Here is a 276,359-nt window from a genome sequence, read left to right on the forward strand (position 1 = left end):
TATTTTAAAGAACAGGATGTGTTCATGCAATAAGAAACAGAGAGCTGAGTTCTTCCCTAGAGAAAAAGCTCCCCAGTCTACTCTTCCCCACCTTGTGTCTTAACGATGTTGGAGTCTGGGGGTGAGAAGACCATGAAGCATGTTCAACCATCTCCACTCAAAAAACACTCCAGGACACGATTACTGGTAAAGAAAAGTGCTATCTTTTAATTTGTTCTTGAATGTGTAGGTCCTATTAAGATCAGTGACACTTCCCCTTATCATGTTCCTCCCTCATGCCCCCAACCACTTTGGATCCAATGGCCACTTCTAGAAAAGGCCTAGGAGGAACTCACCCTACATAGCCAACGAAGGGGTGCAGTTTGAGGAATGGGTATATGGCTCCAGAAGCAGCACCAGCTACTAAAGACTTTCTTCAAAGCAGCTCATTTTGGCCTGTGAGTCCCTTTGCCCTGCCTTGGTCAAGACTCCCTAGCTGTGAACTGCTCCAGTGTTCCCTTGTTCCCTGTGTGGCCTGAGCTTTAGAATTAGAATCACCGTTACCATCTTTAGAGCTGTAGAGCCTCTGAGAGAGCACTGTTTTCACCATCCTTCCTCCCCACAACTTTATAGATGGGGAAACTGTACCCAAGGTCACACAGTTCACAACTGGCAGAGCCAAAATTTTGATGTTCAGCATCTCAAATCAGATATCTTTCTACCATACCCTCCTGCCTCCAAGAAAACAACCGGCATCTGCCTCTAGCTCCGGGAACAACTGGAGCAAGCAGGTGGTGGTGACCAGAACAGACGGGAGAGACCCGGCTAAAGGGGCCAGGCTGACCCCAGCTGAACCCCAAGCAAGTGATGAATCACAGCACTGCCCAGTTTCCCTCTGTCAGAATGTTATCAGTGGCAGACACCCACCCCTGCCAGGATTCTCCTCCTGGCTAGCAGAACTGAACCATGCACGGAAACATGCTTACCATGATTCCAAGACCTTACCGACTATGGAAGGCTCTAACTGGTATGAGGATCCTGGTGATGAGCTGCCCACCAGCTGGGTAATCCAGCTTACCAAATTTCTTCTTGGTAAGATCCAATCCACATTCTTGGGCTGATTTATATAGGGCCTCTTAGCAAACATGGCTAAAATCTGTCTCTGTGCTGCACTGGGGGAGATGGACAGAAAGAAACACAGATGGTGTCCTCCCAGCAGAGCTCATACACATGCTTGGCATGAGGAGAACTGAGTCCAGGAGAAGAAATGAACTCAAAGAGAACAGGCAGACACAAAGGGCAGGGAGCAGGGGCAGCTGTGCTTCCTCCTGCCTATCCTACTCCTGAAGAGGAGAGACCACAGAAAGCTACAGATGTGTCCCCGTCAGTATTTCTAGGAAGGCTCAGCCTGTGTGGCTGAAAGGTAAGAGGAATCTAGAGAATTGTGGAGTCATGAAAGCCAAGTGAAGAGGGTTTTTCAAACAGGAAGTGGCAGATGATGTGAAATGCTGTAGAGAGTTCAAGACAGTTAAGGACCGAAAGGTATTTGCTTGATTTGGCAACTGGGTGGTCACTGGTGACTTTTATGAAAATCTATAGAGGATTGGAAAGTGATGAAGAAGAAATCAATGAAAAGATTTTTTTTAAAGAAACTTGGCTATTGAGGAAAAAACTGTAAGTGCAACAGACTCTAAGAAATTTTGTTTTAATCTTGGGAAGAACTTTGTTTGTTTGTAAGCTATGTGGAGGTAACCAATGGAGAGGGAGGTTGAAGACCCTGGGAAATGGGAGCAGTGGGATATGCAATGGAGCAAAGTCTTGGAAGACATATAGCAGGGTTCAAGAATAGAGCACCAAATAGGAGCAACTGGAAAGGAGCTGGGGAGGGATACAGACACAGAGGGATGGGAGGGGGAGAGGAGCACACGGACAGGAAAGTTTTTGCTTTAGGGCCTCTCTTCTGTGAAGTAGGCAATGAGGCCAGTCATTTGCTGACAGCAAAGATGAAAGGCATGGACAGAAAGCAGAGTAGTAACAAGTCAAAGACACACCAATCAATACTGAGAGCCCAACTGAGACTGTCAACTCTGAATTTTTCAGGCTTAGGAGCCCAGAAAAAGGGAGCAAAAAATAGGTTGATGCAGAAAATGGAGAATGGTTGATAGTTTCAGCAAAAGTTGGAGGAGATGAGGAAGTTCAGGATGCTGACAAAACCGTCAGTGTGTCCTGGGCCATGGGTTTAGGCTCAGGAGAGGAAGAAGTCCAGGAGAAAGCTGAAAGACTGGGAGAACAGAAAGCTAAGGTCTTGGAACTGGGCTAAAGGAGCAGGCAATTTATTTAATAGCAGTGGAGGAGTGGGAGAAGAGGAAGCATAGGGGATGGTAATCCAAAAAGAGCAAAGTCTCAGTTCAGGAGTTCAGAAGAGAAGACTATAGGTGACACCATGGAGTGAGAGAGAAAGCAGAGCAGAGCCCAGGAACAAACAAGGAGAGGTCTAGGTCTTAGAGGCAAGGCAAAGACCTGTTGCCAGAAATGGGTACAGAAAGCCAGAGTCTGCCAGGGTTGATGGTAGGGTCTTCTGTGGAGCAGAGCCTACAGAGGATCTGGTGGCTGCTGCTAGGGAGGGGGTACCTGCAAAGACAGGCAGGGTGTGTAGTTGGCAATTGCTGGAAGTTAGGCAAGGCCAACCTACCCATTTTCTAGAAGAGGGCACTAAAATCTCCTTTGCATCAACCGAAGCCACTCCATTCTTTTGTTTCTCAGTATACCCAAGAAACCCAATTTCTCTTCTAGGACTGCATTCTGTACCATAAGAATCCAGAATTCATCGTATTCCTATTTCATGACTTTGTCAATGACCAAAGGGACTTAACTGACTCCAAAATGGGGCCATTATGGGAATAAGTCAAAACGGGATTAGCTCAAAGGTTAGCAAAGAGCCAGTGAAGTCAGTCACTCAGCTAGTAGCCTTTTGTTCAACTTCTGAAACATCATGTTGTTTTCTGCATGCAAAAACAAAACAAAACCATCAGTTAAAACACTGGTGCTAAGTACACCGGAAAAGCCAGGGAGAGGGCACTGTTGTGGGGTAAGCAACGTAGGGATGGTGGGCCAGGGCTTCGCACTCTTGGAGGAAAGGACACCCTACCTCCCACCCCTCCCCCACTGCTCAGGTGCCTAAAGGGAGCTTCTCAGCATGCAGGGTCTCTGCAGTGGGAAGGGAATATGTGACTCTCTACCACATTACTAAGGTCCCCTGGCCCAGCAGGCTACACCCAAGCTGGGAACTTCACTGATAGAGGTGAAGCCAAGCACTTAACTAGGTATTTTGCTTCATATTTGTGGTTTCTAGCTGGTCTCGGGGAAAGATGTCAGTTGGGTTTGAGCCTGTCATAGCCCTCACCCAGCTGCCCAACACAAAACACTGGTGAAGCTCATTCAGAGAAGGTGTGAAGGTGGGCCACACAAAGGCAAGATGACCAAGAGGAGGAATTAATGAGGTAATTACAGAGAGAACCTTGCCAAGCCAACTAAACAGAGAAAAAGATTTGAAAATTGAAAGGGAAGTGGTCAGAGCCTAAACCATAAAGTCATGTGAGCTCCAAAGAGTAGAGGGTTACATGCAGAGACTGCCTGGCTACTGGATTATTCGAGACTTAGTTACCCCAAACTAGAAAATAGGATTATGGAAGTTCATCTGCTTAGGAGAGCTTGGCATGTGCTGGTGAAAGAATGGCAAGTCAGTGGGCACAGTCTGCTTTGAAGTGAAGATGCTCTCTCAGCCTGGGTGGAAAAGAAACGAGCAGTTCCATCCACTCACAAGGAGAGAAGAAATGTTTTCTCTGATCAAAATTATCCCATTAACAAGGGCCCTACAAATAAGAACTTCCTTAAACTGCATCTCTTAGCAAAAGTAAAGCCATGACATATAGCTCCCTTGAAATTAGCTAAGCCGTGACAGGACCAGGGAGAGCTGTCTCCAGGCCAAGCCAACATCAGCAATAGGTTCCTTCTCAACCAAGCTCTTGCTCATGAAGTGGCCTGACCCCCAGCATCTGCCTATGCCTTTTCCTCCCAAACACCTTGCACAGACCACAACAATCCATCCGAGATGCAGCCTGGAGCTCCGCTCCCATGCCTGTGACCTCCAGAACACTTCTCTCTGCATTCTAGGAGAAATAAAGTCCTGAAGTTGCTTCAGGGTCACCAAAGGACACCAAAGAGGCTTCTCGCCTCTCAGTTTTCCCCTTTTCCACGCCAGATAGAACTTCCACGAACGCTCAGGTCTGGCTCCTGCTGGTCCCTCTGGCCTTCTCCAGTCTCCAGCAAAAAAAGGGCTGCCAGCAGAGTCTTGGCTTTTTCTGGGCTGTGGACAGCCTGAGGGCAGGCGAGTCAGAGGACTCACTTCTGATCTTTGGCTCTGTGAAGTGGAGAAGCTGAGAACTAGGATCTCTAAGCAGGAGGAGAGACCCAGCAGAGTGAGCTGGTTGTGGGTCATTCTCCTTGGCCTGGAACCTCTGTATGTGAAGCAGACAGCAGCTTCCTCATAGTTTTCCCAAGCAGAACTCAGGGTCTGGACCTCTGAATGGACATAATGAAGGGGTGGCCACCAACAATCACTTCTAAGAAGCAGGTTCTGACACCAAAGTAGTGGCACAGATGGCAGGCTCTGAAGTTAACATCTTCTTAAGCCTGCCAGTGAAATCTGAGCCTAAAGATGTAAGTGGTCTCTGCACAGCCACCCAGCCCCATCAAGAATGCCATACTATCCAGAGCTTCACAGCGGCCACCTAAGTCAGCATCAGGAAAGGGGGCATGAAAAACAAATACCCTGAAAACCGTTAGAACCCAAATAGGCACCAGTTGAGACCTATGGCCTCTAGAAGCCTCATTGCCCTGTTCAGGGCAGGTGCCTCTGTCCGAGCAGGCCAAACAAAGGCAAACAGTGACAGTCTTTGGCTGTGCTGGGCCAGGGATCACAGGCCTGCCATATGTCAGAACCTCTCTCCCTTCTTTTACCCTCTTCTGGGCCCAGGAGTAGTTCAGATATATACATTGCTCCTGAGCTCTGCACACTGAAAGGTGAGAAATGTCGGCCTTCCTCAGCAGAAAGAATTCACCAAGGAAGTTTAGTCCTTCCGACCCTAATTGGGCTTGGTCTTGTCAAGTGGACCCTACACAACTGATCGTTCTGGTAATAGGGAACACCCCCTCTTTGCTGTTTATTCTCTGTAGTGGATACACTATGGCTCCCAAATAAATGCTGTAAGATGCAAACAGCAAAGAAGGGCACTACAAGCTCAACAAGACTTGTCTCACATCCACAATCCAAAGAGAATGAGCTGAAAGGTGGGGAGGAGTGGTCAACAGGACGGGGCACCAGCTGCCGGAGTACTTGGTCTCCTTCCAGCCCTCACACCTGGGAGATGCTGTTGGCCAGGCGGAACGACACTCTTTTTGCTCTTTCATTCTCCTGAAAGAAGAAAAAAATATTTGGCATCAGAATGTCCCAGTGTAGGGTTTATCAATGTGAGAAGGCCAACTGTCCAGACTGGGATTCCCCAGAGCCAAAGTGTTTTACTCCACCCCAGGAATGCAACAGCAAAACTCACTGAAGCCATTAAACACTGTGTGCCAAGTGTTGCAAACAACCGGGGATGGCTAGTCAGATCCTGGCACACAGTGGGCAGGCAATACATTTCAGTGGAATTAAATAGCACTGAATTGATGTTTCAGGTCTGCACAGGTGAGACCAGACAAAAGGTCAGATTAGATGTCTTTCCTGCAAGAAAACCTCTCCTTCCTTCTCTACACCAAGGGGCTGAAAAGACTCTCCCTTTCTCCCAAACCCAAGTTGAGATCAGGCATTGAGACCAGGTCCTTCTCTTCTTATGGACATCACAGTGTGGAATAACCAGCACTGAGCTGGGAGTCAGGAGGCCTGGTCCTGCTGCTAATTTTCTGGGTGACCCTGGGCAGGTACACCCATGTCTCAGGGTTCTGAACCTCAGTGGTCCTTGGAGCTGATGAGCCCTGCACTGCCTTGCCTTTGTCTTAGGCTAAGGAGTTGGAAGTGAGGGCTCATTGTCACCACTCTCTTGTGCCACCTGAGCAGCTTCACTTCAGGTTACTCTGTACATGCTGCATGGGTGCCCCCTGCCAGCCCAATCACCCACCCACCTGCCTGCCAGCTGGCAGCACCTCCTTACCATATGTCGCCGCCGCCTCTTGGGTTGGATGCCCTCCTGCATGCAGTGGGGCCATGGAAAGCCCTGGGGAGTGGAATATCCACTCTCACTAGACACCTCCTCAGAGTCTGAGTCCTCCTGCCTTGGCTGAGCAAACCGTTTCTCCGGGTAGATCTCCTTCAACCAGCCCTCAAAGAACACTTCCAGGCAGCGGCCTGCCTCTGCAACCTCTGAGTCGGGCTGAAGGGGGAGGAGAGCAGTGACGGTCTGGCCCCCTTCCACCAGCCCATCTCTTCCAGGCCCCTCAAGAGCTATACAGAGAGCACAAAGCCTGGCTGGGTCTCCTGGATGTCTGGAACTTTACATTTTCTCCTCAGGGCCCAGGATAACCAGTTTAGTATCAGCTCTTAAAGCAGACGTGACCCTGACAGTTACCCACAGATGGCCAGTCACTAGCAGCCCCCATATTCCTCCTGAGTCCATGCTGAGGCCCAAATGTGGGAAAGAGCTTATAAACATTCACTACAGTAGGCCCCAGGAGGTCTGCTCCCAGTTCCTCATGGCAGCCCAGGCCCGAACCAGACACTTCTGTCCAGCCATGACAGTCTTGGGGTCACTGGAAATAGGGGAGAGGGAAAACAGGGAAGACATACATAATTGAACTTAGCACAGTTCCAGAACATGAGGCGGACGTCTGATACCACCTCCTCCGGGGTGGTGTAGTGAGCTGGGTCCTTCTTTTGCAGCTTCCTCCGGATGATCGACAGGTCCATGGGTCTCTTGATAATCTGGTAGTAATGCCGGGCCTTGCGGGAGGAGAGAAGGGGAAGCAAATAGGAAGAGAGAAGTAGAGGAAAAAGCGAAGGATAAGAAGGAAGGAGAGATAGAGAATGAGTTGGAATGGAAATAATAGAACATAAGACAAAGGCAGCAAGAAGAAACGTGTGGAGGGAAAAGACAAAGAGAGAGGGAAAAGGAGGAGTGGTTTACATGTCAAGTCAGGTCTGATGCAGCAGCAGCTGTTGGTTGGGGGGCTGTAGTGGCCATGGCTCCCGGGTCCCCTACGCCATGCACAAATTACTCCTGCTTCCAGTGGCCACGCTCTGAGCCCACCCTGGGCACCGCCATGATCTGCTCCAGGCCCAGGGCACTCTGAGCCGAAAGTCCAGTAGCCGGCAGAAACAGTGAGGCTTTCCTTACCAGCGGGCTGACAGGCTCGTGGAAGGGCAGGCTGAGGCTGTTGCAGCACAAGGACAGTACCAGCTTCTCACACTTCTGCAGAAAGCAGAGTTGGCAACCGTGTTACTTTGCTCTGGCCCCACCTCAGTAAGGACTAACGATAGCGACCCTGATGGCTCTGTCCCACAGGGTATGAGTCGCTATACTAAGGCACAGTTCAGCCTCCCAGGCCAGAGGAAAACAGCTGGCAGAAGAAAAATCGTAGTGAACCCCCATAGGCATAGCCCAAAAGAGAGGTATCCAGAGAGGCCTCTCACCCCCTCAGAAAAGACTCAGCTCCCATGGGCACAGGCAGGCTGCCCCAGAGACCCCTCCCTACCTTCTGGTCATATGCGCTCAGGCCAGGAGGGGCCCGCACTCCAGGCTGGTTATAGCGGGCGTTCTCGCAGTCGTACTCCATCTCAGGCTGGGTCAGGCTGCGGCACAAGGTACACACCCAATCTCCCCTGCAGAGGCAAGTGAGGCCAAGTTAGCCCTCAGCACATTGCCCAGAGCCCCCTCCCTTGTCCCACTACCCCAAGACAAGCTTGGGGGGTGGTGACATGAGAAACTGAGTCCCTAGCCCTGCCCTGTAGAGAATGGCTTCCTAGCCACAAGCTTGAAAGAAATTTTGTAACTCAGGATTTAGTGAATCCAGAAAACTAGGAGTTAGCAAGGGGCTGGGAGAGGGGTAGAGGGACAAATCTGGACAGGAGGAAGCTGGGAACAGAGGAGGAAGGGAAGCATCCACCTGCCTGTGTGCAGAAGACACACAGCTATAGCGCCACGAAGTCACAGACCTGTAATTCATGCAGGCCCAGAGAGGGGAGGAAGTCCACCTGAGAGAGCTCTGTGGGCCTGGCCTGGAATAATCTCCCTTGGAAGATCACCATGCTATCCAGGCCAGGGTCTGCGGTTGGCATGACTCACCCTGGGAAGCTGAGCAAGGCTGGCAAGTGGCAGGAAAGGTGGTACACTTTGGGGCAGCGGTCACAGCACAGTAACTCTCCCCCGTTGAGGCACACAGCACAGAAATCCTCATTCTCTATTGGTACTGGGGGTCCCTTCTTGGCTCCAGGGGTTCGAGGAATGAGCCTGTGTTCTTCAGAAGATGCACTCTCCAATTCTGGTGGCCGCTGCCCAGCCAGAGATGTGACAGTGACCTTTCTTCCCCCCAGGTTTGGGGCCTGGATGGCATCAGACAGGTGGTCCTGGCTGACCTTGGGGAAGAAGTGAATCTGAGCAGTCAGGGCACGGCACCAAGTTGTGGAGGGAGGGAGAGGAAAGATGACAAGCCCTGGGCACCGACTTATTCCAGGACCCCAAGACAGCCAAGCCCCAGGAACACCAGGACAGCTCACTCCTAGGGCGCACCTCACAGACCACTTGTAGCAGGGTACAAGGCCTGGCCAAGCTACAGCCCTACTCAGAGACTCAGAACAACGCCAGAGCCAGAATTCTCCCAGTAGCAGAGAGGAAAGAGAGGCTCCTAGGCTGGGCCAAGATTCAAGGAGAAGGCAGAGAAAAGTGGTACCTTAATGGACATGCTGGAGGACTCAGTACCACATTCAATGATCAGCAGGAAGCTCCCGTCCTGCTCATTCTTCTGTGGCTTCAGCTTGAACACAGGCATCTCTCCTGAGGAGGCGGCACAGATCTTGAGCCGCTCCAGTCGCACATAGGGAATCTTGGGCTCACTATTGAAGGGTCTAGGGCAAGAACAACATCCCTGGGTCTCGGCGGGAGCCTCCTCTGGCCCCAACCTCTAAGTCAGGCTCATCCATGATCCCACAACTGAATTGCTGCTCAAGATCTCCTCAGTTCAACCCTCTACAGGCCCCTATTCCACCGGGCTACCAGCTCTGCCTGGCCAGGTCCTGCCAGCCCCTGGGAGCCCTCTGATCAAAGAAGGGGGGTCCCCGAAGAGGGAGAACCGCACACAGACTGTATGCCTCACAGCGCAGGAGCCAGGACATCCTCCCACAACCATCCCGGACGCCCAACCACACACCCGACTCCAGGGTCTGGGGGTTGAAGAAGACAGCTGCAGGCAAACGTCTGCTTCTAGTTAAGTCATCAAGGATGCTCACTTCCTGTGCCAACCTCCCAGGACATGAGGTTGGAGGGTGAGAGAGGGAGGGTGGGCCCAGCGTCTGTTACCTGATGCTCTGGTTCCCTTCTGTACCCAGGCCTAGGGCTCCTTGTTCAAAATTCTCACACTCTAAGGCAAAAGACAAACAAATACACGTATGATAACACACCCTGTCACCCACACCTTCTACTCATATCTGCTACTCACACTTTGGCCACACACCTGTCACACCATTGTTACCAACATTGTAATCACTCACAGTGGTGACAACCCTACCACATCTCCCCTTCCTGAGGGGGGAGGAAGGCCACTTTCTTTTAAAAAGATAAACACAGGTAACACTCAGAGGCTGCCTGGGGGTGAGGGTTCGGTCAGGTGCCAAGGGGCCAGCTTCTCACCTCCAAAATGAGCTCAGGAATCACTTGTTCCCCATACATACACTGGTGTCACCTGCTCTTAGGAGTCATTCTGTCCAACCCCTGCCTTTTCAGCCAAGTGCTGGGATTTCAGCACAGCCTGAGAATCCAGCTCACCCTCCAGGGGCAAGAGGCTCCCAGGAACCCTCCCCTGAGAAGTGCAGTCTGTGTAGATGGGCAGGGAGCAGTGTGGGGAAAGAGGAAGACACTAGCATTTACTGAGCGCCCACTCAGCACCAGGCACTGTCCTGAGCACTTTCCATGGGCAAGCAGGGTTCAAAAATTTAAGTGCTTAAAATTCGGGGTCACATTATTGTGTAGTTAAGAAGAACCAGTGTGAGGAAAAAAATAGAAAGATTGTTTCATTTTCATCTATTAAGTATGTAGGAAATAGACTGATCATTACACACTAAACATTTATGAATCGTACCCTGAAATGAGAAGGCCCCCAATGCTCACTAGGCAGTTGCTAACTTCCCAACTCCCTCATTTTCTCCCAAAGGAAGGAGCCTTAGCCTAGCCGCATTTGAGAAGGAGTGTGGGTAGCTGAGAAGAGAATCAGAGCCAACCTCCACCAGTTCAAATTCCCTTAACTATGAGGCACAAATCTACATTAATGCCAGGTGCAAGGCAAATTCTTGTTACTACAGAGTAAGTCATCAAATGATTTCACTGTAGTTATTTGTCCCAATAGCCTATGAAGTAGCTATGATTAGCCCCATTTACAGAGAAAGAAACTAACTCAGAAAGGTTAGGTATCTTGCCCAGGTTCAAACATAAAGAGATAGAGCAGGTCTGCTAACTTAGATCTATCACACTCCAAAGTCAGACATGCTCTTTCCCCTAAAATATTTTGCCAAGGCTAGCCCTTCTGGGATGTGCTCTTCCTGTTTCCCCCACCTATAACCCAGACCCCCAAAATTTTGCATGGGGAATTTTACAAGGAGGCTGATTTCTGGCCATGCCTGGATCAGTCATGGCCACAGTGAGGGAAACAGAACAGGCATCAATAAATCAGTTCTGGGCAGAGAAGTGAATTTAGCCAAGAGAAACACTGCTCCCTCAGGCTCAGAGCAGCTCTGCTGACCTCTGTCTCATGGCAGTGCCGAGCCCATCTGCTCAAGTGTGTGGTCAGCATGAAAGGCAGGCTGCTGAGTCTCACCTTTTGGGCTCTGGTACTGCTGCAGGGCCACGGATTTGTTGACCACTGGGACCAGTGCAGGTTTTTTCACAGAGAGGTTAATTGGCTCCTCCAGTTCTGAGGGGATAGCCAAATCCTTGGAAGTGTCCGGACCAGGGGCTGTGGGGCCTTGTCCCAGAGGGTCAGTGAAGTGGGTAGAATCCTCACTTTCCATCTTTCAAAAGTGAAAGGCCAACAAGAATCAAAGAAATCAGACGTTTTTCCTGTCGGTGGTCACAGAGCTGTTAAGCTAAGGCCAGAATAAGGCCTTCAGGGGCTACCCTTTTGCCCAGCGATGAGCAGAGGAAGTTGAATGGCATTTCCCCAAGACCTACCTTACACAAGGCATTCCCCAGGGAGGGGTCAGCCCCATCCCCAGGGCACAGGCTCCCTGCAGTTCGGCCAGAGCCAGGACTGCAGCTGGATCCGGTTTCCGACTGCATGTTAGAAGCCGGAGGCACGCTCTGCAGAGGACAAGTTGCCAGGCTTGGTACAGTGTGGGTGGGACCAGACGTCAGGTTGGGCCCAGTCTGAGAGTGATCACTTGCCAGGCTGTTGATGGCCTGGGAGGGATCACTCATCAGGTTGGGCATGGAGTGGGGTGTGCCACACACAAGGCTGGGCATGGTCGGCAGGTGACTGGCTGTCAGGCTGGGCACAGCCTGGTTCTGACCGCCCACCAGGCTGGACACGGTTGGTGGGGGGCCACTCAGCAGGCTTGGTACCACCTGGGGTGGGGCAGCTGTCAGGCTGCTCGCACTCTGGATCTGTGGCTCTAAGGTCCTCGCCAGCCTGGTAGATGACAGTTCCATCTCCAGTGTGTTGGAGAAGCCCATGATGCTCACAGAAGTGGAGTGCTGCAGGAGCAAAGACAGGGGACAGTCAGGCTGTTAGCTAGGAATGGTGGGAGGGAGAGGACAGATGCAGCCCACGAGAGTTCCATGCTCAGATCTCACTCTGCCTCAGAGTCTGGTAGCTGCAGGGAACTCAGACAGCACATGAAGTCCTATTTCCATTCCCCTACACCAAGGAGGCTGGTGGGCTATGACACAGAGAGGCAGGCACGGCTGAGGACAGTGGTGTGCATGCATGTGTGCGTGTGTGTGTGTATGTGTGTGTGTGAGAGAGAGAGAGACAGACTGACAGACGAAGAGAGGGAGAGAGAGAGGGACAGCCTACCACCTGACCTGAGGGTGGTACACACTCACACGTACACACACACACTATCAGCCACATCCCTCACCCCCTTTCCAGTACCCAAGCAAAGGGTCAGACTGTAGGACTACCCTCCCCCTTCACATTCCCCTCTGACTACAGCACTAGTGGCCTCTCTTCCCTTCTGGGGGTCCTACAGGATAGGTTCTGCTACATAAAAATGGGAGGAAGTTCAGAGGCTCAAACCCTGACCTGCTGCAGACATTCTCTGAGATAATGCCAAGGCTTGGGGAGCCCCAGTCAGTCCTGGGTAACCTGGGTCAAACTCCAGAGCCTTCTCACAGCCTTGCTCAGATCAACTCCAGCAGCACCAGCATCAGATTGAAGACTCTGACCAAGAGATGTGAAGGTCTCTTCTAGCCCTGCTATACCTGCCAAAGACATTCTAAACCAGAGGCAGAGAACATCAGAGCAGCTAAATCTTAATAGGGACAATCTGGACAATCATTGGATGAGGCAATAACATTCCAACCCCTGTAATTCCTTTCTCGTTTCTAACTGCTTGGTGACCTAGGCAGAAGAGACTTAAAAGCTTGATAAAAAGAAGTTAAAGACATAGATACTGCACTGAATCCATTTCAGTGTTTCAGGTTGGAGAAAGAGGTTTGATGGAGGGGAGATGGTGGGAAGACTGGTTCTAAATGCAACCTTGAGCAATTTAAAAGTTTGATATCCTTGCCTTTTTGTTAAGACAAAAGATATAATAATTTGACATCTTTTGAAAATCGAAGGGGAAACAAGGAGCAAATGTCTCTAAGTTTCCAAAATCAGTGTCATAAATCTGTCATTCTTTTTCCCATGAATAAGACATTCAGATTTCCACAGGAAAAGAAATACTTCAAATACCCTCTCAAGTTTCCATATTAAGTTAGTAAAGCTAATTAACAGTGAAGAAAAGACTGTCCTCACCTCAGTGAATGTCACCCTAGTCACCCAGTTCTTCAAGCTGAATCCTAGGAGGAAGACATCAGTGGAGCATCCTTCCTCCCTCACCCAAGCTAATACCAGACCTCATCAATCCCACCCCTTAAACATCTCTCAAATATTCCCACTATTCCTCTCTGCTGCTGGTGTCCTAGCCTGGGTTACACATTCATATTTTTCCAGACTATAGTAGTGGTCTCCTCAGTGGAGAAATAGTTTCAAAACACAAATCTGACCACATCAGTCCTCTGCATAAAACTGTACTGCGCTCCACTGAGAAGATGCTCAATAAGGCTCCTAAGGCCTTGATGACTTCTTCCCTGTCCTGCTTTGCAGCCACAGTCCATACAACAGCTCTCTCCTCATTCTCTGAACTCCAGCCACTCAGACAATTTTTCAGTTCCTGAAACATGCCAACCTCTCTCTTGAGACAGACTGCTTCTTCTGCATTGAATGCTAGGAACATTCTCCTAGCCCTGCCCCTGTTCCACCCACCTTCTGAATTCAGCTCACCCGTGAATTTTCGCTCTAACCCAGACCAGCTCCCACCTTTTATGCTCTCATAACTCCTGGACCTTATTCTCATAGCCCAATCTGTGATACCATTTGGTTAATATCTATTTCTCCTACTAAACTGTAAACTCCACTAGAGTGTGGATTTTCTCTGTTTTGCTTATCTACTGTATTTCTAGACACAAGAGCAGTGCTTGGCTGAATAAATGAATTAATGAGCTATTCACTAAGCTCAAAATGGATTAAAGACCTAAATGTAAGGCTGGAAACTATCAAACTCTTAGAGGAAAACACAGGCAGAACACTCTATGACATAAATCACAGCAAGATCCTTTTGGACCCACCTCCTAGAGAAATGGAAATAAAAACAAAAATAAACAAATGGGGGCTTCCCTGGTGGCGCAGTGGTTGAGAATCTGCCTGCCAATGCAGGGGACAGGGGTTCGAGCCCTGATCTGGGAAGATCCCACATGCCGCGGAGCAACTAGCCCCGTGAACCACAAATACTGAGCCTGCGCGTCTGGAGCCTGTGCTCCGCAACGAGAGGCCGCGATAGTGAGAGGCCCGTGCACCGCGATGAGGAGTGGCCCCCACTTGCCACAACTAGAGAAAGCCCTCGCACAGAAACGAAGAGCCAACACAGCCATAAATAAATAAATAAATAAATAAAAATTAAAAAAAAAAATAAAAAATAAACAAATGGGACCTAATGAAACTTAAAAGCTTTTGCACAGCAAAGGAAACCATAAACAAGACCAAAAGACAACCCTCAGAATGGGAGAAAATATTTGCAAATGAAACAACTGACAAAGGATTAATCTCCAAACTTTACAAGCAGCTCATGCAGCTCAATAACAAAAAAACAAACAACCCAATCCAAAAATGGGCAGAAGACATAAATAGACATTTCTCCAAAGAAGATATACAGATTGCCAACAAACACATGAAAGAATGCTCAACATCATTAATCATTAGAGAAATGCAAATCAAAACTACAATGAGATATTATCTCACACTGGTCAGAATGGCCATCATCAAAAAATCTAGAAACAATAAATGCTGGAGAGGGTGTGGAGAAAAGGGAACACTCTTGCACTGCTGGTGGGAATGTGAATTGGTACAGCCACTATGGAGAACAGTATGGAGGTTCCTTAAAAAACTACAAATAGAACTACCATATGACCCAGCAGTCCCACTACTGGGCATATACCCTGAGAAAACCATAATTCAAAGAGTCATGTACCACAATGTTCATTGCAGCTCTATTTACAATAGCCAGGACATAGAAGCAACCTAAGTGTCCATCATCAGATGAATGGATAAAAAAGATGTGGCACATATATATATATACAATGGAATATTACTCAGCCATAAAAAGAGACAAAACTGAGATATCTGTAGTGAGGTGGATGGACCTAGAGTCTGTCATACAGAGTGAAGTAAGTCAGAAGGAGAAAGATAAATACCGTATGCTAACACATATATATGGAATCTAAGAAAAAAAATGTCATGAAGAACCTAGGGGTAAGACAGGAATAAAGACAGAGACCTACTAGAGAATGGACTTGAGGATATGGGGAGGGGGAAGGGTAAGCTGTGACAAAGTGAGAGAGTGGAATGGACATATACACACTTCCAAATGTAAAATAGATAGCTAGTGGGCAGCAGCCACATAGCACAGGGAGATCAGCTTGGTGCTCTGTGACCACCTAGAGGGGTGGGATAGGGAGGGTGGGAGGGAGGGAGACGCAAGAGGGAAGAGATATGGGAACATATGTATATGTATAACTGATTCACTTTGTTATAAAGCAGAAACTAACACACCGTTGTAAAGCAATTATACTCCAATAAAGATGTTAAAAAAAAATGAGCTATTCACAATTTTTTTAAAACAACAACAATGCATGACTGTTTATTCCACAAATTGTAAGCCAAATGAATAGCAGCTTAGTTCTACTAACAACTAAGTCTATGAGTTTCTCTAAAATAATGCCTATTTTTTAAAATATTTATTTATTTATGTATTTATTTATTTTTGGCTGCGTTGGGTCTTCGTTGCTGCGCGCGGGCTTTCTCTAGTTGCAGCGAGCGGGGGCTACTCTTCGTTGCGGTGCGTGGGCTCCTCATTGCAGTGGCTTCTCTTTGTTGCGGTACGCGGGCTCCTCATTGCGGTGGCTTCTCTTGTTTCGGAGCACGGGCTCTAGGCACGTGGGCTTCAGTAGTTGTGGCGCGCGGGCTCTAGAACACAGGCTCAGTAGTTGTAGTGCACAGGGTCAGCTGCTCAGCGGCATGTGTGGTCCTCCGGGACCAGGGCTGGAACCCGTGTCCCCTGCATTGGCAGGCGGACTCCCAACCACTGCGCCACCAGGGAAGTACCTGCCTATTTTTATATAGCTAAACTTTATTGAGAGTTTCTTATACACAAGGCACTTTGCTAAGTGTTTTACACAGATTTCCTCACTGAATCCTCACGACGAACATTAAAGGCTGTGAAGGTTAAAAGGCATAATGCATGTGAACAGGTAGAGCGATGTCTGGCAGTAGGTACTCAATAAGCCCCAGCTGCTGTTGCTGCTATCATCGTTATTGTTGTCATTGTCGTAGTCCTAAGTTTACACCTGAGAAAAAGTGAAGCTCAGAAAGGCATCTGAAGTTTTTTATGTTATTGAAAACATAATTTTATAAATCTCCATTTCTCTTTGTGTGTGTTCATGAACTTGCATCCAGGGACCTTACGAAAGTCACTTCGGGATTTTCTGTGCATACAGATCATGTCGCCTATGACTACTGAGTTTTATTTCTCCCTTTGCTTACATTTGGTTTTCTTGCCTTACTCCACTAGCTAAGACCTCCAGTATGAGGTTGAATAGAAGTAGTGACAGTAGCCATCCTACTCTCATTCCTAATCTCAGGGGGATCCTTTCACTATTCACCACTAAGTATGATATGTGACAGGATTTTTTATAGATTTAGAGTCCAGATCTCTGGCACCAAAGCCACACTCTCCATTCTGGTCTGCTTGCCTCTGCCCCTCTCTGTGCTCACCCCCTTCCCTGATCTCTCCCACATTCTGTTCTTCCATCTCTTTGTCCTCCCTTCACCTGCTCTTTGTCTCTCTTGACCTTTTCTCTCTTCTTCTCCTCTTTTTCTTTCTTCTCATCTCTTTTTCTTCTCGCCCAACACTTTTCCCTTATTATTTGTTTAACTGCTTTAGTCAAGCTTATATTTTCTATTCTTAATTTTCAGTTTTAAAAGTAGATGAGCTAAATACCCTTTATTTCTCCAAAGAAAAGTTTGCTTTTTATGTTTCTTGGTATTTCAATGGTCTTCAATAAAAAGCCTTCAATTTGCTGTATAGTCTAAGTCCCAAGATAAGAAAGGTGAGGAGAAACAGCAATGGGGGGGGAATGCTCAAACCAAATGGGATAAAGTAGGCATAGAGCCCAGCTTAAGGGACTGAGGCCAGAGGCCAAGGGCTATCTCAGACATGCCCTGGCCTGCATCCCTTGGCATCCTCTTGTTGTCCGGGTAATGCACTAACATAGCTCTCTAATATTCTGTATTTCCTTATCTTTGGATAAGAATAACAAATGATCATTGCATTCCCTTTTGTAATATATGACTGTCTAATCCTTTGAGCTGGACTCTTTCACCTTTTCCCTATTTGACATGTATATTTAATGCAGTCATCTCATCTACATAGATGACTCTCAGTGAGGTCCTTGGTGCTAAGCATTAAGAGCACCAAAATCCCTCTGGGACCATTCTGAGTAATAATGGTCAGGTGCTGTATGTCACAAGATATGCACAAGATTAAATCCCCAAACACAAAACTTTCCAGATTAGGGGTAGAGATCACATTTGTATGATACCGACTCCCCTTTCCTGATCACTTATTGCACATCATGAAATGTGAGTTAATATAATGATAGAGAAGAGAGGGCATGCAGATTGAGCCATGGAAGAATCGTAGAAACTCTGTTGCAGCTTATTTTGAGCTGCGCCTGCTGGACCTGCTCCCACAACACCTAGCAGACGGCATGAGGTCGGTAACATGTCCTAAGATACTGAAGACTAGACTGGTCTCTTTCCTGTCCATATCTACAGCCAATCTCAAGGAGGCCAAGGCTATCAGTAAGTGGTGTAAAGCTCTGGTAACAGTAACAAGAACCTGGGAAACATCTATAGGGAAATTCTGAGAAAGGACTCAGAGAGAGTGCTATGAGGAAGCCGGCCCCAGTCCCATATCTATAGGCTATGCAAATACAGTGGCATTTCTGGAACCTATTATGCTGTGTGTTAGTTATTTTTAATACTTCACCTGGCTCTCTGGAGTGAAGAGCTACAAAATACTAAAACAAAAGGTCCTTATTTCATGTACAGGAAGAAAGAGAGGAGTTGAGACCCTCCATCCTACCCTGCTACAAGGTGAGTAGAGGCAAGGGGAGGGCCAACTTTCAGGGCCAGGAAAGCAGGCTGAGTCTCTAGGGCCTGGAAGGAAGAGTCTTCTTGACAACATACTAGGGTTGGAGAAGGACTTGGGAATGTGACCAAGTTTCTGACATTTGGCACCTCACACACAGGAGGAGCTCATATGTCAATGGAGATGATGCCACCTGCCCTCTCCAACACCCAGGATTGTTCAGAGGTCAAATGAGAGAAGGTGAAAGGGTATGGCCAGCTGGAAAGTCTGTATAGGGCAATCACTGACACCGCCAAGCTTAACTGGCACCTTGACTTCATCTTCACATATAAAACCTTCAGATTTCATGGGGGAAAATAAGTATTTTGAGGTTTGCAAGTAAAAATAAACTATTTTCTAGTTCAGGGAGGAAGAAAAGTCAAAAATGCAAAAAACATACTCTGGTAATCAGCTCAGGTCATCTTTGACGTATGAAGGGAGCTCCCTCTTACCTCCAAGACCTAGTATCTCCTTACTTGCCCCTAATTTTCTCTCCTCCCAAATTGTATGTCCCTGTCCTTTTGTTCTCCTTGTCTCTTATCTCTTTATCTCTGTCTCTTTATCTCTGTTTGCCACCTGCCTGACCTGTGACCTGTCTGAATTGTATGACTTTCAACCTCTTCTCCTAGTCACCTATGTAGTCCTTTACCCATCTAATCCTGTTGATCTGTGCTCTGTTACCTGCTGCCTTTCCTCTCCCCATTCTCACCACCCAGATCTTTTTCTGGAGTTCAATGTGCCTATATTGCCATTCTAATGATTGCCACAAGATGTTGTCAAAATTCAGAGAAAACATTGTTCTTTCATTTTAACAGGAAGGGAAATTGAGACACAGAGTGATTACCCAAATTTTCCAAGCTTATAAAGGAATCCAAGACTGGGCCCAGACTTAGAAATCCGCTTGCTGGTCTTGATTTTGTGCCATTAGGTAGAAAGCTAATGCCCTATTATGATGTGATTAAGAAGTCAATAAACAGACACTTGGTGCACATACCCTGAGTTTAGTACAAATTTCAGGTTGTTACAGAAAGATAATATTGCTGGGATAAAGTAGCGCAGATAGGGTGGTGTTCCACAGAAGTCAATTTTCCAGATATCTGAAACATCTCTTTCGATAACAAAATGCAGTTAGCTTTAAAATATTATTTTGGGGCTTCCCTGGTGGCACAGTGGTTGGGGGTCTGCCTGCCGATGCAGGGGGCGCGGGTTCGTGCCCCGGTCTGGGAGGGTCCCACAGGCCGCAAAGCGGCTGGGCCCGTGAGCCATGGCCGCTGAGCCTGCACGTCCGGAGCCTGTGCTCCGCAACGGGAGAGGCCACAACAGTGAGAGGCCCATGTACCGCAAAAAAAAAAAAAAAAAAAATTATTTTGAAGGGGAGTATTTTTCAAATGCTTTACACACTACCCTGTCTTACTAAACAGAGCACATGATGCCTAATGAGACCATTTCTTAGTGACGTAAAAGAACTTTGATGAACCTCTATTGCTGGGGTGTTCTGTAGTTCATTGGTGCTTTAGGGAACTTCTAGGAATGTAGGGCTTAGCTTGTCCTTTCAGCGAATGACTTCACATCGTGGCACATTTCCAGGTGAAGTTTCTTACCTTCTCCCCTGTTGTTAGCTGCCATTATAGAAGTCCTGACTTCCTGCTTTTACTCTGCTTACTGCTATAATATAGGAAAACTAAAAATTTCCAAAGAAAACCATATAACTAAGCTTGCTAGATCAAGAATGCTGACTAGATGAGGCTTATAGTCTCATATAGAATATAATGAGTGAGGTTTGTGACATCTGTTCTTGTTGCTGCTCTGAAGCTTTGCCTGCTCACTTCTGCTTTCAGGTTTTTGTTCTAGAAGTTAAACTTGTCAAAAACTCATCACCATGTAAATGTACAGTAGAAGAAGAGACCAATGTGTCATGTTTTGGAAACATATTGAAGGCCTTCACCCTGGCTGAAGGAAACAGATAAGGAGACAAGGATGGAGGTAAATAGATTTGTGAATTAAATCCTTGGGATATTTGAGAATTTCAACAGCTTCAGATTAAGTAGACTGGTTTAACAGCAGCAGATCTTGACACAGCTGAATCAGATAGCTGAGGGGGAAACTAACTTTTCTTGCAAGTGGTTTCACAAGTTGATTTTTAATAGGAAAGTTGCTCTTGCTGATGGTGAGTGCCCCTCCAGCTCAACAAAATACTCTTGTATGAAGTAAGGCTATTGCTATAGATGTAACTATGTTGATATCTGCTAACTGACCAAAGTCAAATGGGAAAACAATCATGGCTGGTGAAGAGAGAAGCAATGAAGACTGCCCAGTGCCCTGATGATACAAGAAGATGGAAAAGCAAAGAGGATCCCAGAGTCTGAGGTGGAAGGAAGAGGAAAAGAATAAGTGGATTCCAGTAAATCTGAAGTAAAAGCCAGAATGAGTAGAATCATCAAAACCCAAATTTTGGAGACTAGGAAAAATTAGGCCAGAGGTATTTTTCCCAGGCTGGGTTAAGGAAATTTAAGGCCTAGGAACAAGAACCTGTTTTCACACGAACCAGGAGACCTAGACAAAGATCTTGGGTTTGGTCTGTGAATCAAATCAGGTTAGAATGAAGGAGACGGGCTTCCTAGAGAGTACAGAATTCAGGGAGCCAGACCTGGGGAGTGTTAGCTCTGTTGGACAGAGCACATCTCTGTACAGTTCTGCACATGTTAACTGGACACAGGCTATGCCCTAAGAAAGCCTCACCAGGCCCTGGGAACATTCTGAGAAACGGTGCTGTCAGTGGCAGACTATGAGGAAAAGATGGTTGCTAAGGCTGAGAACCCATGACCTGGTCCATAGCAGTGTATTTGGAGACTGTGAAGGCGGGATGCCTAATATTCACTTATGTCAAGGTTTAGAGTATGTATTTAAGCAAATCATTTTCCATGTCTGGGCTTTAATTTCCTCCTCTAGAGGTTAATGTAAATCTCACTGAGTTTTAAGAATCAAATCAAGAGCTCAGGTATCAAAATGCTTTGATAATAGCATAAACGCTATTCATCTGAGTCATTATCCTTGACTCTTCTGCATCACTCTTAATAATCTGGACCACAGGAATGCTTACTACTTCTGTATCATTTGCTGAAAATACATCAAAGGCTCCTCTCAAGCCTTGAGCAGCATCTTGGTGGCCTCAGAGTCCTTTGTTGAAGATCTGGGGCCACATTATGAGCAGAAAAGAGGTCCCTCTTGCAAGTGAACTGGGGTTCAGATAGGGCTCTCTGTGATGTGTACAGCCTTGACTCCATGAGTGTTTTGATGAAAGGAATGTGTGTATTTTTCAGCAGTTGACTAGTTAAGAAGTTTGAAATGAAGCCATCGAAACGGCTTCCAGTTTCACTTGGGATTTAAAGGGGTCCTGTTGCAGAGTTGTCTTTTTTCATCGTTTTTCTTCAGAGTGGCTGAACCAAGATTAGGAGGCTTAGGCAACAGCTAGTGCCAAACGAATGTCCAAGTTCATACAGAAACGTCCTGCTGGAGGCAGGGAAGGTGGTGGGATAAAATGTTCCCGAGACTGCAGAGCTCAAGCCGCTAGAAAACCCATTCTAGAACTTTCACTTCTTATTTTCAGCAGCAATCTGTTTTCACCATCAGCTTATTTAGTACCAGCTCCTAGGTACTTGTGCACAGCTGCTCAGCTGTAACAAAAGTCCTCCATGTGGTGACACAAAGCAGCTCCGAGCATGACTAGGTCCCTGTGGAACACACAGAGCGGTGCCTCTCGTCTGTGGCCTCAGATAAGACTTCTGACGTCCCCCGTCCCCCAGCACTCACAGGCCAGTATAGGCTGAGGAGTGGGCTGGGGGCTAAATGCCTTTACCAGATAAAGATAGCCAAGACCAAACTAGGCTGGGTCCTAAGACCTCTCCCCAGCAAGGCCTATTCAAGGCTACTTCAGAGAGTATAAAGATAGGAAAATCCAGCAGGTGAGAGGCCACATGGAGTCCTAGTTCTCCCACTGCAGTGCACAGGGAGAGGCAATTTAACCTAATCATTGAACACAGGGCTGAGGCAGGAACCTGTGCTCTCGTCCTAACACTGCCAATAGTTGGCTGTGTAACTCTTAGGTGATCACTGAACCTCTCTGTGTCTCAGTTTCCACATCTTTCAAAGGGGAGTAAGAAAGTGGCTTCCTCATAGTATTGCTAGGATAAACAAAGAGATAAAATGGAATAATCCATGTAAAAACCTATGAAAAAAGTAGAAAATGCTATACAAAATATTATCAATCAACAATAAGATGCTCAAAATGTTGTTTGGTAACCTTGACCTTCATACCCCCACCCTGCCCGATCCCAGGTTCAAGGCAATGAATTCCCTCAAAAAGAAAGCCCTTTTTCTTATTTCAGGAGCTTTGTGTATAAGCAGTACCTCTCTCAGTCAAGTAGACCCAAAGGCTCCTCTGGGCCAGGATGGCAACCTTGAGGTTCCTTTTTCTGGGAGTCCAAGCCACAAAGAAGCCTACAAAACATCTGAAAAATGTCAGGCCACTTGCCCCTCCACACCTCTGCATGAACCCAGGTTAATGGCCAGGGGCAGCTCAAAATGAGAAGTTAGAGTTCTTAGGATCTTCTTTAACCCCACTGCCACCCTGCAGCCACACAGGAGGGCAGCATCCCCTCCCCTCACTGCTCAGAGCGCCCTGTGGGCCACCTACACAGGCAGCACAGACTCCATGCTTGCATGTGGCTCACCTCCTTTCCTTTGTACTGGGTGGAGGAGCAGAACTGAGACTCATTAAATAAGCAGAAGCATTTTCAGCGTGGCTCCCACTACCAGTTGAGCCCTGGCAATGCCCATGCTTCCTACTGACCTCTAAACCTAGCTGCCTTCCATTCATCTCATATTCATCTTGTAATGTAACTTCCACAGGAGAACACCAACAATTCAAAACTTAACGTTTTCCTCCCCCACCAAATATGCTTTTCTTCCCATGCTCCCATCTCAGGTGAATGGCAACTCAGTGAGCTAAGACACACCTTGGACTGTCTTTCCCTCACTTCCCATTGCCAGTCAGACTCCAAGCCCAAAAGCTCCTGTGATCTGATCTCTTGAAGTCCATACTGCCTCATCATTCCCATCATTACCTGATTTCATTCAACTTCTCCTATGTCTCCTCTGTACTCTTTTGGTCTCTCTCACTACAACTAAAGTGACCTTTCTAAAATTTAATTCAAACCATGTCCCTCCCCACTAGAAATCCTTCATTCACGCCTCACAACCCCCAAGACTGAATCCCAACTCCAGAGCATAATTTACAAGGCCTTCCAACCACTCTGGTTTCAATCACTCCCATTCTCCAGTACATCTCATGTTCCTACCGAGCCAAGTCATCTGAAACCCCCTAAGTACCCCAGGCTTTCTCTCACTTCTGGACCTCCTCCTTGCCATTCCCTTTGACTATTTATTCTAGCCTTTCCCCCATCCCTCCTTCACCAGCCTAACTTCTCCTCCTTCAAATCTCAGCTTAAAACCATGTCCTCTAGGAAGTCTGTGAACAGTCCCTCCTCCCAGAGTTAGGTGCTCCTTCTATACACCCCAATGACTATCACAGCGCTTTATCATACTTTATTGTTTTTGCTTGTTTAACTATCTCTCCCACTAGAATATAAGCTCCAGTGTGAGACTCTTATTCACCAATGTGTGTCTGACACCTAGAAAAATATTTGGCATATAATAGGAGATTAACATATATTTTTTGAACATTGAGTGAATACATAAATGGGTGGATAGATGGATGGTTGGATGGATAGGTATCGACCCCAGGTGTAAGAATGTAAACCACTAAGAGCCACAAAGGACCAATTGACAGCATCTCTATGGCTTCTAGGCCAGACAATTTTCAAAAGGATAGGGCAGGATGGGCATAGACAAAAAGCCATCAGTACCAGAGGCCTGCCCAGACTTCAAGGGATTTCCAAGTTAACACTTCATTTTTGCCATCTCTTACTTTTTAAAATTCTCTTCTCAAGTATCACTGAGCTAGACTGATCTAAGACATATATGGCAATGGTGCTGCTGGGAGAAACATGATGATGGGTAGGTACACAGAACAACTAGCGGAACTGGAGTTGTATAGCCTAAGGGATGCTGCAGGACCGAGGGTGCAGGCTGGAAGGATAGAGAATAGCTGACAGAGTTTCAGGTACAGGGCTGAGTGGAAGTACCAGGAAGGTTGAGGGGACTAGACCAGAAAAGGCAATTGGGTAAGTGGAACAGGGCCAAGGAACACATGGAGGGCTGATGGGAAGGCATGGCACAGCACTGAGCTTCCAGCTAGGAGGATGACCAGGGTAGGGATGAAGGGCAGGGGTTAGAGTAGGACAGCTGAGGAGTTGTGGGATTCTGGGTTATTGCCATGAACGCTTCCACCAGCAGGGAGGTAGGTGGACAGGAAGGGCTCCAACAGCTTATCTCCAAGAGATCCCAGTGCCCCTAGATGCTCAGCTACCTCTGCAGGATATCCCTGTAGAGCACTCACCCAATAAATTCCATTAATCCAAAGTCTAAGGCCAACGAACTTTGGATTGTGGGACCACATAAAACATTTTCCCCATTTTCATTCATTGCAGACAGGAGAAAGTTCAGGCTTTGGATTCTCATTTTAAATAAACCTTAGCCCTCTTATGTACTAGCTGTAGGACCCTGGATCTCAGTTTCCTTAGCCATAAAATCGGGGTGCCCACCTCACAGTACTGTTGGGAAGGTTAAGTGAAATCACCCTGTGAAGCACCATGCACAGTTCTAGGTACAGAGTGAGTGTTCAATAAGTTGGCTTTCTTTCCCTTTCCCCTTCCTCTCTAAATGAAGCTCAGTTGCTCCCATTTTTAGTGTATGTGGGTGGAAATGGGGTAGAGGAGAACCTTGCAGACTCATTAGGACAGAAGGCATGAGTCAGGGCTGTGTAACATCCAGGGATGGAACAGGGACACTCCTCCCCCCACCCAATCATCCTCATCCAGGCCCCTGGGGTCTTGACTGGCAGTGGGTCCCGTATGGTCAGCGAAAGCAGGCTCCGTTAGTACCTTTCTCACCACATTCGGAGAGGAGTGCTGGATGGCGCTGTCCAGTGGGGGAACACTGTGAGGAGTTTCTTCCCCAGATGCCTGGGGTAAGTTAGCAGCAGTATTCTTGTCAAGAGGGAGAATTGGCTTTGGGCCTTCAGATGCTGGGGACTCATCTGTAGCCTGGAGAAGAAAATAAGAACTTGGGTGGGTTTTACCGCAAAGAGTAGCAGCAGCAGCAAAGGCTAATGCCCACCCTGCACTGCCCGTTGTTACCACCTACACATTGTGAACTGCTTGAAATTTTTTCAGAAAGAAAGATAGTCTTATCTAAATTCTTCCTAATATGACAATCTTAGGATAGAACCCAAACCAAGAATTATGAGCTAACTCTGTCATATTCACCTTAGCAATCATAACAGTTTTGACTTACATTTAAAGAGTTCATGGTCCTCTATAAACCCTAGACCCTTCTCTGCCATCATAAGGATTATTCCATATCCCCTCAAAGGAACTGAGCCTCAGAGGAAGACATTTGAAGCATGATCTGAAGCTGTCAGTGCTGAAGCATAAATGTGAGGCCTTATATTTTGTAATAAAGTAAAAGTCTGTAGAGCTGCTTTGAAGATATAAATGTGGTTACATGTTTAAAGGAAAACCACTATGAAAAAAGTGAGAGAGGAGGAGGAAGGGGCTGGAACGGGAAGCTCTGGGAACAAAGAAAAGCAAGAGTTAAGGATGAAGATGTGGAGTGCTGCAAAAATCCCAGAGGCACAAACTGCACCTCTTCAATTGTCTCTTAGCTGAGAAAAGAGAGGAGCAGCCTTCATAATCCCCCTAGGGAGAGAACAAGGCCTCCTCTGTGGCATTTCAGAGCCTGGATCCAAGTCTTGGATCTACCACTCAACGTTTTATGATCTCTAGGCAAACTGCTTGCCCTCTCTGACCTCCACTTCTGCACCTAGAAAAACAGATGGTAATGCCTACATAACAACATTGTTGATAGGACAAATGACATAGTGTATATAAAACATTCCTAGCTTAGTAGGCTTGGAATGAACTCTAAGTCTCTATCTGTTCAGTGTTATAAAGTTGCTGCCCACCAGCATGTAGGGCACACCCTCAATGCCCTTCCCCCTGTCTGGGATACACAAGTTACAGCAAGGCAAGTGAGGTTACAAAGGTTAAGAGACAGCCTCCCTTCTGCCCTGGCACTAGCTAGAGTCCAGCACAGCTCAGGAAGTTCCATTCATGGACAAGGTACCTAGTGTCACCCAGGAGGACAGCGCTAAGCCAGGCCACTCTGGACAGTATCAAGCCCAGATCTATGTTGGGGCTAAGTACTGTGTTCTCTGGAGCTTTCCTGAGATGGGAGGTGGAGCCCGGCGCAGTCTTGAATTGTGAGGGCTGAGTTCAAGGCCACCCTAAAATGAAGAAACTGTGCTCTTGTGCCCCCCTGTGACTGGGAGGCTGTGTTTCCTGCACTGTCCTAGGGAGAGTATGTGTTCCAGGCCACCCTGAGGCTTACCTGCACTGTGTCCTCCTGGCTCTGGGACTGGACGGGCGCCGGCTGCCTCACAATGTAGTTGATCTGCCCCACGATGGTTTGCTGAAGATGCTGAGGCGATTTGGCCTGACTCAGCTGCAGGCTGGGCTGTTGAGCCTGAAGGAGAAGCTCCAGGTCCTTCTGCATTTCCTCCAGCTCAAACTTGTGGTGCATTATGTCCACATTCTGGGAACAGGCAGGCCCAGGAGGGCTCTCGTGCTGACTAGAAGCCAGATGCTGAGATGGAGGGAGAGGTGGGGGTGGCTGCTGTTGGGGCGGAGGCGGCGGCTGCTGCTGAAAGTGGCTGAGCTTCAGCTTCTGGTGGTGGCCCAACTGCACCTGGACAGAGGGTGTCTGAAAGGTGGGCGGGGCATGGGCTCCTTGCTGAACATCCTGCGGGGGGACGATGCACACGGGCTGGGAAGTCAGCTGCTGCCCCAGCCGCTGGGATGTGCTCTCTTGCTCTGCAGGGGGCTGGGTTTCCAGCCAGGGTTGAAGTAGCTTTGGTGGATGAGGACGGCAGGGCAGTTCTTTTTCCCTGGGCAGCAGTGGGGAGCACTGCAGTGACCTCAGCTGTTGGGGCACCGTGTCAGAGGGCTGCCTAAAGCTGTGGGCTGGGTGTAGGCTGGGAGGCGGGACCTGGCCTTTGACGGAGGGTGAGACTGGGGAGCAGTGGGAGCAGCACACAGAGGAGGAGCACAGTGCTGGAGGCTGGAACTTGCGTGAGGGATGGTTGAGAGTCTCCTGCTGAGCCCCTGGGGACTGGTGGCTTTGATAAAAAGATGATGGTCCCTGTAGGCTTCCATAAGCAGGAGTATCTGCCGGGGACAGTTGTCCACCCTCAGTAGTTATACAGCCTAAAAATTCAGAATAGGGAGTGTTTCCAAAGGTAATCTGCAGTTGTTCCCCCTCTGCTACCTCCCACTCCTGGGACCGAAGGATAGCATTCAAAAAAACTTGTACCAGATGCAGAGATTAAGAAATTCAACCCCTGATCCCCAAGACTCAGTCTAGAATGCTTCCAGCAATTGGACCTATATAGACCTGCTTTTGGGGCCTGGGACACTTAGATATTAGCTCAGCTTTTACCAGATGCTCAGTCCTGACTCTGTTTGTATCTCACTAGAGAAACCACGGGCTCCCTCAAAGAGTACCTACTTCTTTTTTAACAGAATAGCCCAAGACAGACTCAGACCAAAAAAAAATCAACACTGGGGAAGAAGAAGGAGTGTGCTGGAAAGTGGCAAAGGAGATTCATCCCCAGGACAAATGAGCAAGTCTTCAAATATGGTTCTGGGGAACTGTGTGTTGGGCAAGTAGGATGGAAGAGAGTGGGGAAGCTCTGACACCAGGGTCAATGCCAGGTGCCAGTGCTGCGGACTGAGGCCCCTGGGCCCTCATGTGTGAGTAGATGATATCTACTGCTGTTTCAGGCTAACGGCTCCTTCAGCTCATCTGAGGCTTATTTAGGGGAAGACCAAGTGTCTTGAGGGCAGGAGGTGTGTTTTATTCACCTTTGGTCACTTGGTGGCCAGGGTGGGGCCTGACTCAGAGCAGGTGCTCACCAAAGGTCTGTTGAATTAAATCAAAAGGGTAAGGGAAGCAAAAAATAAACCTAAATATATCATTTATCACTCTGTTAAGTTCAAAACACTTTCACTGAGAATAACAGCCCGGATGAAGGTAGCAGTTGGCCATTAGTTTAACAAACCTACCATTAGGTTGTCAACACAGGCACAACTTCAAGTTGTCTACATTCTGCCTAAAGACTGAATGCCAGCAAGTTATTGCAGCAGGGAAGAAAAATGCACAAGGTCATGAATTATCTGCTTATATCTCAACTCCAAAGGACATGTGTGACACTGTCTGTCTCCTCTCTGTGTCGCTGAAATACCTCTGTTTGTGCCCACACACATGTGCACTGCCATACAGCTTTCTGGAGAGTAGGGCCACTGTCTTGTCTCTTCTAGCAATGAAAACAAGGGAACAGGGACATTCATGCAGAATAGGAAGCTCAGATCTCAACTGGTCCTGTTACAAAAGTCCTGTATTGCCATTGCTATTTAAGCTATCAACTCTCCCCACCCCCACGCCAACCCTACCCTCATCACCCCCAGTCATTCAGATTTGCTGAATGACTCCATGACCACTGGCAGTCTCAGGGAGTGCTTTCTCTTGGGCATAGGCTGATCTACCCAGTAAGCTAAGCAGATGGTCTATATGTGTTCTTAGCAATCATGCACAGGCCCACAGAGTAGGCCCTGGGCTCACCAAGGGAAGCCAGCTGCTTGGTCCAGAAGTTAGGCTCCCAAGTGAATCTGATACTCCAAGGGGAACCAGGATCTGTGTTACAATTGGTCTCCAGCAATCGCTGCATCTGAAACACAATCTGACAACAGCACCAAAGGTCATTTCTTTGGGCATCTCGTGCCTGAATGACAACGTCCTCTCCCTCACTCTTTGGACAAGTTGAAGGCCAAAGTCATGGCTGTTTAGCCTGTGGTCCTCCCCCATATGCTTGCTTATTTCCTTACACCTTAGTATCTTCACATTCCTCTGCTTTCCCCCACCCCTACTGACCCCTTCTTCTTACTGAGGCTTATGGAAAGCCTACATTCTTATCTCTTCCAGGCCTCAAATGATTTTAATTCTCCCTCAGAATATCACTTGCCTGGCAGCCTCTCAAGAGTGTTCCTTTCATTCTACCATAATCTCACATGAAAAGCCAATGGGGGCAGACATTGTCTGAGTTCCCCATAGCTGTCCTTCCATCCACTTGTAAAACTCCATTACATCCTAGTCAACTGCCCTCTTCCTCTCTCATCCCTTTCATCTATCTCCTACCACTAACTCTCCCATTTATCTAGGACTTTGGCAAGTATCCAACTACCCTGACAACATCTAGTTAACCAATGTCCTAATCAACATCTTGGTCTCTTACTTCCTTGATCTCTTTAATGTAAATCACCTTCACCTCTCTCTTCAGTTCACTCACCATATCTAGACCATTTTCATCATCCAGAACCATTCTACCTATGAGACCTTAAACTCCAACAACCTACCCCCTGATCATAAGCAGCTCTCACTCTTTCTGAGCAAGCTCTTCAGCCTCATTGGACTCCCCAAGCCCTGCTCCCTCAGTCCATAGGGCCGTCCCAGCTTCCCCATCATTTTCAGTAACAATGTCACTAGTGCCCTAGTTCCCTTCCCATCCCCAATGCCTGACCTTGGGTCAATCCAGCCATCCCAAAGCCATGTTATCTGGGGTCGCTACACTGATCATTACCCTCAGGGGTACCCTTCAGTCCTTCTTCTTGTCACTTCCTATCTTGTCAGCTTCCTCTTCCATGGTCCTTAATGACTATCTAAAATTTTTACTTCTCTCCTCAATGTCATTTACCCAATGCCTAACCCTCTCATTATCACCTCCTACTTCACAGAGGGTGAAAAAACCCATAAAAGACAAATTCCCTCAAACTTGTATCCCTCCTATCTCCAAACTTAACTACATTATATTGTCACCTTCCTGTCCTCCCATCTCAGAGGAAAGGAGTGCCTCTTGTTTAAGGTCAACCAGTTCACTGTAGATCCCACTTCTTTCTGCCCTTCCAGTATGCTTCCTCTACCACACGTCTCTTCTACCTTCAACCACTTCTCCCAAATAAACATGTGCAAATGTCTTTCTTACTTTAAAAAAGTATTCCAACCCTGTCTCCTTCTCAAGCTGCCTTCTTACTTCCCTTCTTTTCACTTCTGTCTCTACTTCCTCACCTCCCATCCTCAGCTTCCTCATTCTAGCTTTTGACCCTTCTACTTTGTGGGACTGTCTTTCAAAAAAGATTACCAGGGACCTCCTGATTCCCAGATCTCAAGGCTTCGCTTCACTCCTCATGCCCTTTCACCTATGTAGCAATGATAACATTGATTACTTAAAATTTGAAACTCTGTTAATTTCTGTGCACCACACTCTCCTATTTCTCCTCTCACCTCTGATGCTTGCTTCTCATCTCTTTCACTCATCTTCTTCCTCTATGTGAAAATGACGGCATTTCCCTGGGCCCCAGATTTGTTCTTCTCTTCTTCCTTCATACACTCTTCCAATATCATTGATATCCCAGTGACTCCCACATCTCTCTCTCTCTCTAACCCTGACTTTTCTTCTGATTTCCGGACCCATCTATCAAAACAGATTTGGGATAGCTCCCTTTAGATGCCCTATAGGCACCTTCACTTCAATATATCCAAATATAAACCCCATCAACATCCTTCAAAATTCTTGCTTCTTTTCCTGGGGATCACCACCCTCCCAAGCCCAACACTTCAATGTCATCCTCAACTCCTCCTTTCCTCTTAGGCCCCATTTAAACCCAAATAACTTCCTATGGAATGTTCAGCACACTGCTAGTATTAATGTCTGGATCCATGACCTAAGACAGAACTACAGAACTTCCCAGCTGAGTTGCTTGGAGGAAGGCAGGTCTATTCCAGCACCTGGGTCCTTTGCACTGTGGGGTTTGGTCAAAGATGGTTTTCACTTACTAACCCAAAGTCAGTGATTGAGGAGTGCGAGTTCTTCTTACCAGCTCTTTGCTGAAAAGGAAAGGGATGCTGGTTTTGCTGCAGACAGCCCAATTAATGAAATTCTGCACATGCTCAAATTGACGGTTGAGAACCATGATGCTCTGTAACTGCTGCTCCAGCTTCCGCTTCCTTTCATTAGTAATGCCCTGGTTATGAAGAGAGAAGACAGAGTCCCTGATCCTGTTCTTGGACTGCAGGCCACATGCTTGGGAAGTCTGGTGGTCTGTGTGTATCAGTGTAAACACAGATGGAATCAGATGAAACTGCACCCCTGAGAGGACATGGGCTGCTGAGGGATGTAGGGAGGGATGGAGGGAGGGAGGGAGACAGGGTAGGTAGATTTTATAGTACAAACATGGAATGGCTAATAAATGAATGAGAAAATGAATGAATGTCTGCATCTCTTGGGCATAGCTTGTTTCATGTCTCTTTCAAGGTTATAACCCTGCATAGTCCGGAAAGGCAGTTGCCTTACTGCCACAGCATTAATGGGAGTTTGATCTGATTCTCTAGCCCTTAATGAGCCAACTTCCCAAAATTAGACTGGACATTTTAAGATACAGGGAGCAGCAGAGAGCTATGGAAACTACACATCTGAATTCTAGCCCAGGCATCTCTGAGCCCTGAGACAAGGTTGATATGTGCCTGGTTTCTGCCCCAGGGAGAGAACAGAACCCATCCATCTGCTCACATATACCTCCAGCTCCTCTATGAGCCCATTGGCCTGTTTGTTCAGCTCGTTCATCAGAACCATCTTGGCCATTTTGATCTGGTTTTCCACCTTCCTGTGCTGATGCTTCACCTCAAAAATCCTGTAAACAACAGGATGAGACAGAGCATGGTGAGCCCTTCCCCCCAGGCCTATGAGGGCCTACAGACAGCAAATGTAAGCGCCTACAGTGTGGAGGCTGCCTACTGAGATCAGGGCCCACCAGGTACCAAATGTAAAGAAACAAGAACCTTCCTCCACCACCCATCCCACTCTTTGTACAACCCAGCCCACTTGATCTAAGTGGGACAATGGCCCAAAGTTCAACGCAGTTTTCTCCAGGTAAACTGCAGGGCCACGCCCAGGTCAACCCAGTAGCTCACCAGTTCACACAGCACTAGAGGCAGGACAGAGAGAGTACAGATATGACTTCATGTAATCTGTTGTTTTATTAAAAAGGGGGAACACTCCACTAAACAGCATCATGCAGTAAAAAGAGCATAGGTAGAGACAGAAAGTAGACTAATGGTTGCCAAGGGCTGAGGATGTTGCACGGTGAATGGGGAGTGACTACTAATGTGTATGGGGTTTCTTTTTAGGGTGATAAAAAGAGTCTTTCAAAAGTAGACAGTAGGGGACTTCCCTGGTGGCACAGTGGTTAAGAATCCACCTGCCAATGCAGGGGACAAGGGTTCGAGCCCTGACCCAGGAAGATCCCACATGTCGCGGAGCAACTAAGCCCGTGCACCACAACTACTGAGCCCGTGCGCCTAGAGCCTGTGCTCTGCAACAAGAGAAGCCACCGCAATGAGAAGCCCACACACCACAACAAAGAGTAGCCCCCGCTTGCCGCAACTAGAGAAAGCCCACGCGCAGCAATGAAGACCCAGCACAGCTAAAAATAAATAAATAAATAAATTTATATATTAAAAAAAAAACATAGACAGTAATAATGGTTGTATAGCTCTATGAATATGCAAAAAAAACCCTCACTGAATTGTACATTTTAAAAGGGCAATTTTATGGTATATAAATTATATATAAAGTCATTAAAGCCATTTAAAAAAGCCATTAAGGGCTTCCCTAGTGGCGCAGCGGTTAAGAATTTGCCTGCCAGTGCAGGGGACACAGGTTCGAGCCCTGGTCCGGGAAGGTCCCACATGCCGCGGAGCAACTAAGCCCGTGCGCCACAACTACTGAGCCTGTGCTCTGGAGCCCGTGCTCCGCAACAAGAGAAGCCACCGCAATGAAGAGTAGCCCCCGCTTGCCACAACTAGAGAAAGCCCGCCTGTAGCAACAAAGACCCAACACAGCCAAAAATAAATAAAAATAAAATAAATAAACTTTTTAAAAAGCCATTAAAAAAAAAAAACATGGGCTTTGAAGCCACATAGACCTAGCTTCCAAACCCAGCTCAGTCTCTGACTAGCTGTGTGATCTCAGACAAGTCACCTAACCTCTCTGAACCTTAGCCTCCTCATCAGCAGAATGGAGATAACCCCAACTCAAAGAATTATAAGAATTGATCAAAATGATGCATGCATGATGCCCAATCCAGTGCCTGTCGTGATGATCTCTCAGTACATACTTATTTCTCTTTCCACAGAAAATACGGATGATTTCATGTCATGTGTAGGTTTATATGGAAAACACTGGGAAAGGGGTGATAAAGGGTAGATTGCCACTGACTTGTACCCACATGATAAGCAGCACTCTCGTCCCCCATATCTACCCTGTGCCCTTGTTCTTAAGCACCTATCTTTGGCTAGTGCATGGCCATTTCCAGAAGGCATGTACTTTAGCCCAGGCTCACCGTGATCATCCTGACCTAGCTTGGCCCCATTCACCAAGTGATGACCCAAAACCCCCTCCCTGGCCCTGAGACCTCTAAGGCCAGGACATATGCCAATGTCTGCATGTCTTCCTCATAAGTACTCCATCCTAGTACTGTGACCCAGGATGAGAGGGAACAGAGCATTTCCAGTGCTGGCAAGGGGCTAGCCGATGTTACCTGTCCTCAATTTGCTTTGCAGATGCCTGTAGACTACATTTCTTATGCGCCACCTGTGTAGTCACACTTTCCAGAAGCATCCTCTGGTTTTGCAAAACTTCTTCAAGATGTCTACACCTAGAGTAGGAGGCAGAGAAAAAGCTGAGGAGGACTGAGTCTTATTCTGAGCACACCAGCCAAGTGAGAATCCCCACAGTGCATTGTCTCAGCCAGGTCCGTGGAGGCTGGGGTTACATGTAGTGAGTCAGAGACTCTTGGCCCTTCAGGCCTTCTCCAGAGAAAGCCCACAACAGGAACAGGGAAAAACTTCAGCCCAGGGGCTGAAGGTTGGCTTGAGCAGGGAGAGGATTGGGAGAGGATTTTGATGTACTGGGAGCGCAGCGCTCTCATAGGTAGAGAGTCCAGAGCCCTCCCAGTTCCCCTTTGGGCAGCCAGCCGGCCCCACCTGTGCTCTTTGTGTTCCACCATGAGGCAGCTATGGCATGTGAGCACATCACAGGTCTCGCAGAATAGCTTGAGCACTTCCTGTGTGTGTAGAGGACAGTACAAGGCGAAGTCTCCAGAACCAGCATTCACTCCTGCCAGAGAAGATGGAGAAAGTAGGCTTCTCTAGCTCAGGAAAACCCCTTAGTTTAAGTTCCACTGAGCATCCCTCAGCCCTCTATGGACACGGAAGACACAGAGCTTGGAGGGAAGGTGGTGCAAAGTAAGAGAGGCCTCTCTCTGGGCCAGTGAGGCTCCAGGAGCACAAGGAGGAAGGCAGGCTTAGACTGGCTGGATTTGCCCAGCTGTCCAGAAATACCTGGCCATCAAGCCCCAGGCATCCCACCACCTGGTGGGCCTGAGGAAGGTGCTTGCTACCTGCTGCACACGGATCTCCTGCAGAATAGTGAGTCCTCCAAAACTCAACCTAAATCTCCTCATTAACCAGCATTCTGTTATGGTGAGGCTGAAACAAGCCTTGCCAGGCTCCAGACCAGATCACATGGGTCATGAACTTTGGTTCCTGTCTGACGAAGGTAAAACCCTTCTCACAGTTCAAGGGCCTTGAGAAAAGACTTTCAAGAAGACTGTCACTTAAAACAGATGGTGCTGGATGGATAAATGGACAAACCGTGATCCAGGCTGCTGAATTAATCAAGTAACTAAAGAGAAGTGAGGGCTGCTTGCTTGAAACAGAGGTGAAAGATAGGGAACTCAATTAGCTTCCGTGGTAATTCGAGACTATTCCTCCCTGCACCCCCTCACCCACCCTCACCCACGCCCCGGCTGCCCCCCCACCAGCAGGGAGAGCCTAGAGTGAGCTTACACTGTGGTGTGACTCTGCAGGGGACAGCTTTCCTTCAGGAAAGGCTCTGAGACCACCCCTACCCTCACCCCCAGCAGGAAAACGTGGTCAGAGAGCTATTCTCCAAAGATTCTATGGTTCGCTACTACTTAAGGGCATGTGAGCTAGTGGAGAGGGTGAGGAGTGATACCTGGAGATCCCTTCTGGGTCCGGGGAAAGGGTGGGCCCCCAGGGGCAGGGCCATGCCGGTGCTCCTCCGTGCAGGAGCTGCACAGCCAGCGGTTGCAGTAGGTACAGAGGATGTGTGCCGCCCTCTTCTCCTTGCACTCGGAGCAGTTCTAGAGGTAGAGAGTTCTGGAATTACTGACAGTATCTTCATCATTTGGGCCTGCTTTTATGAGTGGTAAATACTCTAGGGACTGGGGTCCTGCAGGGCTGTTCCTCCACTATTTTGGAGTGCAGTCAATTCTGGAGAGCTGCCTGGGAGTGACATGCAGGGGCATGTGAGGGAAAGCACCCTTTGTGACTAAGAGTACTGCCCTCAGGAGCTATTCACACAAGTCCTGTGCTGAAGCTGAGGATACGCAGATGAATAAGGCAAGGATCTGCTCTCAAGGTACACACAGCCTGGACGGGGTGGCAGACATTCAGTAGGTAATGCTGTGATGAAAGGATGCACCAAGTGCTAAGGAAGCAAAGCGAGGTTTCCAGGAGTTCCATCTAGGAGTGGCCAGGAAAGGTTCCATAAAGAGGTGACATTTCAGTTGGATATTGAATGACAAGTAGAAGTTCACCAGGCAGACAAGGGAGGAAAATGGAAAGCACAGGCGAAAGCAAAAACTTCAATGTGCCTATGGAGAGGAAGAAGCTGCAGCTATGTGAGTACACAAAAAGATGATCATATACAGCTAGGAAAAAGTAAGATGGACCAACTCTCAGAGCTGTGTTTCCACTGCTGGGGCTTGCCAGGACCAAGAGTCCCTAGCCTTCTTCTAGTACAAATGTTCATTCATTTGGTCAGCAAATATCATGCAGGGCCGATATAAAAGGTAGAGAAGAAGAAAAATTAGTCTGTCTGTGCCTGAATAATACAGGCCACCAAACTGATGTGGATTCTGACAGCTTTGTCCTCACACTGGGATCCGACAAACCCACAGCAAGAAAAAGGAAAAAGAGGAGAAATACAAGTTTTACTAACCAAACTATGAAGTCCTTGAGGGTAGAGACATGGGTCTCTGTCTTCCTAGCACCCAGAACAGGCCCTGGCATATCAGACATTCAGTAAGAATTTAATACAGGTGCAAGTAAGTAAAATGGCAAATGAATAAAATGTAGTGGGCAAGGATAACCCAGTGGAGAAAGGAACAGAAGGGATACCAGTCAGTAAGTGATGTGAAATTTCAGAAACTCAAGCATTAGTCGTTAAATATAAGCATAATTGATGAACCCATTTAATCCAGGCTGGTGCATGAGTTTCAACTCAGTGTGCTGGGGTGGGTGGAGGGTGGGGAATAAAAGCTTAGTACCCACAGTTTTCAGTAAGAGCTATAAGAGAGAGAAAACACCCCAATTTTGCTTCCCCAACTGAAACATTTTGGTTCTCTTCTGAATAGAAGTATGGATGGATGGATAGATGGATGGATGGATGGATGGATGGATGGATGGATGGATGGATGATTAGGCAAACTGGTGGAAGGGTAACAAGTCAGATGGAGTGATGGGTGGCCAGACAGACTTATGGACAGGGGTCCCACAGATTTCTGAACAGGATCAGCTGTTTCTTTGCTTGTCCTGACTTACCCTGGCCATCTTGGATTGCTCAGAAGAAAAGCACTGCAGCAAAAAAATGTTCAGTTACATCCCTGGTAAGGTATACTCGCTTACACCCAGGACAGGAGATGAGCTCTGGGAGAAGGTGGGAAAGATAGCAAAGTCAGGGCAACATTGCAGATAATACATAACATAGGACCTAGACACAAGGCTTTCTAATACACAACACCAAGGTATGTACCAATACCACTTGTGCCAAAATGAAGTATGTTTGATGCCATAGCCTGCACTTACCATCTAGGTACTCTGGACATGACCATCCAATTAGCGGCCTGCCCTACAGAACTCCCACATCCTCATCTTCGCCTGATCCTACATCCCTTTCCTCCCTACAAGCCATGTTACTACAGGCCCAACCCTGCTCCAGTTCTGATAATCAGGTGCCTTCCTGCTGCTCCCACTCTGCATTCCACAGTCCTGAGAGCCTAGTTCCCACTACTGGCTAAGTTCAAAGGGGTCAGTTTAGCCCAGGGCACAGCTCCGGCCATTTACATTACTGTGTAGTAGAATTACTTTAAAGATCTCAAAGCTAGAGCTTCCAAGAAGGTTCTAGCCAGAGAAAGGCAAGGACTCCCTGCCTGCTCACCTAGGGGTATTCTTCTCTTGTTACAACCAATACCAATTGGTCTGCCTCTGGGGCTCAAAGAGGTTTTGCTGGGCCTTCTCCACCCAGTCCATGTTGGGTGCACCACATATATGTATGTTTCACCCGTGAACATGAACATCTTGTCCTACTCCCCTCTCCCCAGAGAAATGCAGCAGTCTCCAACACATTCATCAGCATGGTGGACTCCTGAACTATATAAGCAGCATGACACTGCCACCCTGGAGATTGTAGTACTTCAGGTCCACCCCACTGGCACTCAGCCCACTGGGTACAATAAGATGAGCTTCCTGAGGAGGGCCAGGTGCCTGCGCCCAGGGATGAGGACAACCTGAAAAGGGGCTGGCTATGCCAGTGCATGCAGCAATAACCACCACAGTCTTCTCTGCCCCATATCACCAAAATGATACAATGGCAGTTGCTCTAGACTTGCAGGCAAACAAACTTAAGCCCAAACACCAGGTCTACCACTCAGCGACCTTGGTTGGGCAAGTCACTTAATCTCACTTAACTCCTCTGTGCCCCAGTTTCTTCATATGTAAAATAGAAAGGAAAAACAAGAGTTGCTATGAGGACTGAATTAAACCATACTTGAGAATTCACGTCATCCTCCATGAATGTTGACTTTGAATTCAAAAGATTTCTCCTATCCCATTCATCGTAGGGCAATAACCTCAATTATCAACTCTCCCAGGTGATGAAAGTCAGATAGTCTGAGAGGGAGATTGAAAAAGGGGTCACAAATTCTCCTCCTCCCTGTGTCCATGCCTTGCAATCCTATCCATTAAAAGTGCAGTCTTCTCTATCCTTTGAAGCTAGGCTGCCCTTGTGACCTGCTTTGGCCAACAGAATGCAGCAAAAATGACACTGAGTAAGTTCTAAGCCTAGACCTCAAGTGGCTTTATGACTCTGCTCTCGCTCTCAGAACTCTAAGACTACCACGTGAACAACCCCAGGTTAGACTGCTGGAAGATGAGAAACCATGTGGAGAGAGGCCTCAGTTGTCTCAGGTGTCCCACCTGCAGCCGTCACAAACCAGGTAGCCCCAACTGACCCACCAGCTGAACAGAGACATGGGTAAGCACAGCAGAGATTAGCCCAGCCCAGCCCAGCCCAGAAGAACCACCCAGAGCATCCCAGCCCAAACCCTCAACCTGTAGAATCATAAATAAAGCTTGGTTGTTGTTTTAACCACTAAGTTTTGGAGTGGTTTTTTATGCAGCAAAAGATAACTGATATATTCTGGAAAAATCAAAGTCTACAAAATCATGCAAAATAATATTTTAATACTCTTCTTTCCCCCACCTACCACTCCGTTCCCCCGCCCCCAAAAAAACCCTCCCCTAGCCTCCACAGAGCCATGGACTTTAATGACAGAACTGGATCTGCAATCTCCTAGATACTCTCCTGCCTGTCAAGAACAGCGGCCAGTGGTGGAGAAGGATGCTCTCTACAGGTGGCATCATCCAGGGGCATCACGTGACTGTCCCTCCCTACCACCTGGCTGCCCAGGGAAGATCCTCCTCATCTATTCCCAGGTCAGAAATGCTGTTCTAATTGTTGAAAATAATTTCCACAAGGTTTCCAACTCCCTGGTACCAGATGCTCAAACATTTGTCATAGTCATACAGCCTCATTATCATCATGAGAAAGAGAGAAATAACTGAATAGATCAGACAAGGCCTCATCACACATCCTGTACCTCCCCTGGCCTTAAAGACCAAAATCCTCAGCTTGTCACTCAAGGCCCTTTCCGAGTTGGCCTTAACTCTCTCTAGTCTCATCTCCAGCTTCACCTGCCACACACCCTATGTCCTTGCCATGCTAAATACCTCTGCTATCCCTAAGTGCACCAAACCTCTGCATAACTCTATGTTTGTGAAAGTGCTGTTCCCTCTCCCTAAAATACTCTTTCTTGCTGCCCCACTCCTTTTCAGATAAACTCCTATTCATCCTTCCAAACTTGTTCAAATGTTCCACCTTTGAGAAGCAGGGTTGATTTCCCTTAGGAAGAGTTAATTATTCCCTCTTCAGGGTTCCCACAGCATCCTGAACATCCTTCTAGTAAAACAAATATCACATTGCATTTTAACTATCTGTTCATATGTCTACATACAAAAATAATCCACAATTGATACTAAAAGATATTGCATGATTTTTATGTTTCTTGTGGGTTTGAGTATTCCAAGTGTGTTCCTTGTGCTCACAGACAATGAAAGTAGTCAAAAGCCATTTGGAGGTTTTCGGGGTGGTGGAAAAAACCAGCCCAGGAAAATAAAGGAATCAGGTCTGATCCAGAGCAGAGGTGTGGGGCTTGGGAAGGCTGTGGACTGGGAGAGGTGGGTTCCAGGCCCAGGACTGTCACTAACTGTGCAACCTTAGGTAAGCGACCCCTTTTCTCTGAACTGTACTTTCTACATCCTTAAATGAGGGGAATGGGAATAGAAGGGAAGTAAGGATTATCCAACCCTCCTCCTCTGCCTACTGCAACCAGGCTTCAGAAATATTCCCCTGGGCAAGATGGGAAGGGACAGACAGCCACCCTTGTCAGCAAGTCAGGGACAGGCTTGTGGCTGAGGGAGGCCTGGATCTAAGACCTCCTCCAGTCTGAACAGGGGCTGCTGTAGCAGACAGCAGGGCTGGAGAACCGTGGCGGTGATACACACAGGTACCAGGGCGACTGTGGGGACCAAAGTGGACACAGAGGACATGGGCTCTCTTTGTGTCACAACTTTTGCCCAGAAATTCTTATCTTCCCTCAGAAGGTCCCTAACCCCCATCGAGCTGTGTCAACCTTGAGCTCTTTGTTTTTATAAAGAGGATTCCCCATTTTTCAATGAGGATACCAAAACAAAGTTTTTTTAGACAGTTAGAATACATGAACTCTTAGGGCTGTGGATATATATAAAATGGCCAAACATCAACTTACAATATTTAACATTAATTTAGTTTTTAATACATATTTAAATCACATATTACATAAAATATTATTTAGATATATTGCTTTTTTCTTTCTACTTGAATTATTCAAGCAACAGCATTGAGCTTATATTTCATACAGAGGAACAACAATTCTGAGAAATGCAGGATCAGGGCCCAGGGGCCACACAACCATCCCCAAAGGGAGTGGGCTTCTGCTTCCAGAATGAAGAACACACAGGCACCAGAGGTTCTCTGAAAACTGAAGATGTTCAATCCATCTGTCACAAGAGCGAGCACTTCTGGTCCCTGGGAGGTATGGGACAAATTATTCTTTTACCACCACTCCCTAAATTAGGCACTTTACATGTCTTATATAATCGTCAAACCATCTCTTAGAGGTAGGCATTGTCCTCATTTCATAGTTGGATAGACTGAGGCTCCAAGAAGTTGTCACCTACCAAAGATCATAGAAAGCAGGGGCAGAACTATAATTGGAGCCCAACCAAGTCTGTCCACCTCTAAAACTCAGCCCTGTCCACTATGCTATACTCCTCTCTAATTCAAGTGTAAATAAACAAGATAATTTTATTTTAATTAACTAAATGATTTGATTTTAAGTAAAATATTCCATAATAATGATCAGACTCTAATGATGACCTGGACCCAGCTCTGAACTTGGAATCGAGAAGGAGCTGGAAGCCAGCCCCAGCTATGCTTAAAGTTTTAAGAAATATGATCTTCGAGAAAAGGCAAATGAAGCAGAGATTTTCTGCCTAGAAAAAATAAATCTGGGGGCAGTTTCATTCTACAGATCAGTGGTTCTCAAACTTTGTTACATATTTGAATCATATGAGGTACTTTTAAACATCCTGATGTCCAGTCCATATCCCATATCAATTAAATCAGAGTTTCAGGAGGTAGGAGCCAGGCATCAGTATTTTTAAAAATTCCCCAGGTGAGGGGACTCCCTGGTGGTGCAGTGGTTGAGAGTCCGCCTGCCAGTGCAGGGGACACGGGTTCGGGACCTGGCCCGGGAGTACCCCACATGCTGCAGAGCGGCTGAGCCCACGCACCGCAGCTGCTGAGCCCGCACGCCTAGAGCCCGGGCTTTACAAGAGAAGCCACCGCAATGAGGGGCCCCCGTACCTGTTCACTGCCACTAGAGAAAGCCCACGCCCAGCAATGAGGACCCAACGCAACCATAAATAAATACATAAATAAATTTATTTAAAAAAAAAAAAAGAATTCCCCAGGTGACTACAATGTACAACCAAGTTTGAGGACCAGTGCCAAAGAGAGAGAACCCCTTTCCCCTGTGGCTGAGCCGGATAGATCTGCCCCCTGTATCATGCAGCTGAGAAAGGCAAGCTCACCCAGTTTTAAAGAGGCTCCGACAAGTTAAGGAAGACTCCGAATGCAGCCGTCATGTATTTCCCCTCTGGCAGAGAAGAGAAAAGGGCAGATGCCCAACAGACAGAAGGGTGTCCTGATACCTAGGTACCCTGGGGGTTGGTGGGGAATTGGAGGACACCTTTTGCGTCCCCTAACTCCCAGCTTCACTGAAGGACCCATGAGTGGGCTTAGGGTGCAGCCTGAGGTTTGGCGCTACAACGACTGCTGCTGGGGCCTAGAGAGTGTGCTGAGCCCAGGACGTAGTGAGGCAGCAAGGGAGGTGGGCCAAGACTAGGTAGTCCACCCTCAGACATGAACGGCAGTGCCAAGGCAACCTGGGCATGGGGCTGGGGTGGGAGAGGAGTCCCAAGGAGGTCTCAGAAAACGAGCATGGGTCAGCTCAGCCCACCAGGTCGGGACACATGCACGTAAGCCCGAGCTCAGTGCTAAGCAACCCTCTGAGAGTTAAAAGGCCCTTCATTCTAGAGCTCTTGTCCAGGGCTCCGTGAAACTTTGCCGCTGGGGCCCAAGCTCTGACTCCAATAGAGCAGTGGTATAATCTGGAGGAGACTGATGCTCCACTGCCCGCTCTCACCTGTAGAACCAAAGCTGGACAAACCCAGCTTCCAGACCTAGCTTTTTCCACTGTTCATCTACCCAGTTCCCTCATCATAAACATGGTGACACAGAGGCCCAGAAAGAGGGAGGGACATAGCTAAAAACCACAGATCCTTGTAAATCACAGGTGGCACCTTGAACCACTGAGTAGTCCCTGATTACCTCTGTCAGGGGTATGCCTCTATCAGACATTATGCAAGGAGAAAAACCACTCCAGTTATATTCTCTGGCAGGCTGGCCATCCTCACTAACCATTCCTGCCCTCCCACCCAAGGCAGCCCCAGGGTACTGGGCATCAGCTAAGGCCCCCACCACACAAGCCCCCGAAGCCTTCCTCTAGCCCATAGCTCAGAGCAGCACCACCTTTGAGAAACACGTTGCACCCACTCCCCAGACGCCCAGACCCTGCTAGAAAGACAGATTTCAATCCTAAGGTGATTCTGCTCCTGCCCCTGGCTGCCAACAGGCTTACCTGTGGGGCCTGCTGCCCTGTGATTAGAGCAACACCTGGGGGAGAAGTCAGAAGAGCGACAGGTGAGACCACCACAGGTCCCAGAGCATGGTGCTTACCAAGTGCCCAGGAACACCCACCCTGCACTCTGCAGCCAGCTGGGCCGCAGGGCCTAAGCCTCAGGGAGCTGGGTGCGGGGTGGGGAACGGGGAGCAGCCTGGGTCCTCTCCTCCTGTCCCTGATGCATCCTCAGCCGGGGCTGCATTTCTCCAGCTCACCTGAGACGCTTCTGCAAGAAAGGGCTTGGTTGACTCCTCCTGTTCCTGTTTATCTCGAAGGCTCTGCAGTATTTTTCCCAAACTGAACAGCAAGAGGGAGACCTCAAAGAGGCGACTCTCTTCCTAGCTGCATCTCCTTCCTAATCCTCTGGGTGCCTTGGAACAGAAGCTCAGAAGGAAGAAAACGAGATTTTCAACTTTCAGGAACTAGCTCTGTCGCCCTCTGCATAGCTCAGGAGGCCATCACTCTCAGCCTTTTAGGACTCGATCCAAAAATCCTTCAGCCCTCCATGTTCCCCAAAATGACAGTGCTCATGTGTGGCTGGAACCTGCCCCGATCCGGCAGCTCATTTAAATAGAGCTCATCACAACAGTGTTGGTAGAGAAGTGAGTAGCTGCAGGGCCCTGGGGACCCCCTGTTTATACGTAGGAAGAATGATGCAATCTGGGTATCAAAATAGCAATCCAGAATGGAATAACAGGCTCACGCAGCAGCGGTGCCTGCACAGCCAGAGCTCAACTTGACACACTCTGTCAGCCCCACACTACTGCAGCACGCAGATGCCAGGCACACACTCTCACCACAGCATTTTAAAAATCAGCAGGAGCCTGAGATAGCCCTCCATGCCCCCGGCACTGAAGGAGGGTGGGGGCGAGGGGGCTTCGACAGACATTAAAGTCTGTCTCCTACACACTCACCTGCTCCTGCCACTTCACCTGAAGTCCTTATCCTGTGATGTCACACTCAGTTGCCATAGTGACCAATTGTCCGTCACAGCGGAGGATTAGGACTTCAGATGGAGAAGACACACATTTATAATGCACAAAGGTCCTGAGAGGTGTCCCTCGGCAGCTAACGCTACCCCTCCCCCCAGGGAGATACAGTTACACACAAGCTGGGAGAGAAAGAGGGAGGAAAAACAGGGTCAGGTTAGAGCAAAGATATTAGGATGGGGCAAAACTACGAGTCCAGGATAATTGCTAAAGCCCAGAGTACAGGCAAATTTCAAGAGCACAGAGGGGAAGTGACAGGGAATGAACCTGGAAAGACTGGCAGTAGAGTAAGTGCCTGAAGAGCCCTGGATGCTAAGCCAAGAGGCTTAGGACATTTATCCTAAAAGCAAAGGCCACCCAAAAAGGGTTCTGGCTTTATGACTATCTTGATGGACTGGAGATTGGGGGTGGGGGTGGGGGGCAGGGAGGAGGCTTGTCCAGTTAAGGATTAATGGGATCCTGAATGAGGGTAGAAATGGGAAAAAAAAAGGGACAGAAGAGTTGTTTCAAAGAGAACCAAGAGGACATGACCAAAGTAGGATGCTGAGGGGAGTGGTGGTATGTGAAGGAAAAAGGGTCACATGGATGGGCTGCCATGAACAGAGATAGGTAACGGGAGGAGGAAGAGGGCAGTTGCCAAATCTTATTGTACCTGTATCCTACTTTCTCTGGCATCCATACCTTCTTAAAAGGATCAGGCCTCATTCTGCCTTGCTGGACCAATGATTCACAAATCTGTAGCGTTTGTTAGAAACCCCAAATCTACCAAATCCAAATCTCTTGGGTGTGGGTACGGGACCAGGAATCTATATTTTTAGCAAGTTTCCCAAATAATTCTTAGGCATCCAGACCAGCACTGGTACAAGGACCAGTAATCAGGAACCAGTGGCCTGGACAACTACAGTAGCTTCCTAGCAGGTCTTACTGCATCCAGTCTTGTCTCCTCCATTCATTCTTCTCAGGAAGCCAGAATGACTTTTCAAAAATACAGATTTGATTATATTCCACTGACCCAAAACTTTCAGTGGCTCCCCACTGTCTACTGAATAGCCTAAATTGGTCAAGACCCTTCTGTTTGGAAAGGAAATTTGGCTCCAAGACCCTGTCCATCAATCACATCTACCTTGAACTCCCTCCCTAGCTACAGCCTTCCAAGTAGTGCCAGCAGCAGCAAGCACATCCCCCAAAACACTGCCTGCCTCCTTCCCATCACCATGGGAATTGCTCTCCCAGTAACGGTTCTGAGGTACCAGTGCTACTCCCAGGGCCCTAGAGAGCCAATTAAGGTGGGGAAACTGTTCATGAACTAAAAAACCATCCTGCTGATAGGGCTCTGGAGCTCCAGCTTCTGCACCTGCTGCACACCCAGCTCAGCCCAGCTCAGCACCCTGCCCTCCACCTGGGAAACTTGGGTCACTGCCCACAACAGATCCCACAATAGTTGCGCACACTGTTCATCACCTGGAGTGAGCAAACAGCAGTCACCTCGCCTGCCAAGCTCCTGGTGCTGAGATCTCATCCCCTCTGCCTCCCACTCTCACCCCAGGCCATTAGAGCCCCTCCAGCTGAGCTGCTCATTAAGATACGTATCACTTCCCTCTCTGACTCTGAGGTTGTAGCATCTTGCATCAGGTCCCTCTCTTTGGATCTTCCCAAAGCCCCAAGGCCTGCCCGCTGAGGAACAGAGATTGCTCCCTCTTTCAGCATTTGTAGTTTTCAAGGGATATGCTGTTACCCATCACTAGCTTCAGGAAGCAGGAGGCTAGGGTGGTTATTTTGTGTTCTTAGAGCTCTTCAAGTCCAGTCCCAGAGAATACCCAGGATCACCCAGTCGGTTAGTGCTAGAGTCCAGACCGAGCTCCAGGGCCCATGACTTCCAGACCAGGGCTCTGCCCATATGTAGACTGCATCATCCACGCTGAAATTGGGAAAATTAAGATACTAAACAAAGAGATTCTGGAATCTGAACTTCAGAATCAAGGTCTCCCATCTAGGATATGTCTTTTAGTAGATTTGAAGAGAAAGAATAATGTTCCTTTTATTCACATGGGGAAGGAAATATTCAAGTAATGGCCTTCCTCCCCTAAAACAACACACAAAACCATAGGAGCCCTGAGAATTTTGAAGACAGATCCAGCACATAGTAAACAGTTTCAGGCATGCCAGCTTCCTTCAGAGCTTGCTACACTTGTTTAAAGTATCACTTGGGGACTCAATGGCCAACTTTCCACGTAGAATTTGACTTGGGACCATTTTCAAATAGGCTTAAAAGCAAACAGTCCCAAGAAGATATTCTCATTGGCTGAGTAGATCCGTTTCCAATATCCAGCCTTTCTGGAGCCTTCCACTCCAGTCATCCCACAGCACAGCTAAGACATTGTGTGCTCAGCATACTACTGCCTTTGCTTTGGTCCCCATCATCAGCTTTCAAAGACCTGGTCCAGCTGGTCCCCTCAGAGCCTAAGACCTGATGCAGACCTACTTCCTAGTGTGATGGAGTTGCTGGGAAGAATCTCAGTTAGCCTGTGGCTGCATTAATGGAATGCAGGTTCTATGTTGGGCTGTGGCATTGTAGAGATGAAAGGCACAGCCCAGTTGAATGAGATGCCCACCTCACTCCCTCCCCCGTGCTGAGCCCCACTGCAAACATGCAGGCCTGGAGAGGCTCCACTGAGGGATCAGAGTTGAAAACCAGCTGGACAGACACTGAGCCCAGGCACAGCCCCTCTTCCATTCAACTCAGCAACTTCTCAGTTCTGCCCAGCAACCAGCAGGAATAGATTTATGGAAATGGACTCATCCCCATGCAATGTGGCCACAACTGGCTGGAGGCGTTGATGCTAAGGACCTATTTAATTCTTCAGCCTCTATCCATCTCCCCTGCCAACCCTCTACCTATTACCATATTTAACTTCTGAAAGCCCCAGATTGGCAGAAATAGGATAAGCCTTTTAGCAAGCCTGTACTCCTACTCTGCTGGATAAAGTGGCAGTGTTAAAAGCTCTTTCCAAAGAACCAAACTCCCAAAGCATGGCTTCTCAAATTACCACAGGAATCTAAGTTCAGGTATTGGGTATCTCACTGGACTTGCCAGAGATAGGTGACATCTCTGCTTTTCATCAGTCAGCTCATTTGAGTGCCATTCTTTTAGTCCTTCAGAAAACATTCAGTGAGCAACTGATATCCACCAGTCCTTGTGCATGGAGAATCTCCCAGAGGTATTGCTCCTTTGCCTAAACTTTAAACAGTCTTCTCTTCACATTCTTACCACACTGTATTATTATCACCTGTTTAGTTATCTGCCCTTCAATAGAATATGAGTTCCATGAAGGCAAGGGCCCTGTCTTTTCATCTCTGCACCTTAAATGCCATAGGGCCTGGTACATAAAAGTCAATAACTACCTGTGAAGGAGATAGACATACAAACCAACAAATACCACACAGCATAGAATCCTAAAACCTCCAAGTAGCAGAGGAAGCTTATTCCACTCTGATCCACAAATGCAAATATGGAAGGTAACAATAGCCTGGCCAGACCGCAGGACATACTAAATAAGGTAAGATGCCACATATTCAAGAAATTGCCTCTCTGGTTCCAAGTCAAGCATGTTTGCATCTAACAGATTTTTTTCCACTTCAGTTTCACAAGTTCTAAACAATGGTATTTTTTCACATTTCTTGGTCTCTTACTATATCCTAGGCACAGTACAGAACGTTTTATGTGTATGTTCTCATTTAATCTTCATAACAATCCTATAAGTTAATTACTACTATCATCGTCCCCATTTTACAGGGAGGAAAACTTACCAAGCTATACAACTACTGTATTAAGTGGCAGGTAGATTAGGACTCACACTCAGATGCCCAGATATACTGACACCAAAGCTTATGTTTTCATTCTCCCTCGCACTTAGAATAAGCTGGCAACAAAACACTATGATTCTAATAATTGTCACTAGTATGAATTTAGTTTTCTGACTTTAGAGTCAAACGTATCCTTGAAACATGCATAATTAGTTCATGTTAAAACTCTTTTATTTTTTTAAGGCATTCTGTTGTGTTTTTTTAAATGTATTTTATTTGTTTATTTATTTGTTTAGGCTGCACCAGATCTTAGTTGCGGCATACATGTGGGATCTAGTTCCCGGACCAGGGATCGAACCTGGGCCCCCTGCATTGGGAGCACCGAGTCTTACCCACTGGACCACCAGGGAAGTCCCTAGTTCACGTTAAAAATCTTAAGTGAGGGGCTCCCCTGGTGGTGCAGTGGTTGAGAATCTGCCTGCCAATGCAGGGGACATGGGTTCGAGCCCTGGTCTGGGAAGATCCCACATGCCGCGGAGCAACTAGGCCTGTGCGCCACAACTACTGAGCCTGCGCGCCTGGAGCTTGTGCTCCGCGACAAGAGAGGCCTACGCACCACGATGAAGAGTGGCCCCCACTCGCCGCAACTAGAGAAAGCCCACGCACAGAAACGAAGACCCAACACAGCCAAAAATAAATAAATAAATAAACAAAATTTTAAAAAAGCATTAAAAAAAAAATCTTAAATGAGATCAAAGACCTAAACATAAGAGTCCAAACTATAAAACTCTTACAAGAAAACATAGGGGAAAAGCTTTATGACAATGGATTTGGCAATAATTTCCTGGGTATGACACCAAAAACACAGGCTTTTGGAAAAAATAGGTACGTTGGACTTCTTTAAGATTTAAAACTTTCACTATGTTAACAGGACACTATCAACAAAACAAAAGGCAACCCATGGAATGAGAGAAAATATTTGCAAATCATTTATCTGATAAGGGTCTAGTATTGAGAATACATAAAGAACTCAACAACAACAAAAACCTGATTAAAAAATGGGAAAAACTTGAAACTAACAACACTGTAAATCAACTATACTCCAATAGAAAAATTAAAATTAAAAAAAAGGCAAAACTGAAACTATATCATTAAACAACTCCCCATTCCCTCCTTCTCCCACCCCTTGGCAACGACCGTTCTACTTTCTATCTCTATAAATCTGGCTACTTTAGGTACCTCATGTAAGTAGAATCACAGAGTATTTGTCTTTTTATGACTGGCTTATTTCATTTAACATACTGTTCTCAAAGGTCATTCATGTTGTAGCATGTGTCAGAATTTCCTTCCTTATTAAGGATGAATAATATTCCATTATATGTGTATACCACAATTATTTATCCATTCATCTGTCCATGGACTCTTAGGTTCCTTCCACCTTTTGGCTATTGCAAATAAGGCTGCTATGAACACAGGCATAAAAATATCTCTTCTAGTCCCTGCTTTTAATTACTTTGGGTATATATCCAGAAGTGGAACTGCTGGTAATTCTATATTTAAATTTTTTGAGGAATCATTTTACTGTTCTCCATGGAGTCTGCACCATTTTATATTCCCACCAACAGTGCACAGGATTCCAATTTCTCCACATCCTCACAAACACTTATTTTCTGTTCTTTTTTTTAATACTAGCCATCCTAACAGATGTGAGGTGGTATCTCATTATGGTTTTGATTTGTATTTCCCTAAATATCAGTGATAGTAAACATTTTTTCATGTGCTTGCTGGGCGTTTGGATATCTTGTTTGGAGAAATGTCTATTCCAAGTTCTTTGCCCAGTTTTTAATTGGGTTGTTTGTTTGTTTTTATTCTTGAGTTGTAAGAGTTCTTTACATATTCTGGATAATAACCCAACAGTGCTGGAACTTTTTAAGACATATTTAAGATTCACCTTATTTATACATTTAACTTACTGTATTTCCAAGAGTTCTTTAAGTAATTTAGAATGCTTATTTGCTGGACAATTGAATTATTTTTAAAAATTTAGTTTATAAAAGCAAATATTAACTGTAAATATGTTTAAATATTAATGGAAGGCCCCTTAAAAGTGATTGTTAAATTTGCTATATTTATAAATAGAACAAGATTTGTAAGTTAAAATTAAAAGTTTAAGGAAGAACTAAGTCTAAGTAGTAAGTTTAAAAATCATGTATTAATTTAAAAAATCAAAGTATACAATACCTTTTCTGTACTCTGAACTCTCAACAGAGACTCAGAGAGCTTAGGTAGCTTGCCCAAGGGTTTAGAGGCCTCGAAATTCAGATCTAAAGACAACTGCAATGCTATAATGCCTCAAAGATAGCCTAAACTTGTGCTACAAATCACTTTGAAAAAACTGCAGACAACAAAACAAACAATGATGATGTTTCTAAATGCTGTCAACTTATTTGGCTTTTTCATCCCACGAGTTCATTCAGCAGACACTCACTGCATCTCTGTTACATGCCCTGTGCTAGAATACTGAAACGAAGGGACTTGGCTCTTGTCTCCAAGGACTTCACAGTTCTCAATGAGATTGTTTCCTAGGAAGCCTGACGTTCAGAAGAAAGACAGATGCTCCTCCCTGCTGGAGGAGGGAGCAGCTTAGATGGTGAATGGTTCATTAGACAGTGAGAGTCTGTTCAAAATCTGTTCCTGACTGACGCTAGGAGCCCAGCCATTCTCCCCCTGCCTTGGAAGTTCAGTGGGTCAGGACATGCCCTCTCCTTCTGGGGAGTCAGCCAAACCTTGAATCAAAACCTTCCCAGGTTTCTTAGCCTGCCACCAATTTAAGGAAATCCCAAACATGAAAAATCCCAGCTTACAAAACATATATTAAACATCAAGAGGATTTGCTTTGTCTCACAGATTCCCCAAAGAGTTGCTTTCAGCAACGAGTATCCCTTGGGCTCTTACATTCTGATTCTTTCTACACCTGAACTTCAGTACCTATGAAATGGGAAGAGACCTGTTATATAGAAGGAGGTGAACCTGTGGTGTTTTTGTACTTACCATCTGGGACAGTCCCATGAACCCCAGCAACCTGCCCTAGCTCCTGGATCAAGCCTTGGAAGCAGTCCTTACAGAGCAAATGCTGACAGGGTAGGAGCCAGGCACCTATATCTTGCACGTCCTGCTGGCATAATGAGCAGATCAGTACCGCCTCTATCTGTCCACTTCTGTGTTTCTGGTCAACTAGTGGTCGCCCCATAAAGCTCACACCTGTATCCATACCCATGCATGTGCCCAGAACCGGGGCTTTTCCATTAATACCCTCAAGCGTGAAGCAGTGTGTAGAGCGAGCAAGCTACACTCCCTGTAAGTGAAGCACAAAGCAGAGTGATCTGCTTCTTTGGGGAGACAGATATTCCTGGACAGGCCAGAAAGGACTCAGAGACCAAGGCCTCAGAAGGCCAGGCTATGTCCCTCTCCAGAACTGGAGGCTCATGCCCTACAACAGGGCACAGACTCAACCTCTCACTTGGGCCCAAAAGACAGTCCAGCATCTCTGCTGTGGAAAACAAAGCCTGGAGGGGTCTGCTAGGTTGTGTGTTTATTACAGGGTTTGTTTGCCTTCAAGTGTCCCAGGTCTACCTGTGCCTCTCTTTATTAGTGGACAAGCTTGATCCAAGGGTTCATTTTGGGAAAGAGAAGGAAATTTATTAAATGCCAGGTTTATGCCAGGTGCTTTATATACTTTATCTCCATCCTCACAATTACCCTTGGAGATAGGGATTATGATATTTAAAAAAATTAAATAAAACCATCAGAGACAGGATGAGGAAACTGAGGTTCAGAGAGGTTGGGTAATTGCACAAAGACAGACAGTCAACAGCAGAATTCAAATGCAAATTCAAATCCAGGTCAGTCTGATTTCAGACTCCATACTCTTAACTGAAATGTTTCTCAAGCTGAGGTCCACACACATGTCCTCAGGAGCTCTCTCCACCAACATTTTTAAATTAGTGTTTCATTCTGATGAGTTTTTAAAGTATAAATATTCTGGATCATCTATATATTCATCATGATGAGATTTTAGAGGCAGTGTTAAGAGTTAGCATCTAGTTCTTACCAAGCAGTATTACTTTGTCTCAGGCTAATGAGAAGAGAAAGGAGCAGACAATATGTAAATGATGCCCTCCAGCCACATGAAGCTAAAATGAGATAATGGCACACAATGATGAATGTTTCACAGTACTTGGAATAGACAAAGGTGGTGGGGAAAGTGGGGCACCATCACTGTGGCACAAGTTTGCTAAACTTAGCCACAACAGAGTGCACCACACTTAAGCTGTAGTGACAGTTTCGTTTAGCAACACATCATCTGCAAATGAAACTAACATTGTTAATTTGATTGTTTTGGTTTTTTATAATTTATAAACTGTATTAGGTTTTGTAATTGTATAAGAGCAGAAATAGTGCACCTAGTTTTATATTTGTACTTATTTAAGAAAAAAAACAAAGATCATTTAATTCAAATCCGGAGCTCTGTAATTATGCAAATTTGAGAGAACTTTCACTTCAATCCACAGTCTTTCAGAGCCAAGCCCATTAAGGACAAAGGACGACGGGGTTGGGGGAGACCAGGCTTCTTGCGGGCCCAGAAAGATGCCACTAAATAAAGTAATGGGGGGGCTTTCCCCTCTAATTCATTCTGAGGCTCTAAGGGCAGTTTTTTCCCAGACAGCAGCCATAGTAGGCAACGTGAGGGCAATCTCTCTTAGAAGGTTTAAATGTGGCTGAGTTTATTTCATTAGACTTTGAGAATATCAGACCTTTTAGTCTTAGAACTGCTTTACATATTTTAATTATTGAGCACCCCAAAGAGATTTTGTTTATGTGGTTATATCTAGTGCCATTTACCATGTTATAAATTAAAACTGAGATAATTTAAAAATATTAATTCATTAAAAAACAATAAACCTATTACAAGTCAACATGAATAACATACTTTTCAGGAAAAATTAACTACTTTCAAATAATAAATTTAGTGAGAAGAGTGACATTGTTTTTCCCTTTTTGGAAATTTCATTAATGTCTGGCTTAACAGAAGACTTAATAGAAGAAGCTGGCTTTCCATACCTGCTTCTGCAGTCAATCTGTTACACGCTGTTTTGTTTACAGTATATGAAGAAAATCCAGCCTCACACAGCTATACAGTTGGAAAAGATAGGCGTATTTTAGTAGCCTTATCAGATAATTGTGGATATTCTTTGATACTACTGCAAAATTTAACAAGCGGTAGTTTCTTAAAGGTTAGTTGTAATGTGGAATCTGAAACTACATCAGTGAACTTTTCTTACTCTGTTCTATTAACATCCACTGGTCTGTCTTACACTTTGAACTGCTCTTTTACCCAGGCATAATTTTTATAACATCAAGCACTGTTGATCTGGAAAATATTGGTTCAATGATTTACACAGATGCTCCAAATATTGCCATGTTTCATTATAGAAAAAAATCACACTCTTTAATATCACCTCTAATTGCATCAGAAAATTCTGTAACTATTATGAAGTTGTCAAACTCATGGAGGCAGCTATAACTTTACCTGAATTCTAGTTTTTGCTTGCAAACTCAAATTTTATCATTGGCAACAAATACTGTCAGTTTTCTTCCTTGAAGTGACAGGCTCGCTTCATTCTTTGAGAAAATATCTGCCGAATTCCCAAGCCTGAATAATCACAGTTTGTCCGTCAGTTGTCCTTTCAAATAAAACTACTGTTCTACAATATACCAATAATAAGGCTAGCGCAGCGTGCAACTCAAACAGTGGCACAAGTGCAGTCCCTCACTTTGATAAGCAGCAGAGGCGCTTTTTGCATACGTCTAATTTCTTCACATAGGATATTAAAAAGACTTGTATTCAAGACTTGAAATTTAATAAAAGTGGACATTCTTCAGTGAAACTGGCTCTTTTTCTTTTCTTTTCTTTACAAGCAAATGCCTGGCAGTGAAGAACACTGACTTGTCCTTGGCTTTGGCTTTGGCACCCTCAGTGCAAATGTCAACCCAGTGAAAAGGGCAAATAACATCTTAGTATTACTATGAAAATTGTTTTGACCTTGTGGAACCCCTGAAAGGGTCTCAGGGACCCCTGATGGGCCTTTAGACCACACTTTGAGAACTGCTGCACTAGACTCTGAAAAACAATTCTGGGCATTTGGGGGGGGGTGGCATAGCTTTCCAAACCAGTGGGCACTACCCAGGGTAAGAATATAAAGAAATAAGTATTTCATTTCTGTCTTAGAAGAGCAATTGAATTAACTCTATCAGGGTAAAGGTTAAATTAAAGGCACAGCAATGGGTCTCTGACTTGAGGAGAACGGGGGAAGGTCAAATGATCTCTTTTTTATCCCCTCCCTCCTCACCATAACTTAGCTCTTCCCTCTCCCTCCTATCTCCCCTGACCTGGGAAAGTGAAGGGGATAGTTTGGCAGAATGTCCTTAAGCCAGGAGTAGCCAATTCAAATGCCTCCAGGGGCCAGCCATATAAAGAGTATGGGTTTGGTGTTGCCAAGTCTTAGTTTTTTCAAAACACCAGAAATCTGGATTTTTATTTAAATTTTTAAACGTTGGCAACGAATTAAAATTTTAAAAACATAACAAAACAGCGTGAGTCAAACAAAATATACCAGCAATCAGCTCTGCTTTCAGTCATGAAGAGACCTGAACTAAATGAAACATCAGGTGAAAGACTGGAAGGACGCACAGGAAACCTCACCTATATTACCTTGCTTACAAACCACCTCCTTTAATATCCCACACCCAGATGTGAGAGAAGGGAGATATTAACTGGGTTTCTGTAACCTTGCAAGGAATAACAGAGCAGGTCATTGCATGCCACACTGGGAGTTAGAATTTCAAAGATTGTTTGCATGGGTAGTACAGAACAAATTATCATCAAAATAGTACACATTTTATGGGAAAAAATGGGAGGGAGAAACACCAAGTAATGAGAGAGCACCTACTCTAATGCTAGACTGTGTTGAATGTGATATATTATTTATTTGTTTGTTTACTTGTTCACTGTCTGTTTTAGACACAGTCCTAGGGCAGGACTTTGTCTTTCTTGTTCACCATGGTACCTTCCCCTCTTTGACTGGCATCTATATATAGTGCCTGAACATAGCACACACTCAATAAATATTTCTAAAATGAACCAATGAATCTCAGTATTTTTTCACTATACAGACAAGAAAACTAAGACTCAAAGAGAATATGCTACTTGTTCAAAATCATTCAGCTAGTGAAAACAGAGGTAGGAAATGAACCAAAATTTTTGTGTTCTTTCCATGAATTTTATCATCTAAAATTAAATTAAAACTGAGGAGCAGTTGAATTTGTTGTGCTATTGGATGAACTGCCCTCAAAGATCCTGGCATTCCTCCCTTCACATTCTGCTATTCTGAGTTTAATGGCAGTGGGGTTTTCCATCCTAGCTTCCAACAAAGCTGTTAGGAAAGCATTTGCCACGTAGTATAATGAGACTTTTGAAAATCTATCCAGCACAGAAAGGAAGGACTCCTAGTCCTCGAGTTATATTTATTTTTACTTTGTAATGAAGAAAACCTGTGTGGTCCTATGAATTTTCCCCTAAATGCCATATTGCCATATATCAAAAACTACTGATAAAACAAAACAAAACAAAACAAACAAAAACCCTGAACCTGGTGTAGTTTAAATTGGAAACTATACATGCTTCTGGTGCATAAATTGGTATAGGTACAATCCATTTGGAAAAAAAAAAAAAATATATATATATATATATACATATAGCAACATAAAATGAATCATAAAAATGTTTATACCCTATAATACAGCAATTCCACTTCTGGGAATTTATCCTAGACAAGTTATTCAACAGAAGAAGAAAAAAGCCACATATACACAATTGTTCACTGCATCATTTTCTATTGGAGCAAAGAACACAATGAGAACAAGGAAACAAAATACATGAGAAAATGCCTTGGTAAATTATAGTATGTGCTGAAGATAAATTACTCTTCAGCTGTTAAAAATAATAATCATGGATACCGGGTAGTGATACAGAAAAAATGTAATAGTATTAAATAAAAAGCAGAATACAAAAGGATTTGCATACTATGATCATCAGCTTTGCAGATAGCTATGTCTAGATGTAAATAAAAACTAAAAGGTAATATTCAGACATGAAAACAGCGCTGTAAGGTATTATAATTTGAGATGTTTACACTTACGTTTTTTCAAAATTTTCTTTCATGTTTTACTGTCTTTTCTATTACATATAAGTTTTAAAATTCTTTCTGAAGTAAATTTGGATTTCTGAGTTTTTCTCAAATTCTCACTTAGAAAAGACATCCTGACTCTTCCCATCTTAAATTAACAATCTTCTACTTGAAAAAGGAAAGCAACATAATATTTCCAAATGTCCAAGTCTAAAGGTAGAGAGAGCAAGAAAACAAGGCTGGATGCACCCATGCTGTTGTTGCTGTCCGAAGGACTGCTGATGAAATCAGGCACCCAGCGAGGCGAGGAAGAGAGAAGGACCACCAGGGCCCTCTTCAGGGTGGCAGTATGTTTACAAGGCCACCTGGAGAGAGGGCTGAGGGAGCAAAAAGGTCAGCACTGCATATACCTGCCTCACCAGGCTGGTATCCTCTCCCTGCCTGGCATCCTCTCCCTTCTGCTCATTTCACAGGCATTTTCTGAGGCCCTGACCCTCTGGGGGAGCCCAGATGTCTGAGATGTCACAAGGCCATGCTTTACTTCAGAAGAGATGCCACAGAGAAAGAGGCCTCTTGCGGGTCATGTCCACCATCACGCCCCGTGTGCCTGGTGAGGAGGGACAGATCACCGAGCGCCTCACGTCTGACTGCTGTTTAACTTTGTATACAGAATTCAGCTTTGTTTGCTCTCTCAGAGCTGGCTGACCCACACTGACAAACCCCACAGGAGCCTTATGTTAAAGCTACATGATTTCCTTGGGAAGAAGAGGGAGCTGGCTAGAAAACCAAAACCAGACAACTGTCCAGGGCATTCCCCCTACCCTGGAGATCAAACCACCAATGAGGAGAATGTTAGGTGAGCACAGAACCCAACACAGAGTGCTAGTCCGCTCAGGGAGGCCTTCCATTCAGAAGGATGGCCCGAAGGATAGGATGTAGCCCCTCTGTAACCAAGGAACCTGACAAAACTATCCAGAAGCAGTGTCCCATCAACCAGACTCTACCTCCATGCCCTGGGAAGTCTTGGTCCTTACTTCAGTCCCTATTTACTAGACACCTGAAGGTAACCTTTCATTCCCAAAACTCTGCCCAGCTTACCTCCATTCACAGACCATCTTCCCAAGGGTAGCTTCTAGGTAGCTCAGCTCATCACTTGTGCACTTACTGGCCAGTTTTGATGTCAAATAGAGGACGATCTCTTCCTAGGCCTTGCCTCCAACTCTCAAGGCCTCTCTTTCTGCTGGTAACAGACAGTATGTGATTAAGGACTGAAGGAGTGATGAAGCCCATAATGCTGTGAGGTCAGAGAGGGAGGAGTTGCTAAGGTAAAAGCAGGAGATTTGGAGAAAAAAGACTAAAGGCTAGGCCCAGGCTCTATATCTTAGCAGCTCTATAGCCTCTGGCAAGTCAGTCGACCTTCTGTGCCTCAACTCTCTCATTCATAAAATGGGGCTAGTAGAGTTGACCTCTCAGGCAGACACATTTTGTAAGCTGCAAGGTGTATTTGGTTATTCTCACTGTGGGTTCTGGGAAGAAGCAGAATGTAAGGTAGGGTTTAAAGGTTGAGGAAGCTTCAGGACATCTGGTCAGAAAGAAGATGAGTACTCCAGGCATGAGAAATGGCACTAGCACAGGAAAAAAGGTAGAAGGGATGTACCAAGTTTGGCTGCAGTAGAAAGCTTGTGCAGGGAAGAAGCCGAGGTTAGTTTGGAAAGGCAAGTGGGCTGTATTCTGTTGGTAATAGGGAGCTATCAGACTTCTTGATCAAGTAAGTGAAAGGATGACAGTCATGTTTTAGGAAGATCAAACTGACAGAGGTGTGAAGGATGGACGGATTGGAGGAGGGTTAGAATACAGGCAGGGTGATCACAGGAGGGTGCCGAACTCCAGATAAGACAGAAGATGAGGGCCTTAATGAAGGCCATTGCACGAGGGCTAAAAAGGAGAAAGCAGATTTGAGAGATAGGTATAGAAAAAAGGACACGGTGACAGCGTATTAGAGGAAAAGAATGCTTGGGACAATTTTCAAGTCTCCCTGACACCACTATCTGGGTGGACAAGGCTGCTCATCAAGCTATAGAATAAAGAAGACACCAGAGAACTGGGAAGATCAAAGTATTTGGATATGTCTATCTAGGATGTCTTAGAATGGCCAAGGAATACTAACCAGAAATTAAGTGAATATATGAGTCTGGAGCTCAGCAACAGAGATGTGAATTGAAGCCACCCAAGATGAGTTCACCCAAGAACACTGTGTACTATGAAAAGTTAAGAGAGGCAAGGACAGAAGACTGAAGAACACCAACACTTAAATGGTGGACAAATTTAGAAGAACCTGAAAGGAAGACAGAGAAGTAGCCAGAAAGACAGGAGGAAGGCAAGAGATTAGTTAGAAAAAGAAGTCAAATGGGTAAAGTACAACAAAGAATAAGTGGTATGAGGAAGAATACATTCAGTTCGGTGTTTGGTTAATTGATGACCTCGGTAAGAGCAATTTCATTGAAAGAATGGGGCTGAGAGCTAGACTGCAGTGGATTAAACAATGAATGGGAAGCTAGCAAATGGACAGGATTTGTTGACTATTCTTTTGGGGAGCTTGGCTGAAAAGGAAAGAGCAAGGGTAATAAATAGAAACAGGGAGAATTTAGGATATTTTAGCTAAAATGTATTTTAGCTGAAGGGAACAAGGCACAGAAAATACACCCAAACACACACTGAGTAACTGAGGGAATGTGATCTTGAACACTGGCTGAGACTTAAGACGGAAAGGACGTCTCTTGCACTTTAGTTTAGAAAGGGAGGTGAGGGTAGGAGCATTCATTCACTTAACGATCATTTGTTGAACACGTACTACATGCCAGGAGCTAGGAGTCCATGTTAAAAGAAAGTAATCCTCCAGCCTTTAAGAAATTTGGTCTAGTAGGAAAGACAAATGTGGATCAACAATTACATAAGAGCTCTGTACTAGATTTTGAGGTGGCACAGTGCGGGGAGGTGAGCAACTATGGCTGAATGGATCAGAGAAGTATTACAAGAGAAGACCCTTGCATAGGGTCCAGATTGAGCAGAGGTTCTCTGGTCCAGGAGAGGAGGGGGTCACGGGCACGCCAAGTAGGTTGCAGTGAAAATTAAAATGTGGCGGGTAGAAGATTTACAGGGTCTGGAAAATAAAGAACCCTAAAGCGACCAGGCGTAGAGGTCCCTGAACTCAGGTTCCAACTGAGGACGACTGGGACGATGGCACAAGGAGGAGAAAGGAAGACCTTGAGCCCACTCAGTAGTGTGAGCGAGAAGGTCCCGGAGGGTGGTAGAGACATCTAGAAAGACTTTAAAGGGAGCAGGAAGAGACATCGGGTGGGCACACAGGGTCAAACAGGACCTTGCGGTTTCTCACTGCGGCCAGGGGACAAGCAAGCAACCGCTACCGCCAGGGCCGAGTCGACCACCAAAAACACAGCGAGACGCATGGGGCTGCTCAGGATGGGGCGGTTGGTGAGCACCAGAGAAATACAGTGGCCCCGGCAGGTACCTGGGCCGCGGCCCCGGGAAAAGCACCCGGCCCACCTGGACCGCAGCTGCGTGCACTACAGCGTCCCAAGCCCCGCCTTCCGCGCCAGCACTCCGCCTCTGAGCCCGAGCGCACGCGTGACAGCACGGAGAAGGCTCTCGGGCCCCGCAGCCTCCGGAACAACTCTATGACGGAGAGTTCACCCCACAGGAAGAGGAAACAGCAAGACCCGCAGCAGCTGAAGACCCGCGACGCCAAAAAAGCTCCGCCCGCGGCCCGGCCTCCGGACCGGAAGTGAGGCGTTGGCTCCGCCCCCGAGCTCGATAGCTCGCGAGACTTTGCAGAGCCCTTCCTTTTTCGTCTCGGTCGCTGACATGGTAGGTGATTTTTCTGATGCGTTCGCATAGTTGCTGGCCTAGGCCGCGAGCTTTACTCACCTTGCACCCCAGCCACCTACTCCCGAGCTTGGCCCGGTCCTCCAGGCCGCGCATGGCCAGCCGCAGGGCGGGGTAGCCGGCGTGGGTCCGGGGCGGGGCGGGGAGCCTGGGGCCGCGTGTTCATCCTGCGGTTCGGTTTCTCGAGACACGCGGTCCGGGGTGCCCGGGCGCCTCCCTGATGAGGCCGCACGGCCCCGGGCCAGGCCGTAACCTCGACTTGGCTGAAGGCGCAACAAAGCAGAACCTTGACTCCCAGGCCTATAGGCCTCTCACAGACTGGCAAGCTTCGCCCCCTGCCCCTCTTCTCTTAGTCCTTATCACCAAGCACCTTTTCCCACACAGCCATCCAGACTAAGGAAGACCCGGAAACTTAGGGGCCACGTGAGCCACGGCCATGGCCGCATCGGTAAGTGCTGTCTCCCCATCCTGGTCGGCCTTGGGCTATCTCTGCACGGTGCTAGCTTGTCAGGAAGTAGGTAGCTTAGAGAAGTGGGTTAGTTAGAGCTCTTGGCGGTCGAGTCGGATTGAATTTGATCAATAGCCGTTGGCTTTTTCTTTGAGAATTCTCTAGTACTCCAGTTTTAGAGAATTTCACATCAGTTGGGGGGGTTGGAAATTGAGCGGGTCCAGTATTGAATTGGTTGAAGGCATGGAGTACTGTGTTAGTGTTGTGAGGTGGAACACTGCAAAGTGATGATTATCCGAGAGTCTTGAAGGAACAGCATTGCTGGAAGAGATATTAAAGGCAGAGGAGTATGGGGAAATGCTTTTGCGAGAAGTAATATCGAGGGGTTGGAGAAGGGTATTTTAGCCATGTAGCTTTATGTTCTTGCAGGCAAACACCGGAAGCACCCGGGAGGCCGCGGTAATGCTGGTGGCATGCATCACCACAGGATCAACTTCGACAAATAGTGAGTGTTTTTCGGACTCTGCCTTTACTGACACAGCTTTGGATTTAGGGGTAGAGGGTAGTTAAGAACATCTTCAACGGGAAGCAAGGCTCTTACCACTCAGAAACCTTGCCTGTGGCTGGGTTTCGTCAAGTTAATATTTGATGTGAACTGAGAACTTGTCACCGAGGCTAGAGTCACGCTTGGGTATCGGCTATTGCCTTAGTGTGCTAGAGTCCTCGAAGAGAAACTGCTGACCTTATTCACTGGCTGTGGCCCTCATGGCATAGTCAGTCACCGGGTTAGTGACATGCATCAGATTGACTTACACAACTGTTAGATCCATTTAACGCCCGCAAATTAGGGGGGTTGTGTTTTAACTATTCGTTTAGGAGACCTGTATTACAGGAGTGTGGGGTAGTTGTCAAGTGACCTGAATCCTAGTCTTGGCACTGCCTCTGACTTTCTCAGTGACTTACTCTGGTTCCGTGGAATAAGGCTAGTCTTTTCCACCTGATTTTCTTTGGTGGCTTTTTAAAGATTTGTTTTATTCAAGAAGTGGAGTACCTGCTTTGTCACTCTTCTGCACGAGTGAACAACTTACACTGTAATGGGGGGAGATGGACTGTGGAGATGGTAAACATAGCTTGTTAGTTGGAGTGAGGTAATGAAAATGGTTGGTTGTCTTTTCCCAGTCACCCAGGATACTTTGGGAAAGTTGGTATGAGGCATTACCATTTAAAGAGGAACCAGAGCTTCTGCCCGACTGTCAACCTTGATAAATTGTGGACCTTGGTCAGTGAGCAGACACGAGTAAATGCTGCCAAGAACAAGACTGGAGCTGCTCCTATCATTGATGTGGTGCGATCGGTGAGTGAATTGAATATTTTTTGCCTTTATGTGGGTCCTTGACTTTCAAAATTCTGGATAATATACTTGCACCTGAAGTCTATACCCAGATACCTACTACACAATTCCACTTTCCATAGCATTTCCACGGGTACTTATTGACCAAAATTGAAGCCTTGTTCAATTGTGATTCATGCAAAACATTTGAAGAGTAATTCTTCCACTCCCTCGTTCATTTACTTCATTTTTCACTTGAACGTTTTCCGATCGGTTATCTTATTCCTAGTGTCAGTGCCCTGATTTGTATGGGTTTCTCACCTGAACTATTAGTAATTTAGGTCAGCTGGCTCTGGTCTGTTATACACAAGACTACATGAGGCACAGCCCTTGACCCTTTGTTTCTTACGGAATAAAATCCTAGTATGTTCAATTGTTATTTAAGACCCGACATTATCTGAAGAGAACCCCCCCCCCAAAAAAGGCATTCTTGTATATCATTAGGAGTTCTGGTCCTTGTGTCAGTCTTACCCACTGTGGGTATGGAGGTGGTGGGAATCCTGAGGGGGCTTTCAGTAAAGTTTTAAAATTCCCTTTCTCAGCCTCTTTGAGCAATTCTGATGACCATGACTTCTTGGAGCATTGCTGGAAATGTGATTTTCCTTTTTTGCTTATCAAGTCGTAACTGAATAGGAGAAAGGGTTTGAGCTCTGCCCGAGACTAGAGTCACATCCTGACAGCTCTTGTCCTGGTGTGCTAGAGTCCTCGGAGAGAATCTGCTGGTCTTGATTCACTGGCGAGGGCAGTCAGTGCCCCCGGGAGTGCCCAGATCAGAAACATGCCCTCTGGCTCCTAGATGGAGTGGATTGGTAGGCATCTTTCTTCGTACCCATCACAGAGTCGGTGACTGCCACGGTGCATTATAAACCCTTTTCTCTGTTCTTCTAGGGTTACTACAAAGTTCTGGGGAAGGGAAAGCTCCCAAAGCAGCCTGTCATCGTGAAGGCCAAATTCTTCAGCAGAAGAGCTGAGGAGAAGATTAAGGGTGTCGGTGGGGCTTGTGTCCTGGTAGCTTGAAGCCACGTGGTGGGAGATTCATTAAATGATAACAAGTGCTTTTCTCTTCTGGTCTGAGTGAGGGTTCTTTGGCACTTCTACCTCCCTACCTGTACAGAAACCCACCTAACAGATTCTAGGAGTAAGGGTGTGAGGACCTGGGCTCTTCTACCAGCTCCCCTCAAAGTATGGAAGAGATGGCACCAACACTTAGAATAAGGCCTTGGCTGGTTACCTAATTTGAGGCTTCTCACTTACAAAGTGCGAATGATACCTGTTGGTTCCATCGTATCATTGAAAGGCCTATTGGCATTGTATGCTCTGAACTTATAAATGAGTGGGAAAATGTGCCCTTAATTGTTCCATGGGGCTCAAGGGGGGAAATCTCGTGATCTTTACAAGATTTTGATGAGTCATGTTGGGAAGATGGGTCAGTGGTAGGATAGAAGTGGTTCTTTGGAACTTACTTCCTCAGTCTAAGGTTCTTCCACCTGGCTTCCTCATCTCAGACCAAACCGTTCTGGTCATAATCAAAATGTTGGAATGGGGCCCAACAGTCTGAATTTTAAACACATCAGAGTGGTTTGGATTCTAGAAAGCAGTTGTCAGGATTTATGGGTCCTTGTGCATAGGAGTCTTAATGTTCAAAGAAATAACGTCATGAAAAGCTAATGATTTTCCTTCCAGTGTGAAATGTATCTAATAGAAAAATTTGGGGAATGCTAAAGGCCAGAAACAAGAATCAGGTTTCCTAGGGTTTGTTACCTCCTGCAAAACCAAGAAGATGAGCAATGCTTGTGTGCAGATAGGACCCTCTTAGATCTTGGTAAATTATAATTTGCTATAGTTTTCCAAGATTTTGAAAGTTTTTTGACCCATAATAGAACTTGCAGGCCAGAACCCTGACCAAAGAATAGTTAAGATGGCACTTACTTAAGCCTACTAAAACTCTACTTACTTGTTTAGTTTGGTAGAGGGTGGTTTCTGTATTGCTTTGTGGGATCATAAATGGACCTGGGAACTGTGACTTTCTGTGAGACTAATTTGTCATGACAGCCTTCAGAAGATATTGGGGATGGTCAAATGTAAGGAAAGACAGGGGAGGAAATGTAATTGATTTGTATAATGTAGAGTTAAAGGTGTTAGGAAGGCACTCAGTTGGATAAGCTAATAACTGGATCATTTACATCTTCTGTTGGTACTGGTGGAGAAAGGTAAAAATCGGTTTTCCCTTAATGTCTTTTGGAGGACTTATAATAGGGAAGCTTTGATGCCTTCTAGACACTGAAGGTACAGAAATGTGTAAATACAGTGTCTTTTAAGATTCAGGCCGGATTTGAACTTTATATATAAACCTAATAGCTGTGTGACTTAGGCTTAGTCCAGTTTTCTCATCTTTAAATTTAGGTAAATGTACCTACTTGTTGAGGATTGTGTGGATTAAGTAAAATGGAAAGCATTTACTAAATTTTTGTGTTTAGCTCTTAGTAACCAGCATGTAAGTGAACCATTATTACCCAAGCAGACAAGTCGGTTAACCTTGGTGTGATTCAGTCAATAGGAAAGTGGTCTAAACACAGGAAAGAGCAAACATGCATTTAGGAAACACAGTTTGGAAAGGTTAGGCAAGTTGGGAGGTGTTATATGGGAGATGAGCCTGGAGCAAACAGGTATTCTGGCCCGGCTGTAGTTCAGGGACACAAGGCTACAGTGGAAGGCTGGAGGTGGGACCATGAGGATGGAAGACAGGATTCAGAAGACATAAGGGACAGACAGGACTTGGTGACTGAATTGGGGTGGGGCTGGCAGCAAAATATGCTTTAGGGAGAGGATAGGTGGTCAGTAGTCCCTTTATGGCTAGCTTCTTCCAAGGTTTCATTGCTAGAACCTTGCAGCATAACTATCCTGAAACTGGATGGGATAATGCTCATCCCAGTCCTGTATGGAGGTGCTTCTGTTGGACATGCATGCTAAATATGAAAGTCAGTCACTAGTACAGCCATTCTGAATAGGGAGGATGCCTCAAATACCATCTCCAAGCCTGGAGAGTATAGCTACTGATCTGTGTGAGCTGCCACGTTCTGGCTTGCTCACTCACCATTATCTACAGGTAATAACTGGGCAGGTGATCTGATTACTCCTAGGTAATACTGTTGCCAAAGTAAGCTGGGTTACTGGTGAAAAGCCAAACATGTTCCAAGATGATGGAGGACACGGACCTAGAGCAAGCGCTTATCTTTCACAGGACCAAAAGCAAACCTTAGCTTTGATTTTATATCTGAGAGTGAAACGTGCCAATGCTGAGATACAAAACATAGCCGATGCATAGGAAAAGTTCATGCATTAGACTGTCGAGCTTTGATTAGCCTGTCCGGTAGGCACAGAGACCCATGCTGCCACTGCCTCTTTAGTGGCCGATAAGTGTGCGGTGTTGATGAGATTCTCCCATGTAGGGGGAGCAGGTGCCCCCTAACTAAGGTTAACAGCTAAATTTTCTATAAGCTTGAATTGCTAAGGATATTTCTAGCCTAATAATGTAGCCTAATAATTAACGTATGTGCTTTAAATACATTGTTATTGAAACCTCGGAGCTGCCACTGTGACTTCCATTAATGGGAAATGTCCGCCACATAATTTGCAAAAGCCCTCATTGTCAAAACCAGCTAAATAGGATTTTAACTTTTCAATTCAAATAAACATTACTATTCGATGGCTAACTAGCCCAGTAGCAGCCAGCCCGGGATGAAAAGAAGCCAAAGGCGTGCACCACCGGCGGGAGGCAGGCAACGCTCGCCTACCTGCGCTGCGGGGCGGGAGGTTACCGGGATGCCGGCGGCTGGAGCCCTGCGGAGGCTGGCGCCCTAGCAGCCGCTCTCGTTGGTCCCTACCGTCCTTGGCGCCCTCAAGCCGCTCTCCTCTCCCGCCCCTGAGTCACTTCCCGAGGGTGTGAGGTTCTGGTTCCGGCGTCACTTTGATCTCTGTCCCACCCCAGGGCCGGAAGCATGATAGGCGCCCGTATGCCATTTCCGGCAGGGGGCGGGGCTGGCCCGTGGCGCGCGGACGAGGCGGGAGGTTTAACCCGGCTAGTGTCCAAGTGCGGCGTGGTGGGTGCAAAGCCTAGGTCGCCAGCCTCAGCCGCACTCAATTTCCGCTTTGGCCGCGCAGAAGAAAAGCTGTGGCCTTTCGATGCACTTTCAAGATGGGAATTTCCATATCTCTCAGTTTATGTTGCTGTTAAAAGATAACGAGTGTTCAAGGTACTTTGGGATTGAAAAAAAAAATTTGTACGTGCATGGGAAGGTTCTGGAAGAGCAACGCAGAAGGGATTTTTTCCTCATGAGTTTTGGGAGGTGAGGAAGATGATGTATGCTTTGATACAGTTTGTTTCTTCCTTAACCAAATGCATATTACTTTCACGTTAAAAAGCAATATAAATAGACAACTTTAACAGTTATGGTAGCTTGTCAGTGCTGAAAAGTAATATTTTCTCTTATTCTAGAACTTCATGAGCTTTTAAATTACACCCACCCCCACAGCCCATGGGCAAGTAAATTCAAGATGTTTTGGAATGCCACAGTGTGGCTCTAGAAACTAATTTTGTGTGTCGCCCCTAGGAAGAATATAGGTTAAGTGTATGTTTCATTTCTGACTCTGTTTTGCAGCCCAGTTTTTGTTTTACTTTCATTTCCACTTAAGGTTGGTTTATAAAAAAAAACCTATTTATGTATCCTTATAAATCAGTCCTTTGGGGTACAAGGTGAGTTATAAGTCTTATTTGCAAAACGAAGGGTATTATTTTTAACAAAATTTAAAATGATCTGTGATAATAATTAGAATAATTTTCATGGGGTCCTAATTCCACATACCATCCAATGTGAACCACAGTTGCTTTCCAAGAGCATTCCAAAATATTGCCTTTAAAAAGCCCATACTTATCATTTCAACATTGTGTTTACCAGAGCATGGTAATTTACTGAAAAGAGCATTTAGAAAGATGTAATGGCGCAACCTGCCCTGCTCTAAAAGTTACCAGACTAATAACTGGAGAAAACCCCAGGGCCTTTCTTAACTCCAGAATGGAGGAGGGCCGACAGTTCATAGGCACTGAGACTTCTGGTAGAGGAGACAGCATTGTGCTGCCCCTGAGCAATTTCCCAGAAAGGCACTGTCTAAGCACCGTTATTTTCAGTAGTGGCGACACCATCCTCGGGGGTGGGGGGCAGTGGGGCGCATTTTGTAAAGGTACGGGAGCATTTTTGGTCACAATTATGGAAGGGAAGCAACCAGAGATGCTTGATGTCCTGCAATGTATGGGTTGATTCTAAACCAGAGGTCCGCGGTCTGTTAGGAACTGGGCCGCACAGCAGGAGGGGAGCAGTGGGCAAGAGAGCGAAGCTGCCTCTGCTGCTCCCCATCGCTCACGTTACTGCCCGAGCCACCCCCTCAGCCCCACCCCTTGCCTGGAAGAACTGTCTTCTGTGATACCAGTCCCTGGTGCCAAAAAGGCTGGGGACCGCTGCTCTAAACAGCGAAGGAGAACCTAGCTTAGAACCTATCTTCGTTTTACACACAGTCAGAATCAAAAAGATGTGTTATTGGTGTTTTGTTTGTTTTGTTTTTGTTTTTTTGCAGGTTTCATATACTTTTCAGGTTTCCAGGATTCCAACTATTGTTTAGATCAGGGGAAGTTCAAAATGTGTTTTGTTTAGAATATTGCCAAAAATTGTTCATTTCAGAAAACTCTTACCAAGTTGTTAACACGCACTTAGTAGAATCTGAGTTGCTAATTCAACACACTTTTTCTGCATGTGTAGCTGTTGCATTCACAGTAATTCTGTGTACGGGTGTAAGCATCTGACTTAATTATATCTTCTAATACAGTTGTGCCCAAGCATTCACATACTTAAGTACATGTTATTTTATGACAAAATACTTTTCCTTTTATTTCTCCCCTTTTATATTATGGTTAAGATCGTATTACAGTTAAGTTGTGTTTAGGGGGCTTCCCTGGTGGCGCAGTGGTTGAGAGTCCGCCTGCCGATGCAGGGGACACGGGTTCGTGCCCCGGTCCGGGAGGATCCCGCATGCCACGGAGCGGCTGGGCCCGCGAGCCATGGCTGCTGAGCCTGCACGTCTGGAGCCTGTGCTCCCCACACACACACGATGTGTTTAGGTAGGTTACATTATGAATTTCATTTCAGGATGGTAAAAGGGAGAGTTAACAGTATTTGCTATAGAGAAAGAGTGTTGCATCTGCTAGGATTGAGAACCATCAGTTTAGGTGTCCAGAGATCATGTGAAAGCAGAACTTGGAAAGAAGCCCTAAATACTTTTTGTCAACCCCAAACCAGGCCCCCTGGACACACCTACCTCTACCTTCCAGATGAGACTTCTGTGCCTTGCTCATAGCAGTCACTGTATGGGCCCTTGCAGCCCATTCCAGGCCGCTGTGTGCCAGTATCAGTTTTCTAGATTGGGATGAGAGCTGTGGCCATGGGAGGAGGCGGGAACCCCTAGGGTTAAAATGCACTGTATTTTAAAGCTACATAAAAGTTACAGATTTTTAAAAATAATAATTTACACCTATGTACCTTGTGATCTGATCACATGTCTGAGGATTCTGTGGAGCCACATTAAGAAAGAGAGGGAGAGGAAAGGAGAAAGAAATAGCACCTTTTGTAAACTATTTTATTAAGGAATCCACTTCTATGACTCACGAAGTCCAGGCTGAGGTAACAGTGACAGGTTCTGGAGGTAACAACACCCTACTCTGGCCTTTCCAGTTATAACCACTGTCTTCTCTCTCTACCTCAGCTGAAAACCCAGACTCATGAGGCCTCAATCCCTGCCCTCCTATTCCTGGAAGATGCCAAAGCCAACTATGTAAGAGGCTTTCTCAGAGGAGAAGAAGAATTTGTCTTCCCAGAAGACAAACCCTCTACTTTGCTTTATGAGGCAGACAGCAACCCCAAACCACGGACAGGTTGGGACCTGTGCAGGGCTCAGTGGAGATGGGGAAAAGAAGGAAAGGGGATTCAGGAAGGGATCATCTCCTGTTTAACAAGCAGGCTAGGGTGGAAGGACAGGAAAACTTCACTCTATGATTCAAATCCACCAGACTAAAAGCCAATACCAATGAAGAGACTTCCAGCTTAATGCCTCATCCTGGGAATTTTCAAGGTCTCAGCTCTGTGAAGGCCTTGGGTGAGTGGACAGCCTAAGCCAGCCATATTCCCCACCTTGCTTCTCTCCTTGCTTTTCCAAGGAATATAGCAGAATTTTCTATATGCACACCTAGACTTCCAATGGAAAAAAAACTTCACAGAGTGACATGGAAGAGCCGTAGACAATGGGCCAGGGCTATAAGCAAGCCCTGGATTGGCTTTAGCTGGGCTTGGCTCCACCAATGTTAAGATACCCAATGATGTCTTGAGGGCTTCATACTGAAGAGGAAAATGTCAAGATTCACCTAATAGCAGAGCCAAGGGGCAATGAACATTCTTTCCATCACTGGCAACACATAGAATCTGAGCTAGAGCAATGATTAGGTATCTTCTAAGAGCAGTCATACAGCTCGGGCCAGAGAACTCAATTTCAGGGGAGGTCAGTGACCCACACTAAAGCTAAACTCTTAAATCAAGTACTCAGTTCCCTGCAGGAAGGTGTTTCATCCCTGATGGGCCTGCCTCAGCCCATCCCCCTGGAGAGAGAACTCTAGATAATAAAGCCAAGAAACACATGGGGCTCTGGGCCCAAACAACTATACACTGTTTATTGAGAACACCCGTAGATGATGGGAAGGAGGGATGCCCTGTACCGCATCATGGCCACCACTGAGTGGGAGCCGGGCCCAGAGAACACTAGCAGAGCTGGGGGTGGGCTTCCCATGACTCACTGACCATCACAAAGGTGGGAGGAATAGGAGAAGGCCAGGCCCAAGAGCCTGGCACCATGCTGCAAATGGGGGTTGATTGGTCTTTGCCTTTCAAAAACAGGATTAGGGGAGGGGGACTACTAGAAAAAAATAGAAACTCTAAGATTAAAAAAAAATAGTCCTGTACATAACAAGACAGCATCTGCTCTCCAGGGCCCGAGACTGGCAGCAGGGGCCTTAGGCAGGCAGGCCAGGAGCCTCCAGGGGAAGATCAGTGGTTCCGGCTGAGACAGTCAGCTGCACATAATTGGCCAGTCACCAGCACCCAGCAAAACTTCATCCATGCTCGGGCAGGGCAGGAAAGCACCCGGCCTCTTGGGAATATACAAATATTTACCGGATTCTCTTTGCTTGTTACAAAAACAGATAAGAAAGCTTACAGCAGATTATTTACAAACAGTATCCTGGGATATTGTGAAGGCAGAGGTGGGCTGGCTTGGAGGGTGGGGTCTGTGGGGGCAGAGCAGCCATAGCAGCCCAGAGGGTCCAAGGCTGGGCCCCCTCCCCAGGCTCCAGGCTCTGCAAGGCACTGGACTCTGTTACTGGGAAAGGGGGCTTAATTCTTCTTGTGGAGGAACTTCATTTTGTTGCCTGTGGGCCAGAGGAGGGCAAAAGTGAGAATGTTTCAGTATCATCTCTTCCAACAGCCCTAACCCTCTCAGTGGGAGAGAAGGATTAGAAAGACTGGATTACAGCTAGATGTGATCCAGGATGGTGAAAACACTCTAGAGCTCTAATTAGAGGACTGATATTAATCATGTAGGGCTTTGGGCAAGCCATTTAACTTCTTCGGTCTCAATTTTCCTTTTAAAGTGAGACATGCTATGATGCTGTGACTTAGTGGGCTCAGCTCTTTGAAGGGCACTCTGGTGCTGCCACTTTTGTAGTGAGACCCCCTACAGCCTCGAGGAAAGCTCACTGGTCCTAATGGCCCTTGTGCTCACTCAGGAAGGAGTGCACCCAGGAAGACCTGACCTAGGTCCTATGATCTCTATGAGATCTCTTCCTGTTCTGTCTACAGCCCCGATATAAATACCCACTGGCATTGGTTTAGAGTAGTTTGGGGTACAGATTCCCCCAGTCCCTCCCTTCTTGCTGAATATGTCTCATTAGTGACAAAGCTACTTACCCAAACCGCGGAGAAACTTGTTCATTCCACTCTGCTCAGTGTCTGGCAGTTCCTCTAAATACTGCTCCACTCGCTGCTCAAAGAGGCCTGGGGAAGAGGAGAAACAGGAACAGGGAAGAGAACAGTCATTGGAGGAAGGGAAGGGGAGGCCTCCTGGAGCGGGACCAAAGGGCACAGATCCCAAAAAGGGGGAAAACAAAGATCTGCAATTATAACTTATAAGAGCATCCTACCAGAATTCAGACTGGCTCATCAATTCAGACTGGGCTCATCAGACTGGCCCATGTTCCCTGCTGATGGCAAGAGCCCCTTGCTTCCCAGTGCACGTTCCTGAGCTGCATTAGGGCGAGGATGCCACTCCTCGTATCAGAGCTGCCCCCGAGTGGACACCTACTCCAACTCCTTTTAGACCACTCTACCATGTTGTTTCAAAAGGTTTGTTACACTAAATGCACAGTATTAGTGGGCAGAAGAAATAATAACCCTGAGGTTAGAAAGGTCTTGATGAGATGAAAAAGCCCTAGAGTGAGCAGAGCTGATGAAATAACAGAGATAAGATAACCTTTGTGCTCTGAGGGCAGACTGTCACCAACCTAAGACAGAGAGCTACTCAGTTCTCTTCAAGGGCTTTCTCAACCCTGGATTCTCAGCACTCCCTACCCTGCACAGTCTGGTCTTTTTCTCTGAGTAAGGAAGGACCCGTGAATGTGGGGATAGGTGGAGATAAGCCCCACTCTTGCCACGTGGCTCCAGCCTGTGCCCAGCCTTGTGAATGCACGTACTGGGGCAGGAGGAGAAGGTGCCCTTGGCAGTCCCTCTCAGAAGAAAAGGGATGTTAGGAGGCCTGCCCTGGCTAAAAACTCAAGAGCTTCCTCATGGAAGCTCACCAGTGCCTGGCTACTCAGCCCTGCGGGTAGCAGAAAAGTTGGAGGACGCCTGACATCCCCCCAGAACCCCCCACCTCAGGCTCTTCTGGCCTTACCCTTGGCCCGACACTTTCTTAGCTCCCTGTCTTGGATGAAGCCAGCAAACATCTGAGACTCCATAAAAACTTCAAGAAAACGGCGGATGCTTTTGGAGGCCACAGACTTGCGGAAGGCCTCTCGCTGAAAGGCCCTCTCCCCCTTCTCACTCTGGGTCAGGAAGAGGGAGTAGTGCCCAATGGTCTCCACAAAGAACCGGATAAACACCTCTGACACCAGCCCATTGAGGGTATTACATTCTGGAAGAGAAGAGAAAATCTTTGAGGTTCAGGTCAAGAGCCTGCATCCCCAGCCTCCAGCTGGTGGTGTCTCTCCCTCTCCTTGCCAGAACTCCAGCCAGAACTACTTCTCTGTTCTTGAAACCTTAGCTCTTGTGCTCCCAGGCTTGTAACTCGTTCCTGAGCCAGGAGGTCAGAAACTGTGCTCTGAACACGGAAGCTGGGGAACACTTGCTGGATGAATGAGGATGGAGATTAGGGACCAGAGCGCCACTCCCCACACACCCTCACCCTCGGTGGTTTCCCTGGCTTCACAGGAAGAGGAAGCTCCCTCCATCTCCTGCAGTGGCTTGAGGCAGGGCCTGAGAGGGAGGAATAACTAGTGTCCGGTCAGCGAGAAGAGTCTCTGCGGTTGCCAACTGTCTTCAGGGTTTTTCTCCCCAGACTTCCTGAGGTAGAGAATTAGAGGCAAGAGGTAGCTCTGTAGCCTGGGCCACCCTAGACGCAGCCCCGATGTTGTTTAAGTTTCTGAACTCCCTCTGATAAAATACCACACTACTTCTCTCCCCTCAGACCCAGTCAAGCCACAACTCCTAGAGCCACACTAGTGGGGCTAGGGAATTCTAGGCTAAAGTGAGACCAAGGTCCTATACCTGAGCTTCACTAGCCAGAAGAGTCTGGTGCATAGAATCAGGGTCCAAGCCCCATGAGGCCCAGGCCCAGGCCCAGGCCCAGAGCAGAGGGAGTCTGGGACCAGAACTGATTCTGCCTGGGGCAAGCCTCACTCACCATCATCGGAGTCGCTGTCAGAGTCCTGGGAGATCAGTTCATTCTTCCTCTCTAGAGCCTGCTCCAGAGCCGCCTGTAACTTCCTAGGTAACAACGTGTCCTCGTCATCCATCTGCAGGAGAAGGAAACCGCACAGTGACACTGACTGAGCACTTAACTTTGTGCCAGCCCTGTTTGAAGAGCCTGAATATATAATCTCATTTCATTCTCCCAAGAACCCTGATACTATTATCAACCTCATTTTAAGATGAGAAGCTGAGGCTCAGAGAGAGGTTCAGAAACTTGTCCAGGGTCACAAAGATAAAAAGTGGTGGAGCAGGTGGCATTCACTGCCCAGGACCAACAGGGGTTCCTACCCCAGCACCATGATGAAGTCTCCCCAGTTCCTCCATCTTCGGCTCCAGGGGGGAAGCACGGTTGGCTGGGGGAGGGGAGATTGTGGCCCAGCCTGTGTCTCAGGCGTGAGGCGAGGCTGTTGTGCCTGTCTCTGTATTCTGGTTCAGTGTCTGCATCGTGACGCTTCGTACCCAGGAGTCATAGCTCTGTCAGTGGTGTGTAACAGACTACATTCCCAAAGGCTACGGCATTGGGTTGTGTTCCTTTATAGAGAGCCAGGAGGATTTCCACCACTAACAGAGGCTTTTTGAAGTTGACAATGATTGCAAACCTTTACATTCCGCTGCATTCTGTGTGTCATGTATAATCCTCCAGCAACATTTCAAGGCAGGTGTTATCACCATGCGTGTTTTAGAGATGAGAATTCTGGTTCAGAGAAGTTCGGAGGCCTGTTCAAGATCATGTGTCTCAAAGGGGGCAGAGGGCAGAGGTCAAGCCTTTGGATCCAGGCCATGTTCTTCACACACTCACACTGCCTTCCAGAAGCTGATGATGCCGACCAGAACAGTAGGTCCTGCTGAGGTCAAGACTTCTCAGACCAGCTTCTTTCTACCCTTGTCTGTTCTGTGAATGTGGAACCCAGAGGGCTCAACAATCGGGCTGTGAAGGTGGAGTCGTGTGTGTGACAGTGTTGGGTGCTCTGCATCAAACAAGCACCCACCCCGGGTCAAGCCATGCTCTGCAGCGCCCCACTCTTACCTGTCGGATGAATCGGTCAGACCCCAGATTCACCATCAGTGCCTGAGAAAGAGTCACGAGGGACAGTGATTCAGGATATGAATCCCTGTAGTGCCCTTCCCAGGCCTCCAGCCCTCCTGGATTCCCAGGGTCAGATAACAGGAATAACTCCAGTCAGGGAAAGACCTCCCAAGGAGAAAGGATAAGAGCTGGGTACACAAAGGAGAAGATCCCAGCAGCCTCCGCCTCCCCCCACCCCATCCCTCCTGGGGGTTTCTGTTCCTCCTGTCCCTTCCTTCCTCCACACCAACCCCCCACCCCACCCCCACCCCACCCCGTGCCCACCGCTGGCTCCTCAGGTGGCCCACCTCCTCCACAGGCAGCTCCTTCAGTTTGGGGAGGGAGCTGGAGAGCAGGCCAACCAGGAAGGGGGTGGGACAGCAGACGATGTCAATCATGGAGGCCGGGAGGACAGGAATGAAGGTGTGCTGCCAGGAGAAGGGGTAGAGCAAGGCCACCACCGCATGGGAGCAGCTGGATAGGGTACTGGCAGACAGACAGACAGACAAAGCACTGAGCCCAGGCCCGCACCTTCGGGGAAGGGGCGGTACAGCCTGCTGGGCCAGGCTCAGGACATACTTTCATGTTAAATCTCCCAGTGCCACAAAAATGCTAAGGAGCCTTGGGCCTGGGTCTGACCTTGCAGACTGGTAAAGCTTCCACACTGCCACTGCTCGGGACCTCAGGGACAATGGTGCTACCCTCTTTGGTCGCTCTACCTAGGAACAGTCATAAAGGTACATAGCAACACTTGAACACACATACACACCCCCAAGAGACACCCAAATGCACAGGTGGGCCTGACCTAGTGTGGGAGTATCAGCTCAGGCCAGGGAGTACAAAGGTAACCTGAGCAAGGGTTGACCACAAATTCATAGTAAGAGCTGGAAGGTCCTACAGCTGGAAGGTCATCTTATCAGGTCCACATTTTACAGCTGGGGCCATTGATACCCAGGGTCAGTCTGCTCATAAGTGGCACACCTGGGACACAACCAGATTTCCTGTCTCCCAGCCCAGTGTTACTTCTACCATTCTTCCTCTCTATCCATTCCTCCCTCTCCTAATTGGAAAAAGTGGTCTGACTGAGGACCACTGACTGAGGTGAGGCTGGCACCATTCTTAACCACTCCCATCTGTCCTCTCGTGCTCCAAAAAATAGCCAGAGGTCTCAGTGGGGTCATCCTTCTCTTGGCCTAGAGGGGGGCTCCAGGCCTCCAGCACCACGGGGCTGGGTGGCCAAGCAGAATGACCAATGGGAGACTGGAAGGAGAATCTCCCCGATGCTAACTAGAAGGCACAGAAGTGAGTGCTGAGGGATAGTATGGGTCACCAGTCAACACAGGATACACACCTGGCTTTAACCATCCACCCATCAGGAGAGGAGTCGAAAGCACTCCCCTAAGGGCCATATTACATATGAGGAGACAGAGGCCCAGAGTCAAGTTCACTCTCAAGCCTGCCTTTCCCACCCTGTCTCTCCACATCTATTGGCCCCACCTATTAGCAATGAAAGCCCTGGGCTCCACTTGATCAGCTCCAACAGGGATTCTCACCCTTTCATGACTAATGCCCACCAGTCAGAGAACATGGTTCCAATCCATGACAGAAACAACCCCTCTTTTCCAGAAGGACCTCGGGGGACGTTCACAAGCGTTTTGGCAGCCAGTGCCTTGCTTGGCTGTCCTACCACCCCATGGACGACTAAAATACTGCTGGGCCTTGAGGCAGAGACACAGGTATCCTGGCCCTGAGAGCCCTTCCCCTAGGGACAGCAGCTCCCCACATCCCAAGGAGAGCCATCTGAAAAAGATCTGGAAAGGGGCTGTCCAGGGTCAAAGAAAACACAGCTCCACAATGCCTTCCAGTGGGCCTGGGACTTGGGAGGCAGAAGGCTTGTACAACCCTTAGGGCTGATCACTGCAGAGCCTGTGTATGTGTGTGTGGACGCGCACGCACCTACACCCACACCCACACACACACACACACACACACCTCCCACTTACACAGACATCAGAACTAGGCCAGAGGGACCAAGGACTTGTGGAAAACCTAAAATGTGAGCAACGGAACAAGAGCTGGCTGGACTTACTGAGGCTTGACCCCAGTCCAGGCCTGTGTGCCCTCACTGGGCTGCCTATTCTGCCCCTCTTCAGTCACAGGCAGACCCCAAGCAGGGAAGACATCTTTTCTAAGACCCAAGATTGGCAGGACTTGAATGCTGAGCTGGGCCAGATCAGGGCCCTGGGGGTTTTCCTCCCCAAATGGTCCAGGAGTGTGTTCAGAGGCAGCTGAAGTCACAGGAAACAATCACTGTATTCACAGCCCCGTTGGAGCCAGGCTGGGGGCCACGGGGGTGGCCAAGAGGAGGCTCTGTCCTGGGTAAGGGAGCGGAACCTTCAAGAAAAGAAACCTCGGGGTCTAGGCACTGCTAGGGGCATCAAGGTCTGACCAGACCAGAGCCTCACAGCTGGGTAGCAGGGGCTTTGCTGGCAGACAGTGAACACGGATGGCAGAAAGGCACAGACGGGGCCCCAGGGAGCTGCCATACCTGGCTAGTTCCGGTTGCTGGCTTGGTCCCTTCACAAGGCCTGACGGGCCCATGACACACACACAACTGTGGTGTACAGAAACACTGAGGCTGTGACGGGAAGTGGGGGACAATCTTCTTTTCTAAATCTGGCTCTCTCTGGAAAAGCCAGAAGCTCTGGGTTTTCCTCCTCTTTACTTCTCCTGGGCTGAGGGTGGCCCTGAGTTCCTGCGCCAATGCCCTGTGAGGGCATTTGGGAGTCCATTTCCTCATGACCCTCCCATGCACACAAAAGAAAGACCCCAGGGATCCTGGGCTTATTGGGGGACAAACCAGGAAGAGGATTCTTCTTTTCTGCCTCTCATATCAGCGCCTAGCGTATGTTATTGCACATAGCTTAATAAACGTCTAAATGACTAAATTCCACCACTCTAAAGAAACTATTGCCCCCCCGTGATGGGTTCTTTGATGAAAAATTATACAATGTGTTGCCGAGATCTCATCCTCTCCCTGCCTGTCCCGTCCCCTACATATACCCTTTGCTATGGTCTGAATGTTTGTGTCCCCTCAAATTCTTTGTTGAAATCCTAACCCCCAAATATGATGATATTAGGACACAGGGCCTTTGGGAGGCGCTTAGGTCATGAGAGTGGAGACCTCATGAATGGGATCAGTGTTCTTATAAAAAAAGAACCCCCCTTCCAGCATGTGAGGACACAGAGAGACGCCGACAGCTATGAACTAGGAAGAGGGCCCTGACCAGAACGTGACCAGGCTGGCACCCTGATCTTGGACTTCCAGCCTCCAGAACTGTGAGAAATATATTTCTGTTGTTTATAAGCTACCCAGTCTGTGGTATTTTGTTATAGCAGCCTGAATGGACTAAGACGCTCTTTTAAAGAGGAAAAAAAACCTTGGCTGCCTAGAAGAGCTCGGCCTCTTCCAGAACACCTCATGTCCAGTGACATGTCTGCCGCCCCCTCCCATGGCCACAACCATCTGGACTTCCTCTGCCTCTAAAATCATAAATGCCAACATTTCAGACTAAGACTTGTGATCTGTTCAGCTCTTTTCTTATTCTTCTTAATCCAGCTCCCCTGCCTCAATGACATCTCCAGTCCCTGGGCTTCTTTCTCCCTTTCCTAGTTTGACCAACCTTCCTACAACCACTCTCCCCACCCCCAGCACTCTCAAGACCCTCACCTGGTCCTTCTCTGCAAATCCCCACATACCTGGCCCTGGGTCACTCCATTCAGTTGCCTTCTTCAGGTGACACCCTCACTGGCCCCCTCACTGGATGGCTCAGCACTCCTCATACTGTCCCTAGTCAGTACCCTTGCCCCTTCCTCACTGTGGCTCTTCCTAAAGTTCATCGCTCTCTTAAAATTCAGCATCCCACAGAAGTGGCCTTGCCTCCCCCTCCAGAGGAAATGTGGCCATCAGCTAGAACTCTTACTTTCTCACCTTCCTCCATATAAGTAGATTTGTACCTCTACAATCTTGGCCGTTGCAAAAGCAGCAGCGTCTGTCTTTTTCCCTCCAGCCAAGTCCTCCATTGGGTTCTCAACCCTGCCATCTTCTGTGCTCACAAGCCCTGCTCCCTCAGTCATCCTCTCTGCCCGGGTTTGCTAACCTTTCCTCTCCATTTGATCTTTCTCTCACCACACACAGACGCACACATACGCATACACACACACTCCATGCACAAATACGACAGTGGCTGGCATATACTAGGGCTCGTAAATCACATTGGATCAATTAGTGGATGTGCCTTCCCCCCTTCTTCACCTCACCTGCCGGGCCCTACCTGAGCTTATCTGCTACAAAAATGACGCGGCGCTCCAGCAGCAGTGAGGCGAAGATTCGGATAAGCTGGCGCACGCTGAGGCAGGTAAAAAGGCACTCGAAGTCCACATGCTCCAGCCGGGAATCCATGGGCCGCCGCAGCTCTAACACCTGCAGGAGAACAGTGGGGCAAGTAGGGCACGGCAGATCAGGTGGGTGCCACTCCTGGGTCCTACACAAAGCGACCGGAAGCTGGCTCCCCTTCCCAAGGCCTCTAACCCACCCCACTGTGCAGTAAGACCCAGTCTCCTCCTCCATTCAGACCACAGCTCTGCCCCCACAGTACTCAGATGCCCAGCCTGTGGGCAACAGGGCTAACTGAACATGGGGGAGGCTCCGGAAGGAAGGAGCTGGGGAGCCATGTGCCAGGCTCTCAGGAAAGGGGGGGAGGAGAGCTGGCTGCTCTTACAGATGAGGGAGGGAGGGAGCCACACAGCTTCATCTGCACTGCCCTCCCTGCCCTCCTGCCTGTCTCCCCAAGGAAAGGCCTTGGCTCCGCACTGCCCAGCCCCACAGCTGATCGCTGCCCCTCCGCGCGGCTCTGCTCACCCATCTCTGGACAGACAGTGCTAGTGTCCTTGTTGCCATGCCCCCTCCCTTTCCTGCTAGGAAGAGTTTCCTTCCAGAGGCTCTGTCCTGGCCTCTATCTCTATTGGCTTGTCTAATCCCTGTGCCAGAGACAAGGGGAACACGGGGAAATGGCTGGCTATTCCACAACCTTGCCAGGAAGCAGGCCTCTCTTTATCAGGGCCAGACCTAGCAATCTTCCCTCCGGAGAGGTTGCAAGGCCACTCCTAAGGTCGGTGCTGTGGCACAGGGACCACTTCCCTGGGGGCAGTCATGAGGGTGGAGGGTGGCAACTGACCCTAGCAATGAGAGCAGGAGGAACTGCTGACGCTCAGCCCAGGCCAAAGCAGCTCTCACCCGGGCCTGCCTAGTCTTCCCCTTGCTTCCTCAGCGTATGTGGGCAGCACAGATGTGTAGGTCTCCTGAGAACCAGGAGGGAAAACGCACCCCTCTTTTAGCCCTATGGTATCAGAGCCCTCCTCAAGGGGCTTTATCCTGCCTTATCTCATTTGTTCCTCAGAGTCTAAACAAGTGAAGTTCTAACTCCTAGCTCAGTAGTCATCCCTCTGGGCCCAAGGGAAGCAGCAACATGGGCACAAGTTGCCCTAAGGATGTGTCTCTTTTATAGGGTTCTGTTTACACTCTGTCTCTCCCACCAGATGGTGAAGCCCCAGAAGGCCCAGTGATTAGCAGGAATGTGGGGTACACCCAAAGTGCTCAGTGAATGTGCACTGAAGGGATCCCTTACCACAATCATGCCAGAGGCCTCTGTACCCCTCCTGCCCTTGCCCCACCCGGAAGAAGTCACAGTAAAGCTCCCCCAAGCCTCCCTCCTGAGAGCCTGCGTGCAGTCAGCGCCCCACTCCTACTACCCCAAGGGTCCGGGCTCCTCCAGGGAGTGAGAGTTCACACAGGAAGCTCACAGGACCTGGGCCTCTCTTCATTCACCTGCCCTCAAGGAGATCATAGTCCAGTGAGGCTGAATGAGCCTAAACCATCACAGCCCACCAGCTTGGTGTCAGGACAGGGGCAAGGTGTAATTAACAACTGCACAGGGCGCTGAGCGTGCTGAGAGGTCAGGGCAGCAGCTCAGAGCACAAGATGCTTAACTTGGTTGTCCAAGGAGAGAAGAAGGGAAGTGTCTACTAGGCCAAAGGAAGCAGGGTTCAGGGACAGTAAGCAAGTCAAGTCAGAGCGTTGAGACGAGGCTGGTGAACGGGCTGGGCCCCATCCTGAAGGACTGACTCCCAGGCATGCTACTGGGCTCTCAGGGTAGGGTCGGTGGTCCTGCGCCCAGGTCATGCATGAAGCAGGAAGTCCATCCAAAAGAGCGTGGGAGAAAAGATGCTACAAGAAAGGCCTTAAATGGCATTCGCCACTCCCAGCAAACCCAATGTTTCTTTAGTCAGACCCTCTCCACTCCCTGCAGCAACTAAGTTATTTCTTCTTCCCTCTCCTCAAACCCAACATCCACTTCTCACTCTCAGAGGATGACCTTCTTTTCCATTTTGAGAAAACTGAAGCCATCAGATGAGAATCCAGAATCTACAAGCCATGGCCCTTCCTCGCCGTTACACAAGGAAGTAGCCTTCTCTCCTAAAAAGCCAGTCTCTCCCTGGATCCCACCGCCCTGCCTTCTCACTGACAGTCTGACTGTCCCTTCCCTCTGCTGCTGCTTTAACCTCTTCCTCTGATGGGCCACTCCCACCAGCACCCAGACAACCACCTTCAACAGACTCTCCCCTGGCTCCACGTTACCCTTCAACCACTGCCCCTTCCCCATTTCTCCCCACAGCCAAGCCTCTTAAAAGCTGTCTCTACAGGCTATTCCCCCTTCTCAACCTCATTCACTTCTCAACTCTCGCTACTCAAGCTTCTCGGCCCCCTGACCCCCCACGTTTCTGAAACTCAAGGCTTCCCGCCACACCTCATCCTGACCTCGCCTGATCCCTCCTTCCTTTCTGAGAGGCCCCTTCCTTGGCTTCCTGGGACTCCTCCTGTCTCCGTTTTCAGGGCTGCTGCTCCTCTGCTGCAGGCCCTCTAAATGCTGGAGGCCCTCAGGACTATCTTCTCTTCCCTGTCTACACTGTTTGCTGCTAAACATCTTCTCTGGGGTGTCTTATAGGCATCGTGAATGTAATGTGCATGAAGTCAAACTCTTCCTCCTCACAAGCCTCCTCCTCCCTCAGGTGCTCCATCCGCTGACCTGTTGCTCAAGCCAGAAAACTGGGAATTCGCCTTCAAATCTCCCTAACACTATTCCCTATTTCTAATCAGACACAATGTGCTATTGACCCTAATTCTAAAGCACATCTCAAATCCATCTATTCTCTTCATCTTTTCCTCCACACCTTAATCCAAACTCCGATCATCTCTTGCCTGTACTACTGCATCATATCCAAGCTGGTCTCCCTGTTTTCACTCCAGTCCATAATCTACATAGCAGCCAGAGTGAGCTTTTAAAATCTTATCTCGGGTCTTATAACCCTGCTTTAGAGACATTCCAAAACCCTGAACTCGGCCTACAGGTACACTGTGATTTGGCCCTGCTGTCTATCCACCCTGCTCACTCCCCTTTTCGACCATGCTGGCCTTTTTTTTTTTTTTTTTTTTTTTTTGCGCTATGCAGGCCTCTCACTGTTGTGGCCTCTCCTGTTGCGGAGCACAGGCTCCCGACGCGCAGGCTCAGCGGCCATGGCTCAGGGGCCCAGCCGCTCCGCGGCATGTGGGATCTTCCCGGACCGGGGCACGAACCCGTGTCCCCTGCATCGGCAGGCGGACTCTCAACCACTGCGCCACCAGGGAAGTCCCATGCTGGCCTTTTTTTCCGTTCCTTGGCAAGCATCCACACTTTCCCAACTTTTGCCTTTGCATGCTGTCCCTCTACCTGGAATAATCCTCTCCCACCCACTGGGTCCCCAGTAAAATGTCACTTCCTCAGAGGAGGCCTTTCCTGGCCCCTAATCTAAAGCACATCCCCTGTTACACACTCTCACTCTGTGCTTTCACTTGGCACCTAACACTTTTAGGGGTTATCTGTTTCTATGTACAAGTATTTATTTAGTGTCTGTCTCTCCCACTAGACTATGAACTCCACAAGGACTGAGCTGTGCCCCTCTTTAACTATATGACTCTGCAGGAACCCTGACTGTGAGAGAGCACATATTCTGTCAACATTTGATGAAGGAATAAGAGGTGGCCTGCAGTTTAGTCCAAACAGGTCAGGGAAGGCCCCTGGAAGCTGCAGAGAGTTGAGCAACAATTACAGTTCTGTCATTCACTCTTTTTAGTCCCTGTTGGTGAGGTGTACAAATGTGCTGAGCAAGGAAGGGGCCGTGCTCGGCACCCCCAGAGACTGAGCCTTGGCTCAGCAGGCCCCACGCCAGCCCCAGTCCATGGTCTGAGAGAAGAGGCAGCAGAAATCCCTACCTCGTTGCCAGCCCCCGGCAGGAATGTCTTCACTTTGATGGTCTTCCCTGGGGCAGGGAAGGGTGATTCCATGAGACTTCTCATGAAGGGATAGACCAAAGCGGCGGAGATCCCACGCCGGCGCTCCACCTCATCTAGGACCTGTGCCCACCGCCAGCAGCCCAAAGAGGAAGGGTGTCAGGGCGCCACCCTCCCCTACCTCCTGGGCAGAGAAGAGGGCAGCCCGGCATCTGACCAGCCCGGGCCGAAAGCTGGGAGATGGCGGACTATCTCGCCGGGAGCGTCACACCCTACCCTTCCCGTCTCCCGGGCCACTCGGTGTCGGCCCTGCTCCCTAACTAGTCCTTGCCTCAGACTCCAAGATCTGAGTCGCTGGGCAGAGGACACACCACTGGAGGTCGGTTCCTGGGCACTTGGCTTCCCACAGGGCCTCTGTCCCCAAGGACTCAGCTCCGCCCACGGCCCAGGGTGAGCTGTGACAGTAGCAGGCACTGCGGGTGCGGGAGCTGGCAGATGGGGGGGAGTTGGAGAGCTCGCTCGCGCTTGCCCTCGCATCCTCGCCTTCTCTCACCCTCTCACACGCACACAGGTGGTTTTCTCATCTAAGCCGCATGCAGATACTCCTGTGGGAGCTGTCAGCTGGGGGAAGGGGGAGGGAAGTAAGCCAGAGCCCTCTTACCTTGGAAAACAAGCCGAAGCAGCCAAGGCGGCTGATGACACAGTATACCTCTGGCAACCGAGGCCCTTTCCCACTTGGCTGGGCCAGGACAAGGAGGAGAGAGACACAGACACAGAGAACGCATGATTACTATATCTGACTCCTTTTCCTTGGGAACTGAGGACTAAGAACCAGTCTTCTAGGGAAGACTCTGGGCCTCTTCTAAACCTCTACTCAACCAGGCCCCCAAGGAAAGGGCTGCCACTCTTTGGGGGCAGGCTTCAGCCTCTGCTGGGCCTTCCAGCCCAAGGTGCCAGACTCCTGCCAAGCTCTACACAGGCTCCGCCCTTCCCCCCCAGGAGGACACTGATGGGGGCTGGCAAAGGACGAAGCGGTTTGGCAGAGGCTATAGGGTGATGTGTGGATTTATATCCCTAAATCCCCAGGCCCCCAGTGGTAAGGGAGGGACTTGTGTACATCCTTAGGAGCAAGCCAGGCGGTCTTCTGCCTCCCAGAGGGGACATTCTGCAAAACATTCCTTTTCTCAGTTGCTCTTTTCTCCCTTCCTTGATCCATCCCCATTCTAGGAAAGCAAACTGACACCAGATAAGAGAAGCAAACTACTATTTATTGAATATTTAGTATCTGAGTCCTGGGCTTGGAACTTTCCAAAAACTTGTTAGATAAGCATGATTATCCCCCTTTTATTGATGAGGAAACTGAGTTCAAAATTATTAAGCCATTGTCCAAGGTCATGTATTTAGAAGTCACGGAACGAGGAGTCTGTTTCTGCCTCTGATTTGCTGTATTACCTCTAAAGTATGCTGCCTTCCGACAGAAAGGAAGGGAAAGAAACACAAAGAGACTGGGCAGAGGTGTGTCCAGAGTAGAGGAGGACAAAGTAAAAGGGGGATTTAGACGGTAGGCAGCTGAAGGAGATGGGCACTGAGAGCTCCCCAGGCCTGGAGCCCCCAGATGCAGGCTGGAGCGAGTCCACAGGAGTTGACTTCTCCAGCCAGGGGCTGGCAGGGCTCTGTGGCTACCTCTGGCTCAGAGGCCTGGAGTGCCCAGCAAGGCTGAGCGGGGAGGGAACAGAGCAGCAGGTGCTGGCCCCTCGTGCAGGCTGCTAAGCAAATGCAGATGGGCTATTTCAGTCTCCAAACCTGCTGGCCACACGGCACAGATCTAAAGAGAAGGCAGAATCTGTTTTTGTCCATATTAGGCCTGAAACTCACTCCTCTCTTCTTCCCTCTCCCCCGCCTCCCCTAAAGCCCCAAGTGATTAAAACAAGTATGTGGGATTTGGGTTAGAATCATTGTGTCCAATCTGCAGGAATGCCGAGCTAGTGCCAGCCCCCTTGGCGGGGACCCAGCCCAGGCCCTCTCTGAGCACGCCAGGACAAACATGCTCTTCCCTGGGGGCAGCAGGCCCGCTGCAAAGGAGCAGCGCTGCTCCATCTCTGCTCCTGCAAAGGCAGCCTTTGGAACGCTACCCCACCCCCCAGGCCCGGGTGAAGCTGCCTGGCTCCCCACCTGGCATCTGTACTGCTCTACCTTCCCTTAGCCCCACTCACCGGGCATTCTATCTCCAAGTACTCCTTCTCCCCAGACTACCCTTTGGGGAGATCCAGGACTACCAGACTTGGTGTTAAAGGACTTGGAGTCAACCTGGCTCTGGCCCTGATTGGCTGTATGATCCTGGGCAAGTCATTCTACCTCTGAGTCTCCATTTCTTAATCTGAAGAACGTATATAATAATACTGGCTTGGCCAAAAAGTTGGTTCAGGTTTTTCCATACGATGCTATGGAAAAACCCAAACAAACTTTTTGGCCAACCCAATGCCTCATGGGCTATTATGAGTAATAAAGAAAATGACATACTTAAAGCATCTAGCCTGGAACATAAACAGATCCCAAATCACAGTTCATTCCCTTTGCCCTGCCTTCTACATTGAAAGTCCTACCTCCTCTACTGGACTATCTGAAGTTCCTTGAAGATAGGTGCCATGTCTAACTCATCTTTATGAGCCTTTAGCATATGCTGCCTAAGCCTCAGCAGGTGTATGCTACATGTTTCTGAATGAATGAATGAACAGCCCAGAATCCTTCACCTGGAGTCCCTACTATACATCACCTTTGCCGAAGATCCCCCTCATCTTGCCCCTTCTCCCACTAAGGCCTGGGAACCCTAAACTCTGTCAACAAGCCAAGCCAACAATACCCCTGGTGAGCCCCAGGGGAGTGTGTGACAGGACCCTCTTTATCTTTACCTCAATCTATTTCCCAGGACTAATGAGAAGAGGGGTGGTGTAGTGCTTCTCTCTCCACATCATGGCTTATATTTTCAAAACCCTCCCTTTCCCTTGAGTTCAAGGCATCTCTCCCAGAATCCCATAGAAGTTACTGCTCTGTCCCTGCTCAGCCTCCAGCCCTACCAGACCATGGACAGGATGCACATCAGGTTGGCCAGGTATGGGGGTGAGGAAGGTTGGCCTCCACCCCAATCTGATGCACACACACATACTGCTGGGTTGATGTGATCCTGCAATCAGGATCAGCAATCTGAGCCTGTAAGCCCAAAGTAAATGAACAAAAAGTAAAAGTATAGAAGAGCTAAAAACATAGGACAGCCCAGTAGAAAGTGATCCAATCTCTTCCCTTATTGTAGATTATCTTAGATCCTGGGGCCCAATCAGAGGGGCCACTTTAAGTCCTGCCATCCCAGCGAGTGCTTCGTGTGGCGTGTGTGTGTCTGTGTGTGTGTGTCTGTGTGTGTGTGTGTGTGTGGCCTCAGGCAGCATACAAGGAAGCAGAACATAGAACAACTTGAGTTTCTACCAGCTCAAGTTAATGAAGAGCGTACACACGTACAAACACTGTGGCCCAGTCCCTGAGGACTGAATGGCCCTACTTACTAGTAAGCGCCTGCAGTAGCCAAAGCGTCTGCTGCCATCTTCCCCCGTCAGCATGAAAGAGAACGTCTCACTGGAACAGGGAGAAGTCTGGCATCAGGGAAATATCAGAGGACCCAGGAAACAGCCCCCAAGAAGAGGGACCGCCCAGGGAGGGGGTGAAAGACCAGGCTGCGGTAGGAGAGGAGGCTGGGACTAGGGTGGGCCAGAGTCAGCTGCCCACTGTTATGGGGGTAAAGGAGGCTATGCCAGGCCAGGCCTCACCTGCTGTACTCTGACACAGGAAGCCAGTCCTTGGCATCAGGGAAGCAAAACTGGGGAATGGCCTTGAGCCTCTCCTCTGCCTCCCGCATCTGCTTGGTGGGTCGGTCCAGCTGCAAGGAAGAGGAATATGGGGAGAGAGAGATAAGAGAAGACGTGGAACTTGGGGCTGGTGGTGGGTAGCTGACAAATATCTCCTCCCCCGAGAGTCCTAGGTGGCGTTTGCCCAACTGGCATGCTTCTCAGCAACCCGACCCTGACCCCACTCCCATTTCTCACAGAGAGGTCTGGGTGTGGGCTGAGTCATCATTTATTCCTTCAATATATGCCAAACTAGCACTTTCTATGCGGCACCTGGCATGTGCTGGGCTACCAATAGACAACGTCCCTGTCCCTGTGCATTCTGGTCAGCAGAGTGAGATAATCAACAAACAAAATTTCAGAGGGTGCCACAAAGGAAATAAACAGGGCGATATGACAGAGATAAGTGGGTGGCTGGGGCTACTTTAGAGTATCTAGAAAGATCTCCTATTTGATCGGGGAATGAAGAATGAGAAAGAGCCAGCAGCCAAGTGAAGAGCTGGGGAAAGAAGATTCCCGGCAGAGGCAATGGCAGAGAGAAAGGGCCCGAGTGTTACAGGAAGAGAAAGGAGGCCAGGCAGGCGGCTGGGGGCGAGCAGGGAAGGGGTGGTAAGAGCTCAGGTACGTGGGGGAAATGGGGAGTGAGTGCTAATGGGTACAGGGTTTCTTTTGGGGGTGATGAAAATGTTCTAAAATTGATCACATAACTGTGACTATACTAAAAGTTATTGAATGGTACGCTTTAAACAGCTGAATTATATAGAATGTGAATTGTATCTCAATAAAGTGGTTAAAAAAGAGAAAAGAAAAGTAATAAGGGGGCCTCCCTGGTGGCGCAGTGGTTGAGAGTCCGCCTGCCGATGCAGGGGATACGGGTTCGTGCCCCGGTCTGGGAGGATCCCATATGCCGCGGAGCGGCTGGGCCCGTGAGCCATGGCCGCTGAGCCTGCGCGTCCGGAGCCTGTGCTCCGCAACGGGAGAGGCCACAACAGTGAGAGGCCCGCGTACCGAAAAAAAAAAAAAAAAAAAAAAAAAAGAAAAGTAATAAGGTAGGAGAAGTAGCTGGGGGCCCGTCCTCAGGACCCTTGAAGTCCTGTAAACAACGTGGATCTCATTCTAGGCACGCTGGGGGGTGTTCTCTCCGCCCTCATCCTCCGAATACTCACTGGCCCAAACCCACCCCCTCTCCTCCCTCCAGACTACAGGCAGCCACGCTCAGGGCTAGCGCAGTGAGGTGAGTTGCTAAGGCGGGAACAGGATCTCCCTTCTTCCCCAGATGGGCCAGGCAGGAAGGAGGAGGCAGAGGAGGGGGCAGGGAAGGAGGGAGGCGGCCTCACCTTGGGAAACTGGTAGGAGACCTCAGGGAGGTACGTGTTTCGGGATGGCTTCCTCTTGAGCGACACCACCACGAAGCACTCGAACAGCTCCCGTTCCTGCCACTCGAGCAGCTCCAGCTCCAGGGTCCGGTAGCTGGGTGCGCGCTTCAGCATGGACTGGATGTGGACCAGGCGCTGCGTGTGGGCTGGGGGCAGGTCACACATCAGGGACGAGACCCCCACGTTAGCCCCCTCCACCTCACGCTCAGGGCTCCATCCCCAGGGGTCACCTCTAAGTGCAGGAGCCTAGTCTGACGGCCTGACCAACGAGGTCTGGGGGAGAAGTGGCAGGAGCAAGGTGTGTAGCCTGTCTGCCCTGACACAGTCAGGGCCTCCTGGAGCCTCTGGAGGCTGAGCTGGGGCCAACAGCCTGCCTGAGCCAGGCAAATCCAGGGATGCATCAATGGCACCCAGCCACCCCTGCCCCTGTGCCAACAGGACTAGAAGATATGAACATCCACAAAGCCTTCATCCTAGGGCCCCTATCAGTCCTTGGACTTGGACCCTTTTTCCCTCTCCCCAGGCCCAAAGTCTACTTGCCCACTTGCCTGGGGGACCCCCAGAGGAGGGAAGGAGGGAGCTACCTCCCACATACTTTAATCATCCAGGAAGGTCTAGGCAGGGCTTCCCAGTAGAGAAAGAACAGAGATTTGCCCAAGGCCCCCTGGAACATGAAGGTCCCAGAACCTTTCCAGGGAGGTGGCAGTTTTCCTCTCTAGGGAGAGGGAAGATGAGTGGCCTCAGGGCCTCCAGAGTACCAGTTTCCTCAGACTTTGGCACACTTCTTACAACCAGAAGAGGTACTTGTAACCTACTGAACCCATCTCTGACTCTCCAGATTCACAACACTTACCAGGCAAACCTAGCACCCAATTTTCATGGACAACGGCTTGGGAAAATAAGGCAGGGTCACCAGCCTTAAATTTGGGAAAAGGGAGATGGTTGCATTTAACCTCTCAGGGCTGAGCTCCATGACTGTAGGAATGGACTCCCCTAGAGCTCCTTGCTCTGTTGGCCTCGTATCCTGCCTGCCATCGCCTCTCCAAATGGGGCCACTCTGGGATGTTGGAACTGTATGTGCAGAGAAGGGAAGGCTGATTCCCCACAGCCAGGGCAGGAAAGGGTCCCATGGTCTTGGGGAGCCATGCCTCACCTTTGAACCTGTCGTCAGAGTCGCTCTCGCTCTCACTGTTCTCATCTGGAAAAGTTAAGAGCAGAGTGCATGCTTGCTGAGCCACTGCCCCACAGCAAATGTTTTCTGTGCCCCCCACCCAGCTCTTCTCATGAGGGATGTACCTCCTCTGGGCTCCAGTGGGCCCCTGGCCAGGTGCTGCGTGGCCCGGGGCCAGGGTCCCTCAGAGCTCAAACTGCAGGTGCTAATCTATATCCAAACCCCTATCCACCCAGTCCTGATTTGGGGCAAGCTGAGGGCCGAAGTTGGAGGCTGAGCCAGCAGAGAGGCCTATCGGCCTGGAACACAAGGGTCTTGCCTCCAGAAGGCCAAGATTTGAAATGGGAAACAGACCACAGTGCTCAGTAAGTCTGGCCTTTCCTTTTGCCAGATGCAGATTCCCACACCCACTTTCCTATTCAGGGCCTCACAGCCCAAAGTCTGCACTAACCCTTCCCAAGGCTTTCTTCCCTCTTTGGCTCTCCCCTCCTATGTGGCCCCTTTTTTGCAGGGCTCTACCCTCCTAGAAGACAGGAGGATCCCACGATTGCCCCATGGAAGGGTAAACTGAGGCTAGTCCATGCCTCTCCCCACTTCAAATGCCCAAGGGCCCCAGAAACCTGAGCCAGCTCAGGCATCCAGGCCTACCTCTCAGTGATGATGTCTCAATGCTGGACATGGACAGCTTTTTTAACCTCTTCTTTCCCCGCTTGGCATTGTAGATGGAGTTAATTCTTTGGACAAGCTGGGTGAGAAAAGCAGGGAGGGTGAGGCAACCCTAACACCAACTGCCCCTGCTCCGCAGAAGGCTAATTTACAGAGGGCGTCCATTCCCTTACTGGAACAAGCCTTCTGCCCTCTCCGCAGTGGGCCCAGTACTGGTCTCCCTCCTGCACTGGCCCCAAGGGCAGACTGGTGGCTCCCCATCTACTTGTCCCCTTAGTGGTCTCCTGCCCCCAAGACAAGGACTTTACACTTAGCTCCCCAGAGGAAGGAACTGTGATCAAACTAGACAGGATGGGAGCTCCTGGGTCTCAAGAGTCCCTGAACCAAGCGAGACAAAGAGCTGCTCAGAGGCAATAACAGGAACAAGGATTGAGCCTTTCCCCTCTGGGCTACAACCTGGGGCCCTGGCAGGAAGGAGCTAAATTCCCAATATACCCAAGCATTGTTTGCAGGCTAAAAATACCACTTGGCTAAATCCTGCTGCTTTGGGCTGGGGATTTGGGCCTGGCTACCTATGTGCGCAAATCATTGCTGAAAACTCTCAATTCTGAGAGTTATAGAAAGGAAGACCCATGTTTGAGTCCCAGGTCCTTCAAAGCCTGGAGATGTCTCTGCGTACACAGAGACTTTGCATACCCCACACCCACTAATGGGGAGCTTCTTAAGGACTGTTTCCATCCACCCAGTGGCGTGGAGCACTCCCTGGGGGCCAGGATAGCCTGTTTTCTCCTAACATCTGCAGAGCATTAATCACTTAGTGCATCTTTATTGATAAGAAAAGGAAATTAGCCAGATGAAAAACAAAGGCCAGTGCCTGGACCTGAAATTGATTTCAGGAGAACTGAGGAAGCAGGCCCAGATTAGGGAGGGAGGGAGGGAGGGAGGGAGGGAGGGAGGGAGGGAGGGAAGGAAGGAAGGAAGGAAGGAAGGAAGGAAGGAAGGAAGGAAGGAAGGAAGGAGGGAAGGAGGGAGGGAGGGGGAGGGGGGGAGGAGAGAAGAGCCACCACCTGCCTGCCCACCTGCCCAGCCCCAGCCAGCTCCAGCTGGGGAGGCTACCTTGGGAATGCGGCGGGCCCGGCGGCTGGACAGCAGTTCACTCGTGGTGCTGAGGCTGTCCTCATTGAGGCTGGAGGGTGAAGATGGCAGGCTCAGCTGAGCCAGCAGCAGCATGTCATCATGGCTGTGCCTCTTGGGTAATCGTGGCAACCGGTGGCTCTTCCTTTCTGACCAGTTCCCACTGCGTAGGGACTGGCTGCCGGGTTTCAGGGAGAGCTGGCATGGGAGAGGGGACATGGGAGAGGGACTCAGCACAGATGCCTTGGCCGGCACCTGTCTGCTGGGACCTGGACAGAGGAGCCACAGGCTGGCATCCCAGACTCCTCCAAATCCCACCTGGAATTTCCATCTACCAGGGTTTCCTCTTAAGAGCTCAGCTGCCGGTCAGCAGCTCAGGGCTAGATTCAATACTTGCTTCCACAAAGGAAGCTTAACTACTTCTTCCAGAAAAAAGAAAGCAGAGACTAAGAAAACTGGGCTGTCTATCTGAGTGGAAAGAGAAGGCCAAGTGAGAAATCTGCGGGCCCCTCCTGAGCTCTGGGACAAGGCTTAGACTCTGCTCATTACTGGGTGTGGTCGACGGAGCCAGTCTTCCCCACTCAGCCCCTGAGTTAGTCCTAAAAGGCTTCTCTAGCAGAGGCCAGAATCTACATGTCAACCCAGCCCTGCTCACTTCTTCCAGGGTGAATACAGGGCTCTGACCACCAAAGCCTGGCAAGGCAGGCCTCGGAGCCAGTGGCTCCCTCACCTACATGGTCCTGGGCTGCTCCCATCCCTGCCCGGATCTACTTTCTGCCTCCCTCTGTCTAGACTGACACCCTTCAGCACAGGGCACCTTACTCTCGGCGGATCCTGCTCACCACCAAAAAGGTAGCACCCCTGCAAACTTGGCAAGCCTTCCACCTGCCGTCTGGATCTGGCATTGCCTCTCTTCACTCTTCAGCAAGTCCTCCTTCCCCCCATCCCCCAACTTCCCCTTCCCACCCAATCAGTCCGGAAGTACAAATTCAATGGAAGCTTATTTGAACAGAGCACATTAGAAAGGTAAATCTTTTATAAAAAGTCACATCATTCCAAAGCCAGAAGAAAGAATTTTTATATTCTCTAGCCAGTGTTATAAAATATCTAGGAGAGGGGCTTCCCTGGTGGCGCAGTGGTTAAGAATCCACCTGCCAATGCAGGGGACATGGGTTCGAGCCCTGGTCCGGGAAGATCCCACATGCCGCGGAGCAACTAAGCCTGTGCACCACAACTACTGAGCCCACGTGCCACAACTACTGAAGCCCATGCGCCTAGAGCCCATGCTCCACAACAAGAGAAGCCACCGCGATGAGAAGCCTGCGCACTGCAACCGAGAGTAGCCCCCAGTCACCGCAACTAGAGAAAGCCCGCGTGCAGCAACGAAGACCCAACACAGCCATCCATAAATAAATAAATAGATAGATAGATAGATAGATAGATAAATAAATAAATAAATAAATAAATTTATTTTTAAAAAAGAATCTAGGAGAGTTAGAGTTGCTTGGGTAGGTCCAAGATAGGATCTCCATTCCCCTGCCTCCTGTCCACCATGGACAAGGCCAGAATGAGCTACAGTCTAAGAGCTTCCTGCGACTCTTCACCTTTCTTCTCACTCTGCCTCTATCAGTCCATTCCTCGGAGAGTCATCCATTCAACCATTTATTCAGTGGGAGCGGTTCCAGGTCCTGGAGACACCTGTCTAGTTCTCCAAATCAGGTTCTTGGGCCTACGCCTGGCCCCTAAATGCCAGTGCTGAGATCAGTTCTGCCAGAGCTGCACAATACCAAGACTCCAACCCGGGCCCTGTCTTCCTGTTTCCAGGAAGGGGAGGAGAAATAATGATTAGACAGGAGACTACAGGGGCTCCTGCCTTAGTTCTGCAGCTCAGAGCTCAAGCAGTGAAGGGAAGAAGGTGGGACAGGGTGCCCCTAAGAGCACACCTCAATTGGCCACAAGCATATCGACACGGCAGAAGTCCCTGAGTGCAGAGCTCTTCCCTGACGTCACCTTCGCCTAGCACTAGTGAGGCAAAAAGCCTGAGTGGAAGCTGGCAAACGCCTCGTGCTGACCCTACAGGCCCAAGTCAGGGCTGCTGTTACCTGAGTGGGTGGGTTGTTGTACTTCCTGTCCTGAGGACTCCACATCCTGTGCAAAGAGTCCAAGGAGTTTTCAGACAGTTGCTGGGATTTTCGTCCTGCTCTTCGGCTCTTTAAGTCCACATCCTCATATGGATTCTCCTTGGGCAGATCTCCTGCAGAGGAGGAAAAGTTAGAGAAGGGGGAGAAGGCAAGAAGGAAACACACACACACACACACACACACACAAATAAACAAGCAGAATTCCTGTGAGCCAAAGAGAGTGGCTTCTGCCTGGTCCTTCAGCTCATGAGTCATGCAGCTGCCCGTCTGCAGTGGGGAGGCTACAAACAGATCCTGGCTCTGAGTCCAGAAGCTGAATCCCCCACCTCCAGTTCAGCTCAGCCTTGCCTGGCCTCTGCTTTGTAAATTCAGGGACTGCACAAGACTGGCTCAGCCACCCAGGCCTGTGTCCAGCCAGAGGACAAAGCCAACACCAGGCGTCTCTCCTTGGCTCCAGTCCCTTTGCTGAGAAAGCCCCAAAGATATACAGTTCAAGGTGGGAAAGGCTTTCAGAGGTCACACGGCTGTCCCTTTACCCACTGCTCCCTGAGGACCACTTCTGGAGATGGGCATGGAGGGGATCTGCGAGCTCTAGGGTGCCGGGCTTCACCAGGCCTCCCTCCTGCCCGTACGCTGTGCCACAGCTCTCTCAGGACAGGGCTTTTGCCTGGCCCACCGAAGTAGTGAGCGCTCAGTATTATTTGTTCAATGAACCGCTCTGACTACAGCGTCACTCCACTTCCTCCACCACAGACCTCAGCAAAAAGACAATGGTCATCAATCCCCTTTTGGAATAAACTCTCCTGCTAAGACACATGGGAGACGTGAAAGGCTTGAAAGGAGTTTGGGCTGCAGGGGTGGAGTTGGTGGGGAGTTCTTGTTTCTCTTCTCAGGACTCAATTCTAAAATCCCTGGCAGTAGGCACTGTAAGGGCACTACGAGAAAATCACAGAAAGTCCAAAGCATAGTCCCTGCCCTTGAAGAGCAGCCCCTTCCCACAAGCCATGCCCTCCTGCCCCTTTCCTGCCAACACATACCTGGACTTTTCTAAAATACAATAATATCATGAGCAGGGTCAGTCCTGGAACCACAGTCGTGCAGCAGAATCACAGTGGTGACAAGGTCCACGGGACTGTGAGGAAATACTGCCCTCTACTGCCCTTTGTCTTGTCTTTCCTTAGCCTCCCCTCGGTATCAAGGCCACTGTTTGGGACGCAGGTACTAGTGGCCAGAATGAGGCTTTGCTGGAGGTGGCACACAGGAAGCTGCTAACAGGGCTCACTCCAGCTTCTCCGATCGGCAGCGGGATTGAGCTTGGGTGATCACTGAGCCCCAGGGATGCCTGCCCGTGCCTCCCACCATAGAGGAGTTCAGACTTCACTTCTCAGGGAGCAGACAGAAGAAAGAGCCATAGACTGGCCACAGAGGCCACTGGGTGTGTAAGCTTTCCTAGGATAGGACACAGGAGAAAAACCAAATCCCTACATGCTTCTTTCAGATTTTTCCATTTCCAAAACCAAGATCTCCCCCTGTTGTGGTATCTACTTATTACTATCATGGAAAACCACCATGAACTTAGGAAATGCCTTTACAGAGGTGTAGGGGGAGGGATGGGGGGGCTGTGCAGGGGGGATTTCGGTCACAGCTAATTAGACTGCCATGGGAGCAATACATATCTCTGTAAACTTATGAGTCAAAGATGGGTCAAGGAAGGATTTGGGACGGAATTAAGTGATTCCCAACACCAGCAGAGTCCCCAGCAACTGAACAGACGTTTTCCTGTAACACAGTCATGCTATGAAAATGACTTGTCTCCATTCCAGAGCCCTGACTAAGCAGAGCTGGCCCAGCAACCCTGCCTCCAGAAGCCAAATATGAAACCTGGCATCCCCTGCATGTTTTCTCCAGCCTACCCCACTGTGGGCACTTAGGGAGGAATCAGGATAGACTCTGTATGTCTTGGTCCCTCTCCAACATATATCCTACATCAGTGAGGTTGGGGGACCAAGAACTGGAGAAAGCCAGGACACAGTCTTCCTGATCCTGTGAAGCAGGACAGAGCAGAAGGGGTCAGGAAGAACATTTATTCCAGGCTCATCAAATCTAAACTGCTTTGGGCTGGATGACCAGCCATCGTCATCCCCCAACCTATAAGATGACTCTGTCTCAACTCCTTTAGAAGAGTTGCTCCAAACCACTGACACTTGGGGCTGGATAATTCTTGTGGTGGTGGACTATCCTGTGCATCTGTAGGATGTTTAGTAACAACCCTGGCCTCAATCCACTAGACAGATGACAGTAGCGTCCCCTCAGTTGTAACAACCAAAAAAATGTCTCCAGACACTGTCAAATGTCCCCTGAGCAGATGGGTGGATAAATGGATGATGGGTGGATGGGTGGACATATGGACGATGGAAGGAAGGGAGGGGGAAAGGAAAGGTGAATGAGTGGATGGGTGGACAAAACTGTACCCCCATCCCCACCCACCCCATTAAGAACCACGGCTTTTAGATGTTTCTAAACTTCCTAATAGCTTCTAAGTGCCATGACGTGAGTCCCAAGGCAAACCCTCTTTTCCTCCCTCCTTCACTCCTTCTCTTCTCTCCCTTCTTTCTTTCCCCACAATCAAAGCTGTGAACATTAATATAAAATCCAAAGCTCCGGACTTCCTTGGTGGCGCAGTGGTTAGGAGTCCACCTGCCAATGCAGGGGACCCGGGTTCGATCCCTGGTCCGGGAAGATCCCACACGCCACGGAGCAACTAAGCCCGTGCGTCACAACTACTGAGCCTGCGCTCTAGAGCCCGCGAGCCACAACTACGGAGCCCACGCGCCACAACTACTGAAGCCTGCACTCCTAGAACCTGTGCTCCGCAACGAGAAGCCACCACGATGAGAAGCCCGCGCATCACAACGAAGAGTAGCCCCCGCTCTTCACAACTAGAGGAAGCCCGTGCGCAGCAGCGAACACCCAACACAGCCAAAATATAAATAAGAATCTTTTTTTTTAAGTTAAAAAAAAAAAATCCAAAGCTCCAAGAAATAGATGTAGGAGACTGAGGCCCAGGGAAGTAATAGATGCACATCAGTGATAACCTGGAAACTGAAAACAGTTGGGAACACCAGGTTCTCAAGCCCAGTATTGCCTCTGGAAACTAAATTTCAGGAAAGCCTTAAACGCCTGCTCCTCCCGACTGCCCAGCCCTAACGTCAGCCTCTTTCTTCTCCAGCAAGGTTAACATCCTCTCTGATATAACCAGGCCACTAATCATTTCTCCAGGAAATGACGGCTGGCCCTGGCCCAAGCCCTGCCTCCCAGCCTTAGCTTGGGCCCTTCACAGCCCCCGTTCACCTATTACTCTCAGCTTCCTGGACTGTTCTGACTACCCTTCTGGAGCTGCCTCACTGAGACACTCTCAGCCATCTGTCCAGGGAGTAAGGGTGCCCAGGGGATGGGGATGTGCAGAGACCAAGCAGTCCCCGAGGCCTAGAGCCACTAAACAGAATCTGCTGAGAGCAAATCAACCCCAAAGCAATGGCTCAGAGCTGGGAGAGGAGGAGGGCTAGAGAGCCAGGCTCGGAACCTTCTCTGGAGGAGCAGAGCCACGGCGCGGCGGAAGAAGCTGGAGCCGAGGGGAGACACCTGGGGGAGCTTTGGCAGGGACATGATGGGAGACCGGAAGCCTGGCAGACCTCAAGACTTTCACCTGCATTCTTGCCCACGCAGCTTCCTCGAGGGTGCTCCTCGCTGCCCTTGGAGAGAGAGAAGAGGTAGGCCCTCCTCCCCCGAGGCCTGGCCTGAACAGCTCCATCTCATCAAGCCCAGCTGTGGAAGCCAGAGGTCTCAACCTTTCCCAGCTTTGCTGATGAGACAAGGGACAGGGGCATAGCCAAGAATTTCTGCTTTGCACTCTTTTAAAGGCGCTGGTCAGAGCCCAGACTTATCATATGGATCCTCTGGAAGGAAGAACCCAGTCCCACCTAGCCCTGCCCCCACTCCTCTCCACGTCTCCTTTGGTCACTAACCACAGGTGCCAAGCACCCCACCCCCCAACAAACGCACAACTGGAAGAACCAGTTAGAGAAGGGGTGTGTCTGTGCACAAGCACTGAGAATTTCCCCAAACGGAATCTTAAGCTTCCCAGACCACACCCATGGCTAGGGCCATGGGTCTGCAGCTTCCCTCCCCAGCCCTCTCCTGCTTCCAACCAGCTGTTTCTCCTGGGTCTCAGCCTCTTCCCCTCCCTCGTACAGTGGAGACAGGGCCAGATTAGGGGCCCAACTCCCCCGACAATACATAGCCCATCAGATGGGGAGCTCTAAGGGGCCAGTTGTTACCACCCTCCGAGGTTGGACAACATTTACCAACTGCCCGGGCACCGTTCCCTGGACTGCACCTCTGGGCGGCAGCCTCTATGCTGTTAGATGTCTCTGTTTCCCAGCCTTGGGACAAATGAGAGAAGAAGGCAGAAAGAGCAGAGGCTCAAAAAGCTTTGCAGTAAGGCTGACTGGCTCTGTCCCCAGCTCCCACCCCGCTCAAGTTCCTGGAAACTCTCCCTCAGCCCCAGCTAGCTGATGGGAGTGGGAATCTCTGCAGGAATGCAGCCCAGGCTCCTTGGTCAGGCGCCGAGGCCACTCCACATAACTCTCTAATAAGCTGCTTCCTTGGGTGCATTTTTAACTGTCAGGCTCAGAACGCAAACGATTATAAGGCTTTGTAGGATAGCAGCGTCTTCCAGAGGCAGATGTCAAATTGGACAGGCGAGAATTAACCAGCCCCACGAAGCAACATGGCAGTAACTTTATTTCTGAACCACTCTGTTGCAAATCAACAAGATAACCTCAGCCTGTTTTGGAGTATCTCACCCCAGTTCCCAACGTGTCATGCCTGGTATGGGCAGGAGGCTAGCACAATCCCCAGGGCCCCTCGTTCAGGTCCAGGGCTCACGGAGAAGACGCGTTAGTCTCTGGGCCAGCTGGCCCTCAGCCTCTTACAGACACGGAACTCCAGACCAATGGGCTGGTCCCCGAGACAAAGACTCAGCACGGGAGCTCTGGCCCGTGCCCACCTCCTGCCACAGCCCGATTATCACACCCCCTAACAAAGCTCCGTCTGGCCCTGGGCAAGGGAGGCAGCACAAGAAAGAGGTGGATAGTCCAAACCCGAACACCTCAGCCTCGCAGAGCACAGGCTGGGCCAAGAGGACAGAGAAGGCTCCCAGGAAGTCAGGCACTGGTCAATCGGAGGCAAAAGTGAAAGTGACATTCATAGTTCAGCAACAAGGGCCCCCCACCAAAGCCTTTACGGGCGTGGGTCCAAATTCTTGGGCCTGTCGCCAGGGAAGGAGAAAGGGTAAGTCAACCAGAATCTGAGAGAAACAGAGATATTCTCCCTTGTATTTCCCTCTAGCCTCCCTGGTCAGGTCGAGAAGTTCAGGCGGGGCTGCTATGGGGATACTGAAGGAGGAAAACGTGCCCAGGGCACTGAACAACCAGAGACGCTGAAACCCACCCTACCTTCACACCACAAGGGCACGCAAAACACCCAGGTGCCTCCCTCCTCCCTCCTCCCCATTCCTCTTCCCCCACTCTCTACACAACGCTCCAAAGACCCAGAAGCTAGCGGAGCCGCTAAGGAACATGCCCCAGTCCCAACCTCACCTCACACCAGCCCTCACCCCTAGCTTCCGGCTCGTCCGGCTAAGAAGCATCCAAGCTGCTCCTCTATTTTCTTGCCTCCTTGAGCAACATCTCACAGTGGCCGCAAGTCCCCTCCACTGAGTGAGGAGGCTGAGGCTCAGACACACTTGCCTCCCCCTTCCTCTTCTAACCTGACCTTAGGACGCCCACAGAACGGTTCTGTTGCCCAGAACGGTGCCTCCAAAATTCTCACCGCCCGCCGCACCCCACACACACCACGCACCGTCCCCAAACAGCCCTGAACAGAGCCCTGCGGTCATGGAACTCTGGACAGGGAGAAATGGTTGAAGCAGCCCTTTCTCTACTCCAGCTCAGCTGATGCAAGAACATTCCCCCACATGAGATCCCTGGGCAGCATAGAAAGGCTGCAAAGCCTCCTCAGAGAAGAGAGGGCAGCGAGGCCCCAGCGTTGGCAGTGCCTGGATCCTGAGCAGGGGGGCAGCTGAAAACTGGAGTCGGCCCTGTCCCCTGCGGCAGCCACACCGGGTGCTCCCAAGGGCCCTGGGCAGCAATGACACATGACAATTCCTCTCAAACTAGAGGAAACAGACCTGTACCCTGCTCAGGGCTGGGAGGCACATGGGGCTGTGCCCCCGATCCCCACAGGTCTGGGCGACCGTGCATACAAAGCTTTTTCCCAGTAGTAAAGAAAGAGGCCTCCCTCCCCAAACCCGTTTGCTGTTCTGGGGAATCTCGTTCCCACAGTCCTTCTGACATGACCGAATTTTGGACAGCTACATACTATACACTCCCACCCTGGGAAAGCAGTGCCTGTGTGGACCTGAGCACTGCTGCTGGCTTCCCAGAAATCCTGGCCCAGCAAGTTGTACAGAGAAAACTGGGAAACTGACGGCTCCAATCAAATGAGGGAAAAGAGGACCCTCTCTTCCGAAGATCCCACAGTCTTATCTGGAGGGTTCTCCACTAGGGCCACTCCTTTCTGTATCATGTTCACTCACAAGACTATGTTCTTCAACCCCCACCCCGGCCTAAGGCAGAGCTAACACAGAGACAGAGATGAGGGCGGGAGCGGTCAAGGACAAGGGCACTTGACCTTCCTTTCTCTTCAGAAACCTACGCTGAGACACATGCTTTACTTGAACAAAACTAAAGCCCCCACCGAAGAGAATGAGGCCAGAATTAAAATAAAAGCCAAAAATAAACCCAACCCAGCCTAGACAACTGGCTTTTTGCTGTTGCTCAAACACAAGTTTGCCAACACAACATCCTCCCAGTTGTTGGAGGGCCATTCTCCACGGTGTCCTACATTTCTGACCTTCTGAGCAAGAGGAATTAACAGTTCCAGACTATCTTTTCAAAGATGTTTATAGAGCAAACAGCCTTGGAAGACAGTGTCTCCCTGCAGGGCAGAGGCAGATTTGTTTGCTGACCAGAATAAAAAGGATAAGGTCTCCTTATGGGGCAAAGGTTTGCTAGCAGCCCCTTGAAAAGCTTGGGGTTTCCTAAGCTTGAGGTTCCTCAGCTGGGGTGCAGACCCACCACGCGTGCAGCCTCTACCTGGACCTCCTCCCCACTGCTGCATGGGACTGGGGAGCAAGGGGAACCCATGTGAACATCAAGCTCATGTGGCCTGCTGTGCCATGAGTAACAAAGTCCTTTGTCTGGGATCCAAGCATCTGTGTCTTCTGCCAGCATCTGTGAACTGGGGCAGGCTAGACTTGTTAGCTTGCAAGCAGAGTGAAATCTCAGATACTCTCACAGTTCTTGCCACCAGTTACTTTAAGGGAAGAGTAGGAGAGATACACATTAAGGACCAGGCGTTGTGCTAGGTGCTTTGATATATATTTTATCTCGTTCAGTCCTAACATCATCCTGTGAAGTGTTAGTACTGTTATTATTGTGGTGGTTACCATCAAAATATCATCATCACCATTTCATAAGAGAAAAGGTTTCAAAACAGTTAAGTGATTTGCCTAAGGATACACAGCTAAGAAAGGGCACCTGTTGGACTCCAAAGCCTTTCGAAAATAAAAGGAAGGGATGATGTGGTTTCCCCCTTCTTGTGGTCCCAGAAGCCCTTTGGGTTCCAATTCATTCAAGGCCAGGCTTTAATCTCTTAGCTGCTCAGTCTTTTAAGCTGCTTTCTCTGATGCCCGTTTCCTGGAGACGTTCCAGAAGCTGGGCCAGGTGTGCCCACAGCGAATGAAGTGGAACCTGGAAGTGCCCCTCCTGCAGCCATTCTTCTGCGGCATCACAGACGAGCCAGCCCCCACTCCACCCCTGCTTACCCACAATATCTTCATAGGCATTCTCTTCGAAAGTGCTTTCGGATCCAAACGTGGGTTGGCGCTCAGTACCATTCTCAGTGGGAGAAGAGGGGTACAGGGACTGGAGACTGGATGCATCCTCAAACTCAAAGGATTTTCTGTGGATAACAAAGAGTTTGAGTCATTCCGGCGGAACCCGACTCCTGCTGCCCTGGTGGGGAATGGCCAAGGGCAAGAGCAAAGACCAGTGGTCCTCCTCACAAAACCAGCTACTGAGCAAAGCATCAAGATGGATCCAAACTTGCCAACCGAATGAAGAGATAGATGGTCTGAAAGGCCCCAGTCCCGGTGCCTGCAGATAATACCAATAACAACTACCGCAGCTGAAAGGGATGTTATGTGTCAGATGCTGTGTCATACGCTCTACACATGTTAGCCCATTAATCTTCACAATGCTGCTACTAGGTATCGTGCCACTTTAAGACGGATTAGCTGGAGGCTCAGGGAGATGAACTGATAGAGGGAAGACTCACCCAGGATGTCTGACTCCAGGGTCCGAGCTTTTGACTTGGGCCTCCAAGCCCCGGAGAACATCATTTTTGAGAAGTATCTGCCATCCCCAGAGAAACTGAGTGCCTCACCTGCTCTTAAGAGTCTCGCATCATGCCTGTATCCGAGCAAGGTCTCCAGCACTGAGTAGGCAGTAAGGGTTCAACGTTGGATGGGTGATGCTCGCGGCTGTTTGGAGGTTGGGGAAGCAGCTGGTGGTGGGTGGTTTGTTGAAAACAAGAAGGCGCTGAGCCCTCAAAACAAATCACACCACTTCTGAGGTAGAACTAGGAGGGAGCAGTTGCAGCCAGCAGCTACTTCCATGACCCAGCTTCCCTTCAGCTCGTCACCTGCTCCTTTCCATCCCCCAGATAACCTTCCCTTCTACTGCAGAATTTCAAAACCACAGCTGGTTAGCTTCTCAGACACCCTGAGCCCACAGTACCCTCTACTCCTCCCCTTCATCAGGGAGGTTCTTCCCTTCAACATCTAAGGCTTGGTCCCAGCTGCATCCTCTCCCTCTCCAAGGCAGGTCCCTCCCAGGGAGGGAGAGAAGGAAGTGCACTGACTGAACCCCTTCTCTCACCCATTAACACCTCCCTCATCTTTGGGAACCATTAGACCTTTCAGCTGATGCAGTCCTTTCTCTCTCGTTTAATGAACAACACCGCAAGGGCCCTGGGGTGCAAGTCAAGGACTAAAAGTGTCCTAAAGGCCACATCTTATTCTCAGCTTGCCCAGCTACCGTGCAGCCCTCGACACAGCCAAACACCTCATGTTGGTCCTCTCCTCCCTCCTCTCTGTGACACGGTCCCTCCTGGTTTTCAACTGCGTCTCAAGCTCCTGTGACTCGATCCCCTTTTCTGCTTCCCTTTTCAATGCCACGGTCTCAGAGTCCTGTCTTCAGGACTCTCTTTCTCACTCTGCACTTTCTGGGGCCCCAATATTGATGACCATCACCATATCTACCATTTCTACTACGATGACTCCCAGATCTCTCTGTCACTGGCCCAGACTTCTCAACCAGCTAAATACCCAATGGCTGAGCACAGTGATTCCTGAACACTGGCCCGCAGACCACTACTGGTCTGAGAGCAAGCTTTCACTGATGTATACAGTGGAGTCAACATCTCATGCAGGCAGTTCTCAAATCAGCAAATGACACAAATCACGTTCAGCCAAATTATCCTCGAAAATCCCTCAGGAAGGTTCCATGTCGAGGACCAATACACTGTCTTTCATTATAACTGATATAGTCAGTTAAAAACAGATTTCTTTCTCTTTGGTTGAATAGCAGAAATATATGGCTTGTATTTTTTTCTTAAATAAAAAAGTATATAAAATACAAGAATCGTACCTGGCACAACAAACTTACTATTCCATGCTCCTCAGGGGAATATGCTCACTGTGTGGAAAGGCAAATAAAACAGCCTGTGCTTACTGAACTGTTTTTCTTTTTTTTTTTCCAAGAGCACAGATTTAAATTTGCTGTTAATTCTTACTGGAAGTGACTCCACCATATATGGTATATGTGTGTGTATTTATTATAAATGTAATGTGTGTGTATGTGTAGAACCTTCAGGTTGATGTAACCTCCTCCCATCCCCTTTTTTCACCTAGCTAACTGCTTCTTGCTCTTCTAAATTTAGCTCAGCGGGCTTCCCTGGTGGCGCAGTGGTTGAGAATCCGCCTGCCAGTGCAGGGAACACGCCTTCGAGCCTTGGTCTGGGAAGATCCCACATGCCGCGGAGCAACTAAGCCCGTGCGCCACAACTACTGAGCCCACGTGCCACAACTACTGAAGCCTGTGTGCCTAGAGCCTGTGCTCCGCAACAAGAGAAGCCACCGCGATGAGAAGCCCGCACACCGCAACGAAGAGTAGCCCCGCTCTCCGCAACTAGAGAAAGCCTGTGCGCAGCAACAAAGACCCAATGCAGCCAAAAATAAATAGATAAATAAATAAATAAATTGAGCTCAGCAACTCCCTCTCTGAAGAGGCTTCCCCTACTCCCCACTCAGATGCCTCTTCCTCTGGGTTTCTGCAGCATCCCACCCAGACGTGGATCAGGGCACGCAGCACAGCTTCTATGATTTATTTATACATCTATCTCCTGCACCAGATCACCAACTCCTTGAATGGAACAGCCACATCTTATGTGCCCCTGTGTCCCCTTGACCAGCACAGAGGCTTGGTGCACAGCAGGCTCTAGACAGGTATTTCTAGAAACGGATGACTAAAGACAAAGCAAACACGCTTGGCAGGGTTGACATAAAGAGTCCGTGAGCATGCTGAGGTGGGCCAGAACATGGGATTACCTTTAGCCAAGGGCTCTTCTGGCTCATGAGTCTGAACCTTTGTGATGTCTTCCTCTCTGCACATGGCAGGAAAGTTTCTACATGAGATGGGATATGCTGGATGGAAGCCTGAACTATGGGGTCAGATTGAAGAATCCCCAGAAGCCAAACAAACCCGAATGCCCACCTGACTCTGGGTTAGAAGAGGAAGGCAGTGAGGGGTAGGGGGACAGGCCTTCCAAAGGAAGCTGGCTCCCAGCCTACTCCAATTCAGAGAACAAGATGCCTGTCATCTCGCACCAACTCCAGCTGCTCCAGCTCCCAAGTCACTATAATTGTGGAGATGGCCCAGGTACTCCAGTGTCAGGAATGCTGAGACTGACCAGGAAACCAATGTGACCAGGTCCTTCTTGGACATGGCCAAGAAGCAGATGAAATGTTCCTTCTCTCCTTTTTCCATCAGTCTCCCCTTTCAGGATCCAAAGATCCCCTCTTCATATAAGCCCAGGGTTCCTGTATGGCCAGGCAGCCCTCAGGAAAGAGGAAATCATGGTAAATGTGTCAACACTTCTGTGTTAATGGTAACATGTAATATTTAGATAATGCTTCAGTCAAAGAAATAAATCTCTAGCTGGCATTTCAGGTAGTTACGAGGCTAAGATCTTACTAGTCCTCAAGGGACTGCCAATTCTATCTAAAAGTAAGGTGGTCCTACCCCTCCCACAGAGGAAGTTCCAACAGGGCTCTACTCCAAAGGCCAAAGCCAGCCAGCATGTTCAGTACACAGCACTTGGAAGAAGCGCTTTCACCCTCCCACTCACGTTTAAGTATCCTTACCCTGCAGGAGCAGAAGAACAGTCAATCTTTCTCACCTAGCTCATGCTTCACCTAACACTATTTGGTGCTCCAGAACTTATAAAGCACTACTGACTGTGACCCACAACTACTGACTGTGACCCACAACTACAGTCTGCTTCTGCATCCTCTACTGACAAGAAGGCCACTGTGCCCAGCTCTACGTCACTGGAGGGGCATTCGTTACCTGCTCTGGGACTTGCGGTGACCACGCATGTCCTTCTTGGGTCTCCGGGTGACTGGTGGGGCTGGGGTGGAGGGCAGGGGGGGTGGAGCAGCAGGTGTGGGTGAAGGAGGTAGACCATTGCTTGGCTTACTCTTGGGGTTCTTGTCAGCCTCATATTCAAAGGTGCGCTTGGGTTTGGGGACAGGGTTCACAGCGGGATCAGGGGAGCTCTTCGATGGCAGCAGTTGGGAGGTCGGGCTGTTTCCAGGGGTCCCCGGCTTAGTGGAGCCACTACCTTCCCTCTCCGGGGGTGAGCCCGCCTCCCCCCCAACTCCAGCCACTCCTCCTGCCCGGCTGCCAGCGCTCACACTCGCGCTCCCTGTCGGGTCCTCCAAGGTGCCCAAGGTCTCAGTCTTCCTTCTCCCTCGGTCTACACTGTAGCAGCTGCTGGGGAGCTGGGGAAGCCCCCCACCCGGCTGAGCCTTCAGGGCCTGTTCAATTTTCTGGATCCGACTCAGCACTGCTGAGCTCTCCTTCCTGCTGCCGTGCCCCCTGAGGAAGGCACTGGGCTCACTCCGGCCTGGCCGTTTCTCCAGACGGTAGAAAGAGTCCCGGACAGGGAGTGCCTCTCCCTCCTCCTCGGTCTCAGGGTAGGAACACTCGGAGAAGGTCCTGCTCATCCTCCGGAGGCCCTTGAAGTCGAAGGTCTTTTCTGAGCTGCAGGGGGACGGCACCACACTGGGACAGCCCACACTGGGGCAGCCCTCACTGGCCACCCACTCGCCCCCAGAGCCCTCCCGCTTCTCTCCACAAACGCTCATCCTGGGCGAAGCCTCTCGGCGACCCTCCCATGCTGAAATCTTCTCCCGGATGCCCAGGCTGTGGGCACGGGGGCCGGTGCGGTTCAGAAAGATGCTCCGTGGGCCCGCCGCTGACCCCAGGGACGGAGTGCTCTGGGCGAGGGGGAGGCAAGCAGCTACTCCCTCTACATCCTGGGCTGCCCCCTGGACATTCTCCTTCTGGTCCTCTCTCTTGCACACTGAAGGGCTTCTGTCCAAATAACCGAAGCTGGTGGCCTTGAGGGGACAGATGGGTGGTGAAGTGTCTGGAGAGGGGGCTTGAGGATTTTGGGGTGAAGGATCACGGGGATGCCAGTCCTTGAGGAGCAGCCGGGAACTGCAGCGGCTTGGGTACCTGGAGGCTGACGTTTCACTGTCACTGAGCGGGTAGATGGGACTCCTCGGTGGGGAGAGAACTGGAGGTGGAGAGACTGACTGAGACCTAAGAGGAAAAAAAAAAAAAAAGAAGAAGAAGAGAAAATGTCAGTGAGTGGCCTGACAACACTGTTTCATTGTTAAAGAGCTCAGCATCCCTTTCCTATAGGACTCGCAAGCTCAAAGTACTGTATGCAAGTAACGGACCTTCCAAGGGTCCTCAAGGAAAGAAACAGCTCCTTATTATACACAGCAGGCTAAACTCAATGGTCCTCTCTGCCCAATTCATCCCTAGAGACCCTGAGTACTGTCTGCAACAGAAGCCAGTTCTGTGACAGGCCAGGGCATCCCCAAAGTCCACATCTGCCAATCAGAGAACAGTAAGATCAGTGGTGTGCTGCTAAATGTTTAACAATCGGCTCCTTGGGCGAGAAAGCATAGATACGTAGCATCTGCCAACTTCCACTGTATAAATATTCCTACTATGGCTGATTTCAAACCAGCAATGTGACCTCATTGGATGTGGACTTGGGAAGAAACACTAATGATCAACTCTCATGAACTGTTACAAAGCATCTCCAGCATGCCACTTCCCAAAGTGGCCCTAAATATGCACTCAAGCCCTTTGATGTATCTCCTTGACAAGCCCCATCTCCCCCGAGGCTTCTGCTACTAGACGCAAGATACCACACCTCAGCTTGGGTCTTGATCAGAACTCAGATTCCTGAAGGTCTCAAAAGGATCAGCACGGCCCTTCAAGAAAGAATCCTTTCCACGCTCTCAATGAGGAGGCTAACGGGGCGGGGAGACCAGCTCCTTCGCAGCTCTAGCCTCTAGCAGTGGCATCACATCAAATAAGCATCAGCCATTCCCCAGCTCCAGATCAACACCCTGGTCTTAGCAACTATCGGAAACAGTTCTAAATCAATGTTTTTACCTATATTTACTCACTGAATCTTCACAAAAACTCTGTCATATTATTATACTTTATTATTATCTTCATTTTGCAAGTGAAAAACACTGAGGCATACAAAGATTAAATATCTCATTCAAGGTCTCTAGCTGGTACGTGGTGAAGCCAGGACTACACTATATTGCTGCTCTAAAGAGGAAGCAGTGGTCTCTGCCATCTTTGTGAACTGCCCAGCCCCCCAGACATAGGTCAGCAGAAATCCCTGCAGCACTGAGCACAGCCCTGTCTCCAATGTAGCGTTTGTAATTTCTTCTTCCAGGTAGAGGGACACATACTCAGTGTCTAGAAGGTGCTCAGTAAATGATGAACAAATAAGACAAGAAAAGGTAAAGGTGAGCTTACTGAAGAGAACCATGGGCATACTTCCTCTTCAGCCCACTTTTCTAGTTGTCTACTAGGGTCATCACCGTCAACTTTCAGAATTTTTCCCAAACCGTTTTAGTTCAAAGACAGCAGGGCTTTGCCAACACTGCATGCTACCAAGGCCTACCTGACCCTAATGCTGTGGCCCTCAAAGCCAAGCGGTCCAGCCTCGCAGGCTCCAGAGCACCACGCCATCCGCGGAATGCAGCCAGCTGCCCCTGAGCCAGGCTGCACTCACTGCTCCATCACACACAGAAAACTGCGGCTCGGGTGAGTCAGGGATTGGCCAGCAATTCCCTGTTGGGTCATAGCCTCTGGCTGCCCCCGATCAACAGGAAACCTCAACATGCTTAAGTTGTTTTTAAAAGGGCAAGTCAAACAAGAGCCCTCCCACGTGTACATGGGCACAGATGAGAGATTCGGTGCCCAGCCAAGCCGATGACCAAAGACACTCTGCTCGCCGGGGAGGTGTGAAAAGAGTAAGCCTCGGTACTCCCTAGGGTAGGCAGTGGTAGGGCAACAGGCCAAGCCTGAGCCTGGGGAGAGCCCAACCTACTCACCATCGAGAAAGGCCCAGGCCCCTCACTTTTTTCACAGAACCATGGGTGCAAAAGGTCATCAGTCCAGCCCTGTAAGCCAACAAGTGTCTGGGCTACACAAAGGACTCTACGTTTCAGTTATTCTCAGTTGGAGGCGGGAGAAGATGCCTTTTATAGAGGATGACCTTATCATGTGTTTATTCATTTAATAAATACTTAGTGAGCACCTACTATGTGCCAGGCCGTTCTACATGCTAGATACAAGAATAAACAAGAGACAAAAATTCATGTCCTCATGAAGCTTGAATTCTAGTCGGTGATGGCCAATACCTAATGAGAGGCAGAATCTTTTAGGAAGTCTTTTCAAACTACATATGCCTCATTTCTCCAGACATTTTGATAAATGCCCCCCTAGCGATGTATCTCTTTAACCCTCAAGGTGAGAATTCACCAGTCCATGAAGCCACCTATGGGAGGGTGGAGGGGCGGGGGGTGGCTCCCATACGGGGACAGAAAAAGAGTGAGAACCTCTGGTCTGTTTGATTCCAGCATGCTTCCGATGATTTCAGAAAGGATGATTGTGTAACTTCCCTCAGTAGTTCAAACATGGAGAAATTCCCACAAGTTAAGACATTCTCTCAGTGCCTAGTCTGCTTTAACTGAGGTTTAGTTTTTCTCCTCTGGTGAAGGATAAAACAGAGAAGAGACTGGTCCTTTCCTTTAAAGGTCCTGGTCTTTGGATCTTTGCTGATCTGAGGCCCAGAGCTGCAAGCGCTCTTCACCCAGCCACCCCACACAGGCCAGGCCCAATGTGCTCCAGCAACTCGGGGTGAAAAGGGGGCCTGCCTATGCTGACCTGGAGCCCAGGCATCTGCCGGTTCATCACAGAGAAGGCAATGTTCACTCACTACACGATCATAGATAAGGCCCTGCCCTCATGGGGCTCCGGATGCTCACCTGAGGATAGAACTCACTGCATCTCTCTACATGTTTCTGATTCTACCTGTTATCAGGAATGTGACCATGGGGACAACCACACACTCCCTTTGAGCTGCCAGTTTCAATTCCTCAGAATTGTTCCAACTGTATCACAGGGTTGTCGTAACGGGCACATGTGACTATGGATATGAAACGATGTCATACATTGTAACTCATTATTACTGTTAATTATTAGTAGTAAGTTTTGCACCAGGTTATCTAGGCCAGTTGTTCTCAGTAGAGGGTAAGAACATCACAGTTGCTGGGTTTAAGTTCCAGCACAGCCACTAACAAGTTACATGACTTTGAGCAAATAACTTTCTCTAAGCCTCAGTTTCCTTATCTGTAAAATGGACACATATCTATAAAAGGACACGTCTCAGAGGTCTGTTGTAAGGAATAGAGACAATACGCATCAAGTGTTGCGCTCAGCGGCTCACACTAGTACTCAATCTTAGCTTAATAATTACTAATATTAACAAGGAGCTGCCTAATCAGAATAATCACTTGGCAAACTTTTTAAAACAGTTTACCTCTGTCCTTGGATTCTAAACATTTGGGGTGCGAGAGGAAAGGAGTAAATTAAATATGGCCATAAATTCTCTGCAGCTCATGCTATCAAAAGGTTGAGTCTATTCTTCTGCCCCTTGAATCTAGGCTGACCTTGTGATTTGCTTTGATGAATAGAATATGGTGGAAAATAAGTTGTCTCAGTTCCAAACTTGAGGTCTCAAGAAGCCTTGCAGTTTCCGCTTCACGCGCTTGGAACGCTGCCCTGAGACTGTCACGTAAGAAAGCCAGTCTAGTGTTTCAGAGGAGGAGAGGCCATGCGCAGCATCACTGAGGTCCCTCAGCCGACAGCCAGCCACCACATGGGCCTGACACATGGTGAGGTCATCTTGGACCCAACTGAACCAGTTACATGAGTGAGCCCAGGGGAAGCCAGTAGAGGAACTTCCCAGTGAACGCACAGGAACACGAGAAATCATAGATTGTTCTAGCCCACTAAGTCTTAGGGTGGTTTGCTACAATGCAATGGTAAAATGATGTTGTGGGAAAGGCACTGTGTATAACTGGCCCTCCCCACCCCAGTGCAGGACCAGGGCCCTGGGCCTTCCATCCCCGTGCCTCTCTCTTCCTCCACTTCCCTACAGACCAGCTGCCAAGGTCTGAATGTTTGGACTGCATCCCTCTCCCCGCCTCTCTCTCTCTCGCGCCCTACTAGAGGCTCTGGCACTCTTTTGGGAGTCTCCCCTGAACACTCCCTAGAAATGAAGCTAGTCCTGCAATCCCAAGAGTCAGCTTCCACCAGTGCTTGCTCCCAGGTTGAGGGAGGGCTCAGGAGAATCTGTTACCTAGAGAACAGGGAGGCTTAAGGAGGAACACACTGGGGGCTAGCAGTCAGGATGCGTGTGTCCTTGTGACAGTGAGTTTACACAACAGGTGGCACCTCCTTGGCAGGGATGGGAGAGGGTGCTCACTCTTGGGCTTCAGTTTCACTTTCTAGTTGTTTCCCAGTTCCTCAAACTGAGGTCGGAAGTGAAAGCAATTCTCCCCCTGTTGGACAAGGAAAGACTACGGCCAAGAGAATGACAGTGCTGGGACCCCAGCTGCCTTAGGAAGCCAAGCACCTGAGCAAAGCCTTCTTTTGGGTCTGGTCTCCCATTCTGCCACTGACCGTCTCCAGCTTCACTTCTTCAGGGCTCTTGGACAGCTCCTTGCCACCCTTCCCTGAACCCTGAACAAGGGAACAAAGGAAGCCACCTACTCCCCAGGCCACAGTGTGCTAACTGTACCAGGCTTAAGACACACCTTGGTTCTCCATCCATTCAACCAGTATTTACTGAGCACCAACTATATACCAGGTACTATTTTAGGCATTAAGGACTGGCAGAGACTAAAAATAGACAGTCTCTCTCTACAGGTTACATTCTTTTTTTTTTAATTTATTATTATTTATTTATTTATTGGCTGCGTTGGGTCTTCGTTGCTGCACGCAGGCTTTCTCTAGTTGTGGAAAGCAGGGGCTACTCTTTGTTGCACTGCGTGGGCTTCTCATTGCGGTGGCTTCTCTCGTTGTGGAGTACGGGCTCTAGGCGCATGCGCGGGCTTCAGTAGTTGCGACGTGTGGGCTCTAGAGCATAGGCTCAGTAGTTGTGGCACACGGGCTTAGTTGCTCTGCAGCATGTGGGATCTTCCCGGGCCAAGGATTGAATCCATGTCCCCTGCATTGGCAGGTGGATTCTTAACTGCTGCGCCACCATGGAAGTCCCTCTACAGGTTACATTCTGGTGGAGGGAGACGGTATGGCTTTAGTTGTCTCGAGTGAACAGACAATAAAGAAACCAACCCTGTGAGATGGTTGTGGGGCCAGTGAAGAAGAATAAAGCAGGGTAAAGGGGTAGAGCTTAACAGTGAAGCAGATCAGGGGAGACCCCTCTGCCAGGGAACATGGGAACAGAACCTTGAGGAAGTAAGCAATGTGTATATCCAGGGCGCGGCGGGGGGGCGGGGGGGCGGGGCGGGAATGTTCCAGACAAGAGGAGCAGTAGGGCAGAGGCTTGAGGCAACTGCAAACTTACTGTACTCTGGGGGCAACAAAGGGGCCAGTGTGGCCAGCGTGGAGTAAGAAGAGGAAGAGTGGGCTTCCCTGGTGGCGCAGTGATTGAGAGTCCACCTGCCGATGCAGGGGACACAGGTTCATGCCCCGGTCCAGGAAGACCCCACATGCCGCGGAGCGGCTGGGCTCGTGAGCCTGGCCGCTGAGCCTGCGCGTCCAGAGCCTGTGCTCCGCAACGGGAGAGGCCACAACAGTGAGAGGCCCGCGTACCGAAAAAAAAAAAAAAAAAATGAAGAGGAGGAGTGGGCTGGAGATCAGTCAGAGGCACCAGAGAATCCCATGGACCAACAACGAGGCTTGGGCTTTTACTCTGAGAGAGAAAGGAAGCTCTTGAGGGGATACGAGCAGAAGAATGACATGCTCTGACTCCATATCAGAGAATGAAGTGTAGGGATGCAGGAGTGGCCACAGGGAGATTACTTAAAGGCTACTGTAACAATCCAGGCAAGAGGTTACAACCGCTTGGATTAGAACGGCAGATCTATCAACATCTATCTCGAGGGCTGTGCCAATCAGAGTTGCTGACGGAGTGGATGAGAGATATGAGAGACAAAGGGAAGTCAAGGATGAATCACAGTTTCTGGCCTGAGCACCTGGTAGAAAGGAATAAGGGTTACAGCTTTCCATTTCGGATTCATCAGTAGTATATAGATATCATGTAAAAGTATATGGCTAGATGAACCATCAAGGGAGTCAGCATATCTAGAGAAGTCCAAGGGTTGAACCCTGGGGCACTCCAGCATTTCCGGCTCACGTAGAGGAGGAACAACTAGCAAAGGAAACTGACTGGAAGAGCACGTAGTGAGGAAGGAAGGAAACCACGAGGAGGGATATCCTGAGACCTTTGAGAAATAGGGAGTGACCAGCTGAGCCAAATCTGCTAACAACTGAGCAAGGGAAAGACTGAGGAGTGATCCCTAGATTTAGGTAGTCACTGTGACCTTGAGAAGAGAGGTTCTGGTGGCAAGGGAGGGAGGGAAGCCTGACTGGAAGGAATTCAAGAAATGGAAGAGAGAAAGTGGAGATAAAGAGCTCGGACAGGGGCTTCCCTGGTGGTGCAGTGGTTGAGAGTCCGCCTGCTGATGCGGGGGACACGGGTTCGTGCCCCCGTCAGGGAGGATCCCACATGCCACAGAGCGGCTGGGCCCGTGAGCCATGGCCAATGGGCCTGCGCGTCCAGAGCCCATGCTCTGCAACGGGAGAGGCCACGGCTGTGAGAGGCCCGCGTACTGCAAAAAAATAAATAAATAAATAAAGAGCTCGGACAGATCTTTCAAAGGGTTTTCCTAAAGAGGGAACAAGGCAACGAGGTGGCAGTTAGAGGGGAATGTGGGGTACAGAGCGTTTTGTTGGTGGGTTTGAGCTCAGAGTTATTATAGCATGCTTAAATGATGACTGGAATAATCCAGTAGAGAGGGAAAAAGCCATTAATGCAGGACAAGAGTATAAGTGCAGGCAGTGAGCAAAGTGAGCAGGCAGTGAAGGGCTGGGGACCCAATGCCCATCTACAAGGGGCGCCTTAGACTGAAGAACCCCATTTGCTCTCATTCGCATGTACCCAGGCTGAGTGTTTTCTCACACGATCTCATTCCTATGCTGCTTTATGCTTCCTTCACCGTGGCTTTGACTCCTGCATATATTTCCAATTCATTCCACAGAGGGAAGAAGAGATCCAGAGATGTTCTTTCTTCCTGTCCTTCAAGCATCTGGATCCAGCTTCCTCCCCAACCTCAATGATCTACTCAATGCCTAAGTCCTATCAATTCTACGTCCTTCATATCTCTCAGATCTGTCCCTCCTGTGCCATTCCCACTGCTACTGCTGCTGCCTTGATTCAGATCTTATCTACTGTGACCATTCAAACAAGCTCTCAACTTCTCTCTCTGCCTTCAGTCTTAACCCAGTTCCAAGTCCATCCTCTCGTCTCCTGACATCTTTCAAAAATACAAAACTCATCATGCTTCAAACTCCCCACTATACACAGAATGAAATGCAAATTCACTGGCATGGATTATGGCAAGGCCCCCATGATGTGGTCCCTATTTTTCCTTTATCATTTCATACTGTCTTTTCCTCCAAACAAATCTGCATCCCACTCTTAGTCACATCAAACTCCTTGCTTTTCACAACTTTAGGCCTTCACGCATTCAATATTTCCTTTGCCTGCAGTGCTGCCTTGTGTCCACTTACATGTCTCTGTGACTCCTCTATGGAATCTCTCTTCACCCTACCCCCTCACCCAGGTGGAGATATCTGATTTTTGATGCCTCCACTGTGCCTGGAAAAATGTCTACTATGGTACTTGTAACACTTTACTGGACTATATTTTTCCTCACCTGCCTCCCTTACTAGACTACGAGTGAAGTACTTGAAGGTGGTGACAGGGTCTTATTAATCTTGATATAACCTGCTCTTTGTACTGCATCTAGAATTTAGTAGGAATTAATGTATTTGTGCTGAGTGACTAAATGAATGAATACAAAAATAAATGATTAAAACCTAGGTCTCCTTATTACTCCTCAGGGCATTGTTTACAGACTTCATTGCCTCTCTCTTTGTGCCATATGACCTGAAGAACAACACAGAAAGGTACACAAAGCACTTAGTGCAGCCCAGCATGGCTGTCAGTCCCTAAAGCCCTCTCCCATAAGGCAAAAATCATACCCTAGACCAAGAGTCTAGAGACCTGGGCTCTGCTCTGGTCCTGGTTCCATCACTTCCTGGATGGGTTCATAAGCAAAGTCACCTGAATTCTCTGAGCCTCAGGTTCTTTTTTTTTTTTTTTAAAGAATGGTTAAATACATGTATGTACGTATATATGTACGTATGTATGTATATATGTACGCATTTATTTTTGAGCACACCACGTGGCTTGTGGGATCTTAGTTCCCCGACCAGGGATCAAACCCATGCCCCCTGCCTTGGAAACATGGAGTCTTAATGACTGGACCTCCAGGGAAGTTCCCTCAGGTTCTTTATCTACAAAACAGGAGGAAAACACTTACTCTGAGTATCCTCACATACTAGCTGTGTGACTAAAATGATGTAAATTTTAAAAGTGTTTGAACACCATTAAAAGTTCCATGAAGACAGAAGAAATATAAAAGAAAAGTAAATACACAGCAGCTAAGACACTTAATATGCTGCTCTTATCCCCTCCTTATTGCTCTTTATTCTAAAATCTCAGAGCTTGCCCCTGGGGAGGCAGACACTGTGAAACTGGGCCCTCGTGCCACCACCTTGTCAGCAGGCAGCCAGTTCTGCTCCTCAGCAAAGGCGTGGATGCCAACGCTGCAGCACATGACTGGCCAAATCCAACATTTATAGGAGAGGGAGTAAGATAAACAGAAGGAGAAAGAGAGAAAGGGGGCAGGGGAGAATGCAAAGGAAATTTAACAGGGGAGCATAAGCGCACGCACACACACACACACACATGCACCCCCACACACAGACAAACGTATAAGACAAGTGAGTAGGACAGAAAGGGCATGAACTAAGGTAGAATGAGAAACTTAAAGAGGGGGCAACGTGTGTGTGCACATGCACGTGCACATGTACAGACAGAAAGTGAGAGTTAAAGTGCAAAATACGTGCCCTTCCCTTCAGTACTGTTTCACAACCCAACCCTTGGGTTAGTGACCTGGGCCATCTTCCAGTAACATAGCAGGAAGCATTCATGCCAAGGGACACCCCATATATTGTCAAGGTCACCTAGGGACTTTCTGGGAGGGAAGGTTGTCTTTAGTCCTTGATGACAAGACAGTTTTGAGCTCAGCATGCTCTGGCCACAGAGCTCCTGAAGTGTCAGTATCAGGAAGCAAACCAAATTGGGGTCAGTTGGAGAAGGCTCCTGGGAGTCCAGGAAACAGCCCCAGAGGCACAAAGATGGGCCGTGGGCTCCATGAAGTGAGCCTGTCCACAGATTAAGGTTACACAGGGCCCAGCTTCCAACATGCCTAGTCCCTACTGAGTAGGTGTCTAACCTGCTTCCAAATGAAACTGCCTGGGAGTTAGCCAACCACCATCCCAGGGCTGCTCAACTAAAGCGGGTCCTGGTGGCTCAGTGGGCAGCAGCATCCTCCCATCACTATGTGACCGCCCCAACTCTGGAGATGGCATTCTCACTGCACTCCCCCAAGGCCATATTCTGAGGCACCCAGAAGGAGAAAAGGGAGGAAGTCTGCCTGAGTCCTATCAGCAAGTCCATAAGTTTGTTCCCCAGGCCAGAGCAGGGGCTCAGTTCAGTAACGGACATCCCACTCTGGGACAAAAGTCAAAAAGTCAAAAAGAGGGTGACTCTCACAACTTGACCATCTTGCTCCCAAATGGCTGGAAGCCCTCAGTAGGGTCCAGGACAGCCTCATCCTCCAAGTGGGGCTACATCTGGACCACTACCTACAGAGACTCAAAGTCAATCACAGCTTGTCAGGGTAAGTAGAACAGTAGCTAGGGTCAGAGCAGAAACTGAGTCACCTTGTCACCTCCAGAAAGCACATCTACCTGCCTGTCATCTAGCTGATTTCTAGGGAAGCACAAGGAGAATTGGTGAGCTCTTCTCTGGGAAGGAACCCCAAGTCCTCTAGGAAGTAATGGCAATGAACATAAAGAGAGCATTAATAAGACACGCCTTCTCTGAGACAGGTAAAAAAAAATGATGCCTTATGGGAACGTCCCCAATGCCTTAGGCCCAGCAAAAATGGAACTGCTGTATAAAGCAGAACCAGGCACTACGCAAAGCCAAGAGGGAGAGAAAGGTAGTTGCAGGAAACCGTGCTAAAGACATGTGTGATCGTTTCAAAACATGGTCCCCAAATTCTTTGACATGCCTGCTGTCAACGTGACCGATTCTCTTGAATCTGGGCTCTGTGATTGCTTGACCAATAGAATATGGTAGAACTGAATCTGTGCTACTTTTCAGGCCCAGGCCTCAGGAAACCAACAGCTTCTACTTCCTGTCTCTCAGGCTATGAGAGAGCCCAGGCCATGTGGAGAGGGCAGGTGTTCTGATGGACAGTCTCAGCTGGGGCCCCAGCATCAACCCCCAGACATGTGAGGTAAGACGCGTCCAGGAAACACCAGCCCCTAGCCACTGAGTCACCCTAAGCCTTGAAGTCTTTCCAGCTGAGGTCCCAGACGTCATGAGCAGGGAGCAGCCATCCCTGTAGTCTCTGTCTGAAATCCTAAACTACAGAGTCTGTGAGCAGAATCAAATGGTTGTTTTACACTATAAAATTTGGGGTAGTTTTATAACAAATAGATACCTGACACTAATTTGGGTACCTAGAAGTGGAGTGCTATTGACACAAAATCCTAAAACATTGACCGTGGGACAGGGTGATGGTTGCTGGGGGGTGCTTAAAGCAAAAATAAGGAAAACGTTAGAAGCAAGAGGAAAGGGGACCCTCATAATGTTGAAAAGTTTGGCAACTCTGTCACCTGTGGTAACATGGAAAATAGGAAGTATATCTAATATATTAGATGAACTAGCCAAAGACATTTCCAGGCAGAGTGCCAAAGGTGCCCTCTGACTCCTTCTTGCTGTCTCTAGTGAAAAGAAAAAGAGATGAACCAAACAGGGAACTGTTTTCAAACAAAATTTAAAGGAAACATAAATGAGAAAGGGCTTTCTGAGTTAGAAAATAAAACTTGCTTCAGTCTCTGTCTCTCTAGACAAGAAAAAATTCTCAAATTAAAAAATGGCTTCCAGGGCTTCCCTGGTGGTGCAGTGGTTGAGAGTCTGCCTGCCGATGCAGGGGACACGGGTTTGTGCCCTGGTCCGGGAGGATCCCACATGCCACGGAGCGGCTAGGCCCGTGAGCCATGGCCGCTGAGCCTGCGCGTCCGGAGCCTGTGCTCCGCAACACGAGAGGCCACCACAGTGAGAGGCCCGTGTGCCGCAAAAAAAAAAAAAAAAAAAAAAAAGGCTTCCAGATTGTGGTGACAGTTACACTCCGTGGGTGTGTGTATGTGTGTATATGAACTCATCAAACTGAAAACTTTATTTTTTTGGTTTTTTGTTTTGTTTTGTTTTTGTTTTGTTTTAACACCTTTATTGGAGTATAACTGCTTTACCTTGGTGTGTTAGTTTCAAACTGAAAACTTTAAATTGCGTTTATGGTACTTTAATTATCCCTCAATAAATCTTTTTTTAAAAATCTAGAGTGGGGGGCTTCCCTGGTGGCGCAGTGGTTGAGAGTCCGCCTGCCGATGCAGGGGACACAGGTTCGTGCCCCGGTCTGGGAAGATCCCACATGCCGCGGAGCGGCTGGGCCCGTGAGCCATGGCCGCTGAGCCTGCGCGTCCGGAGCCTGTGCTTCGCAACGGGAGAGGCCACAACGGTGAGAGGCCCGCATACCGCAAAAAAAAAAAAAAAAAAAAAAAATCTAGAGTGGGACTGAAAGATCCTTTGCCAAGACCTAAGAAAGATTTAAAGTGTTGCCTCACAGAATCTTACACACAGACGGACAAAAGGCCTTCTAAGGATCTTAAGGGTGAGCCCTGAAGATCCTCTGTAAATAATAAGGTCTCTAAGACTCTTAACAGCCATTGTCCCATAGCAATCTCACAGGGAAAAATCCACTTATCCACCTTCTGAGGTACTACAAGTGCCATGTGGAGGCTCTAAACCAAGGGCTCTAAGAGTGAATACAGAGAGGGGAGGGGAACCCTTCCTAGCTGAGTGGTCAAGAAAAGGACTGGGAGGGAAGTAACATCTGCATCCAGACTGGCAGAAATGTAAGGTTCGCATTAGAGAGTAGTGCAAGATTAAGGTAGAAAGAAAAACCAGGGCTTTTTATGAAAGCCTTACAAAGCAGGCCAAGTGTGACTGTGTCGTAGATGACAGCAGTTTCTGAGCTGGGAAATCCCAGTCATGTTTACAGGGAGGTGAAAGTAGAGGTTCAATAAAATAACAGAAGGAACAGGAGAGCTAGGCTTGCGTTCTTCCCCCCGTTAGCTTTGTATCCTTGGGGGGTACCTCCTCTTCTCTGTGTCTGTTAGCCAAACTGTCAAGCAAGTGGGTGAGACCAAATGAGCTCTAAGTTTCCTCTTCAGCTCTGCCTTTCTCAGAGTCTATGGGCTGAATGGAAAGGGAATCCAAAGTTAACAAGACCTATCATGGAAGATACTATAAAGAGTCAAATAGTACAAGTAGCCTATGCTCTAAGAGACTGATCTCCCAGCCATCTAGATAACTGGTCAACAAACAGTTAGTCTTCTAGGTACCAGGCACTGTTCCAGGCTCAGAGGAGACAAAGCAATCAAAGTCCTTGACCCCAAGAAGTCTACACTTTTACAGGCACCCAAGTTTCCCACACATACATACATACAGAGGTAAGGTTTCCAAAACACAATACAGACAGCCTATATTTGCAAGTCACAATGATCCAGATGCTGGAGTTTCACAGTGAAGAAGCTGTTGAGGAAATAAGCAGGCATGACAAGTCTTCTGAGAACAGCCCCTGCTGCCTGCCAAGTCTCACAGTACAAGTGAAATCTCCTGAGAGCAACAAGTGGCAAAGTTTACCCCATCTAGATGGCCGAACTAGCTCTCAACATAACACTTTCTTAGCAACCATTAGCATGACCATTTCTTTTTTTTTTTTTGGCTGCGTTGGGTTTTTCGTTGCTGCATACAGGCTTTCTCTAGTTGCGGTGAGCGGGGGTCACTCTTGGTTGAGGTGTGCGGGCTTCTCATTGCGGTGGCTTCTCTTGTAGCGGAGCACAGGCTCTAGGTGCGCAGGCTTCAGTAGTTGTGGCATGCGGGCTTCAGTAGTTGTGGCTCGTGGGCTCTAGAGCACAGGCTCAGTAGTTGTGGTGCACGGGCTTAGTTGCTTTGCAACATATGGGATCTTCCCAGATCAGGGCTCAAACCCCTGTCCCCTGTGTTGGCAGGCGGATTCTTAACCACTGCACCACCAGGGAAGCCCAGCATGACCATTTCTTAGCAAGCAAGTCGCTAAGCTGCTTCTAGTCCCACCCAGGTCATCAACACCAACATGATAAAGCCTGACCTCTGGAATTCAGAGGAGCTTTGAGAATCTCACCTCCCACCCCCAGAAATGGATGCAGCCAAATCTACCGAGCTGGAGTGGGAACAGCCTGTGGGGAGGTGAAGCAGCTAAGGGTGAAGCAACGTGCCCCTTTGTCCTCACTAACAAAGAGAAAGGGAAGCCTGCTCCAGGAGACCAAAACATAGCAAAGAACAAAACTTTGGTGGTAAAACGAGAGGTTCAGATTTCCTCCTCCTGCATATCCTGCCAAATCAGGAATGGGCTATAAAGGAAAAGGAAGAGAATAAACTAGCAAAACAATCCTAAGAACCTAATAATGGAATGGAATCTAGGATCTTTACCCCAAACTAGCTTAGTGGTGGCACCAGGTGAAGTCTTATTCAAATTAAGGATATGGCCTTGCAAATATGTATCTTGGCAGTTCCACAGGGTCCCATTTGCCCGTCCCCACCAGTTTTCCATGCCCCAAAGTACCCCTGCCCCCAAAGCTAGATACAAATGCCTCTCAGTATCATTGGCTTCCTCTGTCTCCATGTGGATGATGTGGACAGAGGTCCCCAAAGCAGCCAGGGTTCAAATGCTCAGCTTTCCAAGGCCTTAGCACCCCTGCACTCCCCAACCAAAGTTCTGGTCACACCTGGGAGCCTTTTCTCACTGGAACTCCTGGGTTGGCAATGATTAAAGGGCCTCAGGTCACAGGCAAATGTCTATCGGAAGGTCAGACTAAGAAATCTGGGTGCCAAGGTCATCAATCCAAACTGTAAAAGCCTTGAAAAAAGAGAATGGATCATCCCCCTCTTTTTCCCCTTTTTCTTTTTCAAAATTGTGATCTGGTGGTTTCTCCGTCCACCAAAGAGCCCAGCACCTAGGAGGAGAGCCCTCAGAGTTCACTGACAACTTCCTAAGAACAGTCCCAGATTTGGCTGGGGGTGAAAGCAGCCAGAGAAACCACCAGGTGACAATTTTGAAATAATAACAACTACAGTTCAGCAGTAGCCTCTGAGAGAAGGCTGTAGCTAGCCACAGAGGCCTGTGACTCCATGCCAAAAGCCCAGGAAAGGAGGGAGGGAAGTGGAAAGGTGGCAGGAAGGAAGGGAAGTGAAGACTTAGAAGGGACAAATGCCTTTTTTTAGACACATCAGAGGCTCAGATATTTACAAATACCATCCGTCATGTTATGATGGCAAGCAGGCTGGGAAGCTAAAGGAAGAGCAATTTCTAAAAATGTTTAAAACATGAAGGTATATACTCCAAACAGAAACTAGGGTGCCTGTCAGCAGTTCTGATTCTGCTTTGTGACTTTATGTAAACACTGCATCTCCCATCCCGGTCCCCACAAAGTGGAAATTAGAAGAAAAAAAGAATACTTGAAGGAGCTGAGGGCTGCTGGGTACAGTAATTTCTAATTCAGGTTCTAAATATACTCTTTCTTTTAATTTAAGAATAAAATGGTAAAATCACACACAATGCTTATTTCACCCATACAGTCTCATATAAAAAAGTTGGGAACCTTAATTCCCAGTCTCTATCTGCCAACTCAGAGTCAGACTGCAGAGTAAGAAATGCCACCAGACTCGGGGGCGGGGGGCGGGGGCGCAGAGCCCAGCAAAGTGGTTCCTGAGAAGTAGATAATGGGAGACAAAGACTCTGAGATCTAGACCTGTTTCTGCCTTGGCCACCGACATGCCCCGGGAGAGGTCAGTTTTTCCATCTGTTTGACCCAAGAGGTTGTTGGTCCCTGCCATCCTCAGCCTCACCCAGTTCAGGGAAGCAAGTATGCAAGCAACTCTAGTCCAGGTTAGACAGGGTGCGTGCGCAGGGGGTGTTCTTACTGGTCTTGCTGCCACAGAGTAGATATTCAATTTGTTTGTCTAAGCCCCAAGCTCTTATGTACCTAACAAGTCAGAATCTACCAATTTCTGTTCGGTTGGCACAGTCAATCCAGACCATTTCTACTGGGATCAAACTCTGCACGTATGGTGTACAGAATTCCTCTTGCCTCATTCACGCCAGTCACTCCCCAGGGGCCACATCCTATGCCCCATTCAACCAACCATACCTGGATATTAGCTCTGAATGAACCAAATATCTACCACTACCTCTGGCCAGACCTGAGTGTGTGCCACACTCCACTGGACTCAGCCTGGTAATGCACAGCCCAGACCTCCAGGAAGAAACTAGCCCGATCCCAGTCTAAGATGAGCATCCTTCTCATCACTATCCATTCTAGTGGCTGAGGTTCCAAAGGCCAAATTTGCCCAACTGAGATTCAGCAGAAGGGGCTATGAAAGGTACGTGGCTTTAATAAAAGAGGCTCTTCTAGGACATCAGCATCCAGCCTTGGCCAAGACCTGAGAAGCCCTGGTGAGAGTTGTACAGCTATCTGCCAGCTCTGGAAGCTTCTACCCCACCACCGGGAGGAAGCTAACATTTACTGAGTGGCTTTTTGCTAGGCACTATGCTAAGCACTGACATATATTATCTCATTTAATCCTCACAGAAACTCTGTGAGATAAGTACTATTATTATTTTACAGATGAGTAACCAAAATGTTAGAGGACATAAGAAAATGCCCTGAGATCTCACTATTTGGTAAGTAGTTAAAGTTTGGCCCAGATTATGCACCTCTATGACTGTCAGAATCATGATGATAATCATTGACATTTGGCAGGAATCCTATCCAGGACACAGGTCACTAGGTGTCCTTTGATGCTACCCTCCAGTGAGCCCCATTCCCTCAGCAGTGCTCCCCGACTCACCTGCTCAGGGTCCCTCGAGGGGCCTTAGTGCCTCCAGCTCCGTGGGTGATACTGGAATTCTTGTTGGCAGTCATGGTCATTTCTGCTCTCTGCAAACACAGAGCCCTGCAAAGAAGACAAGACCTATAAGCCAAGTTTCCATGGGTAGCGAAAAGCACCTCAAACATTTCCAGATGACCTCCAAAACTGCCAACAGGGTTTCTGTGGTGGTTAGCAGGAACCACTTTCCCACATATATTTAATTTCATGTGTTACAGATTAAGAGCCTCAAGGGATCCCTGATCTGGGTTGGGGAAGAGTCTGTGAGCTAACAGATAACTTATCACTTCACAGAAAATGATTTTAAAAACTCCATTTCCATCCTGCTTCTTCTCATTTCTTAAGTTAGAGTTTCCCAAACTTCTGGCATGCCATACAGCCTTTATGAATTTTACCATATTTGCATACCTCCTGAACAATCATTTATTCAATGTTTTTCTTTAATCAACTTGAAACTGACTAACTTTTCTTAAAATATTTAATCTTGTTCTAAACAATTAATCATTGACAAATATTTACTGAGTGAGTACCCATGTCCTAGGCACTGCCATCCAGCAAAGAATGAAACAAAGTCTCTGCTCTCATGGAGCTTACATCCTAGCAGAGGGAAACAGACAATAAGCAGGCACAAGCATGTGTGTGATACATAAGTGTACATCTGTGTATAATATGTATACTGATAAGTGGTAGGAAGAAAACATGAAGCAAGGTAGAGGGAGAGTGAAGATTTGTTTTTTAAAATAGGATGTTCAGGGAAGAACATCCTGATAAAGTGACATCTGAGCCAGAAACCACAGTTATGAGTTATCATATTTTTAACACCCATTAAAATAAAATTAATATACTTTAAGGTATTTAAGTATTTATAAAGTGAAAAATGTCTGTACATGTACCATATACAGTTAGCTAATATAGTAACATTATTTTATGCTAAAATAATAAAAGGAAGAAAAATGTTAAAACTTAAGGGTACATCCAGATGGGAAATTGTCTCCTATTTGCAGATGGTATGATCTTCCATGTAGAAAATCATAACAATTCTACTAAAACACTCTTAAACTAACATATAAAGTCAAGCAAGTTTTTAGGATACAAAGTAATATTTAAAAAATCAATTTTCTTTCTATATACTAGCAATGAACAACCTGAAAATGAAATTTTAAAAATTCCATTAATAATAGCAGCAAAAAGAATAAAATACTTAGGAATAAACTTAACAAAAGAAGTGCAAGACTTATGCACTGCAAACTACAAAACATCACTGAAAGAAATTAAAGAATACATAAATAAATAGAAAGGCATCCCATGTTCATGATTGGAAAACTCCAAGTTGTTAAGATGGCAATATTCCCCGAATTGATCTACAGACTGAACAGAATACTCATCAACTGCAGAAATTGACAAGCTGATCCTAAAATTTTGTGGCAGTGCAAGGGACCCAGAGCAGTCAAAACCATCTTGAAAAAGAAGAATAAAGTTGGAGGACTCGCACTCACCAATTTCAAAGCATACTACAAAGCCATGGTAATCAAGACAGTGTGCACAGACATAAGAACAGAAATAGAAATCAACAGAATAGAATTGAGAGTTGAGAAATAAACCCATACATTTAGGGTCAATTGATTTTCAACAAGGATGCTAAGACAATTCAAGAGGGAAAGAAGAGTGTTTTTAACAATATTCAGACAACTGGACATTCATACACAAAAGAATAAAGTAGGACCCTTACACTTAGACTATACAAAAAAAAGTAAAAATGGATTATAGACCTAAATTTAAGAGTTAAAATGACAAAAGCGAAGCCTGGAATACAACATAGAGGTAAATCTTTGTAACACTGGATTAGGCAATAGTTTCTTAGATATGACACAAGCAACAAAAGAAAAAAGATATAAACTGTATTATACTAAATAAAAAACTTTTGTGCTGTTAAAAATACCACAAGAAAGTAAAAAGACTCCCACAGAATGGGAGAATTATTTGCAAATCATATATATCTGCTAAGCAACTTGTATCTAGAATATATAAAGAACTCTTCCAACTCAATAATAAAAAGACACATAATCCAATTTAAAAGTAGACAAACAGAAACTAACACACCATTGTAAAGCAATTATACTCCAATAAAGATGTTTAAAAAAAAGAAAAGTAGACAAGGAATTTAAACAGACATTTCTCCAAAGATATAAAATTGGCTAAGAAGCACATGTAACAATGTTCAACATCACTAGTCATTAGGGAAATACAAATCAAAACCACAGTGAGGTATTACTTCATACCACCAGGATGACTCTAATCAAAAAGATAAAAACAAGTGCTAGTGAGACTGTGGAGAAATGAAAACCTTCATTCACTGCTGGTGGAAATGTAAAATTGTGCAGCCACTTTGGAAAACAGTTTGGCAGTTCCTCAAAAAGGGATACATAGAGTTACCATAAGACCCAGCATGATTCACCCCTGGGTATACAGCCAAGAGAAATGAAAACATGTCCACACAAATACTCATACCAATGTTCATAACAGCCAAAAAGTGGTAACAACCCAAATGTCCATCAGTGGACGAATGCATTAACAAAGTGTGGTATATCCATAAAATGGAATATTATTCAGACATAAAAAGAAGACATTCCACAATATGGATGAACTCTCATGCCATTTTTATGAAATGTACAGAATAGGCAAATCTGCAGAGACAGAAAATAAATTAATGGTTGCTTAGGGTTGAGTTGAGGGTAGGAGAATGGGGAGTGACTGCAAAGAGTATGGGGTTTCTTTTGGGGGAGTGAAAAAAAAGCTCTGAAATTAGATAAACAGTGGTGATGGTTGCATAACTGAATATATTTAAAAAATGAATTGTATACATAACATAAGTGAATTTTATGGTATGTAAATTATATCTCAATTTAGATGTTAAAAAAAACTTTAAAATATTTTAAGTCCCTTGGAGAATGGATGTGAGAGACAACAATAATTCACAGTATCTCTAATGTGAATGTGCACTCTGTTCTGGGCCAACACCACCTTCACAGACGCTGAACAGTTCAGGAACAATAGTTCTCTCACTCTGATCGGCATTCTCATCCCATTGACCAAAATGAAGTATGTTTGGATGTGAAAGTTAAACATATTTATTTATGGTCACTAATGACCTTAATCCTGGAGGCCATCTTACTTATTATCTTGGTGCAAATCAGTGATTGGTTTCGATGATAAAAAATAAGCCAGACCCTAATTCTTGATATCATTTATAATTCTATCCTAATTTCAACATGAAATGCACTCTCTCTAATTTCCTTACCTTTATGCAATCTCTCAAGGTTGTCGTTTTGGTGATGGTAGTGGTGAGTGAAGTGGGAGCTGGAAGGGAGGAAGCAGCCCGCAGGTGCTAGCAATAGTGATAGCAATGAAACATCCCCCACAACGCTTTTAGAAAAAGAAAACAAACCCTGAGCCTCATTTTTATCCTTCATGAAAAGCCTTCCTGGGCTTCCCTGGTGGTGCAGTGGTTGAGAATTCGCCTGCCAATGCAGGGGACATGGGTTCGAGCCCTGGTCCAGGAAGATCCCACATGCCGCGAAGCAACTAAGCCCGTGCGCCACAACTAACTCTGCGCTCTAGGGCCCGCGAGCCACTACTGAGCCAGTGTGCTGCAACTACTGAAGCCCGCGCGCCTACAGCCTGTGCTCCAGAACAAGAGAAGCCACCGCAGTGAGAAGCCTGCGCACCACAACGAGGAGTAGCTCCCGCTCACTGCACGCAGAGAAAAGACCCAATGCAGCCAAAAATACAATAAATAAATTTTTAAAAAAAACAAAAAGCCTTCCCTACCTATTGAGGAAAAAATCTTTATAAACTTAAGTATATAGCATAATGTTAGTATGAGGTGAAGGAAGAAGGGGAGTCACTCCTGCCACCAGAGCACCTGTGCACACCGGCTCTGGTGAGATATTCTTTACCTGCACCAGCCAAGGGCCAAGTTAAGTGCTTGGCGTATGGCTGTGTGTGTTAAACAGAAAGAAGGGAAAGAAGAGAGGCAGCCTCTGGAAGCTTCCCAAACCAGTTCTCAGGGTCCTCAGGGAGCACAGTGTTACAAGGAATCAACTTGTTAAGCATCAGCTTTCAACTGTGCCCATGGTAACAACGGTCACAATAATCATCAGAACCCATCATAACAACACTGGACATGCTCTACCAGCTCCAGGGCAGGCCCTCAGGGAAAGGACAGAAGATTTGTGGAAAGACCAGAAACTGAAATATATTAAAAGAACATGATGAAAAATATATTCTTTCCTTCCCTGAATTTCTGATCTAAAATGCTCTGAAATGCAATCATATACTTGAATATGAGAACACAGAGCCAACTTAGTCAGGAGGAAGAATGCAGATAGCTGTGATATTTGCTTGGGCCAAGAAGAAAAATCCTGTGAAGATGCAACCAAGAGAGGAGTGAGTCAAAACTACCAGGCCCACGGCATTGACCCCTGGTCACACTTCTGCAAGAACACAGCTGCTATTCTCAGCAGTGGCCCAGGAGTTGAGGCATCTTGGGCAGGCACTGCTGAGAACCCCAGGAGAGCCTACTAAGTCAGAGAAGCTTACTCACTGTGCTCCCTCCCACCTGCTCTCTCTAGCCAGGTCTACCAGGTTCAGGGAATAATCCAGCGGTCTGAGGAACTAAGGACCAGGCTAACCCTTTACACCTGAAGTGCAGACTTGAGCACTCTGCATGGCAGGCTTCCTGGGGGACACTGCTTCTCCCAAGGCCCTAAGAGCCACCCCAGGCTCCCATCTGTGCTTTCAGCCTGATTCCTTGGCTAGTCTGGCTGCAAAGAGAGAGACACTCCCAAGGAAAAGAAACACCCACTGGGAATAGCGCAGAGAAGCCAAGGGGATGAGAGGTGTTTTGTTAGCTCCCAGGCCCATCAACGGCAAAAACTCCATGTTTGGAAAATGAAATTGTTCAATTAGCATCTACCACTGATCACGAATTGCTCAAAACCCCGGCTCTGACAAATTACAGGCAACTATCTGAAGAGTTACAGCCCAGAGAAAGGAACATAATAAGGTACCACTAGAACTTCTCTACAAACTCTGCATCGAGACAGAGACCACAGTCCCAGGTTCTCAAGGTGCAGTGGGAAGAATACCCAACCTGGAGTCAGCCCAACCCTGCCTCTAGCAACTGCTGGCCAAGGGTCATTGTACACGTGAGTTTTGAGGACTCAACGTTCTCACTATAAGAGCAATAGTAATAACATGACCTACCTCACATGATTGTTATTCTGGCACACTGAAGCTTAATAAATCATTTTTCTTCCAGATCATGCTTCTCTAGGTATTTGGAAGGCACCCTCTCCATTCCCAAGCTAGATTCATTTTACAGACTCCCCAGCACTGCCATCCAATCCATTTACTCTATGCTAGGCACTGTGCAAGGTACTAGGATATGAAAATGGACAGATACAGTCCCTGCCCTGGAAAAGCTAACTGTAAAGGGAGAAAAGTGAAGGAAAAAGTGGACTCCATGAAGGCCTTATAGAGGGGTGACATTTGAAAGTAAGCCTTCACCTGTTCGTTACCCATGGTAAGAGGACTTAAGAAAAAACAAAAAAGAAGTAAAGGCACATTTATTACCAAAGGTGCTGCTAGGTTCTTTATAAAATTACAATAGCTAAAGTTATAAGCATTTTAAAGGATTAAATCATTTAATCTTTGTGACAACCCTACGAAGTGGGTTCTATTATTATTTACATGTTACCAAGGAAACCAAGGTACAGAGCAGTTAAATCGCTTGTCCCTAGTCACACAGCTAGAAAGTGGCAAGGCAGGAATTCGAGCCCAGGTGGCCTGCACCAGCGCTGCCGCAGCTCTGAGTCAGCACTCTGCATGGCCTCCAATCATCTTCCATTTCAGCTCTCACCATCCCATGACGTAGTGATAATACAGGCCCAATTTTCCAACCAGGAAATTGAGATTCAGAGAGATTAAATGGTTGGCCCAAGATCACTCACCTAGTGAAGGAATAGGGCAGGACTGTGGACTCAGCTCTGACTCCACTGTCCACTTACTTTTCTTAACATTGATGGGGGTGCTTGTTAAAAATGCAGAGTCCCAGGTCCCACCTCCCCCTCTTGAACGGAGCCTAGGAATTTGTATGTTCAGTAAGCACTTCAGGCTAGTGCTACACGCCTGTAAGTGTGCAAACTTGAGTCCCACAATGTGCTGAGGACTTGTAAAGGTATGAAGGGTCACTACTGACCATCCTCTCAAGAGTCTGCCCAGCTGTGAGCAAATACAAGATGGACACTCGGTCCCCTTCCTCCTCCCACCCCCCCAGCTTCTTCCACCTGCACAGAACCACCGACCCTCAACAAAGGAGCAGGCACGTCGCAGGATCCAGTGAAAGCATTATCAATGTCTGCTCTAAACAGTTCCCTCAGTCTTTGCTGTACTCTGAGTTCTTGTATCTCAAAACAGCTCTTCCTGCCACCCACCCCTGGTAGCTAACAACCGCTTTCCTCACTTTCCCCTCACTTCCAAACTCCTGGGAAAAAAAAGTTTATACCCGAAGACATTAACTGGTGGTTTGCAAGAGCAAAAATATGTTCCATTTGGTTTTCACTTCATTTTTTTAAAGAAGTTGAATTAGTTATCAAACGTTTTAAAAATTGGGTGAGTATAAATGAAATGCAAATAAAAATTCAGATTCTGGCTTCTCTTGAAAAATTAGAAAACCTGCCATCACCGTCTGCATTTCTATATGGCAGCAGTTGGCAGTCCAGTTAGATGTCGCAAGCTCTCTCCAATTTACCACTGTCCCTCCCCGCCCAACGCCTACAGGTGGCCAGCTTTGCTCAGCTCTGTGACCTGACTCGCCCAGTCAGCAGGTGAGTGCTGCGTCCCACGTCCCAGCAAGGAAGGGGTAGGGGGCACTGCCCTGGGAGCAGCCACACAAAGCCTCCTGGAGGGCTGGGCTTGAGCAGTGCAGGGAGGAGCCTATGCTGGCCACTTGAAACCCTCCATCTACTCCCCTCGCTGCCACTGGAGGAAAGACCCTCTGGAAGGCTCCCTGCTGTCACTCAGGCCAGCCTGCATCTTGCAGTTGTCTCTCCAGCTCCCTCAGTGCTCCCTTTCCCTACCATCCAGTCTCATCACCCAATCCACAGATGCTCTGCCCAAGGTCTGAGAAGGGATCCCTTAGAGGTCAGTCTCTGAAGGGAACTCCTTCTGAGGGGTGCCCAGCCTCTAAGAATGAACCTTCCTATCCTAGAGCAAAAAACTGTTTCCCCTCGTTAAGTGACATTTCTAAATGTCTGTGTGGTACTTTTCCGCAGGCCTAATTTCGGACAAGACAGTGTGCCTCGCCCCTGAGGAGGAGACATTTGAGCCCTGAGAGCGCTGAAGAACAGATGCAAGTGTTTGGAGGGAAGCCTCCCGTTGTGCTGGGGTTAAGGTTGCCACTGAGAGGAAACACAAACACTGCCCAGCACCCTGCTTGTCTGGTCTAGGTAAGAAGTCAGGACCCCCCCACAAAGGAAACCCCTAAAGCACATGAGAGAATTTCTGCCGACGTCGACATTCCACTGATCTCTTAAGCAATCTCTGGCACGGAAGTAATAGCTTAGGAAGCAGCCCAGAGGGAAGGAGAAGGTGAGAAAGGGAACGGAGCTCTGTGTGCCCCGAGAACCTGGCTTCAGCCCAGTCCGGCTCTGTACAGCTGTGGTCTGACTGCCCTGGAGTCAACCTGCTACTCACCCTGCACAGGGAACACCTACCAGACCGTCCTCACCCCCTCACTGACTCCCTCCTGCAGCCCTTGGTCATCTAGGCCCTGCGGCAGGCCGAGCAGAAAAGGATCAGACTGGCAGCTCCCCCAGAGGAGGGCCTACGTCTCTCATTTCTTCCTCCAAGAGTCTCGGCAACCAGCACTGGCACCGCAAGTTTCAGGGAGGGTCATCATTAGAGAGAGTTCCTTTTAAGTACCCAAACCAGAGTTCTCGAAAGCAGAGCGTTTGATTCTCCCTTTCTCTCCTGCAGGTGTCCTTGGACTGGGCCAAGGCAGGAGGCGCCTCATTTACCTTTCATAGCTCTGCCTGGACTGACAGCTCAGGCTCTGCTGTAGCGGCTCACCTGCACAGCCTTCCTAGGAAATTCAGCCATCCCACAGGTCCCCTGACATCCTGGCCCACTCTGTCCCCACGCGGCTGAGAAAGCTGTAGGGCAGAGCTAGCTAGTTCTTCTCCATGTTTTGAACAATCCTCAGTACTTGGCAGAGAGTTCTGCACATAAAAGACAGGCAAATAAATGTTAACTGATTTGCTAACTGATGGCAAAAGAGGGCCCCCAGGGCTTCCCTGGTGGCGCAGCCGTTGAGAGTCCGCCTGCCGATGCAGGGGACACAGGTTCGTGCCCCAGTCCGGGAAGATCCCACATGCCGCGGAGTGGCTGGGCCCCCAAGGAGTCAAAGGCCAGGAACACAAAGGGCCCTAGAAATTCTAGCACTGGCCATATCCTTTAAGGTGCACTCCTCCGCTCCCCAAAGGCATGGCTGCAATAAAACCAATGAAAGGGAGGTTTCCAGCTGTAGCTGCCACCCATTTGGACTGTCACCAGCAGGCCTTTTCCTCCCAGCCCTCAGCCAATCCCGTCTACCTCAGGAGTTTCAATCTCCTCACAGGTGCCCCTATTATCTTCCAGGGTCCTCCTGCAGTAACAGTTCTCATCCAACACACCCATGAAGAAAGGCTGCTCCTGGGAAACCTGCCTTCACCTCCGTCACGCTGGCTTTCTCCTCCCCCACCCCTCTTTTCCCCGCTTCCTTTCCTGACTCATTTCTCACTGGTTATCTGCCCACAACCTTGTCTTTGGTTCTGTTGTGCCTAAAATCAAGGGGTTACAAGGGAAAGGGGAGAAAGTGGGCTCAGAGGTTGGGTGGGTATCAAAAACTGTAGAAAGGGAGCCAGGAAGGTTCTTCTCAAGTCTGTCCCCTAACTCCCTTCGAAGTGCCAGACCCCTTTTCTCCGTCGGCACTTCTACATACCTGGTACCTTGGATCTTTTCCATTCCAGCCCCAAGCTCTGGGGCTCTAGGTCCAGAAAGTCCTTTGAGCAAAAAGTTGAGGGGATTATGAGCCTGGTTAAGTGGAGAGGAACCAAGATTTGTTTTGCTGGGAGATCAGAGGAATTGCTGGGTGTTTTTACAGGTCCCTATGAGGCTGAAATCTGCCTCAACCAGTCACAAAAAAGATGATTTTTGTTGTTGAATAACAACCAGAAGAAAATTAAGCTCTCTTTCCATCTCCTGACTGTCCACTTATCACTCCCACATCCTCTTTCCCAACTCTCCTCCCCAAAGAGGCCTTTAAGTTTGGGTTTTCAACCTCAACCATTTTCAATCCCTTTTCCTGCCAGATGGTCCTTCTCCAGTTCAGTACAGATTCTGTGGAGGTTTGAAGTTGGGTTTAAATATTTCCTGAAAGCCTAAAATGGGGTGAGGGCTTGTTAGGCAATTCCAGGCCAAAGGAAATCTGGTTGCTTCCAAGACAGTTTTAAAAACCTAGACATGGCTGTTTCTGCCAGTCTGGAAACTCAGCCTCTCAGCGAGCGGCTTAACCCAGCTCTGCCAGGACGATGGAGCCCGCTCGGTCCATAGAACGGAGGCCTGCCCCACAAAGAGCCCTGCCCTCTTTCACCCTTGGCAAGAAGAACCTGGTGGGTCCTGTAAACATGATGATGATTCCAAGGCCACAGACCTATCTCACACCAGTGCCTTCCCTCTGCCAGTCACAGCAGACTAATTGCCATTTCCTGCACATACCAGGAATGTTCATGCCTCCAAGCTTTTATTCAACCAATTCCTTCCATCAGGAAGTCCTCCACCACCATTCTTTCTTAAATATCCAGTTCAAATGTTGACTTCTTTCTGAAGCCTTTCCCAATACTAAATCTTGACCTCATTCTCACCCTTCCCATGCTCTCCAGCCTAGCTGAACTCAACCTGACTGATGGCAAGATGCCTGCCCTGCTCCAGAAAACACCACCCACAAGCCAACTTTCTCAGAAGAGGACTAGGAAATAGTAAGGGCTAAAGGGACTGGGCAAGTCTCAATACCTCCGTTTTCCTATCTGTAGTATAGGAAGAATACTCTACCTCTATAATGAGAACTTGAAGCCCAGGGAGAAGCCATGTATAAAAAACAGGATACTCAGAACCCAAAAGGGAACATACTTGAAGTCTCTGGCTTTCCCCCAACTCTCAGCCTCAGGACCTCTTCTCTTGTCCTCACTCTCTTAGCTCTTACTCTGTTTCCTATTTCACTGAGAAAATAGAAACAATCAGAACACACCCTCAATAAGCTACCACCATCACATTTACCCACCACCAGCAACAGGGCAGATCTTGTCACTACTCTGCTCAAAACCCTAACATGGATTCCAATCACTAAAAGTAAGAGCCAAAATCTTCACAATGACCTACAAGGTCTTCATCATCTGGGTCTCTATGAGATCTCTGACCTCATTTCAACTATTCTTTCCCTTTAGGTTTTCCCCACCAGCCACACTATCTCCTTATCTCCTCAAATACACCAGGCACATTCCAACTCCAGGCCTCCACACCTGCTGTCCCCTGTAACTAGAACATACTCCCCCAAGAGAGCCTGCTCCCTCATCTCCCAGGTCTTTGGTCAGACATCATCTTCTTAGTGAGGCCTTCCCTGGATCACACTAAAATTTAGTGTTAAGAAATTACTACTAGGGACTTCCCTGGTGGCGCAGTGGTTAAGAATCCACCTTCCAATGCGGGGGACGCAGGTTCGATCCCTGGTCAGGGAACTAAGATCCCACGTGCTGCGGGGCGGCTAAACCCACGCACCACAACCACTGAGCTTGCGCTCCTCAACTAGAGAGACCGCGTGCTGCAAAACTTCAGAGCCCACGCACTTTGGAACCCGCGTGCCACAACTAGAGAGAGAAAACCCACACACCACAACTAGAGAGAAGCCTGCACACCACAACAAAAGAGCCCGCATGCCTCAAAGAGGACCCCGCGTGCCGCAACTGAGACCCGACGCAGCCAAAAATAAATTAAATAAATAAATAAATAAATCTTAAAAAAAAAAAAAAAGAAAGAAAAAATTTTTAATGAAAAAACATTTGCCACCATCTCAGAGTGGCTCTACTTGGACAGAGTGAGCAGGCTGGGGGCTCCACTGTCCAGGCCCATCTTCCAAGCCCACCAGCCTTCCCAGTTCAGAGTCTGACCTACCCTCAGCAAGCACACCCACTCAGAAAATTGAAAAGTGGGCCACATTCTATGAACACCCAAAAGATTCAGGGCAGGGGTGGCTGCAGCCCCAGAACAACTGAAGTTGCTCTCTGCAAAGATTACAATGATTTTCCTATTATAAAATGCAAAGATCCTTTTTCTGGGGCTTAATGAATTAGAGGACCTTCCTTTCCTCATGTCTACTGTGTGGGACACTACTGATCAGCCCTCTCTGAAGCACTATAATGTAGTTATCTCTCAATCTGGAGTACACTCTCCGGGGTAGCATTTTACCATCTGCCTGGAGGATCCTCATGCTCATCAAAAGAGGGCACAGGTTAAGAAAGGTTGGGGGAATACTGTCAGAGAAGTAGAGAGAGACAGGTGTGGCACCTAAGACTTTTATTTGTTTACTTACTTGAAGCCTCAGAGGGCATCTTCCCAGCCAGGCCCCCATGCTACTGTGCTATACTCTGGTCCTTGCCCTTGAGCAGCTCCCCATCCTGCCTGAGACAGACAAGTAAAGAAAAGAGTCTGGCACACTGTAACAAGAGCTGTGATAGATGTATGAACACAGAGCTCTGAGAGCAAGGAGAAAAAACACCTAATCAGGTGGACAGGATGGATGTAGGGGAGGGCTTCTGGAGGAGACAAGAAGTGACACTGGGCTGAGTCTTGCAGGACTTGTGGAAGATAAAGAAGGCAGAAGAAGAACACCGCTGCAAGCAGAAGAAAAACCATGAACAAAAGCCAAGGAGATCTTAGAGCAAGAACAGGACACAAAAAGCAATAACCATAATGGAAAACATTGATAAATCAGACTACACTAAATAAGAACTCTGTTCATTAAAAAATGCCACTTAGAGAGTGAAAAAAGAACCTTTGGAGTGGGTACACAGGTTACAGAACTCAGCAGATTAGGAACATTAGATACACAGAGGAAACTTATCAAGAAGTAGAGTAACTCTCAAACTGCAGATCTTGGCCAGATCATTAGGGCTGAATTTCCCTTTGGATAAAAGTCTCAGTTTTGGAAGGGAGTAGAAGAAAGTGCACATACACAGCCAGCCTCTGCTAGTTCTAAGTATGCATTTATCTCATTTAATCTAGCTGTCATTATCTCCATTTTATGGATGAAGAAACTAGGGTCGGACTTCCCTGGTGGCGCAATGGTTAAGAATCCACCTGCCAATGCAGGGGACACAGGTTCGATCCCTGGTCTGGGAAGATCCCACATGCCGCGGAGCAACTAAGCCCATGCACCACAACTACTGAGCCTGCGCTCTGGAGCCCATGAGCCACAACTACTGAGCCCACGTGCCACAACTACTGAAGCCCATGCACCTAAAGCCCGTGCTCCGCAACAAGAGAAGCCACCACAATGAAAAGCCCGCTCAAGGCAATGAAGAGTAGCCCCTGCTCATCGCAACTAGAGAAAAGCCCGCACGCAACAACGAAGACCCAGTGCGGCCAAAAATTAATTAATTAATTTTAAAAAAAGAAGGAAACTGAGGCTTAGGCTAAGTAATTTGCTCAGAGTTTCATAGTAAGTGGCAGACCCCAGAGTCTAGAGAGGTTGCCACTGAGCCCTCTAATTGACACCAGAGCACATAAGTCCTCTGGTCTCTGTCATATCTTGTGACAGGAAGCCATCCTCCAACCCAAGTGCACCCCTGCAGCCCAGCTCTGTCTGTAAAGAGTTAGAAACGGATATTGGCAGTAGTCTCATGCCTGGCCCCCAAATGTTTGGTGTTAAAATCCCATTTTTCTTTAAGCCATCTAGTTCAGAGGGCCCTGAATCAATTAAAAATAAACATAAGAGATGCTCCTCTCTTGCTGTTCTGCAAGCCTTTTCTCCTTATCATTCTTCCCCACCTAGGGGACCCTGGTCAAAGAAAGGCCTTCCCCTAACAATGCAGTCCAGCTGGAGCTGAGACTGAAGATAAGGGGCATCTGTCTGTCCATCTATCCAACTTCTTTAAGGGTTATGATGGGGAGAGAATTTGCCTTTTTCCTCCTTTAAATAAAGCAAGTGTTACTTGGCTTCTGTGGTTCTCAAACTGTGTGCTGAGGTGCCCTTGAGCACTGCAGTAAACTCACAGGGGTGCCGCAAGATATATATTTTTTAAATTAATTTCTTTTTTTATTGGGGTATAGTTGTTTTACAAGTTGTGTTAGAAGATATTTTTAATTTTTGAGGGAAACAAGAGCAATATCCAACATTTGTTTGGACACCCCGTGAGTTCACAGTTTTAACATTAGATTGCACTACATTCTTTTCGATGATGTCATTTCTTTGTGAAGCTGGGTTTTCAGCAGCTGCTGTGATTAAAAAGCAATAACCGTGTGAAAAGCAATGTGGAACAGGAAATGGGGATGGCAGTATTCAATCTGATTCCAAGATGTGAGATGTTGTGCAGTGCCCAGTACATCCCATACGTTAGTAACTGTGGCTATTTAAGAATGAAATAAAAAATGTTTGTAATTGAAATTGACGTACAACATTATGTTAGTTTCAGGTGTACTACATAGTGATTTGATATTTGCATACATTATGAAATGATCACCATGATAAGTCTAGTAACCACCCGTCCCCATACAAAGTTATTACAATATTATTGACCATATTCCTTATGCTGAATATTACATCCTCGTGACTTATTTTGTATATAACTAGAAGTTTATACCTCTTAATCCCCTTCACCTATTTCACCCATTCCCCCAACCCTCCTCTAAAAATATTTTTCCTTTCAATTTATATACATATATTTTTCAAATGGCTACTCAGTTATCAGTATATAAGCACCTACTAAATTGTTTACACCTAAACACTTAATAAATAAAAATAAGGTATTTCTTTTGGCCTCTGGGCACTATGAAAAATTACTAAAACACTAAAGGCCCACGAACTGAGAAAGTTTGGGAACCTCTGGCAGCAGGTGTTTTTTTAAGTCTCTGTGTCAAGGAGTCAAGGAGGAGCTCCCAGGGCCGGCCCAACCCTGCCCCAGAAGCAGGCAGGCAGCTAGCACTCAGGCCTATGGACGGCACACTCAGGCTTTCACTGCAGCTGACAGAAGAGCTGCCCCTCTGCCTGAAGAGATGAGGCTGCACACTAGCTCCCTCTCAGCCCAGAGGCTGTGCACATCTGCCTCAGCTGTACCCCAGGCTCCCGGGCTCCCCTCTGAACTCCCTCCCTGAAAAGCTCTATTCAGCATGGACCTCATGAATAAAACCCAAGCCAGCCCAGAGGCCAGCAGGGGACTTCCACACACACTCAGACTTGGGCAAAGTCCACAAACCAAACCATTAATCCACTGAGGGAGGGAGGGATGGGAATCTGGGAGAGGGCTTCCACTGACAGCCCATCCACTAAAAGGCCAACTGGGTTTTGGGGGCGAAGATTTACATGAAAATAACGCCTTTGTTCCCCAGGGGTATCTGGTCTGATATATTCCCTCCCTCCATTCTTCCCTGAAGTCATAATCCTCTGTTGGTGACATCACAGCTCTTGATACAACAGCCAACTGTTGTGATGTCACAAGACTCAACTTTTGTCATTTTCAGCGGGGAGTGGGGTTAGAGAATGTGACAAAGGGCTGGAATTGAATAAGGTTATAGAACTGGAATTTGCTGTTTCATGCTGATTTCCCTGCTAAGGAAGGGCAGTGACTCAGAAAATGAAAGGCAAGCGAGCCACTGGCAGCAAGGCTGTGTGTAGATTCATCTACACCAAGAGGAGAGGGATGGGGTTAGGGGGGCTAGGGCAGAAAGGAGACAGAAGTTTTCAATTCCAGGATCAGCCAAATATGAAGATGTTCTCAGTCTGGCCAAGTTCAGGACTTTCTCTTTCCATTATCCATCATGTGAGCCCAGGGTAAGCAGAGAAAAGCTGAACTGCAGGAAAGGCTCCAGGCTGGAAGGTTCCCTGGAAATTAATGTTTGGGATACTGCACTGGGTTCTGGACTCTACACTGTCCAAGGGATAGGCTCTGTTTGGACTGCATCCTGAGGACAGTGACCAGAATGGAGAGGGCACTCAGAGGCATGTCACAGGAGAAATGACTAAAGGAACTGAGAGTGTTTACCCTGGAGAAGAGAAGGCTGTGGATGGGGGAGGCTGATAATTGCCTTGAGAATTCTGAAAGGCTCTCATGTGAAGAAGGGACGACATATGCTATTTATGGTCCCCCAAAGAGACCTCAGACAATGAGAAGATCCAGAATGGCCAATATGAGAGAGAACTTTTTATTCTTAAATTCCAGTTAGAGACTATAAGTTTCTTTTAATTCCTAACTTCTTACTTACAGGCAAGGCTCTTGAGGACAAGGACTGTCTTGGTCACTTTAGTGTATACCCCAGAACTTAGAATAAGTGGCACATAGTAAGAGCTTATTAATATTTGTGACATAAATGAACAAATGAAGCAAGGACAATGGTCTGCTGAAGTTGGTGCTTACTCATTCAATAAGTAGTTTTGAATCCCTACCACATGTCACTCACTCAGTTAAGATGCTGGGGATACAAGGGTGAAAGAACGGATAAGGTTAGTCTTCCCTCTCCCCCTGCTTTGTAGATTAGCACAGATGGCATGTAAGGTCCCTTCCAATATTGAGACTCCTTGATTTTTAGAGACAACTGAAATATTTTAAACTGAGAGGAAAGAGGACCCCAACGGCCATAGATAAACCCTACCTACCACCGCAGCTATTATTCACAAGCCTGGAAATCTAGACCAAGCTAAGGTTGCCTTCTCGACTGGGGAAGGGCCTGATGCTGAGACAGCCCTGTGCTGGGCCAGACCAGACCAACCAGACTGGGCATTTTATCAAAGCCTCCCAAGTACCCTAGATAAGACACAGTAGGCTCTCATGCGAACCTCGGCTCCCTCAGCCCAGCAATAAGTAAGTATAGTCCAGTTAGGTAATATGAGGTATTTCAGATACCCTCACTTCTCTAGGGAACTTAAAATGTCCCCATCAGCCTCAGGGCAATTATCCTTCTAGGGGCCATCTGAATGAAAAACATAGTCACTACAGAACAATTTTCAAGGAGATAATTCCAAGATCTTCTAGGCTGTGCTAGGGATACAGGCTTGGTTCCAACTTCTGAGGGCATGAGAGTACAACTAAAGGTAATGAAACAGATGATTTAACAATAACGATATACAATATACCAGAGACACAATACATACAGACATTATCCTCTTCAGGGTAGTCCCTAGAGGCCTGAATGTTTATTCCAATACATTCTCAAAACATTCCTGAAATTCCTGTTTGGAAATTGCCCTCAGAGACTTTGGAACATTATCTGAATTTTCTCTGAAGGAAAATCTGCATCCTTCAAGGGTGCTAACTCATTCAGAGCCATGTGGCAAAAAGGGTGCAAATGAGAGAAAAGCATCTTGGGTCAGAATAAGCAGTATCTGTCAAGTATACTGTGGAGCATACTGTATACTGATATCAAAGGGGATGCATACTGACACTGTCCCAAATCTCCACTTTTTAGAGTACAGCTGTATGAGTTCACAGAGCTCTCTGAGTATCTAATAAACCCCAAGAACATCCACAGAAAATTTCTAAGAACATAAACTTCTGTCTACCCTTTTAGGATGTTCACAAGCTCCCAAAGTTCCTCCACAGAGTCACTGTAAGAATCCTTGTCCTGGGCTTCCCTGGTGGCGCAGTGGTTGAGAGTCCGCCTGCCAATGCAGGGGACGCGGGTTCGTGCCCCAGTCCGGGAAGATCCCACGTGCCGCGGAGCAGCCGGGCCCGTGAGCCATGGCCGCTGAGCCTGCGCGTCCGGAGCCTGTGCTCTGCAACGGGAAAGGCCACAACAGTGAGAGGCCCACGTACCGCAAAAAAAAAAAAAAAGAATCCTTGTCCTAACCCATTTTACCTGCCCCATAAGTGCACAGGTAATTCTGAATGGAGGCCTACAGAGCTCAGCACGTATGCCAACATTGGGCACTGAGAGAGTGGCAATGAGGCACCCTGCTTCCGTGAGTCCTTGCACCATTGTTTCAAACCTGGATGTCAGCAATTTACAAACTACTACACATCACAGGCCTTCAGGAGTGTTAGAAATAGTTAAATCCAAAAATATCAGACTTACAAGTGCCAAAGATCCTGAGACTCAAATGTGACATTTTCTAACATGGTTTGTAAACCGGTGCTGAAGACAATTCCCAAAGAGGAATCAAATCTACCTATGGTAATCACAGGTGTTTAGCCATGTAAGTGCACATATGAAGAGCAAGCTATGGTCACAGCACGTATTTTCTCCCCCTTCTCTAAGTCCCCAGTCTCCCTGTGTGAAGCACAGGGAATATGCGTCCTGCCTTCTTCTGGGCCAGCCAGCATGCCCACCAAGCAGCTCCCGACATACTAAAAGCCACCCAAGTCACATCTGGCTCATGCCATTGCTCTCTGTAATGAGGTATGACATGTATCTAAAGCTCTTGTATATTTTCACATTTGTAGCCTACAATTAGGCATTTTTGAGGGATGTAGCTAACTACAGTACTGTTCAGTGACCTATAATTATTCACACAGGCATCTTGGCCAATCCAGGCAACTATCAGGCTGAAGGAAGGCACTCTGAGCTCAGACCTCATGGAAGAGGCTACTCAGCTCTAAGGAGGCCCAGAGAACACTGGTTAGTGACTGGCCTCAGGGGGCCACATTGCTCTTCCTTGGCTATACACAGAGACACTGTCCTCTCTGTCCCCTACACCAGTCTTCCTCATCCACTGCCTGGCTCAGCACAGCTCAACCCCAAGCCCAAGGGATGGCACCTTGGTGGGCCCAGTGCCCACAAAAATGGACCGCTTTGCCGGACACAATCTCCATTACCAAGGCAATAGCAATTGAAAGCAATTTCTCAAACTCCCTACAAATCTCACACCTGAGGAAAAACGGGTCACACCCACCAGGCCACAGAATCCTGCAGTCCACTGCTGTGCAGCTGGGCTGTGGCAGTGGACATGGGCCACCTCTCTGAGCCAAACTCTCTGCCACCAGTTGCAGTGGCCTCACTGCTCCCAAGAGCCCAACAGAATAATTCTCCCCCTTGCAAACGCCTACCACCGTGCTTCCCCACTGCTTCCCTGGTTAGAAGGGAAGGCCTGGTTAGCCCTCAAGATCTGTCTCTAGTGATATTTCATATATATATTTAGCTCCATTAAGAACTGGTTTCTTGATTCTTTAATGGAAGCTCAAATCCCGATTCTAAATATAACCAAAGATACTACCACTAGCCAGCCCAGTGCGCTGTGAAGGACGACTACGGCCCACACTCAGAGCGGCCTGCACATTAAGTATGAGCCCAACAGCTCAACCACAATTCCTATGCAAGTTACCCTTCTTCCCCAGCGCTGGCTCCAAGTCCTTCAGCGTGCTTTATACTTTTCAAAAATACTTTCACGTGCCACCTCATTTGAGTCTGCCAAACAAACCCCAGAAGTTAAATGCAATAGGTATTTTCTCTCCTTTTGACAAAGAAGACAGGCTCAGGGAGGCTGTCTTGCCCCAAGGTCACTCAGCTAGTAAGTGCAGAACCAGGTCTAGAACTACTTTGTAGCTGTGCGACCTCAGTTCTTCTTATGTCAACAATTAATAGCAGCAAACTCATAGGGCTTACTGTAAGAATGAAAGGGCTGAAATATGAAAGGTGCTTGGAGTGGTGTCTGCTCCACCGTGAGGACTACGTTATTACTGTTGCTGTTGCTGTTATTTTTAAGAGTACTATTACCACCACCACCCAGAACCCCCAGTTCAAAACCTAAAGCCCTTTCCTCTCCCTCCTTCTGCAACTTCGCAAGGATTACTCAGGAGGCAGTTTCATCTAACCTTGAGTGGGTCCAGACCCAGTCCCTGCAATGTGCCTATGGAATCTGGAACTCACTGGGCCCTCTATCTTACCACTCCACAAACTTCTCCACGCTTTTGGGTGCATATGCATACACACATATACCACCTTTCTTCAAATCTGACTCTCTAGTCTCCTGGCCTCCGATGTCACTTATGCTATGTTAGCCACCATTCTGTGGCTCACCCTGCCTGCAGTACCCAACTTTTCATTCACTTGGTTCCTCCCTTCAATAATCAACAACGAGCACCCGACTCTCTACCAAGCACTGAGGGGAATATACCTTGCCCTCCAAATACACCAAATGAAAAGTGCAGGAAGAGTGGGGTGCACAAGGGGAGTGACAGCACAGAGGTGCCAGAAAATAACTCTGAGGGCAGCACAATAGATTTCAGAACAGCAATGCTTGAGGTGAGTTTTAGAGAGTGACTAGAGTTTTCTGGGCAAAGGGAGAGAAGGACATTCAGAGCTAAGAGAACAGCATTTACACAGGGTTACAAGGCAGAATCATACAGAATATGATAATCTCACACTGCCACCATGGAGGGGCTGTATGTGTGTGCACTCATGTGTGTGTGTGTGTGAGAGAGAGAGAGAGAGAGAGAGAGAGAGGAAGACAGAGAGAGAGAGAGGGAAACAGAAAAAGAGACAGAAACAGAGACAGAGAGAGACAGAAAAAGCGAAGAGAGAAAAATTAGATGTAGGTGGGTGAACCCATAATGCCTGGGGGTGGCAGGCAGCCGGGACAACAAACATCACGTCTGCCTTTCCATAGTCTGAGTGGCAATCTCAACTCCCTGGTATGCTTACAGTGCACCAATTTTAAATGCAAAATCCTTTAACAACTGTTTTCTCTTTCCTTCTGTCTTCCCCTCCTTCTAAAGATCTGTTTATCCCAATTCTCATTTCTGCCCCGCTCTGAGCCCTGAGTTTTAGTGCCAGTGCTTTTACACAAATCCAGCTTCACATCCTGAGTGAAATATAATTTCATAGGAATGTAATTCTGGAATGATCTCATTGAAAAAGCACACCCAACAAAGGCCATGAGCAAACTTCAGGCCAGCCCATTCACACCCAGAGCCAAGGAGATTGCAGACCCCTTTCCCTTAAATGGACAATGTGCCTGGGGCCCAAGCAAAGCACACCAGCTGCCCACGGATATTATTCTGCCCACAGCCAGCCTGCCTGCTGGCAGACCAAGGCCTGGGCCCACAGCAGTGACCACCACAAACCATTCTGCACCGTACAAGGACAGACTCCAAGCAAATGGGCCTTACTGCACAGACGTTCCCCGTGCCCCTTGGGAGGGCTCTGGCTCCAGGCCAGGAGACACCAGCTAAAGCTACTAAGACCCCCACTCCCCATCACATCCATGCCAGGCAGAAGAAGGTCCAGAAGCCAAGCTGGTAGGGATCCTCCCCACAGCTATCTGTCTTCCCTACCTCTCTGAAACTCAGCCGCTATCCAACTCTATGGAGAGAGTCAAGAAAGTAGGGTATTTGACTCTGGAACCAGATGGCAAAGCCAGGTCTAGCCCAGTCCAGCAGGCTGAGACAGGGCAGAACTGGGGAAGAAATAATATACTCTGACAGACTTTCAAAAACTCTAGCTGAAAAATCACTAAGTTGGAATCTTTGGGAAAAATGTCCTTACTCCAAATCTGTACCTCACCCCCAATGAATCCTCATAAAATGGACCAGAAGAAGAGGAAAAAAATGAATGGCTTGCAGGGTCTACAGGAACTCTATGTACTATTTTTGCAACTTTTCTGTAAATCTATAACTCTTCTAATATAGAAAGCTGATTAAAATTAATGGTTTGTCATGGTTTCCTCTGTAAGGAACAATGGGAAAAGAGTAGTGCTGGGTATAAATCCCAACTGTACCTCTACTAGCTACGAAGCTGCGGATGAGCTTTCGAGGCTTCAGTTTCCTTAACAATGAGGTGGAGACGACAGTGCTCTTGTGCAGATTAAATAAGATATTGCCTGCAAAGGCCTTACCACTGCCAAAAATGCTTTCTTCCTGGGCAGTAGCAGTTCCTCAGTTCAGTCAGCCTTCACCTTGGGTTCTCGGCGACTGCAGTAGGAGGCTCTACCTCCACTCCACGGCCCTGTGGTCTTTATGATTTACAGCCTCTTCCACAAATGGCATCACACTTTGAGCCCACAGTAATCACCCAAGGGGCTAAAAGCCACGTTACAGCGAGTTTCAACTAGTGAAAGCTCCCCTTTGTTGACAGAAACATGTTCTCCTTCCTGCTTTCCCTTCCTCCAGTAGGATCCAATGTCACCGCCAGGAGCTGAACTACTTTCCTGCGGTTCACAGGGGTCAACCAGAAGGAAAGGCAGACGGTGACCGAGCTGGGCTCCCAGTTCAATCAGCCATCCATGGCAGAGGGCGGGCAGGGGAAGAAGTATGCTCTCCAAGTTGCCACAAAGGACTCTGCACCCCTCAGCAGCACCACTACCCCCAAGATGTCCCACACCCTCCCTGCCCCGCGCTCCCCACCAGGCCCCACATGAAGCTGGGTTGATAAACTACACATCCGCCAAGTTAATGGGCACACCAAGTTCCCCAAAGCCAAGAGATAAGCCCCCAGGTCAGGCGTGAAGTTGCGCCCAAGCCCTGGAGCCAGGCTCTCAAGCCTCAGCCACCCTGACTCTTGGCTCCATGATGTGCTGTCCATTTCCTCCCAGCAAGACTGAGGTGAGTGGACAGAGGCCCCATCCTGGTCTCATAAGTGGATGGGCTGGAGGCCAAGGAAAGAATCAGGTGAAGAAAGGTATGGCTCTGATGTCACATTATCTCTTTGAACATCACTCACAAGGATATCAGGTCCTTAAAAACTCTCCTAAAACAAAGGAGAAGGCTAATCTCACCCTGAAATTTTAGTGTCCAAATAAGGGAGCAGTCAGTGCTAGAACCGTTAGCTTGTTCCAACTCTGAAAAGCCCTGTGAGAGAAGCAGTTCCCAGGCTTGAGATTCCACTGACAGGTTGTAACCCCTCGAAGCACTAATGGGTACATTCTAGTGGCTAATTTCTCTGACCTTCCAGATGGCTGTACTGGGGACACACCCCAGCTGAGGCCCAAGGACATTAGTTCCTGGCAAGGAGTATGCAAAAGCTCAGCAGCCCAGCCGAGCCAGATAACAGCCCCAGCTCCAGCGGCTTCAAGGACACGTTTTGGGAAGCGGAGCTCAGGAAGAAGATGTCCTTGGAGCTATTTCTTATTTAACCAAATAAGAGCCAAATATAGCCAAATATGAAGAAGCTAACTATGTCATCTTCCGTGCAATTTTTCTCCAGCTAATCACCTCATATCAAGCTTACTACGATGGTCTCTGATTACATAAAGAGCACTTTATCGAGTGCCAGCCCACCGAGGCAGTAAATAAATGTGAAGTGTTACTATTATCGTTACTAGTTCTCCTTTCTTCCTCCATCTCTAGTCCTCCTGCTCATAAATGACAGACTAAATATCCTAGAATCTCAATATCATCATGTCATTCCTCTGGGCTCCTTAACTGCCAAGTCCAGATTCTTCCAGTTCCTCCAGAACCTTGTCAAATGCTACCAACCAATCTGGCTTCCCTCTTCTTCCTTCCTCTTCCTTCCACCATCCCTCACCTTACCACCACCATTCCCCTACCATCCTCCATTCCCCTTCACACAAAGCCACACAGACTTGCATACACACACACACACACACACACACACACACAAATGCACTGAACTTCTCTCTCCAGGCAGGATGCCTCCCTGCTCCATACATATCCATTTCTGCGCCCATCTTTTTATGTGCAAACCATTTCCAGCCTGGAGTACTCCCTTTCCTCCCTGCTATCCAAATCCTATCCATGCTCCATGGCCCAGTCTAAGGTCCCTCTTAAACTTAAATTGGGAAACCATCAGATCCATAAACAATGAACAAGCACTTCCTCTGTGCCAGGCACTAGGCCACTCACTAAGAACACAGTAAGGAAAACAACACAGTTCTCCATGCTCCTAACTGGTGGGAGAGGCTTCAACAAGAACCTCCCTGGGGGCTTCCTTGGTGACACAGAGATTAAGAATCCGCCTGCCAATGCAGGGGACACGAGTTCGAGCCCTGGTCTGGGAAGATCCCACATGCCGCGGAGCAACTAAGCCCGTGTGCCACAACTACTGAGCCTGCGTGCTAGAGCCCACGAGCCACAACTACTGGGCCCACGTGCCACAACTACTGAAGCCTGTGTGCCTAGAGCCCGTGCTCCGCAACAAGAGAAGCCACCGCAATGAGAAGCCTGCACACCACAACGAAGAGTAGCCCCCGCTCGCCGCAACTAGAGGAAGCCCGCACACAGCAACAAAGACCCAATGCAGCCAAAAATAAATAAAGAAATAAATTTATTTAAAAATAAATAAATAAATAAAGAACCTCCCTGCTCACCTGCTCACCTGAACCGTGCAAGTAGGAGAGTCAACAACCAGACCTCAGAGGCAGCTTGTTGTGACACTTGTGGGGCAAAGGTGGAGGCAGGAGATGAAGCCCCAGTTGGGTGAGGTCTTCTTGCCCCTCCTTCAGCCTTTCTACAAAGCCCCCCAGGCTTGAGGGTTTAGAATGTATTCTATTACAAGAATCATCGTTCTCTCTGACCACCTTGTCTCCTGCCCTACTTTGGAGTTTATCAGTTTCAGAGGTCGGCTGGGTCCAATTCCATTCAATAATAACCCTAGTCAACTACCCCTCCTAAGGACCAGATACACAGCTTCACATCCCCACCCTAAGCCCGGGAAAAGAAAGAAAACAACCAACCCCTTCCTCAGGAGTTCCCAGACTTTGTGTCACCGTGACTGCATAGCTATTGGAGGCCACATGGGAGGCAACTCCCTTAGGCCTCTCCAGGGTGGTAGACAATTCTCAGACCCTAATAATAACTTCACTTCTCTCTCTCCTATTCAAGAAGGGTTACTGGGATAGGAGTCAGATTGCTATTATTACAGCAATAATCCTGCATACCTTCTAAATTGTAAAAATAGATAACCTATTCACATGTACCTCGGTCCTTTAACTCCTGTAGTAACAGATGTAATAACTCTACATGTCATATCATATCAACGCAGTTGCTCTTTCCCCCTGAATCAGAAACAGAAGAGGCCCTCCAGAAGTAACCTTACATACCTTTTAGACTCAGGGAGGAAGGAGGAGAGAACACCTAACCCATCTCAATTTATATTTCCAACAGTGGCGACTCACAGTCTTCCTCATCACAACCTATATGAACCTCAAGTCTCTGAATAAGCTCATGTCACCTGAGACTCAACTGTTACTTCTTATTACAGTTAACGATTCAGCCTCCTGCTAGTAAAGATCACCCTTCCTAGCAAGGCTGAATTGGTCTCAGGAACCATTCTAAGGAATGAAAGCTCACAGCATTCCGGAGCTCACCCAAAACGCCAGTCGTGTGTTTAGGTATGCAGACCTCAGGGGCTCTGATAGGTCAGGGCTGCCAGAAAGGCCACAGCCGCTGCTGATCAACATACACCACATGTGAGCAACACAAGGGATCAGTGAGGAAAGCCTTACAGAAAAGGCAGGACAGGGCTTCCCTGGTGGCGCAGTGGTTGAGAGTCCGCCTGCCGATGCAGGGGACACGGGTTCATGCCCCGGTCCGGGAAGATCCCACATGCCGCAGAGCGGCTGGGCCCGTGAGCCATGGCCGCTGAGCCTGCGCGTCCGGAGCCTGTGCTCCACAACGGGAGAGGCCACAGCAGTGAGAGGCCCGCGTACCGCAAAAAAAAAAAAAAAAAGGAAAAGGCAGGACAGAAGGAAGAAGCTGCCGTCAGCCCTCAGATCGCTAGCACCTAGCTCAGAGGAGTGTGTGCCTGAGCGAAGCTATGCATCCAACCGTAACAAGCACCTAGGCTTTGAAACCCGTGGCATCCAGACAGTATCATCTCGTACTTGAACGTGCAGGCTGCCCCCGCTCAGCTACCCTGAGGGCGGCCCGTTGCCAAAGGCTGAAGGGAGGGCCCAGGGCACACTAAGCATCTTCAGAGACTGAGCTACACGTTTTCAGTCCCCTTCCATCTCAGCCCCTCCCCCTGCCCCTGCCAACTCAAATTTTCAGTCTCCACATATGTGTGTCTATGTGTCTGCGTTTTATTTACACTACCCATGTCTGTTGTTAGCAACAGAAACAAAGTACTTTAAGGCAGAAAAGGCAACCGGCCAGCTGGCCTGCTGCTCCCTGTCCTGCTTCCAGCTCAGGGAAGAGGCTGTAAGGGATCCTTCGAGCTCCAAGTGACCATGTGGGCTGACAGCTCCCATGTACTAGGGGAGCTGGCATGGAGCCAGGTCACCCCAAGTCAAACACAGCTGTTTGGGGCCCCAACCACTGGTCCTCCCCCTTCTTCCCTGGAGGCCACACTCTGAACACCTCGTTCTCTCACCTGCTTAGATGCTGACTACTGCTGGAAGGCAGAGCTTCAAAAGCCAGAATTCAGGAAACCCACTCTCCTCCCTTATACACTAGGAGACTGTAAATATGAACAGGCATTGCCTCCCCGGACCCAGACTCTATAGAGAAGCAGCCCAAGGCTAAGTTTTACCTTCATGTCCTTTCCCATCTTCAGTTTTCCTGCTACTGATAATCTTCCAAGTTCTAGTAACAGGCTCCTCAATAAAATCAACAGTAACTACTGATCACTGCTTTGTTTCTAGCACTGCACTCAAGGAGCTCACAGGCTAACTCAGGGAAACAAGACACAATAGGAAATAATTCAAATGTGAGGTACAGACTAAAAGTGCTCCAAAGTACAGTGGGTGGAAGTGGAGGGGCTCATGACAGGATTTCTGTGGGAGAGGAAACATGAGACAAGTTTTAAAGGACAAACAGTAGTTGGACAGAATGACACAAAAGGCTGTTGTAAGATTTAGAGTTAGACTCGAGGTCCCAAGGCAGGAAGAATGGCAGCCCTGGGAGGTAAGAAGGAAAGAGAGTGGCCTGATGACAAAAATAAAACCCTCCCCTCAGCGTCACCATGCTCTGTAGTCCCTCTGCTCCTGTCTCTGCCAAGAGCATGCTCAGTGCCTCCTTTTGCTGCACGACTGTGAAATCCTCTCCCCTAGAGTACACAGAGCGCAGCCAGCCCAGCTCCCCAGCCCTGGGAACACCCGGAGGGAACTCCTGGTACTCAAGGCTCCTGCTCCCACAGCTGCAAAGCGGGTCAGGAGTTGGGTCTATTCTTCTGCTGGGTCAGGTCAAGCTAAGTCCGATTTTTCACTCACCACAGCAGGAGAAGGGGTATGAAATTTAAATACAGTCTCTAGTTAGCCAGGGCAACAGTCTCTCCTCCTTCCATTCACACTTATCATCATATGTATATTCAATTAATATATACTGAACACCAACCACGTGTAAACTAATGTGCTTAGTGCTGGTTGGGACACTGAAATACAAAAGGCATGGGTCCATCCTCAAAGAGCTTACATTCCAGTAAGGGGGATACAAAAGACACATAAATATAACAAATGCCAGGAAGACTATTTTAGGTGCCATTAGGGAGATAAAGGGCTGTGGATTTGGTTAGAGGGGGATTATTTCCAACTGAAGAAGCAGGAAGGGTTCATAGAGAGGACTGCCCTTGCACTGGTCCTGGAAGACCAAATGGCAAAAGAATAGAGGGGAAATCCTGGGCAGATGGAACTATATAAGCAAAGTCTTAAAGGCAGGAAAGTAGAAAACATATGAAGGACAGTAAAACGTTCAGTCTGATGGGAGTTTAACTGGAAGTAGACCAGGGAGAAGGAGCGCTGGAAAGACAGAGAAATGTCAGATCTTAGAGGCCTTTGAGAAACAAATTAAGGATCTATCTTTTCTCTGGGAAATCAAGGAAATTTTCTGAGAAAGGAATAATGGTTCAGGAACTGTGCTTCTGAAAGATGAAGCTGTACTCAGAAATCTAAGGGCTACAGCAGAAAAGTCTGTTTTTGTAGTCTACCAGGACTGAAGATTACAGTTAGGATAAGAGAGGGAGGGGGCTTCCCTGGTGGCGCAATGGTTGAGAGTCCGCCTGCCGATGCAGGGGACATGGGTTTGTGCCCCAGTCTGGGAAGATCCCACATTTCGTGGAGCGGCTGGGCCCGTGAGCCATGGCCACTGAGCCTGCGCGTCCGGAGCCTGTGCTCCGCAAAGGGAGAGGCCACAAACAATGAGAGGCCCGTGTACCGCAAAAACAAAAAAAAAAAAAGAGAGAGGGAGGGAACTCAAGTAATCAAGTATATGCCTGGAATTCCTGTCTTTGAGGTTCAGGCGGATGGGACAATAAGTGGGCAGTCCTGAGGGCAGGGCAAGGCTGGAGAACCAGCGGTCCAGAGGGAGCCATGAAAGAGTCAGGCGGTGTAATCATTCAGGGGCTTGGGGAGGGAACAGAATTTCAGAGTTTAGCATCCTGAAAGTGGAATAGCTCCAAGTGATGAGGCCAAAGTTATGAGTACCTTAAGTGGAATTAGGATAAAGTCTTTACAGTTGAAAAGATTGAGGCCAGAGCACTGAAGGATTCTTGGCATGAAGTCCCAAGTCCTACTGGGCCAGACAGGAGACCTATGAAGGAGGCTGTAAGCAAGTAACATGGAAAGCAAGGGGACGTCAGCATCAAGAATGAGGAAAGGAGATATATGTGAAGGGAGAGACTGACTTCAAATAGGAAAGGTTGCCAGGCAGGGCGGGAAGCAAGGTCAGGGAGTAGAGAGTGAAAGTCAGGGGAGGAGAGGAAGTTGCTTCATTAGAGAGGGTCCCAAAGGAAGTGAGATCTTCAGGGAAAAGCCAGGTTTCAGGTAGGAATGCTCAAGGAGAAGGTAGAAAACAAGAGGCAATACCACTTTTTGTCTATCAGATTAGGCAATCAAATGATAAAACTAATCCCAGAGTGAGGCAGGGTGTGGTGAATGGAGTGCTCTCAGACACTGGTGGAGGTACTGGAAACCAGCACAACTTTTCTAGAGGACAATTTAGGAATACATAAGCTCTGAAAAATACATGCTCACAATGATACCCTACACAAAGTTAAAAGACAAGCCACAGCCAGGAAGAAAATACTGCAAAGCACACAACTGACAAATGATTAAATATAAGAACATGTTAAGAACTTACAAAATCAATAGGAAAAAGACAAATAACCCAACTGAAAAATAGGTAAAAGATATGAACAGACAATTCAAAGAAAACGAAACCCAAATAATCAATAAAATATGAAACAATGCTCAATCTCTCTGAAATCAGGAAAACACAAATTAAAGCAATGAGATGCTACTTCATATTCATCAGATGGGGAAATACTGAGAAGTGTAGAATCTTCAAGTGTTAGCAAAAATTTAGGGAAATGAAAACTTGTATACATTGCTCAAAATACTTACAACCACTATCAACAGCAATCTGGTATGACCTAACAAAGCTGAAGAATCACATACCCACTCCAGGTGGCTGGTGTACATAAACTCTTGTGCATTCCTTGTATAAGGATGCTCACCACAGCATTGTTTGTAACACACAAAAAGTGTAAAGACTTTAATCATCTCTCACTATCATACAATGGTACATCATATACCAATTAAACCGAATGATTTTATACATGCATACTTTTCAAAAATGACACTGAGTGAAACAAACCAAGCTGCAAAAGGCTGCATGCAGGAATGATGTCATGTGTATAAAATTTTAAAACACACAACATTACTTATGGACACATATATATAAAGGATAAGATATGCATGGGGATGACATGCATATCAATTTCTGAAAGGAAAGGACAGGGGGAAAGCTTAGTCATATCTGTCATATTAAAATTTTTTTAAAATAAGAGATCTGAAGCAAATATGGTAAATGTTAATATTTATTAAATCTGGGTGATGGGTACACAGGTTTTTATTATATCGATTTTTTTCTTTTGCTTAAAATTTAAAAGATATTATTAAATAATTTATGTATGTTATATACCATTTGATACAGCAATTCCATTTCTAGAAATTTATCCTGAAGTTATACTCATAAAATTAGGGATAGATATTTAGATATTTACTACCACATAGCTTTTAATAGCAAAATAATAGAAATAACCCAAAGTCCACTGTCAGGAGATTAATTAAATAAGAATTGATTCATCTATACAATGGAATTCTCTATGCAGCATTAAACATTACAAAGTAGGTCTATATATGTCCGTGGAAGATACCCATGTAAGAATATAGTCAAAGAAGGAAGTTACAAAAAATGCTATGTTTGTATTTAAAAAAGGCATATCTAGGGGACTTCCCTGGTGGTCCAGTGGTAAAGAATCCGCCTTCCAATGCAGGAGACGCGGGTTTGATCCCTGGTCGGGGACTAAGCTCCCACATGCCACGCAGGGCAACTAAGTCCACACACCACAATTCCTGAGCCTGCACACCACAACTACTGAGCCACAAACTACAGAGCCCATGCGCCACAACTAGAGAGAAAATCCACACACCACAACTAGAGAGAAAACCTGCATGCCACAACTAGAGAGAAGCCCGTGTGCCACAAGGAAGAGCCCGAGCCATAGTAAAAGATCCTGCATGCCGCAACTAAGACCCAACACAGCCAAGAAAAAAATAAAGAAAAAAAAAAAGAGCATATCTAGAACAGTAAGAAAAAAAGATCCAAAAGGATATATACCAAAAAATTAACAGTAATTATGCTATCTCTGGTAAAGGGATGACACGTAATTTTTACTTTCTTCTTAATATTTTTTGTTATGTACAAATATTCTGCAATGAGCATGCATTTCTTTTATTATTTTAAAAAACCAATGAAGTTAGTTAATTTTGCACAAAGGAATAGAAAAACGAAAAGGAAATAGGAGCAGCTGGTCTGCCAATAGGAGGGGGGGGTTTACCTGGAATAATGCAAGAGGTTAGCAGAAAAAGAGGGAGACGCTGCAGACAGAAGTGTAACGAAAGCTCTACAAAAATGAAAGGGTTGGGAGAGCAGGGCTTAGACGTTTTCACCCAGGGTAAGAATCTTCAGTAACAAGAGGAAGAAAGCAAGAGGTACGAGGTCAGCTGGGGATAACTCTTTGTAATGAAGGGCAGAGAGTGTGGGTCAGAGAGAACTACACAGTTCCCAGATTCCACACAAAATGTTAATAATAATTCATTCTCCATTTCACAGACTCTGAATCTGCCATGGAGACCAGCTTCTTTTGGTGTAGCCTGAGTGATGGAAAGAAGACTCTTGGCTAAGCTTCCTGGGTATAATGTCTGTCATAAGAACAGATTCCAGAAGAGGGGACTTTTCAGCCCAAACTATCTTTCCTTTAGTCAACTCATCCCACACCCACACCCTTCATGCACCCTCGGAAGCTTTAAGGAAATGCCAGTCATGACTGAATTATCTGTGATGAGGAGGGTGACTGAGGCAACAGAAGCAATGGCCTCACAGTGACCTTGGTCTAGTCTGCACAACCAGCAATTCTGTTTCTCTAGAATTAGTGAGAAAGGCAAAGGAGACTCAAGGAACAGAATGAGAAAAGTGGGCTAGTGAGCAAGGTGGTAATCACAAGCCAGTCTTGCATTTAGGCAAATGTGAAACATCTAAAACCTAAAACCAATCAAGAAAGTATTGGCTGTACAGCATCTACGAACCGACATAGATGTTCTCTTGGCAAGTATATCTTCTTTCTGGGTACAGTATCCCCCATCACATAAGCCCCCAGAGGATCAAGTAGTTGTTAAGAAAGCACAGGAAGGTACAACATCTGAGACTCCAAGAGTATCCACTGAAATGAAGCAACTCTGTGCTTTCACTAACTGTGGGTTTCATCCAAGGAGCCAGCTGCCTGCATTTCCACAGCAGCCAAGCTTTACTCCCAGGCCCCAAATCCTTAATTTGCACTATGCCAGTGAAAAACCATCATCAGCTTTCCTTTACATTAAAAACTGACTGTGTAAAACTACAATGAGCTACCACCTCACACCAGTCAGAATGGCCATCATTTAAAAGTCTACAAATTACAAATGCTGGAAAGGGTGCGGAGAAAAGGAAATCCTCCTACACTGTTGGTGGGAATGTAAGTTAGTGCAGCCACTATGGAGAACAGTATGGAGGTTCCTTAAAAAACTAAAAATAGAGTTGCCATATGATCCAGCAATCCTACTCCTGGGCATATGGCCAGAGAAAATTATAATTCAAAAAGATACATGCACCCCAGTGTTCACAACAGCAGTATTTACAATAGACAAGACACAGAAGCAACCTAAATGTCCATCGACAGATGAATGGATAAAGAAGATGTGGTATATATACAATGGAATATTATTCAGCCATAAAAAAAAGAATGACATAATGCCATTTGCAGCAACATGGATGGATCTAGAGATTATCATGCTAAGTGAAGTCAGTCAGAGGAAGACAAATACCGTGTGATATCACTTATATGTAGAATCTAAAATATGACACAAATCAATATATCTACAAAACAGAAACAGACTCACAGATATAGAGAACAGGCTTGTGGTTGCCAAGGGGGATGTGAGGTTGGGGAGGGAAGGATTAGGAGTTTGGGATTAACAGAGACAAACTATTACACATAGGATGGATAAACAACAAGGTTCTACTGTATAGTACAGAGAACTGTATTCAATATCCTATAATAAATCATAATGGAAAAGAATATGAAAAAGACTATATAATATACATATAACTGAATCACTCTGCTGTACACCAGAAACTAACACAACATTGTAAATCAACTATACTTCAATTAAAAAAATGAATAAAATAAAAAATTGACTGTAATCATAGCAGTTTTTCCTGTTTTCCAGGATCAATGCTGCAAAGAGGAAAAGGTACAAGAGTATAAAAGAACACACAGACATGGGACTTCCCTGGTGGCGCAGTGGTTAAGAACCCGCCTGCCAATGCAGGGGACTCGGGTTCGAACCCTGGTCCAGGAAGATCCCACATGCCATGGAGCCAGTAAGCCCATGCGCCACAACTACTGAGCCTACATGCCACAACTATTGAAGCCTGGGCGACCTAGAGCCTTCGAGCCTGTGCTCTGTAGCATGAGAAGCCACCGCAATGAGAAGCCCGTGTACCACAACTAGAGAAAGCCCACGCACAGCAACGAACATCAATGCAGCCAAAAATAAATAAATTAATTAATTAAAAAAAAAAAAAAGAGCACACAGGCAAATTCTTCTGTGGCTCAATTTCTCCTCTTTCTACCTCTGACCCACAAGGACGACACAGAGCTAAGGATACTTCCTGCATGTTGAAGGCAGTCACCTGTCTGCCCTGTTGTTGTTTTTCATCTTCTGGAAAAGTCACCCACTCCCACCTAGAATCTCTCCCTTGTCACTCTAATCCCATGACTTGTTGTGATGTGAGCTTCATTCAGCAATTGCCCAGGACTGGTGTTATCTAGAAGTGATGACAGTCGTTTCCAGATCAGAAACAGTCACAGAGATAAAGCAAAGGACAATCCCTGCCTAGCATTTATGACCCAAGAGATAGAGAAGAGAAGGGAGGAAGGCAATGGGCTTGTTCACCTGATCTCTCAACACTGAGTCAGCCTCCCATTTGTAATTGGAGGAAAAGCCCGATACCTGGTATTTCAGAGGGAATTAAACGTTTGGTCAGTCCCCTTCTACCCCAGGGCTATTGTAAAGATTAAACAAAATAATGTTTTAATACAGGCAAGAGTACAAGTTGCGTGGCTCTGTTATGTAGGAAGTCAACCCTTCCATCTGTTTTCCAAAGTCCATGGATCTGCTTTCATTTGGAAATAAAGAATATAGAACTCAGGGCCTTGAATTGATTGCTGTCCAACTCTTAGAAAATCCCAACTTTAAAAAGTGATAAAGACCATCTAATGGGGCATGATGAATATCCTGAGTATTTTAAGCTCCGTTTTTCTATCAGATCACTGGAAAGCTACATAGATACACCATTAGCTCAGCTCCTTATAGGGTGGTTTTCACTGAGTTGCAATTTCATGTAACACATTTGTATTTTACCAGCAGTCACTATATGAGAACTATTGGAAGTTGAAATCACATAAGCATTTGTTGTAAAAATGGTAAAGAAATATCCTGTGGTTGTAAAAACAAGAAAAAAAACGAAAACATAACTCTCGATTTAAAAAATGGTAAGGATTACTATCTATTGTATCATTCAATATCTCCAACAAAGATATCCATATAAAAAATTCCACTAACATATAAGACTTTGTCCACCTTGAGAAAATGGTATGTTTCCTCTTTCTTAATGGTAAGGTGTCAGAAGGTCAGTTTCTCAGGCTGCCAAAGGACTCAAAGTCGAAGGCCATTCATAGCAACAATCTTAATTAACAAGATTAGGACACTTGTATGCTCTTCTTTTTTCTTTTTTTTTTTTTTTTTTTTTTGCGGTACGCGGGCCTCTCACTGCCGTGGCCTCTCCTGTTGCGGAGCACAGGCTCCAGACGTGCAGGCTCAGCGGCCATGGCTCACAGGCCCAGCCACTCCACGGCATGTGGGATCTTCCCGAACCAGGGCATGAACCCGTGTCCCCCTGCATCGGCAGGCGGACTCTCAACCACTGCGCCACCAGGGAAGCCCTATGCTCTTCTTTTCTTTGATGTTGATGATCTGTTTCCATGTTATAGAAATCTCCCTTTATCAGTCACCCACTGTGTGCCAAGCACTGTCCCCGTGTGTTAACTGTGTTAATTAATTTAACACTCCAAAACAATCCTAGGAGGTAAATGTTATCAATTCTATTTTACCAAATAAGAAAACTAAAGCCCAAGGTCATATAGCTGGTAAAAGGAAAAGCCAGAATTCAAACTAGGTCTGACTAAAGTTCCTATTCCTTCCACTATCCCATGGAAAGTACAGTCAGGTGCTGTTTTTATTATGCCTTCTGTAGCCAGCCACCTCAATTCTTCTTGTGAAAGAATATAAAACCAATGAAAGAGAGTATGTGAAAATATTTTATATACTGTAAGTTATTATTCAAATGTAAATAACTATCATTATCCTCCAGGAGAAGATGCAGAAAGCTGGGCTGACGTCTCTGCTTACACACACACACGCGTGCACACCAGCAGTCGGCAGGAAATGAGCTCCAAGTACAGCCCAACAGGAAAACATTTCTCTCAACATTAAAACTCATTAAACCATAAATGTGTGTGGTCCAGACACTCCCTTAAACATAGGTGTTTGGCAAGATAGTGAGAAATCATCCCACTTCTAGCCTCCCCTGGGCACAGACTCCACTTGCTTCAGAATCAAGAAGATGCTGGTAAAAAAAAAAAAAAAAAAAAAAAAAAAAAAAAGAAGATGCTGGTATTAAGTCAGCTAGGGCTTCTTTTCTCCCAATTCCCCTTAACCTCTTCTCCTTCCATGATGACCTTCCTAAAAGCACTATTTCAAGAGGCACCATCTTTGGGAGGAGGAATCATTGTTTCGAGTTTTCATTTCTGACTCACCCACAAGTCCACGACTTTAGCTCAAAGTTCTTCAAAACTCTGAAACCCACGATACGCTTCTTTCCTATAAGTTTGATGGCCACACCCTGAGGGAGATATATCTATATGCCTTCCCTGGTATTTCAGAGACAAGGATCAGAATAGCCAAAGTCAGAAAAGGGGACACTCCACCTCTAGTCCTCAGGCATGAATGGTTTTTTAGAAGTTTAAGAGGCTAGTGGTCACCAGCAGCAAGAAAATGCCAGGAGTTCTCTGGACCAGTGCTTCATCCAGGGACAGGCACCCTCTCTACCTGCCCCCACCCAAAGTCTATAAACAAAATGTAAAGAATGCAACACAAATCTTCACAGAGACTGGCTAACAAAATAACACTCAATCAAATGGCACCAGGGGCTACTACACAAAGGGATCCCTTAGGGATAAAACAGTGAGCAGGGACTCACTAGGCCATCTCCCTAATACCAGCGCTACTTAGATGATCAAGTATGTCTCCTCTGGAGGCGTCCTGCTTCACCCCCCGCCCACATATCACAACTCTGTCCCTGTTCATTTTTAATCCCCTACCCCATTAGTTTTCTCCCACCCCACCCAGTGGACAGCAATCTCTACTAGAGTACACAGGCTTAAAAGCTGCTTAAAATGATGTTTTGCAATATCATATAATATCGCTTACACGTGGAATCTAGGAAAATGGTACAGATGAACTTATTTGCAAAGCAGAAATAGAGTCACAGATGTAGAGAACAAACTTATGGTTACCGAGGGGTGAAAGTGGGGGGTGGGATGAATTGGGAGATTGGGATTGACATATATACAGTACTATGTATAAAATAGGTAACTAATGAGAACCTGCTGTATAGCACAGGGAACTCTACTCAGTGATCTGTGGTGACCTAAATGGGAAGGCAATCTAAGAAAAAGGGGATATATGTATACATATAACTGATTCACTTTGCTGTACAGTAGAAACTAACACAACATTGTGAAGCAACTATACTCCAATAAAAATTAATAAAATAAAATTTACCACAATTGGAAAATAAAATGTTTTGCTTTTTTTTTCCACCTTGCCTTCTGCCACCACTGACTGTGCTTCCAATCTATTCCATAGTGCTGCTGCTCTGCCATAAAGCAACTACCCCCCATCTTCCAACTCTTCACAGATGCATGCACCATCTCCTACCCTAACATACACCAGCTCTCCCTGACGGCCCTTTCTTCACCCTGGTAACTTCAATACCTATGTTAATAGACCCACTCAAAACCCCTGTCTCACAACTGACTCCCTGACTTCAATTTTACTTTTGTCACCCATGCCTATGGACAAATCTTGGGCCTTGTCATTGCCTGAGACAACACATCTCAATCTTGTCCTCCAAAATCCTACTCCCTGACCACAATTTCCCTTCCTGCCTATCTCTTGATCTTTTTACTATCCAACAGCTGCTCTTTGACCTTGGTCAGGTCCCTCATCCCTTGGGCCCTCCTTCGTTCTCCTAGCTTATATCAGTCCACCTTTCTGTCCTTCCAGGAAAGAATCCATGATCCATTACACCCTCAAATCCCTGGCCCTGGTCTCCTTTCACTGAACAGTCGTCCCTTGGGACGAGAGGGACCCACCACAGATACCAAAATCCACGGATGCTCAAGTCTCTTACATGGTGTAGTACTTGCATATAACCTATGCATACCCTCTCATGTACTTTAAATCATCTCTAGATTACACATACCTAGTACTATGTAAGTGATATGTAAATAGCTGTAAATACAATGTGACTGTTATGTAAACAGTTGTCTGTTTACATAGCAAATGTGTGTGGCAAATTCAAGTTTTGCTTTTTGAAACTTTCTGGAAGTCTTTTCCCTAATATTTTCCATCTGTGGTTGGTTGAATCCGTGGAGGCAGAACCCGATACAAGGGACCAAATGAAAGCCTAACTCTGGATCAATTCAATCATCAGTAATCTCTGTTCTTTCTTGAGGACCACTAAAAATTGCTGGTCAGAAATCAGTATGTCGGGGGCTTCCCTGGTGGCGCAGTGGTTGAGAGTCCGCCTGCCGATGCAGGGGACACGGGTTCGTGCCCCGGTCCGGGAAGATCCCACATGCCGCGGAGCGACTAGGCCCGTGAGCCGTGGCCGCTGAGCCTGCGCGTCCGGAGCCTGTGCTCCGCAACGGGAGAGGCCACAACAGTGAGAGGCCCGCATACCGCAAAAAAAAGAAAAAAGAAATCAGTATGTCCGGACTTCCCTGGTGGCGCAGTGGTTAAGAATCCGCCTGCCAATGCAGGGGACACGGCTTCGAGCCCCGGTCTGGGAAGGCCCCACATGCTGCGGGGCAACTAAGCCCATGCGCCACAACTGCTGAGCCTGCACTCTAGAGTCCACAAGCCACAACTACTGAGCCCATGTGCCACAACTACTGAAGCCTGCGCACTTAGAGCCCGTGCTCCACAACAAGAGAAGGCACCACAATGAGAAGCCCGTGCACCGCAACAAAGAGTAGCCCTCGCTCGCCGCAGCTAGAGAGAGCCCGTGTGCAGCAACAAAGACCCAACGCAGCCAAAAATAAATAATAAAAAAATAAATTAAAAAAAAAATCAATATGTCTAAACATGTCTGAAAGGTCTTTTACAGGTACATTCTGAAGTGTTTATGGGTGAAATGGTATGATGCCTGGAGTTCACTTGCAAAAATCCACAGGAGAAAAAGGAGGGGTAGTGGACAAGAACGGAGAAAAAAGAAGCTAGTCCAAGTGTTGATGACAGTTGAAGCTGGATGATGGATATATGGGGATTCATCTTCTATTTTCTCTACTTTTGTGTATGTTTGACATTTTCCATAATAAAAAGTTCAAAAAATAAATAACCGCTTAAGTTGAAGATTGATGGGGAGTAGTGTGCCAAAGGTCACCCACAGATTATCTGCTAGTTATAAAAGCTATAATTTCACAATGAAGAAATTTGGCTTCCCCTACCTTAAGTAGTGACCAAATTTAGCATCAATAACAGTGAGGAAACCAGACGTTACGTACCTCTGATCTGCTGCACCATTTATAGTTTTTTCCCCCAAAATGCTTAACCTAAATCTAATCAAGCCTCTATCTCTAATTTGCGGTTTACAGAAAATACAGGGGAAAGAGGAAGAACCTAAATAATATCCCAAAGAAACAATCAGACAAATCCATAAAGTGGCAAGAAAATTTATGTTAAAAAACTTAAGAAAAGGGAATGACTAAAACTGAACTCATCATTTCCCACTCCACCTCTAATAAAACACATTCCCTCCTGTACTTTTTCCACAATGTTACCCACGTTTCTCCAAGTCATCCCTGACTTTTCATTCTCCTTCTTACTCTAGTCCAATCTGTCACCAAGCTGCAAATGCTACCTTCTTAATGTCTTATATGCACCTCCTCCATTCCCCTGCCACTCTCTGACCCAGACTTTATTACTGATTGCTGGACTTACTGCAATAATCTCCTAAAAAACCATCTCCTTGTTCCCAGTTTTACTTTCTTCAAATCTACTCTCTGCAATTCAGCCAAAGTGATCTTGCTAGAAGATTTAACCATGTTACTCCAGTGCTCAAATTCTTTTAGCGGCTCCACTGCCCACAGCAGTGCTTCCCAAAATGTGGTAAGGAATTGAATGGCAGGAACTCAACATCATATTACACAGAATTAAATGGCATGAAATCACAAGGTGATGGAGCCATTCACTTTGTAAATCTTTCAAACCTTCTCACTAGATTAAGAAGAAAGTCTCCACTTAGAGGGAGGGGAAAGGGGAGGGGGAAGGGAGAGGGAGAAGGGGAGAGAGGGGGAGGGAGAGGAGACATTCATAGGCAGCAGTATCTGGCAAAATTTTTTCAACATTTTTTGCTTTCCTTGTGTTTACTTTAAAACTTATCTTCTGTGTATAGCAAGTTATATTGATTTTCCACTTTAAGAAAGTGAGACAATGTTTCCTTTTAAAAGAAATTTAAGTTTGAAAGTTAGCTGACTTAAATATGTAAATAATAGTTCAGAGAGGCCATGATAATATTGTGAAGATGGTAGGCAATGAAAATTAAGTCTGGGGAAAACTGCCCTACAGTTTTAAAATTTAAATTAATCTGTGTGATTGTGGTGATTTCAAAACAAGCTTACAAATTGTTTGATATTTCTCTCCTTGAACTGGAAGGGCCTCTGTAAGTACCTCAAGGAACAGAATGTGGCCTATGTAAAGGTGCTTACCTTCCCAGGCTAGGTTAGATGGGGCCAGCAACCTCTGCCAGTCTCTAGAGGCGCTGGCTTCCCAGTCCTAAGCCACCATGCTGGAGGGGCCACAGGGAGCAATAATGGGAAGGGGGGTAGTAGGAGCCAGAGAGCTGAGGGGCCCCAGCTGCTTGAGTTTCCCCTGCTCAGGCACCACACATGGGAGTGGGTGAGTCTTCTGATGAGTCCAGCTCAGCCACCTTCTGAAAAAAAGTACGTGAGAAGAGCCCAAGCAAGACCCCCAAAACCATAAGAGATGATAATAAAATTATTGCTTAAACATGCACAATGTTTTGGGGTGACTTGGTACGCAGAACAATGAATGGTAGATCCTGCCTTACAAGAGCTATTCCCTGACACCTACCTCTACAGTCTCATCTTAATGCTGCTCTCTCTGTCCTACTATGCACAGAAAAAATGACCAATTAGTAGTTATGTGCACATAACTTTGAACACACTGCTTCACTCTTCTCTGTCTCTGCATATGCTAATCCCTCTACCTGGAATGCCCCTCCTTGCCTTCTCCATTTAAAAAACAACAATTCATAGTGGCCAAAAGGTACAGACTAAAAAAAAAAAAATCCATTCATACTTCAAAATCTGAACCAGCACTATTCCCTCTGTGCAACTTTGCCCTTATCTTTCTCACTGTCTTCCCACCGGTGACTGAATTAATCCTTTCCTCCCCGTGCCACTTGGATAGTGGCATAATTCTCACAGTAGTGTACTGACCTTGTATATGTCTTGTCCAGTAAATGACTATTTAGTTCCTTAGGGGTAGGGATTGTACGTCTGTATACAGCTGGTCCTCCAGGGCCTAATGAGTATTTTGCTGATCTGAAGTAGTTTCTCCTTCTGCTTCCGTATTTGTCTACTTCCACTAAAAACACTTCCATCTAAGCTTCTGGCTCACAAGAGCAGAGATGACGCCAGGTCAATGCTGTTCTCTCCTTGGTCTCTCACACCCTAACTTCCAGTTCCAGGATTTTACTTACTGTGACCTTGAATAAGGCTTTCTTTTCTGGGTTCACAACCCTTAGAAGCAGCAAGTCTAGGCTGCTAAAAGCTGACTTTTAAAACACAATTGGGGGGACCTATTAGTTGAGTACCTGGGACATAAGTGGGTCCTCAATATTATTCCTCTTCCTTCTCTCACTTCAAAAATCTTCCTTAATCTGTCTTCTAGCAGCCAAGTTTCTTCATACTTTTTCCAGCAGCTCCCCTCCCATAGTCACACCCTCCCTGGCTCTTAAAATCCCTTCAGACTTTGGCCCCTGAATCTCCTCAGTACCACACTGCACTTATTTAACAGGCAATTGCCACCCTGCTCCCAGCTCAGCTAGGCTGAGCTCATCACACCAGGTATAATTTAAGAGAGAGGCTTTTATGCCACACCATCTAGGTCTAGTGTGTCAAATTCAATCGCATATAGGATTCACTGTCAAATTTTCAGAAGGGGAGTGATGCAATTATTCCAAAACATTATGAAAAGGAATCTGGCTGTGTTGCATAAGAATAATAGAAAACAAACAAACAAAAAAAAACAGGATTGGGAATCAGAAGACCTGGGTACAATTTCTTGATCTGAATCTCTCATTAAAGGCTTTTTCTTTCTTTTTTTTTGTAAACTGAATCAGAAATGTTCCTCTTTTTTTTTTTTTTTTTTTTTAAAGTACATTTATTTATTTATTTTTTTGCGGTACACGGGCCTCTCACCGCTGCAGCCTCTCCCGTTGCGGAGCATAGGCTCCAGACGCGCAGGCTCAGCGGCCGTGGCTCACGGGCCTAGCCACTCCACGGTATGTGGGATCTTCCCAGACCGGGGCACGAACCCGTGTCCCCTGCATCAGCAGGCAGACTCCCAACCACTGCGCCACCAGGGAAGCCCAGAAATGTTCCTCTATAAATGTTGCAGAAAATGTTTTCAATGGTTATGGTACATAATAAATAAGAAATATAAGAATTTGAATATAGGTAGCCTCACTCACTAAAAACACTGAAGTGAACAGAAATTTACAAATATAATAGGAAAAAAGGTTATTTTCGTTTTTTTATCAATAAAAGTTAATTCCTACTTCACCCTACTACAAACTTAATTACAGTCTAAATGTAAAAACTGGAACCATAAAAACACTAGAAAAAAATTAATGAATGATTTTTATAATTCTAATGAGTGAAGAAAATTTTTCAAAGCATGACACAAAATTCAACTCAAAAGCCATGAAGGGGGGAAAAAAAGCCATGAAGGAAAATATCATACATTGACCTACATAAAAATTTGAAACATGTGAAAGGCAAATAATTAGCACAAATTCAAAAATTAAAATAAAACAAACTGAGGGGGAAAATACCAGCAATACATATGGCAAAGAATTCTAATGTAATATGTATGTAAAAGCTCTCACAAATCTACAAGAAAAAATAATGACCAAATACAAAACTGAACAAAGTATTTGAACAGAAAATTCACATAAGAATAAGCACAATTGCCAGTGAGCATAAAAGGTATTCAATTTCACTAATAATTAAAGAAATCCTAAATAAAGCAACAATAAGAAAGCCTTTTTCACCTATCAGATTGGCAAAGATTGAAACACTCTGTAACACTCATGTTGGCAAAGGTGTGGTAGAAACAGGCATCATAATATACTGGGTTTTTTTTAAATTTATTTTTGGCTGCATTGGGTCTTTGTTGCTGCGTGCGGGCTTGCAGTGGCTTCTCTTGTTGTGGAGCTCTGGGCCTGCAGGCTTCAGTAGTTGTAGCACACGGGCTCAGCAGTTGTGGCTCGCGGGCTCTAGAGCACAGGCTCAGTAGTTGTGGTGCACAGGCTTAGTTGCCCCGCAGCATGTGGGATCTTCCCAGACCAGGGCTCAAACCCGTGTCCCCTGTATTGGCAGGTGGATTCTTAACCACTGCACCACCAGGGAAGCCCCATAATATACTTTTGATGAGAACTAAATTGATGCTACTTCTTTGGAAAGAAGTTTGACAATATTTACTAACATTTTAAACGAGCATAAGCTTTAATCAGCAAATCCTCCCTTCTAGGAATTTTGCCTAAGGTAATACAAGTACTCGAACGCTTGGGCAAAGACAGCTATATACCGCTGTTTATTGCAGCACTGTTTATAATAGGAAAAACTGGAAATAACTCAAATGTCTATCAATAGAGGTTTGGTTAAATAAATTATGATACATCCACCTGAAGAAACAGAGTGCTGCTGTTAAAACTAATGTACTGACATGGAAAAATAGCCTAGGTAAATTATCAAGAGAAGAAATTTCAACCATTTTTTTTTACTGTGTTAAAATATATATAAAATTTGACATTTTAAGCATTTTTAAGTTTAAAATTCAGTGGCATTAATTACATTCACAATGTTGTCTGACCATCACCACTACTTCCAAAACTCTTTCACTCTCCCAAACAGAAACACTGTAACCACTAAGCAAGAGCTCCCAATTATCCCCTCTCCCCAGGCTCCTGATAACCTCTACTCTACTTTCTGTCTCTATCAGTTTGCCTATTATAGACATTTCATGTAAGCAGAATCATACAATATTTGTCCTATTATGTCTGATTTATTTCACTTAGCACAATGTTTTAAAGGTTCATCCCTGTTGTAGCATGTATCAGAATTTCACCCCTTTTATGGCTAATATTCCACTGTACGTATACACCACATTTTCGTTCATTCATTCGTGGATGAACACTTGGGTTGTTTCCACCTGTGGGACAGTGAATAATGCTGCTATGAACACTGGCATAAAGTACCTGAGTTCCTGTTTTCACTTCTATTGGGTTTACACCTGGGAGTGGAATTGCTGGGTCATATGGCAAGTTTTAGCTTTTTGAGGAACCAAAAGAATTCAGCCCCTCAACAACTGCACCATTCACATTCCCACCAGCAATGTATAAGGGTTCTAAATTCCTCCACACTGTCGCCAATGCTTTTTTTTCCTTTCCTTTTCTTTTATTAGAGTATAATCATTTTTTGTAAAAATAAAGTCAGTGTATATACAAATGTATTGTAAGAAAAAATCCATTGTTACACAACTGTTAACAATGATTATATTTCTGGGGCATGGGTTTACAGGATAGGTTCCTATTCAGACTTATATATTTTTCTATTTTGTAAAAGTTTTTAGGACAAATGTATTGCTTTTGTTCCAAAAAAAAAAAAAAGGAAAACAATCTTAAACAAAAATTAGCCTGAGACAGTTTCATGCCTGCTTGCTAATCTGAAACTGTAACACCTCACAGTTCTTGTGTTGTATATACAGCAATGCCCTGAATCAGCAGCAGTGAAAAGATCTGAGTCCAGTCCTAGCTCTGCCACCCTGGGCACTCAGTTTTCTCACCGCTATGCTCTAATGCACCTAGGACCAGATCAGAGTTCCCCATCAGTATGCCAAGGATGGGTTACAGCTGTGCAGACTCCATCAACCCCTGGGGTAGCACCAGAGCTCAGGGTTACCAGCAGCCTCCTCCTTTTATCCCAGTGCACCTTACAAAAATCATCATTTTCTGTGGGTGCAGGGATATGAAAAAGGTTGGGCAGAGGTAAATCAGGTAACCTTTAATATCCCTTCCCACACTGAAACAGAATTCTGGACTAACGACGGTAGCTAAGAAAAGAAGAGCCCTGGGACAAATCTGAGAGTCACTGACCACGAAGGAGAGACGAAGATCCTCCCTCAAGGGGAGAAGCAAGCACAGGGAATCAAGAAATGAGAACTCCATGGAAGAGAAGGCAGCTTGTATCTACTAAGTCTAATGTCTCACCTGAAGTCACAGGTCCTTGAGGAGATAGCCAGGGGCAGTGCCTGGAGCCATGCTGCTCTGGGAGAAGCATCCCGAAGTTACCTGCTTGGGCAGCAGACAAGCAAAAAACCTGACCTCTGTGGGAAGAGGCACTGAGGCCTGGCTAAGTGAAAGCCAAGTGAAATCCTCCTGTCCAGGTGTTCCCAGCCTATCAGCCGCCAACTGTGGACTTTGCCCTTGAAATTCAACTCCTGGGCTAAAGAGATAGTCTCCCAGGCTTGTCCTGTGTAAACTTGGCTAATCAACAGAACACACTCAACGCTGAGCCTGCCTGCAGTCCCCGAAACAGTCCTGCCAACCAGGTAGCTGTGCTGAAGGGCAGGGGAGAGCTTATCCTGCCATTAAGGTCACCTATCCGAAAAGAATCATGTGCCCAGGACAGGCATTTTCCAAAAATCAGTCAACAGCTGTTTAGAGACAAGCACACAGCTGAAAACCTCATGCAGAGGTGACAGGAATATTGTGTCCTAGGGACAGAGGGCACGAACCTTGACCAGGCTCTATTGATGTTATGGGGTTAGTGACCCAAGAGATTCTAAAGTGTAGACATGAAATTCTAAGTGAATGAAGAAGGCACACCAGTTAACAACTGGCCCTCTCACCCTCACTTGAATCCCAGCTGCTGAGCCTGTTAAGCAGTGGTTCCTAACCTCTAGCAGCAGCAGCAGCAGCAACTTAGAAACCTGTTGAAAATGCAAATTCTCAGGCCCCACTTCAGACCTACTGAACTAGAAACAAGATTTCCAGGTGAGTTGGGGGCAGCTCACGTCTGAACACCACTGCTCTAAGGCACTAGAGAGCTCTGTCATCTGGAGCACAGACCCTCCCTCCCCACCATCCAGACTTCCCTTACAGTCTGCTTTAAATGAGTTTTGGGGAACTGGAATATTACTTCTCTAGTTACACCCAATAAGACAGACAAGTTTCTTCCCACTCCAATTCTATCTTCCACATGGTCTCATAGGTTTCTTTTCTACCAACTAAATTCAGTTGTGTTCCTTTCCTGCTTTCAGAAGAACAATGATTCCCCAATTCCTGGAGGGTTCAAACACTTCAAGTTCTGACCTCCACCCATCTTTTCGGCCTCCTGCTAGCTCATCCGTGTGTCGCTGCTCATGGTAGGTGCGGGCTCAGTGAAGAGGTGCTAGAGATAAAAGCATTCTCTCAAGGAGTCTTTCCTAACCACAGAGCTTTTCCTTCAGAAGCAAAGTCGTTACTAAAACAGACAGGGATAGGGGGAACAGGAAAGCAGAATCCCATTACTTAAAAAAGAAATTCCTCTGTGTGTCAGGAATCCATGTTAAATCTGAAATTCAATCTCACCCTGCTCTGCCCTTCACAAGCTATTCCATCTAGCCAGTGAACCAGGCTGAACACAGATCTCATGAACACCAAGGACTGAAAGTTTATAAACACCCTATACATTTTCATTTCAGAATCCTCACCCTTGATTTATAGAATCCAAACAGGATCAGTCCCTTGAAAAAGAAGTATCTACCAACAGAAACTAGTCTATGTTCAATTCCCAGCAAGTGAAAGTTACGGCCTAACAAATTTCTTTCCTCAAACATTGCCAACAAACTTGAAGACTCTAAAAGAGACCTGTGAACTAGAAAATCAGAGTTTACTTACAAATGCTAGTTTACTGACAAATTACTTAAATTTTCCAAAACCAAATTCCATCTTCTTACTACAAAATAGGGGGATCATAATAGGACAACTAATGAGCTACTTGTGGAGTATCGATCAGAAAGATCACTCTTCCTATCCAGGTAAAGAGAGGTGATTCAGGATGTTTCCAAGTCTTGTCACACACCCCACCCTCCCCAGGTTTTGATATGCACTGGTAGTCTCAGTATTTAACCTGGTACTCCTTTCAGAAAAAGATGGAAAAAAAAACAAAAAAAAAAACCACTCAGTCAACCCCACAAACATCCAAAATCTATCCTAGCATCCAATGGGCAGAAAGGAGAACACGACAGTAAAACAACACTTAACAATTCAGGAAAAAAATGCTCATTAACTATTTTGGATAACTAAGAGGAAGTGGCATCAATCAGATGGGGATATAGAAAGAGCACATCCTTTGGAAACATACAGACTTAGATTTGGATTTTAAGCAAGTTAGCCAGTCTGAGTTCCTCAGCTATAGACAGCAGAATATCAACAAATTCGTTCATGGATTGTTGTGAGAATCTGCTAAAATGATGCAAGTGAAAACGCCTGGTAAAACACAATGTCTAGAATAGAGTAAGCATTCATTCTACAAATGATATACCACAAATCTAAAATCTACAGAAATTTTTAAAACACATATTGCTTGATCCCAAGAATTATGCAGAATTGAATTATATTTATTCAACTTCCTTTAGCTAATCATTTATGTGTCTATCCCCACTCCAGCTCCCTTCTATTTCCCCATATTTTGACACCTTAACCCTATTTGTGCCACACCTAGAATATAGACCCCTCATACTGGTTTTCCAAACTCCTTACCATAGCCAAGAGGCTCTACCTGAACTAGCCTCTACCATCTTATACCCCCCTACATCCACCTGCCCCCTATATTCTAACAACGACGACTTGCTGTTTTCTCAACATGCCAAGCTCTTTCCTACCTCAGGGGCTTTGCCTTGCTGTTTCCTCTTCCAGGAATGTACTTTCCCCAAATCTTCACATTCACAGCTTCTTCTCATCCTTGAACTTGCAGCTCAAATGTCATCTTCTCAGAGAGGTCTCCTCTAACTTCTCTTTTGAAAATAGCTATCAAGTTCCTGTTTCTTGGGCTTCTCTGGTGCCACAGTGGTTAAGAATCCACCTACCAACACAGGGGACACGGGTTCGAACCCTGGTCCGGGAAGATCCCACATGCCGCAGAGCAACTAAGCCCGTGCACCACAACTATCGAGCCTGCACTCTAGAGCCTGCGAGTCACAACTACTGAACCCCCATGCCACAACTACTGGAGCACGTGCTCCGCAACAAGAGAAGCTACTGCAAGGAGAAGCCAGCACACCGCAACAAACAGCAGCCCCCACTCGCCGCAACTAGAGAAAGCCTGAGTGCAGCAACAAAGACCCAACGCAGCCAAAAATAAATACACAAAATAAATAAATAAATAAATAATTTTTTTTTTAGTTCCTGTTTCTCTCTCTTTTATATCACCATTATTTCCTTCATGGCTCATATCACTATCTTTATCTCATTTATTAATTTGTTTGCTTTTTTACTTACTGCCCCCCCATGACACAAGGACTTTGCTGTGTTAGTTACCTCTACATCCCCAGCATAGAGAACTATGCCTAGAACAGGATGGATACTCATAAAGGTGTACTGAATGAATGAATAAATAAAAAGTTTCTAAACAAGAGAGGCAGAGTTGGACACCCTCCCTGCCCCCCAATGGGATCTCAAAGAAAGACTGTAAATTAAGAGAAAGAGCTGGGGAGAAATAAACCCTTAGGGAACACAAATGGATAAATCATCCCAACTCCCCCACTGACAATAACTGCTATCAGGGGCCAGGACGATGTCATAAGTGTTGCAATCTCCACAGCTTTCTTTTTCTCCCCACTAACTTTTCTTATTGTGGTAAAATACACGTAACTCCATGGTTTTCTCCCTTAGTTTCTACAGCTTCCCAGGGCTCAACTTCTTCCAGCAAAGCTATGGAGACATGTGACCTTGGGTATTTTTCAGATGAAAAGGACTCTGGATAGCATTGCTTTTGAAACCCACCTGGGTTTACCAAACAGATGTGGGTTTTGAGATTAAAAAAGAAGAAGAAGAAGAAGAAGAAGCTTTTCTACTTCCATGTAATGAAATTTAAATACAACAAAATTTTCCAGTTGTTCCTCATTGTTTTCTTTTTAATTTGACCCCTGCCACTTCCCTTTGGGCACTTACTCAGCGTTAAGAAAACCCAGAGCCCTTCTTACCACCAGTATCCTCACAGCTGGCTCTCCCAGCACAGTTGAGCAGTAACCCAATCCTGAACAGCAGTGATGACTCACAACCCAGAGAGACCGGGTCCCACAGAGGACAGTGCTGCCCACTCTATTTCAAAACCAGCAATTTATCTGGCATCTCCATTTATGTTGGAACCCAAAGGGGTGAGTAAATCTGGGAGTTAGAGGGGGGCAAAGAAAATAAACTTCAGTGCTCTCTTTCCTTTCTAGATTCCAAAGCCTCAGTTCTCTGAGTCAGTGAAGTCACAGACTGCAAACCAAGGTCACTGACATTGCCAAGTTCAACTCAGCTATCCCAGGTATTTTCCTTTCGCATTCAAATACCACACTTCTTTATAGGTGCCAGGGTCAGTCGGGTTCTTTAATTTCCTTTCCCTATTTGCATCCATTTGCCAAGTGACAAAGTATAGGTACACGTGGCTGTGACCTTCTTATTCTTAGATCCCTACAAATGAGTACAAGGCCCCACGGTGTGGTTTCTACACACTGCAGTCTTCACTTCTTTTAATCACTCCTTCAGAACACATGACAGGTCAAAAATTGTTAATAAACTAAATGAGGTGGGGGAGTCTGACATAACTCTGTGCCAAGAAAACTTACCTCCATAAGGAGTGTGAGGCATAGTGTTGGTAGCTGAAAGTACCGTCAAGGCTGAGCGTCTCCTGATTGTACAGGGAGCTACTATAGAGACTGAGCTCCTGCCTCTGGGAGCCTACAGAAGCAAAACTGCTGAGGAAATAAAATGTTTGATCCTAATCCACAGAGTTTGGTCTTCTAAAGCAAAAGGAACCTTAAATTATAAACAGGCTCATTCAAAGGGAAAATCTGTGAAGCACCTACTCCCAGGAACTCCCCATTCTGCCCTAGGCCAGCCTGGGTTCAGCAGGCCCATAAATTGGCACTGTTGATATGACCTTCCCAGACTCTAGCTCAACAAGAGATAACAACAAAGCTGAGAGCTTTGGTAGCACTCAAAGGAGATTTGAGGGACTTAAAACATGCTGCTAAATATGGCAGCAAAAGTTCCTGTTTCTTGCAGTTGAACAAGGAAATCTCTTTATAATTACACTTGTAGATAAGATGCACCAAGCTACTCGGTACTACTTCTTGTGAGGAACAGGTTAGAACCTCCCCATCCCAATCCACCGCTCCTCCAAGACTGGTCTCAGTGTGCACTGTCGGGGGCAAGTCTCACCTGGGGCTGTGGAGGCAACATGCCTCCTGGAAGATAAAGTGCCAGGAGCTTCTTATACAGCTCACTGTCTTAGCCATAACCATTTGCCTGGGGATGGTCACCACTCTTCATTCTCTAGCTCTCTCTGCTCCTGAATTTACACTCTCCCTCAGCCCACTTCCCTTCTTGCTCTCTTGCCCAGGGCTCTGCCACAGGACACGCATTACTCATCAGAGAGGGTCCTTTCAACCTAGATGCTCCTTGGTTCAGCCAGATTCCCCCTCTGGTTTACATAATTCTTTACAAAAGCAAGGTACAAGAGCTATGACCTCTGTACTAACAGGGGACACTTACTACCGCCCTGCCGATACTAGATATCTGTCCAAGACATGGAGGAAGGGGGTAGTGCCTCACATTTCTCAGCAGAACAAACCGGACAGACAGACTAGCGACTCAGAAACAAACTCTGCTTGGCTTACAAGGGAATAATAAATATAACTATAATGGCTCACATTGCATGACGTGCTAGATATGAGCTGCTATTCTCAGCACTTGACATTTAGGCCTCACCACGACCCTATGAAATAGTACTATTACCACCTCCATTCTACAGAAGAGGGACTGGGGCATGGGAGGCTAAGTACCTTACCCAAGGCGACAGAGCTGGGAGGTGGCAGAGCCAGAATGTGAACCCCGACAGCCCGACCAGGCTCTAGACATCACTCTTTCATTGGATGGCTCTTCCCTTAACACACAGGTTTGTCTCTGAGCACAACTGGCTCACTCCAGACTCTAAAGGAGAGAGGGTCTGTCAAAAACCACTGCCAGTTTTCTCCACTGAAAGAAGGAAACAGTGTTGGCCGCATTTATTCACAGAGCTGGTCTAAGCCTTTACAGCAGAACAAATGAGTACTCCAAACATGTGTTGACCAAAATGTTTCCAGAGGCACTAAGTGAAACCACCACCTCCTTTCTTACTGACCTGGGAGACCTTCTAACTTACTAAGGGCTAGAGCCTCTTTGCAAGTTGTTGCAACCAAGCCCTATGCAGCTGAGAACAAGTTCCCAGTCTCCAAGTTATACGAACCAAGGCAAAATGCTTCCTAGAATCCAGCTGATGGGGTTAAAAAAAAAAAGTTACCCAAATATGTTTTTAAGCATAAACTAAGTATGTTGGTCAGTTTGAGGAAATAAAATGTATCAAATATTTTACTTAGCTTCATAGGACTTTAGGGAAATCTAGTTGGAAAGATAAGATAATGCATATCAAGAATCAAGTCAGAATGTCAACGAAAACACTCAATCCAAACCTCCCACTTCCTGGAAGAGGAAACTGAAGCCTAGAGAAGCCAACTTACTTCCCCAAGGTCACCCAGCAAGTCATAGCTAGTGCCAGGACTAAAGCTCAGATCTGCTTACTACCTGGCCAGGGCTCTTTCTACTCCTGTATGCGGGCAGAGAAGTTCATAGGAGGGAGAGATCTCTAACAGCAGCAGCAGCTAGCATTTTTTGAGAGCATATGTGTGCCAGAAACTAAGCTAAGTGCTTTATGTAAATTATCTCATTTAACCCCTGCAACAGATCTTTAAGATGGGTCATATTACTCCCAACTTACAGATAAAAACACTAAGGTTTACAAAGGTTAACTCCAGAGGTCCACAGATAGTAAGAGGGGGTGCCAGACCATGAACCTCCAGAGCTGGCTGCAAAGCCTATGTTCTAAGCTGGGTCTTGAAGGATACAGGATAGAATTCACGGAAGCAGAGGTGAGGAGTGCTAGGGTAGCCAGTGTCCACAGCACTGACAGCAGCTTGGGAAGGGCCTCCAATGCTGCGTTAAGGAGGACCTCAAGGTCCTACCTGGGCCAGCCTGTGGGAAAGGGGCAAGCAAGAAGAACTTCTAGACTCCCATGACTGTGAAGGGTAAGCATCCTACAGGAGGGTAAAGCTGAGCCTATGAAGCTGGGTTGAGAAGGACCACGTCAGAAACTCTCCTGGGGTCTTGACAGAGAGATGAATAAAGTACAAAGTATACACTCCTTCTAAAAGAAGAATATGATTTGACTTTCCTAGCATAGTAACCCCAACCTGATTAAGAGATGCCAGCCTTACTCTCTTCAAAGAGCTGCTCTAAGTTGATAATAATAATGGAAAGCATTGAACATGTACTGCGTGCCAGGCACTGGGCTGAGAGCTTTACGTGTATCGTTTCATTCAATCCTCACCACAACTATAACAAGCTAAGAGTTATTATTATATCCATTTTACAAATGCCTCACAGAAAACTGGGGGGCTCAGAGAGATTAGATAAATTACCCAAGGTCACACAGCTAGTAAATAGTAATGTCAGATTCTAAACCTATGTTTATATGACCCCTGAGTTCCAGCCCTTAATCACTTCATTACACTGCATGTAAGATACTCTCATTATGTGCAAATAGTTCCATCAGAGCTGCTCTAAGGCAGCACCATACACTCACTGAATATCTAATAGTCACTGAGAGTTGAACAAACACGTTACAGGTTGACTCACTTAAAAGCAATCTATAAAGCTCAGTTGTCAGAACTCCATAAGGGAGCCTGTGTTCCAAGACATGAATGAACATACCAAAATCAGTTCCTCAAACAAAGCTAGAGTTCTAGAAACTAGCTGACTTTATAGTTTTCTTTCCAATTTTCCCATTTCCCTTTTCCCGTTCCCCACCCCCTGCACACACACCCCATGGTCTGACACTCTCAGAGAAGCCTAGAACACCCTCCTCCTATTTCCAGCCCTTTAGTGGGCTCTCTCCCATTACTCAAATAGTGCTTCAAATTAGAGTCTAAGAGTTGGACCCTCTTCCTTTTTCCCAGTCTAAAGCATGAGATGGCCATTAACCCTACCATCAAAACCTAAAACTTCAGTAGGTCTGTGTTTCTTCTCAGTCACACGGACAGAGGCTCACACTGGGGAGGAAATAACTATACTACAACAAGTAATACAATATATACATGGGATAAATCCCACACTTGATACTTTTTTAGATCCTCCCCAGCTCTTGGCCCAGACCCTCTGTATTCACTGACTAAATGGGTAAACAGACCAAGAGAACATATGGGCACCAGAGATGTCTCTGAGCCCAAAGAACAATGAACAGGGGTGTTGACCCCAGTGCCAGCTGCCCCCACCCACTCCTGCCCTCCCAGTGCTTGTTAGGACCTACACAACACTGTCTCCTTGAGACCCTGGGGGCAGTCCGGCATTCTGCTGTATCTCGAAGGCCTCCTAGGTCAGCCCAGGTACACCCTCTATCACCCTTCCTGTCTGTGAGAACTATCCTCTCCTCAATCCCCTTCCCAGGGCCTCTCTCCTGTCCCTTCTAGTAATCTTCCTACTGTTTCAGATCTTGTCTCCCATAGCCCTATGTTTATCTCCTTTTTCCCAGGTTCAAATAGTCCTTCATCCACTGTGACGCTTCCTATTAGCCAATCTCCAGCTCACACACAAATCCCTTCAGTGACAAGTCACACAGAAAAAGAGTCTGGATCTTTGAGAAACAGGTGGTTTCATGACAAACTCTTAGGAACAGGTCACCTTTGGTTAAGAAGTCTTCATAGCCTGATTGCATATAATTCACCCTTTATAGAGACAGTGCAATCTAAGATTCAGGCAGTTTTCAGAGAAGAGTATTGTGATCATTTCAACAGCCCCTCAACAGCAGTATACCTGAGGCAAAAAAAATGAGAAGGGATCTTTGGAGAAATCCTTCAATAAGGTAGTCTAGACTCATTCAGCATCTTCCTCTCCCCTCAACACACACATACACACATACACACATGCAGGCCAGTTTTCTAGGGCCCATGGCTAGAAACAGAGACCCTGGATTTTTTCTATCAGACAATATCACGTGGCATGTTCCCCTCAGATGGATGCACCCAGCATTTCACCCCACCCACCTATCGGGACAGGTGCACAGAACAGCCCCTCCCCAGCATAAAAGAGATGCACAGTCTCCCTCCCCACGCCCAGAAGAAGGCACTCAACTCACTCGTGCAAGTTTTCCCACAGAAAGAGAACTCTCTGCAGACCATGCCAGGTGGTCATTTTTTTTTTCTTTCATGCCCTCCTGGCCTCTTTTCCACTTTTGCGTGGTTCCTGCAAGGCCCCCTCCCCACAGCCTGCTCTCCCACGCTAAGGTGGAGGGACAGAAGGAAGACAAGCCAAAGCCCTGCAGGGCTGCTGCCTGGCCTCCCCCAGGCTCCACACACGTTCCCTTGGCTTGGCTGCCTCAGCAAACTCTCTTGGGCCCAACATGAGAAATCAGGAGTCTCCAGGGCAGTGACAGGTAACAGCTAAGAGAAGCAACAGGATGACATGCTCTCAGCCTCTCAGTCCTGCCAGCCTTCAGGGAGGTGCTTTGGACAGCCCAGGACTCGGACCCTCTACCTTTCTCAGGTTCCTATCTCCCGGAAGTAGTCCTTAGAATCAGGTTAGGTGGGGACGGGGCGCAGCCTCTCTTAGTCCCGGGCCAGCAGCGTGGCTGTGATATCTGGAGTTGGGGTGCCCGTCCAAATGGTACACCCAAGCCCTGCATTCCAGGGTCGGGGCAGAGCCAGCAGAACTGAGGACGGCCTTGGCCTGTCCTCCAAAGTATTTCAGAATTTCAACTTCCCTGGGTAACGGATTATTCTAATTTTACAGAGAGAAGGAGCCCAGGGGGAGAAAGTGCAGGAAGAGGAGTAAAGGAAGGGGGAGAGAGGGAGTAAGAACAGGAACGTTACTTTTTCATCCTTAAGGAACATGGAGGGGTCCGATTTGTGACTCAGCTCTGGGAAACTGGACTGACAAGGAGTGGGGAACAGCTGCAGCCCCAAGCTAAGCTGTGGACAGCTTCCCCTCAGGCTGGAGAGGCTGCTGTGACAAGATGCACCTGGAAAAAAGGCTCCGTTATTTAAAAAAAAAAAAAAAAAAAAAAAAAAAAATCTGTCTGTTCAGGGGCTTCTTCCAAGGCACTACTCCAGGGCCTGGCTGGCAGGTGTGCCCTTGCCCTACAACAAAAGCTGCGGCTGCAGGTGGGGTGCCAGCCCCTCCCTGTGTTCCCACCTAGTATGCCAGGAGCCTCCCGGAGTCTCTGAGGGCAGAGCTGGGACGCCCTTGCCCAGAGGCTCCACTCCCCTGCTATTCTGTTCCTTGCACAGTCGCAGGGCATATCGAGTATCTCTGCCCTTGGAATTCCCACTTCCTTGTTTCTTTCTTATTTCCCTCCATGCTGTAGCCACAGGTTCCTAAAAGAGCTGCCCAGCCCCCAAGGACCTTCCAGAGCAATAACGCTTCCTCCCAGTTAGAACCCTGCCTTTCAAACCCAAAACGGAGGAGAAAGACCTCCCTGCTTACTCGAAACAGTTTGCCCAGCAGAACCTAACAGGATGAGGGGACCAGCCTGGCAACCAGTAGCCTCTCTTCTAGCTTCTAAAATCTATGACTCCGTAAGCGCCAAGCAGCTGTGGGAAAAGCAAAGGGTCTCTTGGAATCCCTCTCCTCTATACTAAAACGTGTGAGTCAGGTGACCCAAGGAAAGCTTCATCTCTGAAGGATCATTTATGGCTCAAAGTCTACAGTGAACATCACTAAACTTCCCAACCCAAAGAAAGCACTATTTGTTTCTTTTCACATCTTGAAGAAGTTTTAAAAGGATTTTCTCATTTTTATTTATAAAGGCAAAAGAGAAGAAGGGACTTTATAAATGGGAAAACCAGAACAGAGAGCAAAGTGACTTTCCAGAAGAGAGAGGGACCATCCTTCAAGGGTCAATTCATAACATCTTACATTATATAGGACTTGACTTGTTTAAAACTACTTTCATGGAAATTATTTCATTTGCTCCCCGCAACAGTCCTATGAAGGGGCTATTATCATTATCCCCATCTCACAGCCAATAAATCTGATGGTCGTAGAGTTTGAGGGTCTTGCCCATGGCTACCTTTATGGTAAGTAGCAGAACCTGGCCACGGTTCACGTCTCCTAAACCCAAATCCATTATTCATTCTGCTACACCAAAAGAAAGATCATCTGCTAGCCCTCTTCACATGTGCGGGGGCCCTAAAATTGGAGGAGCTGCCCAAACACATCCACACGAGTAGAGGAGAACTGAGATCCTGGATTTGTGTTGTCCACCGAAGGGCCCACTGACTCAGAGAGGCCTCCTCCTCACATCCCCCAACCTGAGTCCTAGCCAACAGCGCCATGCCACATCCCCCCCGTTAACCGAGGTGTCAACCAAGCAGAGGAGCCCTGGAGTGCAGTGAAAGGAGGCATCACTTTAGAAGCGGCCCGTCTGAGGTCCAGGGCCATGGAGTTCACCCTTATGGAGCCTCGGGCCACAACAGTGATGCACACATGTCCACATTCAGGGAGCCCGCTTGGGGACATGGCCAGTGCTTTCATTGGCAAGCCGACCCGAAGTTAATCAGAAGGCCCCCCTCATTGTTTGCCAGAGTACAAAAGACATTCTGTTCAGAAAGTTCAAGAAGAAAAACCAAAGAGCCAGGATGGCAGCTGTTCCCTCATCCCACAGAGAAGCCAAAGGCATCCACCAAGTTTCCTGAGGCCCAGCAGTAAGTTTAAGATACAACATGGCTGAAGCGGAAGCACATCCCGATGGGTCTCCACTGCAGGGAGTGTCCACTGCGTTAACCCTCCTGATAAGATCACTGGCAACCTTAGCTTCCTCATCACCTATGAAAGTGCCTTTCTGGAACAGTCTCTTCTCCTAGGCCACAATGAGTTCACCACACACTAGTCCTCTAGGTCAGAACAAGTTTTACCAAAACATAGGACAAACAGTGTAGAAGGGTCGTGCGGCATGGACACTGCATGCCCTGAGATTTGGTTAAAATATTAACCAAGGAATCCATTCAGCACACTTCATGTCTCCTCAGGTAGCCTAGCTCTTAGCAGCAGCTCACTCTGAGATATCTGGATAAGAAACATCTTTGCAGGTCCCCCAGCCCCCAGACACCACCTGCCTCCACCCCATGTATTTTCTAAGGAAAGCCTGTGATGGACTTTATTAATGAAGGAGGACAGCTTGCTTCTTACCAAGCTACCTGGGGGCCAGAGAGAGAGACCGACCCCGGTTCAGATATCCCTAGGACAGGCCCTCTATCCTAATAACTACTCCGGAGAGACCTGGAGCTCACCACAGGCTCCCAGCTGAGTTAATTAGCTTTTTTTTTTTTTTCATTAGGTCAGACATAGCAGCACCAAGAGACAAAACAGACAGTGTTCACTAGAACAAACCAAGCCACTCAAAAGACACCGGAGTTTCCGTATAAGAACTACAAACACAATGCTGGAGTGATGATAACTCATTTTTTTCTACATAAAGGACTCTTCCTGTAAAATATCCTGAGCCTTTGTGCTAAATAAAAGTAAGATGATGATTCCTATAGTGAAGTCTAAACACCTCAGGTTCAGTAAGAGTGAGATCAGCTAGATCTGCAAAGTCAAGAAAATTGGCTGTTTCCCTCTTCCTTAAGCTAATAGAATCCAACTGTTGGAGCATGACATCATTCCTGAGCCCCAAACCCCGAGCACAGAGTACAGACACTTGCCTGCCTCCCAGAAAACAGCCCAAGACTGGCCAGGAAAGGAGGAAAAACAATCCAAGCCCGGAGCTGACCTTACCTGAAAGTCCCGGTGCTTTCCTGCCCACTCCATTCTCAGCAGTTTGGCTCACACCACAGTCTGTTAGGGAGCCCAGGGCCCCCAAATCCACTCGCTCCGGCTCGGATACCTGCTGCGAGCTTCCCACGGCTCCTTCCTCTGACCTTTCGTGGCGCTCCTTCCAGCCAAATGAGCGGAGCACTGCTGGCCGGCCAGGCCAGTCGTCATGGAGACCCTGTTCTCGCCAGCGCTCGCTCCCGATCTCTCCCTCCCTCCCTCCCTTTCTCTCTCTCCCTCCCTTTCTCTCCCCCGACCCCTCCCTCGCTGTCTCCCTCTCTCTCCCTCAGTTCTGGGAGGCTTTCTCGAAACAGCACTGTCTTTTGATCAGCTCGGTCTCTGCACGCATTCCACTCCTCCTACCTCCCTTCCAGTCCGACAAGGGCTCTGGGCTGCTCCTGGGAACTCGCTTCAACAGCTCAGAGGGGAGAAGGGAGAAGACAGTGAGTGGACTTGTTCTGCTCCCCACCAGCGTCTCATTTTTTTATAACTTGGAAGAGTCCTGGTCAGGGGGGGAGGGAGCTAACTGGAACACTTGGAGGGGAAGCAAGCCCTTCCTCTGGGTCCTGGAGTGAGGGTAGGAGGACCCAGATGCACTGCCTTGACTTGTTTGTGCACTTGGGATTTTCCCCGGCAGCAGCTGAGGCGGAAATGCATTCACCTCCCTGGAGCTCGCCTGGACTGGCCTCTCTTCTTACCTTGCTGCCTGCCCAGGCCGTGGTGATGGCTTTAACCAGTGCAGGGACTCATGGTACTAGCGCTGGTGCCAAAGCAGTCTCTCATCTTCCTGCAATGGAGAGGAAAGACACCAGGTCAGGTCCAGTAAGTGTCCTGGGCAAGTCAGAGTCACAGCCCAAGCAACAAATGTGATACAAATACAGCCTAAAGCCCAGGCTTTCTGTGAGCTGTCGTCATGGCCAGAAATAATATCAGTGCTGCTAAAGAGCTAGCACAGTGCCTGGGACACAGGAGGCCCTCTAAGTGTGATCCCCCGATGCATATTTCTGCTTTGTAATATATTTTTTAAAATATTTATTTATTTGGCTGTGCCGGGTCTTAGCTGTGGCATGTGGGATCTAGTTCCCTGGCCAAGGATCAAACCCGGGCCCCCTAAATTGGGAGCACAGAGTCTTATCCACTGGACCACCAGGGAAGTCCTCTGCTTTGTAATATTCTTTTACATGCACTATTTTGTTCGATCCCCAAAACCTTTTGAAGTATACTGGATAGATATCATTATCACCATTTTATAGATGGGAAAACTAAGGCTCAGAGGGATAAAATATCTAGTCCACAGTTACAAAGCCAGTTTGACAGTCGAAGAACTAATAGTAGAGGCCAGTCCGCTGCCCCCTAGTCTGGTACTTTCCTCTAAAGTACACTGCCATCTGATCTTACAAACTAACAGCTTTTTTGACAGCCAGTTATGAGATACAAGGCTGGGTTCCCTGGGGAAGATAGAGACTCCTTCTGAGTCGTGATCAGATAGGCCCTACTATCATCTTTTAGCCTGAAGGCTCTACAATGTGAAACATACAGGTGCACAGATTAGAGAAAAAAAGTCCTGCCCTATAGCTATAAATTACCTTCCACTTCTCCAAAGTACTCTTACAAATCTTGGCTCATCTGTTCAACCCAAGAAACCCAGAGTTAGGATTGGTATTATCATACTAATTTAACAGAGTTTTTAAAAAATCTAAAAGAGAGGTCAAATAACTTGGCCCAGGTCACAGAACCAGAAGATAACAGATCTAGAAATAGTACCCAAGCCTTTCAACTCTCTTGCGTATATTAAGCAGAGTAGTTCCAAGAGCACCAGACAGAGCAGGGGTCAGGAGATCAGGCAGTGCCAGGCTCCACAACAGCCGTGTGCCTTTCGGCAACTCACCTAGCCTCCCAGTTTCCACCTATAAAACCTATCCCCTGGGCAAGTGACAGGGCTGGGATGAGCATGAAAAGATGTGTGTGAAAGCATCCTCCTTCAGTCAGGCACTGAGCTAAGAACTTCATCTCAGCTGCTCTTCACCAGAAACAAACAAAAACCTGGGGCAGTTGGTATGCCCCCAAGAAGAGGCCACTGAGGCTCAAGGAAGACACTTTTCAATGTTGCTTCCCAAAACAGTGCTAGAGAGATCCTGATGGAATCTTTAAGGCTGAGATCCCTTGCAGAATTTCTGTGTTTTTGACTAATCTCCAATATACCACAAATTTCTTAGGACAAGATTTTAATTCAGTCGAGTTTAAAAGGTAAATATATGTCAGGAGGTAAGGTAGGAGGTGTGTCACAAAATACAACAGGAAATAACAGAACGGCACAAACCCTAAGTGGGGGGCACTGTTGCTTCAGTGAAGCAATCAGAGCTTCAAAGAGGGCATACTCAACCACCTACTAGAAATACCCAACCCAATACCCTGACCCAAGTACCAACTCAGGAATTCCTCATAGGCCCTAGTGTCCCCCACCCCCATCTGCAAAGGAAGACAAGATGAAACGGCAAGGGCAACACCATCAAATCACTCAGCTTCTCCCCCATCCCATTCCCAACAGGCAGCCCTCTGCTCTGCTCCTGAGGCCCAAAATGCACATTCCACTTGCCCAGTCTCCATGATGAGAAAGCAGAGGTGCTGCCCATTCATTTCTACAAGACAATAGTCACAGTTATAAGGTTAATACCAACTAATGTTTATTGAGCACCTACCATATGTCAGGCATTCTTCTAAGCAGCATGAAGGGACAAGGTTGAGCACTAAAGCTGATAACAAGTCAGTCTCTAAAGTAATGCAAACTTCAAAAAGCCCTCCAGACCAGACACAGAATGCGGGCCATGCTCCCCCTAGTGGCACACCGGGGTTACAGCGGTTCCTAAGGGCCCTCCCCTGGGGGGACCAGGTAGGGACATAGTAAGGGCCGTGTTACTGGGAGAACTGAAATCGGCTGCTTGGGTGCTGCTATTGTGTATAAGCTCCTTGAACTGGGCAGAGCAAAAGGACAGCTGAATCCTTCTGCTGCCTCTGCAAGGCTGGATTCAGATCAATCCTACCTGACCTTTCCGGAAGGATAGGGCTTTTACAGCCGTATGTGGTCTAGTATCTGCTGGGAGGCCCACATGCAGACTTGAGCCAGAAACCCAGGAGATATCCTTGCACATCCCTACCTCACACTCCCCGCAGCCAATCCACTTACCGACTCCAAATAATTCTACTTCCAAGATTTATCTTTTATCTGTCCGTTTTTCTGCACCTCCATTGCCACCCGTCTTTCCCCTTAACCACTGCGCAAACCTCCTAATCGCGCCAGCTTTCACTCTTGCCCTCACACCTCCATTCTCCACAGAGCTGTCTGAATCACCCTTTTACACCAAATCATGTCATTTCCTGCTTAGCACACTTCAATGGCTTCCCACTGCATTTAGGATAAAATCTGAATTCTTACCAGGACCTATAAGGCCCAGCATGATCCTTCTCCAGCCTCCTCTCCTCTCAGCACATTTCCTGCCCTCCCGCTCTGGGTGCCAGCTACACAGGCCTCCTTTTAGTTCCCCAAAGTGTCAGATCTTCTCCAGGCTGCTCCCCTTTGCCTGGGACACTCCCCCACACCCTAGTCTTCACCCAGCTGAATCTTACTCACCTGGCCTCAACTTGCCTCTCACCTCCTCAGAGAAGTCTTCCACGATCCTCCAGTCTAAATGAGGACTCATCCTCCATGGCACTTACCATAACCTGCAATTGCTCATTTGTGTGATTACTTGCTTCCCCCCTGAGTTCCTTAGGAGCAGGAACCTCCAAGTTTTGCTAACCATCATATTCTCTGCATTTAGTATAGGGCCCAGCTCACGGCTGGCACACAATAAAAATCTGCTGAATGAATGCATAAAACCCCCTTTCTTCCTGTCCAACAGGAAGAAGAAACTTAGAACAGCCATTTCACGTCACTCATTGTATCTTTTCATAGACTTACAAACTATAATTACATGTCTTTTCCTCATGTGCCTTGCCTGTGGGCTCAACCAGAAATTCCTGTAAAGTCTCCCTGTGGTTTGTTTCCCAGAACTTTCCTCGTAAGGTCACTCTTCCGGGGACGTGCTCCAGGGTTTTACAGCCTTTCCCAGTCCCAGAGTGCCCACTCACAGGCACTCCAGCACCAGTGTCACTGCCAAACCAAGCAGGATGCAGGAATGGCTCAACGCCCACAGATGAGAAGGTTCTCTCCCGGGTCAGCTCCATTCAAGGACAAAAATGCTTTCTCTCACCTCCACTGTGCAGGTCACTGTGCTTACAGAAAATACACTTTTACTTTAAAAAGTCATCTTATGTTTTATCATTTGGAGATGGGTGTAAATATGGTTTGAAAAAATGTTTTTCCATTACTAAAAAGAAACTGAAAACTACTGTCTGGGGGGAAAATAATGAAGGCCTAAATAATAGCAACAGCAGTGTGCCTAAGCCCAAACCCCTCCCGTGACAGACATGGCCACCAAAATCTGAAATCCCTTCTGGCTTCCTCTCCTGCCACACTCCCCCACGACCACCACTCCATTACAGGCACAGCCATCACACACCAGCTGGTGCTCTGAAAACTGCATTTCTCCTCTCCCTCCCCAGCTGCTCACACTGTTACCTGTTTCTGAGTGCCTCTCCTTCCCTAACTAGCAAAACCAAATGGCCTTCAAGGCCCAACTCAGCCATCACCTCCTCTGTGAAATATTTCTTGATCTCCCGGCAGGATCTGTTTGTCTACTCTGCAAGCCCACAGCAGTTTAGGATGCCTTTATCGTGGTATATATATCATTTTATCACTGCTACTTGCACTCCCTCTCCCCCACAGTTGTGAGCCCCTTGAAGTCTATCTACTTTCGTATTTCATTCAGAGTGGGCAACCAATTAATGTGTTCAATAAATGAAACACTTAAAAAGACTCTAAAAAAAAACCCCACAGGGCTTCCCTGGTGGCGCAGTGGTTGAGAGTCTGCCTGCTGATGCAGGGGACACGGGTTTGTGCCCTGGTCCGGGAAGATCCCACATGCCGCGGAGCGGCTGGGCCCATGAGCTGTGGCCACTGAGCCTGCGCGTCCGGAGCCTGTGCTCCGCAACGGGAGAGGCCACAACAGAGAGAGGCCCGCGTACCCCACCCCCCCAAAAAAACCCCACAGAAACAGCTGCCCCCTCCATTAGATGAGGGAATTTGAGTGGATAGACTTATATAGTCTATCCACTCAAATTCAAGAGAAGAAAAAAAAATTATATATGTGTGTGTGTGTGTGTGTGTGTGTGTGTGTGTGTGTGTATGATCATTAGGTTCTAGATTTGATCACTAGAAGAGATTATAGTCTTTTCTCGACCCTTTAAAAACTGAAATGCCAAATCTGAAAACACAGGAGCAGAATAAATCTTTTAAAGTCACTCCTTACTTTGGGATCATTGGAATTCAAGAAAAGAAAGCTGTTATCTCAATATTACTGGATCCTAGAATGCCTAAGAGATGCAGTATAACTTCAGATGCCTCTAGGGAGCCTAGCTCCCAGTGCCCACCAGACTGGGGTCCAGCAGCATGTCCACTGAAGACACCCAGTTCTACCCATGTGTCCTGCCCATTTTCCTAAATTGGGCTCTGGTTGCCATGTGAGTAGGCAGGTTTACACAAGAGCTCTTTAGGACTTTACAATTTTCCCTTTCTACCTCTGAGTGGCAATGTGGTTAAGAAGGGAAAAACTAAAAATTCAGGAGTAGAGAAAAGAGTCATCAGACCAGAGTCCAGGTCCTGGTTACAGGGCGGTGAGATCTTGAGCAAGTCCCTGTCCCCCACAGGGCCTCCGCTTTTTCCTGAATATAATGAGAGGGCTATTGGGCTGTTGGAACTAGCTGTTCTCCAATGGTCCCTTCTAGCTTCAATGTTCTACTGCATTGTTCTTTGGCAATCACCCAGACCCGTGGTTCTATCCTAGTCACCTAGTCCCCTTGCTTTCTGAATGAGTCCAAAGCAGCAGAAAGACTTCTTGTTTCAGGAGCTACAGAGCCTCCATCTAATTCTTTCAGCAGAACCCCATGGGGCTCTGGACTCATCTGCTTGGGATCAGATAGAAGAAGACAATCACCAACATAAGGCAACCTTTCCTGGAGGAAAAGATGGGAGATTCAGACTCCCTGCCTAAGAACAGCTGGCCTAAGAGAAGAAAGTCACCAAACACAGGGTGGGGAAATTAGGAAATGGCCTGGGAAGTGCCTGGAAGAAGACTGCAGCTCTGCCAGGGACTCTCATTCCTAGCCATCAGTCTGAGACAAAGCAGCCTTTACAAAGCAGAAGCACTGGCAATATCTAACGAAGTTCTCTTGGAAGACAATCTGCTTACTGCCAATCAAGCAGCCTCTTCATGGGCTCTACCAGGGCTTTTGCATCAACAAAACAAACACATTCCTCCAGATGGCAATTCCAGCCCTCCTCTGCCTGGGAACCACAGCTGGCAGGACCTCCAGTGTGCTAGCCACTGCTACACATACTTTGCTTCAGAGCCTTCCTGGGAAAACAGAGAAATACAGATTCTTTGCTCAAGTCCTGGCATTTTATGGTAGGAAATTCTTCCAGGTCCTTATTCCTGACCTAATCCCACCTGGCTCCGACCCTTTTCCCACCTACTCCCCTCTGACCCTGAGGCTCTGAACTCAGAAAGTGTGGGCTCAGCCTATAATTAGCCTAGATCCCACTGCCCTGTGGTGAAGCGGCTACTGGACATCTTCATGCTGGGTTGAGCACACTCTCCTTCTGTGCGCCAGCCTTCTAGCCCCAGTCCACCTCCACTCAGCTCCCAACCCTCAATATGAGGCTCAAAGTTCAGATCCCCAGGACACAAGGTACTCAGTGCCTTGATCCAGTCCCTCGGAGTATCTGTCACAGAGTGTATATATGGGCTAATTTCTGGACTCTCTCAAATCCACAGGCCCCTGACCACTGCTCCTTGTTAAGTACAAGCATTTTAACACTGGGCCACGTAAACACAGTCTTGGAGCCAGGAACAACTGGACCAAGGAGGCAGTATCCCAGACCCCCTCTAGAAGGCCCATTTATCCTTCCAGAATGGGCTTCTCATGTTTACTTGGCTCAGAACTCCAAGCTCAACGAGGATCTTACCGGTCATCCTGACTAAAGCTTCAGGATGAGGGAGGTAGGGTGCAAAGTGAAGGAAAAGGAGTTGGAGGAATACGAGGAATGTGCACTCAAACAGCTTTTCCATGATATAACCAAGAAAATACCTTGAGCCTCAGAAAGGAGTATCCCTTAGAATAAGATCTGGGCAAAGCTGTGGGAAATGTGGGTCCAGCCATATCACCTCCTCCATACTGTCTCCCCTTATTTTCCCAGGTTGGACTGGATTCTCTACCTCCACCCCCTGTACTCCCTGGAACAGTCTACTACTCCTGCATCTGCCGTGTTCATATTTTAGTGATATTTAGTTCATATTTTCGTATTTTAGTGCACCAAGGCTTATCCAGCTCATTTCTCCTACTAGCCTATGTCTTAACTCTGAAGCCTAGTTTAGGGTTCTGTACCGAGTACAATTAATAAATTTTTAACATATGAACTAAAGAAACCAACCAACTAATCTATCTAACAAATAAGGGATCAACAATGTCACCACAGAACCTAAACCATTTGGTGTTTAGCACCTCAGGGTGGCCCAAGGTTTTCAAGGTGTGGTACATATATACAGATGATTACAAGTGGTATAAGAACACTAAAAAAAATTTTTAATGCTCTTGTATTTATCTTAATGTGTATTTTTTTAAAAAAAGATAACCAGCTATTAACTCCATTTTCACTGAAGTCATTGAGTAGACCAATGCTAAAGAAGGTATATATGTTTTTTGCTTGCTTTTAGTTTTGTTTTGCTAAAATTAGTGGGTAAACGTTTAAAGAGAAATGGGATACTTACACAACCTCAAAGTATCTCTCTCAGAATATGTATTAATTACAAAGGCAGAAACAGGGAACTTGTCAGTGGAGAAACCTGGCAGACATTACCTTCACCAAGTGATCAAAGTTAACATTACTAGTAATAAGATACCCTGACATCATGTACCCCTGACATGAAGCAATGAGAAGGGCACTGCACTTCTGTGGTGTTCTTCCCCAAAATCCATAACCTTAATCTTAATTATGAGAAAACATCAAACAAACCAACTTGAGGGACATTGTATAAAATACCTTCCCAGTACTCCTCAAAAGTCTCAAGGTCATAAAAGGCAAGGACAGACGGAAGAACTGCCACAGACTGGAGGAGACTAAGACACAACACCTAAATGTAATGTGGGATCCTGGATTCCACCCTGGAACAGAAAAAGGACCTTAATGGGAAAGACTAATGAAATACAATTAAGGCTATAGTTCACATTATACCAACGTTAATTTCTTAGTTGATAAGTATACCATAGTTATGTTAGATTAGGGGACATTGTACTGTCTTTGCAGACTTTCTGCAAGTCTAAAATTATTTAAAAATAAAAAGTCGTGTAAAAGCTAATTTAAAGATAAATAAATAAAAGTATATATGGTACATATCATAAACATGGGTAAGAATGACTCAAGTTTGAGAAGCAAGAGTGGCCACCCTTCAAACCCTACCTCCAAGGAAAGCTGCCCCAGAATAAGAAGAACAGCTGTAGAAGAATATTTAGTAAAATGGGCAGTGTTCAGTTTATATTACTTGGAGAAAAAGTAATTATCCTATTTTGTTAAATATATATATATATATATATATATATGCCACATATATAATGCATAGAAAAAATGTCTGTATTGAAATAAAGATAACCTATCCTGAACCAAGTACAGATGGTATTTATTAAGTAGTAAATGGGATATAGCTCTTGGAAAGCATCTTGGCTAGATCAATTAAAATGCTCATATCCTGTGACTCAGTGGCCTCATTTCTGGGAAGCTGTCCTAAGAATAAAATGCCCAAGTATGAGGGAAAAAAATGCATGTTCCCAGCATTATTTATAATAATGAAAATTAGAAACAAACTCCATGTGAGTCATTACTAAATTGGTAAATGTCAAGTGTTTTTTGACCACTACCCATACTAAAAAATAAATTTTATATAGTAATACAGAATGTGCATGTATGAGAGAGCGTGTGTGCACGTGTGCATGTATACAAAACTGAACCAAAAAGTTTCTGCAAACAATACTTACCTTTACTATGTGTAATGCTCTCTGCCATTTTCTATCCTAATCTATTTCATTAAGAAAACAAAAAAAGCTTGTAGAGCCCCACTAGATTGATTCCCCATCCCACTAATGATGACCTGCAGTCTGAGAAACACTGCACTAGATGGACAATTGTGCAGCCATTAAAAGAAATGACTATAATCCACAAACTGGTAACAGTGATCGGCTCTAGGGAAAGAAAAGAGAAAGAACGTAGGAGGAAGATTTGCTTTTCACTGTACATCTTTTTGTACCTTTTGAATTTGCAATACATACACGTATCATTTATTTAAAAAGTGACTGTGAAGACTTTAACAGTATCAGACAATGCTAATTTTGTGTGACAAAGCTATAACTACATTAAAATGTAGAAAACACATACAAGCGAAAAAGGAAATTATACCAAAACAATAACCACATTAGCAATTTTTTCCTTCTTACTAAGTTCTAAATATGCCACATGGTTACTGTTTTACTTCTACAATTTAACATATATTTATTTTCTAAAATTAATGCAATTATTGGCAAGGGTACATAGGAGATTTCAAAGCTAATGGTAATGTTTTCTGTATTAAGCTGGATGGTAGATACATGAATACTCACATTTAAACTGTACATATAAAACACATATACTCTATATTTTAATAATATTTTTTAAACGAAAGATTGCAAAAGTGGACCATTTTTTCAGGTCTGCCTCTCCTCACCCTCAAACTCAAGCAGACACTCCAACAAAGTGTGGGACAGGATTTAAAACCATCAGTCAAATGGATACCTTCCATTTTGTAAACAGGTTGTAACATGTTAGAACCTGGCTTCTAAAGATTTCCATTTAGAACTTTGTAGGTGGGCTAGTTTCAGCGTTCCACTTTGTAGGTGGGCTAGTTTCAGGTTCCATTCACACTCAGGACTCTCTTATAGTGTGTTTTCTTGATTTCCCTTTCCCCCCTGCCACTAAGCCACTGTTTATGCCTTCATATTTTAAATCACATATAAGCTCTTCTGAAGGGACCATTTCTTATTCATCTTTGAACTTCCAACAGGCTATAATGCAGTGTTTTCTTTACACACAGCAAATGCTCAATAAGTATTTATTAAATAGGCAATATCATAGGCAAAACCCCAGAACAGAGCATATGAAACACGAAAAGTAGCAAGGACATAGAGAAGGAAACACTGATCACTGGAGATTAAATAAAGTCATGCTACAAAAGTCATTACTTTTATTTAATAAAGTTAACATGGAATTATAGTAGAGAATAAAGGAGACAATATATGTAAAACACTCAGCAATAGATAGTAAGTGGTCTACAAATAATAGTCTGGGGGTTTAAAAACTAATATGCACACATATTTACATAATATATATTTACATATGATATATATTATGTATAACATAAATAAACACATACATATGCACACACATATATCAAAGAATGCCAGGACACAATTTATCTGGACTTCAGAAAAATCTCTCTTGATCTTATGGATAAAACAGGAAGGCAGTGGCAGTAGCACAATCTGGTAACTCAGGACAGCTGGGTCCAAGCGGAAGAGCAAAATGGATCAGTATCACTAGGAAGGAGTACTCTGGAACTCCTAGGAGTCTGGACATTCCCATCTGTTCTAATCCTAGACTGGTCACCCTTTTTTATCAATGACTCGGGTAAGGCACACTTATCAGAAATGCATGTAACAAATTAATTGGGAGGGAAAATTAACATATTAGAGATAATTGCAAAAAAAGGGCCTCCACAAACTTAGAACCATAGGTTAAGTATAACAAGATTAAATTTTAAAAGGACAAAAGATATCATTTTACACTTAAGTTTATTAAAAAAAAACTGCACGACAACAGGATGAAAATGGTATAAGTAAATTTTTGTGACTTTCTGTTTGAATTTTAAAAAATGGTATAAGTGAAAGACACTTGAGGAATGGCTCAATATGAGTCAACTGATGAGTCCATGTGATTCTGAGTTTACTGCCTGACATACAGAGTCCAGATCAAATGAGGTCCATGTCTTACTTTGCTCCATTCTGGTTAGAACAATAGTGTATCCAGGGGACACACACTATATTTGCAGACCCAGGGGTAACAGGAGTCCTAATAATATCCCAGGCAAGTATGCTGAAGAGAAAAAGAAAATCAAGTCTGTGGAGTCCCTTAAATTGAGAAATAAGATAACATCTCTGGTTCATGAAGCTCTTAAGTCCCCCTACAGAACAGGAAGATAAAAAACTACCCCATGACTTACTCCCCATGGAGTCATCTCTGGGAACTAGTGGCTAAGATGAGATAAAGCAAGTTCACAGAAAGAAGAGACAGCTGAGTCCTGCCTGACCTGCCTTTTGTGCCTTCCACTACTCACATCAGAGCCTCTCATTTGGGGCTCTGACCATCCAAGTTCTAGTGAGGATGCTGAGAAGCTCAGGAATCCAAACAATTCTTACCCATCGTCTCCCCAAACCATGGTTCATCATGATCAGAATTACAAAGTGACGTTTTTAACCATCAGAGTGAATTCTTGTGGATCTTTAACCTTCTATACTAAGCTGTCATCTGATAGCTGTTGTGAGCAAGGACTCGGCTTTGACTGTTGTAACTGAAACATTAGACAGTAGGAATGCAGCAGTTCAGCTCCGTCAGGCATTGCTGGGACGTATACATACCAGCGTACCTCCCCGTAATGAGAAACTACAGTGGTTCTAAGGACTTAAGAAGAATCAGGAGGAGAGAAGAGCAGTGGCCCCTCAAAATTCAGTTCTTATCCTAGGGACATGGATGGTGGCCCTGGTCTACAGATGAGTGTCCTACTAAATAAACTTCAATGTCCTATGGTAGAAGATGTCATTTTTTAAACCCTTTTCTCTCTTTTCCCCCAAGGATAGGAACCTAGAAGTTTCTAATTTATGCAATGATTAGCTCCTTCCTTAACAATACATACACTAGGTGTATCCCATTTTTATGTAAAATAGAGCTAGTCTACCTTTTGTATAAAAAGAGGTGCTTATAAAACGTTCATTCACTTAAAGATCAACTCAGAGAATGGGTGAGATGATGAGAGGAAAAACAGAGGAATGTGGAGGGAGACAAGAGTGCAATTTAAGATCCTGAAGGACAGAAACAGGAGGAAGCTTGTTTGGAAGTCTGAGAATAGCATATCTGGGGGAATTCCTGAGCATTACTCCCTGGGATGTCAAAGAACATATCTGAGTACCACTTACCTTTGAAGGAAAGAAAAAAATTCAGAAAGCCTATATTCCTTACCTGGGTGAGCATGATTGTCTATACCCCATGTAACGGGTTAGCTAACGCTGCTAACGACAGCATTATTAGGAAGAGGGCAGAGTAAAACAAAAAAAACACACAAAAGGTCAAGGACTACTGTCCCCGGCACAGCAGTTGCCAGCAGAAGACTTCTTTCTCACAAGCTGTGGGACTCCATTAGCTATAACTGGGAGACACTGGCTCTCCTCAAACCCAAGCAAGCAAAGGAAGTCAACCACGTTAAGAGTCCTCAAGGTGATGAAAGACTGCAGCCACTCATCATCGATGCAGATAACATCTGCAATCAGTAATGCAGGGACACACCTCTTCCAAAGAAAAGGCCCACAGGAGTTGAGGAGGGGAAGTTTACTCAGGAAAAATCCACCAAGAAAATGAGGCATGACTGTGTCTATGTGCTTCCAAGAGAGTAACCACTGCTTATTAAATTAGTGTTCCTCTTCAGACCCGGGATTTCTCCAAACACAGCCCGCAGAAACATAGCCACCAGCCAATCACGAAGGGCCAGAGACCCAGAGACAGCTGTGAGAGCTGTGAGACGCAAAGAGGAGACTAAATTGGGCTGCAGAGGTTTGCAAAATGTTTTTGAGGACAGTGAGGGTGACCCCAACTCTATTTTTCTTTCTTTAACCATGCTCTCTCTCTCTCTGCTCTATGTCCTGCTGTATGGGGCCGTGAGAATGAACACAAGGGCGGAGATCAAGAGCTCTTTGAATAGAAAACAAGAACTTGAAGGGTAATTGACTGTGGAGGTGAGGGAGGGTCCAGAATGACTCCCAGGTTCCGGCTTGATCACTGAGCACCAGCCACCACAGCAGGGAATAGAGACAAAACAGAATATTCCAAGGTGCTATGCTGTAGTCATGTCTGAGTTTAACCAAGAGAGGAAGTTGCTCCAACACAGGAAGTTATCTAGACAAGACAGGCAGGAGTGGAGAGAACAGAGATGGAGGAAGGGGAATTAGACTAGAAAAATAGTTAAGGAGAAAAAATAAAAAAGGAAAGGAAGGAAAGAGGAAAAGGGGAATGGAGAGAAGTGCATGCATGCATGCGTGTGTGTGTGTGTGTGTGTGTGTGTGTGTGTATTTTAAGAGGAGCTGGGGAGAGGATGTGGATAACGCAAACAGCCATAACTCTGCAAATACTGAGTTCAAATATTGGCCACAGCCTACGAACAGCAGAGTGTGTCCTCTTCGGTAGTTAGGTTCTGGGGTCAGCATATAACATGAAAATCATGTGGAAACAAATTACTCTTGAAATTCCCTTAGAAAGGCACTACCCTGGAAACCAGCCACAGTCTCTGAGGAAACCGAATTCAATACTTTTCATACACATTATTTTCACACACTCTTAAGAATCTCAGAACCAGAGGGACCCAAGGAGTCCGTCCTCCTTATCTAGTGGTTCTCAAAAAGAGTTCCTAGCAGTAGAACCACTGATCTAGTCTGAAGCTTCTTGAATAAGCTTCATTTTGCTCAGAGAGACTGGTAATCACCTAATGTCACCTAACTAGACAGGACTTTTCTCTGACCCCAGACTCCTTCCTCCATGCTTCTCTTGTCTTAAATTTCCCCTAGGAGGTAGAAAGCCAAGATTGGAGGTCCCATTATAGCACTAAATAGTTGTGTGAGTTGGGAATAGTACCCTCTCCTTTCTTGGCTCTAATCTCCCCATCTGGAAAATGAAGCCAGATTAGATGAACTCTAAGAGTCCAGACAACTCTGAGATACTTACTGAATGAAAAAGTGCTTTGAAAAGCACTTCATGAACATAAGATATCATAATGGTCAACTCTCACAGGGCAGAAATGTTGGCATCCTACATCTTTCCCCTCAATTTTACCCTTAATATCCCATGTCCAGGTCCTACTTATTCTACTTTTGAATATTCTCTAGGATTCACCCCTTTCCTCTCTATTCCGGTTGCAGACGACCCATACTCTTTGGTGGGTCTCCTTACTGCCAATCTCTGTCCTCTCCAAAATTAGCCTACTCTCTGCCACAGGAGTGCGTCCCACGAAATTCCACTTTCGCTGCATCCCTTCCCATCCCCTGAGCACCAAGGCAGATGGTTGTCGCAGGGACCCTGGAAAGCCACACCCTCTCTATGTCCCTGCTGTTCTCCACAACCAGAACACCTCTCCTTTGCTTATATAAAGTCGATCCAACTTTCAAAGATCAGAAAAGATCCTGCCTCCGCCAAGAAAGTTTTCCTATAGTTTTAAGAACCTTCTTATTTCTGAACTATAAACACATTCACAGTTAGTAACCAAACACAGTTAAGATCTCTGTATTCTCTATTTGTTTAACAAATTTTGTCTCTCCCAATAGATGATAAATTCCCTCGGTGAGAAAAAAAGCTTTATATAATATTTGAATCACAATGTTGGTTAAGCTGAAAAATTCAACTAGTACTATTGACTGTTTGATGGCTGAAAAGCAAGATCTTTTGCCCTTGACCTTTCGCAGGAAATGTTGGGGGTGCGGGGAGTGGGGAAGGGAAGGGGCGAAATCAATACTCCCCCAACTCCTGAAGTACCTTCCCACCATTCCTCCCAACTTTCACCTATTCTGTTTGAACCCTCTATCACAGGTTCAAATCAACTTCTTCCCTAAGGATGAGTCTCAGCACATCAGAGCAGTATGCTCTGTAATATTTAGTTATATTTAGACAGTTATATTTAGCTCCATTCTTAATCCTGATCAGTCTTGATGAGTCCGCATGATAGCAGCAGCTGCTTACAATCCCTGACAGTGATGGGAAGGTAAAGGCAAGAGAGAAATGCAGAAGGAGGAAGAGCCAAAACTAGCAGGGATTTTGTAATATACATTTCAGATTTGGGCCCTTGAGAGAGGTCTGCTTCAAATTAAGCCCCATCTGTTCTCAAGCGCCAAAGAGGCAGGACATCCATGGGAAGGCTCTGTAACCTGTCAGCACATAGACACCTCTACAGGCCATGCCACTGAGGACTGCAAAAATGCTTCTCATCCTTAGGGAGCCAACAATCCGGAGGTGGGGACTCTGACTGGCCATCCCTGCCAAGGGATGCTAACATGTGCTGTCACCACCCAGAGTGTCAACGTAACCAGACTGGAAAGACACCCAGAAGACAGATGCTCTTACCTGCCTCTAAGCTCCTTCCTCACAAAAGGCATCTGCTGCACCCATCTCCAGAGCCAAAGATCACAGGAAACCGAGCACTAATCTTCCTCCTCACCCGCTTCCTTCCAGAGTGGCAAGGAGACAGGGAAGCAAGTCAGAGAAAGTTTTAAGGAGAATCAATACCACACTGCACCCCATGAAAAGCTAGCTCCTGGTCCCAGGACTGCAAGAAGGGGCAACTCCACATTCAAACTCCTAGTTATCTCCAGGGGCTGGTCTCCATGGAACTGCGCCCTAGCATTCTGCATCACAGAGGCACGAAGCAACCGCACCCCACAGAGCCCCAGAGGCAGAGAGTTAGGCAGAAAGGAATGCAGACAGCTTCCCAGAAGTGCCCAGCAGAGAAGGAAACCAAGAGCTTACCACAGCTTCCTGGGCCCAGAAGGGGAGGAACTAGGCTCTCAGAAGAAAGACTTCAGCAGCTCAGAGACCTTGAAGGTCTTCATATCTGAAAACCCAAAAGCCGAGAAAAGTACCGTGGTGAGAAGACGCCTGGACAGAACAAGCCTGGGCTGGCCCCAGATGGCTTCCAGTAAGCAGTGGCTACGCTGAACGTGAGCAAGAGTCTTAGAGAAACCCGAAGCTATTGATGGTCCCAAAGGAACCCAAGGCAGGCCTGGGATGGGGATGTCTGAACCACCTAGTATAAGCTTTTGCTGGTGGCTTTACCACCTGCCTTCCATGCAGGGGCTTCATTTTTTTCCACATCTTGGGGGAGGAGGGTGGAACGAGAGCAGGTACCCAACATCTGACAGGAACACAAAGCTAGTCAGCAGATGGGCTTCATAGGCTCCAGTGCCTCCCAGCTCTGTTCTCTTTGTCATGCTCCAGAGGACACAAAGCTTCTTCCATTCCTACTGTGAGTTGTAGGCTTCCCAAGGAGCCCCACCACAGTTCCCAGAAACCCATAGAGAGGCAAGGCTGAGCGAACAGGAAGATCTTCCCTGCAGACGTGCTTTCTCCAATTTGTCACATACTATGGTTTTCTGAGGCTCTGTTCTAGGATAAGCATAGGGGAAGGGTCAGAACATAGAAAGGAGGTGATTCTTAACGCCCTCCTGTTGTATACTAAGCAGCCACATTAAACATATCCAATGAAAATAATCAAATAATTTTCATTGAAAAATGAGTTAAATCATAAACTGCTTTCCCTTCCAAGAAAAGGGCAATTCCTAATACAGATTCCCAAAAACCCAGACAATGTTTCTCCTTCTCCTCTCGTATCTAACCCCAGTTTGGAAACCCTCATCAGTTGTCAGCATTAAAACAAAATACACACAGACACACAGAGACACACACGTCTGTTCACTCCTCAAAGCTTTGTTCCCACAGCCAAGGTTACAAGACCCTTTCCAACTTCAGGTCCCTGTGGGGACAGCAGGAGGCAAGAATTAGACGAAGGCTTTTCCCAAGCAAAGGCCTTGTCTCCCAATAGGATTGGGGGTGGCTTTAGGCACCCCCAAGTGCAGGAAGGAGGCTGAGCACCTGGAATCCCCCCTTCCTCCACAGCACCAGTAAACCAGCTGATGTCATCTCTCTGGTAGCCATATGTCTGCCTCCCAGCCTCTGGGATTTTGCCCATCCTCACCTCAAAATTGCAAAATAAGTGTCTGGAGCTAGTTAGTTCAGTTACTTATAGCCTGGTACCAGTGAGACAAAGGTGAAAGGTTTGTTCCTTATACAAATCATTAGTTTCACCCTGCCCTGTGGCCATAGGTTTTACTCCCGTACCTTGATCAAAATGCATGCTGCTTTTTGCAGAGACGAGACCAAAGATGAGCTCAAACCATCTCTGGGCACCACAGAAAGAAAGACAAAGGAAGAGGTAATCAGCTACCGACCTACTTCTTTAGAACTACATGACATATACTATCCCCAGGCAAAAACATATGGATAAACTTTCCCACTCTAACAGGAAATTCTCAGTCACTTGGAACCTAGTAGAGCTTGGAATTTTATTCAAAAAATTGTTCCATTTTCCTGAATTATTCATTCCACAAAGAGATGCTACAGTTTACACACAGAGCACAGGGACATCATCAGTTTTCATAAATTGGCAGCAGATTTATCCCACTGGAAATAGACACAGCTTCAAACTAGAAGCTTTCCATTTAAGACCTGACACAGCAACACAACAAGAATGTATTATTTCCTACTCAAGAATAGGAGCAGATAATTCAATTAACTCCACTAAACAACATGTTTCAAGAATGTGGTCCTGTCACAATTGGATCATGATATTCAAAGTAGGGGGACGTCTTCAGGTTTTAAGCTAAAGTATTTCCTGAAGTTACACATAGCAAAAAAAAAAAAAAAATAGAGAGGGAGAGGGAGAGAGAAGAGCTTAGTCAGGCATGGCACACTCCAGTACCTCCAGCTGCCACGCAAAGACTCAGACCAAAGGAAGGACCCAGCTTTCCTGATGGAGCACCAGGCCTCCTTTGGAAGCACTTTTCTTCCTCTCCTTATGACAGGAATGGAGTCGGCCCCTTCCACAGCAATATCACCCTTAGGGGCCAGAGGATGAAGACTGTTTTTGCACTGAACACTCCTTTGTCAGTCAGTCACCTTTACGAGTTGAAGAAATTTTCCCAAAGAAACAATATTAGATATGGTAGCTGCATGCCCAAACAGGCTCATTACTGAACATGGCTAAAATACTGTTTATATAAAGATACAAGAAAAATTACCTGTGTAAATAAATACTTGCAATAAAACAAAACATAAGAGAAATAAAATTAAATAATTTTTACATATCCCAAAACTGTGGTCCCGGAAGAAGGACAGATTAATTGAAAGATAGGTATTTTTAAGGATTCCAAAAGGTATTCACAAGGACAAGACTGATAGCACTGATTCTTCACATCATCTCATTTCACTCCCAAATGTGTGACTTTCCTTTCCAAAGTATTCTTGGTATTATGCTTATCAGCTATGACTGGGGCTAGCTTTCACTCCACAATCAAAGAGGGAAGGGGACAAGGAGAGTATTTCTTGAGGTGACTACGCAAAATAGGTAGAAGAGAAAGAGAGAGGAGGAAGAAGGTTAAAGAGGATGTGAGTAGGATTTGAAAAACACCTACCTGAAAGGGAACTATGAGCTATGACTCGTGAGAAACACGGAAGGCAGAGGGTTTGTGAGTATCCAGGGCTGAAGTGGCAGGAAGGATACATCGGGCATTACGTGACAGCTATCAGTTGGGCCATCTTCCTAGGACAAGTTGGTTTAAGAACAAGTGAGATGGGGGAAAGTACCAAATAGCCAGACATGGGCTCACAACTCTTATCAAGCCCCAAATCAAACCATTATTTTGCCCAGATGATGCTGGCATTCACAACAAACACATCTATAGAGCCTATAGGAAATGGTTATGCCTGTTCTCTTGGAGCTGGATGAGTTGGAGTACCTAGTTACCTAAAGGAAAGGAACTATCCCAGAGCTCCACATCATCTAGCTCTAACAGTCCCAGTAAAGTAGAAGGCATCCTCACTGGTGATGTAGGGTCAGGATGGAGTCAGAGCATATAGAGTACATTAAAAAACAACAACAACAAAAGAGAGAGAAAGAGAGAGAGGAAGGAAGGAAAGAAGGAAGAAAGGAAGGGAGGAAAGGAGGAAGGAAGGAAGAAAGAGAGAGAGAAAGGAGCACTGTGGTGTATGTCACAGGGACTTAAGATAAATTAAAGGATTGCAGAAGAGCAAAGAAGGCCCAGTTGAACGCATACAGAGTCAATTATGTAACTCTTTTCCCCAGAACTACTCTACTCAGTTCCATGACTTTCTCTAGCAAGGTGCAGCAGCCTGAGAGCCTGAGAGGTTGGGTGTAGCAAGAGTGAGTGCAGGTCCTTATCACTAACCCTGCAGGGACAAATATCCCTTTGAACTCATTTACCAAAGTTTCTGCTGATTATGCCTGACAAAGGATCACAGGGCAGCAAAAGACTTTGGAGATTGTCTTCCAAATCTGCACTGGAGGAAACCAACACAAATCTTTAACTGGAAAGAAAAAGTATAAATTGGGCAAGACCTGATTAAATCCCAGAATCATTTCAGAAGGGGACAGGGAGAGATCAGGAAGAAATGAAGCTCTGCGTATCTGAGTATGTGTGTGAGAGCTATGGTTTACATAGGCAGATGCTAAACTACTTTGTTCTTCAAAGACTTGCCTCTCACGAACACCAAGGGGGCATCTCTCAGTTCTTTTGTCTACTTTTATTTCCTAGTTCCTGGTGATAGGATCCCCCAAATATCACCCCCTTCCTTGCTGGAACCAAACCATACCACCTTCAGGACACAAGAACTGGAACGCAGCCATGCACAGAAGGAGTGATCAACAAATGCAGAAGTTGGACATGTTAGCAAACATTTAAGGTTTCTGGAAACTACTACTTCCAAGGACCATTCTCCACATGATGAGGAAATCAAAGCCAGGTGAAGATCTGGGCTGAGTTTCAAATATTTCTGGGTTTATGAAGGAGGTGGAAGGTGGGAGGCAGAATTCTGGAACTGAACCCACAAAAGGCCAAGCCTCCCACACCTCAAGGGTGACAGAAAACAGGTGTGGACCTAGAGCAGCCCCAGTGGTGGACAAGGCAGTTATCACTTGAAGTCATCCTTGTCAGAGAATTTCCACCACTTTGTTATCACAGTTTATACTTTTTCAAAGTGTCTAGACATATTCATTTTATCTATATTTGGATGTGAGTTTCCTTCTGGCTCCACTAATGATGGTCATGGTCACGGTTCTCTGCCTCTAGCCCATCTACTCTCCTTGATCCCCCCAGGCTTATCCTCTGGGTTCCTATCTCCATAGATTCCTGTCTTCTTTATCATAAGGTCCCTTTTGACAAAAGGAAATGGAGACATAGAAATGTGACTTGCACAAGATCACACTGCAAATTAGTAGCACAGCAGGGATTAGAATCCAATTCTCTGAACTCTAGTCCAGCACTCTTTCCAACTGACCACAGTACCTCTGTTATAGGAGAAACATCTGCTCTGGAGCACCAAGACCAAGAATCAAAACAGTTTATCTGCATGTCTTCTTAAGCAAAACAACACAGCCAGAATGTTTGGCAGAGACTAACTAAATATTTCCTCTGTGATCTACGCTGGAGGGGAAGACTGTGGGAGTGAGGTAGGCACAGAACACAGGGAAACTGAAGAGAAAACCACTGCAAAGGCCAGCAGATGGGTGACAAAAGAGGGAAAATGTAATCTTAAACTGAGGACAAGCTAGGGGCAAAGGAATCAGATTTTTTCTTTAACGTTGAGATTTAAAAATAGGATTCTAGATCTAAATGTGAATGTAAATAGACTGTCATCTAAGAACTGACCAATCAGAAGCCAGAAGAAAATATATCACAATATCAAGTCATAAAGACAGGAATCTATGGGAGTGAGATGGGGTCGCCTAGGAACTCAAGGCTAGAGGCAGAGAAGCACTACCGCGGAGTATCACTAGCAGAACTGGAAGGGAACTCAAGGGACCTAGACAAGGTTCTTCCAAAAGGAGAAAAAGCACCAAGATCATTCAGCTGAAAGAAGGCTGGGGGAACAGAAGAAGTCACTATACAAAACTAGGTCCATTGGTTTAAAAAAAAAAAAAAAAAGAGAAAAGAAAAAAAAGAAATCTACCTGATGATGCAAGAGAGAAACTCTCCAAAGAGTGCGAAAGCTGTGGAATGGGAAAGTTCTTACCACCAAGGAAATGCCACTTGAGCTTTCCAGGAACCTTTAAGAAAGAAAAGGCTTCAAAGGGCATAGGACTCCTCAATTGTGTTAAATGAACAAAAAGAAAAGGGAGGCTTCCACAACAGAACAAAGAGGTCTGAGGCAGGCCTTCTACCACTGCCCCTGGGGGCAAAAGGGTTTTCTCCAGCACTCCTGTGACCAGTTATCTTAGAGAGCACACAGTGAGGTCAGCCTCAGAGAGGCTGTTGGCTGTGCCTGCATTCTCCGTAGGCAGGCTGACCTTGGGAGCAAGGACGAGGTAACCTCACCAGCAAACGTGGCCACTGGAGGTCACCCTCCAGCTGGAGGAAAGGGAAAGAAAGAACCTGGAGCTCTTACCCTCAACAGGTTTACGTTCTATTTGAGCAGCCAAGACACACATCCCAAAGAACTAAGAAATCCTGCATCAACACTTTAGCTCAACAAGCTCCGATAAGCCATCCAGCCTCTGGGCTTGGAAGACTATTCCCTTTCTTAAAGGAGAGTACTGGGCTTCCCTGGTGGTACAGTGGTTAAGAATCTGCCTGCCAATGCAGGGGACATGGGTTCGAGCCCTGGTCCAGGAAGATCCCACATGCCGCAGAGCAACTAAGCCCGTGTGCCACAACTACTGAGCCTGTGCTCTAGAGCCTGCGAGCCACAACTACTGAGCCTGCGAGCCACAACTACTGAAGCCCATGTGCCTAGAGCCCGTGCTCTGCCACAAGAGAAGCCACCGCGATGAGAAACCCGTGCACCGCAACAAAGAGTAGCCCCCACTCGCCGCAGCAACTAGAGAAAAGCCCGCGCGCAGCAACAAAGACCTAAGGCAGCCAAAATTATAAATAAATTAATTTTTTTAAAAAAGGAGAGTACTGACAACTAAGGCAGTGATGGGCAAATGAGAAAAGGTCTAATAGTCACAGAACATATCAAAAGGTAATTTTAGGAGACAGAGGAATTGCTTCCTGACTGTGAACTTATTCACTCACTAGGCAAAGTCTATGAGACAAGGAGCTAAGCCAAGGAAAGTATTTTAAAAGGATGGAGGGAGTGGAGAGGGCAGCTCTTCCCCAGGTGGAAAAATTGAGAAGGCAGACAAAAGGAAGGAGTGAACTCCATGGAAACAGGGAAATCCCCCACCCCAAGGCTTCATGTGTAATCAAAGGCAGAAAGGACCAAACTAATGTAAACAGGCCAAGGGAAGCTAATGTGCCCTTCTCCAGAGAGGCCAAAACACACACTTCCCTAGCATGGCCCTGGAAATGCAGAAGTTAGGTGTTCCCTTAGATGAGAGAGGCAGCCTGGGGGAGTTGGGGAATTCCCAGGCTGCTCCCGGGCATTTTTTTCCTCGGAGTTCCCAGACACTCAGAGAGTTCACAAAAACTCCCGGGCACAGAGACCAAGTAGAAGGTAGAGCTAAGACTTTACTGCTTGGAGGAAAATGCTGTTTGCCCAAAGTTCCCACAAGAGAGAATCAGAAGAAAATAGCCAGGGGGAACAACAGGACCACCTCCAAATCTGAGCACCTAGGCCACAAGCCTGCGGGCTTCCCACACTCCTCCTTAGCTCCAATGCAATAAACAGCTGCCCTGGAGAAAACAATGGGCCTTTGTCTGTGCCTCTGCCTTTAGATTATCTTGGAGAACCAAACAGGATAATTCCTTTAGAGGAGTGGTTCTCTTAAATACTGGCCCAGGCCATGATTAAAGTTTTTATCATGTATAGCATCCCTCTCAAATTCCTACCTGATCCACAGTGGGCAGTAAGGGTCCCGTGCAGCCCTGGCCTGGTACATGAATCAGTCGCAGACAGGTTCTGGCCGCACTCTTCCTGGAGCCCTCACCAGTCAGACACCAGAGCTATGACTTCTGCTTTCTCCTTGGCCTGGCCACAGAATTAAAAGCCGAACAACTTATCTACTTCTCTCCATTCACCAGAATATTCCATGCTGTGTGAATTACTCTGACAGTTGATGCTGTTTTCATCAACATACCTGTTGAAATGCACTATCAACAGTAACTGTGATAAAGTGTGAAACAAGCTGGACAGTCAAGCTTCTCCAGATGTTGTACTAACAAATAAAAATTCCCCAAATGACAAACACATCAATAAATTTTATGTTGTAATTTTTCTTGATTCAAGATAGTTTAAATCTAACCTAATTTTGTAAAAGAGGAGAATTAGGTGCTTTCTTGCAAAGAGCTGCCCTATTATCCTGTTTTATCTATTGTTTTTAATTTATTATTCTGGTTTTCAAATGTCCTTTCTTATATGATGTGATGATGGTAGGTTGGGGGTTTCTGTTTATTTTTGGCCTCTTTTCCTGGGAAAAATATCTTAAAATCTAGGAATTCTATATTGGCCTCAAAAAATAAACAAACAAACAACTGTGTTTTATGAAATTCAATATCCTATAGTATGCTAGTCTTTTCCCATTTTCCTCCACAGAGACAACTGGTGGCAAATGAATTGAAGAGCAATTTCTTTCAAACGACCAAGGACTGGATGCCACAGCACAAAATCCCTTCACATGAAACAGAGACAGTCTGAAGAATTCCTAGTATCTTCCCCCTCAAGACCTCTCTCCTCACCAGCATTACTCCTCTCCCCAAAAGCCTCCAAATAAAGTGTACTCAGAGTTTTTCAGAACAGTTAGCTGGATACCATGAGTTCCCTAATTCAATCCAGAAGATCGCTCAGTTTCCATGATTTCAGCACAAAGCATCATCACAATGTAGTGGAAAGGGCTTTGGAATCAAATGAACCTGGGTTCAAATGTGGGATCTTGGGAAAGTTACTTGATTTCTCTGAGTCATGATTTCCTCCTCTTCAAGACAATCAGTGGAATTTATGAGAGTATCAAGCAGTGACTGGCACAGAGTAGGTCTCCTGCACTGACTCAGTTCTTGCTTGACAGCATTCCCTCCTACTGTCCCCCAAGAGCTAGGCTTTTCAGAGAGTTCTTTGAAAACAGAGATCTGGAAATAATGAAGCCAAGTACAACTTTTTCCCACAAGAACTCAAAGTCATGCGGCTTTCCTTACCTTGCCTTGCTAGTTACATTCCATAGCTGTCCACAATTCCTTTCCAGCCTCTTTTGGAAAGGCCGGGGCACCTATTTTATGGTATAAATCCCCCTCTTCTCCTTCTTAAGAGCCTAGAAGAATAAATAATTAGGTGGCTCAGGGTTCTCTAAGGGCAGGGCTTTCAGTGTCATCCTAGAAAATATTAAAATGTGGAAAAACCACTCATCTCACCACCTCGTGTTTCTGTGTAGTATCGATTCAACCCTTCTGGAGTTCGTTCAATCTGCTCTGAGCAAATACTGAATCAGGTCTCTAGTACTTTGCTGAACAAATGTTCCAAACAGGCAACAAAAAAAAACATAATCAATTTTTTCAAGACTACATACAGCCTCATTTTATAGTACTCCTATTTTGATCCCTGTTAATGGAAGCCTCTCCATCAGGAAAGCAAAAGAATTCCCAGTACCAGATGAGCCAGAAGAGTGACCTCACATACTACCTTTTCCAGGACCATAGAATTTTACACAGTTGAATTCTTTATAACAAGGGTTATTTAGTCAATGTAAATGTTAAGCTTGATTTAATTTGCAGAAATTTGTCAAAGTTTTTCATGTAAACAAATTCATAAATCGGAAAAAAAATTATTTATTGGTCCAAAGATCTCAAATTTCAATTCCAAAAGTAGAGTCACCCTTTTAAATGACAAGCAGATGACCTCAAGCAAGCAGGTGGCCAAAGGGGGTAAGAGCCCTTGGACTCCAGCACTAGTCTCAGTCTGCCCATTGCTACTAAGGTAACAAAACCTGTAAGAGGAATAAACCCTGGGTGGGCCTCATTTTACTCCCCTACAAAATGTAAACAAGGATCTCTACATTTGTAAGAAGGAACAGAAGATTACCAATAAGGAAAACAGTCACTGGGAAGGAAGCACCATTAATGGATCGCTCTTGCCCTCACTACCTCATGCCTGGCCAAGAGCTCCCTCCCCATACCTCCAACCCCACTGCATCTCCCTTTTGGGCCATCAAAGTGTACTTTCGGGCTGGCTTTAAGTCGCCATCTGGTTCATGCCACTCCTGCCATCTCCCCCAAAGTTTTCATGTTCGTTTATACCTCTGGGCCTTTTGCATAAACTGTTCCCTCTTCCTGGAATGCCTTCCCACCTCTATTATGCTAGCCAGCTCAAAGAGTCCCTCAAGAGTCGGTCCCCACAGCACTGCTTCTAGCTGCTTTCTCTGACCCTGGGGCTTCCTTTGCATCTTTTCCTTATTATTCTTCCCTATCCTTGCTATCATACTCTATTGTAAATGTTCATTTTTCAAAGATGCCCTAAGTGAATTTTGCAAAACAAGTACTCCTTCCATATATTTAAATCAATATTTACATTTTTGCATCACAGATAGTAGTAGTAGAGATATACCTTCTGGCACATCATAAACATTGACATTTTAAAATAAAATTACTACGTTACTCTCTTAAGTGAATCCAAATGAATCCAATGAAATCTAAATACCACAGTGATTTGAAATCTACCATCATTCATTTAAAAAAAAACATGAAATTTTATACCATTCTTTTTTTTTCCATATACACTTATCATTTTTACTTCCTCCTCAGAATTTTACCCTAATATTTATGCTTGAAAATATTTTACTGGTAAGCCTATGATACTTCTCTGCATTATAAGTATTATATATAAATTGATATATATAAATTTTTTAATTCTCCTATAACAGTAAGCTCTAAATGTTAAAAAATTTTTTTTCTTCTGGATTGGGCTTCCATTACCTTTGTTATTAATATACAATTGATCAAAACATATTACAAATTTGTATTATTAAATATAAAAAGTAAAACTGTATTGCAAATACATTAATTTTCCATTTTTATAGTTGCAAGTGCCAAGAAGCTCTGTTTACATAAATAACTAGACAGGAATGAAGGAAGTTTTGTTACAGTAATATCAGTCAACCTTTGCACTCCTGAGCTAAATGCCAAAATTAGACAGTGGTCTATCATCAAAAATTATTTTTAATGATCTACCAACTGACAATTCTTTCAATTTTGTTGAAAGCAAAAACTAAAACCCACCTGATTTGTTAAAGGATTTGTTACTCAGAGTCACTCACTTTCTCTAAAAGTATTTTTAATTGCTCCTTTGCTAGCCAACTGGGAAGTTTTCACACAGCCCGCACACAAACGGCAAGATTCAGGATGAGAAATGCTATGTCTTCTTTTTGTAAAGTGAGAGAAGAGTGACTGAGAAAGGGGACATCTTGAATACAACTGTATTCACAGACCTGGAGGCTGTAGAACCAAGCAGCCAGTGCTCCAGAAACAGGACCAAACGGTGTGTCTCTCAGGTACAAACCACGTCTATCAAAAGCTTTCTCTTATCACTGGAGGGCTCTTCCTTCAAGTTAATCCTAACAAAGATGAAATGGGAATTCAGAATTCCATTTCTCTTATATAAAGTCGTTTTCCAAAATGAGGGGTTTGTAATTAAGTGACCATTAATTAAATTCACCATCACAAAATTTAAAATGGCCCAATTCCTTAACCTTTATAATGAGCCTGAAATGAAATCTCAATATATTGAAAAGGACTTCTCACAAATCTCAGTAAATACAGTACAAACAAAATAGTCTGAAACTATGAACGGAGGGTCAACAAGTAAACTTACAAAAATGAATAAATAGGAAAAAGATATGAGTCAAAGAAAAAAAAAAAGCCTTATGGTAGAAAAGAAGAACAAAGCCAATCCCTTTAACTGAATGCCTTCCTCACAGTAAACACCCAATCAATCAAATTTACAGAACGGCTGATATTGATTCTCGAGGTATAAAACAGACTATCATACTGACTATATAAATAGTACAGGCTGCAAAAGAAATGGTAAAAACATAAGGTCCATACTAAACCAATGAATAGATGAATGTAATAAAAATAGAAATGATGCTACAGAAAAAGCTAATCAGAAAAAGATATAATATACAGAAAAAAAATTTAATGAAAGAAATAGGTTCAAAGAATGCAAAAAATGACAATCATGAGAAGGGATGCAGCTCAGAGAACCACCTGCAAATAACAGAAATCTTTGAACAAATGACCTCAAATCTGTAATCAGAATTTTAACAGAAGCAAACTGGCCAGAAGTAATTAAAGAGTTTGGTCTGAAAACAAGATTACAGAATCCTAAACAAAATCAACAATGAGGAACTAACACTATGTATGACATTCTCATACCTTTTAAGTATGAAGAGAAGAAAAAACTCCGCGTATGGAGAAGACCCAAATTTGAATTTCTTCCAGTTTTGCAGAGGATATAATTAAGGCCCAGATATGTATAAAAAGCTCTGAGAAAGTATTTCACCTCAAATTTTTTAACAAGATGAGAAGATGCCTTGAGAAAATGAAAACTAATTAAGAAATATACCCATCACATACCTCGTCCAAAATATAGATTAAAGAACTTTAAGTGAGACTTAAATGTTTTAAGTTTAAAAAATAAGATCAAAATAAATAAATAAATAAATAAATAATAAGATCAAATAGCCACAATCAACAATTTCTTATTAAAAAGATAAATAAAATGCTAAATAGGGAAATAACAATTGTCAAGAATAAGTCATTCGTAAAAATATACAAAAAGTAAGAAGCAACAGACAAGAGGAGGAGCAGTATCAGAACATGAAGATAAATTAACAAGTAATTTATACAATGTCAGTGACATTTATAGAAGAGGCATATTTATAGAAGAGGCATTTTTTTCTTAACTTGCACAAATTTTTTTTTTCTTTTTCAAATTCTTTTCCCAATTAGGTCGTTACAGAATATTGAGCAGAGTTCCCTGTGCTGTACAGCAGGTCCTTGCTGGTTATCCATTTGAAATATAGCAGTGTGTCCATGTCAATCCCAACCTCCCTAACTATCCCTCCCCCCAAACCCTTCCCCCCGGTAACCATAAATTCATTAGCTCTAAGTCTGTGAGTCTGTTTCCATTTTGTAAATAAGTTCATTTGTATCATTTTTTTTAGATTCAACATATAAGCGATATCAAACAATATTTCTGGTGGTTATATATTTTTAAAGTCCTTATCAGTTAGATATGTTTTCTGAAATATTATTGGGTAAAATAACTCAAAATTCCAAAAATGATGAGAGAGTTAAATAGATAAAACAAAGTTGGCAAAATGAAGATAATATTTGATGCTGGATAAGAATATATGGGAAAATTTAAAGCTTTTTTAATTAACGTATTTATTGGGCATCTACTAAGTATCAAGCTCTGCCTTGGTATTAGACACAGTGATAAAACAGCCTCAAGAAAGAAACACAGTAAAGTAAGTGTTCTTAACCTAGGGTTCACCTAGGCAAATATCTATGATTTCTATCAGTGACAAAGTCACAGTTAGTACTATTACTACTGTGCTCTATTGCCTATACTCATAATTAAAAGAAATACTAAATTTCAGTAAGGGGTCAGCGAAAATGATGATGTAATTTTTTCTACCCAAGTTGCAGACCCTCTGAATTCTATCCATGAACCTCCAAGGATTACAACATTCTGCAAATATTCATTAAACATCTACAAGGTGACAGTCACTACTAGGCACTGGGGATGCAAAGGTGAGGAGAATATAGTCTTTAAGCTACACAAATTAAAACAGTTTGGCATTATCACCATAACAGACAGACAGCCCAATGCAACAAAAGTCTAGAAACACACCTGAGTGTGTGTGTGTGTGTGTGTGTGTGTGTGTGTGTGTATATATATATATATATATATATATATATATGAATTTACCATATGATTAAAATTGGCATTTTCAAAACAGTGGGGAAAGAATGGATTCTTTAACAAATAGGACAACTCCTTGGCAAAAATAAAGTTAGCAGAGTAGTTAAAGCATGGGCTCTGGGGTTCAAATACTTGAACCTGAATTCTGTCTTTGCCATTTACTAGCCAGGCAACAGTCAACAGGTCAATTTCACAGTGATACCAACAGAGAAAATAACAGTGCTGACATCACAGGTTTGTTGAATGTATTAAATGAGTAATTACATGTAAAGCATGTGCCTGGCATTAGTGCCTGGTGTATAATATGCACTCAAAAATATTAGCTATTACTATTATTTTATAACAGAATAAATTCCAGATTGAGTAAATATTTAAATTTAAAAAATGATATCATAAAAGAGGTAGAAGAATATATAATGGATATTTACTTAATCTTGCTGAGGGAAGATCTTTCTAAGAATGACACTACAGGTAAAAAATTTTTGTTAAAAGATTAATATATTTCACTACATTAAGTTATTTTAAATGTTTATATGTGGAAAGCAATAAAGTCAAAAGTTACACTGGGGGAAATATATATATATATATGTGTGTGTTGAGTCAATATCCCTAATATTAAGAGTTGGTAAAATCAGTAAAAATAAAATATAAAAATCATGAACATGTAAATCACAAAAGAAATATAATTAAATGGCATTAAACATATGAGAAAATATTCAACCTCAGTAGCAATCAAAGAAATGCAAATTAAACAACAATGCAATACCATTTTTATCTTATCAGATTTGCAAATATTACTTTCATTCTTTTCATACTTTCATTCTTGGCAAGGATGGCTATAAAGAGACACTCACTCCCCCTAGCAGAAGTATACACACCTTAAAGACTTTCTGGAGGGTGATTTGGCTAAACACATCAAAAGCCCTTGAAAATGTTCATCTCTTTCATCTATCCATTTTACCTCTGAATGAATCCTCCAAAAAAAATCAGGGAACCACACTAAAATATAGGCGTCAGGATGTTCATCACAGTGTTTTTATAATAGAAAAAACAGGGAAAAAACTAAATTTAAATAATAGGTTAAAGTGGATAAGTAGTATTTTATGAGTGCATGTTTATTTATTTATTTGTTTTAAAGTGTTGGTACAGATTTTGGTATATATGTAAGCAATGGTCATCTCTGTATAGTAGAACTGTAGATGATTTTTTTGTCTCTGTTTTCTAATTTTTCAAGAAAGAATATGAATTACTTGTATAAAACTAATTAGGGGGGGAAATGCCCCATCCATGGGCTCTTAAAATTGATGAATAGAGAGAAAGACGTGTAAATAATTAACTACCTATAATAATCATGCCTCCAGAGTGCTCTCTGCACTGGATTCTGTCTGGAGCTGAGTTTTAAAGGATGAATTTGCCAGGGAATGAAGTCAGAAGGCCAAGAGAATATCAAGCACAAAAAATGGAAGGGAATAAAAGCCTGTGTTGGCAAACCACAGGCCATTTCAGCATGGCAGCAAGGGGAGGTCAGGTGTGAAGGACTTGAAGTAAAAGCCAGATGACAAAGATTTTTTAATGTCATGTTAAATGAGTTTGGAATTATCCTGTCAAAGAAGATTCAATAAAGAGCTTTTGTGATTCACTTACATGAAGATCAAGAAAAGGCAAAACAAATGGTAACAGAAGAGTGGTTAGGGCTAAGGATGCATATACTCACTGGGAAGAGACAGAAAGCAACCTCCTGGGGCACTGAAAATGTCCTTGATCTGAGTGGTAGTTATATGGGCAAACACAAATGTTAAAGTCCATTAAGCTATATGCTTAATATTTGTGCACTTTACTGTATATTATTTCTCATAAAAAGGAAAGAGTTTTTAGCAAGGAAGTATGGTAATTGACTTGTATTTTAGAAAGCTCACTCTGGGAGCAGCCTGGGAGATTGACTTAAGAAAATCCAGGGGCAGGCATTCTGAGACATTAAAGCTGCATTCCAGGAAGAAGATGGTTAAGACTTTAAATGGGTTAGAGGCAGCAAGAGAGCAAGGAGGACTTTTGAGAAATGGCGTGACAAGACTTTATGAGTGTGATTACTGAGAGAGAAGGAAAAATCAGAGATGAGTCTGTAAAGGAGCTGGTGAATACAGGAGAAGAAAGAGCAGCTTTCCACAGATAAGTATTGACTCCGACAGTCCGAGGTGCTTGTGGATCATGCAGCTGTCCAACAGCAATAATTATAGACACTAACTATATGCCAGGTAGTTCTGAGTACTTTACCTATATTATAGTAACTCATTTAACCTCACAAAAACCTTATGAGGTACCCACTATTATTACCCCATTTTACGGATAAGGAAACTGAGGCACAGAGAGGTTAAATGACTTGTCCAGGACCAGATATAAGTGGTGGAAAAAGGATTTGAACCTAGGCCATCTGGCTCAAGAGTTCAGGCTCTTAGGTGACCACTGAGATATAGGTGATATAGTCTCTCACATAAAGGAAATAGTTGAATCCCTGGGGATAGCTGAGATCTCACAGGAAGAGAGTATGCAAAAATACAGAATAACATGCTTTTTAGTGTTGTCACAAGGGTTAAATGAGATGACATTTGTAAACCTCTTATAGATACACAGGTCACAGAGTCAGCACTCAGTCAAAGGAGTCTATTAAGGATAATTCTTTTTTTTTTTTTTTGCGGTACACTGTTGTGGTCTCTCCCGTTGCAGAGCGCAGGCTCCGGACGCGCAGGCTCAGCGGCCATGGCTCACGGGCCCAGCCGTTCCGCGGCATGTGGGATCTTCCCGGACCGGGGCACAAACCCGTGTCCCCTGCATCAGCAGGTGGACTCTCAACCACTGCACCACCAGGGAAGCCCAAGGATAATTCTTCAACAAGATAATATACAAAAGGGACTGACTGGGTTAGAATAAAAGAAGTTTAAGGGACATAACAAACGGATATAGCATGTGGTTATAGGTTCGATGTTGGTACGGAAAAAATGACAGGATACTTGAGGATCAATGGGGAAATCTGAAACGTGGCCTGGGAATTAGTTAAAATATAAATTCTCTGAACAGGAAAAGTGGAGATAATTTAAAAATAAGATAGAATGAAATACAGTATGTATAGTGTGATCTTGCTTTGGTAAAAAAAACAAAGAATACAAATATGTACATAGATATGCTTAGAGAAAGGTCTAGAAGAGGGTGCACAAAGATGTTAACAGTGGTGATCTCTGGGTGTTGGGAAAGTGAAGGTTTTAATTTTTTTTATAATTTACTACAATGCACATATTTATATATATATGTATATATATATACTTTTTAAATATTTATTTATTCATTTATTTATTAGGCTGCTCCAGGTTTTAGTTGTGGCATGCGGGATCTTCATTGAGGCATGCAGGATCTTTAGTTGCAGCATGCGTAATTTTTCACTTGCAGCATGCGGGCTCTTCGTTGTGGCACGCGGGATCTAGTTCCCTTACCAGAGATCAAACCTGGGCCCCCTGCGTTGGGAGCACTGAGTCTTATCCACTGGACCACCAGGGAAGTCCCACATATTATATTTTTTAAAGAACCAATTTAAAGTTGAAGATAAAGATAATTTTATATTTTGTAGTTCTCTATTAAAGAAGCCCACAGACACGAAGAAAGCAGAGCAAACCTCAGACAGTACACAAGCTAGTTCCAGATGCCAAGCAAAGGAAGAGAAAACAACCTCACTCCAGATGGCAATCCAAAGATTCAATAAAACACTCCTCTTTTGCAACTGTCTTCTTTTGTTCTGAGCAGCTGCTTTTTCCAAATGATGGGGAAATTTAGCATGATTGCCTCCCTCTCATTTGTGTCATTCATTCTACGAAAACAAGACACCACGCCCCTCTCAGCAACCCCAAAGAGCCAATGAAGCAGGCAGAAGTGAAGGGCCTGAGAAACACCAAACTCTGCGTGCCCAGTGTCTACAACGCAGGCAAAGCAACTTTCAGAGGAAGGAAAAAAGTTCCCATGGAAAAGGCTCTTCTTAGGGATCACACGGGCAAAAGAAATTCTTCTGGAAAGACTGCAAACTTACAGGTTTCATCAGGAAGTGCTGCCCTTAATGGAATTTCCCAAACTTAATGCAAAGAAGCTAATTTTCATTTCTCTTAAATTTAAAGACAGGGCCAGGGACAGAGGTAAGGGAGAGAAGGGAGTGCCCAGTGTGGGTAGAACAAATGAAGGAGGTACAGTACTGCTGACAACACTCCCCTCTTGGCCAGGAATCCCAGCAAACTGGAAGCTACCAGATCTACCTGGCAAATTCCAGTCAACCAGTTGAGAACCCTCCCCAATTCTTACCTTTCTTCAAAACTGCCTCAGCATTCAGCATATTGGCTGTTACACAGTACACATTCAACAAGTGAATGCAAGCATAAGTGAACAGTCTGAACTAACTGAGAGCTTATGGACTGAGCCATATAACCTTGGGGGCTTAAAGACCTTAATGCAAAACAGAACCAAATGTTAATATTCTATATTAATAACATTTGATACAATATGATCAAAAGATTAAAGCTCCAATGCTCAGCACAGTATCTGGTGTTTAATAGGCCCTGCTCAATAAGTATCTGTTGAATGCTGAATACCCTAGGATTTTTTCTGTAACCCGAACTCTCAGATCCAGGATGAGATATTATTTGAAGGTCTGTGTTCTCACTTCTTGCTGACTTTTAAAGTTTTTCCTTAGAGATGGAAAAAGATTCCTGAGGATGGAAAAACTTTTAAAGTATCACACCCTGAAGGATTTTTGCTAGGCAAAAAAGGAAAGGAAAGGCATTCTCAAAGAAAGAATACCTGAGCCAAAACTTGTAGCTATGATTGGAAAACAGTGTGCAGTGAGTGTGGTGTGGCTCAGGTGTAGACATTATCAGAAGCGGCAGGAGATAGAGCTAGAAAGATTGGCTCTGAAATATAAAGGGATTGTAATCTCCTTCATCTCTGAATTCCCCAAAGCACTTAACACGGTGCCTAATATGAAATCAGTGCTCAGATGCTCGGTAGGATGGATAGATGCGTGCAAAACCTGAGCAAGCTTTTCAGCCTGGCTCAACACTGTTACAATCAGTAATAACCTCGTATCTTCATCTAATGTTAATGAATTGCTTTTTATAATGCTCAGAAAATAATTTATCCACTGACACTTTGAAATACAAACATCTGTGATTCATATGTGAATAAACCTGACTTGCTGGAAGAGTCTGTCACTCCTCAACTAATAATAAATGCTCACTGAAACTACAGTTAATTTTATAATACCTCCCTTGTAAGAATTTGTATTAAATCTTTTCTTTGAAAATGTCTAAAAAGGAATGTTCCTTTCTGGTCCAAAATCCTGTTACAACATTAAAAAAAAAAAAAAAAACAACTCTCAGATTTTTTTATGCCAAAAATAAATAAATAAATAAAATATCATACCCTGTGCCAATTCACTGGCCTGGTAAGGACTGTATCAATCTGTTCTCATCAGCTCTGGTTGAAAATTTATGTGGACTACATGTATGGGCCTGGGCTTTATTGCAACCCATCCACCCAAAGCATCTGTGGGCCCAGGAGGCAGGTCTTACTTCCATCGGCCTCCTGAGTCCTAAAAAAACAGTGCAAAGTTGGGGTCCCTGGAGGCCTAACTCCCCAGCCACAACACAGCTCCTCTGACAGAGAGGTCCAGGCCCTCTCTTAGAAGCTGCTCCCACTCACTGTCCATCTGTTCCTCCTGCCCTTCCCCATCCCCTCCATCAATGTTTGCACACTGGTATAGTGCTATCTTCTATCCCTACTTTCCTAACCTGGCTTGGCTTCTTTAAGAGGAATTATCATTTAGATTCTAAAATGTCATTTACAACCATGTACAGAATTAAGGTAAAATACCAGTTCTCCAGGCTTTTTACTCCCAAACTCTCTTAAAAACCTAGGTACACACATCTTACCAAAGGATTACATGTCATCTTCAAAAACCACCACGAATGTCCAAAAAAAAAAAAAGAAACTGAAATGCTACTAGGCCCCTAACTACACTAATGCCTGGATCGTTACAAGGGCCTCCTAACTCCTCAAGGCTCCACTTTTCTTCCTCAATTCCAATCCATTTTCTATACTACCAATTATGTCACCTTCATTGGAGAAAAAAGACAGGGCAAGACTTAAAGCATTTTCACATGCCTCCCTGTCATTCTGAATTTAAAGTCTTCATGATAACATTCAAGATCCTCCAGGATCTGGTCTTTACTTTATTCAGCTTCCCATATCTCCCATGTATCTTTTGTATAAACCTGCTGATTCAATTAGGATGGCCTAATTTCCATGCCAATTTCTATCCCACACAAGCCAGCATCACTGTACAGAGGAAAGAGAGTTGACCTAGGAAACTTAATACCTGGATTCCAGACACATTTCTGACATACACTAGTTGTGTACCTTTGGATAAGTCCTTCGCCTCTCTGGGCTCAGTTTCCCTGTCTATAAATAGAAAGATTGAACCAGATCATCTTAATAATCCTCCCAGATTAAAAAAATTACACTATGGTACCTCCCTGGTGGCAGAGTGGTTAAGAATCTGCCTGCCAACGCAGGGGACATGGGTTCAAGCCCTGATCCAGGAAGATCCCACAAGCCCCGGAGAAACTAAGCCCGTGCGCCACAACTACTGAGCCTGTGCTCTAGAGGCCATGAGCTACAACTACTGAAGCCCACATGTCACAACTACTGAAGCCCATGAACCTAGAGCCCGTGCTCCACAACAAAGAGAAGCCACCGCAATGAGAGGCCCACGCACCGCAACGAAGAGTAGCCCCCATTCACCGCAACTAGAGAAAGACTGCACGCAACAATGAAGACCCAACACAGCCAGAAATTAATTAATTAATTAATTAATTTTTAAAAACTACTCTATGATTCCTATATGACCAACCAAATCCATCTCTCCTTCAAAGTCTGCAAGTCCGCTGTGAATTTTCTCTAAGCACTCCAGTCCACAATACCCTCTCTTCTCTGAACTCCTATGTCTGGAATTCAAAATAAATCAAACAATGCATTCATTCAACTAAGATTTTCTGAGCATTTTCTTGGCCAGATATTATGGCAAAGCCTTGGTAATAAACATAAAGCCAAGTAAGACCCAGACCTGTATGTATCACCTGTATATCTCTTTCCTCTCCACTATTTTTTATCCAAGTAAAGTAATGTTAAACATGAACATCAAATGCATATGACACCGTTTATTCATTTAACAAATATTTAAGGAAAACTTTCCATGTCCTGTTCTAAAAAGTAAAGATACCAGGAAACAGATGGACCAACTCCCTAACCTCATGGCGTTTGTTTATTTTTGTAAAAGCAGACAGGAAAAACACACAAATATGTAATGTAATTTTAGGAAGAAAAACAAAGCAAGCATTAAAGATTGACTAAGAGTAGTTTACATTGGACGGTCAGGGAAAGCCTCCCCGAGGAGGTGCATCTGAGCCGACACTTGAATGAAGTGAGGGTGCAAATGAGCAATATTCAAGAAGAGCATCCCAGGTGCAGGGCCAAGGCTCTGAGACAGAAGAGATGGAGTGGAAAGCGAAGAGCTGGTGGGAGGGCCAGGAGTTAGAGCACATAAGGACTTGGTAGTAAATGTGAATTCTATTTCTGAGTGTGATGGGCAGGATTCCTTATAAGGGCTAAAGCAGGGGACGAACATAATACTTAGGTTGCTGTGTGAGGAAGGGACAGGGGTAGAGGAGCTCAGGACCAGTTAGAAGGCTAAACAGAACCAGTTAAGGGCTTGGCATCCAGTCTCCAACTAAGTTCACATCTTGACTCTCCAGTTTATGAACTGTGTGATCTCAAAAAAGTTCACTTCTCTGACCTCAGTTTCCACATCTTTAAGTGAGGATAATAGTACCTACATCACCAAGTTGTCTGAAGATTAAACTAATGCATGTAAAGCCCCTAGAACAGAGTCTGGCACAAAGTAAACATTCCATGAACGTTAGTACTTTAAAGCCATGGGATCACCTAAGAAAAGTGCAGATAGAGAAGAAAAGGGGGCTTCAGCCTGAGCCCTGGGGCACTCCAACATCTCCAAAGGCCTCCATTCAACCCAAGGTTTTTCCATAAACCTGCAATGTCCTAAGCCTTGTCTGGGGACCCAAACCCCCGGTACGCAACTCACAATTTAAAGCTTGATAACTTAATACTTTATACAGTTCTTTAGGCAACAATTATATGTTCTAAGTTCAGGGTTGTTTTTTTTGTTTTTTTCACATACTTGTATACCCACTACCATGCTTGGCACAGAGTCAGACATATACTAGGGTGTTTGAAACTCACTTGTGGACACATCAAGTAAGTTAAAAATTTTTAAGTCAATATATTATTATATTTTTCTATTAAGGAAAAAAAGCTCTTCGTCTTCTTCAAGGAATGATGTGGATTATAAGATACCCTTAGTACCACACCATCATCCAACCATCAGGCCCATCTTGCTAGAGATAGTCACAATGGCCAAAGCACCTGCCACGCCATTTTCCCTTCTGATTTCCAATCCTTATGCTTTGTGTATAAACTTTTCTGTCTCTTCTTTCCTGGAGATTTGTCTAGGTGTAAAAGTCTCTCCTATCTGGCAACATGTCACACTCAGGCCCCTGGCCCCCAGTCCCTATAGCCCTAAAGAATTCTGGACACTGAAGCCAAATTATTCCTTAAAAAAACACAACAGCATCAAAACTTAGGTGAAAAGAGGGAAAGAAAAATGGGCATAAGCCAAATACACATCCAGAGAATCATCTAGGAGGGCTCCTTCCTTCCACCAATGCACAGGTGTCACAATGCCTTTGGCTAGTGACTCTGAGTATTTATCCACAGCAACTTTTTTTTTTTTTTTTTTTTTTGCGGTACGTGGGCCTCTCACTGTTGTGGCCTCTCCCGTTGTGGAGCACAGGCTTCGGACATGCAGGCTCAGCAGCCATGGCTCACGGGCTCAGCCGCTCCGCGGCATGTGGGATCTTCCCGGACCGGGGCACGAACCTGTGTCCCCTGCATCGGCAGGCGGACTCTCAACCACTGCGCCACCAGGGAAGCCCAACTCTGAGTATTTATAAAATGACCTCAAGTGATATGAGTTTCCAACAGAACAAAGGTAAAAGTCAATGAGGGGGAAAAAGAAGTTCTAAGAGTTTATTTCTTTACTCAATTTCCACAGAACTATATGCCCCTCTGTTTTTCTTCATTGTCCCACCCACCTTCCTCCCCATGCCCCCAGCGCTGCTGATAACCACAGAAAATAATGCTGACCCACCAGGACCAACTCTTGATGTGGCTTCAACCACATCTGTGCCTCAGATCCTGAGATCTGCCCCTGGGCCCCCAGGGACCAGTAACAGTGACAAGGATATGGGAACTATGTCGGCGATTTGAATGTGGGCAGAGCTGAGCACATGAAACTGCTCCCAAATTGGCTTTCTCACTCATATCTAAACCTGGAACAGACAAAAGGCTGCTAAATGTTATTTTACCAATACCTTTCAGCAAAGCTATTTCTAACTAATTTGGACCACTGAGCTACTTATGGGGGTTTTAAAAATGGTCCATCTGAAATAAGATACAAAGTGTCCTCTGCCTATCTCCCATGACTCTGCTATCACTTTCTGTATAAACACTTTGGTACTAAATTCTATTCTAATTCAAGGCAGTGACCTGTCAAAACACAGATGTGGAGGGAAAAAAACAGCAAAACAAAACCCTCACTGCTCTTATCTCTGATTAATTGTACATTAAGGACTCAAATGAACACTCTGACCTTAAATCCCATTTTTCCATGCTCTTCCTAACCCTATACAGCACTAGATATTAATTTGTAAGCTGGTTTTCTTCATCCCTAGGTCTCTGTGTATAGATTCTAATGTCCACTGAGAAGCAAAAGCTTTGATTCCCCTCCCATAGCAGTACAAAGTTTCAGGAGGACTTCCATTCCCTTTGGATCCCAGTGTTAGGATCACTCTGGTTTGTGTAGAAGCCCTTCGGGTCTAAGCACCTAGAATCCAGCCCTGGCTCAAGTGGCAAGGCCAGACTTTCAGGAAAAACTTCTCCAGGCAATCCTTACTACTAACCCATTGGGCACTTTCTAAGGCAGGAGATATTACACTAAGTGGAGTTCCCGGCACCAGTATATGTAACCTAACATGACTAATAGCAAAAATAACTGACGGCGCCCCATTCACTCACTAGAAAATACATGCCCACATGCTGAGCCTCTTTATCAGGGGTCATCTCAGCATCTAGAGCAGAGGCCAGAGTGATGTACAAACAGCCACTTCCCCATAGCAGTAATCCAATCGGGGGTATCCAAAAATTACTTCCCATCTAACTTCTCAACTCTACCCACTAATCACCTAATATTAAGCATGTTCACTGAAGAAAAGCAATAAGAGAACAAACAGATGCTTGAAAGCACTAGCCAGTGCTTTGTCCATAGCAGATATTCAATAACGTTAGTTGAACACCAGAGTGTACAAATGGTAGCAATACAGAGTGCTTCCTTGAAGACCAGTGTCTGACAAAATGTCCCAAGACACTGACTCTTCACTAGAGGCTATATATACTCCACTTTAGCCTGCGAGAAAGGGAAGAGTAGGGAGAAGGGGAAAAAAAATCTACAAATATCTATATTCAAACTTGTCCTTAGCTAAATTAACACCAAGATCCCAACTTCATGTCAAAGAAAGACAAAAAGCCACCAACATTGACACTTGTCCACTCAAAGCAGTTTCCAGAACACTGACAATCAGGACACTCAGCATGTTCTAATCACTATGGCCCTTGATCACAAGAGGTCCATTAAACAGGGTTTTCTTTCTTATGCTATTAATAAAGGGTTAAGCAGATTATTTCTATCATATTTGCTTGGGGGTCCTAAATTCCGGTTTGAACAAATGATTCCCACACTTCTAGAAAGGCCTTAATTGGCTTAGTCTGTTACTTTTAGTGCAATCTTGCAAAGGCTGGAGTCTTTTTAAGTCCTTAAAGGACTTGGGCAAAATTCTTTTGGTGATAATTTTTTTTAAAAAAGATCATCTCCAGAGTTTACATATGTTCCACAATTACTCATGCTGATAGGGGAGAAAAAAAAGCACATTTTATTTCCAAAAGGCTCCCTTCAATCTGAAAGCTCTAATTGCCAACATATCTGATATTGACTTCCTGCATAAAACAACACACAAAACAACAAGTATAATCATAGGTCTAAAAAGCAAGACTTAAACAGAGAAAGCTCAGCTTGTTTAGCCAGAGAAAGAGAAGGGAAGGATGGGTACAGAAGGAACAATCTGCACTTTTGGTAGCTGACATTAGGGTCCAGGAAAGACAATTTGTCCACTCTGTGAACAACTATGCATTGAAGAGGGATGGGAAAACAGTAAAAGTAAGAAACACTAAAAGAAAACTCAGGCTAACGACAAGGAGATAATCTGTGATCATCAGTCTGGAAAGCTCAGAAAACATTTCCTGGAGAGGTTGTGAAGTCTCTTGAGAGAGAGCAAATCTCTTGAGAAAAATTTAAGGATATTTGGAGGTGGAGTGGGTTAAAATAGTCAAGTGGTTCTACTATACTAGGAGATTACATCTGAGTATCAAAAGGATATTCTAGTCCTATTTTTCTAAGCTTTTAGCTATCTTAGAAAATCTAAATCACTCCTTTAATAAATTATAAAAATGACAGATGCTTACGAAATATAAAAACATTAACAACTGTATAAGCATTGAGCCAAAAATGCAACCAAACATCTCTGACATTTAAACAAGAGCACTGCCAAAGTCTCTTTCTGAGACCCCAACTCTCAAAACTAACTTCAAGAGCATTCTCACAGAAATCCACACCAAAAGATCACCAGTAAACTAACAATGAGATCTGCCATTCTCTGGAGAGAATCCTAGATGGTTTTCCTTTCTCATCTGTAACCACAGGCTACAGATAAAACAAAATGGCTTTCAGGTGATACAAGATACAAAACGGGAGAAGGAACCAAGGGACTTATCAGGGCATGAACTACAGTTCATCCTGGGAGACTACCCTGGTCTAGAAGAAACAGATAAACTGAGCTAAGAAATCCCTCCAACATCGAATTCCAGACACTTCTAAATAAATGGCAAAGCTGGAACCTTAACCCATATCTTTGGACTCTAAATCCCCTACACCAAGAGGTCACATTCCTCAGAGGTCCAAAACCCAAACTGAGTCATGTCCTGACACATTTAGAGGTGCTGGTGAGAATTTCACACACCAAAGCCTCATTCAATAGGGCAAGCTCTCCAGTTAGAGGCTCCTAAAGGTAAAAATGGATTTGGAGAACTGAGATCAAATTTTGGTTTGGCATTTTTTTATTTTACAAAAAAACATGGTTGACTCTAACAGTTAAAACTTCTTTAGTTGACAAACTTGATTTTTCTGTCAGCTGCCCTTTTTGTGCAGCCTCCTGTTACATGATATTCCTTGGCCTAAGAACCAAGCCTTCAGAGCACCGACACATTCAGAGGAGGAAAAGGCCTAGAGGTTGCACAAGGAAGAGCAAGAAATCTAGATTGTATTCATTGGGGGCTTCCCTGGCAGCACAGTGGTTGGGAGTCCGCCTGCCGATGCAGGTGACACGGGTTCGTGCCCTGGTCTGGGAGGATCTGACATGCCGCGGAGCGGCTGGGCCCGTGAGCCATGGCCGCTGAGCCTGCACGTATGGAGCCTGTGCTCCGCAGCGGGAGAAGCCGCAACGGTGAGCGGCCCGCGTACCGCAAAAAAAAAAAAAAATAAATAAATAAATAAATAAAAATAAAAATAGATTGTATTCATTCAAAGTGGGAGACAATTCCAACAAAATGGCTCCACCCACTGCTGCCCTTCCTGAGTCCATTATCTGCAGAGAATCAGAGGGCCTGCCTACAAACTTGGATAGTCAATGGCCCTGTAAGCTCCCTAGCTGTACACATGAACAACACAATTAACTGGTAAGAAATGTGGCCAGGTAGAAAGAGCTTTGCACATCTCTAAATCCTGGCTTTCCTATCCCTTCTAAATTCCCACACAGTAACTACCCCAAGGCATCCTATTGCTCCTCCATAACAAAAAGTGAAATAAATGTACGTTTTCTCTTAATTGGTCTTATTAATAAGAAAGGTAATCTCAATTCATTTTTACCTTGCTAGTGCCAAGTTTTAAAATTCAGCATTTACAAGAAGCAACGGAATGTTGGGGGAAAAGGGCATCTCAACGTAAACAACATCTTTAGGGCAGAGGCCCTAGTTTGGGAGCTCAACTTTGCCACTTAGGAAAGGCTCTTAAACAAATGACAACATTGATCTACAACCCAGGGTAGTCAGGAAAGAAAAAAATTTTTAACCAAAGCATGGAGAAACACATGGGGAACATAAATGACAAACCGGCAGTCGTGCTGCTCCGCATACACATTCCATGTCAACGCTCACCTGCTCGGACCCAGCTCTTCTCTGATCCCTGGCAGCCCTGTGGTCTGTGCAACCCATTCTTACCTAGTGAACAAAGCCATCGAAGGATATGGGAAATGGGGCAGGAATTTACACACCCAGATATCCCGACTACACTACTTTCTTTAACCTGCTAATTAAGAACTACATCTTGCACTTTACCTAAGATGAGCGTGTCACATTCCTGTACACAGATGTCACAGTAATCTAAAAACACTGCCTATCACTTCTTCTCTCAAAACTCTTTAAAAGCTAGACAATGTTACAGGATAAAGTTCCAGCTCCTGAGCCAGAATTCAAGCTGACCAGTCTGCTTCAACTGAACCTGCCATTGCCATTGTGGAAGGCAGCTGGGGAAGCACAAGCTTTAGAATCAGACCTCAGGGAGCTGGAATTCCAGCTCTACCTCTTACTATTTGTGTGATCTTGAACAGGTTACTTATCTTTTTGATCACCTCTCTTTAAAACAAGAACAGCAATACCTACTTCATAGCACTAGAAGATGGAAGAGAGAACATGGCATATGGCACAGAGTAGATGCTCAGTAAGCATCACTTCTTTCCCTAGCTCCAATCCAAAAGGTCTACTCTCTCTTCTCTTGAAAATTCTCCCCATCAACTTTCCACTAATTTCAGAACCATGCTTTGTTTCAACGCCTAATTGAAATCTTTTCTCTTCTATGAAACTACCCTGGCTTATAATCATTTTCTCCTCTGAGCTTCTATAATTCTTATAGTCTAAGCCAATGGATCTAAAATTTTTATTGTTCTCTTATGTGTCACTCCTCTTTCCCCGATGAGTCCACCAACCCAAGAGCAAAGTTTTTATCAATTGTCAAGCCAATAACAATTTAAGTGTTCAATGAAAAATACTTTGAAGATTCAGTTGCCTCGAGGTTGTCTACCAATAATGTTGCCCTTCTGGCCCAATTAGGGGATATTACCACTTCCCACATACACTTGACCAAATCTCACCCATATCTTGGGGAGTTTTTCCAAGGGTAATATTTATTTGGTAAATGAAAATGAAGCCTTAATCTATGAAGTCACAGGGGGACTCTCAGCCAAGCTGGCAGAGTCCAAGAAGCTTTAATTCACTCCATGCATTCAACAGGTTCTTTTTGAGCCCTTGCTTTGTGCTGCCCTTAATTCGGCATGGGAGACATTAAGAGCAATCTGGTCTCTACCTTTGATTAGCTTTCTGGAACCTAGACTATTTCTGATCCGTTAGAAACCCCTATTTCTGAAAAATCTCATCAGTGAAGGGATTCACTTTCTGAAAATATTACTTGGAGAAAAGAAAAAACAAACAGTAATACAGTCACTTGGGTTTTAACCTTGTGGCCTGTCCTAAGATGGCCAATTGACGTATGTGCACATAAGGGATGGCTCAAAACAGCCCTGGAGATGGGATAATGACCCCTTCACCATTCCCAAGACCCTGTGGTCCAAACAGCAGAAACACCTGCATGGGGATAAAAGCAAGAGCTGGACTAAGGCAGCATTAAGGCCAATTCTCTCACTTAGTTAAGTTGTTTTACTCAGGTTCAAGTAATTATAAACCACATTCTCATAAAGACCACAGGAAAATGCAATAATCTCTCTTTAGAAACACTTGAAAACGTTCAGTCTCTTGAACTCTACAAACTACTGAATTCTTTAATAAGGTGGCATAAACGTTGGCTGAAGTGTGGTCCATTAGTCTTGGGTCACTTAAAAATACTCTTTTAATACTTAGTGCACTTCAGAACAAGGGCGAGAAAGGAAAGGTAATCAAAGTAATAGAGTGCGAAGTTCATTTTCCTTTGTTTGAGTTGTGTGTGTGTATTCTTGAAGGAGCCTGCACACAAACTACCACAGCTCCAGGTAAGAGCTGCAGAGCAGCCCGGGCGCGTCCAGGGGCTCGCACAGAGCCCACTCCCAGGACCGCTCGGACTTCGGGCTCCTCGTCGCACACCACAGCTCTGCACTTCCCCAGACCCTCGTCTCCATGTTCCCCACCCCTAACTGCGCGCCCCAGCGGAGCCGGGAAGTACGGCTAGCCACGAGCGTCCGGAGGGCAGCCCCCAACAGCCCAGCTCGTCTGCGCCTTCAGAGGCCCCCGAACGCAAACACTCCCAGGGCTGGAACACCTCCGGGGCGAGGAGTGGTGAATAGCGGGAAAAGGGCTAGGACTGCAGCGGCAGGGCAGGGCGCGGCAGAGGCAGAGCCGGAACCGGTGGCCCTCCTGCCCGCCACCCGGCCTGGAGCAAGGGCACTGGGGCGGGCAAGCAAGCAACCTCCCGGCGAGAAGACGGGCAGGGAAAGCCGGGGCGGCGGCCCGGACGCACTTACCTCTGCGCTCCCCAGCCAGGCTGGGCGCTCGCACGGATGGGGGCTTGACTGCAGCCGCGCAGCCCGGAGGAGGAGCCGCTCCGGCAGAGAGGGCGGTCGGCGGGCGGGCATCCGCGCCCAGGGCTGCGGCCGGGCTGGAGGGAGAGAGAAGGGAGGGAGCACAGATTTGAGTGGAGGGGGGCGTGGAGGAGGTGTGCCTCCACCCGAGACCGAAAGGGTGGGCTGCTGGAGCCTGGCGGAGGGGGTGTGCTCGGAGGCTCAGGAGGGAACAAGAAAACCGCGCCGAGAGTGCGCAAAGGGGGAAGGGAGGGCGCTGGGGATGGGAAGACGGGGCTCGGGGGCAGGGTGAGGAGTCGGTCCTCAAACTGGACTGGCCCTCACCTCGGACCATCCGACCAAGAATTGTCTGGGTCTGGAGCAAAGCACAAGGGGGTCTGAAACTTTATGTCATTTTCTCATACACACGTGACCCCCCTGCAGTCCAGATGGTTTCAATCACTGGAGGAAAAAAGCGGCTCTGCTGGTATGCATGAAAAGCCGGAGCTGGGAGAGTCTGGGAAAAGCTGCCTGTACAGCCCGCCTGCCTTCAAACTAACCGATGAGCTCTCTCCGCTCTCCCAGCCCTAGGCTGGGGGAGCCCTGCAAAACCCAAAAAGACGCTAAAAGAAGCTACATTTGGTAGTGCAGGAGTAGCGGAAGAACTCTGAAAGCACTAGGGTTCCAAGGCGTCTGGTCTGAACCGAAAGTTCTAAGGGCATTCTGAGAATTTGTTTTAAATACTCCATTAGCTTGCAAACCCAAAAACTGGAAAAGGGTGTCATTAAAGAAAAAGCAATGTAATACTAGCAGTGAGAATCTGTGATTTATTAGTGGAATTCTTAAAGAAATTGTTAACTCAGTATGACTATCCACTTGGAAAAGAATAATGCAAATCACTTAAAATCGCAACCCATACATACTTGGTGGGATGTTAGGAAGCCATGTAGCCCAATTTCTCATCCCATAAATCACTATAAATAGAACATAATGCTGAAATGCATAAAATTGACTTTCACAAACCTAGTTACATTTTGTAGGAGCAAACGTATATGAATGACCATACCTGGTTTGGGAAGATCCCACATGCCGCAGAGCAGCTAAGCCCGTGCGCTACTACTGAGCCTGCGCTCTAGAGCCCGCAAGCCACAACTACGGAGCCCGTGTGCTACAACTACTGAAGCCTGCGCACCCTAGACCCCGTGCTCCTCAACAAGAGAAGCCACCACAATGAGAAGTCTGCGCACCACAACGAAGAGTAACCCCCACTTGCCACAGCTAGAGAAAGCCTGCACTGCCAAAAATAAATAAATAAATAGATAAATATATTAAATAAATAAATAAAATTTCTTTTTTTAAAAAATGAATGACCATAAACAGGCTCTAAGGCCAACACATGTTTCCAAAGCCCAAGCCAATTCAACTGTCACATACCCTAAAGAAGTACTTACTCAGCTGCAGGGCAAGCATCAAAAATAATGGGGGGAAAAAATAGGGAGTTTAAGATATTGATACATCTTGAAGATCATTTAACTTGTTCTTGATCCAACAGGAAAAGGGGCAAGAACCAAACTGATAGTCTATTGTTCCTTTGCCAAAAAAGGATATTAACATGAATTACTAGTATTAATGCTTTATCTCAATAAAATTGGTGCCAGAGCATATGTTTGGCCTTTCTAGCAGAAGGCCTTACATAGTTGTCTATGTGTGAAAAATATGTCCGTCTTTGGTAAAGTGAATTGGTTCTACATAAGGAAAACCCAAGATTTTCATTTCTCTACTGGAAAACACAGGAGAAAACTTGAAACTAGGCAAATCAAAACAAGCTTTACTCCAAACTCAAAAAGTTCACTGACATGCTTGAACCCTTCAGGAGACTTGGGCTATCTGGATGGACTGAGCCTTCTTCAGTCTTCTCCAATCTCAAATTAGGGTGGTTCTACCCTCCACAAGCAACAAGAGAAGTCATGTAGAAGAATCCTCAGGGAACACAAGCCACAAAATTTAACAATGCTCCAGGCAAATTCCACCTGCAGCTCCCAAGCTCTGTACAGAGGTTCTTAAGTTTCCCACTTCCAAAACTATTAAAACTTCTATTAAAGTCTTGTTCTTCTTGTGCGTGACACCTGTGAAGAAAGCCAACTCACTGGAAAGCATCAAGATGTTCTCTCTTCAGACCCAGGACAGTAACTGTTTTCATCTCTGGCAGCTACTGCTGTGCTAAAGTAAGAGAGCAATAATGACATACAAATAGTTGTTCTTTTTGTTTACCAATGCTTTGCAAATTATGCATCAAACTTTTTTAATTCCTAAGAAAAACCTTAATTAGATATTCTCTTTCAGAAAGAAAAGTAACAGAAAGAAAAGCTTTTCTAAATATAGTTTTGAGTCTAAACTCCACTGATGTCAGTATTAGTTCATCTTAATACTAGCCAAAGATTTATTAGAGACACTGACATCTGAAATGTTTTTAATGCTATTGTAAATGGTATTAATTTAGTGATTTGCATTAACCTAATGTCCACATACTTGACAAAAAAAGCCAACTATATATAAGGTGCTAGGGGAGGTATAAGCTCTATGAGGACAAGGACTAGGCCTATCTTGCTAAAAACTGTAGCCTATGTGCCTAACACAGTGCGCAGCATGAAAGAGGTGCACAATAAATATATACTATTTGAATAAATGAAAGAGAAACAAAAACACTCCTCATAAGGTTATAATCCGGTAGAGGCATGTGACTTGTAAACAACAGAATGAAATAACATCTTTAGAAAGGATACCAGCAACAAAAAGAGAGGAAGGAATAATTAGCGTTAGCTGGGTTTGGATTTTAATCACAATATATATTCAGAAATGTGCAGAGACTGCTGCAAATAAGAAGCGTTTATAAGAAGAATTTGGTGTATTTCGTGCCTAATTTAGGGACCTCAGAGATACACTTTCCCATGTCCCCATTATTCAGTCCCCTCAACACAGAGCCAAGACAAGATTTGAGCATAAACATCCTGGCTCTAATTTGGATAGTATGAATGCTGTTCCTTTCATCCTCTCTCATACATCTCCTCCACCCCCAAGCCATTTCCTCTGTACTGTCTTCTGTCAGTCTAATGAAAGTTTCCTAATCTTTAGAAGCAGTAGCTTTGGTTCTCTTTGTGTGGAGAAGTACAATACACTCTGATTACATGGTTATATTCCATACAGATGCCTGGCAACACATCTTATAGCTAAGGGTCTGTTTAATATTTTAACTTTGAGGGACTTATAATTCAACTATTTTGCCATATACCAAAATAGCACTTGATGTCACAGAGATGGGCTTTACTTCCTTTTGCTATTTTAAACCCTGCACTTGAGCGTGGTGAGTAGTTTGGGTTTTCTGGTTCCTGGATTTTGCTTTGGCATTTATTTTTTTCTTTGAGGAACAAAGGGCTTAAGATTTTCAAGGAAGTCTTTCAGGTGTACAGGTCTAGTACTCATGAAGCACTTATTTCCTCCTAGGTACTCTGCCTATAATATTATATGTGGTCATTAAAAGGGCAATGGTGGCTTATTTATGCCACATGATCCAAATAACCAGGTTTCTCTAAGGCAGGCAACTGGAAAAGATGGTCGGCCCAGATGACCTTTAAGTTTTCTAGGTCATTCTTTTCCACATATCACTTCCTTTTTTCAAAAATTTTTGTTTTAATAAAAATAGTATGTTTTGTTGAAACAGCTAAACTTAAATACTAAAGACTGAAATCACCCTAAAACAGTTTTTAAAGAAAATAATTACTAATCACTAATCCATAACCTCAACAAGTACTATTTAATCCAATCCTGCTATCCATTCTCCCTAAATTTAAGTAGAGCCTCATTTCTAAAGCACCCCATATTTACCCTTGGAGTTTTTCCATAAGCTTTAAGACTTTGGGCCAGTTTTGACATAAAACAACCTCTGATCTGTAATCTCCAGGGGCCCAGCACACCTCAGAAAGAGCTATCAAGAGTGCAAAGGGATGACCTTGTCACTCCCTTTGGCTTTTTACTTTCCTCTTTTCCAAGCCCCTCAAAAGGCGAATGGGGCTTACTTATATTCACACAGATGTTAACTAAGTCAGTAGTATGAATCCTCGCAACTAGTTTTTGCAGTCAGTAAAGCATAATAGTGTGTACTAGATTACTAATTCCTACATCTCCTAACCCTTCACAATCACATAAGAAGCTTGTCAGAAATACAGATTCTGGCTCCAGTCCCAGATCTACAGAATTAGCATCTCCAAATTTAAGAAACACTAGACTAAACTAATTCTAAGATCTTCGTCAGTTCTATGTATGGCAATTTTCCCTTAGAAGAAAGCCCCTCTATCACCACACATTCATACAGGCTTTCCGAAAGGAATCAGCAAGATATTATATGAATTGAAACGGAATATAGTTCTTTCCTTCACAGTAAGCAACATACTGGAGCACAGTTACCTTTACAGCCTAACTTTGAAAAAAAAAATCCTTAAACTGAATGCTTTAAAAAATTATTCCTACTATACATTGTTTACAAAAGTTTAAGAAGATTTTAAAATTGAGGAATTGATTGTAGGGGGAAAGAATCACAGAACCCAAAATTGTGTACAAAAATTTTTAACATTGTGACTTAAGAAAACACATTAAAAAATATATATATATATAGGTAAGATATATACCTGGTTTAAAAACTTCAAAAACAGTATAAAAGAATATATTAAAAAGTCTTCCTTCTCACTCTTGACCTCCAGTTCCTCTCTCTTCAGGCAATCACTGGAGTTTCTTGTATATTTTTTCAGAAATGTTCAAAGGGAATGCAAAATTATTTATGTGTGCATAATACATTTTTGAGAGGAGAGGTCCATATACTGTAACAGATTTTCAAAGAGGTTCATAATCTCAAAAAAGGTAAAAATCACCATTCTACAGCAAGGCTAAGGGTTCAAGTTCTACCCCAGTGTATTGGTAGGATAAGCAGAATTCAACTTTCAGTTTGCTTGTGAATATTACTATGCACAATTCCAGACTACAAAATAGCTTCAGCAAGCAATGTTGGTTAACGTACAGATATGGTTTAAAAATACCACATCTGTTTGTAAATAACCTCCTGATTTTATGTTTTTCTCAAACAATCCCTCCAATAAATAGTTCCTCCTGTTGACTGACTGACAACGAAAATCTGTAAGAAATTTCTGGCATATACATATACAAAGACAGTAGATATTTTTCTCTCACAACCTGAAAATTTTCTATTAGGATAAAATAAAGATTTTATGTATATCTACACAGAATTTAAGGGGGAAAATTAACAGTATTCCTGGTAGATATAATTAACATATGTTTGGGGTTATTAATAAAGATCTTAAGAACCTATCCTTTAAGGTATAAATTAATTTTGTCAAGATAGTAAATCTCCTTTGGATTTCAGTGATTATTACTTTCTTAAGTGTTTTAACTGGGATTTTAACATAAAATTACAAATAAGTTATTAGTTTGTTAAAGTATTTAAGGGATAATGGAACTGAACTACTTCACTTATCTCCTTTTTCATAGTAGAATCTATTTTCCTTGCCTGAATAGTGCCTTTCACTCTCCCCTTCCAAAGTACATGAAAGATATAGTACCTAAGAGTAAGGTGCTTTTTCTATAATCAGCTTACAAAAAGGTTCAGTCAGACCTAAGTTCATTTCTTTTCTTATTCTATAATGTTGTTTGGGGTTTTATTCCAAATACTAGGCTATTTAGTATTTATTTAAAGAAAGTATTAGGATAGCTTGACTGATGATGCTGGGTGGGCTGGACCTGACAGAGAATAAGATGAGATGCCAGGTGCTCATTAGATGGATTAGAGACAAGAACAGGCTCAGAAAGGCTGGCTTAGTCAGCCTTATATCTAAGAAATCTCTCTACATTAAAGAGTGACTTGCCCTTGTCACTAAGTTCACTGAACTTTGCCCAACAAGCATCCCCGAAATAAGAATTATAAGAATGTAATAGCTTCTAGTCCATATTACTTGCAAAAAAAGAACCTATAATAAATAAGAAAAAAATGATTATATAAATATAGCTATTTATTCACTCAACAAGTGTTTATTAAACATCTGCAATAAACTGATTTTGATCACGGGGAATAAAAGAGAAATAAATTGTACAAGCAAGTTTATAATCTAGTGAGGAAGGTAAATATATATAAACAACTAGTCAGAATAAAATAAGTGGTATAAAAGAGACAATGAGGAGGAAATATAGAAATTTGCAGAAGTAGTAGAGATTCTTACTGAGAAATGAGGGAGAGAGGGCTGGAACTGAACCTTAAATGATTGTTAGAATTTCCATTTCAATAAATAGAAAAGAAGGGGAGATAATTCAAAACCAAAGAAATTGCCTGAGCTGTGAAATAGTAGCTTTAGGAACAATGACCGGTCCTCATTTGACTACAGTAACACAGACTAAAAATGTAGATTCAGTGGAAAACAGTTTGGCAGTTCCTCAGAAAGTTAAACACAGAATTACCATATGACCCAGCAATTCCACTCCTAGGTATATACCCCAAAGATTAAAAACAGATGCTCAAATCAATACTTGTACACGAATGTTCACAGCAGCACTATTCACAGTAACCAAAAGGTAGAAATAACCCAACTGTCCATCAACAGATGAATGAACAAAATGTAGTATATTCATATAATGGAATGTTATTTGGCCACAGAAAGGAATGAGGTATTAATACATGCTACAATGTGGATGAACATTCAAAACACCATATAAGTGAAAGAAGCCAGACACAAAGGTCACTATATTGTATGATTTCTCTGAACTATCCAAAACAGGTAAATGTATGGAGACAGAAAGAAAACTAGTGGTTGCCGGGGGCCAGGGTGAGGGAGAAATGGGTATAAGGAACGCCTTTGGGGGTGATGAAAATGTTTTGGAACTAGACAGAAGCAATGGTTGCACAACACTGTGAATGTAATTAATGCCACTGAATTGCACATTTTAAAATGATTAACTTTTATGTTGTATGAATTCCACCTCAATTTTTGTTTTAATGGTAGATTAAAGGTCGGTGGTACATACTACTAGTGCTTACTAATATTCTTCCCAGTCCCCAGAAGTTTATATCATCCAGTCACCCTACAGTTAGGCAGGGCCATGGGGCTGTTGGTTTGTTTTTGCGGTACGCAGGCCTCTCACTGCTGTGGCCTCTCCCGTTGCGGAGCACAGGCTCCCGACGCGCAGGCTCAGCGGCCATGGCTCACGGGCCCAGCCGCTTCGCGGCATGCGGGATCTTCCCGGACCGGGGCACGAACCCATGTCCCCTGCATCGGCAGGCGGACTCTCAACCACTGCGCCACCAGGGAAGCCCCATGGGGCTGTTTTAGCAAACAGGCTGTGAGCAGAAGCAACACATGTCACTTCCTGGCCAAAGTACTGAAGAATGGGTAAGAGATGCCATGCCTCTCTTCCCTGCAAAGCCCTGTGAGACAATGGAGAAGACTGTGTCCCTGAATAAATGAGGGCCTCCCTATTGGCCCACGCTGGACATGTCGTATGAGTAAGAAATATGCTTTTGCTATCTTAAGTCACTGAAATTTTAGGGGTTGTTACTGCAGTGTAAACTAATCCTACTCTGACTAATATAGGGTCAGATCCAGGAAGACCATGAGAACAATATTAAGAAATTTTAATCTTATTCTGAAGGGCGTAGAGAGACAATATTTTTGAGGAGAAAAGTGACATGATGTGCACTTGAGGAAAATAATTCTGGATGCAATGTGCTGAGTAAAGTATGAACAAAAGCAGTCCTCAACCTCTGGTGCACATCAGAAATCACCTGAGGAGAACTATAGTCATCTTCTAATTTCTTTATATTTCTGTAAAGAATAAAATATTTGTCCTCTGGGGAAAAAAATCATCTGAGGAGCTTTTCAAAATGCAATGCTCTGGTCCAGGGTGTCTCTAGATATTCTGAACCAGAATCTCTAGAGGTAGGGTCTAGGCACCTATAACTGAAAAAAACTCTATGGGAAATTCTAGACTACAGGTTAGAGTCAAGGAGGAGATGTCTAGTCCTAAAATGACCAAGTTTACACGTTTAGTGATTTCAAATAAACAGTATAATAAAATAACTATTTTCTTGACAAATGGAATGATAAATGTTTAGGGAGTTTCTGTTAAAATACTAAGTTATTGAAAGGTTACTCACATTAACATTTGTATATTGCTACTAAGAGCTGAATAAAGAATGTTCATTCGGTATGCAGGGATTTAAGCGTTCAGGGCTTTTTGTTTAGTTTAGTTTTGGTTTGATTTTTCTTTTTAAAACCATGCCACAATGCCAAATCTTACATTTTTTTCTTTTTCCTGTTGAACTGATGCTACATTAAGATATAGGCACAAACATCTCCTAAGTGTTTTAAATCCATCCAATTGTTTGAGAAGGCATACGTGCTGGGCCAAAGAAGCCAAAACATTAGAGCTAGGAATTTTGATGAAGATAATAATTGCTTACAGACCAGCTTGTTTTAACTTGCTGAACAAAGAACACAATTTTATACCACATTTTCATCACAGGCTTTTTCTCTGCATAATCACCACTATACATAATGAGCACTTTGAAAAGGGAGATTATTTACAGGTTAAAGAGTAAGGAAGTTATCAATTAGATTCCACCATCTTCAAAATTTCACTTACTCAAACTTTACATTAATTAAAAAAACTTTTTTTGCTGGCCTAAGCACTGTTTTGAATCTTTATAACCCATTTGTTTAGTGTGCACAGCAAAAATCTAGGAACAAAGACACTGCTAATTTCCAATTAATTTCCCTGAATGGTTCTATAGCCTTGGATAGGTCAATAATTTCCTTGTGTCTTAGTTCATTTCTAGGACATTCCTATATAGCAATACAGTTCCATCTGTCTCACATCTGAAAGCTGTATTCAGGCTCTGTGCCTATGTCAGGAGTTATGCCCTCACTCCTTCTCCCATTCAGTTACTTCCATCACTTGCAGACCCCATAATTCAATATTCAACCAATATTTATTAAGGCCTTAACCCAGGACAGGCAATGCCGTGAGGGTGGGGATGAGTTCAGTCCACAAAGAACAGTGATGCTAGTTTCCTGACTAATAGAATGGATGTCTCAGTCATTTTGCTTGTTTCATCCTGATTCTGGATTTCCTATTCTTTACTTCCTCTGGAATATGAAGTCCTGAAAATCAAGGTAGTATAAATTCTCAGTATCGGGTTAAGGCAGTCACTCGGTGATCAGATGGTTATAGGGCCACACAGTCCAGAAGTCAATATGGTTTCAAGACACAGATTTAAGAAGTCACAGAAGGGACCAAAGCCACCAATTCACAAGACCAAGATAACTCTTTGTTTGTGGTACCAGTGGTGACCCTAGGTTTGCTCAATCTTTTTGCCCTGACAACTCCAGCCTCTAAGACAGAACTCTGTGGACCTCAGCAAGCTATGTTGATTTCTGATTCCCTTAAAGCTGGGAGCCATTCATCTCAGCACCTAAGCCTTCAGTATCAGTGTGCGAAAGCAGGGTCATGACTTCCAACTAAGTCTGAAATCTTGTAAATGGCAGAGAGAAAGGAGGGTGGGAAGTGAGAGACCTATGTTGTCCAGATGTATAAGGGGTCAGATTCTAATGGTAGACCTTCAGTTTGAGACTCCAGACCCTGGACATGTGCTCATTATTCCCCATCTACCCATGCCACTGGTGTTCGTATGTCAACCTCTTATACTCTTTGTCTTTGATCTGTTGCTTGCCCTGAGCCTTGCCATTCAGAGGCTGATTCTGATCCATGGCCTTGTTCTGATCTTGGATCATGGATATGCCCAATCTCAAACACTTATGTGGCTCTGGATCCCTAGCCCAGGCCTGATCACAAACTTTGTTCTCTTGCCACCTATGCTCATGCCACTTATTTCAGTCTCACCACAGCTTCTTGTCCTCCTTCCCCATCCATTGTTGCCTATAGTTTGGGGCTGGCTAGAACTTTAGAATCCTTTCTAGCTCACTCTGGCAGGACAAAGGAGGTAAGTAATAATTAGTTTATTTAACAACAGTGTACAGAGAAGACGTAAATTTGCTCACATTTAACTGTAGTATGTACATCACGTAATTATACCTTTCTGTATCTCAAATTTCTCTCTTTAAATTAATACATTTGCCATCACATTCCCTCAAAGATATATTTATACTTAATTAAAATAACATGTATTCTGAGGTTATAATAAAGCTATATATAATATGCTCCTGCATTCCCAACTGTAAAATGAGTATTAAGAACATTTAGAAACAAATTGGCTCCCTAAAAGGAATAAAAATTTTGAGTAATTTATTTTAAATATAGTACAGCCCACTTTACAAAATATTTCTGAAATGTTACATAAAAAGAAAAATATTATAAATGAATTAAGTAGAACATATTATTCAGAAGAAACTCAATGGTGGGTTCTTTTTCTTAGTGAGGAAAGATTTTGGAAATGTTATCATTTGTCCCATAATTTAATAAGTTTTACATATTCAGATATAATTGCATTGAGTTTTCTGAAAGAGATTTATCTTAACAATCTTAGGGGAAAGGAATATTCTAAGTACATTTTATTGGGTTAACTCAGTTAAAGGCTTTGATTTTCCTAGCAGGGAATTACTAAAACAGATGCATTTTTCTTTTAAAGGCACAAGAATTCTCTTTGTGCTAGTATAAAGAGTAGATTCTAAAGTGTTATATAAAGTATGCTTCTAAAATTTAAAAGAGTTAAAGGAGATTCCTCATCTCAATTCCTAGGAGATGCTGTATCTGGAAAGGGTAAACAGAAGCAAATAGTTTCCTGAAACTGTGCCAAGGCTACATGTCAACTGCCTGGCAGGAAATGCTTTTGGAGGGCCTAGATAAACAGACTATCATCTTTTTTTGGAAAAATCTTCTTCTTTGACTTCTTACAAAGCAAATGTACTGAGTCTAACTAGCATCATGAACACAATAAGCAGAAAAGGGCACAGAGGATTTTTAAATGATGGTATCTTTAGAATCCCTAACAAGTGATCTGTCCTGCACTTTTAACACACAGGGACCTCACTGCTCAACAAGCGTATACTCAGTACATGGTTGTCGAAATTTGGTGGTAAATTAAACCTTATCTTTCTATTAATTTTCATCATGATTTTGGTGAAGCTTTATCTTACAAGAAGTTTTCATTTAGCAGCAGCTCTAAATATTTTAGCATTATACAATGATAAGATTTTCTGGCATTTATATAGTAATCAATTTTTCAAAATATTTTACATCCATTATCTTAATTTTTGTTCTAACATTTTATTTTACAAGTGCTGGCACTGATGCTAACTAACATCTCGTGAGATGTCAGTACAAAAATTAAATCAAAGATTAAGTTAGAGGACCAGACCTAACCTATTTGTCTGAAATATTTTCTAGTACATTTCCTTCTGTCCCCACTATGTACCAGATAATGGATCCAAAAATCCTATTCTCATATCTACTAAAATAAACCTTTGACCTCATCTCACTTTCTTAAACTGCAAAAAGCATGATGAGGATCTAGGTGTTGACTCAGAACACCTACTATCAGCTAGAGAAATCTCCTGCCTTGTATACAGCCTTGTCAGCTTTTTTGTACCTCCTCTCTCCACCAGCCTACATGTTCTGTTCTGCTACAGTCCCATCACCTATCTTCTCTTCCCCTTTTCTCACACTGAAAGCATCCTATGCCCCACTCATCTTATGCCGAATCTTACCCAGTCCACAACCCAGAGCAAAATTTCCCTGGCCCAAGTAACAAAGTCATATGAAATGTGGCATACCTCTCTACCTGCCTACCTTATCCTGTAGTCAGGGCGCCTCAGATAACAATTTGAGCCACTGCAACTATGAGGTCCTTCTCCATATTCCACAGCCACCAGCCGTTACTTCCAATATCCTCCCAATCTGCTCCTTCCCTCCCAAACAGAACATCTTTACCTTAGTTACTATTGGGCCTCATGGGAAAAAACAAAACAAAACAAAACTTTGTGTGTACACCATTTTATGCACTCTCCACAAAATGCGAAGGGGATGGTATGTGACTGGAAAAAAGAGTCACAAAACTGAAAGATACAAATATTTGAGTGTAAATAGTACATTTTAAATGATATAGTCACCCTATTATTTCTTTAAAATCTTAATTTATTTCTATTATTTCTTAAAATAGGGTATACCTATAATTATAATTAGGTAAACTCAGTACAGACCAGGAAATGTAAGTAAAGTATTCTCTAGGACTGGTATAAAACTAACCCTAGAAATTTGGTTTCCTACTCCACTTGTTAGAGCTTCCGGGAATGGAAATACATCCAAACATCAATACAGAACAGAGGCTTAATAAATGACCACTGAACAAATAAAGAAATGTTGATGGAAAGAATAAACATAAATTTCATACTAAAGAATATGTAAAAGTAAATCTTAAGAGAGTTAAGAGTTATTAGGAGTTTGGGATTAACATAAACACACTACTACATATAAAATAGATAACTGGGACTTCCCTGGTGGCGCAGTGGATAAGACTCCACACTTCCAATGCAGGGGGCCTAGGTTCGATCCCTGGTCAGGGAACCAGATCCCACATGCATGCCGCAACTCAGAGTTCTCATGCCACAACTAAGGAGCCCCCATGACATGACTAAGGAGCCCACCTGCCACAACTAGGAGCTGGTGCAACCAAATAAATAAATAACTATATTTTTTAAAAATAGATAACCAACAAGGACCTACTATATAGCACAGGGAACTATACTTAATATTTTTTAATAATCTATAAGGGAAAAGAATCTCAAAAAAATAGATATATATGTATGTATAACTGAATCACTTTTCTGTATACCTGAAACTAACACAACATTGTAAATCAACTATACTTCAATTAAAAAAAGAGAGAGAGTTAAAAGAGTTATATTTTAAAAGGTTAGGAGGGTTATAAAATTGGAAGGGAACAGGAAGATCAATATATTAATTTTTAAAAAGCAGCTGGGTCTGTGAAGATATACTGTGTCAGGTTTTAGGACATTAAAACTCCACATTGGTATGTATTTTTCATTTGCCCCAAATGCAAAGAATATTTACCTTTCACGGGATTTTTTCCATGATGCATTTTTTTTCTGGACTCATACCTAGATTTCCAGCCTGGTGCAGGTACCTCTCAAGGTCCCCAAACTGGAAGTTACCTCTGCCACTCTCAACTCCCCAGACATTGTTCTATGCTACTTATCAAGTTCCACTGTACATCATGGTTACTCAGTCCTCATGTTTACATAGTACGCACCTCCACTCTTAGATTATAAACCTCTCAAAAACAATGACTTTCTTACTCATTTCTTCTTCTCCTCACAGCAAACTGTAAATGTCTACTCAATGTATTTAGAAAAGGCTTACAATTCTTTAAATTACTGTTATCAACATTATTCAATGTATTTAGAAAGGGCTTACAATTCTTTAAATTACTGTTATCAACATTCATCCAATAAAAGACTAGAACATAAAAAATAAAAAAAAATTAAAAAAAAAAACCTCCACATTGTGAACACTTCCAGAATGATGGACTGAGGAGATTGACAAATCATCTATCCAAAAAGCCACATTAAAATGACACAAAATTATCAAAACAATCATTTCAAGATTTTGGGGGGGAAATTAACCAGAGGTACACAACAAATTGAAAAGCATTATTTAAAAGAACAACAACAACCGAACCTCTGTTAAGAAATGTAGGGATCTGGGGCATCAGAGGCTGTTCTCATGCCCTATTCCATACCCCCAACTCCAACATGATGATTCTATCAGGACAGGACAAGCCATGAAAACCAGCAGCTCTGCTGCTTGGAGGGTGATGGCTTCATTTGGTGTCCAGAGTATTGTCGGAAACAAATGATCTTAGAAAATAAGTGGTAAACGATCACCGAAAATTAATATTACAGCTGGCTGAGACTGCAGCACTGGTTGGGGCAAGCAATAGAAGAGCCAGAAATTTAAGTGAGACCCAGGGAGCAGTCGTAGTAGACCTTGATGAGCTCTCACGTATCCTTGGTGGTCTGGAAGGTGTGCCCATGTCCAAGGTTATGCACTGGCTGAATGTGAGGCCTTGCATACACAGAAAATAAAAGTCACAGCAGACCTGACTGAACTTTAAATGTGTTGCTCAAGTCATACACAGATACTCAGCAAAGGGTAAAGCCAAACTAGCCTCAAGATATTTAAGTACAACCTGTTACCAATTATTAGCTGACCACTAAACTATGCTGACAATCCCTAGGAAGTCAGCCTTAAAAATAAAAACAAGAATTAAAAGAAAAAAAAACTGAGGAGACACATCAGTGGCCACACATTGAGGAGAAACAGACTCTACAGACAGTCCAGGCAAGTTACCAAACAGCCAACAAACAACAGTAGCAGCAACAACCCCTGGTGAGGGGGACGATCAGAATCGAGAGTTGCTATATTATCTAAAACAGAGGTCAGCAAACTATAGCCCGTGGCCCAATTATGGCCCATTGCCTGTTGTTTTTTCACATAAAGGTTTTTTTGGAAGACATCTATGCTCATTCATTTACATATTGCCTATGTCTGCTTTCCCACTACAACAGCAGAGTTAGTTACAACAGAGACCACATAGCTTGCAAAGCCTAAAATATTTACTGTATGGTCCTTTATAGAAAACATTTGTTGGTCCCTGATCTAAATGTTCAGTTTTCAACAAAAAATTATGAGATATACAAATAAATAGGAAGGGGAGGCCTATATACAGAAAGAGGACACACTTAATAGAAACTGGCTCTGAGGGGGCCTAAATGTTAGACTTAACAAAGATTTCAAGGCAGCTGTTATAAATATGTTCAAAGAACTGAAAAAATAAGCAAGTTTTTAAATTAAAGTATGACAACAACTCAATAGAGAATATCAATCAAAAGATAGAGATTATAAAGCAAAACAAATGCCAGAGTTGAAAAGCACAGTAACTGAAATGAAAATTCACCAAGGGATTCAACAGCAGATTTGAGATTGCAGAAAAAAAGAATTAGTGACCTTGAAGATATATCAATAGAGATTATCCAATCTAAAGACAAGAAAGGAAAAACGATGAAGAAAAATAAACACATACTAACATATGTGTAAGGGGAGCCCCAGAAGGAGGAGAGAGAGAGAGAAGGGCAGGAAAAAAAGGTCCAAAACTTCCCAAATATGAGGAAAAACAATCTACCCATTCAAGAAGTGCAATGAACTCCAAGTGCAATGAACACAAGAATCCACAAAAAACCTACTAGTACCAGCAAATGAATTCAGCAAGGTCACAGGACACAATATCAATATGTAAAAATCAACTATATTTCTATATACTAGTATATAATCTGCAAATAAAATCAGGAAAACAATTCTATTCCCAATGACATAAAAAATTAAGTATTTAATACAGTTGTTAAAAGAAGTGCAAGAGTACAGTAATAGCTATACAACATTGCTGAGAAAAACTAAAAAAAAAACCCTGAAAGACACAGATGTTCCATTTTCATGAATTCAAAAACCTAATGTTAAGATTACAATTCTTCCTAAATTGATCTATAGATTCAGTACAAACTCTATCAAAATCCTAATAATTATGCATAAGCTGATAAGCTGAATTTAAATTTTATGAAAATACAAATGACCTAGAATACCAAAACAACTTTGAAAATTAAGAACATAGTTGATGGATTCATAGCTACCAATTTCCAAACTTACTAGAAAGCTATAATAATCAAGACAGTGTGATACTGACATAAGGACAAACACAGATCAATGGAACAGAATTAAAAATTCAAAAGCTGATCCTTATATTTAATTTGTTAAATAATTGATATTTAACAAAAGTGCCAAAACAATTTAATGAGAAAAGGATAGTCTTTTCAACAAATGGTACTAAGATAATTGGACATCTGCATGTAAAGAGAAGAATAAAGACCCTTACCTCATAACACATACAAATGAATGCAAAATGGCATAAACCTAAATGTAAAAACTAAAATATAAAGCTTTTAGAAGAAAACATAGGGAAAAAATTTTCATGACCTTGGGTTAGGCAAAGATATATTTAGATATGACACCAAAAATATTGTACAATCCATAAAAGAAAAAAATTAATAAGTTGGACTTCATCAATATTTAAGATGTTTGTGCTTCAAAAGACACTATTATGAAAATGAAAGCCATGACACAGACTGGGAGAAAATACTTCTAAATCATATGACTGACAAAGAATTCTTGTTAAAAATAAGAACTCTTATAACTCAATTTAAAAAAAAACAATTTAAAAATGGAGCAGAAGATTTGAATAGACATTTCATGAAAGAAGAAATAGGAATAGCTAATAACCACAAGAAAACACGTTCAACATCATTAGCCATTAAGGAAATGCAAATTAAAATCACTATGAGATACTACTTCACACCCATTAGAATGACTATAATCGAAAAGACAATAACAGGGACTTCCCTGGTGGTCCAGCGGTTAATAATCTGCCTTCCAATGCAAGGAATATGGGTTCAATCCCTGGTTGGGGAACTAAGATCCCACATGCTGTGGGGCAACTAAGCCCACGCGCCGCAACTACTGAGCCTGTGCACTCTGGAGCCCATGCATCACAACTAGCGAGCCCACATGCCGCAACTACTGAGGCTACACGCCACAAGTAGAATGCCTGTGAGCCGCAACTACTGAACCACATACTGCAACGAGAGATCCCGCGTGCTGCAACTAAGACCCGACGCAGCCAAGTTAAAAAAAAAAAAAAAAGACGATAACAAGCACTGAGGAGGATGTAGAAAAATTGGAACCTTCATACATTGCTTGTGGAAATGTAAAATGGTACAGCCACTCTGGAAAACAGTTTGGCAGTCTCTTAAAATGTTAAACATAAATTTACTGTAGCACCCAGCAATTTAACTCCTAAGTATCTCCCCAAGAGAAATGAAAACCTGTATCCACAAAGTCTTATACCCAATCTTTCATAGCAGCCTTATTCATAACAGCCCCAAGCTGGAAACAACTGGTAAATGGATAAACAAAATGTAGTATATTAATACAGCGATGCAATATTATTCAGCCATAAAAAGGAATGAAGTACTGATACAGGCTACAATATGGATGAACCTCAAAAACATCATGCTAAGTGAAAGAAGCCAGACAAAAAGGTCACATATTATAAGATTCATTTATAGGAACTGGACAGAAAAGGCAAATTTATTGAAATGGCAAGCAGAATAGTGTTCGCCTGGGTCTAGGGGTGGGAGCTAAGACTGACTGCACATGGTGGACACTAGGGTTCTTTTTTAGGTCATGAAAATGTTCCAAGACTGGATTGTGGTGATGATTGCATAAATTAACTAAAATGTACTGAATTGTATACTTCGATCAGGTGAATTTTACATGTAAATTATGCCTCAAAGTAGTTTTTTTTTAAACTCTACATGGATTCCAATTATTTATAGCTTCCAAAATTACTATTCCTTTAATCTCTGATGTTTTTAAAATGACAAAACTTTTCACTAATCATTCCTGCGCTGCAATCAATTTTTTAACTTCCACTCAATTTTTAACATTTTGTGAAAGCTAATTCTCAGAAGTTGGATTCATTTTCTTTAATCTATATAATTGCGATGGCAATTTTGATGAGTTTCTTTCATTCCCCAATAACCCAATGAGTTGACGTAATCAGGCAAAATGAACGATCTAATGTCTCACTCAGTCATGATCTAATGACTGTAATACTACTTTACAAAGCTATAATGATTCTAAAGCTCTCTAAGTCTGCTGAAGAAATAAAAATACCACCTGTCAGATAAAATGATTTATACATTCTTTGGTATGTGCAGTATAAATCATTGTCTAACTGGCATGACACCCACTTTTGCATCCTACGTTTTTAACCCTTTTTTGCCCCCTCCATACAGAGAAAAAGAATTTACACTGCTCTTCGCTAGATTTGTTTTTTGTCCTCAAAAAGTCCCAAATATGGCATCAATCTCTTTCCTCAGATCTCAGGAATAACGGCTTCCTCCAGTCATCTATTCCCCCAAACATAGACAAATAACTTCTATGTGTTCTCTGTAATGAATTTACCCCTATGAAGAGAGAAATCATGGAAGACTTATACCAATGGTTTCTTTCTCCATCAATGATCAGGTACATTCCTGATTATATGCCCTCCCTCTATTTGTTGGTCCATTTCTAAGTCTCTACCAGTGGCTTTCAGGAGTACCTGGCTTGGGCTGTGTTTGATTCACAAGGGTCCTGATGGCAGGTCATGTTCCATCATTTTTTTCCATCCAATCTTAAAAAAGAGAAAAAGGATTCTCTCAATCTGTGGCTGACAGTACAAACGTTGAAATTATTTTTAAACATATATATATTTATAAACATAAAGACAAACACAAAGATTTAATTTCATGTCAGTCTTCAGGCTTCAGTTTCATTCCAAGCAACTTCTTTCCCATATATTTCTAAATGTTAAATTCTGGGAAAATTAGTTACAACTGAATATTCATTGAATTCATTAAAGTGTATGTACATGGATTTTTTTAAGAAGCCAATTCTTATCTGGCCTAAAAGGAATCTATTTAAATTAAAAATTCAATCAGTAAATTCAACAAATATCTATTGAACACCTACTGCTCAACAGTCCCTGGATACTTAGGGACAAATAAGGAACAGTCTCCACCTTCAAGAAGTTTATAAGCTGATAGGACAGAACTAACCAGAACTACATATAATTTAAATCAGATTAGGATAAGTACCACAATATTTAAAAAAAAAAAAAAAAGCCATGAAAACATAGGTTGCACTTGGGAATCATGGAGGATTTCAAAAACTTCCCTTGACAGAAAGATAATGCTGCAACTGGAATGGAATTGGGAGTGGAGAGCAGTAATAGAATCCTGGGGAAGAGAGTCAAGTGGGGTGCAGTATAGATGTAGTCTCAGATGAGTGAGGGCATATTGGGAGAGAAGGCTGAAGTCTGATGAAGAAAATAATACTAGCTAATATTTATTGAGCATTTACTATGTGCTAAGTATTATTTAAAGCACTTTACATATATTAACTTATTTGATCCTCACAACTACCCTATGAGGAATGTACTGTTATTATTCCCATTTTATAGATGGCAAAACTGAGGTATAGAATAGTTAAGTAGTCTGCTCATGCTTACACAGACACAGATAACAGTTATGGAGCCAGGATCTTGAAATCCATAAATAATAAAAGAAGAACAAATTCTATCTCACCCCTAACTACCTTCATTATAAGAGCAATTAACAGGTATCTTAACTACCCCTTCTCCCATTAATTCCTAGGCCATCCTTCAAGGCCCAGCTCAAATGTTTCCTTCCTACAAAACCTTTCTTGATCCCCCAGCTGAACAATATATATTTCTCCTCTAAGCTTCGTAGCACTTATCAGGATCAATCTTGCAGCAAACAGCTTATGAACAAAATCTTAATATTTCATTCCTAGCATTACAGATTTTATGTGCATCATTCCCTCTTTTAAGTTCTCCTTTATACTTTGTATTCCCCACCACTCCTAGGGCAGTGCCTGGCACGTAATGGTAGCTATATCTATGGAGCATTTATTCTTGGCAAGGCACTGTGCTGAGTATTTTACAGGAATTCTCTCACAAAATCCTTACAGCACCTATTCATGCATGCAATCGCTATTTTCAGTCCCTTCTGTGGCAAATAAAATACTAGATGACTCTTAAACTCAGTAAACAAGGCAGATGTGGTCCATATCCTCAAGAAGCTCACAGTCTATGAAGATTGGTACTATTGGTATCCTCTAGAATAGAGATGAGGAAAAGTGAGGCTCAAAGAAGTTAATTTGTTTGCCCAGAATCACACAGCAAAAAAGTGACAGAGTCTGAATTCAAACTCAGCTCTCCAGACTGGATATTTGGGACCCTGTGCATAAAACCACTATGGTCTAAAGGAGGCCCCTGATAAACACTTATTGAAGGAAAAGTTTTAGAAAACCCCTACAATGAAAACTATCCCGAGGATAATGAAGACTTCCATTCAATTCCGCTCGGAGAGGAAAGCAGGAAATGAGCAACAGTGCAGATGGAGGTTGTAGTAGTAGCCTCATACACACCTGATAGCTCAGAACTGCTCATCAAGCCATCTGCTGAGGAGACCTCCTCAGCACTGAGGATTTCCTCGTGGCCCTTAAAGTGGTCCCTCCTGAGCAACAAGGCTTCGCTGCGCGCCAGGATGGTGTAGCGAAGTCACTAATTCTCAGTGAGACCCTGTATCTCCTACCAGATAACCGGTGGCGTGGAATGGAAGGTAAAGACGCACGGCTCCTTATTTAAACGTGGGGCAACTATTCTTGAAAGGTGAACCCCTGCCCCCGAGAGAATAGGCCTCCAAAAAAGGTGTGAGTCTATACTTCTCACCGGAGGAGTGAGGAAGCAACCACGAGGGGATTACGAGAGGCCCTACACACAACGCAGGCACCCCTGGCCCTGTGGGCCGGACAGCCCACAGCCCACAGCCTGCTGGCCAGACAGACTCCCTCCTCCAAACGCCACTGTGGCAGCCGCACTGTTTGGCCTATCCTAGTCATCGCCCAAACAAAAGAGGTTTTAGAGTAGCGATATCCCAAAATATAGACCAGGCATTAATAGGCGCCTGGAGGCACGCGTCTTACTCCCCACGACTTCTTAGCCCAACAGACCACCTGACTTTACACCAGGTTCTCCGCGTTGAGCGGCGGAGACGACCTCTAAGGGCCAGACCCTGGCCCAGGGGCTCCTGCAACAGCGTGGACACACAGCCTCCGCCACTAGGTCGACTCCGGTTCCCGCGACCCGCCAGCTGGCAGGCCCCGCCCCGCCCCCTACGCTCTGGCACTTAGCCCGGAAACACGCTCACTGGAGCGGCGGCCGGGACACGGTAGGCTTGTCCTGTGCTGGCCGTGCTCTTCACCGCCCCCGCCACGCCCCTCGACCCCTCACCGCCCACGGCCTGCTGCGCCGGCGCAGGATGCTCCAGGCCCAGCCCTCCCTCGACCGCTGAGCGCATGCGCCTTGAGAGGCCGGCTGGGTGAGGGCTTCCTAGCGAGGGAGGGGGAGACGGAAATGGAGGGCCTCCGCGCGCATGCCTTCGCCCCTGACACCGAGCCCGCTGGAGAGCGCGTTGGGCGGAGCCGGGGGGTGGCGGTCGCCGGGGAGGTCGAGGCCCTGGGTCCGACCCCGAGCTGGAGCGGGGTCCCGGAGGCCCGCTAACCCGCCGGTGTTTGTGTGTATGTGCCCTCGCAGGGAGACATGGAGAACTGTTTGGCGGCCGCGGCGCTGAACGGGGTGGACCGACGTTCCCTGCAACGCTCGGCTAGGCTGGGTCGAGAAGTGCTGGAGCGGGCCAAAAGGAGGGCGGTGGACTGGTATTCGGTGGAGCTTCCCAAAGGCAGCGTGGGGGTCATTTCCCGGGAGCGGCCCTACAGAGAAAGAGGGCCGGCAGCCGGCCCCCATCGCCTTGTCCCAGGAGAGGTGAGGGCCCCAGTGCTGCGGGACCAGCCCATTCATTCGCTCAGCAGCGGCTTGCTGAGAACCTGGGCACGCCACACAGCAGCACCCGAGGGATGCTGTCCTTGGCGGAAGCTGTTAAGTATCAGGACAGTGAACCGGAAGGCCTTTTGAAAACTCTTGACATTTGACAGATTCCTATTGGCTAGCTTTAGGATACCGCTAGAGACCGCTAGTGCTCGGCCCTGGTTGGTTACTTTTTACAACAATTCTTACAGGCTACCATTTGATATTAGAGGAAAGCCAACAAACCTGTCTTTGTCCTGGAAAAAGTGCATGTCTGTGTATTCCTTTTAGAGTTGGAATTCTTTCTCAGTAAGAGCCTTTTACTGACTTAAACTTGCAGTGGCCTTTCAAAAAGTAAAAAGGAAGGTATTCCCAAAATGACTTCCTTCTCCAGTAGGGAATACAGATCTCACCTGTGACTTGCCGTTTATTCAAACAGAGAGAAGAAAGACACCCAACCCTCAGTGCTTCCTTCAGAACAATGGCTGAATTCATGGACTATACTTCAAGTCAGTGTGGGGTAAGTTGGTGGCCAAAGTCATGCCCCTGATCTGCCTGCTGATGGATCACAAAGTGGATTTTTGTGGAATTTAGGGAGAATCTGGAAGACTGCCTGTTCACCCTGCCCTGCCTTCGTGGGCAGGTTGTAAACAGCCAAGGATTTAAACCAGGTGATAAATCCAGGTTAGAATTCATTCAACAAATATTGAATGCTTAACTTCAACTGTTATGAGGATACAGCAATGCACAAGCCAGAAAAGATCTGCCCTCACTATTATTTGGGGGGGCGGGGCTTATTTGCTGAATTCCAAAACAAGTCCGAATATTAGCGGTTTTTAAAACTTTGAACTGAATTTTTTTTTTTAATCAGTAAGATCGTTCTAAACTGGAACCGAGCCTCTCTGTTTTCAAAGCAAAAACTGAAACAGAGTCCCTCCATTAGATCTTAATCTCTGTTCCAAGTCCCTGGTAAGGTAGTGTGTGCTTTTGTGTGTGTGTGTGTGTGGCCACACAGCATGTGGGATCCTAGTTCCCCAACCAACTTGCACCCCCTGCATTGGAAGCACAGAGTCTTAACCACTGGCCACCAGGGAAGTCCCCCTGGTAATGTAGTTTTTAAGTATGCCCCTTTGGGTCCGTATCACTTGTTGGCCACAGAGGTGGTTATGTGGCACAGATGCAGTGCCCTCATCAGAGGTAGTGTGGCTTAATGGCAGGAGCAGCCTCCCAGGAATCAGACCTGTGTTCTGCCACTTCCTGGCTATAATGCCTTAGGCTAGTTAGTCTCTCTCAGCCTTACCTTCCCACATGGTAAAATGACGATGTTTCAAGTCCTTTCCAGCCCTTATAGTCTGTTTCTTTGGTTTCCACTGAGAGATGAACACCAGAAAATTGTCATAAACTGTAGCACAGGGGACTTATGTGAGATTTTTGGTCCCATTCATTGAAGTGGGTGAACAAAGGTTTTAAAGGCCCTCTTCTCAAAACCATACACTAAGGTCATCTTTAAGTACTTTGAGGGAATGTTGAAGGCAGGCAGCCAACATTCAAGAAAATCACCTGCATGGAAGGTACTCTCTGTCTTCTAGGTATTAAAACAGACTCTGTGGTCTCTTCCAGCCTTAACATTTTATGATTCTTATGTGGTTGTAAGGGTACTTGGTCTGTACGGCAGAAGGAAGAGAATACCTTGTTTCTGTCCTGCTTTTCAATTTCATAATGAATATTAAGATTCAAAAAATCTCTAATATTTCTACATCTTTTGTAAAATCCTTGTGACTCCAAAAATAGGATTCCAACCAGTGAGATACAGTTCAGAGAGTATTTTTATGTTATTATTTTGTTAAATGGTTTTAGAAAAATCCATAACTTTGGCTCTGCTGTAAAGTGATCAAGTTAAACACTTTGGTTCATGGGTCAGTAAAAGGAATAATATTTGTCTTTGGTTTGCGGTTTAGCAAATTGGTGTTCTTCATTTTGGTTTTTAGTTCATGCTTTATTTCAAACCTCCATTAAGGAATGGAGGCTCAGAACCCCTCGGCTTTCTAGAAATAGAATTAAGAACGGTGTTTGAGTTTGCTTTCAGAATTTTGAAGCATCCCCTAAATTACATCATTAGAGCCATGTCCTGACATGCTTTCCCCAGCTTCTCATTCTTTTGGTCTCTTGCCTTAAACACTGTCCCTACCCTTTGTTCAAAACAAGCAGGCTTATGTTGTCCTCATCATTAGTCACAATCAGGGGCAAGTCTGAGGTTAACTTTGAGGGGGAGGAAGGAAGTAGACAAGAAAAAAACTGCATTCTGATCCTTTGGATTATTTTTGCTTAAATCGGAGTCTTCTCCCTTCCCTCCTCCGCATGGGGAGAATGGCTGCATAGCTGTTGCGTTTATGTTACATTTCCTGTTGTATTTCTAAATCTCAAGGAGACGCACCTCTCTCTTCTCTTATCCTTGTCTGAGACTTAGTAGACACAGACCTGTTTGTCAGAAGTTGTCATGAGAGGAGATGAAAGGGCTTGTATATTTAACCTCAGGGTGAGGATGTTGTGAAAATTATTTAACCTGGCAGAGAGCATGGTCCTACCCAGCTTGAGTTGCCAGAGTTCTTGCCCTACAGAGGCAGCAGATGGCAGCAAAGTAAGGCCAAGTGCAGTTTCCCTCTCTGCAGCCACTTTACACGGGCTAAGATTTGTTACATGACTTCAGAGGCCTCTCAAGAGGGCAGGTAATTTACCTTTGCTCTCTTGCCTCCCTCCTTAACCATACTTTGCCCAAGTAACAAGGAGTTTTTTGAAAATTTGACCAGTCTATTTGGTTACCCAGCATCTTTCACATTACTTCTCTAGAAATACTATTCATCTGTGCCAGAGGAAGGAGGGGCAACCCACGTGTATCGTTATCACAGAGGGAAGTCGAAGCTGCACTTGTGCTCGGACACTGGGAATGGTCAGGTATGTATCCTCAGCTGTGCTGTGCTGTGCCCTCAGCTTCCCAAGATAGGAGGCCCTACATCTTGGAGCTCCTGCTGGATTGTATTATTGGATGCCTGGGTGACTCAGCATTACAGCGCTCAACAGAAACGTTTCACCTCCCAGCCTTAGAGAACTTACAGCAATGAATATGAAATAGGAGTTTTTGTCCAGAATAAGAGATTGATGCCACTGTCGGATCTTCAGTTGAACCTGCAGTCCTGGGCCAAGGGATTCTTGGACAGGCTTAACAAAAAGCGCTTCAAATATCCTCTTCTACATCTAGGGGTATGAAAGAGATTTTTTTTTTTTTTTTGCGGTACGTGGGCCTCTCACTGTTGTGGCCTCTCGCGTTGTGGAGCACAGGCTCCGGATGCGCAGGCTCAGCGGCCATGGCTCACGGGCCCAGCCGCTCTGTGGCACGTGGGATCTTCCCGGACCAGGGCACGAACCCGCGTCCCCTGCATCGGCAGGCAGACTCTCAACCACTGCGCCACCAGGGAAGCCCTTGGGGGGTTTCTTTTTAACAAAATGCTTTTCCTAAAGATAACAATTACAAGCCTCTCACTGCAAATTACCTGTATTTTACCACATGTCACTCTGGGAAGCCAAAGACTCTACTTGTTGAACTGATCCAACAGGACTCCTTTGTTATTGTTTCTGGGGAGAGTAGGCTTTTTTTTGCTTTTGTTTTTCTTTTTAAACTCCCCTGGTTGTACTCAAAGATAGCAAACTTAAGTTCAGAGTCTAATCCACAGGTTGGATTCCTGATTTCTCTGGCCTGTGGGTTTAGGGAAGGGGCGGGAGAGTGGCCGCAGGGATGTGAGCCATCCTGTTTCCCTGGCCTGGGGTACAAGGGGTAGCACCAGAGCCTGGATCCTGGGCTTCGTCTTCTGCCCTGGCCTAGGCCCTCTTAAGAGTGCTTGACCCTAAGGGAGTTACATGTGAGCAAGAGTCATTCGTATCCCTCCCATCCCTTCCTATAAGACGTAAATTGGTGCCTCTAAGGGAAATTGACTTTCTCAGTTCAGCCTCTTCCCCTCTAGTACTCCCACTGCTGGGAGAACCCTGGAAGAGAATTCTATTTTCTGAGAGCCTGTTAAATGTCAATCACTTTTGCACTTTAGATCTTCCTTACAGTGTAGTATGCCGAAGCTATAGACTAGGAAACCAAGGCATAGAGAAATTAATCTGTCCCTCTCAGTAAATGACAGAGATAGGATTCAAACTCAGGTCTATCTGAGTCCAAAGCCCATGTAAGGATAAAAGGTAATCATGGTAAACATCTGACTAAAAATACTTCGCACAATTCACTAAAAGCCTTAAGAACTTAGGTGACAACTTGGAAAACACTGACAGAACAATTGTTAGTTCCTAATTAAGTAGGACAAATTTTCTCTCTACCATCCAGAAGTCAAAGTTTGGGCCCTAATCAGTGTTTCTACCTCACTCTTCAGAGAAAAGACACCCCCCTTCGTGATGGAGGCATCCGTCAGGCGTCAGAGTGTGCACTAGAGGCATCCCAGCCTGTGAGTACAGAACTTCTAGGGTACTGGGCTCCACCACCACTGCAATTCCATGAACTGATCTGGTTACTATAGGGTTCTTTGTACTGGATCTATAGTCTTTTTAAGTTGGGATATTTTTACCCTTGGGGACAGTGTACAACATTTTAGTTCAGTGTAAAATTATGTTTCCTTGGTATCCTTCCTTCACTTGAAATTTCAGGAATATTCTTTGTGCCTGAACTCATAGTTGTGGTTGGAAAGAATGCAAAGTATTCATATCTCCATTCCTACAGCTCAGCTGGGCTGGCAGTGGGTCCTGTTGGAATTCCACCATCTGTTCAAGCAGCAGGAGGGGCCTGACCCTCCTGCTTACAAAGTGAAAACCATTGCTGAAATTCTGAAACATATACATTTGGTTAGATCAGGTTCCAAAACATTTGAAGGGATTTGTTCCTATTTTCTGCAAATGTTTCTCTGTGAAAACATACAGTGATGTTTTTAGGATAAAATATTCATTAGTTCATGAACCCAGGGAATCTTTTGGAACTTGGAAGGGCTGGAATTCTGAGGAATGGAACTCTGGTGTGTTGCTGCAATAGTTTGCTTCATTTTTGTTTGTATACAGTGTGCTACTAGCCAGGATTCAGAATATACTAGAGTTAGTAGCAACTAAGACTATTCTGCTTTTAGTACAAGTTGTTAGGCTTAGATGCCTCCAATACTTACTGTATTTTGGTAATGCTAATCTTCCTGATGTTCACAGTGTTGGAATCACAGATGCCAATCTTGCCCCTTTTATGCAGACAAATGAAGCATCCTTGGCTTTCTGCAATTCTGATAGAGCTGTATTTTCTGAAACCTCCTTTTGTTTATTTTCATAGTTGATGACCAATAAATAGTTGTGGCGTTCTCATACATATTCACATCAGTTAAATGATGATAAGCCTCCAATTTTGCAGTAACTGGGCATGAAAGGATATAGCATAAAGCAGCTTCGGAAAACCTGGGCTTCAAATCTATTTGCAAGATGGAAAGAGAGGAAGTTTCATAAAAGTATAAATATTATCATTTATTCCTCCTAGCAGAATTTACTGGCCAGTAGTTTGGTTCACCTGCCCCCCCACCCCCAGGGGTGGTGTAGAAATGACAGCTTCTGCCTGTGGCTCCTTCTGAGCATTGAGCAAGCACTGGTAGTGGTCTCCCAGTTGTGGGGTAGGCGCTTTGGCTCTTAATTACAGGCTCTTTTCTGGTTTGTGACTTTGCTCTTTGGCCATTTGAGCTGAGACCCTTCATCTGCCTGCACATCTGCCATGACCACTTTCCAGCCAGGCATGAAGTCTGTCCTTGGAGAATGGCTTGTGCTCAGCTCAGCTCTAAATATAAATCTTTCCACTAACTCCAGCTTCCAGTGTTTTGCAGTATTGATCTTCTTTGACTTACGTCCCGATAAACCCATTGTAAGTTGAAAATATCATAAATTGAAAGTGCATTTATTTTATTTTTATTTTTAAATTTTTATTTATTTATTTTTGGCTGCGTTGGGTCTTCGTTGCTGCGCGCGGGCTTTCTCTAGTTGCGGCGAGCAGGGGGTACTGTTTGTTGCGGTGCATGGGCTTCTTATTGCGGTGGCTTCTCTTGTTGCAGAGCACGGGCTCTAGAGTGCAGGCTCAGTAGTTGTGGCGCACGGGCTTAGTTGCTCCGCAGCATGTTTGATCTTCCTGGACCAGGGATCGAACCCCTGTCCTCCGCACTGGCAGGTGGATTCTTAACCACTGCGCCACCCGGGAAGCCCAAAAGTGCATTTAATACACCTAACCTACTGAACGTCATAGCTCAGCCTCGCCTACCTTAAACGTGCTCAGAACACTTACATACCCTGCAGTTGGGCAAAATCATCTGACACAAAACCTACTTTATAATAAAGTTTTGAATAGTTCATGTATTGATAATTTATTGAATGCTGTACTGAAAGTGAAAAACAGACTGGTTGTATGGGTGCAGGATGGTTATAAGTGCATCAGTTGTTCACCCTCGTGATCCCCGTGGCTGACTGGGAGATCGCTCACCGCCGCTGCCCAGCATCACTAGAGAGTATCATGCTGCACACCGCCAGCCTGGGAAAAGATCACAATTCAAAACTGGAAGTATGGTTTCTACTGAATGCGTATCACTTTCACACTATCGTAAAATAAAAAAACCATAAGTCTGACCATTATAAGTTGGGGACCATCTGCATAGGAGAACCGGTCTCCAAGGGAGGGCTTTAGCCAGCCAGCTGACTTTCTGCATGACAAAGTGGAATCTACTCATAGTGTTCTCAGCTTTAGGTGAAAAGAAATGTTTCATCCTCCTAATAATGAACTTAGCAAAGCACAGTTAAAAAGAATACTTCTCATTATCCCACAGCGCCTTGCCATCACTGCTGATCTGTGATAACAAGTGCCACTGCCTACTTTTGAGCCCCAAAGCAATCATCATTAGCCTTTCCCTCTATCTGATTCTTAACCTTTCTACTCCAACCAGAGTGTTCCTTTTATGATCCTTCATGTTCCTATAACAATTTAGTGTTTTCACATACATGCTTATTTGTGAGCTAATTTTAGAAATAAGGAAACAAGCATAAGGAGAGGCTGAGACTGGCCTAAATGGCAGTCCTATTACATTGCCAAGCCAAGCCTTGAAAGCAGGACCTCCATCTCCCACGTTAGTACCTCACTCCATCACACACAGAGGGAGCCGGGAGGAGGTGCCCTGATGGCACTGGGACATAAAATCTCTAAACTGCTAATATCCACTTTTCCTTCCAGGCTGAGAACATCTCTAAGGACCTCTACATAGAAGTATATCCAGGGACCTATTCCATCACTGTGGGTGTAAATGACTTGACCAAGAAGACTCACGTGGTAGCAGTTGATTCAGGACAAAGTGTGGACTTGGTCTTCCCCATATGACGTTGACCATCGCAGACATCACCTTTTTCTTGTTTGTTTTTTAAGTATCAAGAAGAATAAAGCTACCATATGTCCTCTTAAAATTTACACATTAATCCTGCTTTTAACGCTGACTGACTGTAGAGGGTCAGCTTTCCTAGGAACTGGAGTTTGTCACTTTCAGTGCCTATTTTAACTTGAAAGTCCCCTCACCCTCTTCTGCCTGAAGTCATAGTGTAATGATGCTGTCTGAATAGTTTTTACTGCTTGCTTTCCAAGTAAAGGTTAATTATGATAGTAAAGTGAGAAATTTGGAAATGAAGAGAATTCCTTTTTATTGGCATTAAGAAGTCAAACAAAATGTTACTCATGTACAACTGAGGCTTTATGAAAAGATGGCAGAGAGGCTGTGGACACATTTGCCCAAAGCAGGCCAACCATATTCTGTAGAAGAGGCATCTTCTGTGGAAGAGGCATCCTCAAGCAGATCGCACCAGGCCCCTGGAAGGGAGCCCTTGCCAAGGCCGCCACACTCCTGTGCCCCTTAGGACAGGTGCCACTCATCTGCAAGGATGTCTTCCTGGGGTGAAGATGCTGCTTATTGGATTATCACCTGTGGCCTGCACTGTACCATTTCCATAGAAGAAGGCCTTGTGTCAGCCACTTTGTAACTGACTCCTCCTCAGGTATCTACTCTTTAGCTTCCTACAAGAGAAAAAGAAGTCTTGAGAGTCTTATTCTGACTTTAAAATCAGTGACGTTCGATCCTTAAAATTACAAAGTCATTGATGTGTCCTAAACATCTTTAAGCTACCACACCAACAGTATTGTTGCATCTCTCAGTTTAGTTGCCTAGGGAGTCACCTCGTTTTGAACATGTCTTTCCTCAGAAAAAAGGCCAGTATTTTATATGATGAAAACAAAGGTCTGGGGACCTCCCTGGCAGTCCAGTGGTTAAGACTTCACCCTCCAATGCAGGGGGTGCGGGTTCTATCCCTGGTCGAGGAGCTAAGATCCCACATGCCTCACAGCCAAAACACCAAAAAAACATAAAACGGAAGCAATATTGCAAAAAATTCAATAAAAGACTTTAAAACTCATACACATCAAAAAAAATATATTTCTAAAAAAAAAAAGAATACAAAGGTTTAAGTAGAGCTGTATTCGCATTCCTAGCAAAGAACAGACTCACGGACCGAGGGCCTAGTAAAGCAGGCCCACGCCCACCACCATAGTGTAGAGGGGTCAGTTAACTGGGGATCCTTGCACCCCTAGTGATGAAATTCGTGGGTTCTGTAAGCCTTGTGAAATCATATGCAAAACTGGGGGTGTGTGCATTTTTCTGGGAAGAGGGGCCATAGGTTTTATCATTCTCAAAAGTGGTATGACCCCCGAAGGTCAAAGAACCATGGAAGGAGTCCTTCAGAAGCCCCTTCCCAGCCATCTGCTTTACCTAGATCCTTGGGGCTTTTAGTTTAGGGGGAATTCTGGTCTCCCTGATGTGCCGCAGTACCCCGACTCAGTTTTTTGTGTTCAGCTTCCTCTGGCAGGATCTGTAGTGGCTTCATGCCAGTGGCTTCCAGGACCAGCTCCCTGGGACTCCCCACTGCTGCGGTTTTCACTGTCTGTTGTTTGTTGCCCTTCTCTTCTTTCCCGATGTTGCAAAGTCTTGTTCCTAAACCCAAAACTCAGTTAGTTGAATATGCCACCATTTTGATGGGATTAGACTTGACTTATGAAGTGTATCAAGGATCACAGAATCCCTTAACTGTCTGAACCCTGTTTCAGTCATAAGCAAGGGTGGAGAGCAGCATGACTGCTGGCATGAATCCTGGCCCTCTGGGATTGTTAGGTTAGTCTCAGACAGTAACCTCACTGCCTGCAACTAAAAGGAGCCAAAAGCATGGAGGGCGGAGGACCCGTACAAGAGGATCCTTAGGAGGTAGAGCCTCAGACCAGACTGTGAAGCATCAGTGCTTGATAGCAATCAAGCGCAGTTAGGAGAAGCAAAGCAGCACATTTCCTTAAAAGGATACAAGATCTGGAGGGGAGAGAAGAAAAGCTCTGGTATTTGCCATTGTTTCTAGCCCAGGCACACACGTCGTTTTACACGCTTCACCTCACCAGTTCCCCTCACTAGTTAGTGTGCTGTGCAGCACCATCTGGGATGGGGGCTGGAGATGCCCCTTTCTCCACGCCCCGTGCAAGCATACTCTCCAGAGCTTTGGGTGCAGAGGTAGGACCTGGCAGGGGGCAGGCTCACTGATTCTCATGGTTCAGCTCCAAGAATTAACCTTTGCCCAGAGCATAACAAATGATCCAGTACCTAGAGGAAAGCCAGGCCAAGTACCTGAAGATACTATATTTCTCCTTATAGCCAATTATTAGAATGACCTACAGATCCTTATGCCCTTAGCTGTGGTATTCTTTAACCCTCAGTATCCCTGCCCCAGAGTGAATGTTCATTTAGTTCACTGAAGGTTGAATTAGTCAGCACAGGGCCCCAAGAATCTAGTCTAGGGCTGGCTTATGAAGTCACCTCCTTCACAAAGCTCTGCCAGCTGCCTTAGGCATCTGCTCTTTCTGGGCCCCACTGGGAACTTAGATAGCACGGCATGAGGCATATCAATGATACACTGCTCTAAACCTACAAGGGCATGTTGCTTGGGTAGAGAAGTTTGGGGATGGCTGCAGGTTGCCAATGACAATGACACTGCCTCCCCTCTCAGTGGTAGAGTGAGACGCATAAGGCTGTGCCTGGTTCCTCCCGCTCTGACTTCCTAAGGGGCCCATCTGGAGAGTAGGGTCTGATGGCCAGTGTTTAAAGACCCGTTTCTGAGCTTCTCAGGGCGCTGAAAGACTCCAATCAACACCTGGAGGCATTCTGACTGCACATCTAGAGAAAAATCGCCTCCAAGGAAAACGAGGGAGGGGAGGGTAGAAACGGACAGTGGCAGAGTCCTGCCAGTAGAGACTAGTGAAGAAAGAAAAGACAGTTGTCAAATAGGGATGCAAACCTTCGCACAAAGATCAGTCCATCCTTTCTTGTTAGGTTTCCATTTAATCAATAAAGCCCACATTTCCCTCTTGTCACAGCCCCCGCTTCGACATGACCAAGTGTTACTTCCAATCCCAGCACAGCGGACATGTGCCTCAGATTCCTGAGAGACACGGGGGAGGGAAGGGAGCAGAGGCCTCAGCCCTGCCTTAGGAAAAGGTCTACCTGGCTTCCCGGGACGCGGCTCGGACCCGTTTCCCCTCCAGTACCTCCATTCCGGCTGGCAGAGGCCACCCTGCCTCCTTGGAGACTCCTCCAGAAGGATGGGGGCCGTGTTGCCTGTGCTGTCCACCAGCAGCCTCTGGGGAAGGCCCATCTCCAGCTCATTCTCCAGATCCTCTTCTTCAGAAGAAGAGGAGGCAGAGGAGGAAGAAACAGCCGTGGAAGCCTGCGCTGCTACTTCTTCCTCCTTAGGATCCTCAAGGGGCAAAAGCTGTGCCGTGGGCTTCAGCTCCGCCTCTGGATGCTCTCTAGCTGTGACCACTGAGGTTCTGGTTAGAGGCCACCAGGTGGGTCCAGCCAAGGGGCAGCAGCAGAGGCAGCCCTGGCCCAGCAGCTGGCAGCAGGCATGCGGGTGGCAGGGAGGGCACAGGAACGGAGTGCTCAGAGGAAGCCCGCCGGTGACACATCCAGCGACCGGCCCCACCAGAGAGCAGCAAGGGGCCCAGAGGAGGGGCCTGGGGTGCTCCGTGGTGAAAGGCTTGTGCAGCCTGTCCACAGCCTTCTTCCAGATGGCTGGGGGCACCCACCTGACCCCTCCAAGAGGCATAGGAGCTGTCCTGCCATTCCAGAAGTGAACAGTAATTTCTTCTTCTTTGGATGCTACATAACAGAAAAGGTCACGATTTTGTTACAGCCGCCTCTTTCATATCATGGGATAAGGGGTCTCCTCTCCCCAGAAGCAAAGCCTCATCACGGCCCCTCTGCTCTGCTTCTGCCCGCGCGCACCTCTCCCTGGAGAGCCTGCCAGGGACATTCCTCGCCTGCCCCATGCTTACCACCCCTTCCTGTGCCGCCATGTCTTGGTTTTCATGTCAAAACCAAGATGCATCCTCAGGTGGGGGAAGGGAAGGAGAAACCTCCTTCTGTCGCTTCTCTGAACACAACGATGCTGACTGGCTGGCCTCGCACAAGGGGACTGTCCCAGTCTCTGGACGACTTGGTGGGGGACCATGAGTACTGGTGTGACCCCAGGATAACCTCACCGCACCATAGGTTAAGTAACCAGCATAGACATAGGAGCCTTGGGCTATTTTGCCCCGATAAAGAATATTTTATAATCTGAAAGATATGATTTGTCTATCTGTGGCCACCCTCAGGACGAAGCTGCAAGTGAAAGGGTCAGGATTTTTTAAGCCTCTAAAACCCCTAAGCTGGAGAGACACCCTTTGCTCTCTCAGCCTGATCACCAGCCTGGCTCCTGGGGACTGGGAGGCCAGAGCGCTCCCTTACCTCTCTGGGGGTCTCTTGCCTCCAAGCCCAAAGGAATGGTGCCGGGACCATAGTGCTGTTGGTCTGGTCCCCAGAGTGCCAGCACCTTGTCCCCAAGTCACAGTGAGTATGCCACGGATGGCGAGAACTGAATGACATCTTCCTCCAAGACCACGTTCTGCCGCTGGGCTGGCAGCCCTGGGCATGTGACAAGGGGAGCCTCAAATTCCACCAGCAGGAACCCCTGCCTCTCCAGCTGTGGGAAAGAAAACACTCAGAATAAGAGCTGGCATTAGGAAGTACTGCAGGGAGCACCATGGTTCCCCACAACGCCTAGGGCCAGGCCCAGGGTCTCCCTCCCACGCAGCAAGGCCCAGTTAGGGAAGGGGGCAGGGCCAGGCTCTGCTCGGGAGCCTGCTGTGGCAGAGACAGGCTGGCTGTGAGGCGGACGCTCTTCCCTCTGCTTCTTGCCGTGGCAACTCTTGTTTATCACTTCTTGCCTTTCCTGTCCCGTGCTCTTCCTTTTCCTGTTTTGTTTTGTTTTGTTTTTCTCCTATCTTTATATTTGGCCTGCAACTCACAGGAGTAACCTGGGTCCTCTGGATCTTTCCCCAAGCACACCCCCTCCTCCCAGCACTCCCAGGAAGTGTTGTCCCTGTGTCCGCAGCCAGCCAGGGGTGGGGTATCATCCACAGGCCCTCTCAGGCAAGGACAGGCTGGGGCTGTTGGAGCAGCCCTCTGCACTGCCATTACATCCATGAGGGGAGGCTAGGCAAAGGAAGCAAATGAGCAGCCTGGCAGAGAAGGCAGGACAAGTACTAAGCTAATTAAAAGAACAAGCTTACAAATTGACTTTTATCAAACCACTAGACAGGATCTATATTTGAGCAAAACCCTGTTAATATTTCATTTGAAATTACATATTAGTTACTTGAAAATGACAAAATGACTTTTGTTTGGAAATTCTATAATTTATATATATTTTTAGAAATCACACTTGTTTTCCCTCTATGGATCCACATTCACAAAGTCTGACTCTTTGTGGGAAGAGAAAAATCCCAAAGAAGCAAGTAGCCATCAAAGTAAAGCCCAGGCCTGGCCCCAGCACGCAGGCACCGTGCTCCTGTGTGGAGGGACACAGGCTTACACGAGGTACACATGCTTTGCTCCTCTTTCCCTTAGGCTGGCGCCCATAATTTGACACACTGAATTTTCCTGAACAAAGTGCTTTTACTGTATATTTTCTTCACTGTTATGGATTGAATAGTTACCCCACCAAATTCATATGTTGATGTCCTAGCCCCTAGTACCTCAGAACGTGACCTTATTTGGGAATAGGGTCATTGCAGATATAACGACTTAAGACAAAGTCACACTGAGTACGGCTGAGTAGGGTGGGCCCCTAATCCAATGACTGGTGTCCTTACAAAAAGGGGAAATTTGAAGACGGACATGCACCCAGGGAGAACACCATGTGAATATGAAGGCCAAGATTAGGGGGATGCTTCTACAAGCCAAGGAACACCAAAGATTGACGAAGTTAGGAAAGGTGCATGGAACAGATCCTCCCTCACAGCCCTCAGAATCACCAACCCTGCCAACACCTGGACCTCCAGTCCCCAGAACCGAGAGACAATTTCCGTTGTTTAAGCCACTCAGCTTGTGCCACTTTGTTACCCAGCCCTAGCAAATTAATGCACTCACTGACATTACATTTTCACTTCTGCATCCTGACCATGGAAGATCTGTGCTTATCCAAGTAACTGAACTGCTGGGCACACACAGCTGAGGCATATCAGGTATGACAGGGCCACCCAGAGGAGCATATGGGGAGATGTTGGGACTTAGGGACTTGCCTCGGGAGCAGCCCCTGTAATAAAAGCCATCTGCTTCCCTTCTTGCCAGGACCCATGCGTCCGCAGCATGTCCACCTCTTCTCAGCCAGCCAGGCCCCTGCCGTGCTGGGTCAGCAATGTGGAGACACGGGTCATAAGATGCATATCTGGGAAAAAGCAAATGGAATTAGGGAGTAGAGAAAACCAAGACCTAAAACCATCAAGAAACATGTTTCAGAGTTAGATCTGAGCAGCGCCATGGTGTGTGCATGACAGATAAGGCAATATGGAACAGAAATCCATGTAAAGAGTGGCAATCTGTGACTTCCAGTAAGATAAGGTAAGCTACTGGAAGGGGCAGGAGGAGAGGAGAGTGAAGGGAACCGTCGTTTGAGGATTGGGAATTGTTTCAAGGTGATCAGGGTGGGATTAGCCTTTATATATTCTGGTTATGAGTGCTGGTCTGAGACTAGACAGCAGGCCAGGAAAGACTTCCAGGAAGGGAAATTCTGAGGCGGTATGTGGGATTCCACGATGAGGCGTGGAGGCTTGGATGGTGATGCCAAAGGAGCAAAATTGCAAGAAAGCTGAGCACTGTGGGGTAATAAGAGAGGAGGAGGCGTTTGAGCACGGGAAGCACAGAGGAGCTGACTAGGAGGCTGTGAGACAGACGAAAGGAGAAGCTAGTTCTGGGAAATTTTGTGGACAGGACCAAGCTGTAGGGAATTGTTGAGTCAGGGTTTGGGTTTCTGAAAAAAACTGTTTACTTTGTGGGCAAGCCCGGATACAGGAATGCTTAACTCAGGCTTTGAATGAGATGGTCTACAGAGGTGAATCAAGAAAGGGGCTAAAGGGTTCAGGCTGGTGTGTCTCTAACCTGGGCAGACTGACTTGAATAGCATGGACATGAATCCCTGGGACTTGCACCACCTGTATGTGCTTTTAGGCTGAGCTTCCTTTCCCCTCTCGTATTCACACTGTAGACAGCCAACTAAGGATACCATTCATAAAAAGCCAGGATAACTGAGGGATACTGAGGGAACTTGAGGAGGGACCTGGAGACCTCACCTTAGCGGCTGGTAGCAGAAACCCTAATTTCTCATGTAGTCCCATGGCAAGTCTCAGAGCTGATGGTAAAATGAGCTAGAAGTTTTATAACTGATGATGCCTGACTGCCTTCCCTCACACATGCCAACTCTGACATCTGCCACTCCGCTAAAAGGTGGGATGAAAGCCAGGTCAACCTTTGATGTCACTGGGAGCGCAGTTTAGACTAGGGGAATATTAAACCCCAAGCAACTCAGAGCCCACACGGTAAAGAACCCTTTCGGCCTTCCCAGGAAGCAAGCTCTCTCCCTCCTGGGCCATCTCTCCCACCATCTAGAACCAAGAACAGAGAGGAAAAAGGAAGCCGAGATCGATACCTGGTGAGGGGGCTCTGCCGGGTGAGCCAGGGTGCTTGGGAGGCGAGAGGGCGGGCGAAGGAGAGTTCCCAGGGAGAAGCAGTGCTGGCCCAGGCAGGGGCCTTCAGGATTGTGACCACGCTGCAGTATTTGGGCAAAGGCATCCCAGGCCCTGCGGAGGAGTCCATGGCCTTGCGAGAAAACACCTGAGAACAAGCGGCAGTATTATCTGAGTTGTAGCCCACAGCCCAGGAGAGGGCGCCTGGCCCGGGCTGGGCTCAGCTCTGCGGTTTGCGGCCTCTCTGCGGCCGCACCCGGTCCCACTGACGCACGGGGTGTCCCCAGAATCACCTGCCCGGGGAGGCTCAGCTCAGGAAATAGGGGAGGGGCTGAAAGAGCAAGAGCTGGGATTTCAGAGAAGAATTTAGCTGTAGTAAATTCTTCACAGCCTGCTGGCTGCGTGCTCACTTCACCTCGGTGCTTCAGTTACCGCCCAGGAGATGAGATGTGGAAAGCACCTGGCATATTTAAGTAGCTCAACATACGTTAGTATTTTTTCCCCCATCTCCACCCCAGTTGTAGGGACTTCGGGGGTAAGACTACATGTCCCTTCGCAAATCGTAGGCCTGGTGACAAACTGACCCCTAACCCAAGCCACAGACTTCCCTCCTAACCCAGTCACCTGCGGAACTAGACCGAGCTGAGAGCCCAGGGCTGTGGCCTCCGTAGACGTGCTCAGAGGCGACAGCTGCCACCCAGGGCCCGAGATCCCACTCCGCTGGCCCAGCCCACCACGGCCCTGTTGAGTCTGCTCCTGCCCAAGTCCACAGTTCTGACCCCAAGGGGACTTATCACAGCCTCAAACTCCACCTCAGCCTCAGCCCCTTCCGACAGATGGAGTTCACGGCCTCAGACCTACTGACTCCTGGTTGCCTAGCAGGTTGCCATGGATGCGAGCCAGCTGGGCCGAGGGAGTGTACTGAGCATGTGCAGAGGTGGGGGGACTGGGGCCTTGGGCCGCATGCGCGGGGCGAAAGGGTAGGGGATAGTTCTCCGCCTTTCTGGGGAGAGGGTGTTGGCGGGAAAGGCCAGTGCGACCTCAGTTCCCCAAAAGCTCGGGCTTCCCCTCTGCCGGAAGAGTCCGTCAAGATGCGCAGCCCTCCCGGATCCCAGGAGAGTCTCGTGAGGGAGGGAGCTGGTCCCCCAGAGACTCAAGGCTATTGACCTGCCTTCACCCGGTGCGGGCAGGAGGCTGGAGTGGAGGGAACCACTGGGTGGCCTAAGCACTCTAATATAGAATTTGTCTTTAGTTTAAAAAAAAACCCAAAAACCGGAAGTGTGGGCATGTTTGTCTGTAACAGACAGGACTGCTGAGGAGCAGAGGTGTAATGATCACTTGGGGTGGTGGGAGTGGACAGTGGGGACCAAAGGAACAGAAGTCTAGATTCTGCTCTCATTTGAACCTCCAGAGGAGGAGGCTGGTATTTGAGGCATCTGACAGTCACTGTGCACTGGCTGTGTGCCCAGCACTGTGTTCAGTGTAGAAGACCAAAAAAGTATGCAGGGACGTTTGTGGTTGTCTCTACCCCATCCATCCCCCCCTTCCACCAGTTCCTGTTTCTGCTGTGGCTCTGTGTGGTTAGGAGAGGCTGACTGTACCCCCCGATTCATGTGTGTCCATCAGCACATTCCATCCCCTGGCCACTAGGGCATGGGCATGTGCCTCTGGAATCAGAATGAATCTCAAGACTTTTGTTGGAAATCCTGGGTTATAGACTTTCTTTTTCCTCCTATACATAAATAAGAAAGCTTGAGGTTCTGGGAGCTTCTGACAGTCTTTCTGGGACATTGAAGCTATTCCCAGAGAGGATAGATCTAAAGAAAACAGGTTCTTGGTGACAGTGTTGAGCCCTGCCTGAAGGCGGCCCTACTGCTAGAAGCGAAGGTATGTGAACCAATAAATTCCCTTTATTGGTTACACCAATTTTTATCAGATTTTTATATCGGTTGCAACCAAAAGCATCCTAACTGATGTCTACCCTCACAGAGCTTAACTTTGCAGCCAGGAGAATGACTGTTACCCTAAAGGCTGAGTGATTTAGTCTCTGGCTATGAGAGAAGGATTCCTGAATAAGATAGGTGGGATTTCAATGGTGAAAGGAAGAAGGAGAATATTCCATTCCTTCTTGGTAGGAAGCAAGAGCTAAGAGAGAAGGATGCATTTGCAAGACTGTGATTTTCTTTTTGGAGTGGAGGGAATGGGGTGTCATGGGAAAATCAAGTGTGGATATTCGGGAAGGGGCCAAATTGATGGGAGCTTTGAAAACCAAGCAGATAAATGTCAACAATGTCAGAGTCAAAAGGAAGTTGTCATGGGGCTTGAGCGATGAAGTGACGTGAAATACTTTAAGAAAGAATATCAGAGTGATGATAGAGCCAGTTGAGAACAGAGCCCAGGAGGCCACGGAGTTATCCAGACACAATGTGACAGGATGGAAATAGGAAAATAACACCACCAAATATTTCCTGATGCCTACCTGGCTTGAATCACTTTGCTGGGTGCTAGGAATATAGGATGTATAAGACTGACACCTATCTTCAAGGAGCTTACATTCTACTGAAGGCAGAGATAGGTGTGCAAAGATAGCAGGAGTAAAGATAGCAGGATAGGAATGGCAAGGAAATATGTGTTCACAATAAAGGAACAAGTAATGGCTGTGGTGGAAAGGCTTCACAGAGAGGTGACAGTGGAGGTGAATGTGACAGTGTGTTGGAAGTCCTGCCTGGGCTTGGTGACAGAGGGGACGTGGGAGTTAAGGAAGAAGGAAGAGCTGAAGCTCATCATAGGAACAGAAATAGAAACATTTTGAAGGCAGACTCCAAGACAGAGGATGTCACTGTCCTTCCCACATTTTCTGGCCTGGAGAACCTAAAGAATGTTGATGTCATGGGCAAAAAAGAAAAAAAAAGAGGATAATAAATTTTAAAAATAATGGCTATGAAAACATTATGTGTTTTCATGTTTCACATTATGTTTTCACATAATGTTTTCATTATGTTTCACAAGCACTGTTAACATTGATAATAAACATAAGGGGTAGCTGCTTTTCCTATAATTCTCATTCTGTGGATGAAGAACTGAGAAAACACAGTGGGGATGCAGCAGAGTCAGAATGTAAATGGAGGCAGTTTGACTGTGGAGCCTGCACTCTTAAGCGCAAACTGAGCTACCTGAGGATGTCTGCTGCATGCAGGAAAAGGATGACTCTGAAGTAATTTCAAATGACAACAAGGTTTTGTTAACTACTTTTGCTTTAGCCCCAAGATACTTCCGCATCACATTATGAGTGACGTATAGATTTCTCGCCAACCCCAAATAATAAAACCCACCAAACTGACAAATCCAGGGAGGTTCATTGTGATTGCTTAGCATGAAGCGTCTGCAAAGTGCAGTACAGGCATTGAATAGTCATTAGTCTTACCTTACAATACTCTTGTGAGTTTCTTACAGCTGGGACTCTGGCCAAGTGTGTGAGAAGGGCAAGGTGAGAGATATAGAGAATTCTGGGGACTCCTGCTTCCCTAAAGTTCTTGAAAGAAATTACCAAAGGTTAAGAAGCGTTTTCTCAATCTACATAAGATAATGTTTAGTACATCTGAAACCCAGGTAAGAAATATCCAATACAGCTTAGCATTTGAACTATTATCTGCCCACCCAGAAACTCCATTAGGAAAACTATCAAATGATGTAAGGGACCATATTTTGTGAAATTATTTGTTTCTATTTAGAAACACAGAATCAAATGATTCTGAAAATGGGGTCAGTGTGGCCGCTGGTGGTTGCCATTATGGAGGAATCTTTCCTGGGGTTATTCTTGGCCTCAGCCTCATCAGGGTACAGAAGGGACTGCAGGTAATTAATGTACTTGATTGCGGCTCTGAGGGTTTCCACTTTGCTGAGTCGTTTCTCCAAGTACTCCTCTGGCAGATGATGTCGGAGCTGGGCATAGCCTTCATTGACACATTTCACCGGCTGCCTTTCCCGCTCATTCCTTTTCTGGATAAAGGCTGGCCTGTAGGAGTATTCACACCTTCTGTAATTTGGATAAGGCATTGGGAAGCAGAAGGCGCAGGCTTCCCCATAATCTTCCATGATCAGAGAGTCACTGGAAAAAGGCAGCAATGGCAGGTCTTCAGAGTAAGGAGGTGGCACCGGGCCCTCAGGGTACAGGTGGAACATGATCATGGGGTCCAGATAGAAGGACCCGGTCAGTGGCAAGTGGGTGGAATCAGTGAAGACAGGCAGTTTGTCTGGCAGATTGGAGTAGCTTCTATTGTCCATCATTTCCTCTTTAGCCTGGAAACAGAACCAAGTTTATTAATTTGGCCAGATCAAAAGAGAACAGGTATCGACAGAGATCAGAGACTTTTCTGCTTTGATGAATAGTTTCTGAGCTCATTCTGAAAACTTGATGGGGTTACAACATTCTTTGGGTAGAAAGGGAGAGGATTTTTGATGGTACACAGAAATAGCATGAAATAACATTGACTTGCCTTGTGAGAAAGTTATTCCCTTTCAGTCCTTATGATTACAAGGATATATCTTTAGTCCGATGACAGTGTGTTTTCCATACTACTTGAATGCTTTCTAATCCTCCTCAGATGGAAGCCTTCAACAGGAATAGTATCTAGCTGGAATCTAATAATATTTTACTATTAATTTCTATTTATTGTGAATTATACTGATTTCACATTTACAGTAGTGATACAACGTCTCTTTTAAAAATAAAGCTACTTGAGTAAAAAATGTAAATTGATTTACAGAAAAATAGTAAGTAAATAGCAGTACAGGTGGAACACTAATATAATGAAGATTGTGAAGGTGTATTCAAATACTGACGTTTGGGAAACACTGAAACACCACAATATTCAAATACGTGTTGGAGAAATTACAAACTTGTTAGTGATCATGCAACCTCACAGGCATAGACTTCTTAAATGATACCTGATATGCCGAGGGCAAAACTGAAAATAAAAATAAGAAAGGAATCATTTGGTCTTAAAAATTCACTGTAAGATTTCCTTAATGAGAAACTCCCCTAACACATTTAAAACATGGTCAATTTACATATTTTTACTTAGAACCTTAAATATATTGAGTAAAGTGCATCTGTATTTAGGTATTTTTTTTTCATGGAACTTAAAGTATTATGCTCCAAGATGTCTCATATCAACACATTCCCTTCTTCTGAATAGGCCTGCATCCAGCTTATTTATTACACTACCATTACTTTTTGCCTTTGACTGTAATAATGTGGTCACAATGGATTTCACAGGAACATTATAGTGTAACTAGTTAACTGGAAGTCAAGGAAGTGCTATAGGAAAAGAGTGTTTTTCTTTCAGTCATTAACATTCTCAAGTTTCAATCTTGGCTTTGCCTCTTCTTAGCTGTGTGTCCTTAGGCAAATTTCTTAACCTATCTGAGCTCTGGCTTATTCCTATGTCCAACTGAGCTATCAACTATTCTGCAGGGTGGTTGTGAAGATTAAATGAAAAAAAAATACATAATGCACTAGGTATTAGTTCTTTTCCTGTTTCGTTTCTTAACAGATGAATACTTGTGCAGCATCCCTTCCTCACCTGCACCTTATAGAAAACCTGGCTTATATTTTCCCTAACACTGGAAAATCAAACATTGATCTATCCAAAGCACATCTGTTGAGAAATGAAGAACATACCCAAAATGGAAAAGGAAAAGCCACATGAAATCTAATTTTGGGCTTTCAGAAAAGAAGGAAAGGTGGCTTTCTTTTTCCACAAAAAACCCAGCCCTAATGTTTAAGGGCAAGATTAGGTAAACACTGGCACTTGTTTCTCTACCTGAGTAAAACAAAACTCTGCAGGCTGCACTATGTAATGACAGGAGCAGTCTCTAAGCACCAGAATTCAAGTGCAATAAAGTGTATTACAATTCTTGTGAAAAAACCTATCCTATCAAGTATGGCTACAGAAAAGACAATGACTCTGGAACCAGAAAGGGAAGTAGGGGATGGGGGATAGCAGATGAGGGGTGGGAAATGTGAGTGGTGGGGAGGGTTATAATGTGATGGTGAAAAAGGCTGAAAAAGGAATAAATGCCAGGAAAAGCTCTTCCATATAGAGGTGTGGTGGTGAGGGAATGAGATAAGTGCCATAGGTCCAATTAAAAATCAAAACAGAGGAAATGAAAGATTCCAAGTTACTGATCCAATGGCCTAAAATAACTAACATAAAATGAAAATCTCTGGATTACAAACTAGCCAAGATCCTGTCAAAAAGAAAAAGTTGCTGAGAAAAAGAGTTGGGAAATTCTCGAGCCAAGAATTCTACAGGGTAAGAGATAAAGGATGTGTATGGCAGAAGTTGGGAAATGATGGCACAGTGGGTATAGAGCCCCTATTACTACATTTCTGAGAACATCAGCACCTGATTTCTGCCTATAGCTAACGAGCCAGAACTGATACAACAGGGTACCAAAAAGTAAAGCAGATGTCATCAAAGCTAATTGCACACAAGAATTCTTTCGGTATAGTTCATCCTGACTGATAATTTTAACAATATCTTAAGCCTTGACCCAGATGAAATCTGAGTAATTTGTATACGCAGCAGGTAATTAATAGTTTCTAGGTTTTAACAAGACATTGCATAATTCTTGGAAAAAGAGCCTGGTGTCTTTGGAGACACACTGATGAGAAGCCTTTTCTATTGAGCATTTCCAAAAAGTTCACCAATCAGTGTAGCAGCATTTAAATGACCCTGTATTCAAAGAAGAAAATTTAACAACAACAGTGATAGAATGAAAAAGGCAGTAGCAAAGAGGATCGAGACAGGAAGTCTAGTGGCAGCTGGACATGTTTGTAGAAATTGAGTAAAGGTTTTAAAAGAGAGCCACACAGGCTGTACGTGCTGCAGCTCCAAAGCCAGATACACGCATAGCTAACAAATGCACCTGCCTTTTAGGGAAAATCTCAGGTGTCTGTCTTAGAACTCTTCTGGGAAATAAATGATGAGGGCTTAATGATAAAATCCTAAGAGATTCTGGATGCTCTGCTGAGCATAAAAGCTTCAACTTTCTGAGAGATTACAAATATCTAGCATGGAAAAAACAAAAAGCTACAACTGCACATATAATTGAATTACTGAATGTTAGGCCTAGAGAAACCTTAGAAACCCTCTTATCCAATCCCTCATAATTGTTGCAGAGCTAGTAGCGGAGCAGAGGTCAGAACCTAAAGCTCCTGACTTCCAAACCCAAAAACACTTTCCACTCCTCCAGATGACTGAATCATCAGCAAAACTGACTCTTTCAACATATAAGCATATTTGATAGTTTAAGATAATGGAATAATCAGATAGCTGAAAAAATTCATCATTTATCGACCGTGCCTAGGGATTTTCTTAAAAACCATGTTTTTATTCTCCACCATGGGCCACTCTGGAGAAGAGTCTCTTACCTGAATTTTGTTGCCGAGAGGCTGTACTTTGGGCTGAGTCAGACTTAAACTGATTTATAGGTGATCATTTAGTAACAACATGCAAAATAGCTTACAGTTAAACAGAACTGCTCAGTCTGGTTTATCTGTTTTCTCTACCTAATATGTAGATATGACAACATACAACAATACTAAATAGAAAGCTTTGCTTGCAAAATTGGACTCTTGTAACAAATTCTTTTATTAAAAGAATGCCCCCCCATTTATCTGAGTTATATAATCTTATATCAAAATTATTTATGGAAAATATCTTTAAGTAATAATCTCATAATGTGCAAATATTCGCCAATATTTTTAAAATAGAGATTAAGGCCATAACCAGGAAGCTCAATATGAACTTACATTTTATTATATATCTATTAACATTTTTTTCCTTCTAAATAAACTATTTTTCAGAGCAATTGTAGATGCACAGCAAACTGAGCAGAAAGTACATAGTTCCCATTTACCCCCTGCTCTTACATATATGCACGTTCTCTTCTACTACCAATAGGCCAGCCCCAGAATGATATATTTGTTACAATTGATAAACCAATATTGACACATCATTATCACTCAAAGCCCATAGTTTACATTACGGTTCACTCTTGGTGTTGTACAATTCTATGGAATTTGACAAATGTATAATGACATATTATATACTGATTTTTTTTTACTCCATAGTTTTGCCTTTTTCAGGATGTCATATAGTTGGAATCGTATAGTAAATAGCCTTTTCAGATTGTCTTCTTTCACTTAGTAATATTTATTTAAGGTTCCTCCACATATTTTTGTGGCTTGATAGCTCATTTCTTTTTAGCACTGAATAATATTCCATTGTCTGAATACCATATCACTTACATGTGGAATCTAAAATATGACACAAAGGAACTTATCTATGAAACAAACAGACACACAGACATAGAGAACAAATTTGTTGTTGCCAAGGGGGAGGGGAGTGAGGGAGGGATGGATTGGGAGTTTGGGATTAGCAGATGCAAACTATTATAATATAGAATGGATAAACAACAAGGTCCTACTCTATAGCACAAGGGACTATATTCAATATCCTGTGATAAACCATACTAGAAAAGAATATGAAAAAGAATACATACCTGGGGCTTCCCTGGTGGCACAGTGGTTGAGAGTCCGCCTGCAGATGTAGGGGACACGGGTTCCTGCCCCGGTCCGGGAAGATCCCACATGCCGCCGAGCGGTTGGGCCTGTGAGCCATGGCCGCTGGGCCTGCGCGTCCGGAGCCTGTGCTCCACAACGGGAGAGGCCACAACAGTGAAAGACCCGCATACTGCAAAAAAAAAAAAAAAAAAGAATACATACCTGAATCATTTTGCTGTTCAGTAGAAATTAACACAACATTGTAAATCAACTATACTTCAATAAAATAAATTTAAAAAAATATTCCATTGTCGGGATGTACCACAGTTTACTTATCTATTCACCTAGCAAAGGACTTCTTGATTGCTTCCAAGTTTTGGCAGTTATGAATAAAGCTGCTATAAACAGCCATGGGCAAGGTTTTTGTGTGGACATAAGATTTCAACTAACTCAGATATTAAATACCAAGGTGTGCAATTGCTGGATCACACAGTAAGTGTATGTATAGTTTTGTAAGAAACTACCAAACTCTTTTCTAAAGTGGCCATACCATTTTTGCATTCTCACCAGCAATGAATGAGAGTTCCTGTTGCTACACATCCACACCAGCATTTGGTGTTGTCAGTGTTCTGGATTTTGGGCATTCTAATAGGTGTGTAGTGGTATCTCATTGTTTTAATTTGCATTTCCCTGTGGACATATGATGTGGAGCATCTTTTCAAATACTTATCTGCCATCTGTATATCTTCTTTGGTGAGGTGTTTGTTCAGGTCTTTGCCCTATTTTAAAATCAAGTTGTTTGTCTTATTGTTGAGTTTTAAGAGTTCTTTGTATATTTTGGAAAACAGTACTTTATCAAATAGTTTCTCCCAGTCTGTGGCTTGTCTTCTTGTTCTCTTGACAGTCTTTCACCAGAAGTTTTTAATTTTAATGAAGTCCAGCTTATCAATGATTTCTTTCTTGATTCATGCTTTTGATATTGAATCTGTCATCAGCAACCAAAGGTAATCTAGATTTTCTCCTATGTTGTCTTCTAGGAGTTTTGTAGTTTTTTTGTTTTGCATTTAGGTCTGTGATCCATTTCAAATTAATTTTTTGAAGGGTGTGAGGCCTGTGTCTAGTTTAATTTTTTTGCACTTGACTGTCCAGTTGTTCCAGCACCATTCACTGAAAAGACTTTTCTCCATGCTCCCATTGTTCCTTTGTCAAAGATCAGTTAACTACATTTGTGTGCATCTATTTCTGGGCTTTCTATTCTGTTCTATTGATCTGTTTGTATTCTTTTGCCAGTGCCACACTGATATTGACTTCATTACTGCAGCTGTACAGTAAGTCTTGAAAACAGGTAGCGTCCGTCTTCCCATTTTGTTCTTCTTCATTAACATTGTGTTGACTTTCTGAGTCTTTTGCTTCCTTACAATCAGTTTGTTAATATCCACAAAAGAACTTGATGGGATTTTGATTGGGATTTTTTTTTTTTTTTTTGCTGCATTGGGTCTTTGTTGCTGCGCGCAGACCTTCTCTAGTTGCAGCGAGCAGGGGTTACTCTTTGTTGCACAGCATGGGCTTCTCATTGCAGTGGCTTCTCTTGTTGCAGAGCACGGGCTCTAGGGCGTGCAGGCTTCAGTAGTTGTGGCGCACGGGCTCAGTAGTTGTGGCTCGTGGGCTCTAGGGTGTGGGCTGAGTAGTCGTGGCACACGGGCTTAGTTGCTCTGCGGTATGTGGCATCTTCTCGGAACAGGGATCAAACTGTGTCCCCTGCATTGGCAGGCGGATTCTTAACAACTGTGCCACCAGGGAAGTCCGGGATTGAATTGAATCTATAGAGATCAAGTTGAGAAGAATTGACATCTTGATAATATTGTCTTCCTATCCATGGACATGGAATCTCTCTCTTATTTAGTTCTTTCTTTCATCAGTTTTGTAGTTTTCCTCATATACATTTTGTACGTATTTTGTTAGACTTATACATATTTCATTTGGGGGGATACTTATGTAAATGGCAATTGTGTTTTAATTTCACTTGTTCATTGTTATTATGTAGGGTAGCAATTGACTTTTGTATCTTAAACCTTCTATCCTGCCAACTTGCTATAGTCAAATCACTTATTAGTACCAGGTTTTTTTTTTAACTCTTTTGGATTTTCTTCATAGACAATCATGTCATCTGTAAACAATGATAGTCTTAACTTTTCTTTCCCAATCTGTGTACCTTTTATTTTATTTTGTCTTATTGCATTAGCTAGGATTTACAGTATGATGTTGAAAAGGAGTGGTGAGAAAGAACATCCTTGTCTTGTTCTCCACTATTCCTAGTTTACTGAGAGTTTTCGTTGTGAATGGGTGTTGGATTTTGTCAAATGCTCTTTCTGCATCTATTGATAAGATCACATCATTTTTCTTCTTGAGTGTGTTGATGGGATAGATTTCATTAATTTTCAAATGTTCAAACTGCCTTGCATACCTGGAATAAATTTCACTTCGTTGTAGTTGAACTTATATCTTTTAATACTAACAATAAAATCAATAATTTTAGGTTAGATTTTGGGGTTTAAAAAAAGTGCTTTTCACTAACCAAAAAATGCATTAATGGCTCCTAAAATTTCATCCTTATGAAATTAATGTAATTTAGTTCAAAAATTTCTTAGAACAAACACTCCTTCATGCATTTAAATCCCTGTTTATCAAAATGATATCTGTATACTTTCAGAGACCCATCTAAGTATCCATACATTCTCTCTCCCTCCCTCTCTCTCTACACACCCACACCCACACACAGATAATTTACTACCAGTGTTTTATGATTAGACTGGTATAAAACAATAGTCTTACAACAGGGTACAAATTGTCTTTGCATCTTCAAGTTCATCATACAGCAAAAGAGGGAGGGGAGAAAAGTTAGGAGACATAGATACACTGGTAGGTGTTTCAAAAATTATTTTTATTGTTACATTTCAAAGAGGACATAGGAAGAAAAAAGCCAGTTATCCAATAACTGCTATACCTTTCAGAGGGAGGCAACTGGAACTCCAGTGCTAGTTCAAAGCTGTACACACTACAGCTCAAACAGCTGCCTCTCAACCTGACTGGAGATGCTGACAAATATGTGTATGTCATCAATCCAGGGAGGCTTGGGTCTAAAAGAAAATTTCTTTATTGCAAATGTCCAAGTCCTTAGGATTCATCCTTAAAGATACTAGAAGAAGATGAGAAAGACCACACACCAAGACTATGTTTATTCATTAGAGTAAACTAGCGAATGGCCAGTTTGTTCTAGGATGCATTGCATCAGACATCACAGTACATGAAGAAAATCTGCATCTTGTGAAGAGCCACCAGGCATTTCAGATCCAATTTACCATGAAGTGCAGCCACAGGCCAACCAGATGTCCAGATAACATAGTCAGTGCAAAATTCAAATAGGTAAGTCAGGGCTTTGATGAGGCTGGCAGACTGCAAAATATAAATGAAACTTGAAAATAAAAGGCAAAGTCTATTTACAACAGATTGTTTAGTAAAGTGACTTGAAAAAAGTCATGTTAAGCACTTCCCACGTATCCCTCCCCTACTCTGCCAAAAACAAAAACAAAAACAAAAAACACCACACAAAAACCACCCTTGAAAATTATCTTGAAAACCAAATTAAAACTGTGTGGTAAAAAAGAGAGTGCTTTTTCCAGGTAAAGGACTTCAAGATAATTTACAGGCAGACATATTTTTATTAGTAAAAGTCACAAATAAGAAAAGGCTAACGTTGTTTGAGGCATGTGCTTTAAAAAAATGCCTCCATTAATACATTAACAAGAAAAGAAAATACCAAGCATGTTTTTGTTTCCAGTTTTGAATTTTCCAGCAAGAGTTAGTGAAATCAACAGGGCATTAAAACAAAACCCAGGAAAACTCAGTTAATTTTCTCCCATTGTCTGCCTCATTTCTTTCTAGTCACCTTGAATTCGATTCCCAATTAGCTGAGGACAACATGACGGTCAAAGACGGATTTTCGCTGCTCTTGAACTTGAAGCTTCCAACGCTGCTGGGCATACTCTACCTTATTCAGCACATTGGCTCGACTGCGGGAGCGGGCCAGCACATCGTGGGCATTTGCAAAAGGCTGGTGATCCTGAAAGTCCAGGAATGGAGAACATCAGACGGTATGGTCCGTGTAAAACACACACACACAATAGCAGTTATCCAGCCACGGAGATAGGAGCAGCTGGCCTTTTCAAACAGACCATCTAATTTGGCCAAGCACCCTTAGGCACTCAACTGCCAGAAGCAGGATGAACTCAACTACAGAAATAGTTGGTTCAAGTAAAATAAGCGATGAGGAGGTATTTGTGCAAAGTTCCCATGAGTCACCATTTCCAAAGACATTCCCTTAAGACGTAGGGATCAAGACAAAGACAGTGGTCATTTATATTAAAGAGAAGCCCGTCTTGATGAGTGGTGGAAAGAAAATCTATTTTGCATGTTAATATCTATATGTTACAGATACAGAAAGTAGGGCTTTTCCTTGTCTTATTCGATACTATATAGCTAATCTGTGGCTGAGGAAACTCTTATCTTTTAATTTCCTGACTCCCATTATATTAGAATTGTTACTTGCCAGCTTGGGGCCACATTCATCCTGGGAGATGAGTTGACTGGATCCTATCTTGGTTGGTTTCCATCTCTTCTTATGCCCTCAACACCTACATTTCCCCCCTTCCCCAATCTGTAATGAACAGAGACATAGCTCAAGTTCTACAATTACCCTCTAGTGCTAAGGACAGTAAGGAATTATTACTTCAGCATTTCTATTTGGTAAAGACTTGAATCTTTCATTGCTGAGCACACAGTAGCTTCCATGTTAGCTGCCGCATTAGGAAAGAGGCCATTGAAGGGTCACCCAGGTATCTGTATAGAAAATGAACCTGTCCTGGTCAAAGTAAACCAACGTAAACCTGTCCTGGTCAAAGTAAACCAACGTAAACCAATGCCACTGATGTTTGTAGTCATTACACAGGAAACCACCAGGCTAATCTATCTATGAATGAGATATAAACACAGCTGCCTAAATGACAAAAGGCATTCAGTATTAATTTATTGCTTTTGTTTGCCTTTTCCTTGATCTCTTTTTCCTGAACCTGGGTTAGCAAAGCTCCTAAATGTTCCAACATAGGATACAAGTCACAAGTCAGACCTCTTAACCTTTGCCTCTCGGAAAGAAACAATATTGTTTCGCATGTTTGCAAAAGCTCTATTATATACCCAGGGCAGGAGTCAGCGTGTCTATGGAAAGCTATACATAACTGCATAACTATATATATAAAACTGTAACTAAACAGTGTTTTAACACCTGGTCTTCTTTTTGGAGCAAGATATTTATATAATGTCGACATTTCAAAGACATCAAAGAGTTTTCTGTAAAGAATTTATCCCTGCCTTCTTTACCAAAATTGCTTCAACTTTTCACTTAATTTAGGTAATATCTTGTGCAAACCCCATTCTTTTTTTAACCTTACAAATGAAAATAATAAAAACAATTCCGCAAAGTTCAAAGATGTAAGAAAGAACATTAGGAAAGAGGAAGGCAGCTAATGTTGTTGGATTACTTTATTTCCCATGAGGAAATAAACTGATCCAAGGTCATCTAACAAATGAGCACAAGCACAGGGCTTAGCTCCCCTAAACTTGACTTGGTGTCACATCTTCTTAACACACTGATTTTGTTCAGGTAGATTAAAATGACACTATCCGAATGTGGTGCTTCAGTGAACTTGTATATAAAACACTATTACCATTGGTTTGTTTTGACATTAACAAGACTGGGAAGAAGGATGTACTTTACCAGCAGAGTGCTTCTCAATTTCATAGTCCTGTTATCTACTCTTCAAGGGAGGGGGAGAGACATCTTCTTAAGGAACAAATTTAAAGGACTAACCAAACAGTTAATCCTTCTGGCCTATTCTCCATCCATCAGAACAAGACTGAACTAGCTGCTCATAGTCATGGATGCCGGGAGAATGCAAATAGAGATTTACTCTTTATATATGTTTGCACTTTTTACAGCTGATAAAATTACAATAAGTACAAAACATGTTTTAATGTACTGCTTTGATCATAGCAATGATGTGTCGTGGATATATAACACAGTAAATATTGTGGCTCCTTGCACTGAGCTTCTGAACTACTTGTGCTGACTCTCACTTGATTCAATGTGCTCTACACCCGACAAAAATAGACAAACTTAAAACGGAATTTAACAAAAGCACGTTTAAAGGCACATAAAGAGAGAAGAACTATCATCTTGGATTAGCAACAATTGTAGGAATTTAAATTGAACTTCTTTTTGAACAGAGTTGTTACCATAAATTCATACCTGTGTTTAGAAAACCTCTCTCTGCCCAGAATCAATTTAACAGATATCACAAGTCAGCCAGGCCTCTCAAGACAATGTTCTCATATGATCGACATGCTCACAGAATCAATCACTGGTGAACAAAATGCCTACTAAGCACATGGTCCCATCAAATGCCTTTCCTACCTGTTTTTATCTACACATTTGTGCATCCATTTCTTTTATGTTCTGTTGTCTACCCCTAAAGTCAGGAACCAGATATTTAATGCTATAAGGGATGTAGTTTAAGTCAGAGTTTCTGTCTCTGTGTCTATAATGAAATGGTTTACGTGGCCTTTGATACATAACATTTTCATATGTTAGTAGTTCTCAACTGGGGGTGATTTTGACCCCCAGGAACATTTGGCAACGTATGTGGATAATTTTGATTGTCATGATTGGGATGAGGCTTCTAGTGGGCAGAGGTCAGGGATGCTATTAGATATCATGCAGTGAACAGGACAGCCCCCTACAAAAAGCAATCATCTGACCCAAAATGTCAATGGGAAATGTTGTATGTGAATGAAAATTAACATGGGAACAGTATCTGAGACTCTAATCCTTCCTGATATGGAAAAGTTACTTGTTATGTGTTGGTTGAATTACTAAAGGAAGCAAGGGGAAAAGAGGCAAAGAGAGGTATTTCTATGAAAGTTCTTCACAAAACAAAAATGAAATCTTGCTCAAATTAAGTTGAGTATTCAATATCAATATTCATGAGAC

The 276,359-nt window shown here is 45.4% G+C and overlaps 6 protein-coding genes and 1 pseudogene across 16 annotated transcripts in view; 2 read left to right on the forward strand and 5 right to left on the reverse strand.

Moving 5' to 3' along the window:
* Nucleotides 1-205: 205 nt before the first annotated feature.
* On the reverse strand, nucleotides 206-59,929 carry TRIM66 (tripartite motif containing 66). 5 transcript variants are annotated; one of them, XM_082629240.1, is made up of 21 exons: nucleotides 59,846-59,929; nucleotides 57,380-57,518; nucleotides 37,163-37,267; nucleotides 35,553-35,700; nucleotides 34,520-34,652; nucleotides 34,075-34,191; nucleotides 32,052-32,166; nucleotides 31,354-31,500; nucleotides 29,045-29,162; nucleotides 26,756-27,630; nucleotides 25,249-25,410; nucleotides 11,409-11,930; nucleotides 11,056-11,248; nucleotides 9,546-9,606; nucleotides 8,920-9,094; nucleotides 8,316-8,605; nucleotides 7,726-7,852; nucleotides 7,368-7,442; nucleotides 6,821-6,973; nucleotides 6,189-6,407; nucleotides 206-5,452 (listed from the first exon to the last, which is right to left on the reverse strand). In XM_082629240.1, exons 3-21 carry the CDS (start codon nucleotides 37,169-37,171, stop codon nucleotides 5,393-5,395), a joined length of 3,699 nt encoding a protein of 1,232 aa, XP_082485366.1. In that variant the 5' UTR covers nucleotides 37,172-37,267; nucleotides 57,380-57,518; nucleotides 59,846-59,929; the 3' UTR covers nucleotides 206-5,392. The 5 variants fall into 5 exon arrangements, with proteins under 5 accessions (XP_082485366.1, XP_082485365.1, XP_082485367.1 ...); XM_082629239.1 differs by having other exon boundaries at nucleotides 57,380-57,521; nucleotides 59,846-59,924; XM_082629241.1 differs by having other exon boundaries at nucleotides 57,380-57,521; nucleotides 59,811-59,891.
* Nucleotides 59,930-60,082: 153 nt separating this feature from the next.
* On the forward strand, nucleotides 60,083-63,083 carry RPL27A (ribosomal protein L27a). The gene is made up of 5 exons (XM_082629271.1): nucleotides 60,083-60,166; nucleotides 60,569-60,632; nucleotides 61,062-61,137; nucleotides 61,812-61,986; nucleotides 62,911-63,083. The coding sequence occupies exons 1-5, from the start codon at nucleotides 60,164-60,166 to the stop codon at nucleotides 63,037-63,039; spliced, it is 447 nt and encodes a 148-aa protein (XP_082485397.1). The 5' UTR covers nucleotides 60,083-60,163; the 3' UTR covers nucleotides 63,040-63,083.
* A 6,680-nt stretch (nucleotides 63,084-69,763) lies between these two features.
* On the reverse strand, nucleotides 69,764-223,967 carry DENND2B (DENN domain containing 2B). Of its 3 annotated transcripts, XM_082629244.1 has the most exons (21): nucleotides 223,826-223,967; nucleotides 179,494-179,582; nucleotides 122,223-122,327; nucleotides 104,786-106,045; nucleotides 100,921-101,057; nucleotides 92,934-93,085; nucleotides 90,814-91,029; nucleotides 89,680-89,776; nucleotides 89,014-89,058; nucleotides 87,822-88,006; nucleotides 86,407-86,516; nucleotides 86,146-86,215; nucleotides 83,253-83,330; nucleotides 82,574-82,714; nucleotides 78,540-78,688; nucleotides 74,514-74,691; nucleotides 74,167-74,208; nucleotides 73,072-73,183; nucleotides 72,064-72,303; nucleotides 71,082-71,168; nucleotides 69,764-70,543 (listed from the first exon to the last, which is right to left on the reverse strand). In XM_082629244.1, the coding sequence occupies exons 3-21, from the start codon at nucleotides 122,300-122,302 to the stop codon at nucleotides 70,509-70,511; spliced, it is 3,414 nt and encodes a 1,137-aa protein (XP_082485370.1). In that variant the 5' UTR covers nucleotides 122,303-122,327; nucleotides 179,494-179,582; nucleotides 223,826-223,967; the 3' UTR covers nucleotides 69,764-70,508. The 3 variants fall into 3 exon arrangements, with proteins under 3 accessions (XP_082485370.1, XP_082485372.1, XP_082485371.1); XM_082629246.1 differs by lacking the exon at nucleotides 179,494-179,582 and having other exon boundaries at nucleotides 223,826-223,855; XM_082629245.1 differs by lacking the exons at nucleotides 69,764-70,543; nucleotides 71,082-71,168; nucleotides 72,064-72,303 and adding an exon at nucleotides 72,396-72,731.
* A 20,900-nt stretch (nucleotides 223,968-244,867) lies between these two features.
* Nucleotides 244,868-253,004, forward strand: AKIP1 (A-kinase interacting protein 1). 2 transcript variants are annotated; one of them, XM_082629269.1, is made up of 6 exons: nucleotides 244,868-245,007; nucleotides 245,223-245,450; nucleotides 245,932-246,012; nucleotides 248,340-248,444; nucleotides 249,920-249,991; nucleotides 252,778-253,004. In XM_082629269.1, exons 2-6 carry the CDS (start codon nucleotides 245,229-245,231, stop codon nucleotides 252,919-252,921), a joined length of 624 nt encoding a protein of 207 aa, XP_082485395.1. In that variant the 5' UTR covers nucleotides 244,868-245,007; nucleotides 245,223-245,228; the 3' UTR covers nucleotides 252,922-253,004. The 2 variants fall into 2 exon arrangements, with proteins under 2 accessions (XP_082485395.1, XP_082485396.1); XM_082629270.1 differs by lacking the exons at nucleotides 244,868-245,007; nucleotides 249,920-249,991 and having other exon boundaries at nucleotides 245,014-245,450.
* A 214-nt stretch (nucleotides 253,005-253,218) lies between these two features.
* On the reverse strand, nucleotides 253,219-262,218 carry LOC309808800 (uncharacterized protein C11orf16-like; annotated as a pseudogene). The gene is made up of 8 exons (XR_014296189.1): nucleotides 262,214-262,218; nucleotides 261,547-261,688; nucleotides 261,310-261,459; nucleotides 260,649-260,833; nucleotides 259,992-260,046; nucleotides 257,411-257,645; nucleotides 256,124-256,780; nucleotides 253,219-254,575 (listed from the first exon to the last, which is right to left on the reverse strand). The product of XR_014296189.1 is annotated as an uncharacterized protein C11orf16-like (transcript).
* Nucleotides 259,303-272,090, reverse strand: LOC309808691 (achaete-scute homolog 3-like). 3 transcript variants are annotated; one of them, XM_082629267.1, is made up of 4 exons: nucleotides 269,257-269,316; nucleotides 265,182-265,326; nucleotides 264,110-264,984; nucleotides 259,303-259,391 (listed from the first exon to the last, which is right to left on the reverse strand). In XM_082629267.1, exon 3 carries the CDS (start codon nucleotides 264,970-264,972, stop codon nucleotides 264,427-264,429), a length of 546 nt encoding a protein of 181 aa, XP_082485393.1. In that variant the 5' UTR covers nucleotides 264,973-264,984; nucleotides 265,182-265,326; nucleotides 269,257-269,316; the 3' UTR covers nucleotides 259,303-259,391; nucleotides 264,110-264,426. The 3 variants fall into 3 exon arrangements, with proteins under 3 accessions (XP_082485393.1, XP_082485391.1, XP_082485392.1); XM_082629265.1 differs by lacking the exon at nucleotides 265,182-265,326 and having other exon boundaries at nucleotides 269,257-272,090; XM_082629266.1 differs by lacking the exon at nucleotides 269,257-269,316 and having other exon boundaries at nucleotides 265,182-265,732.
* Nucleotides 272,091-272,179: 89 nt separating this feature from the next.
* The window catches only part of LOC309808690 (transmembrane protein 9B-like), a 14,542-nt gene continuing 10,362 nt past the window's right edge, over nucleotides 272,180-276,359 (reverse strand). The window contains 2 exon segments of the mRNA XM_082629264.1: nucleotides 272,180-272,710; nucleotides 273,204-273,377. Of these exon segments, the coding sequence (XP_082485390.1) occupies nucleotides 273,222-273,377 (156 nt within the window). The 3' untranslated portion in view covers nucleotides 272,180-272,710; nucleotides 273,204-273,221.

This window comes from Mesoplodon mirus (genome assembly GCF_964341445.2).
Source record: "Mesoplodon mirus genome assembly, chromosome: 7".
In the NCBI taxonomy this organism is placed as follows: Eukaryota; Metazoa; Chordata; class Mammalia; order Artiodactyla; family Ziphiidae; genus Mesoplodon; species Mesoplodon mirus.

Coding starts and splice junctions, on each gene's coding strand:
- TRIM66 (XM_082629240.1), bottom strand. Junction 34,192..34,519: donor GTGGAACACAAAGAGCACAG/GTGGGGCCGGCT, acceptor CTCCTACTCTAG/GTGTAGACATCTTGAAGAAG. Junction 25,411..26,755: donor GCCAGGAGGACACAGTGCAG/GTAAGCCTCAGG, acceptor TTTCTTCTCCAG/GCTACAGATGAGTCCCCAGC.
- RPL27A (XM_082629271.1), top strand. Junction 60,633..61,061: donor CCACGGCCATGGCCGCATCG/GTAAGTGCTGTC, acceptor ATGTTCTTGCAG/GCAAACACCGGAAGCACCCG. Junction 61,138..61,811: donor AGGATCAACTTCGACAAATA/GTGAGTGTTTTT, acceptor GTCTTTTCCCAG/TCACCCAGGATACTTTGGGA.
- DENND2B (XM_082629244.1), bottom strand. CDS start 122,302: ATGACCATGACTGCCAACAAGAATTCCAGTATCACCCACGGAGCTGGA. Junction 88,007..89,013: donor CTCTGACGACAGGTTCAAAG/GTGAGGCATGGC, acceptor ACCTGCCCCCAG/CCCACACGCAGCGCCTGGTC. Junction 74,692..78,539: donor TTTGTAGCAGATAAGCTCAG/GTAGGGCCCGGC, acceptor TCTGTCTGCCAG/TACCCTATCCAGCTGCTCCC.
- AKIP1 (XM_082629269.1), top strand. CDS start 245,229: ATGGAGAACTGTTTGGCGGCCGCGGCGCTGAACGGGGTGGACCGACGT. Junction 248,445..249,919: donor CGGACACTGGGAATGGTCAG/GTATGTATCCTC, acceptor CTCACTCTTCAG/AGAAAAGACACCCCCCTTCG. Junction 249,992..252,777: donor CACTAGAGGCATCCCAGCCT/GTGAGTACAGAA, acceptor TTTTCCTTCCAG/GCTGAGAACATCTCTAAGGA.
- LOC309808691 (XM_082629265.1), bottom strand. CDS start 269,346: ATGTGGGATCTTCCCGGACCGGGGCAGGAACCCGTGTCCCCTACATCT. Junction 264,985..269,256: donor TGCCACCAGGGAAGCCCCAG/GTATGTATTCTT, acceptor TTCTGTTTCCAG/GCTAAAGAGGAAATGATGGA.